We start from the raw sequence: 288,358 nt of genomic DNA, 5'->3' as shown, positions 1-288,358 counted from the left end.
CAGCCAAGAGGCAGAAATATTGTGTGCTGAATTGCACTGTCACTTGATGCCTTCTCCTGGATGCAAATGCTCACATGGTGTACACAGCACACACTAGAGCAATAAAGCACAGCAAGGAAATCAAAGACATATATCTGCTCTGGTTTTGTATTACCAGTTGAGTTTAATGCAGTGCACTTAAACTGCCTCTAGAATACATCAGAGAGGTTTTGATGGTAAATTTGACTGCCAAGCTACTGCCGCTTCACTGGGAAGCCTTCTCATCTTCACATCCATATACTCATTGTCTCACTTCACCACTAATGGGAGAAGGGCAAAATGTGCTGCCAGCCTAGCAAGAGCAAAGCCTGAGGAGCTTGGAGTCGTTCCTGAGTTGTTCAATATCACCCAGGAGACGAGGCTCTCGCCTGTGCAAGAACATCACCAGGTTAACGCAGAAGGACTGACACTGACCTACTATTTTCTTCTTTTGGCAGACCTCTCTGAATCACACAGTGCAGAAGTCTGGCTTTGTCTGGTGATTTGAAAACTAGCTGCCCTGGTACCAGGCAAAGCTGGCCATAAATAGAGATAAGAGACTGTGAATATCTTCTCTTCCCTTCATGCACACGGGAAGCCTGTGATTAATGTTTTAGATTCATATAGCTATGACCCAGGAGCTAGCATTTTAAAGGGAAGTGCCAAGGCTGGGGCATAACCCTCAGTACAGCTTTTGCTGGAATAGACCAATAAAAATATTGCAGAGGGATTAATTTTTAAAATTTCCATGAAATAAACATTCTTAAAAACAAGGAAAAATATCCTTTGGGGAGCTTGCAATACAAATTTTATTAATTGCACAGAATTCAGAGAATAAACCTGGCTAGAAACAGAAGTGAAAGCCAGATGTCTGTTTTCATTGTCCATCAGCAAGAAATGCTAAGGAACAAGCAAACAGCAGAAAGTGAAAAGTAAATTGGATTCTGAAAAGCCTTGCAAGAATAAGCATTTGAAGTATCCTCTATAAATCAGAGTACACAATATTTAGCATGCCAGTATCCACTCAGGTTAATTAGACAATAGTCTTCTGCCATCAGCTGTGTGACTAACTGAAAATAGCAACAAATGAAGGAATGGTACCCACGGTGTCACAGGAGAAAAATACAAATGTGAATGCAATGGGATTGGTTGGTTTTTCACCTTCAGAGATGATAAAGATGACACCTGCATGCACCAGATAGCCAACTGCAGAGAATGGGTTTCTCACCTGCACAGCATTCTTGGGAGACTGAGAGACCAGCATCTCCTGCCTTAAAACCTTTCAACAAAGCAACCAGATGCCTCTAATTGACGAGGAGTGGGTGTGAGCTGGTATCAAGTCCACCTGTGCCTAGTTAGGGCAGGCCTCCCTATTGAGCATGTGCAGGACCAGGGGGCCAATAAAAGGTGAGGCTCACACCCACAGACTAGCTCACTCCTGGGCTAGTCAAGAGAGAGGCTGGTAGCTCTTTGAGCAACAGTCCGATCCAGGCTAGTTTCACTTTGTGAGTGATAGACTTAGAGCACAGCTCACAAGTCTGTATTGCGACATCTAGTCAGACCTTGAGGCACCGATCCCTAAAGAAAGGTTTGTCTCGCAACAGTCTGGGCTATATATCATTAACAAGTGCATTAGGAAATGCAGAGAAAACCATTTCTACCTGGTTTAAAAAAGATCTGTGAGCAGCAGAGAGGGTCTGTCAGTGGTAATGCAGGGAGGCCAATGTAATTCTGTGCCTCTCTAGGCACCAGGCAGAACTGAGCTGTGACAGGGCTGGATACCAGGCCCTGAGCATGGTGACTGTGCCAGGCTGTCTGGAGGTGTGAGGTGGCATGCTGGGTCTTGTATGAGAGAAGGGCATGTCACAAGAGAGTCTCAAAACGTAAGGATCTTCAGAAGCAATTCTGCTAGAGATGAGGAAAGGAATAAAATTTAAAGAATCAGATGTTTTCTTGCAGTAAGCAGTTTTAATTGTCATGGAAGTGAGGACTGGATAATCCAGACAAAAGGACTGGATAGCTTGAGAAACCGAGTCTGAACTGAGTCAAGCTCAGTAGTGATTAAGAGCTGCTACCACTTTATGGCAGTTCAGGGGATATTTGAGATGAGCCAATAGATCTCAGACCACAGACATCCACATGTTTGTAGCACAGACCTAATTGGCTCCCATGTTGGCTGTCTCAGCAGTGATGCTGTGGTTTAAAGGGGTTGAGGGGAGTAAATCCGCTGCTCTGGGGCAAGAACAACTGGGGGTGCTCTGGCAGAGCAGGGGATGGAGGCATTGGTGAGCTTGTCTTGCCACTGGCTTTATTTTTCTTGCTCTGAGGAGAAACAAAATTTCCCAGCAATTCAGCCATCATTCCAGTCATGCAAAGAGAACTGATATCTTTCCAATAAAGAAAGCCAACATCAAGGCAACAATTTGTAGCCCTGCTCCTCTAATTGCAAGGCTCTTCCTCAGCCACATCAATTTCCTCTGAAACTGAGAAGTTCAGTCAGCATTAAATCTGGGAGTGTTGTCTTCCATTGGGACTCTCTGTTATGCAGCAGACAGGCTTACACTTTTGCTGTGACAAATATTTTATTGACATTGATGCAATATATACATTGCAAAAAGCATTCAGGATAAACTATTTCCCTCTTTCAGTGGGGAAACATGTTTGCTATACAAATGGCTGAAGTAAATCTGGCCTCACAATTAAAATCTGTTTAGAGTTTGTAGCAAAGTGACTGATGGATTAGTCTCAGTGCTTCATCAATTCCCCCTCCCCACACTTCTCCGCAGAACAACATTGATGGCAGGTCATAAATAGCCATTTGTACAAAGTGCAGGAGCCCTTTAAGTATCATTTTATAGCTGGTATATATATATTCCATGTAGCTGGCAAAATGCAAAATGCTCGGTGTCTTTAAGTAGCAAGGGCAATAGACCATGGTTAGCAAGTGACACCTTTCTATTTGTACCAAGGATGCACAGTCAGGAGTGGGGATATTCTGGTAAATCCCTTGTTTCCTGCACACACAAAATTCAAACTCTTTTCCAAAGAGCGGGTCACAAAACAGGGTTTTCTGGCCTGGTTAATTGCAGTCCCACTCTTTAAATCTTCCTAACATTTCAGATTACTGCAGGTTTTCACAGAATCACAGTATTATCAGTTGGAAGGGACCTCTAGAGATCATCTTGTCCAACTTTCCCACTAACTGCAGCAGTAGTGGTTCAAGGGTTGGACTTGGTGATCTCTGAGGTCCCTTCCAACCCAGTCGATTCTATGATTCTATGATAAAGCAGGATCACATAGAGCACATTACACAGGACTGCATCCAGGCAGGTTTTTAATATCTCCAGAGAAGGGCACTCCATAACCTCCCTGTTCCAGTGCCTTGTCACCCTCATAGAAAGGAAGTTTTTCCCTGTGTTTGAATGGAACTTGCTAGATACTTTAGGTACATTAACAAGGTCTCCCCTCAGCATTCTCTACTCCAGGCTATGGAGTCCCAGCTCTGTCAGCCTTTCTCCATAAAAGAGATGCTCCAATCCCCCAATCATCTATGTTGCCCTCCCTCTGGACTGTCTCCAGTAGTTCCCTGTCTCTCTTGAACTGGGGAGCCCAGAACTGGATACAGGATTCCAGCTGTGGCCTCACCAGGGCAGAACAGAGGGGGACAATGACCTCCCTTGACCTACTGGTCACACTTCTTTATGCAACCCAGGATTCTATTGGCCTTCCTGGCAGCAAGGGCACACTGCTGGCACATGGACAATTTACTGTCTCTCAGGACCTTTCTCCTCTGAACTGCTTTCACCCATAACCAATATTGGTGCTTGTGGTTATTTTTCTCCAGGTGCAGGACCCTACACTTGCTCTTGTTGAACCTCATCAGATTCTCCTCTGTCCAGTTCTTCAGCCTGTCCAGGTCATGCTGGATGGCAGCATGGCCCCTTGGAGTCAGCCCCCCCTCCCACCTTTGTATCACCAGCAAACTTGCAGAGCAAACTCTGTCCCCTCAGTCAGGTCATGGATTAACATGTTGAACAAGACCAGACTGAATATTTCCCCTGGAGGACACTGCTGCTTACAGGCCTCCAACTCAGTTGGATAATATTGGGCTAGGGGTACCAGCAATTCTTGTTGCCTCCTACTGGGGTGGTCCAGGAAGGGGAGCTTCAGAAGGAAGCTGTGGTTCAGATCCTCAAGCTTTAGTGACACAATGATGTTTTGTAGAACACTAACTCCCAGGTGCTTCTGCATGGAGATGCATGGGTTCAACTCACAAACTCATTGCTTCCAGGGTTGTTGTCCCAAGACTTCTCCCTGAAGGCAAGTGTGACCTCTACAGATTCCCCACAACGTAATCACTGTGGTGTCTGAGGTGAGGGATATCCCCAGGGAAGTTCTGCATCTTATAATTACTGTGGTTCCTGGCTTGAAGATTTCCCTCATTTTAAAAAGTAGTAGTCATAGTCCAAGCACTTTTAGTTAAGAGGCAGAGATTACTAAACACTAGTGTAAATTACAAAGAGGAGGACAAGTCCTTTTCCCACCCTGGAGTCCTGCCATCTATTAATTTTCTGTAATAGTGAGATTTTCTTTCAGGCACAGAGACCAATTTTCCTCCCTGACCTTTTGCGGCCTGACAACAGCAGCAAAGCTTAACTGAGGAATAAACAAGGAATTATTTATTTGTTCTTGGCTCAATTAATTCCTGACTTGGAAACTTAATGCAGAAATCAGGCTATTTTCACATGTGGGCTGTAGTAAAATAGTGTCAGGCTGAGCCATGCCTGGCATTGCCTCATGCCTGAGATATAGAAGGGAACCATTATATTTGGAAATAGATAGAATCCCATTATGGCACTGGGAAATACATTCCTCTCCCAACAGGATGCAGCAGCCTCCAACAGCCAAAAGCCCAGGAAACCCAATGCCAAGAAAACCCATCTGCTTTCCTAGGATGCCAATTGAAGGCATAATCATGGCTTGTGCTAAAAACATATCTGCAGAAAAACATGGAAACTGAGTTTTAGGCCCTGTCACTTAATACTATCCATGCTCAACTTCCCAGGAGCACCATGCAATCCATCTTCAACAAATGCATCTCTTGATGTATTAATATACTGGCTGATAATTTTAAAAAAGGGTCTCTCTCTCTGTTTTTAGATGAATGATTCAAACACAGCCCTGGCTGATCACCTCCTTCCACACTTTGTTACAGAGAGGACATACACACACATGCAAATGTCTACTGGCAAATACCTGTCTTGCATGGAGGAGGATGGGGAGTGGAGGGCTCCAGTGATGGGTTTCAGTCACAAGCACTCTTGCACCAAGCATCTGCATTTGCTGCTATTACTTGATGTGAGAACAAAAATAATCAAGTTGCTGTTCTGGTTTCTTATCCTACCAGAGGCAGCTACATTCTAATAAAATGAAGAAATAAGAAAAAAGAGACAGGTCATGAAGGTTCCAGTTTGCTGAAGGACTTGTTTAAGGCTGTAATCAGCACTGGTGAGGCCTCAGTTTTGGACCCTCCACTACACAAAGAACATCAGGAGCATGTCCAAAGAAGGGCAATGAAGCTGGTGAAGGGTCTGGAGCACAGGTCTTGTGAGGAGTGACTGAGGGAACTGGAGTTGTTTAGTGTGTAGAAAAGGAGGTTGACCTTGACAATAAGGGAGACCTTATTGTTCTCTACAACTACCTGACAGAAGACTGCAGTGAGGCAGAGAAGGGGTTGGTCTCTTCTCCTAAGTAATAAGTGATAGGGGAAGAGGAAATGGACTCAGGCTGTGCCAAGGCATGTTTAGATTGGATATTAGGAAAAAATTCTTCAATGAAAGGGTTGCCGGGCACTGGAACAGGGGAAGTGGTAGAGTCACTATTCCTGTAGGTATTTAAAAGACATGTAGATGTGGTGCTTATGGACATGGTTTAGGACTTGGCAGTGCTAGGTTAGTGGTTGGACTTGGTGATCTTAAAGGTCCTTTCTAAGCAGAATGATTCCATGATTATAGAAGGCCAGACTGAGAGGTCTTCCCATCATTTGATGTGTATTCACCTACTGCTTTGTGTAACAGACAGAAAACAGTCAGATGCTGACCACCTTAAATGCTGCTCCAAAACCGTACAGCAAAGAAAAGGCTATGTGACATTGACCTGTGAGCTTGCAGATATTGCAGAGAGCTGAGGTAAAGGGACCTGGTAGCCAAGTGATCTTAAAGAAAACAAGAAGCTTTGAACGACACACAAATATCCCATACAGCCACTTAGGTACAGCTTTTCTAAAAAACACAATTAGCAACTGTCTCGATGAGCCTTCTCACTTTCCATAGCTACCAATGAGGGACCCAAAGCAATCTTAGTAATAGTGGTAAATTTGGGCCAAAAAGGTGTTTGACAGTATTTGACATCAGGTATGCTGGTTCATTTTTTCAGTTGATAGACACTAAAGGGAATGGAGAGAAGCTCCCAATGACTCATTGGGAGTCAATGCTGCTCATTTTGGGCTACTAGCATGAACAGAAACCACCATTCTGTGCTGATGCCACAAGATTTTCAGCCAACTGTAGCATTTAAGCCCACTATGAAAAATAGCTCAGGGAAAACAGGTAGGGGAACAAATCCTTCGCCTCCTCTTAGCAGCTAGGAGAGGGTGGTAAGACTTGGAAGCATGGATGGCAGATGCTCTTCTTTCCCATAATGCTTCACCTCTATGAACCCAGCAGGGCAAAAATCCAACTGAAAATCCTCATTCCATCCTTACTCACTAGAAAAAAGGTAATCTTCCCAGCTTGCCAACACCCAAGAGCCAGAACTCCAAGGAAGGAAAGATTCTCTATTCCATCTTCTCAGGTAGAGGAGGAAATGATTCTTTGACCATTTCTGTTTGTATGGATTCCCTACCCATAGTGCTCTGTGTGATTGGGCAATAAAACACTATGCCCTTGGATTTTAGATTTGTAAGATTCAATTTATTTTTTTTTTTATTTGTAGAAAACATTCATGTTTATGGCCAATAGTTAATTAACTGCCCACTCAGCCTGTTTCCCTGCATGCAGGTAAAGGGACCCACTTTTAACTTGGAGTATGTTGTGTTTACTCACGTCTGGGAGCACCAAATACTTGATTTCATTTGTCTTGGACCTTGTTTTCCTAAGCATTTTTAGCTTTCATTCTCTAAGAGTTTGCTGCCAAAGATATAAATCAAGGAATTCAGAGAGACAACATAGACTGAAAGCTTGGCAATGACAGCTGTCGTGGAAGACTTACGGGGCAACAATTATGGCCAGGGCATTATTGGAGCAGAAATTCCCCAGCTAAATCCTCCCTGCATGGATGTTAATTAAGGTGAATGATTAGCTGGAGTAAGAGAATGAAGTCAGGTGATTCTCTGGGGTTTAGAAGAAGATCTAAAAAGGAATACCTGAACTGATATGAGTGGAGTTTGGTAGATGGGTGTGCAGAAGCTACTCCCTGTAGGACATCCTCATCAGTGAATGAGAAAGGGATTTGATGAGTTGGTTCTGTCATTAGGAATCCTGGGAAGCTGGGGATTTAACTCTTTTCTGGCAGTAGTGTTTTGGATTTTCCTCAGATTGTGCATGTGCTCTTCCTCTGAGTAAGTTTCCCACCCTTGCACAGCTAATGCTAAGGGCCAACACATTTAGCTTTATGATCACTGGGACTGCAGTGAAAACTGGCTTCTTCTGAGGCACAGATTCACCACCAGCAGGAGGATGAGGGCCTGGTGCCAGACAGTTGCTGGCCGACAGCAATAGGTCCCTCCTCTTAGTGAAAGTTCCCAGAAGGTGTGACATGAGGAGGTTGTGTCTGGCCTCCAGGGCTAAAATTCTGGCCAGCCTCTCAAAGCTTGCTGTTTCAGGTGGTCAGAAAACATTATTGAAAATGTAGCAAATCTTGCTTTTTATTACCATGCTTTTTTCAGTAATGACTGTGCAGTAGCCCTGGACAGAGACATATGGTTTGCAGTAGAATATCTATCTCCATAGATTTCTTTTCCATGGTTATTTATCATATTTGTCCTTCTTTAGTAGCACAACCATCAGTTATACACAATATAAAGGAGGAGGTAATAAAGCTCCAAGTGCTGTGCTCTTGTCTTGCCAGCATCAGGACTGCTAATGGGACCATGTGGCTCCAAGGCCCTGCTTCTTGCAATGGACACAAAGGGATACCTCAAGGTGAAGGGTAAAATCCTACCAGATGGACAGTTGTGAAAGAGCAGCCCCAAAGCAGGATGGTGGCATTTCTACCTCCTGGGTCACTGTTGTGTTGTTATGGATCTATTTTCCCTTTCTGTCCCTCAAAATTTTCATCACAGCATCTCTTACAGTTGATACCCATCACAGTGCTGATAGATTAGCATCCAGATACTGCACATTACCCTTAAAAATCCTGAAACAAGGCATCACAAAACCAGTCCAGTTTTTCCATTTTCTACGACTCATTGAGTGGTTCTTCCATCCCACTTGTTAAAAGGCCTCACAGCCCTTCTGTTTCACCTCCAACAGTGCCCAATTCTTGCTTCAGTGATGAGCTCTTCTTCCCACACTGGGCTGCTCAGCAGACAAGCCCTGGCTCCATGGCTCATCAGGGTTACAGACAAACATCATCCCTGCTGTGCTCATAACTTTCTGTTTTCTCCAGGAAACCAACAGCATTTCTGGGAACTTCCTTTTTATGGGGTAAGATAAAGGGAGAAGGAGAGAAGAAGCATCTCAGTCTCTGTGTGACAGAGAAATGCTAGCAGGATTTCTGCCTCTGCTGTAACATCTTTCAGGGGTAGAACACCAGATCTTATCAAAACAAGAAAGTTGTATCCCTTCTTTTAGTTTGTCCTTTATTTTTCCAGGGTTTTTTTCCAGATTTCCTGAGAAACTACCTATAGATATGCCATGATCCTGGTGACCTTCTCATTTTGGTGCTATCAGCATCTGTTGTTCTTACAGCTCTTCTGCTATTCTTTCCTGTGTGACCATATACATCCTTCCCATTTATTTTTCACTCAAACCAGTCTTACAGATTGTGTCACAGTTCTCTACACTGCAACCTCTACACAGTTGCCCCTTCCACTCCACCAGCTGCCTGTCCAGTTTTTCATGTCCTGGGGCAACCTCAGTCAGCACCTTCTTCTACTCCATTCTGTGATCTGCAGATAGATCTCTGCCATTGACTGGTTCTCTGCTATTCATCTCAGAACCTTTCCAAAGCAGAGATTGCCATCATGATGGTGTTCTGATGTCCATTAGCAGTGGTCGAGACCTGGCTCTAACCAGGATAAACATAGCAGAGGTGAAAGGCATTAACCTCTCCTGGCCAGGTGCTGGCTCTCATTTCAGGCTTGGTTAGAGTTGCTGTTCCATCACTGGGTGAACTCTCAGATTTCTTCCCAGAGAGAAACAGCCAACGGGCTTTTCCAGCTGCAATCTGTTGTTTATTTGGAAGGACAGAAGGAACCAATGAACTGACTGTATGAAAAGAGGCAAAAAACCAAACCACTATACTTCTTGATTGAAATGAAAATTCTGGGTTGTTAAACTGCACTCTGGGAGAAACAGTAGGGAACAAGAAAAAAAATAAAAATAAACTACTGCCAAGGAATGCAGAAGACTAGAGAAGACACTTAGATAACAGAAAACAAAAAAACCCCAAACCAAGACAAAAAACAAACGCAAAAACAAATAAACAAACAAACAAAACCAAAAAACCCCCAAAGCAAAACAGCTGGGAAGATGGAGAGAAAGGACAAGAGAACACAACCTCTTTGATTCTGAAAATTCTTCTGAAGATAAGGCTTGCTTTTGCTGTGTATGTATGGTCATTTCACAGTGTTCTAAGCATTGGAGTTCCCCCGTGGACCATGAGTTGCAAGACCAAGGCAGATATTTGAACATAGTCCTGGTTTTGGTAACTCAAGTTTAAGAGGTGGAGTATCTCCAAATCTGGCTTTACATCTATATAAATAAGAGCAAAATCTTGCAGCTGGAGACTTCATATAACAAATGGTTCCAGATTAAACTGTGAGTCAGATGCCAGGCAGGAGGCAGGTGTGACATACATATGAGCAGTGGCAGCCAGCCAGCCTTAAGAGGAGAGGGTTTATCTGCCAACAAAACTAAGAGCCCATGGGAACAGAGATGATCAGTGTCTATAATAGAGAGCTCTGAGATTTTGGAGGGCAGGGATGAGCTGGGGTGAGCCCCAAAACTTCTGAATCTGAGAAAGAGGAGGAAGAGAGAAGTCCATTCAGAAAATCTGAGAGAAAGTTTGAGGCTAGAAAATAATAACTGATGATATATTTCATTAACTCCTTAATCTACATCTCCCAAATTTATTGGAAAACACCTTGTTGTGACATCTTTCTCTCAGTATCACAAGAATGCACTTGCTCTTTGCCATTCCAGATTGGACTGAGTCATACCCAGGTCTAGATTTGCACCAAACTCAAAGACTGACAGAATCTGCTTTAGCTTGAGGTGAAGGTAAGGGAGGGAGACATTCACCACTGTACCTATTGCCCTGTGATGGACGGATGAGAGAAGTCCTGGAGACATGGCTGCAACAGATATGTGCCCTTTTTTGTGGGTAGAGAAAACCTTGTTTTGCAGCGTATGTGGGAGGAAACCACTCTTGACTAGGAAAGGGCTTTTCTTTAGGGCAGTAACATGAGTTGTTTGTTAGCTGGGATTTCTGTTTTCATCTGCCTGAGAACCTCCTCTCCTCCATGCAATGATGTTATGGGAGAAAGCTGTTTTGTCATTTAAAAGAAAGAAACAGATGGAATATGTGGCAGTGTTAAAAAGCTCCAGCTTGTTGCCATAGTAACTGAGGGGCATATTTTTTTTAATTATTATTCTGAATTCTTCATTGTCTTCATTAAAGGTAAAAATGGTAGTAGAATAAACAAAGTGATGCCCTGCAGTGCAAATCAGTCTCAATAAATAAAATTAAAGAAGTGCTCTGCATTGCAAATGCTGATACAGTCACCAGAAGGGTGGAAGAACTGCAGGTTATCTGAGGATGACAACTTATGCATGCTGGAAAGTTAAGGACATGGCAGGGTCATTTGGTACTTCTGCTCTCTAACTTCTGCTGAGTGGGTTAGGATGAGTCTGCTGGAGTGCTGAGGGAAGACCCAGCCTGCTTGAATCAGGGAGTTGTCCAATCAGCCTTAGGGGTCAGGAGGGAATCCTCCCAAACATTCATCATAGAGAGCATTGACCAAGAAAGGAGTTGCAGTAGCTGTTTGCTCCTTGTGAGATATTAAGCACTGGCTCTCTGGCACAGAGATGTCTTGCATCCTGAACTGATTGCCTGAGGAATTATGCCCAGGTGAAGGATGAATGCCTTCCACCCAAGGTGTCAAGCAGCCAAGAGATCTAACAGACTTCACCAACTTACTACATCTAATGCATGCTGGAATTAATCTGCCCAGCACTGAAATTCAGTCAGCCCTGCTGTGAACTATAGCAGTCACTTTTCAGTTCAAATTCATAGAATTCAGAGAATTCAGAGAATGGTTTGGGTTGGAAGGGGCATTAAAGATCATTCAGTTCCACCCCCCTGCATGGGCAGTGGCACCTACCACTAAACCAGGTTGCTCAAGGCCCCATCCAGCTTGGCCTTGAACACTTCCAGAGATGGAAGAGCCACAGCTTCCTTGGGCAACCTGTTCCAGGGTCTCACCACCCTCACAGGTGAGAATTTTTTCCTAATGTCTAACCTAAATGTCCCCTCTTCAAGTTTTAAACCATTGCCCCCTGTCCTCTTGCTAAACAGCCATACCCGAAAAAGCCCTACCCTAGCTTTCTTATATCCTTTCCAATATCCTCCAGATATTGGAAAGTCACTATAGGGTTATCTCAGATCCCCCTCTTCTCTAACCTCAACAAAGCTACACATCAGTTAAGAATATGAAGAGAAGAAGTAATCTTGGCCATCTGAAACTATAGGATAAATCCAGGGTGGACTCAAACTCTTCTGGCTTGGAATTTGGCTCAGGCCCAGAAATATCAAGTGCATTAGTACTAAACAAACTCAACTGTATGTTTTATGAGACATCTCCTGTTAAAAAAAACATCTAAGGCTTCTCTGACCTAACTTCTTGACTCAGCCAGAGTCAGGCAGGTGTGGTCAGACATCAAAAGTTTAAAGAGGTAGTCACAAGGGGGAAGTGCTTAGCTGGCTGAGTGAATAACAGGCCACCTTTGGAAGGAAAGGTTTTTCTCTTGATGAGCCCAAGGTCAGTGAAGAGAATGTCTGAACACAGCTCTAATTTGATTCAGAGATTACATTTTGTGATAACAAGTTCATACACAGCAAAATCTGTGTTATTATTTCTTCTGACTGTGTTTGTTATTGCTGATGGAACAGAATAAAAATACATCCAAGCCTGGGGAGATTCTCCCTTGGGATGAGAATGGGTAGAGGTCCTCCAGCTTTTCTGCCTCTGTCCCTAGCCCAAGTCCTTTCCCATACTTTTTACATACCCAAGCATCCAAGCGTGAGTGAGACACAGCTCAGATGTGGGATCCGGGGCATAGGCAGCTGCTCCCTCTTCTATAAGACAGCTGAATGTGGTCTAAATTTAACACTGCTTTGGCTGCCTGCACTTCCAGTGAAGTCTGAGTCTCCAGGGGCTGCAAAGTTGCCACCAGCAGGGACAGGACAGCAGCCCTTTATCTCCTCAGTCTGGGAGCCCTGGGTGTGCTGAATAGCTCCAGGCACAAATTCCCTTAGTTAAATAAATGGACAAAAGAGTCCATGACCCTCTGGCTTTGATGCATCCCCACTGTGAGGAGAGTGAGTAAACATCAGTAAATTATCATCTGTTCCCTTCTGAAGACATCTCTATATTGGCAGGGCCAGGTCAATTATTAAGGCAGAAACAGTCTTTGAAAGACAAAAGCTATTTTTGAAATCACATAAGCAGGAATGAATCTCACAGTTGGAACTGGCTTTTCAAGTAAGTGACCTGACTCTTCCAGGCCCAGGAATGAGGCAAAGTGGATCAGAATCAAGGGGAAGGTCAACAAGGCTGATATTGTGATGGGAGTCTGTTACAGACCACCCAATCAAGATGATGAGGATGATGAGGTATTCTACAGGCAACTGGCGGATGTCTCCAAATCGTCATCCCTTGTTCTCGTGGGCGACTTTAACCTACCAGACATCTGCTGGGAACTCCACAGCACAGAGACGAAGCAGTCTAGAAGATTCCTGGAGTGTATAGAGGATAATTTCCTGCTCCAGCTAGTAAATGAGCCCACCAGGAATGGAGCCTCGCTTGACCTTCTTTTCACAAACAGAGAGGAGCTGGTGGGAGATGTGGTGGTCGGTGGTCGCCTGGGACTTAGTGACCATGAAATAATAAAGTTTTCAATATTCAGGGATACAAGGAGGGTCGTCAATAAGACCTCTACGCTGGACTTCCGAAGGGCAGATTTTGACCTCTTCAGAAGACTTGTTCGGAGTATACCCTGGGAAACAGACCTTGAAAACAGAGGGGTACAGGAAGGTTGGTCGTACTTCAAGGAACAAGTTCTGAAAGCACAGGAGCAGGCTGTCCCAGTATGCCGAAAAGCGAGCCGGCGGGGAAGACGACCGGCCTGGCTGAATTGGGAGACTCTGAAAGAAATTAGGGTTAAGAGGAGGGCCTACCATTTATGGAAAAAAGGGATAACTACTGAGGAAGAATTTAGGAATATTGTTAAGTCATGTCGAAAGAAAATCAGAGACACAAAAGCACAATGCGAACGGAATCTCGCCACCTCTGTGAAGGATAACAAAAAGTCCTTCTACAGATACATTAGCAGCAAAAGAAGGGGCAAGGAAAATATCCATTCTTTACTGGACACGAGTGGGAATATAGTTGTTAAAGATGAAGAAAAGGCTGAGGTATTTAACACCTTCTTTACCTCAGTTTTCAGCGGAAAGACAGGTTACCCTGAAGACGGATGGCTTCTGGAGCTCAGAGAAAGTGACATGGATCTAAACAGCCCCCCTGTAATCCTGAAGGACACAGTCTGTGACCTACTGCGATGCTTGGATCCCCACAAGTCTATGGGACCAGATGGGATCCACCCAAGGGTAATGAAGGAGCTGGCAGAAGAGCTCGCCAAGCCTCTCGCTATCATCTACCAACAGTCCTGGCTCACTGGGGACATCCCAGATGATTGGAAATTGGCGAATGTCACGCCAATCCACAAAAAGGGCCGGAAAGAGGACCCAGGAAACTACAGGCCCGTCAGCCTGACCTCAGTGCCTGGCAGAGTCATGGAACAGATCATCCTCAGTGCAATCACACAGCACCTGCAGGATGGGCAAGGGATCAGACCCAGCCAGCACGGTTTTAGGAAGGGCAGGTCATGCCTGACCAACCTGATCTCCTTTTATGATCAGGTGACCCGACTGGTGGATGAGGGGAGGGCTGTGGATGTGGTCTACCTAGACTTCAGCAAAGCCTTTGACACCGTCTCCCACAGCATCCTCCTGAAAAAGCTGTCAGCCCGCAGCTTGGACAGGAGCACCCTGTGCTGGGTTAGGAACTGGCTGGAGGGCCGGGCCCAGAGAGTGGTGCTGAACGGGGCTGCATCCAGTTGGCGGCCGGTCACTAGTGGTGTCCCCCAGGGATCAGTATTGGGCCCAGTTCTGTTCAACATCTTCATTGATGATTTAGATGAGGGGATTGAGTCCATCATCAGCAAATTCGCAGACGACACTAAGCTGGGGGGGAGTGTTGATCAACTAGAAGGCAGGAGGGCTCTGCAGAGGGACCTGGACAGACTGGAGAGTTGGGCTGATTCCAACGGGATGAGGTTTAACACGGCCAAGTGCCGGGTCCTGCACTTTGGCCACAACAACCCCATGCAGCGCTACAGGCTGGGGACAGAGTGGCTGGAGAGCAGCCAGGCTGAAAAGGACCTGGGAGTCTGGATCGACAAGAAGCTGAACATGAGCCAGCAGTGTGCCCAGGTGGCCAAGAAAGCCAATGGCATCCTGGCCTGTATCCGGAACAGCATTGCCAGCAGGTCCAAGGAAGTGATTCTGCCCCTGTACTCAGCCCTCGTGAGGCCACACCTTGAGTACTGTGTCCAGTTCTGGGCCCCCCAGTTCAGGAAGGATATCGAGGTCCTGGAGCAGGTCCAAAGGAGAGCAACCAGGCTGGTGAAGGGACTCGAGCATAGACCCTACGAGGAGAGGCTGAGAGAACTGGGGTTGTTCAGCCTTAAGAAGAGGCGGCTCAGGGGAGACCTCATCGCTCTCTACAACTACCTGAAAGGAGGGTGTAGCCAGGTGGGGGTTGGGCTCTTTTACCAAACGACTTTCAACAAGACAAGAGGGCATGGACTTAAGTTGTGCCAGGGGAAGTTTAGGTTAGATATTAGAAAGAATTTCTTTACGGAAAGAGTGATCCGTCATTGGAATGGGCTGCCCACTGAAGTGGTGGATTCTCCGTCCCTGGAGATATTTAAAAAGAGACTGGATGTGGCACTCAGTGCCATGGTCTAGCAACCGCAACGGTGGTTCAAGGGTTGGACTCGATGATCTCTGAGGTCCCTTCCAACCCAGCCAATTCTATGATTCTATGATTCTATGAAAGTTGTCCAAGGGTCCTCTGCAGTCACTGTCTGGGTCCTGCTTTATTTGCCCCTGTAGTGGCCAGTGCATGCTAAGCAACCAGAAAGGAGCTCTGAGCAGGTATTTTCTCCACAGACAGAAATGAGAAGGTATCTGCCTGCCTGCTTGGCTTCGCATGACTACAAATGCACTGGCCAGCCAGACCATATCACTCTGGGTGTCTACCTGACGCAAGGGAAATAGTCTTATCCATTCTGAGAGCTATTCACATGTCATTTAATCCTGACTCTTTTAGGAGGTCTAAGTATAGTATTAAGCATAAGAGAAAGTAGGAAATATTATACAATAATCATTAGAGAGAGAATATGATAGGGGTATAGGTAGCAGTTTCATACATATGAGTGCCCATTACCAAGACAGTTTTTGTCAGCTCAGCATTACGTAGGCTAAGTGGAAGTTAAATGTTCAGGAAATATTGGAGGTGTGAGACAAATGAATTGAGGTTTTCCACAGGCGAAAGGTCAGAAAAAATGGCCTCATTGCCAAGAAGCCAGTAGATACAATTTTTTACTTAAGTTATAAAATAACCGGGACATAGTTTAGATAAAGGTGAGATGGCCTGATAGTAACCGTATTGCATTGTTCCCGATTTACTTGTGTTATCACATTGTAAGATTACTAAATATATTTCTTTGTACATATCACAGGAAATTCTAGTCTCATAAAGGAAGTTTCTTCAACATTTTCCTGCTCATTTCTGTGGGGTCACACAGTTGTAGTGGGGTCCAGCTCTTCTGAATGATGTAGTGTCAGTCCTCACACACAAATTTGCTGCTTCTCTTTTCTTTAATCTAAAACTCCCTTTGATTTCCACCTGATACACACCAGAGCTGTGGTTTTCTGAGAACCTGCTCGAGGAGAAGATTCAGCTTGTACTTGGGAAAGGGTGCTTGGATACCTCTCTAGTTTATCCAGTGCATCCTTGTGGTGATAGCCCTTGTCATAGAGAGGACATTTTCCCCACAGCAGCATTTTCCTGCTGTACACATCTTTTTTCTTCTATCGAAGCTGGAAACAGGTGATGTGACCTGTTTACTCAGCCACTGGTAACAGGCATAGCAAGGATCACTGGTCTCCCATGGCTGTTGTTGACAGCTTACAGTGACTGATAAAAACCAAATAAACAGAAATGTACTTTGGGAAAATACCTTTGTCTTCTTGACCTGAATTTTGCAACCTAATGATCACGTCACAGCTGCTGATGGGCCCATCACACAGCTACTGATTTGCCCATTGCAGACATTACAACTTCTGCAAGGTGGCCCAGACAGAACTGTCAGGAAATGGTATCCCATTCTGCCAGCATTTTCAGGATTTCAGACCTTTCCCAGCTTCACTGTGGGAAAACAAACAAACAAACAGCAATAACAAAAACAAAGAAAAAAATGTTCCCTGTTTTCTGTTATTTGATGAGACAAGATAGACTGGGAGCAGACCCTCAGAACAGCTCATGTGCAGGAGACCACAGCACAGATCAGGAGTGAGTAAAACTGGGATCCAGGTTTCCAGTTGGAGAAGCCATGGTTTTGGTGAGTAAAACTGGGATCCAGGTTTCCAGTTGGAGAAACCATGGTTTTGAAAGCTGGGTCCTTCCCACAGAGCACAGCCCATTGTTGAGCATCCTGAGCATGGCACATAGGCACTTGTACTGTCTTTCTCACCATTTTATTAGAAATTCCACCCGGGAGCCAAAAGACCACTCCTGAGACAGAGATGTCCTTCTGGAGAATTTCAGTTTTTCAGAATTATTATTTTGTTACAAAAATTTTTTGGAGTTGAAAAATTCCCACTCAGGCCTGTTTATGGCAATCCCCAGTGAGTGCTGTTCATCCCTCCAACACAAGGCTGACTTTGAACTCCAACACTGCTTTAGGAATTGGAGTTACTCTTTGAGGGAGGAGTAGATCCCATCCTTTTCTTTCTGTGAACTTAGTTTTAATGTTTTTTTGTGCATGAATGTTTTATATATATATATAAAATATGCATTTAATGTAAAATATTATTTCTATACAAATCTATATTATATATGCATGTTCTCTTTATATATGTATAAGCACACAGAGTCCTCACTATGCTTACCCTTCCGTGAAGTCAGCATGTGGTCCCTCTGTTTCAGCATTTCCTTAGAGCAATGAAAAAAGCTCTAGGAACAGAGATAGATTAATCTTTGTATGAATATTTTTCCTGGTCCTCATTTCCAGGAAAGCCCATCCTGTGCTTCCATCTGCCTTGTGAGCTTGAAATTTGCTGTGTGGACTCATTGCCCAGGTCCTTCCAGCGTGGTATTTACAGGGAAGTGAAAATGTGTGAACTGGGAGAAGGGAATGCATTTTTTGTCTCTTTTTTCCCCTGACCCACTTCAGTTCAGGAGCACTTTTTGGAGGGTGGAGCATCTGACCTGTCTAATTTTATCTGTAAGGATGCAGATCTATCTTTTTAAAGCTGTTTTCAAAGTGACACTGATAACAGGACTGCCTACAGGTAGGGCTGCAATGATTATTCTAAGCATTAATCAGGGAAAAAATTATGCCAGTTACTGATTAACTAATTATTGCAATCAAATATTCACTCCTCTCTTTGGAACGATAGGCATGGCACTGGGAAAAGGTGGCAACAACAACAAAACCCCTCAAAACAAAAAATAGTTGCTTTAATCTTTTCTGAGCTGGGGCGGGGGGGGGTTTCCAGCTGCAGGAGGCTGAAGAGGCTGAGGGAGAGCAGAGTTTCCCTCTTTCCCTGTTTTCAGTCCAGTGTATCTTTGGTTGCTCCAACTTGTGATTTAATGAACCACTAGGAAGCCAGCTCTTCATTAAGGGAGAAGTGTTTGAAAGTGACCCCTGCTAATGGCAGTGAATTAGAGATTCAGTAACACTGCTCAGCTCCCTGCTTTTGCCTTCTGAACATCCCCACGGAGGGTTCTCCCCTGGAACAGCAGGGAAAATCCTGCATTTGCAGAAAGGAAACTTTCCAGGAAACTTCCTCCATCCAGAACCCCCACTGTGCCTGGCAAAGGGTAGAGTGGAGTCAAGCAGGAATATGGAAAAAGGGACAGCTGGAGCCTTAGAGTCACTCTCAGAGGGTATTACTCATACCCCAGCATGCTTCAAAGGAGGTTTGAAATGTATAGGTGCAGGCAATATATAGAACAGGGATGGGAAGATAAAATAACATAAAACTGCATTGTAGAGTCTAAACGCAAATCTTGATTGAGCATCCCTCTGGCTGTGGAGTAGTCTCTCAAGGAAAGGGGTGGAAGGTCCTTTGTGGATTTCTTAAAACAGCCAGTGCACAGTCTTAGTCTATTTGCACCACTTGCTTAGGAAGGTTAATATGTTTCAGGACCAAATGGCCTGGTGTAGTGTTACTTCTGCAGAAGTGAAACCCCTGTCAGCCCTGCAGCAACAGCACTTTCTAGTAAACAGGGGTTAGTACTGAAATATGTTGTCTGTGCAGAAGCTTTCACACCTGCCTGAATACCAGTCCAACTTCTGCTCTGCAGCCAATGTATCTTTTCTGTGTATCTATTCTGGAGAGCTTCAGTTTTTCAGAATTAATATTTTGTTAGAAAAATTTTTTGGAGTTGAAAAATTCCTACTCAGGCCTGTTTATAGCAATCCCCAATGAGTGCAATGATTTTCAACCTGAGCCCTGAAGATTCCTGGGGTTCCACAGACCTGCAGAAAATAACAAAGAAACATGAATGTGGTCAGTTGTCTTCCATTCGTTCTACAGGAAAAAAGTAACACTTCCGTTGGAAATTTTTCAGGAGCCCCGAAACTGAAAACAATGGTATCATTCATTAGTGTGGTCATTTCATCTCAAATTAAATTTTTATTTCTAATTATAGATGTTAGACATCCTGACTGGAGACATTAGAGTAATAAGAAGGGCCAGAAAGGGTTTTCCAGTGAAAGGAAATGTTACCATCCAAGAATTAGGTCTGGGTTTTTTGATAACTAAATTTTCATCAGTTTTCAATATTATGTGTCCTACAGCACCAGCAGAGCCCTGGAAAGGTAATCTAAAGCTATATCTCCCTATGCTTCATCTTCACACTGCATTTTTTTCCAAGTTGAAGTGGTGATGGAGACATCCCACATCTACTGCTTCAGGTGCTATTTGGAGACTTAGCATATGAACTTGCATCACTGACAATGGATCGCACGAAGTCAAGTTCGTCAGATGTCACTAACAGTAAGACACAGTCTGCAAAACTTTGTTGCCAGTCTTATTGTACAAGCAAGGGAAAAAAGTCTAAACTTGGCAGTGAGGCACTAGGACAAGAAACTGAAATACAAATGAGCTGCAAAGTCAGTAGGGATCTTGCACGAATTTTACAATGAAAAAAATGGCAATCTATAAGTGGTCAGTTATTAGTCTAGGAACATACAGCAAAATCTCAAAGTTGGGAAACACACTTTGAAATTCTTTTTTGACATTAGTGATGACGTAGTGGGGTTCTGACATTCTCTTTGGAGATATTTAAAATACAGAATGGTTTAAGTTTGGTTGTTGTGAATTTAAAAAAAGAAAAGAAATAGTAAACCCTTGGATACTAATTACTATTTATTCAAAATATAATAACTTGAGAGCCTGAAATTCATACCAGATTCAGAAATGAGATCACGCTTCATAATAATTGCTGTTTCATATTGTTAGCTCCTTAATGCTTTTTCTTTTAAAAATCATCAAGAATTTCTTTCTAGTGCCACTGATACCCACTTGGCCACCTACTCACTGACATCCCACATGCACACACAGATAGAGCTCGCCCTTAAATGTTACTGAACATTTAAAATCTCTTCCCTCTTGGCAATTTTCAAATATTAATTATTTCAAATGTTCTCTTTTTTTTTTTTTTTAATAAAGAGAAATTTTTCCTGACAGTCACCAGTAAACTCCCCCTTTTCTGACATGTGTGCAGTGTATACCACAGAACTCCAGAAGACACTGGAAAGCTGAGCTTGCCATCAACTTGGGGAAAGCCATTATTTCCCTATATTTAGCACTCCTGAAGACATATCTGTTGCCCAGTATCCAGTCTGGGATTTCTTAGTAAAAGAAAGAACATGGACACCACGATGGTTGGGAACTGCAGCACATGGTGAAATCAGGGAGGCTGAGGGAACTTGGCTTGTTTAGTCTTAAGTAGCGAAGGCAAAAGGGTGATCTGGTTGCTGTTTTCTGCTGCCTAAAAGTGTTGATAGTGAAGGTGCTCTACACACAGGTGAAAAGGCACGAGGCAGTCATTACACGTTGCAGTGTGTTATCCTCTAGTTGGTCATAAAGAAGGAATTTTTCACCATGAGAGTGGTCATGAGAGAGGTGCCCAGAGAGGTTATGGGATCTCCATCCTTGAAGATATTCAAAACTCATCTGTACAAGGCCTTGAGTAACCCAGCTCATCTTTGAAGTTAGCTATCCCATGGGAAGAATTTGAAAGGTCACATCCATGGATTATTTAGCAGTTCTTTATTTTGCTTCTTCTTCCTCCCAGGGTTTCCACTATACAGGGTTAAACTCATGGGCACACAAAACTGCTATAGAAAAATGCTGTTCTGATACGCCAGCCTGTCTTCCTCTTGGGATGCAGGAACTGAAACTGAGTTGTGAAAAAGCATCTTAAGAACATCTTACAAAGTGGGTGCTTTCTCCATATGTACATTTGATTTTGCATAAGATTGAAAGGGGATATACAAGCCTGTGAAGGGAATGTTGTAAAGAAGTTCCTTTGTCCAAGCTTCTGGAAGCTAACAACCCCTCCAATAAACATTTCAGATCACAGAGTGAGATTTTATTCTGATCCATCCTTTGGCATTGGGACACCTTTTCACCCAAATACACTCATGTATTCTCAGATACAGTGATGCATCCTGTTACTAACATTTCTCCACTCTCTCTCCAGTTGCTTGCAGTTGGTGCTAGGCTACTAAGAAAAAGACTAGACCAAGCTTGCACTTGAGGGAAGAGAAACCCTGCAGGTGGCCCATTCCCTACTGTAAATACAAGTCTGCTTTTGTGCACAGATATTACCTGCAGGAGCTGTTAATTTTAGCTTATAATCACAACTAATTATCAACAAGGGAGAAAAGGCTGAAAACCCAGAATGCTGAAATCCTTCCATTTCTATACACACACATACAAAAACAAAACCCCTCCCACCTACACCGAATTCTGCATCCTTCAACGTGCACACACAGCCTCACTGCCTGTCCTTCTCTCTCTGGCCAATTCAGCCCACTGGTTATCTACCTGTCCTTTCTTATTCTCCTCAATGTGCCTTTGACTCAACCTGGTCACCAGGATTCATCATAGTGGCACCGGTCTCTGCTTGGAATTCCTGAGTGGAGCCTGACACATGCAGGTGCCTGGGGAAAAGGAGAGTAGAGAGATTGTCTTGGGGATGCAGAGTTTTGCAGGAGGGCTGTGGTCAGTGCACACCTTTTCCACATGAAGACTGCTTTCTTCTGCCCCTCACAATACTTTCTGAGAGAGAAGACAGGGGTGTGGACTGTGCTGCAAAAAGGGTGAATCGGTTTTCCTTAATTTGAAACAGAGTATTACTGTATTACAAATCCATAATCTCTGTGTGATCCTGCCCGTGGAGTCAAGGGGAGTAAGAACATGAACTGTAGCCACAGCTACTGCTTAAGCTGAATATAGCCTTCCAAGCAGGGCTCCATGGGGTTGCAGAAAAAGCTGCCCACTGAAAAGGCTCCCTTGTGGCTCAGGTGCAGCTGTACACATCACCCCACTGGGACAAGAGTGGGGACCTTGGCCTGTCAGAGCCACATTTTGTATCTGCCCTTTATGCACTGCTCCCTTCTGAAAGACATTGTAGGAACATTGGGGATTATTAGAGAAGATGAAGCTGCATGACCAAGTATTAAATATTTATTCCCTTGTATTCTTCATTTGGATTATTTGAAAATCCTTTCTTTAATTGTCTTGTTCTGCTCCCAAAGTAGGGCTGTGCTGCTGGTTGCAGCTCCCACTCCTCATTGGTATTCTTACATATCTCTGCTGTAGAGCAAAGCCCTGGTCAGGACTGGGGTAGATTGCACAGGGGACCCTGCAGATACAAATAAGAAGACACAGTCCTTTTGCTGCTACAAATCCACACACTATAAAAACAAACAGATGGAGCATGGTAAAAGGGGTCACAATGTACAATCAAAGCGATCAGAGCTGCTGCTGGCAGACACAGGGGCAGCATAATTATAGACTCTTTTTGTTGTGGCTTTTTTTTTCTTTACCCTAAAGATACATTCCACTTGGCCACCATTTGGAGGAGTTTTCTGTTTGTTGGAGATGGAGATTGAGATGGCGAAAGACATGCAGAGGCCCTTGGAGGGACAACAGTGGGGAGAAGAGGTGGCAGGAGGAGGGAGCAATAGTCAGGATCAGTAACCAACTACCTAATCAAGACCAAGAAGGAGAAATTAGACAATGTTTAAACTTATGAAATGCATAAAAATACTGAGGAGGTGGTTTTGCTGACCCCACAAAAGATTGAGGAAGGCTGCCAGAGTCGGTCCCTCTCCTTCTGATGGACTACAAAGGTCTGGAGCCTCCATTCCATGATGGCTCAAAGCACATGGTTCAGTTGGCCAGAAGCAAGCAGTAATAGGCAAGCTTTCTGTAGGACAACTACCTGCATAATCCCTCCTCCTTGAATTCTCACCAAGGACAACCACACATGGTAAGGACAGACCCTGTGAGAATCATCTTGTGCTGCCTGCAACTGCCTTTGCATGTGCAGGAGAACCAGGGTCTACAAGCATGGCCCTGTGCATGGGCAATAAAACAGAAGGGAGAAAGTAAACAGAGTGCTGGAGGAATCAGCTGGAGATTAACTTCTGTGGAAGGGAATTTCCTGATGGAAGGAAATTAAAGAATATGGGGACATATCACAAGAGTATAAATGGGATGGCCCTGCTCCCTCTCTGATAAGGGCTGGTAGCAGGGGAAACTGAGCAGCCAGCAAATGTGGAGTGTGGAAAGAGCTGAAGAGACAGAGGCTTACTCTAGAAATAAAGAGGAAAATCACAGATGAAAAATAAATCCCCCCTAGAGAGAGATGAAACAAGTTCTTTAACTAATCAGCTTGTCCAGCTGAATGGGAGGGTTAATCCAGCCACAACAGAGTGAAAAGGCTAAACACATGGAGCAGGGCTGGCCTTGGCTGGAGAAGTAGCATCTAATCCCAAGTAGAATGGACTCAGTGGAGAAGGCAGAGCTGGGGCACAGCTATGAATGGCTCAAAGGCCCAGAAATTGGACCTTCCCGTGCTCTGAGGATCGTGTGCCTGCACAGTCCCTACATGGCTGTCACCCTCCCTGCCTCAGCTGCAGGCAGAGCAGAACTTCACTTCACAGCTGGGAGAAGATGGTCCCCTTGGGGCTCTCTTTTAGATAGCTTTCTGGGTCTATGCCTGGGCAAAACAAAAGTGGCACCTCATAAAATATACCTTGTGTATTATAGGGTAAATACTGAACTTCCACGATAACTGAGCAAGGCAGCTGGCAGACGTCTTGAGCCCCCATAGTAGCTGGATGGAGTTCCAAGGGGGCTGCCTGTGCACTGAGCTGTCCCCCCTGCTGCTTCTGCAGCCTTGACACATGCTCAGGTGCCTCTTTCAAGCTGCATTTCTGGCCATAGGACATATCTCCCAGGCAGGCTGGGGGAAGGAGTGGTAGGTTAGAGTTGTTCATGGTGAGTTTCATAATTATTGTTCTCACCATTTATAATGGGTTTGGGTTGGCTATTGTCTTTTACAGAGTTCTCCTTCAGCTGCCCACAGTGCCTTCAAGACAAGTGGGTCTCTCTCCCCTACCCAGTGGTGATACCACTTCAGGTAGACTGGGCCACACAAGGAACTGACTGCTTCTGCCAAACAGGTGGAAAACCTCCAGTGAGTGCAAGGGAAGAAGCATCTCCCAAACCAGAAAGGAAAGAGAAAGAATGTTGGCTTCAGTGGGCCAGGTGGCAAAGAAGATATGTGACAGTCAGTCAATTATTTTTCTTGCTTTGCAAAAACTGAAAGGGAAAAAAAGGCTCTAGCAGGAACAGGGGTAGAAATGGTAATCGGTTTGTTGTGTTGGGTTGTCTTTTCTAAAATCTATTATAAGATGTGCTAAGAAGGCAAAATTTACAAGCCTGACTTATGATATGGGGCTACATTCAAATCACTAATTATGCCTAATGCTGAAGGGTAAGATGTAGGAGACATAATTACTTGTAGTACAGTAATTTTTTGCATTTGCTTCAGGACATGTATCTGAGAATGAGAAGGCTGAATTCTTCTTTCACCTACCCAGGAATGTATCCATCACACCCCAGCAAGACTACTGCCCATTTGTAGTAGCCCAGCTGTGAGCAGAAGTAGCCCTCTGGTAGGCAGCACTACAGCTACACTGTGGTGGGCAGTGTCATTCAGTGATGGAGAGGAATCATGGTCTGCAGCAGCTTGAAGCAAAGAGACAGATTTTAGTAACCAAAGGCTGCACCAACCTGTGTGCACAGGGGGCAGGGCCCCATGGGTGACTTCTAACACACAAGCCACTCACCAGTGGATAATGAACAATTTTCTAATAATGGCACCAGCAGCTGTGCACCAGAAATGTTTTTGAACACAGTGGCATGCTTCTGTAGTAGCAGCCCAGGAGGCATGAAGGAGTGAATTAGGTTGAGAGCTTCAGAAAGAAATTCTCATTCTGAGAGGCATCCTGCAAGAGAGATAGCTCCTCTTATTGCTGCTATTACTGTTTCTGTGGAAGTTTATCATACCTTTGCCATCCTGTTGTCCTGCCAGAGGGGATGGGTGCCTGACTGCTGAGGAGTTCCTTGTACATGGCTGGCACAGCTCTCGTGGATTAGGTTATCATCCCCAGCCCATCCCTGGCACTGAACATGTAAGGATTCCAGGGAGGAAAACAGGGAATCACTGTGCTTTCACCATCCTCTGCAGGGCTACCTAAACTTCTCTTTTGGTAATTCCCAGGATTTCTCTTCTCTAGGACCCCAATCAGAGAAAAACTATCCGAAAAATGCTCTGTTTCATCCACTTCTTTCACAAAGTGGTCAGAGCACATCTGCAAATCTGCATCAATGCATTATCTGTCCTGGTTCCAAAAGTTCTGCAGATCTATAAAGAATGCCACCTGTTCCTTACAAAGAGAAAAACAAGGGGCAAAGATTGTGTTTTTAACTGATGTCAGTCACTAAGTTGTTGACCATGCTAGGAAACAAATTTTGCAGTCTGGATACAACTTCACTGTCCTCATGACATGGTCATTGCACTTTAGTTAAAGGTGGCAGATAACAGGTGAGAGTAAAAAAAGCCATGGGTATTTAAAAGGAAAAGGTCCCTCTCTTTTTTTTTCAGTCTTCAAGATTGTTGTGGCAGTGAGGAACAATAGTAAGGCAAAAATGCCTGGATGGCACTGGCATGGCTGGGTAGCAGGTGGATATCTGTCAGCTTTGTAGGCATGAAACTCTGCACTTTTGGTTGGAAATCCCATTGCTTTATATAAAGAGTTCCAGAAATGGTCTGAGCAAACTTGTATCCCTGTAATGCGATATTGCAATTGCTGTAACAAGTCACAGGCTTTGTACAGAGTCTGTGATACCTTGGGGCTTAGCTCTGCCCGAGTTTTCCTTGACCTGCTTGCAGATTTCTTTTACTTGATTTAGCTGTAAAAACAGCTTTGCTAACTGACCAGGTGACCACAGACAGTTTGTTTTGGTTTTGTTTATCTTTCCGTGATATAACTGCATTTCTGACTCTAGCACAGAGAAATGTATGTCTGATTTGACACCTGGCCTTGGGAAGTGAGGGCATGGGGTGTGGTTTAGAAGAGTACAGGTATGGGATGGCAAGAGGTGTGGCACAGGCTGGCACAAGTCAGCAACAGCCAGTGAAAGAAATGCAGGAATTTCCTGGAGAAAAAAAACCACAGTTATTCTGGGCAACAAAAAGAACAAAGAACAAGTATTTAGCATATATAAAATGCACCATACATAATAAATTTGGAGGTAATGTGGAGCTGCAGACCAATGAAAAAAGAGCAAGTTGTAAAAACAGACATATAAAGAAAGACCCCAACAGTACCCTAGAGTGAGGAAGAAGAAACCACTGACATTGACATCAGGTTCTTCCTAGTGAAGGACTCCAGATGCTGATAACTCACCACGAGAACCCCCATTTCCTTCCATCAGAGAGACCCTGAAGAGCAATGGAAGGGGGAGTATAACACCAGGAAAAGGGGTGTAATCAGAGATGTTTCAAAAGCATTATTACTTCTATTGAGGTTTGGGTTTATTCTGTACAAATACACTTCCTTTTTCTGTTATAGTCAAATCTGGAGTATTATTCTTGGATTACACTGTTAAGATTTCGATTATGCTAACAACAAGTTCTTGGCTTTGTATAAATATATATACATATATATGTGTGCATGGAGGTATAGATATATATATATGTGAATGTATTTCCGCTCTGCCTATAAACTAGAACTTGGATATAATATTTGGTTTCAACTTCCTGCAGATGGAAGATTATTCTGGAATTTAAATGTAGTCCTTTTGATACAGACTAACTAATGCATTCAGCCCATAGGAAAATCCAAAGAAGTGTTACATCACTAAAAGAAGAAAACTGGAAACTGAAAAATATTTAAAGTAAAGTTTAGCGATTCCCTTTTTTTTTTTTTCCTTCTTTTTTTTCTTTTTTAATGGAGAGAATTTAATAGAATGACTATTTCAGAAAGTGACCCCTGCACTTCCTCTGAAAAGACATGATTGTATCTAGGTGAACTGGACCAAAAATCATCTGCATAAGAGCTTAAATGGAATAGTCCTCAGCCTCATGCAAATTGAAACATATGTCATTTAGCCGAGATAAATTCCTTAATACTCCTTAGTTATTTTGACACTTAAATCCTCTATCACATGCTTCTGAGAGTCCTTCTGTCTGGTGCTGGGAGGAGTCCAAGGACATCTGAGGAAGATGCCAGGCTCAGCAGTGAGGTTTCCAGACGAGGAGTGACCTAGAAAAAATTTGCCCTCTTGCACCTCAAGGAGTGAAGAAGAGGACAAGGAGACCATAACTACAAACACATCTAACCACCAGTGGTTCACTTAAGAGTTCCTGGAAAGTGTCCAGAGGAGAGCCACTGAAATGATCAGAGGGCTGGAGCACCTCACCTATGAAGACAGGCTAAAGAAGTTGGGGTTGTTCAGCCTGAAGAAGAGGAAGCCTCGAGGTGACCTTATAGAAACCTTCCAATATCTGAAGGGTGCCTACAAGAAAGCTGGGTAGGGCTTTTTACAAGGGTATGCAGTAAGGGGGCAAGGGGAAATGCTTTAAAACCTGAAGGGGAGAAATTTAGCTTAGACATTAGGAAGAAATTATTTAATTTGAGGGTGGTGAGACAGTGGAACAGGTTGTCCAAGGAAGCTGTGGCTGTCCCCTCTCTGGAAGTGTTCAAGGACAGGTTGGATGGGGTGTTGAGCAATGTGGTCTAGTGGAAGGTGCTCCTGTCCATGCAGGAAGGCTGGAACTAGGTGATCTTTAAGGTCCCTTTCAACCCTGGCTATTCTATGAATTCTGTGAAAATCATTTCTCCAAATTACCTCAGCAGTAGGACTTCCTTACTCCCTTGTCAGAGCCAGCCCTAACATCTCTCATCATAAACCTGTGTGGTTTGTGAAATCTAGTGGGATTTCAGCACCATGTAAGATGGCTGCAGTGAAGACAGTGACTTGGATCTGGTGAATTATTCTTTTCCAAAGACCCTCTCTACTCCTCAAGCTGTCTGCTGAGGAAGTGAGAGGCTGGGGGGGATCATTAGAGTAGTTGGCCATTCATACCTCTACCTCTTTCCTGGTACTGCCAATGATGCCAAGACACCATGCAGGTGGTCTGCAGCCCTGCCTCTGCATGAGCAAGGGCCTGGGGATCACTGTACATGCTGGGTACTTGCTCTGCTGCTCTCTGCTCCCTCCCAAAATCAGTGAGCCAGATGGCTGAACCTCTCCAGCCTCCTGTGCAGCCACCAGAGCATTCAAACCATGCACCCTGACACTGTAGCTGTGTATGGAAGCGTGGGAAACAGGAAACATAAGGTCTGAGCTTATCAGAGAGACTCCTTCAGATAGCAGTTGAAACAGGCAACATTTGTGCACAGGATGAGCATGCATGTGCTACACTCTGTGCCTTGTCCATGAGATGGGGAGTGGAGGGATCCCACTTGCTACTAAACCTGAGCTAGAGAAATGTTCTGGCTTGTTCTTTCAAAGTGTGTGATGGAAAGCTGTGGTGCCCAGCACAGCTGGGAAGAAGTTGAGAGATCTTGGCTCTGCCCTCGGCTCTATTGACTTACTGAGAGACCTAGCTGAGAGACAAGAGCATCCCTAATCACCTGGCTGCTTCATTTTTTGGGAGTGGCTATGTGGAACCCCAGTGCTTGATGGCTGTTCTTCCTTTGGTACTGGACAGCCTCTGCAGCAAAATTTGTGATTTTAAATGAAGCTTTCCTCCTCTTGCCATAGCATACCACTTGTCACTCAACATGAGAGGGAACAAGCACTTGTCAGCACACAGTGCCTTTCTGGCAGCCTGAGTGTGTGTGTACATGTGCCTGGTGATAGCTTACACTTCTCAAAAAAGAAGTCATGCACTACCTCAGGAAGGTCTCCTTAAGTCTCTAGGTAAATAAAGACTCTAATATCTGTTATCTGACTTCACAGCCTTTCAGTTTCATTAAGTTAATAGCCTCTATCCAGGGCCCAGCCCAGATGCTTGCAGCTGATTTAAAACCTGTGAATTCATCAATCTTTAATTGCACTTCAAGCAAAGTCAGTGTACCTTACTTTGGGGACTCATGGAAACCCAAATGGTCAGTGCAGGACTTTGATGCCATATTCAACAGGAATCAGATAACCAGGGTCCTTTGTGCAATCCTTATCTGGGATTATTCAGCTGAGAATTTCCCTCACTGTGCTGGTGGCCCACATTTTGCTGGTGCATGATTTGTCTTTGCAGACACTATGCTAAGCAGATAGTCATGGGAAACTGTTCTTGCAGATAACTGCTTAGGGATTCATGAGCAGAGATGGACAGGTCTGGAAGATGGGTCTTGGGGCAATTTAGCTTTATCTGAGTCAAGCTTTATCTGTGTTGACTTCTCAGTTTAGGCTTGTCCAAATTAGCTTGCAACACAATGCTAACTTCTCTTCTGTCACCACATAAATAAAGCAAATGTATTTTTGCTATTCCCTAGAGGGTTCTGAGAAATTATTCTTTTGTGGATAGCAGTGTGTATCTTTGTCATGGGATTTCTGTGGAGATGCAATTGCTGGGACTAGAGACAAGGGACTACCAGGATCCTAGAGAAATCTTGGAAAGAGTATTATCCAAGCTTGCTAGATATACCAAGAACATAATAGGGCCATCAGGTGAGGCTTCAGTTGGTGAAGGCCCATAGACACTGAGGTTGTGTTGCCAGGCAGGCATTATGAAAGCAGTTGGCAATGTGAGTCCCCTTCTTAGTGCATGAGGGGGACTGTTGGAAGAGAAGCCAAACTTATGTGTGGATGTACAAGGACAAACAACATTGATTCTATTTCATAACTTGAGTTATTTCAGTCCAAATCAAGAGGATATGCTTCTGCTGACAAACTCTGTCCTAACTTAACTGAGACTTTTTCATTTTTCATCCCTTCACTTCTGTATCTGTACGAGCCCTTCTGGCTAAACTGATAAGTGAGACCAAGAGAGAGATCACTGCAACTTAGCCAAGGTCCCTCTTGTCCACTCTGAGATAATTTAGTACTCGCTACATGAAGCTTGTACTACCACTATCAATACCAGGGGTATAAATGTAATCATTGTCTTGTCCAGATCTTCTCACTCTTTGTAGAAGTTATCCACCTTCAATTTACATTGACTGTGTGGGTTCAGAGGTGCAGTCTGGATTTCTGGGTGCATGGTAGGAACAGAGTCAACTGAAGACAGAGCAGAAACATTTCTGTAAATTAACTCCAGGGTGACTTCAGTCTTGGGCCGCTTGGTCTGTCAGTATTGCTCCTTTCAAAAGGAATAAAGAAACTAAAACTAAACCAGAAGAAGAGAGAGAGAGAAAGGGAAGGAGGGAAGGAGCGAGAAGAAGCCTACTTCACATCTATGCATGTGCAAAGCTGCTTTTGTGGGCTCCAGACAGTTCCTGAAAGTGTCCAGACAGAGGAGGAAGGACAAGTGATACATCCCTGTGTTTTTATCCTAGATCTTTCTAATTTGTAGTTTGTAATGTTATCTTATTTTTCATTCTTGGATGCTTTTCTTCCTTGCCGAGTCCTTGCTGCTGCCTGCATCTCATACATAGCAAGGTCCTCATCACATCAAGAATTCATAATCATCCCAAAATATTCGATAGGAATATAAAATATTTACATGTGAAAGGCTGTCAGACAGAATGAATCATTTGTGTTACTCTGTTGGAAATTGTTCACTTAGAGAGGGCGTGAATTGTGCCAGGGCACAAGATTGTGTGATCCTGGATGAGCGCTGTGGGTGTGTTGTGGATGAGACCCCAGGGCTGTCCTCACAGTTCCTGTCTTTGGCTGCTCTGTGGCGTGTGAGGGTAGCTGGGAGCCAGGTGCATTTCTTCTAGGATGGGGAGGGCTCCAGGTGTCTTTGCAGAGCTGGCCAGCCCTTGTTCTGCTGAGCGCAAAGTAATGATATCAGACAGAAGGAGGCCAGGTGGCCAGGCTTGGTCCAGACATCTGACATAACCGGATTTACATCCCAGATTCTCACCTTTTAAGTGCCTTGCTGATTCTGTTTCAGCAGAGGTGCACTTCCACTCTCCTCTATTTCTTTGCTTATCTGGCCCATTCACATGCCTTTGCACTGCACAGTAGAATTCCCACAGAGGTTGTCTGCAGTCTCAGACTCCTTTCTGAGCTTCTGCTCATTCCCTGAATTTCTTGAACCAGCCCATCCTGTACAGGCTCCTCAAGCCTGTCTGTTGTGTCCTCTTGTAATCGCCCTCTTTTTCAATCGCCTCAGCTGGATGCTGCACAGTTGCCATGGTGTGAGCTGGGAAGAACAAATGACTTTGGCAAGTGACCCGAGGGCATGTCCACATGGCACAATGCGCTGCTGTGCTGGAGCACCTAGAGAGCCCAACAGCAGGGTGCTAGATGGAAACATTAGTTCAGGTCACAGAAGTGGCACAGCAATGCCAGCAGACTGCTCACAGCAGGACCAACTCCCTGGAGCCAGCACCACACAGTGCAGCTCCTGTGCCTTCGACACCACAGCTGAGGCATGACGTGCAAAGCCTGAAAATTTCTGCATGAGTTGCACTGCATGATGGACATACGGTCTCTGGTGTGAGAGCAGGAGATGTCCTGTGTGTTTGAGCACACAGCCTAGGATCCCCCCATGTGCCCTATAACAGTAATGAATAAGTCAGTTGTAACTCCCCAAATGATTACAGCTGGATGCTGTTTGGCACTAGCCAGCCAAGGTACTTTTGTACACCCAGTGTCTACAGATAAAGGGCAGGAACCCAAATGCTAATCAGATAACTGTGTCTGGGACAGTAGTCTTGACTGGTTTGTATATGGATATAATGTTTCTTTGAAGCTCAGAGGTTTCAAGGTACATCTCTGGAAGAAGCTATCTAGCTCAGGTCTTTTTCATACTGGGAGCAGGAAAGGATCTGATAAGAAAGGGTTTCTGCTAATTGCTGCTGCCTGTTAAAACGATTTGTAAACACAAGATTTCAGAATGGAGATAAAGTGCATCTCTCTAAACTGGTCATTCCTAGTGCAGTTTCTGCTCCTATTCCCATTCATGTACTAAAAAGTAACAGCTGTCACAGTTCTTCTCACAAGGCTAAGCAGGGTCCAGTTTTCATTTGTTTGTTTATTTGGCTTTGACACCAGGGAAAGACCTATCCTGAAAAAAATACCATCATATTCCAATACTGGGGCAATACAGCAGACTGGAAATATACAAAGGGAGAAGACTGGAATGCCCAGAAATCTCTGCAATGTACTATTTGATTAGAACTTGATGTTCCTTGGATGAACTCTTTAGTCCAGGGCTCCTCTGGTCTTACTGCGTTGGTATGGGACCACCACGATGTTATACAAAGATTCACTGGTAGTTTGTGTTTTACTGAACTAAGCCCCAAAGATGCTTTAAAGGATTGGGCTAGAAAACAGGGAGGAATCCAGACTCATTTCACCCACTGGGAGATTGGATGAGTCACTTAATCCCTCTGAGCTTCAGTTCTCATTGTTTAAACAAAGGCAACTTTGCCATGATGAGTACCCAGGGTGCTCTGCTGGTGAAAATGTGGTGGTCATCTGAGCAGTACCAGTAGTATACTAGCATTAAGGCAAGGAAAAATAACTTTGTTTGATTTAAAGTCTCCTTCAGGAGCGTTAAAAGAAAAATACTGGCCGACAGAAATTGCTACCCAATATTTTTTCAGTATCTTCCCTGCAGATTCCAAAGCTGTTTGTTGCCCTTTCTCTGATGAACTCTGGAAGTCTGGAAGCCTGAAAGATGCACATGAAAGATATTCACAGTCACACACACTGTTATTTTCTACAATATCAGTTATGGAAACAGACTTTGAGGATCACAGCTCTGTAGAAAAATGAAAAAGACCCAGGGATTTCTATTTAAAGCAGGGAAAGAATGTGGCAATGATGGGGAGAGGCTGCGGTGTGGGGGCAATCACTCAGTAATATACTGTAGACAGAAAATTCCCATGTTGACAGAGTAGATGAACTAGGTGACCTAATAAAAACTGTTGTTTACAGATTTTTTCATTTCTGTCACAATAACAGAGGACTTCAGTCTCTAGAACTGTCAATCCAACACCTTTTACTGACAGAAGTATTCACTAAAAAATAATCTTGGTGAAAGAGAGAACTTCACTGAACTACTTGCCTGGGGCAGATAGAACGCAGCCAGGAGGCTTGTTTGTCTATTATAAATGCACTTTTCCTGCCCAGGTGCAGGAAGCACATCTTAGGCTTTTTTTTCATTAACATCATTTAGAATTTCCATTTCAGCTGTTGCTCTGGCATTGACAGTGCTTGCAAAATTATGACAGGTCAAGTCAAACTGCAGTGAGCCTGCTGCTGGAAATCATGAGTTCAATTGCTTAAAAGAGCCAGAAAATACTGATAAAATGTTTAATGATTCAGCAGTACCACCCTGCAATTTAAATGACAGGAAGGGCAGCCTTGAGGATAGTAAGAAACAGGAAAGAAGGTGGTTCAAAACATGGGAAATGCCATATCTGTTCTGGCCTATTATCCATTTGTTTGGTATTTTGTATTTGATACTGGGTGAGTACCAGCAGCTACAGAAGATGAAGGCTCATAGGAATCTCACACTGGGTAATTAAGGAAAACATTACTTAGGAAAATGTCTTCCCTAGCACCCTCATTAGTGGTTGGCTTACATGCTGTAGTGTGAAGCTTTTATATTTATCAGTTGTATCTTAACTTCTCCTATTGTACATCTGGAAAATTTCAATATCCACAACTATCTCCTCCTTATTTGAATCTTCCACACTCTGCACCTCAGAGATATCTTATAGCAGAGATTTCCACAGGTGAATGACGATGCCTGAGGAAAAGTATTCCCTTTGATGGAATATTTCCCTTTCTCTCAGTTTAATGGGATGTGCCTTTGGTGCTGGAGTGTGAAAGACAAGTAAATAGGAAACTGAATTTGCTTCTCTACATAATTTATTCTAACTATTTTGAGTGCCAATTTTATTCATTGATTTCTCAAATAAATACACCTGCCATTTAATTCACACAGAATCACAGAAAGTTAGGGGTTGGAAGGGACTTGAAAGATCCTTGGAGTCCAACCCCACTGCCAGAGCAGGGTCACCTACAGGAGGTCACATAGGAACACATCCAGGCAGGTTTTGAATGTTTCCAGAGAAGGAGACTTCACAACCTCCCTGGACAGCCTGTGCCAGTGCTCTGTCACCCTCACAATAAAAACATTTTCCCATGTGTTATATGGAACCTCCTATGCTCAATCTTATATCCATTGTCTCTTGTCCTAACATTGGGCATAACTGAGAAGAGCCTGGCACCATTCTCCTGGCTTTCTCCCTTTATGTATTTATAACCATGAATGAGGTCACCGCTCATTCTCCTCCAAGCTGAAGAGACCCAGGTCCCTCAGCCTTTCCTCATAAGGGAGATGTTCCACTGCCTTCATCGTCTTGGTCGCTCTGCAGTGGACTCTCTCAAGCAGTTCCCGGTCCTTCTTGAACTGAGGGTCCCAGAACTGGACACAATATTCCAGATGTGGGCCTCACCAGGGCAGAATAAAGGGGGAGGAAAACCTCTCTCTACCTACTAGCCACACCCCTTCTAATGCACCCCAGGATGCCATTGGCCTTCTTGGCCACAAGGGCACATTTCCTACATGCAAATCATGCTATGCCTTGAACAGTTGGTTGACTATTTCTGACCTCTTTGATTTCTGCTGTAATTTTCTCAGAATACATAACTGAACAAAATGTCTGGACATACTGCACTTATGTACCTCATCTCACACCAGTTTTAGTAAGAAAATCCATCCTATTCCATATTCCACACCCCAAAATAGTTTGACTGCAGAAGGAACACCAGTTTTACTAGGATGTAGACTGCAAGCCTAGGACATCAGGTCTTTCTCATTTTGAACCTGGGAACACAAATAGATACTTCAAATGAATCCTTCCAAGGAGCGTTTTTTACCAAGAAACTTTACACAGTTCTGTAGTTGATTCCTCACATCTTTCTCTAGGCTTGACAAAGGTTAGATTTGAAATGTCAGATCTTAAAGGTCTTTTCTAACCAAAATGATTCTATGATTTGCAAATATTGCCACCTTACTGACTATTCGCCTTTACCACATTGTCCATTAATCTACAAACCAACACAGATCTTTCTAGAACATTAGATTCATGCTGCTACTAATATTTTTCCATGTTGGAAATGGCAAACTTGATGCTAAGTTACCTATTTATTTTGCCAGATGCTTAGCCAGCTTGTCTGCTTGCTGTGGCATGATGTTCTCATTAATGGAGTACCTGATTGCCTACCCTCTTGTCTGGGTCCTGTCGAGAGTGTTTTGGAAATCCAAGTGAAAACAGGCAATTTTAATTTGTCCTACTTTTGCTGACACGCTTAAAGAGTACTAATAGATTGAAGTGGTTTTGCAAATGCCCTTCCAGAGTCCCTGTTATATCTGCAACTTTCAGGTATTTGGTCATTCCAGTCTTGTTTCCATCGCAAGCAACCAACCCTCCCTGCTCTGCTTTCCCAAACACCCATTTCAGGTGCTGCAACATCTGCTGCCCTCTGATTCTCCTACGGTTGGTATCAGCCAAACTGTGTGCTTTCTGTAGCAACTTCACAACTTCACTCTTAAATTCAACTAGACCATCAGATGTTCTATGCAACCTCTGTCAAATTGCTTAACTATTCTGCGTTGCTTTTTTCCCCTCCTCCCCTTTGTATAATAAGGTAAGAGTGGTTATCTCCCTCACAGTGGTTTGGAAAAACTTAATTTAGTCAGTTCTATAAAGTCCTTTGAGTCCCTCAGAAAGAAGTTGATACAAAAGTGAGAAGTACTATTATTCAAGGACTTAAACAGTGTTCCTAAATATATGTATATGTACTTCAGAAAATTTTGGTCCATCTTTAAAAATATGACTGAATGCTTCTGTGATCAGCCCTGTTCCTAATGTATTCACATGATGTTACACATCAGAAAGAATTGTCTCTATTTGGATGGATGCTCTAGATTAATTGTTTTATCCTATCTTTTCCCTGCAAACATCCCTTACATACTAATATGTAATAATGTAATAATGAAAGGATTATGATAACAGGCCAAGTACAACCTCTGTTTTGTTTTTTTTTCATGTAATCTCCCACTTTTTTTTTTGTTTGTTTTTTTTTTACAATTCCATTTTTAATGTCTTTTATTTTCACTTTTATTCTTTTCTTCTTGCTGATTATATGGTTTCCTCCCCAAACTGCCAGTGAAGCTGAAACTAGGATATAATTTTTGCCTTTGCTTATGCCAAATTGTCACAGCAGAATCCATGACAGTGTCCCATCTTTAGGAACACAACTTACTCTTTCACTGCATACACTGGTTCTTGGAAATTACTGTAGACCAATTGAATGTCTCTCATCCAGCATCTTCTCCTATTTTCCTTCTGTCCCTCTCCTCCTAGCTGCACATTCCAATAATCCCACCTTTATATTTATACATTGCCAAACAGCTACCTTTTGACCCAAGAAGTAATTTATTTTCTGTTGTCATCTCTACCTCTCTGATAATTGCTGTGGCAATTTCTTCTGAGACACCTTCTTGGTATGTGGTAGAGATATTGATGATTGCCACATCAAATCTCTGAAAACATTGCTCATTAACCAGATGAATGGCCGTGTCACCATTCTCTGAGCCTCAGACAGCTGCCCAGTCAGGGCAGATAATTTTCCATCCAGATGCACCCATTTCTGAAGCGTCTTTCAGGAGCCATTTCTTCACTGATGGATCTTAAAACTGGAAAATTATAGGCTTGTTATCCCTCAAGTCTATGCACTCTGTCTGGGCTCTCCTACCAGCAAGACATCTGGCTATCAGTGTAGTTTAAATATGTGTTTAAGTGTGATTAATAAACTGTATCAGTATTGCTTCATGATACAGCACTGCCCAAGACCACACTGGATTTTAAGAAGCTTGTTCCACCCTCAGTGCTTTCTGCTCTGCAATAGTTCAGCAAGTTCACCTTTCTCCAGCTTCCCAGACCATTTGTTATTTCGTATCACTTCCCCTCACTTGAGAGGGGTGGATATTTCCTCTACAGTTCTTACGTTAAGGGTTTATTGATGTCCTCAGATATTCTGGGTGGGCAGGCTGGGGACATGGCTGCAGGAAGACCCTCTGCTCCCGGGCTGCCTCTGCCACCCACTCTCCTTGCTCACGCCCAGCAAAGCCACCCCATCATCAGGCACTGCCCAGCATTAGGTCAGCAGTTGCCTCTTATAGCTTTCTGTGGTAACTCAGTAACTGATGTCATCCTCCAGGCTCCTTAAAGAGACATTTTCTGATCCCATCTATTGTACTTGCAAGAAGGGAAGATGGGAGCAAAAAGCCAGGTGTCTGCTGCACAAAGAGGCAATTGCAAACTGTGGGTATTTTGTCTGTTTACTTGAAAGCACAAAATTTGTCACTTGTGTGAGTAATTTACTGCTAATTATGAGCTTACAGTGTGCAGATAGGAAAGTCAGAGCCGATGTGAATTTTCAGAGGAGAAAGGACAATTACTCCAAGTACTATGTAATTACGCACCTAGCTGGGACTTTCTTATTATTGTTACGTACAATTGCATTAGCGTGTACATGGGAGGAGAGGGTAGCATATGCATATAGAGAGAAAAAATCCAGAAGACTTAATGGCAGAAAGAGCAAGAGGATAAAACCTAAGGTGCTAAAGAATTAGTGTTTCTTTCAAACACAAAAGAGATGTAATTCTTGCCAAAATTGTGAAGCACTTACTTAGCCATCACTGCTGTACATCCTGCAGCCCTTTCACCTTTTGCCATTCCAGCCCTGAACTCCTCTGGCCCACACCACAGCCTGCTTTCTCCATCTCAGCTTTGCTGAACTCAGAACCATTTGTCATACCTGAGTTAAACAATGGAAAGGAGAACATCATTTTCATTGCTAACTATTCAGTTGGACTGGGGTCACCAGAATTCCCAGACCAGGTGCTACATTCTTGAAGCTCACAATAGTGCACCTAACAGCTGCGAGCTGGGCTTTGCTAGTGTAGTACACTACAGCATTATTTTGCCTCTCCTTTGTGCAAAAATGGAAACCCCCAAATATTTTCAGTGTATTAAATCCCATGGTTACTGAGTAATAGTCTAAGGGTTAAAGAAATGGAGCCAGAGAGGTAAGAGAGGTAGTCAGATGAGATTTGAAATGGGATGAAGAGTCAGTGAAGGCAGGGAGATACAGGAAGGAAAATGTTAAAATACTTAATTGATTTGCATAAGTGATTCCTTAATGAATAAACTAGGGATAGGTGAGTCAGAGAAATTAGAGATGGAAAAGACTTATTAGGTCATCTTCTATAAACCAGTTCAGATAAAATAACAGTCTCTCCTGCTCTACCCATACCCTCCCTCATTCATTCCTGCTCCTTCTCTCTCTTGCATACACATATAACTCCCTGGAGTATTTTCACATTGCATCTCAAACTGACAGCAAATATTTTCAGAAGTTTTCATTACTTCTAATTTTTCTTTGAATTAAGAGAATATGGTGCAGAATTAGAACTTAAGCGTTAGATCCCTGGAGATGTTTTTCTTTTTGCTGTCTGTCCTTTTGCTGCAAAACATCTTCTGTAAATGTGTGGAGCAGAGACTGACTGAACTGAGCCCTGAGGATGCCTGCTGAAATCCCTGGCTTGGCAGCACCTCTGTGTTGAACAGGGCTTCTGTTTTCACTATGCAGACATTTATCCACCTGGAAATGGGCAGGCACCTCACAAAAATGATTAGGCACAGGCCTCTAAAAGCAGTAAACTATCAGGATTAAGGCTCTCCTGCTGAGTCAGTCCCAGGGATGGTTTCTGGGTGCAGAGCTCTGCTGTTACGTGGGATCAGCATCCCAAGACCCATGCAGAGCTCTCCACCAGCAGCTCCAGCCACTCAGAGAAGCTGCTTAACTTTTGCAGCTGGTACTGCAGGCTGTGGGAGGGCTGTGCCACTTCTCCTGGGTGTCCTTCATGAGCTGGAGTGTTTCTGGGAGGTACTGGGCTGTGAAGAAGAGAAGCACATATGTTTGGGCACTTAGCAAAATCTACAGGGTTTTTTTGTTTTTCCCATGACAATAATCAGCCCCTGGATAAGCATCAATCTGTCAGGTTTCACGGCAGAAATATGAATGACGCAGGCAGTTCTTCTCCTTCTCACTCATCAGCAGGGTAGTTTGGATCAATGCAGCTTCACTAGGGAGAAGCAAACACAATAAAGTAATTTTTCATATATAATGGTCTGGAAGTTTTAATGAATCTGCTTCATTCATGTTTTCTGCAGTTTCACCCTCTACTTTGTACCCATGCAGGATGAGTGGGGTGAGGCTGGCAGGTTACCGGGGAAGCTTATTGCAGGAGAATGAGGAGACATTAAATGTATATTGGTAGCAAAAGTACTCGAGGAGCCAGTCTGAGATCAAAGGCCCACCAGAACATGAACCTCCCCTCCAAACCTGTTTCTGTTTTGTGCAAGTGACTCCTTGCAAGAAATGGAACTGTGGACCAGATTTATTCCAGTAACTTCAAACTATGAGTGCACTTGCAAAAAGAACAATCTGCCCACTAATGGCCTGAAGAACAAATTAATCAAATGCATGATTGAATATGAATTATTCTCCAGTCCTTCAAATCTCCAATTGCAGTGAAAGTCCTTTCTAACCCATCCTCCTCATCAAATCTTCTCCCCTTTAAAAAGCTGTTGTATTATTTGCCTAAATTATTCATGTGCTGAAGTAAATTGTTAGTTATGGAGTTGTCCATCTCCCCTTCCCTCGCTGAAATTTATTTAACTTAAAGGTGGCAGTTATATAATTTAATCCTTGCCTTCCTCTATTAATGAATTTTAGCATGAAATATGTAGGCATTTTCCTAATCTGCCTTATGGAGCATTGGCCATAATTATGTTCAGATTAAATATTTTTCTCCTTTTTTGAAGAAGTATTTATTAGAAACTGTCCTCTGTGCTGTCTGCTGACAGAGGAAGTTTAAATGGGAAGAGTAATTTCTGTCTCCTTATTTTTAGCCTCCTCATAGGCCATTTTCAAAAATGGACCTTTCCAGTGCCTCTCTCCTATTGGTTCGAGTTCCTATCCATTTTCTGATGTGATAGATCTCTGCCCCTGCAAGCAATTCTGACAAATCGACTGATGCAATAGTGAAATGGAGTTTAGCTATGACCCTTTCCTGAGTTTTTTCATGAATGTTCTCACTTTACGAGGTGGCTATAGTTCCTGGTTTCCATATCTGGAAATGGAGTGCCAGAAAATGATATGGCAATTCAGAATTGCTGGCAACAGCACCTGGAGTTTCTCAGTACCAGCATCCTCCCTTTTACATGAGACTGACCTCCTTTTCACAGCTGCCAGCTCCCCCAGAGCTGCCCCCACTTGGCTGTTGCCTTCCACCCCTGGGTTCCCCGCATGCCAGGAGCTCAGAGCTTCACTGTCTCTACTCCTGCTTTCTGGTGTGATTATTCTCTCTGCTGTTTTGTGCACACAGATGGGAGCTCAATGGATCCCTATAGCATCCCTTTACTTAATTAACATGCAATTAGCTTAATGAATATTTTATAACCTCATTACGTAGTTAGTCATCTTTGTCTGTTTTGGGTAGTCTAGTGCCCAGCTCTGGCTCCTATAAAGACAAGCCAAATTAGTCTGGTTCTTCAATTATGTTTTGATGGGCCTGCTTATATGGTTCCTTCTCTTTTCCTTATTCATCAAGTCTATGATGGAAGGGCTGGGGTTTATAGAGGCAGAACTGATTTTTTTCTTCATCTTCCTCTGAAGAAACAGAGATTTCCTTAGAGAAGAAACAGAGGCAGCCAGTGTTGAGATTTAATTGTCCTCACTTGTTGGGATGTGCCCTGTTGCTCTATCCATGGGACAGGCTTTCAACAAAATCTTGGCAGCAACATATCCAGCTATGGGTCCTTCTCATTTTCAGCCTGCTGTATAGTGTGGTGGTTGTGGTACACACTTCATAGTATTAAAAAATGCCCCTTCTATATCATGGTTTTCACATTCAGGCTTTGTACTCAGAACAAGCCACATGTTTTGAAGGCATGAGATGGTTGTCCCCACAAGCTACTGACAGATGTGGAAAACCCTCCTGAGAAAGTTTCAGGCTGGTAAGAAAGCACAGACCTCTGGGGCTGAAAGAGGGAGGAGGAGGTGGACTCCTGCTCAGGAGTACTATAGGAATAGGGGAATAAGGAAGAATGTCTGCTTTCCCTAAGTGATTTTACTTGCAGATTTCACCCTCTTCAGTGAGGCAGGTGTTTTAGCAAAGTGTGGCATAGGCCTGCTTTGATGTTAAGTTCCCATCACTTTCTTCTTTAGGCAATTAGTTTGTAAATGGCACTAGAAGCAGGGGGAAAACAAGTTCTGCTGAGGGGAAAAAAGGTTACTTGAGTCAAGTGTCTCTTGGCTGACTGCAAAGCCAATGGAAATAGAGACTTGTTCAGTCTTTACTCAATGGGCAGAGTGATGACCTGATAGATCACATCTCTCTAATTGGGACATGAAGGAAGACCACCCTCCCACCATCATTTGGGAAGAAAATTAAACTCATCTCTCTTTTGACTTGTTCCTTGCTGACATGTCAGCAGCCCACTCACTGCCTCTTCTCTCTTGTTATGACCTGGGGAATGTAGTCATGCTTCCCTACCCATGCTTGGGTGAAGCACGCTGTGGGAGCGCATTCAGTTTCAAAGGGAATCCACATAGAAAGAGGAATGGACTACAGAGATCTTAACAAAAAGCAAATATCTCTGTAAAATGCCTAGGAAGTTAGGACAGGTGGTGAGCCCTGCTTCCTTCAAGCTATGCTTTTTATTGTTTTCAGTCACCAAGCTTAACCAGAGAAAGAGCAGAAAGCTGAGATATTGGGAATGACTACAGTTGGGTTTCAAGGCCTTCCCACATACTTCAAAGGAAAACAACAAGCTTTATTTACACCATGCATATTCCTGGCATTCTTAACCCAGACTGGCTGTGCAGGGGAAATACTATGGGCTATTGGCAAGAAAATAATAAATAGCATAAATCATGAGATTATTAATGATATGAAAAGTATGTCCCCTCCTCCACAAAAGCAAATGGTCCTGTCCAGGAAGGATGCCACGTGTCTTTCTGAAGCTGCATTATTCTGATTGTTCTGCCAGCCTCAGAGATCTCAGTCAGCTACTTCTAGCTCTGACTTTAGCATTTGTGTTCAAATTCTGTGAGGTATCACTCAGCTCCTGTCCTTACAGAGGAACAACCCATGTTCAATGAGGTAATGACTGAGAAGGTTTGTGGGGTGTACATATTGCATCAGGGTCAGCCCATGCAAATCCATGTAAAGAGCATTATAGTCTGCACTATTTGTCTTAATTGGGCACTCTTACAGAAGCAGCTGTTACTGGGGCTGAATATTTTATCAATGGGACAAACACAGCTGAAACAGCCAACCATCCCCAAAGTCAAGTGGACAGACTCATATTGCTCAGTTCTGTGACTGCTGAAGGCTAAATATCCAAATTAACATTCATTTGTCCCCATCTGGTTTGACTGAAGCAGCTTGTGTTGCAGGGTAGGTTGGGTATTTCAGTCTTCATCTCATCCTGTAGCTCCTGTGACGAGTTCTCTGTGCTTCCCCAGCACTAGGGAAGGCCCTGTGCCCCACTCCAAGACAAAAGAAAAGTATCTTTCTAGAGACCAAGGAGGCAACTAATAAGATGGCACGTGTTATAAAAGCCCATGATCTCTTGTTATCACTGATTTCCACACAAGGCTTCCCGAAGTTTCTCCTGATGTAGTGTAACAGAGCCAAATTGCCATACTAGAAGTCAGAAAAAGGACTCAGGACATTGCTTATGCTGGAGACAGGGCTTAACCCAGCTGGCAGTATCTGTGCATTTGCCAGACAGAGCAAAAGCCTCCCTCTTCCTCTAGGTCAAGAGGAAAGGCTTTCCTTTTGAGTGTGAGATCCCACTTGTGTAAGTTTCTCATGACCCTTGGGTGTATCTTCAGCTATGCACTGGAACCCATTGTGTGATTCCAACCCAACAGCCTATCTATTCCTTTTTCAAGGATTTTTGGGTTGCCTCTGTACAAAGTTACAGGAATTCCACCATTCACAGACCTGGTGTGAACCATCAGGCTCAGAGAGGCCAAGGGGCTGGCAATCTCACCGTTGTCCTGGCTGGGGAATAATGGCAGAGCCTTGTGAGGTAAGAGGTTCCTCCCCTACCCCTTGACAGAGAGATGACTTTATTCACTAGGGCTGTCAATCCAACACCTTTCAGCAGCAGGGATTCTGTCTAGAATAAAACAATAGCTCCAAAGTCAATAATCAGATGCAAATTATGTACCAGTATGCAGAAGACAAAGGTAAGATTTGCATAAAATATTTGTGTGACAGCATCTAAGTATCACTAAATTTTTCCCAGAAGGCAACAAAGCAACAGAGAGCATAATTCCTCACCCAGCTTGTATCCCTCCTCTAGCAACAGCCTCAGCCTGCAGTCTTGTATTTGAGGGCAGACCAGTGCACCAGAGACAAGGCCCTTCCCTCCCACATGCCAGGGAAGCAGCCTGATGCAAGGAGCTCAGTCTTGGTGGCAGAGACAGGACTGTTTGTTTCTGTCCTCCAGAACCTCTTTTCCAGAGGGGAAGCCATTAGTTAAGAAGGTGAAATGGATTTGCTGCTGCTCTTCAGTGTTGTCAGGGCTTGTTCAACAACTGCTCTTTGTGGAGCCTTAAAAGTAATCTCCTAAGGAAGGAAACTGCTCACCAGCTTTAAACCAATCAGCTAAGTAAGTCTTTGTGTAAAAGGAGCAAACCAGGTGCCATTGCTGGAGTAAGTTTCTCTTTTGCAAGCAGCCAGAAGTCTGCTGAGTGGTGGGATACACTGGATATGTGCTTTGGCCAGTCTCCAGTTCAAAATATTGTTCCTTCTGCTTCCACTCTCTTGTTTCAGTTGGGCCATGTTGGTCAGGGGATGAGATGTCCCCCTGATCCAGAGGCTACTATTTATTCTCCAATGCTAATGGGTTTCACAAGAGGGTGGGTTTAAACCTAAAAGTTTAAGTGGGCTTGTCAAATCCTGAAGCTTTACAATGTGGCTGTTGCATATCCTTGGGTTTGTAGTGGAGGTGTTCCTAGTGAGTGCACTTGGAAGTGTCCTCAGTGGTTGCTTCTGCTTGGCTTGACATTAGCTCAGGACTTGAGGTGCAACACATGGAAGATGCTTGTGGCACCCTGCTTGGAGACTGTAGGGGATCCCTCCTGCATGACTCCATCCAGCTGTGCTGTCCTCATCAGGGCAGCTTAGACACTGGGAACAATAGGGAGAGGAGAAAGGGTGCTCATAGGAGGTAGGGGATTCACAGCTCATTTCAAACCTGAAGAAGCATGACACAAAATAAAAGGGAAAATGTGGGGTTTCCCAGAGATTCCTGTACAATACACATGAGTCTGCCTCAATCTCTGGCTGCCCAGAGGACCTTCGGTCAGACAGAAAGGAACTGAGCCTCTGGCAGTTGCAGCAGTGGCTGCAACATCAGCAGCACCCTGTTCTCATAATTCACTGCCATCTGCTTCTCCCAGACAGAATCTATAGCTATTCTTCCCTGTCCCAGCTGGTTAAAACATGCCCTATTTTTTTTTTTTTCTTCAGTGCAGTATTTTATTTTATTATGGTTCTGGACTGATCTCAGCTGCCATTCAACAGGAGGACTGCAGAGTAGAATCACAGAATCCTGGAATCATTTCGGTTGGAAAGACCTTTAAGATCATCAGCTGTTAGCATGGCCAAGTCCCAACCTTAAACCATGTCCCTAAGGACCACATCTACATGTCTTTTAAACACCTCCAGGGATGGTGACTCCACCACTTCTCGGGACACCCTGTTCCAGTGCCTGACAACCCTTTTGGTGACAAATATTTCCTAATATCCAACTTAAGCCTTCCCTGGCACAATGTGAGTCCACTTCTCTTGTTCTATCAATCCAACCTGTCCAGGTCCCTCTGCAGAGCCTTCCTACCCTTGGCAGCTCAACGCTCTCATCCAGCTTGGTGTCATCTGCAAACTTACTGAGGGTGCACTCGATCTTCATATCAGTTGATGAAGATATTAAGGAGGAATGGCCGCAAAACTGAGCCCTGGGAACACCACTTGTGGGCAGCCACCAACTGGATTTAAACTCCATTTCACCAACAACTCTTTGAGCGCCAGCCAACCAGAGGGGTTTTCACACAATGAAGAGTACACCCACCCAAAGCCCTGGGCAGCCAGTTTCTGCAGGAGAATACTCTGGGAAAGTGTCAAAGGCTTTACTAAAGTCTAAATAGACAACATCCACAGCCTTCCCCTTACCCACTAAGCAGATCACTTGTCATAGAAGGATATGAGGCTGCTCAAACAGGACCTGCTTTTCATAAACCCACACTAACTGGGCCTGGTCACCTGGTTGTTCTGTATGTGCTGTGATGGCACTCAAGAATGATCTGCTCCATAACCCGCCCCAGCACTGAGGTCATACTGACAGGCCTGTAGTTCTCCAGATCCTCCATCCAGCCCTTCCTATGGAAAATGTGTGCCACATTTTTCTAAACTCCAGTCAACTGGGACCTTTCTGGTTAGCCAGGACTGCTCATAATGATGGAACATGGGAGTAACCCATCTCTCTCCAACTCCAGCTCCATGTATTAGCTATTTTATTCAATCAGCCAGTGATAGATGTGGAGTGGCCTTTCTCTCCCTCCCTCCTTCTCTTTGTATCTGTCTCTCTCTCCCCCAGTGGATGTGTGTATATGTGTGGACTGGGCCAAGAAAGTAAAAATACCCTGATGCTTGGAACAGGTTAGTTTTGCATTACACAGCCAACAGGCTTTCTTGGAGAAGGCTAGATATTGGGAATCAACCATTTCTTCTTCATCAGTGATTGCCTCTGTGTCTTGGGGGTTAAAATTCTACACTGTGAGTCACTCTTAGCAAGTCCAAAAATCACAAAATGCTCCTGTAACATGAAATCGGGCCTAGAAAACATGGTTTCCTTGTTTTCATAAATGTGCCTTTTGTGCTGGCTGCGTTATTTAAGCCAAAATATATCCCCAAAGCAATTGATAAAAGTACTTTAAAAGAGCAAATAGTGGTTTGCCCAGTGTGGATAGATGAACACAGACTCTATCCAGCACTAATGTTCCCAGAAGTAAAAAACTCCCATTAAGTGCTACTGTCTTACAACAGCTCTGATGACAATGTTTTTGTGTTCTTTCTGCCTTGCAAAATATTTTTAGCTCAATATTAACCTCTGAGCTTATGTGGGTGGGTGCATATGTGTGTGTATATCATTTCTCTTGGTATTCACAATTGCAAAATTTACCTGCTTGGTTCACTTTGTAAACAGCAGAAGCTACTGAACACCAGTGAGCTCTGTGCTGAGCACAAGGCAGGCTGTGAACCCAGGAGGAGTGAGGAATCGCAGATGTGAGAAATGTGTAATCTTGAATTCGTGTTATTGCTCTTAAAATGTACTATCTATTTCTCTTTTAAAGGCCCATTATGGTTCCTCTACAATTTTGTCTTGTGAAAAGTGTTTGGCTTGAAAAAGACCAGGCTGATGCTGAAAACAAGGGAAAATATTTGTGAAATACCTGAAGGAGAGCTTATGAAATTATATTGAAGCAGTAGTTTATTAAAGATTTAACCTCTTTGACATTTTCCTTTTTGTTTACTGTTTGTTCACATCCCTCTAGCTCACAAATATACTGTTTATTGTCCTTTAGATTTTCCATATCATTAATTTTGGCTGGAGGCTTCAGCAACAGCTGTACTTGAAGAAACTAAGATTATAATTGAGAGAAATTATTAATGATTTTGTTTGATGCCCTCTACCTTTCTTGTTGATTTCACTAGAAATCATCAGCTTAACTGTGTTTCCATGAAGCTCAAATGGGGAGGGGGTGTATGTGTGAATGTCAAGATCCTCTGAAGTTTAGTTGTGTGTGCTAAGGGCAAAGGAGAAGTTCTTTCCTGGCTGAGGTGAGTAAGCTAGCCCTGTTCCCAATGCCCCTGATTCCAGCCTGACACAGTGAGATCTCCTCATGTGTACTGCCTACAGTTTATAGGGCAGAAGAATTTGTTTTATACAAGATAACCCAATTATCTGCATCCTTTCTTTTAAGCAAGAGACTACATTTGCAGCTGTAAGATAATGATTCCAGGCTCAGCTGTACAGATACAAGTTTCTCTACCTTATACAGACAGGACTGGTTTCAGGCACAGGAAAAGCTGTTGGCTGCCAAAGGTGATAGCTGCCTGGGGCAGCTAGTAGCCCACTTTGCCCAGGCTAGAAGAGAGGGAGATGGCTGTAGATGCAGTAGGTGCAAACAGCCTTTCCCTTTGAGCTGTGCAGTATCAAGAAGGTAGAAAAAGAGAAACACAACCTGGGAAACACCCACTATGCTGCTGCCACACATCTGAATTTTGTCTGCCCAAGGGTGAAGAGAAAATCCTTGGGCTGCAAAATTAAATTTTGCCTAGCCTGCTGATAAGCCTTGAGCCAACTCTGATTATAGAGGTATCTTCACCTCCTTCTATTTTGACTACAAAGAGAGGCTTATTGAAAGGTTGATTTTGATCCATGTTAAGAACAGAATAAAGAAGGAGAAAGACAATAAAATTCCCCCTCCTTCAATATTTTCGATTTAAGTCTCACTGACAATACAATAGTTTCTGAAAGTGTTAAGTTACTTGAAGAGGAATATTTTGGATCTAAAAAGGATGTGCATTACCTCTGTTTTAATGTGTTAGCAGCATCTGCCACTTTTTTTTTTGTGACCATTTCTGAGTCCCACATAAACACATTTTCCTTCAAAGTCTTAAAATAAAGGTAGGTTAGACACTGCTTCTGCAAGAGATAATTTACTAAATCAGGGATGATAAAGGCAGAACTGCTGTTTGAAAATGAAATGTGATTCTCTAGCATGACAAGTGAGGGGAAAAAAAGTGCTAATATGAGAAATTTCTATGGTAATTTCTTAATCAGCCAACACTCATTTTCCAGAGAGACAGGCATCTCTTCATTCCTGTAAAATACTTGTCTCCACCATCTTTCCAGTGGTCCTTGCTTGTGTCCTCATTCTTCAAGCTGCCCCAGTGTCCCTCTTTCATCCTTTTCCCAGGTCATTTTCCACCCCATCCTTTCTCTGCCTGCCCCCATTAATTCCTGAGTCCAACCTGTGCTGGCTTCCCATGGCTGCTACCTCTCTCTTGGATCTTGCTATTTCCCCAGTCCCTCCTGAACCTAGGTAGAAAGGTAGCTCCTGTCTTTGTCAATCCTGATGCCAAACACCAGGAAAAATCAGAGTGGGAAAATCAGAGGCATTTGTTCATCAGTGCCAGTGTCAGATACCATGAAACCTTCCAGCAAGTCAGATATTGGAGTTTACTTGCATATCTGAGAGCTACTAAGCATCTGTAAATCTGGTCCCAAATGCATATTGTTCCTACAGAACTTCAGTTTGTGTATCCTGATGGGTTACAAATGAATGGTTTATTACTGGCTTCTCAGAAACCAGGACTGGAGGTTGTTCCTCACAATGTGCCCTGATTAGGAGGTCAGACCAGCAGCTTTTCCTTGTGTATCCATAATCTATGAATTATTTGTTCCTTGAAAAAATAATGCTATTTTCCACTAATTTTCTTGCTTGAACTTCCTAATAGGGAAGTCTGCATCTGTTACTCAAAGCCCTCATCTGGTTTCCTCATGAAGTTTGGATGCAGGGGTTGTTTTAGCAAGGAGAATTGCTTCATCCTTCACTGAGTGTAGGCACTTGAGGAACAGCATGGAGAAACTTCTTTGGTGAGTGTGAAACATTCAAGACATGAGGGGATGTGCAGGAAAACACTGCAGCACTGGGTGAGCACCAAGTGGGAGACTGCAACAGAGGGGATTACATTTTAGGCTGACTGTGAAGGTAGTTGAATCACCATCCCTGGAAGAGTTTAAAAGAAGTGTAGATGTGGTGCTTGGGGACATGGTTCAGCACTGGACTTGGTAGACATAGATAATGGTTGGACTTGATCTTAAAGGTCCTTTGCAATAAAAATGATTCTATTATTGTATTCAAGCTTTTTTAAAGTGATGTCTCTACCGTTGGTAAATTAAACCCTATCTTGACTTTAGTGGTCCTGTATTTGGCTTTACCTCAGGTTGATGCTCTATCTTATATTCCTCCCTCTCTGTCAGGTACTGAACAATGGTGTGTGATAGAACCAATTGCTCCCAACATCTTTATGGCTCAGTGTGAAGTCATTGGTCAAGCACACTTGCCCAGCACGTCACTCTGGAAGCCATAATAGCCACAGCCGTCAGAGTCCCTGGCTCCAGCACCAGGCTAGCAAGATTAGCTCTTTTCCTCTTTCTTCTGAAGACTAGATGTAACTGAGAAATCAATCAAACTTCAACCTCTGCCAACCTATAAAAGGTGGAGGGGGTGGAGGTTCCCAGCAGGCTGTATGATTTGTCATGTCTTCTCTGGTCTGAAAGACAAGGAGAGGAGAAATGTCTTTGCTCCACATTCCCATTAGCTTTCTTGGCATGATGAGTTAGCCAGCTAATAAGCAAGTAATTATACATTGGAATACACAGTTCAGTTGTAATGCTGTCTGCCTGCAGCTGCACTGAGAAATTAGAGAATAAAATGCTCTGTTCCAGATCTGTTCATGTCTTTGCCTTGCTGTCTGAATTTGGGTGAGTGACAGCTTGACTTTGCTTTTCACATCCCCCTCGCCCCCGCCTCACACAGGGGAATGCTCCCGTATACTCACTTTTAATCAGGGGTGTAATTCATGACTGAGACAGCAATGCCAGCAAAACCTGTCTGTGTCAGTGCAGATTCATTTGTTGCTTTGCTTGGGAGCAGCAGGGACATGGGTGATGCTGGCAGGAATATCTCTCCTAGTTAAACTATGCCTTTTTACTATGATTCCAAGAGAATCATAGAACGGTTTCAGTTGTAAGGGACCTTTAAAGGTCACCTAGTCCAACCTCCCCCTGTAATAGCAGGGACATCTTCAGCTAGATCAGGTTGCTCAGAGTCCCATCCAGCCTAACCTTGCATGTTTCCAGGGATGGGGCATCTACCACCTCCCTGGGCACCCTGTTCCATTGTTTCTCCACTCTTACACTGTAGAATTTCTTCCTTATATCTAGTCTATATCTATCCTCTCTCAGTTTAATACCATTGCCCCTTGTCCTATTGATACAGGTCCTATTAAAAAGTCTGTCCTCGCCTTTATTATCATCCCCCTATTAAACACTGAAAGGCTGCAATAAATTGTCCCCAGAGCCCTGAGCATCACAACACCCACATACCTATATTGTGTCCCCAGGTAGCCCCAGCCCCAGATTTTCTAAAATTATTAGAGCAGATCAAATGAAAAAACAAGTTGCTAAATGTGGTTGGTGTTTCTATCATTTCCTGTAGAGAAGACAAACCAGGTGCCTTGAATTGCCAGTGAGTGGGTGTGAGTCCACCTGTGCTTGATTAGGACAGGCCCCTATTGGGCATGAGCAAGGCCAGGGGGCCAATAAAGGTGGAACACACACCCACAGAAAAGCTCAGCTCACTCTGGTGCGAGGCATGGAGAGGCCAGCAGCTCGTCGAGCCTCTGGAGCAAGAAAGGCTCTTCCCACTACACTTCTACCCTGGAAGCGCTGTGTGGTGGCTGGAGTCCTGGAAGAGACCAGCAGCTCGTCGAGCATCAGGAGCAAGAATGGCTCCTCCCGCTACAATTTCCTCCCAATAGTATTTTTCTATTACTTCTTGTATGCACCATCTCGTGTTACAGTAATGGCTCTTCTGACTCTGGTTTGCCAAAGACTTACGTTCTAAATAGTCATGGTAAATTGAAACAGTCTTTCATCATAGGTTTTCTAAAATGGATCCAGTTATAGAGGAATAACAAGGATGTCACTGTGCCCTAATGATATGAGTTTATTTAAGCATAGAGGCAACATGGAATTGTGGTTCAGACTCACCCCAAAGGTGAGGAGGGAGCAGCAGCTCTTGGGGGGATGGAAGATGCTATGTTTTAAGGCATCCCTTCAGCAGGTACTGTTCAATCCACTTTATCTTATTTGCACATTTCTCTTGCAACATCTGGGTTTATGCAAAGGATTGTTTAAGATATTTCGATTTGAATAGGTGGTTTGTAAAAAATGCAGCTGTACTGTGTCACAAGATGTGAGGGGAGAGGATGTGTATGTGAACATACACATGTGAACAAACAAAGATGAATATCATTGGATTCTTGAGTCAAGAGTGCTCCAGCAGTGGTCTACAACACCTGAAAATGAAGAGGTAACTTGTAAGGGTACCTCACAGACTATCAATAGCCTCCAACAAGGAATCTACTTCTGTGCAAGTTAACTGCAGAGGTTTCATTCTCAAAATCACTTATTGGAGCTGAGCCTTACAGACTACTTTTACACCCTGGGCTACATCTGGGTCATGAGAAGATGGTGGCTGTTGGATTAAGTCAGAAGGGGCAACTACCCTTATTATTTTGCATTCCACATTCTCTTGGTACTTGGACTTCAGGCATCCAAATTTCCTTAGTTATACAGGGTTAAAACACTGAGATGAAATAGTGTATATACAAGTAGTATCTGTGCAGAAGCTGCTGGGGAACTTAACAGAGCATTGAGGAACCCAGACTCATCACAGATGAGCTCAGAGAGTCTTCTACCACAGGAATAAGACTTTTAGCACCTCACCAGACCCAAAAAGGAAAGTTCAATGGCACTGAGACATGCGTTTCCCAGTGGGGCAGATCCCTGACTTCTCTCTTGAAGCCTGGAAACCCTCTGATGTATTCACCTGACACGCTAGGAGCAGAGCAAGGTGTGAAATAGGCCATATAGGTTATTTTGAATTAAAGCCTGAGGGTCCACATCAAGCCTTGAGTAGCTCTGGAGGAGACAGGTGCAGTGGGGCCACTGCATTTCCAAGAGCTCTGGACCCAGGATTTCCAAAACCCAGGAAGAAGTGATGCTTATTTATCGTTCTCCTGAAAGGAACCTTTTCAGAGAGAAGATGGGTCAGGCCCAGGGAGTGGATTTGTGGTAGTGTAAGGAAGGGAAATAGCAAACATTTGGAGAGCTGCCAGAGAAAGAATAGGAGGAACTGTTCCTCCATCAGGAACTGGGCTGAATCCAAACCAAAACAGGCAGTGATGCCCAGGTGAGCTGGGGACTGCATGCCCATTCTCCTGGGCAGAATAAAGCCCATCCCAGTAAAGGTCTGACTGCCCAAGCCATTTGGTTGGAGGCAGTGTGCATCAGCTCCTGACAGCTTTGGATTTTTTTTGTTTTTTCATTGTGTTGTTACAGTGAGAGGCTGGTGGAGAGCTGCATGACTGATGAACAATGTATGGTTCCCCAGAAAGCAGTGGGGCTGTCAGGCACTGAATTGCATGCTCTTTTCTGTAGCCCACCTGGCACAGAGCTCAGTATTTCTGAAACCATCTCTTCCGGCTCTTGTGGTCCGGAATTGGTAGTGAGGAGAGATTCTGGCAGAAAAAAATAGTTTTCTTTGCAGCTTCCTTTTTACATCCATAACACAGATGCTCATCTTACTGAAGTGAGGGTGTCTCTATCTGGGGACAGGGACTGAGGAACTTCTTGTGTGTAATTTTAAGTCATTGTATTGATAATAGATGAGTTTCACAAAAAAGAAGTGTGGCCACTGGGCGATTTAATTGAAGGGGCACCAGCTGGGGTTTTCTCATCACTAAGGGGTCTCAGGGCATACGAGCCCATAGCCTTGCCTGAGTACTTTCACTCAGGGGACTCTGGCTTCCTCGTCATGTCAGACTACAAGAAACATCACATGCTGTCTGTAGCCAAAGGCTGTCTCCACCAAGGTCTAAAGAACAAGGTCTCACCTGAGAGTTGTCCTATGACTCATGTCAATCAAACATCTCCATTCTGTGAGTTGTGTTTAAAACCTCTCAGGGGAAATTCAAGTAGCACAGTCTTCAGGGATTGCTGAGAACTGGTTCAAACATAGCCCTCTGGCTGAAGGCATCTGCTCCTTTACCCTCCCCAGCATCACTACCTCCACTTGAGGGCAGAGATCACATATTTCAGATCATCTGCCTGACACTGACAAGATCTGCAATCAATACACCCGTTGACAGCAGTGGCAGAGAGCATGAGCAGGGAAGAATCATGCCCAAACCCTTTTTGTATCTGCTCTATGTAAAAAAGCACCCCTCTCCAGTGCATTCTGAGATGTGCTAGATGTGAGGGGCTGAGGCAATGAAAGGCAGTGGAAGAAAAGAGGAACAAGTTCCTTTGACCAGCACCAGCTTGGCAGTTTTTCAGCTAACTTTTTACACATGAAAGGAGAGGGTGGGAAAGAAGAAGAAAGCATGAAGCCAGAAGAAGGAGGCAGAGAGGAAAAAAAAATATCAAAGAAAAAGTGAAACAAAAAAACATGCTCCTGGTAATGCTGAGACACTTGTCTGTGCCCCCATATCATCCCCACTCTAAAGCATAAGAGAAAGAAAAAAAAAACCAGCAGGATTTTTGGCAAACTGGATATATAGGCTAGAAAGCATAGAGATGGGTAGAAAATGTTAAAAGCTTATGGGTGTAGTGCGTAAGAAATGAGATGGGGGGTGTGTGTGAGCACACGAGCTGAGGAAAGAAGACTGGCCACAGATTTAGATCACAGGGGCAAGGGATTGGAATGGCTTTCACATAAGCCTTAACCAGGAAACAGAAGTTTGTCAACGTTTAATTGGGTAAAGGCAGAAATAGCAAAATCCAGTATAATAGCAGCCAGGTGCCAGAAATCCCAGCAAGGCCCTGGGACTGGCTGTGTCAGGGAGGAAAATAAAGCTGGGAAATAGAGGGAGGAAGCGTGGTTAAACTCAAGGACGATGAATACCTTGGGTGAGAAATAGAGGTATATTCACTCTTCATCACTGCTTTCAGCACCAAACACTCTCTGTGATGAGGAGAACTAATCACAAAAGCAAAGAATACACCAGATGCTCAGAGGTACTACTAGTGCCATAAAATGAATCTGAGAAGAAAGTGAGCACAGCATAGGTGTATTCCCTGGAGTGGAGATGAGAACTAAGGACAGCAAAGCAGAGCCCTTGGGATTTATAGCCCTATCATGGAAGCTTCATACTGGAAATGGAGATAACCAGGATGATCTGAGGCAGAAGCAACAGCCAGCATAGTGTTAAGAGTGGTGGGAAGAACTACTGTGGGCTAGAGGGCTATTTTTTTCCCCAGAGAGATGATGATCCCAGCAATTCAGAGTGACAAATTAGCACTTTTAAATTTTTTTTTTCAGTTTTCCTGTGAAGACCAATTAAACAAAGAGACACTGGACAGTTCAACTGAATCCTGTCACTGTAGCTTAACCCCCACTTTCCATCTTCCAGTAGTCTGTGCTTTGCTGAGTACTTGGTACTGCTGTTCCTGGCTTGTTTTTAGCAGTCCATTGGGGCTCCCTTTCCCCTTATGCTGGCTTTCCCCTGCCTTTCCACCTCCCTCTCTTCATCTCTCTTTCTGCCCTGCCTCACTGCCTGGATGAGACCTTTGTCCCTGTGCCTCACCATGGCAGTACCTGCTCCAGCTCAGCCTGGCACAGCAGCAGCTCAGGAGCAACCCTGTGTGCTCAGCTCCTTGATACAGATCTGTGCTGCAGTTAGAAATCCCTTGTTTTCCATCTCCCTGATAATATCCCTGCTGCAGTGCTACAGAGTCCTCCAGCTTTTCTCAGCTCTCACTTCTCATGCAGCATGTGGAGTCATTTTGGCTTTGCCCATTGCCCTGTTGTGCTCCTTTTCCCTTCTTAACCTTGCATTGCCACTCCCTTCTAGTAAGCCAGAACAAGGGAAACACTGCAGCAAAGTTTCCAGCTGAGCTATGCTTACTTCCATGTGGGTGCATAGATATGGGAGGGGAGGAAGAGATCAAACTTTGGGGATCCTGGAGATATTCTTGGATGTGGTGCTAGGAAGCAATTTTTCCTGCTAGGAGCAGGAAAAAAGGTGACAGAAATGTCAGGCCACAAGCTCAAGAGATCACTTGGGCCTAAAGATAGCTACATCATCCCAGGAAAGAAATAAATGCCAGACTGCACCAAAATATAGCATGAAAACATTGAGACAAAGAGAATTAATGTTCTTGCAACTGGACCTTGGCCTCACACAGTTTTTCAGTCATCTCTTGCCTGGTGATATTGTGCTATGTTTGATTTGCTCCCTTTGAACACAACAGCTGTCCCAGAGACTGCCTACCTCTTAACCTAGCTGTGAAATATAGGTGACATAGTCTGTATAAATATTTCAAAGAGACAGGACTCATTTGACAAGTGGGGTCTTGAGAAGTGCCCTGAGACACCAACTGCCAGCCAGAAAGAGGGGAAAAATACATTTTGCAGAAACAGCCTGGGGGTAAGAAAGACATTCCTCATCTTTGCTTTTTGACATGTAGAATCACTACAGGGTATGGTTTCCTTATGAAAAGTAGATTGCTTAGCAAGTGTACATGGGAGTTCTGGCTTGCTGTTGCCCACTGGAAACACCACAGTTAAGAATGTTATGATTTATTAGGCCTCAACCAAAGATTATTAACTAGCTTATTTAGCAAATGCAGTTATATACTTGAGATTTGGCAGTATTTTTTTTCACTCAGAATATACACGGATGGATGACAGCTCTTTCTAATTATTTATTATTCAATTATTTTTCCCTTTAATTCAATGAACTGCTCACAGTCTTACTTCATGTTTTTTTCCTGTTCCCTAGTTGTATGAGTTCAAAGGTACTTCTAGCACAAAGGCTTTTATTTGTTAAGAGAAAGCTGGGTTGTTTCACATACTTCTGCAGTTTACTTTGAAATTAATTTTTCATAAACATTTGTACCAGTGAAACGAGCACATGCATTGAATATTAACATAAAAAAGAGGTGAAGTGCACATTTTTGGGATTTATTGTTTTAGACTCATTATCCAGATAAGAAACTCATACTTGTTCAAACTCTGGGGCATTATTCCATGAGAATCCCTGAAAAGAATAACAATGGAAAGGCTACAAAATGCCCCATAAATATCCTTATTTCAAAATTATGAGTAGAAAATCAAGACTCATGTCTCTGTGAGGTTTTTTTATCACCATGAAGTTTCCTGGATCTGCAAACTCCTCTTCATCTTGTTTCCTTGAGTTTCCTTTCAGCCAGCTTCATGCAGAAGTGGACAGTTTTACTTTGTCTCATCATAGCCAGCTCCTGTTTCTGCCCCTGACCTGCCAAAAGGATTGCTCAGCCTGTCCTCCTAGTGCTGGCTGCCTGATTCTACCCATAAGCCCTTTATTAATGCTGCCACCACCTTCTGCGAGAAGGATTAAATCCTTCTTAGATGGGGGTTTATTGTATATAAAAAAATGAACTTGCTCACATCAGATGCTTTTGTAAGTGCCCCACTCTATGCAGTCATCTTTGGAAAGGACACTTGAGAGTGTGAACCCCACAGTTTCTTGGCAAATATTTCCTTAACTAGGTTACAGGGGGGAAAAAAAAGCAAAAAAACCCAAACCAACCGACAATCAACAACATTAAAAAAAATAAATTAAAAAGCAGTTTCATACTGGCAACATCCTGACAGCTGAGGGAATAGGGTCCAGCAAGAAACGCGTCTGCTTTGTCTCTTGAGGAGGGGATGCTGGTCACTGTCCGGTCCCTGCCGCCGCTCCCCTCCCCTCCCTGTGCAGCCTTTTCTCTCCCGTTGAGCACCATTTACAATATGAGTAAGTGCTTAGTAATTAGCGGCTATATCTATTAATTGCTTGTTTGTTAGAGCATGGTTGAGCAGCCAGCGGCTCTCTGGGCTATACCCCTATTTTACATTTTCTTTTTAAAATTACATTTTTTTCTAGGGAGTGACTACACGGTGCCTGCTGGGGTACGACTTTCTAGGGTACAGCCTCTCTCTCGCTACCGTAGCAAGTGGACACCGACACAGAGCGGCGGGACAGGGCCGGGAGCACGGTGGGGCACAGGAGCGGACGGGGCGGTGTGGGGCCGCCAAGCCCACGCGTGGCCGAGTTGCGCAGGGACCGGCTCTGGAGCCGGATCAAGGCTCGCCCGAAGCACTGCTTTATCCCCAGAGCAAAGAAGATGGAGATCGGGGTAGCAATGCAGGGCTCCACATCACCGATCCCGGGGCGCTGCCGCTGACCCCTGGTGCCGGCGGTGATACCCGGGGCGATCGCGCAGCACCTCCTTCCTCCTCCCGGCCGAGGGGAAACTCACACATTCCTCCTCTGGCGTACGAGTATCAGCACAGCCCGGGGCCGGCAGTCCCACGGGTACCGCCGACCCCCCGCCGCCACGCACCGGGGTGAGGGCCCGCAGAGAAACCTCCGCCCCACCGAGGCCCCCCACCCGCCATTCCCGAGCAGCATGCACAAGGCAGCTCGGGCAGACTGCAACCGACCTGGGGGCCCCCGAAAAAACTTCGCTTGCACCAGCAAAGGAGACACCTCTCCTCCCCCCGAAACCTGCGCTGCTCCCATCCCCCGGCTCGCTGCCGGTGCAAACAAGGAGATGCTCAGTACCCTGCTGCCCCCGGGCTTTTTGCACCTCAGGTCCCACCCGGGAGAAGCCAACCTCGCCGCGACTGTCCTGATGGTGGAGGGACCCCGTGCTGGCGGCTGACCTCTCCGCCTGAAGCAAGTCTCTTTTTCTCCCCAGCCCTGCGGTATAGTCTCTCATTGGGCCGGGGCAAGAGGAGGCTCGTAGAATGGGGCAGGAGGCAGGGCTCTTTCGAGCATGGCCGCTTTAATTGGTTCTTTTTTAGCTGAAGGGGAATGAATGGTGAAGAGGGGAGGGCAAAAACCTGGAAAACTAAAAGGGAGGAAAATACGACGCACCCGGGAGGTCGGGAGGGCTGAGGCAGCCCCAGGCCACTCCCGCTGGCGGGGCGCGGTGCAGTGCGCCCCGGATGCACCATCGGAGGTCGACGGAGGGGAGCGCCCTGGGACCGGCGGGGGAGCGGTGCTGCTCCCGCCAACTTTTGCAGATTTTGGCGCCTCAGGAAAAAAACAAAAAATCGGTGGGGCAGGGACCTGCCAAGCGGTTTTCAGCCGGCGTCTGGCAGGAATAACCCAACTTACTCCAGCTTCTTGTCCCTCCTCGTCGGCTCCCTTCCATGTACAGCCGCTGTTAGTTCCCACCAGGAACTCCGGCAGCCGTCGAGGGAGAGCGAGACGGACTTCCCTGCAGCTGCAAATCATCTGCGAAGCGGGCGGAGCAGTGGAGGCGAAGCACCCGCTAGAGCCCGACACACAACATCAGAGAAAGTTTTAAAGGGAGAAGGACCTGGCAGGCTGGGGAGGAGGCGAGGAGAGACGAACTGAGCTGCAGGTGGAGCGAGGGTGCACGGTCTGTCTGCTCCTCGTATGCTTCAGGCTGACTGGGGCGATGCAGCGCAGCTGGGGGAGCTCGTTGGAGCCGATTTAAAAAAAAAATTAAAAAAAAAAAAATCCTTCCTGGATTTGATTAATTACAACAATCCTCTCCCCAGAAGATCTGGAAAAGAGGAGAGAGAATCACCTATCCCTCCCTCCGCCTTTCAGCAACTGACTCCTATCCCCCACCCCCCCTTTTCTCCACCTCCTTCTCCTTCCCCCCGTTTGCTCCTGGGGCTGCGGCCAGAGCCTCGTCAGGAGGAGGGAGGGCGCGGACTCTCCCAAGTTGGCCCCAGTTGGCAGCACTTCGGGCAGCGCGGGACTTCAGGCAGCGCTCGTCGGTTCGCGTTGAACAAAGAAACCCCCTTTCCCGCAGGGGCCAGGGGCCACCCCAGCCCCGTGTCCCCGGGTTTTTCTTCGTACCTCGAGTGCGGTGGAGGCTGCCGGTTTTCCTGGAGATCTCTGACCAACCTGGGTAGGGGGAAGCGGGAAGCGACGCTTCGCTTTCCTGCCCTCCCAGCTGCCTTACCCCCGCTCTCGTCTTCCTTCCCTTCTTCTCCCCTCCCATCCCCTTTCCCCTCCTTTTTTTTTTTTTTTTCTTTTTTTCCTTGCCCTTCCTATTTCTTTTTAATTTTTTTCCCCCAGGCGGCCCCAGTGTGGGGGGTCCTTTCCTCCGCCCGAGGGGCGACGGTGCCCGGCGCGGGGCGTATGGGGCGGTGTTTCGGGAGGCTTTCGCCTGCTCCTCGGTCCCCTGCCGGATGCTGCCTGGGCTGTTTTGGCTGCTTTTCTTCACCGGCGATGAAGGCTCTGCCTTGAAGATGGAGATGATCTGTTTTTTATTGCTATCTCTGGTGCCGGTGTACAGCAGGGGACAAGGGGTTTACGGTAAGAGACGTCGCTGTCGCTGTTTGGGAGGGGAAGAGAGGGTGGGGGGTGGGAGGCGAGGGCGCAGACAGTGGTGATGGGATCAAAGTTAAAGAGCACCTGCAGGAGAAAGTAAATGATGCTGGAGAAGCTCGTCGCAGCCTGAGCGGGGAGATTTATGCAGCGATAGGGCTTCCAGCGCCTGTAGCTACTTCATAATTCCTCGCCGTAACCCCCCGGCCGCCTCCGGTTTACGAGTCCGCCGAGATGGCAGTCGGGGAGGGCTGCCGAAGCTGCTGCCGAGCTGGCCGCGCCTGGAGCCGAGAGGAGCGAGAACCACTGCGGGGAGCGACCCTGGGACCCAGCCCTGCTTTCCCGCTCCCCCGCCCGCCTCCCGCGGGGCCGCCGGGCCGGTATCGGTCTGGGGAAGGAGGCGGGAGCCGCTCACGAGTTGCAGTTTCTTCGGGGCCGTAGGGGACGGCGGACATATCTCCCCCCGCCCCCCGTGCTCTCCCTGCGGGTTTGCCTCCTCGCAGGAGCCCCGGCAGGGGTGGGAAGCCCACAGGAGGGCGGCCGCTGCCGCGCCGGGCTCCGGGCCGGGCGTTCCCTTTGCTGCCGGGGGTTCCCTTTGCTGCCGGGGGTTCCCCTTGCTGCCGGGGGTATCCCGCTCCCTGCCGCCGGCCTGCGGGGCGGTGCTGCCCGGCTCGGCGGAGCCGGCACCCGCCCTGCCCTCGCTTCCGCGGCACGACCCACCGCGAGCCCCGGTGGGGTCTCTGCCCTCCCGGCGGGTGAGGCTGCTTTTGCACCCTATTGAACTTTGCTGCCCATTTTCTTCTCCAGATCGTAGGGTTGGGTGGGTGGTGGTCTGTGGCAGAGCTGATGTCGATGGTTTTTTTAATCGTGTGTGGTTTTCATTTTTTCCCCCCCTCTTTAATTACAATTTTTACTGCTACGGTGCTTATTTCCCCTCCTTTTTTTGCGCACAGGGTGGCAAATGTGGCTTGTGTGGCTGCCTCAGGGTTTGGCTCCCCCAACCCCGCAGTGTCCAAGGGCAGGGGCCAGAGTCTGGGGCTGTCACCCCGACCCCCAGCCAAGCACAAGCCCTAGGTTTAGAGAAGAGCCGGGATTTACTTCAGCCAGCCGTGCAGCCCACCTTTCCCTCTCCTATTCCTCTCTTAATTCTTGCTTTACAAGATCTGCATTTCCAGTACACTAGGAAAAAATAAATAAAAGCAACTCACAAGACTTGCCTCTGATAACAAGCCGGCTTTATCTTGGCTTACAACTCAGTTGTGCGTTGCTGTAAAGTCTCTTCTGGAAGGCATGCCTCTGCCTTCAACAAGCCAGGCTCTCTGAGCTCTGAAGAGAGACCCCAGTGAGAGGATCCAGCCCCCCCTTACCCCCCCTTCTTAACAGCATGCAGCCAGTCTCTTGTGTGAGTTCTGGCAAAGATCAGTTCAGTCTCGCTGACTATGGATAAGTCTTTGTAGGTCAGTTTTTAATGATGTATTTCGTTAATGGAAACAATGTCCTCCTTTCTCTTTGAGGGCTGGGATGTTAATTTGAGTTTGGGTCCTCTTTGTAAAATAAGCATTTTAAATAGTGTTTAGCTTCCTCTCTTTTTGTTTGCTTCCTCTGAGTGTATGTTTTTCTCCCAGTCTTCATCTCCAGAGGAAAATTGTGCTACCCTTCGAAGGATGCAAAGATGAGGAGTAGAATGAGTTTGTGGCATAGAAACCTAGTCAGGGCAAATTATTTATTCCTTTAAACAGGTAATCTACTTCTCTCCGAGCTTCTATTATTTGTTTCAGTGTGCTTGCTGCGGAGTAGCTGTCACTTGCTGTAGTATTCTACAGCAAGTTGAATAGCCTCTCTGCTCAGGATTGTGGCAAGAGGAGCAGAGCTTAAAGCCAGCTTTGCTTAACTGTGATGTAGAAGGTTGCCTGTTGTATTTTTTCATCCACTTCAGTGAACTTGCATTTGATAGAGTTGCTGGCAAATTAGATCCTCAGAATAACTTACTGATGTTTGTCTCTTTCCCTCAGAGACTGGAGAAGCTGTGTACAAAAGAGAGCACTATATAGACATACACTAAGATTAAGGCACCCTTTTAAGCCAAAATGGTACACAACTACTGTCTGTTCTCTTACTTAAGGACAAAGGAGAAATCCAGTCTCCTCTCTCCTCTCAGCAGATAGTTTGAAGAGGTAGGGGAGGGGAAACCATCAGGACCCTTAATACGCAGCTGTCTAAGTGCAGCCCAGAGTAGTGTCTCATGAAATCAACACACTGCAAAGTTCTACAGTGACTAACAATTTTCATATTGTCTTTCCCTACCCTGCCTTCAGTCCACTGCCCTGCAATGATTTTATGCCTTGTGCAGCCAGCACTGTTTGAATGTGAAATTGCTGCTACTGATGGCTCAAGCAGAGCCATGTACTTTTTATATTTGCAAGGATAAATAAAGCAGGATTAGCAACTAGTCCTACTACCCTCCCCTCTACTTTGGTTTGTCCTCAATGTTAGTCTCTCATCACAGCTTTAAGCTGTACTTGAGTGTTCTGTGTTGAGAATGTCAGTCTCGCATGGCACTTAATGCAGAAATTATCGGAACTTGAGTATTGTAATTCAGATCTGTCTTTCTGCTTTTGAATATTAATAGTGATGGAGATGGGGGAAGCACCTATATAGGTCTATAAATATATTTTAGTTTAGTAAATCTGATGAGATTAAATCAGATTAAACAAGATAAAATATCCATGTGATGTACCCTTTAAATAATACGCTCACAAGGATGCACACAAAGTCCTGTCTAGGAGAGAAGAGTTGTTGGAGACGTTTATTGAGTTGAATGGTATAAATAAAATGTGTATAAGGGGGTTTCTGTGAAAGAAGTGTTTGCAATGGTGGTGCAGTTTAATTAGGAGTCAAGGTGCTTTTAGCCCACTACCTGAAGAGGCTTGTTATATAAATTGGCATTTGTTGTAATGACTGAAGTGTGTCAGAAACCCTCTTCTCATTAGCTGATCCCATCCTTTCAGCTGTGTTTGCTGCAACAAGACAAGGCTGGCCTGATACAGAGGGCTGTTCAACAGAGAGCAAAGAGTCAACTTTTATTATCCCTTTGTGGTATCCCATTTCCCAAAGTGCATGTGCCATTCAATCCTAGTGCATTAATGCTGCTGATGAAGATGTGGAGCTCTGTAATAGATCTCTAGGAAATGTCAGAATTTACATGGAGGGAGGAGAATGGTAAAGAGAAAGGGGGCTTGCTCTGCCAGGCTTGGAGTCATCAATGCTTAAAGACTTAGATTCAAAGGGGAGCATGGGGGGTTTTCAAGGGAAATGCCTTTTGCTTCCTAGTCAGCCTTGCAGACTTCAGGACACATGTAGCTCTGGTTCAGTGTCCACAAGGTTTTGCTTACTCCATGTGCAGTATGCACTTAATATACCTGGGTTATCTTGTAACTAGCACAGTCCAGCTGACCAGCAGCAGCTTCTCAGGCTGAATAAAACTGGGCTGTTTTGTCCCCTTCCTCTTCTATCTGCAGAAAAGGCACTTCAGGAAGGGTATTCACATTGTGCGATGAGAGGTCTACAGCAAGGTGATGGAAATGGAATAAAAAGAAGATTTAGGCTGGGCAGCAGGGAAAGCTGCATGGCCCCATCATCAGAGGGTCTAGATGGGCTGCATTACTTGAAACTGGTAGGGCTGAACCACTTGCCATATGGAGTAGTCCTGCCCTGGCCTCTGAAGTGGTGAATAAATGACCCAGCAAAGCTCTGCTCTTTCAAGAGACACCATCACATTGAATCATCTGTGAGATGCCACTCCAGGCAGCCAAAAAATCTTGTGGAAGAATGTTTTCTTGCATCTAGGATGGAGGAGTGTCATGGTAAAACATATCCTGAGTTCAGGCCACAAAGAGCTGCACTTTTTCATTTCACATACACATGACGTGATTTGTTCCCTGTTCCTTTTACCTGTAAAGTAAAACCTCTTTTCCTGGAGTTTTCAAAGCAGCATTGCCCAGGTAGGATATCTGGGTACCCTCTATGTAGCCTGTGTGTATCTCTTGCTGCCAGTATCTGGGGACACAGATGCTGATCTTGAGCCTGGTAACCAGGATCAGTCCCTCTCCCTTACCCATGCCTGTAGCTCTTTTGCCAGCATGAGCAGATGTCCAGACACGGAGCTCTTTTATCTTTGATGTTATCCCAGCGTACCCTGTGCTGAACTCTGCCCTCAGAAATGGGTGAGCAGATCCCTGGCTAAAGTAGCAGTGGAGCTGGGTCTTGTGAGCCATTGTTTGGATAATTCTGTTTTGAAAATGTGATGTATGAGCACAGTGGTCGTCTATATAATGGGTGTGTGAATATAAGCACACACATGTACTCAGTGAGCAATTTGTGCTTAGCTATTTCTCTTTGTTGTCTAGCCCTTAGGTTTATGGTGGCTTTGGCTATAGGCTTTTGGTTACAGGAATAAGTTTTGTACTGGAAAGGTATAGAAATAGTCTCACTGAATGTCCAAGCTTTGCATAGCTCTTTCTCAGCTCTCTAAGGGCAAGACATAAAATCTGTCCAGCCCTGTGCTTCAGCATGCCTTGGTGTTCTCCAGCTGTAGTGTGTCAGATTCACCCTCCTGTGACACCAGAGCCTATGTTTTTAGCTCAGGTCAGTAACTTCATGCACCAGATAAGCCCTCAATTGGCGTTAATATGCAGTACTAGAAAACTGACATTATCTTCTTGACAGGTTGTTTGCAGCTTGCTGGTAGAAGTCAAAATATTTCACTATACGTGTCATCAGAAACCACCATCCTATGCTAATTTTTGTGGGAACATGAAGACAGATGTTGAATAATTTGACATGAGCAGCATAACTCTTAAAATTATCACCGTGTCAGTTTTGCACTGGATTTTTTTGAAATACATATATGTATTTCAGATTAGTTGAAGAGAGAGAGGAGGGAGGTATAGTAGGTGCCTCCCAATAAATGGGAGATTGAGCAGAAGATGGCCTTGGAGGTTCAGTAGTCAGACAGCAATTCATCAGTAACATCAAGGGATGCTGCACTTGTTGAAGCTGCTGTTCTTATTTTTAATTAACAGGACAGTAACTTCCATTCTAGTAGAAGCCCTACTGTTTTGCCCATGTTTTAACTGGAGTTACTGCTATTCTGCTTGCTTGAACAGTGTGGTTTCAGGCTTCCAGTCCCTCCCTCCACACAAGACATGCTCTCTTGGTTCATTAAGCATAGTCTATGCCTAAGAGTTTTGCCTGTGTGGCTACAGTTTGTTACAAGGAGGGCAGATGGAGGAAAATTGCATTCAGCCCAATGCCAGTGTGCTGGCAAAAATGATAGAGGTGCATTTTCACTAGTGAAAGATTGCTTGGGGTGGAGGGTGTTTCTTGTTCGGTTGCAGAAATGTCCCGAACCCTACATGCAAAAGGCTTCTTTAGTTAGCATAAGGAAAGTCCACAGTCAACTGGTTTGCCTGTGTAGCTCTGGAGAGACAGTTCTCTGGTGAAGTTCTTATTAGGGCATAGTTGAGATGTTGGTATTTTTCGTGCAGAGGGGTTGCTGTATTGCATCCTCAGAGGGAGCTGTTTTTCTGTGGGGGAGATGAACCTTCCAGATAAGAGACAGTGGAAAATGTTGGTTTGTTCTCAGAGGTGCTGTGGGTACTCGTATCTGGTAATACAACGTGGGTAATACAATGTGGTAGCCCAGGCTTTATGTAGACTGAAGCTATTAAGAAAACTTTGACACCATTTCTGCTCTCAAGCAGTCAAGGTGAACACACCAAGTGCCCATGCCCCAACCACCTTTTGCCAATCATCTTCTGCTGCTGTTGTATAGGTTCAGAAGTGGAAAATGTGCCAGGGTCCCTCAGGCTTGTGTAGGCAGGGGGAGGGATATGTCACTGTCATCACACGGCAGAATGCAGGTCTGGCAGGGCCTCCAGGATCCACCAGGGCGAAGAGGTGGGAGAGGAGAGTGCATGTTTCACATCTCTCTTCCCTGGTGAGCGCTCTACTGTGTTAGGACCCAAAGTACTTGCTTTGAAAAGAAAAATAGCTTTCATCTGTCCTTTATTTGAGGGAAGGGGTTGAAGGAGCAACAGAGGGTTGTTTTTTATAGCTAGGCACTTGCTTTGAGTTTAAAGGAAGAAATTAAATGTGTGATATCCCATGGAGCTGACAATCAAAAGCACTGCATCACAGAGCCAGGAAAGAGCTTGAGAAGTAGAGCCAGGAAAGGGAGATCCCAAGCATCAGCTGAACTTGGCTCAACAAAAGTTAAGTCAGCGAAGGGCTGCTACCAACTGGTTAGCTGGGACCAGACCTGTTGAGGGTCAGAGAGATTTCCTGCCTGGTGCCAGGTGTTTTTTGAAATGAAGGCTTCGACTCCACTTTTTTCCAACCTTAGTGATTCTATGTTTGACTCCCCACTTGCTTTCCTCACATCTACCCAGGTGAAGCATGTCGGCTGTAGAGGCGACTACTGCTTTCCCTCCCTCCCAAGGAAAAGGGCAACGAAGCTGCCCCTCTCCTTCACCCACCTGCCTGTGGGCTGCTCTCCAGCTGCGGCGGGGCAACACCCCTGGGCAGCTGGGGAGCACCCCTGGGCTGTGCCGCTCCGCCGCTGCCCGGCAGAGCTCCGGAGGTGTCGCTCCGCCCCGGCAGCGGGCGAGGGTCACCGGGGGTGCGCCCCTTCCCCCGGGGGAGGGTATAGGCGGGGGTTCCTGGACATGCTCAGGACAGAACCCCTGCAAACCGAAGTGCCGGTGTGGGAGCTGCTGCGTCCCGGCCGGACAGGCGTGGGTCGGGGTGGGCCGTGCGGGGTCGGCTCGGCGGCCTCGGGCAGGGGGGCAACTCCTCATTTCCGGTGTCGCCCTGCGGGAGCTGAGGTAAACCTCCCCTGCCCATCTTCCCGGAGAACCAGGGTGAGGCCGAAGGGGTTCTTGATTCTATCTCGTTCCCCCCTTTGTCATGCTCCTGTGGGATGGGAAAGGGCTGTGCTTCCCGGAGCATCTTGTTTGTTTCTCATCAACGATCATACAATGAAGTGAGTGCAAGCTTTATCCTGAGTTAGGTTCTTTTCAACCATAATCTCAAATTTTTAATAATATATCTCTGTGGTTGTGTTTTAGGGTGCCTTTTTATTGTTGTTCATTGTTATTATAGTGTGGGTTGTGGGGGTTTTTTTTGGTTTTGTGGTTTTTTTGGTTGGTTGTTTTGTTTTTATCTTATGTTTTTGTTTTGTTTTGAGTTTTTTGTTTGTTTTGTTTGTTTGTTTGCTTAGAGAAAAAATACAGAAGAAGGTTGAATTAAAGCATGTCAACAGATAGGAGAGAAGAGGAACCCTGGTGCATGGCCTTGCTCTGGAAGGAGGAGAAAAGATGACGGCAAGGTGTTTTCTGGCTACCTGGGCCTCTGATTTGGTCAGGTGAGGGCATTAGTGCTGCAACATACATCTCATTGGCTCTGTGAGGCAGCAGAGCTGAGAGTGTCACAGCAGAGGAGTTTGATTGATTCCAGTACTTTGGCTCTCAGGAAAACATGGCTTAGGGGCCCTACCTTAGTTGTGCAATGTTGCTTTCAGACCATTGTGGCTGCCTAGAAGAAGCTCTTTACATCAGTGATGCAAATGGCCATGTTGGTGAGTTTCTGAAAACTACTACATTAGATTCTAATGCCCAGTTACTCTGGTCTATGGCTGGCAAAGGGAGATGCCTGGAATTAACCAGTGAACTAGAGAGGGAGACAGCTAAATATAAATAATATCTTTAAATTTTTTGCTTCTTTTTCTAGACTAGGCAATATGGTTACCCCAGAGTATGTTTGTGTGGCTATATTTCTGAGAGCTGTGTGGTCTAGTAGTGTTTTAAACCCCTCTGAGAATGATGCTCCCTTTGTATGCCCCTGTGAAACACTCTTTTTTCTTAGTATCGTGCTAGTGATGAACAGCAGCGTGGATGCATTTATGCACTTCAGCACTTGCAAAGAAGGCAGAGCAGCCCCTTGGGGACAGCAGTGATGCCAGTGGCCTGGTGACTCGTAGTCACCAGCACGGCTCTGTGAGCAGGTCACGGCTCTGTGCTGGGTTGCAGACCTCCAGGGCAAGGGTGCAGCAAGGTGGTGAGCAAGGAACTCAAGCAGCTTTTATCAGTCTCTCTGGCTTTCCTGTTGCACCTTTCATTCATGCTGCAGATTACTTGTGATCGTGGTTGTTGGCTGCTATCCCTTTGCTCTAGCTTTTATAAGGGAGGTATCACTGATGTAACTAAAAATCCATCTGGCTGTGATATGCTGGCTTGTGGCTTCTCTCTGCTGTGAGCTGTAGTGTAGGACAAATGGCATGCAGATACTTTTGCTGGGTTCATGTAAATGGAAATCATGGCAGGGTGAGGATAGCAATTGACAAAGGTGCAGTAAGAACAGCAGTTTCTGAAGAAAAATTAGCAAATGTCACATAAAGAACTGACATAACATTGAAAGCTAAAGTCAAGCTGTGAGAAAGGCTTTAGGATGTCTGCAGGTGGACATTTAATACAGGAGTACAGCTTGCTGTTGATGTTTCTGCTTCAGAAGCAAATGGCCCTTCACTAATTGGCATAAATTGTTTTAAGATAAATGTGGATGGGAATCTTGTGCATCTCTTGTGTGCTTTTGTGATGAAATAAAAAGGAAAAACAAAGCTGTGATTCAGACAGATGTTTGAGAAACGTAGCAAAATGGCTTTTGCTTACAAATACCATTTCACCTTCTGGTTCTTGTTCCGTGCCTTGCATGGTGGAAGAGGCATTTGAAGAATTAGAGTGAAGAATGACTGTCTCTCACTAAGTTTAATAAACGGATTATTCTGACACAGAGCATCCCTCAAAATAGCAGAAATGTGAGAAATTTAGGCTCATAAAAGTACTCTGAGCAGCAAGAGGCAGCTGGGGATGAGAAGCTGAGCTCCCCTGACAGTCGAGTGGATCCAGACGGGGTGTTAAGAAAACTGGTCTGGGGCATTTCCACTGCAATTGTTCAATCCTGAAAGTCCCCTCTTGGAGTGCACAAGTAGGATTTCTTTCAAGTTTATGGGCTTCCCATCACTGTAATAACTATGAACTTCCACCTTTACAATGCCTCTGTTGCCTACAGTTATTCTCCTCTGCATGTGGGGAAATGAGATGGAGATTAAGTGCTCTGCCAGTGGCAGGATGGAGAATCGAACATCAGCAAAGTTTTATCCATCCTTCTGTCTCTGGTTAAGCGCAGCTGGTGTTAAGTGCAATCCCTGTGGCTGATAGATCCAAGGTAAATACATCCTTGATAAAGAGAGAATAAGCCATTGAAAACACACTCTGATCCAGTTATCTCAGAAGCAAGCTTTTTTTAATAAGAAAACAAAACCATGTTTATCTTTCACTACTGATTTAGTTTATCTTTGTTCACTGGTTAGGTTTTATTTTAGAACATCTTTTGGAAGTCTTCCAGAAGTTGAGCATTACTGTACAACACTGGGAGAGAAAGAGAAATATTTCAATTGTGTGTACATGCATGGCTTTTCCCTGTGAACCTGCAGGTGGCTTGCAAAATTGCTCTGAGGGAGGTACAGCACTGGATTCATTCTGGAATCTGTTGATTCATTCTGCAGCAATTTAAATTATTTTGCACCTCATCAAAGAAATATTATTTCTTACTATGAAAAGCTGTTGTGAATGGAGGAGATTAAGTGATTGTTGCTTGTACCTGAGGGAAGGACAAACAGTCTGAGTTTGCCATGAAGAAGCAGAGATTTGGGACATGGACAGGGCACCATATCATAGGTACGTGATGAGGGACAGTGTCTGGGACAGAGGAGAGTTATGATAACGAGGGTGGAGCTATGGCTCTAAAACAAGGCTCGATGCCAGAACAGAGCACAGCTTTGAAAGAAGAAGTCTGAATATTCTAACACGTTTTGATATTTTAAGTATATGCTAAGCCGTATTCCTATTTTTCTTACAAGTATGAGGACAGGAAGAAGAAATCTCTATAGTGTTTGTTCCCAAATGCTAATGAAGGCTGAAAGAAATTTATGTGAGTGATTTGTGTTCTAATATTTTTGGGCATTTTGTTTTTGTTTAGTTTTTTGTCTTTGAAAGATTTTTCTTCTATATTTAGAGTAATTTAAATTCACAAGTATATATTTGAGAAGGGGATTACCTTGATCAGCCATCAAATAATTGCTGAGTAAGAGGACCTTATATCTGGGAATTTGGACTCAGAAGTGGTCAGTGATGTTAGCCACAGGTTGGAGGATTCCCATTTTAAGGCAGTGAAAGACAGCACCTCGCTATTCCCTGTATCTCTACAAATGAGGAATACTTGGAAACTCAATAAAAATACAGGAGCTTTCCATTGCTATGAGACGGAGGGATTAGGGAAATGTTTTTGCACACACATTGACTTAAGCTGCATGTACACGATGTCTGTGCAAAAGTAGGACTGTAACTTGTGGGTGCACTTTTGAGCTATCTTAGATCACCAGCTTGGGTGGCTGATCACACTGTAGCTGTGGAGCTCAGCCTGGCCCGTGATGCAGCCGTGTATGCTCTGTCCTGAGTGGGCTTTGCTGTGTGTGCTGAGCCCCCTGAACCTGGGCTCACCTGGCAACAGCATACCCAGCTGGACTCCCTGAGAAGTAAGTTGTGGAGCACCTACATCAGGTTCATGCTTGCTTTTGGATTGCAGCACAAGGAGTTTCAGGTTGGAAGGGACCTCAAGGATCATCTGGTCCAACTCTTCTAATATTATTGTTTACAGGATATGTCTCAGCACCCTGTAAAACAGAGACTTAAAACTTTCCAAAGAGGGGGAATCCACCACTTCTCCTGGGAGACCATTCCAATATCTGACCGTTCTCATGTCTTATTTGCCTTGGCTGTAACGGTACAGTTGGCATTTGCTTAGGGCTGAGGATCTGAGCTCGATGGGGACAGAAGTCTTTGTCAGCTGCTCATTAGTGTATGTGCTGAATTAGTCTGCCCAGCTTGTAGAGTTCTTCTGGAGGGCACAAAGTAAGAGCTTTGTCCTCAACTTCTACTGTTCAGCTGGGTAGTGACCCTATAAATCTAACTGGCTGTATTATTGTAGGGTGCGATATGAAGCTTGAGGGCTGTAGCAACTTAGCTACCACAATCCAGTAGCTGCTAATTCTAAGAAGAGAAATGCCAGGGTTTTTCTTATGCTTTAATATCTTTCAAGCAAGCATAGCTTGCCATGCAGGAATGTAAACTGGCTTAATGCAGCTTGCTGTTGTGAAAGAGAGCCTCTAGACAACAGGTCTAGAATTAATCTTTAATTCTGAACTTTGAAAATCTGTTCTGAATAACTCCTTGCATAGATAAACCCTGTATTTAGCTATGATTAAGTTTCTAAATTGTTTTTCAAAATGGGATGGTCAGACTTCTGAATCTTGTAGCTACATCTAAAGATGTTACCCGTAGAAACTAAGCTCCAGCTTTGGTTAAAATAGCACAATAATAGTTTGTTTTCTGGCTGGCCAAATGATAAGCAGCTCAGGACTTTCATCCTTATTCTGGCAGAAAAATGCAATCGACAGTAGAGAATGGCTGTTTACTATGATGTGCATGATTAATACCATAAATCTTTCATGTTGGGATGTTGGGTGAAAGGCATGAATATCACCACAACAAATTGAAAGGAGCAGTTTGTTACATATTCGTGGTTGGTAATCAGGCTTGAAACTCTGTGTAGAAGGAGAAATTAGCTTAAGTGCACAGTGATTGTCGAAACCAGAAACCACTCTGGCGTTTGCAAAGCCTTGGCAAAGATGTCAAGCTGATTTTTGCAGATCACAATGAGCATATGTACCTACTTGTGGCTGATGGTTATTCCAAGTGGCCAGCAGTAAGTGTGTATGCCATTTGACAAACAGTTCCGCTTCTCAGATTAGTATGGAGACATTTCAAAGTATGTTTGCAGCATATGGCCTGCTTAAGGAGATCGGTTTAGATAAGAGACGTTCAGTAAAACACAGTAGATCAGCTGCTTATCACTCAGCCTCAGATGGGTCAGCAGGGAATTTTGTACAGACACTTGAAAAAGCAATAAAGAAAAATGAGGTGCGAACCCTGTATCACAGCATCCCAAACTTTCTTCCTTTGTGTAGGTCGGCATGCTGGAAAGCTTCACTAGAGCTAATTCCTAATAAACAGCTTTTAATTTAAGAATTGTATTTGATTGTCTCAGAGCAAGTCTAGAGGAAGCAGTGAGGAAGGTGGGGGAAGGAAACCACGGTGTGAGGTTTCTGCTTGTTAGGCCTAAATAAAAGCTTTGCAGAAGGAGGAAGCAGGGGAAGGTGCTAAAAAGCGCTGGGATCTGTGATACACTTGATGAGATAGACAGGGAAATGAGAAAGAAATGTGTCTAGCTATAAAACAAGAGAAAATAAATGGATGCTGATGATGGTGTGTAAATTCTAGGAGTGAGAATATTTCTTTCATTGGCCTCATAATACCCGTGACATTGTTGCTATTGAAACTAAGGAATTGGAAGCACAAGCTGCTGCCCCAGCCTGGCAGAAGCTTTGCCTAAAAGGATCCCACATCTCCCACAGGGTGATAGCTGTAATTCCAGGGTCATGTAAAAGGGGGCTAATCATTACACCCCAGCTGCAAGAAACAGGAGGATTTAATGTACTTTTGCATATGTACTGCTATTTATTTATTTATTTATTAGGGCCTGGATGCTCTTGCAAGCACTGGCATTGCCTGTGTGGAAACAGCTGTGGGCAGCAGCCAGGCTGGAGCCCACACCCCAGCGTGGTGCAGGTCAGGGATAGCTTGTACTTAAATGGCTTATTTGTTGAACTACCTCTTCTGATTTTTCCTGTATTTTGTTTCTCCCCTCTTGCCATATCCAGTTAAAGTTACAGTAATTAGTTTTCGAAGCACATTTGGCCAATTGGATTTTTGTTTATATAAGGTCTTATTTCTTGCATGTGCTTTGCCATACCTGCTCACCTTATTGACACAACTTTTTACTCATTAGCCCAGAAGGAAGGGATGCATCTATGGGAGTATGGAGCCAGACTCTGACTCCAGCCTCGGCTACTGGCAGGCTGGCTGGCAGGAATGGTTGTGTTTCTTCAGATCCTCTGTGAAAAAAAGAAGTTAGAAGCAGGGTGGGGGAAAAATCTTAGAAGGCTTGCTTTCCTGGCTACAGTTTTTGGCTCTGCTGTGCTACTCATATAGATAGCATTTTAATTCTAAGGCAGGGGAGTTAAAATCCAGATGAGCTGTTGCTCTGATGAAAATGTTGGCCTGAAATACTGTACATAATGGCTTGGATCCTATTCCTGTCAGTCTTCCTTTATGATTTTTTTTTTAAAGACTTAACTGTGTTAAGTACGTTTGAAAAAAAAAAAAAGCCTTAAAATAAACCACACAAAAGAAAGGGTAGGTCTGTTAGTTTCTTCTGGCCTTCTGCTTGTATGAATGGAAGGTTCTGCCATTTGTCTGCCTTGGACAGATGTTTTGAAGATTAAGCTGGTGATTTCAGGGATGTGAAAGGCAGGGCAAACTTCTATTTTGTGTGGAGCCCTGTCTTAGTAGTTTACAGGTTTTCATGGACATCTGTTGTTTGTTTGTTTGTTTTTTCCTTCCCCCATGAAATTTTGATTCGAGACATTTTTAGTTTTGTGACAGTTCCAATCGCAGAAATGTTTTTTTGCTCTGGTATGTGATATTATTACATATACATATGTGAGTAACCTTTCCCAGGCACTGTAAGACTGTCACTCTTGTGACCTGTGGCTTGAAGTGAATTGGAGTGAGCAAGCAAGAGTTGTTTGCTTTGGGTGTTTGGTTTTTTTTTTCCCCATTGTGTTGGTATAAGAGGAATTTTTCCTTTCCACTGCTTAATTGCATTCCATTGCTTGAAATATTTTCTCCTTGCCTTTGTCACCTACATTTGTCCCCTAACTTTTCTGGTGGCCTTAAAAAGTACAGCTGGAAGGAACGGATATAAATAGAGCTAGTGTTCAGGATCTTGCTCAGCTTTGGAGATAAGGGCCTGATGGTGGGGAGTCTTTGTTCCATTGTCCCCACAGTTTTCTCCTTCTGCCTTCTCTCTTCCCCTCATTCCTGGTATTTCACCCACAGAATCCTTGCTGAATTCACTTTGCTTAAAATAATATTTGTTTGAACAATAAATCTGTATTAAAGGGATACATTATCACTTACTTTAAATACACATTTGGCTTTGCAAGAGAGAGCTTTGCAAAGAAAGTTATAACTGCATGCTTTGCACATAAAATGAGTATGCAAACAAAATCCTGCAAGAGGTCTGCAACTGAAGAAAGCCCTTTTCCCCTGCTTCCCTGCATGCTAATATCTGAATACGACAGTAGTTCTTCCTACCACTGAAGCAGCAGCAAGGGAAAACCAAGTGGCATTGAAATGTTGCCAGTGATACCTTTATACTGAGCTAGAGCACTGAAGGCAAACAGCAGCTGGAGGCTTGGTTTGATCTTTTTATATGAATAAGATTAAGTAGCAAGCACGATGCCAGCAAGGGGTCTTTTCCTGTCCTTCTTCCACAAAGCTTTGAGCACCTCTGGAAAAGCGTGGTGTGGTTTATCTTCAGCATTTGCTGTAAGAACAGTGACCGGAGAGCTCGGCACAGCCAAGTGTTTCACCTGCACCCTTCTCTGGGGGATCAGTCTGCCTCGTGGTGTTTGGTTGACCATCTGTGCTTGCACCTCTCCATTTTGGAAGGTTAATGTTTGCAATTTGGTTCTCCTGATTTTTATCTTAATGTTTGATTTTTAATGATTTACAGACTGGTGGCCTGTGGCAGCTGGAACAGAGAAGCTGCCTTTGCCACCTAGAAAGGTTCCCTCAGGTAGGCTGCCTTCCATGACAGCTCTGTCTTTCTCCATCTCCTAGGTTTATGGATAGTTTTTGGTGGCTCACATGCTCCTCATCCTCTCTGTAGGGGGTGTAAGGGTCTGAGCAGTGCTGTAGGTTCTTGCCCTGTGTTTGCTGATCTGTTCTTTTTTTTTCTGAGTGGATGTTGTGGAAGCTACCAGAGTGCCTCCAAAACTGCTGTGAATCTGGGCTCTTTCTGTCAAATGTAGCCAGATTACAATTGTTACTTTTAGAGAAATATTTGAGGAGGACACAGGCGTAATGCATTTAGATTGCTCTGCTAACCAGAGCAGATGAGTTTTCTGCTGTGTCTGTCTCTCTTCTTTCCTTCCTGATAATATTTTTGTAATTATTCATACACATTTCACATTTAATGTATCATCTCACTGGGGTGAGAACCTAGCTCAGTGGTCATCGGGGAGTTGGGAGTCCAAGTTCAAGGGCCAGTTCCTGGGTTTCCTGGGAACTCAGTGTGAACTGAGGCAGGGCTGCAGTCTTCCAGGAGTGCTTCTGTATCCTCACTAACAATCTCTGCTCTTGCATTTACTCTGCTGGTGTGAACTGTCATCACTTCTTCCATTTTAGAGCAGGAGTGAGAGAGCAAAATTACTTTCAACTGTGGTATTTTGTTTGGTTTTGGGTTTTTTTTTGTGTGTGTTTTGTGGGGGCTGTTTCATTTTGGTTTGGTTTTCAGGGGGGGTGTGTTGTTTTGTTTTGTTTTTTTCCCGTTTCAGATTCCCAGTGCTCCCTTACTCTGTTTTCCTTCTTAGAGACATCTTGCCAGCCTCACCCTCTTCTTTGGCCAACTGAGTGTAGATTTACACAAATGAATTCAGTCCATGATATTCCTAACACAGGCGTTATTGCTGTCTTTGCCTTTTTTTTTTTTTTTTTCCTTTCTTTTTAATTTATTGCTTTTTTTTGGCAGATGCATTCCTAGATTACTTGTCTATTTTCTCTTCGTCCTCCAGGAAGAAGTGTGGCTCTGTCAGTGGTTGCGTACTTCTGGAGTTTGTGTGTCTCCTGAGACGCTGCCCTTCCTGGTGGGGGGATCAGCTGGACCAGGCTGTCAGCCTCATGCTGACACTGAAATTAAGCCAACCCTCAATTTCTCTGTGTTCCAGGACAAAACAACTTCTGGAGAGTAAACTTCTCAGGGTGGAGAGAGAGGAAGCTGTTTTATCATGATACTTGTGTGCTTTTAATGTGCATTGCCGCTGTGTCACTGTTTTGTTGTTTCTCAAGTAACTCGAGTAATAAATGTGTAACTGCAGCACTTCTGTAGCATCTGGGGATGGTGAGGTTGAACAGAGGTAAGTGCAGCCCTTTTTATTGAAGAAAAGAATAATATGAAACTCTCATCTACTTAAATTGTTGAATGACCTTTCTTTCTTCCCAGTCTTTCAGGAGTGTGACTTTTCCCCTTTTGTATCTGGTCTATTCATCCTCTCCAGTATGTGGTGGCTCTCTCCCAGGGGCACACATGCCCACGGATGGCAGCAGTAATGTGTCTTAGGTGAGCAGTACAGCTGTAGGCACTACAGCAAAGGCATCATTCATCCATTGGGAATACTGCTTTTGTCACTCTGCTGATCTGCCAGATTCCCCTGGAATCCCTGCCTGGGGAAAGCTGTGACATTTTGCATTGTTTTGGGAGCCCTATGGCCACCATTCCGGAAGCTCTTTCTGGGTTTTATGGTTCCACAAGGGAAAGAAAAAGTACAGTAACTTTGTAAGAGTGAAAATCAACACTGTACAGAGGAGAGAGGGAAATCCATGTTTGCTTTCAAATGAAAACAGAAACCCTACAGTTCTGTTTCCCTGAGACTGAGCTTGGATGTAATCTGTGTCATCTTTCCATTCCACTTGCCTTTTTTCTGGAAGACAGCAAGGCCCAGAGGTTTAAACTTGCACCAAAGTAATTGTAGTTGAGGATTCGGTCTGAATTTTCGTGAAAGGACTGACGGAAATTCCTATTGCTTGGACTGCAGCCTGGTTTAGAGGCCCTAAACCATAAACCCCTTTGTTTGTCTCTCCCAACATCTGCAATAATGGATCAAATCTTAAAAAAAAACAAACCAAACCAAAACCCCAAATAAGTAAAAGAAAAATAAACTGTAAGTGTAATGTCTATGACAGCTCTCCTTGGTGTTTTTTGTATTTTACCTTACTTTTACATCTCCAAGTTGAAAATCTGCTAGTTTAGGTGTATGTGTGTGTGTTTTTAGCATGGTATAGCCACTCCTCCCCACTGGACAGGGCAAGGGCAAGAGCAAGCCTTCTCATCTACATGATGCCAATCTAGCTCTTTCTTGCCTTGGTTACTTCATGGAATAATTGAGGTTGGAAGGGACCTGTGGAAGTCACCTTGTCCAACCCCCTGCTCTAGTTTGACACTAGAACCAACTTTTAAGTTAAAGCAGGGTGTTAAGGACTTCATCCTGTTGGATTTTGATGGAGAGTCTATAAGCTCTTTGAATCCTCCTACTGGCATTTGACCACCTTTATGGTGAAATAGGTTTTGTCTTCATGGCCAACAGGAATTTCCTGTGTTGCATCTGGTGCCTTCTGCTCCTCTTCCTTTCATGCACCTTTGGGAGGAGTCTGACACTGTGTCTGTCTTCCCTTCCTCTACCTCATCCCAAGATCCCCCGCCCAGCAAGATTACCATGTATTCTTTTAAGGCTTGGATTAAAAAACAAGCAAAAAACCCCAACAAGCACACAAAAACAACCAACAAAAGAAGAAGCCCATCCAAATTTTTTTCAGCTTTTCTTCATATACCATACACTCCACCTGTCTGACTGGACTTGATCCAGTATGTAAGTGCTGCCTTCTCAAGAAAATGTCTTTCCTGGTTTCTTCTGATGAGATGATCCTTGCTACATGTTTCTGGAAATAATTTTGCTATGGTCTATCCTCCTCTTTAAAGTTCTCTGCTTAGCACTGCTATAGTTAGCACACTCCTGGGGCAGCCCGCTGTATACCAGCAGAGAATCACAGAATGTCAGAGGTTAGAAGGGACCTCAGAAGGTCATCAAGTCCAACCACCCTGCCAAAGTAGGACCAAAACTAGGGCAGGTTACTCAGAAATGCATCCAGATGGGACTTGAAAGTCTCCAGAGGAGACTCCACAGACTCTCTGGGGAGCCTGTTCCAGGCCTCTGTAACCTTTACAGTAAAGAAATTCTTACTCATGTTGAGGTAGAACATCCTGTGCTCTATCTTGAATCCATTCCCTCTTGTCCTATCACAGGGCACAAGTGAGAAGAAGGTGTCCCTTCCATCTTGACACCCAGCCCTCATATATTTATACACATTAATTAGATTCCCTTTCAGTCTTCTCCTATCCAGCCTAAAAAGCCTCAGGTGTCTCAGCCTTTCTACATAGGGCAGGTGTTCCAGTCCCTTAATCATCCTTGTAGCCCGTGAGAAACTGAAGATTTAGGCAGTTGTACATTTTCTATCACATGCAGCACAATCTCTGATATACCTGATATTCTTCTGTGAGCATAACATAAAGGTTAAACGAACATGGGGTTAGAGGCCATGGAATAGATTTTTAAACCCATTGACCACATACCACAGGGAATAAAATATCGGGATGTGTACATGTGTATGCATATGTGTACATAGGTATTTATTACATAAATGCATTTTGTAGGGTCTCTGTTCAGATATCCAGTCAGTTTGCTTGATTTGAAAGCAAGGAGCATCCAGCAGATGCTGGGTGCAGTGCACCACGTCAGGAGCAGAGTGAGGTGTCCCCTGGTGGCAGATGCTGGGCTGGGGAGATGTGCGGTTCCTCAGGGAAGCTTTTCAGAGAGGATGTCTTGTCCTCTTTAGTTCGAAGCTGCTTGTGGAGTGCTAATGTGACAGGGGAACCTCCTCTCACGTTGAATGCTCTGGGGTTGCTTTACACTTCCAGTTCTCCATAGGAGCCCAGTTGGTGGCTCTGCTTCACAGCATGATGTGCTGGAGCAGGAAGCTGAAGATTGAGTCTTGCTTTCTCTCTTCACTTGACACAATTATAGGTGGCACGATGAGTGGGATGCTGGGGTAGGAAGTAAAAAGAATGATTTTACTTTCAGTGAATTTTATCTGGGCAACATGCCCTATCTGAACAGTTGGTACAGTAGCTTTTTTTTAAATTTTTTTTCTTCTTTCTGTCTCTCCTGCTCTTCTTGCAGGGCCATTTCCAGATTAAAATGGAATAGGCTTTAAACTCGCGAGAAGGGACTGGGAAGTTGGGAAGGCCCATGTGTTTAGCTGCCAGGAACACAGTGCTGGATCCCTGTGAAAGGCATCATCTTAGCTTGTCCCCTCCCTGGTGAAGTCTTTCAAAGAACAGGGATGACTTCTAGTCTGTCTCGCCCTCAGTGCATCTGAAATCTAGCCCAGGGCTAGTTACACATCTCCACTGCTACCAGTATTGAATGAAAGGATTGAGCTGCATTTTCATTACTTTTAATTTGTTGCGTTTGTTTTTTGGGTTTTTTTTTTTTTATTATTTGTTTTGTTTTAATCCCAGTGTTGAAACCTCGCTGTTGACCTCTTGAGTTTTCTGAGAGGTAGTGTGCAGCCAGTTCCCACTCCTGCTTTGCAGATTTTTTGTATTGTTTGCATCTGGGTTTTTATGAGGGGAGTCTATGTGAAAATCCTGCTGGTGCTCCCAAGCCATCTCCTCTGAGGGAGTGGCAGTGCTGCAGTTTCACTAGAAAATATTAATGCATGTAAACCTTTTCCAACAAGCATTACATCTTCCTGCACGTACTTTATTATATTCTCACAAATTTTACTAGATTTGATAGATAGGTAACCAGGGAGCAAGGACGGTGGAAGTGTGCTAGAGAGGGAAGGAGGGAAAAGAGAGTGAAATAAACACAAGCCTGCTGTAATTCAAAACAAGGCAAAATCAGATTGTGTGCTTTGGCTAATTTTCTTATTCAGGTATTGATCCAATGGCTGCTCCAGAGTCTATTAGCAGTCAGCCAGTGAAAATATTTCCCATCGGGGGCTCTGACCTGAGACGGGGGTGAATCTATAGCAATTTGTTCAAACAGAGGAAAGCTTTTTCCCCTGATTTGTATTCCAATTTGCACAGTATTCAGAGGGGGGCCCCATCATGGGGGTATGCAGGGTGGTGTTTCTCAAGCAAGAATCAAGCTTGAGCCAGGTAACTGGCTGAAAAAAAAACCCAAACAAAAAAACCCTAATTGAATTCTGAGCTGGGCAAGGTCCATCTGTCCATCTGTCTGTTTGGGTTCTCTGGGCATCACCCACTAAGGGGAGTGTGGCAGCCCTTGGCAGGGAGGAGGCACAGCCCTGCCATGAGGAAACTGCCCTCCCTGCAGCCTTTTTAAGATATGGGAAAGAGGGCTAGGGTGGTTGGTCTCTGCCTCCACCTTCCTTCCACTTCTCTGGCAGGGGGGTTGGACTTAATGGTCTTTTAGGGTCTCTTCCAACCCCTAACTTTCTGTGATTCTTTGATTGCATGTACTGCTGGTACTGGCTGAGGAGCAAATTTCCTCTGAGGATGGGCTGGATAGGTCTCTCCACCTGTGGGCTTCATCCTGGACCAGTTGAGGTCACAACTGGTTTGACCCCAATTGCTCCTCCTGGAGAGGGCCAGTGTGGGTGCTTCTTCTCTAATTAAAGAGTTCGCTGCAGTAGTTGCTGGATCCTGATGTATTTTTTTGAATCTGCCAGAAGCTCATAACAACAATCTGCAGGGTTTCAGCTTCCAGCCAGAGCTGTGCTGAGGGTGCCATGGGGACACGAAGCTCCTCTTCTCACTCTTCCCAGTTGGCTGCATGTTGCATTATTGCTTCATAAGTAATCCAGATATGAAAACAGTCTCAGCACCTCTTAAATCCAGTTCCTGTAGCCATCAAGAGCCACCAGAAATCTCAGTAATAGTGAAAAGCCTGACAAAGTTAGCCAAACCTATAGTTTCCATGGTCTGTTGGCTCACCTATGGCCATCTGCCCTGTGCTGGGCTTGAAACCTCCAGGTTTGGGGTATAGCTCTCTAGCTTGGTAACAAGGCAGTTGTAAAGTCATGGTTGGAGAGAGGGAGAAGTGGCTTGTAAAGCCCTTGTTTATGCATAGGAGTGTACACTCTGCCTCTGAGAAGGCCAGTAAAGTCAGTTTTGTGTCTTGAAATACAGCACCTTGGAATATATAGACGCCTCCTTCAGTTTAAGAACTTCAGCTGGCCAAGCCCCTGACCCTTAGCTCTGTATTTGGATTCCACATTAACCAGTGACAGTATGCTGCCTGCTTTCCATTACTTGCCTGAATGTTTTGAAAAGAGGAAAAAAGCCTGCTTTGTACAAAAGAAAGGGTAAGAGTTAGGGGGAGCAATAGGATGGGTTTATTCAACTTACGCTCTTTTTATCTTTTAAAACTGGCTGGAATTCTCCTGAGCCTTGTTATACTTACTTTAATTTAGTGATGGTCACTGAAACACTTAGAGGGAGGTAGGGAAGCAGAAATAAAGAAGTACTTTAAGTCTGCAATTTTTAAAACACGAGTTTATTTTTGACTTTGCCGTAACTTTCAGAGAACCAGCCCAGGGAGAGCAGTACATCTAGCTTTGAGAAAGAGTGGAAAAGTTTATGAGATTTTTAAAGCAGTCAAGCAGAGGTTCCTGCAGTCGATGGGGATGGCAACAGCAGTGTTCTCCAATATTTAGGGGAGTATTTACCAGTAGCAGGGCTGTGAAGAAGGTTGTTGCTGCTTTTACAGATAGCAGAGGGCTTGTTAGAGTACTGGAGGGGGAGAGCTGGTGCAGGGCAGGCTCCTCTGCCCAGCTGGCAAGGGTGCTGGCTGCTGCAGGAGGGCTGCCAGCCACATTTCCAAGGGAAGGAGAGCCCTGAACAGCTTGTAGCATGGCTTTCTGGGCAGCAAGCAGTGCAAGTGCTGTGCCAGGCTTTCGGAGTAAAATGGGCTGGAGAGGGACAATTAAAATCCTAGGTGCCATTTGCTTGATGTGCACCAGTGATTGGCTCCCATCAGGTGCAGGATTTTAAGCCTTTCATGCCAGCTAATTGGTCCAGTCCCTGCCCTAAGCATGCCCAGTTTCTAGGGCTTTAGTAGAAAGAAGAATGACTTACGAAACAGAGTTGTCAAGGTGCAGGTCCTTGGCATTGCTTTGGACATGTTGCCCTTTCATTCTGCTGTCTCCCTCCTCCTGGGCTGTGGCACAGGCTGTAGGAAGGAGCTGAACTGTTTCTTCTGCCTGTCCTCTTCAGTGCTGGTTCCTGCAGCAAAGAAAGGAAGCTGGGCTCTGCTACTGCACTGAGGAGATGAAGTTAAGCTGGTAGTGAGTTGTATGGTTGCTTACATGAAGGATGCTCTTGCAACCAAGCAGCAACTTGGCAGAAGGAGGTTGCTGGGGTAGGACTGTGCTGGAAGGTTGTTAGGGGATGCTTGACAAGGGAGAAAATTCTGTGAGCGGCCTTCCCCTGCTGAGGGAAGGGGAGATAGGGAAGGATGCATATTACTCACGTCATCACAAGGAGTGGGGTAAGCTGTTTGCTCCAATTAATTCCTCCAATTTGTTTAAAGTTTCGTAGCATCTATTGTGCAGTATGGCTGGGAAATGGCTTCTGCGAAAGTATATGAGGTATCTATAGAAACCTAATGTGTGTCCCTGGGAAGCACAACGCAGTCTATGACTGGTCCCCAGAATGACAACCTCTTGGTGTCCCTGCTGTTGTGCAAGACTGATTTATCATGTTTCTCCTAGAAAGTGTATCAGGCTTTGTCTGGTTCAGGACTACGGTTCCTGAAGTTCTGGTTCAGGAAATGCAGCCTGCTTCCCTCCACCATCTCTGTAGAGGTGGATTTACTGGAACACATTGTCCAGTGAAGTTGTGGCTGCCCCTTCCCTGGAAGTGTTCAAGACCAGGTTGCATGGGGCCTTGAGCAACCTGGAAGTTGAAGGTGTCCCTGTCCATGTAGGGGAGTTGGAATTAGATGATTTTTAAGGTCCCTTCCCTCCTTAGCTATTCTATGATTCTATGTATATTTTTGTGTTCTTCTTAATGTCTTGTACAGTGTATTTTATTTTAGGAGCTAAGGTGGCAAGGTGAGTTCCCTTAAAATGCTAGAGAAAGCCTTCCTTGGAGGTTTCTCTTGCATCTGCCTGTGTAAGTGTTTGTCCATGATGCTGAGGCTTGGTGTGGCTCAGGAGGGGAGGCACTGCTCGGCTCAGTCTTTTCCAGCCTTAGATCTCATGCTGCACAAGCACGGGCAGGCTCCAGGGACTGCATCTTTTCCCTTTCTGGAGCTGATGCTAGCACACCAGAGATCAGCTCCCTCCACTGGCCCTTGCTACTGATCTGGGCAGCTCTCCTGGGCCATGAGCATTGCTTTACATTTTGGTCCTCAGACCACAGATTCCCATCAAGTGTAGTGGTATATTGGAGTCAGAGCAGAGGTGACCTGTGTTGTGGTAATTTGTGAATCAGGCTGTGGCTGAAACACTGGCTTCCCACAAGCCAGGAAGGGGCAGTGATGTGAACTCCTCCATTCTTTCCCCAGGAGTTATGGGCCAATTTCTGTGAGAAACAGAGGGGATGAAAGAGAGCAGATTTGCCAGGCAGATGTGCTCTAGTCCAGATAGCTACCACAGTTTCAGAACTGCTCTCTGTCCCCTGTGCATGGAGCTGAACCTTCTGGGCTGTCAGTTCAGATGCTTTCTGCTTCTTCACCAGCTGTATCACTGCAGAAGAAGCATCATTTACTTATAGAAGGGATTGGCTGATGCAGGGAAGAAAAAAATTAAGAAATGCAATCCAAGGAAAACCAAGACAATTCTCACACTACAAGATGAAACCTGCTTCTTGTGCCACATCCATTCCTGTCTTATATACAGAGCACAGAACTGAGTTCTAACTGCTCTTTGGTCTTTAAAGAAAATACCAAGTGAGCAAAGACCTGCTTTGCCCTAGGCAGGTCTGATGCTGCTCCCTGGTGTTTCCTCTCTGGGAGTAACATTAATTTTCTCCAAACAATAGGAGCAGGCTATTCTTTTTTTTCCCCCCTGCTTTTCACCAAAACAAACCCCCTAATTTTCCTGCATTTTCGGGCTTGGCAGTCAGCCACAGCATTAGGCAGGAAGGTGTTGGAGAAAGGAAAGCAGCATGTGTGTCTCCAGCCAGATTAACCTGCAGTTTCTCCTTATCTTTGGTGCTTTGGAAAAGCTAATTACAGACCTGGCTGGTTCCTGTGGCCTCTGGAGTGCTCTCACACCCCTGAGATTGCCAACAGCTTGGGATGGAGCTGCATCTGGGCTGAAAATGCTCACTGCTTCCCACCTTCTTCAGCCTCTGGCACCAGCTGTCCCTTACAGCTACTGAAAAGCTGCCTTCCCTGGGTCTCTAACTCATGCCTCTTTTGTGTGAACAGGTGTAACAGTGTCTGCCCAGCATCACTGTTGCCCCTGGTGCATATGCAAGGGCATGCTGAGCCCTTTGCCATAAGCTGTTGGCTTTGTTGTTTGGGGTTTTGTTTATTTTATTTTATTTACCCAGTCTTTCCTCAGCTGCATGAAGCAGAGTTGTGAGCATCCTGTGCATGCTGCGGGGCAAGGGATACAGCAGAAAATTCCTGGCTGGGGAACAGATGGGACCATCTTATAGTGCCTTGGTAGCATCAATGGGAGGTGAATGGCAAAATGCTGTTTGCTTACTGTGCTCATGTGTATATCCAGCATTACACCAGTCCTTTGGCTTGCCTGGTTACCTAGAGATTCTATATTTAAAAACAAACAAACCAACAACAAAAACCCTTATACAAACAAACAAAAAACCATGATGGCTTTATGTTCTGTTCTGTTTTTGTTGGGGTTCTTTTATGTCTGCAGAATGATTTTAGTGTCTGATGTGAGATCATGTTTAATGTTTCTCCTTGTCCTGCCCTACTCTATTGGTATTTGGTACTGCAACACATCATTAAACTGCTGCTGGGCTCTGCCCCCACATGGATGTGTTTCTGTGGCGAGTGGACTGATTTGGGTGAGACAGACCATGAAACAGCCTATGTGTTGTTTTGTTTTATGAGAAAGGAAGGAGCATGCAAAGGGAGAAGCAGTAAATGCTAACGTGCAAGGATAAACCTCTGCTTCGAGGAATCTGGCTTAACTGCTAAATAGGAGTCTATTGCAGGTTGTGTGCTTAGTAGCCTGAAACCTGTTGTTGCAAGAAGTTATGTAGGGGACCTTGCGCCTTCCCTGTTGAGGGATATGGCCTATTGCAGTGTGTTTTATTGGGATGATGGGAGGGCAGAGCTGGCAGTTGCTATGGGGCACAGCCTCCACAGATGGTTTTCATGGCTGGGCTGGCCACATGTCCATCTGAGGGGGTTTGCTCTGCTGCTGCAGCAGTGTCCTGCATCTCCAGCTGACCCTTGTGTCTGTCCTCCCTGCAGCTGGCTATTTCAGACAGTGTAAAACTTCAGCCCTCCCTGTCAGGCAGCACAATCTGCAGAGCTGTGGGGGTGTGAGACAGGGCTGCAGGAGGCTGAGGGGCTCTGTGCATCAGGGCAGTTTGGAAGTGGAGGCATTTGGAAAGGGTGGACTCCCAGCCTCCTGTGGGGACAAGGTGTTCGCCCTGTGTACATCTCAGAGGGGTGTTGATGTTACACGAGAAGTACTGGCTTCTGCCTCCAGGCACTGCTTTACAGCATAAATGCTGCCTCTGCCAAGGAGGTGACTAGCAGATGCTATTTTAATAAACACAAAGATGGCTTTCTGTCTCCGTCTCCTACTGCCTGCTCATCACTTCTCTCCCTTGTGTTACTCCTCAGGGGCTGTATCTCTCCAAGAGCAAATTGGGTTGCTCGTGAGTGAAGTAAACCCCTCCATCTCTTAGCACCTCTTTCTAGCTCTTGAGGTGTTGTGTGGCACAAGCTGTTGTAGTGAGCGGTTTCCGTAGGGTGGGGAGGCACCAGGCAGCCTGTGCTAAACTGTGCTGGATACTGCACGGAAAACAGGCCCTGAAGGCCGTGGTGTTTTCGGTACTGTGATTCCTTCTGTGGGAGGCTGGCAGACATGTGACCGGGCTGTTGGACTGGAAATTACAAGGATGAGCACCAAAGAGGCTGTTTCTCACCGTACGTTTGCTGAAGAATGCTACAGCTATGGGAGCAAATGAGTGCAGTGAGCTCTTGGACTGAACTGCTGACTCCTGAGCACCCCAGACACAATCCTTATCTCTCTAAACCCAGTTCCCCTCAAGGCAGCTATGGACAAGCCTGCAAGGAAGGCATGAGCATCAGTCCCTTTGGAAATGAGAGGCCTATGTGCAGCTGGGAGGAAGAACAGTGAACCAAATCCCTTCAATCTAACCATTTTCCCTCCACAGAGGAGAGATGATGTGTGTGTCTATTTACCTCTTCTACAACCACCCTTTCTAGTATGTAATAGGTATGGTGCAGGCTCCCACAGGGTGCCAAAGCACCTCTTTTTACTGTCTGTCTTTGGGGAGATGAGCAGAGGCCAATTGACAGGGCCTGCTCCCTGGAACCTGCCTCTGCTCCCCATCCTAGAGGGCCACCATCACTAGGACCAAGAGCCAACAAATGATGCAGTTTGTGGCCAGCATGCTTGGTAAGCAATGTAATTTCTGTGCAGCAGGGACAATGCATCACCCAGGTCCTCAGGGTCCATGGGTATTGAGTTACTGTTAATGGAGAAGGGATGCTGAATTGAATGCAGTAATGGTCACTGAGTGTTCCTGAGGGAGGATAGGCTGTGTTCTGCAAGGGTAACTGGGGTCGCATGGCAAAGTCTTGCTTGAATGCTCTTAATTTTTAGGACTCTGGAGCAGGCATTGCTGGGCAATAGCAGGTGAGCCCTGTGAAGCTCCCAACCTGTTCTCAGCATGGCTTCAGTTTCTCCTCCCAGCTGTGACTGGGGAAGGTGGTGCCTCATGTGATCTTCCAGCGTGGTGAGACTTCCCATGCCATAGAAAAGGTTAAATGTTTGGAGAGAAAAGGTGTAGATGCTTGGCCTCATGCCTCACGTCTTTGTCCTGTCCTCTCCACCAGTCCCCTGGCTGCTAGGTACTTGCTGGCTCTGGCAGCAGCCTCTTGCCCTTGACTTGTGCTCAAAAGCTCGATGGGGAGAGCCCAAAGGGGAACAAAGCTGAGCAGACTTCTCATTTCTCAGGGGTGCTTAGATCAAGATGCCAAGACCCACTAGTGAAATATGTATCTGTGACCTTTTATGGCTCCTGTCAGGTCCTTCACAGTCCTCAGTGTGACACAAGGGTTGCATAGCCGTGTCTCTGCAGGTGACAGCTGCTGCTGCTGTCTTCCTTGCTCTTTCTGGGAGAGAGGTAACAGGTAACAGGTTCTCCTTAAACACATCATTGCATTTTCACTGTGACAGCCAAAGCTTACAGAGTAAAATCAAACAGCTTGATGTTAAGCCAAGGCTCAACTCTTAAATGGGATTTGTAGCTCATTGTACACATCATCCCGTTTGCATTTTTCCTGGGAGCAATGGAGTGGTGAGAAGAATGTCCCTTAGGTAGCAATTCTTGTTGCATTAGTCCCTGCTCTGGCTGGCAGTGTCCTGATCTGCAATGTTTCTGGCCCAAGGTAATTTAGCAGAAGCTTGTGATTGCATTGAGCTCCAGCCACTGCTGAGCTTTGCTCAGTGAGGCAGTGTTTGTGGAATCTCAAAGACTTCATTATCTTAGGGTTTGCTGGATTTTTATCTAAAGTTATGTGGGCTGGAAATCTTGCAGGCCAGACACCTGAGATCACAAAATCAATTCTGCCGTCTATTAAATAGGTGTAATTCCCATCGACTGCAGTGAAAGTTACAGTTTTGCAGCGGAAGGTGGAATTGGATCCATATGTATTAGAGACAGAAAACCCATCACTGGCTTCCTCTGGACCTTTTTTCAAGGTCAGTGCAAGACACTTAACAAGTGTTTGTGACCAGCATTTCACTCAGTCTCCGTTGTGCTGGCATCTCCAGTGTCTTCTGCTGCTTTATGTTTAAGATCTGAAGTGTGACAGAGGGTAGAGAGCAAAGCCTGCTGCTGCTGGTTTCCTTTTTTTTTTTTTTTTTTTTTGGTGGTACGTGTTTTTTAAATATTTTAGGTTGTGACATTTTGCTTTCTGTGAAATCCTGGATTTTAAATAAAGGCTGCCTGTCAAAACTCTCAAAGTTAGGGCTAGTGATGACTGTCATGGGGAAGCCCCCTCCTCAGGGAAACAGAAGCAGGCTTTGCACTTCAGCCTGCTCCTGTCACGTCTACAGCAGGGATTGTCAAGGCTCAGATGTTATCAGAATTGAATCTTCCCTCTGTTTTTAGGTAGGCTAGAGCAGAAGGACACCAGTCTTGTCTTTACTTTTTGCAGACTTTGAGAGGTTGGAGGTAGAAAAGGGCCAGTTGCTGGAAGCTTTTTACAAGTGGTGTTTTATGCATTGCCTGTCCCACATGTGGACTTCATGTGACCTGCAGGCAGTTATGTAGTCTTTCAGACCTGAGTGAGAGTCTGGCTGTCCTTTTAAAACAGACCAGATTTGGCTTGGCTGCTTCTCACAGCTTGTCAGATACCAGAGAAGCTTCAAAGAAACAGCATGCCAGAGCTAATGAGATTGAAGGCTTCACAGCCTTGATAATGCATGCTTTGCTGACTCTTCTCACTGTGACACCAGGTTTGCTAAGAGCAGCACCAACGTGTGCTTTGGGGATACAGGCTTTGACCAAACCCTTGGCCACCAAGATCTGCTGGGGCAGAAGCCCAGGGCAGTGCTGCTGTCCTGCTGTGGGGACCCAGAGCTGTGAGCTGAGAGCTGGCCATGGAGAACCTGCTGTTCTTTCACGTGTGCTTTGTGAAAAGCCTTGAGATGATAGAGATGGGATGTTCTGAAAAGTGGCTGCCTAGAGTTGATTGTTAGTCTGTACTTGCTTTATTGAAGATCTGCTGGGAGATTTTTAAGATGGTGAAGTTCATGGACTGAAAATCTGCATGTTCCCAAACTTGAGGTGACCTGAGTGAGGTGAGACCATATGATCTCTCTAGCAGGTGATGCAGTGTGATTAACAACTGTGTTGGTGTAAATCCAGTGCATCTTTCTTTGCCTAAAAGCTGCATCTTAAAGAGCAGTGATAGTGTGAATGAGATCAAAGGCAAGCCTTTTCCACTCTGAAAAACTAAGTTGCTGGTTGTTTGTGGTCATTAAAGATGAGAATCTTTTTTTTCCTCCCCCAAGTTCTGGCCATATTCCAACTTAGGTAATTATATTCTGCTTCCCTAATTCCCTCTGAAGCTTCAAATCAGTTTAGATTGCTTTTCCCTTTCTAGCCTGAGCAATTAGATAATGTTCCTGAGCCCTGTTAACCAGATATGTTCCACCTCAGAGGAGGCTGTGTTTTATTGCTCACAGAAGCAGCCCTCTTCCCCCAGCTGTGTGCTTCTAAAGTCTTTTTGATATGACAAATGACAGCAAAATGTGAGATAAACTGCCTGCTGGTAACTGGGGTGCCTGGCATCACCACTCTGCTAAGGGCAAGCTGCAGAAGGTGCTGAATTCTCTACTTGCCCTGCAGCGTGTGCCAGCTGCCCTGGGTTGTTTGCATGACAGTAACAGCAGTGCAGCAGTGCAGCAGTGCAGCAGTGCAGGTGGGAAAGGGGATGTGGCTGGGGTTTCAGTGGTGGAAATGGCACTTGGGAGTAATGGGGTGCAGAAGAGATGAGATAAAGGCTGTGTTGAAGGGGAGTGCAGCGGGCATGACATGGGGAATGACAAACTGGAATATGGGGAGGTGGAAGTGTTTGAGGCAGTTCTTCCTATGGCTCCACACTGCATTTATGCATCCAATTTTCTGTGTTGCACTTTCTGGCAGAGCAGCTGGTGATACTAATCCTTTGCCCTTACTGGTCATGTGTAACAAGGATTAGCAGAGCATCCTCCAGTGAAGCACACCCCCTCCAGCTCCTCCCCTGTAAAACTGAAGATGGTAAGGGGAACATTTGGCTTGATCTTTGGCACTGCACAGGTAGAGGAGAAGGGATGTTACACATAGTGCCACATAGTTCCCCATATATTTTGTATTCCTTTTGAATCTCAAGTGAGCCAGTGTACAGGGGAAGTGGTTTCTCAGGATTTAAAAGTGAGTATTTAATGGAGCCTCTTATGTGAAGAAGTGTGTTTGTTTAGCTTCTCATGATACCACCCCATCCCATGGCCTCCTCAAGTGGCTGTTGTCTTTCTTGTGATGGTGTAGTCTGCTTCCCAGCATCACTTGAAGCCCTTTAAAAAGAAAAGGATGTGTGTGTTCCTTGCTGTGGTTGTGTATAAGGCCCAACCAAGATTGCTTATAATCACACCCGTTACTGTAATATGTGATGTGAGCTCAGATCCCCTCGCTGTGTGACTTCAAGTGACAAACAGATGACAAGCCTGCTACAAGACAGGTGCTTTGGGTGCTGCTTTATCACCCTTTCTGAAATTCTGTCTGTGGGGACAACTTGGGATGAATGCCAGAACGAGTTCCTTAATGGAAACATGAAAGCAGCTGTGGAGATGCTTCTCCAGGGACATTTTAAAGCTTGATCAGGCTCATCACTGTGGATCAGGCTATAGGGAGGGCTTGTAGATGACCTGACAAGTACTGTGGGACTCTTCTGTCTGTAAGATATATGGTTCCTTGAGCTCTTTCTGAGTTCTGCTGTTGGTCCACTTGCCTGTGGAAAATGTTGTCACATATGAAGGGAAAAAATGGTATCACTTTTATCACTTTCATGTCAACCAAAGACAACTGGTATCAGAAGAAACCACGTGGGCTAAAGCAGTAATTTAGACTGAAGCCTAATTAACAGTTTTGGAAAAAATATGTATAGTTTGGACAAACTCTTGGTTTTGGAGTCTGCCAGGGAGCTGCTGTTGCAGCCTGTGTGTGTAAAGGCAGACTGGCCCATGCCTCTACCACCTCATGCAAGGGCACGTATGGTGGGAGCTCAGTGCCATGAAGAACCTGGAGGGCTTGTTGTGTTCATTGTCTCTGCAGGGCAAAGCTGGGAAGGGGTTACTCTATCTGCATCTGCTGTGCTGGGAATACAGCAGGTACTCAGGCAGCTAAAGCAGTTGCCAGAAATTTTCCCTCTCTGATAGTAATTTTCTCCAAGAAACTCTCCAAAGGTTTCTCCATTTCTGTTGCACATTGAAGTGTCTGCAGTGCAACCACATTTCTCATATTGAAGAAATACAAAGCTGTTGGTATGTATTTTTACAGAGCCCCTGAGCCAGTGGCTCACAATGTGTAGGACTAGTAGTTGCTTGTGCTCTGGAGGACTGGAATCCTACGCGGCCAAAGAAGTGATACTTCTCTAATCCTCCATGCTACTGAGTGGAGACCAGGGATCTGGGGTGTTTGGGGCCCTGTGCGTGGCATTCCAGCTTTTTTTTTTGGTTGGTTGTTTTTTTGGCTCCCTTTTAGGTGCTTGTAGGTACCCTAAGCATGGGGTACCTGCTCCTGTTTGCTCCAAGCAATTTTCTGAGCAGCATTTTCTCAGCAGCAGCTGCTGTGTAAGGATTGTGTGGTCAGAGCTGTGCTGCTTGAGCCATGTTTCGTATTCCTGGCTGCAGTGAGAGTCTCTCTGGGATGCTCAAGATTTACCCAAAATCTGCTTTGGGTTTTAGTGTATGATTATCACCAGGAACAAGAAAATACTTGGCACTGTCTTGGAGACTGATGGTGTTTGGCTTAATTAATGGAGAGCAGTCTGTCCCCATATGCATTGAGCCCTGCCTCCTCATCCTGCCTAGCAGTATCAGCTTAGGTTTGTTTTTAATTATTTTTTATTAAGTGTTGTGCAGAATGGTAAAACCCACATCAGATTACCGAGGATATTAATCCTTTTCACTTCTCTAGTACATGTCATCCAATGACAGAGGTTTGTTTTACAAGCATTAATTATGAAGCTTCATAACCCCCCTGTGAGGAAGGCAATAACCACAATAATACTTAGCATTTATATGGTGTTTTGCATCTTCAAAAAGTTGTATAAACAATAAGCTTTAAAGTACTCTGCTTGACATGGTAGTGCAATTATTCAAATGACACACAGGGAGACAAAGATTCACCAAGAGATGAATGTGCTTGACCAAGGTCACACATTGAGTCAATTACTGACTATTGCTCCTTGAACATTATTCTCAGTTTCTGGGTTTCTCTCCCACACCGTCTTCCTTGGTGCCATAGTTGAGCAGTGATATGCGAGAGCAGGTGAGGTGAAGGCCATGAACTAAAGACCTTTAGGTCCATGTAAATGAGCAGAAATACAGGATGCCATGTCTCCTGGGTGGAACTGGGGTAGCTGGGATGAGAACCTTTGAGGTTAACAGTGTCCTGAAGAGCTTATTTGCTGTCCGCAATCAGTTGTGGCTGGTGGTTTGGAGCACTGCTGGTGCTACAAGTGAAAGCCTCCGGTGTTTAATGAGTGTCTCCTCAGGTTCTTTGGGCTCCCTGCCCCCCTCATTGTCTGGCAGCAACAGGGAGAGCACAGGGCTGATAACTTTTTGTTCCCTGACTGGTTTAGGACATCATCAGACATGGAAAGAATTTTTTAGTTGTGGTGACTGTAGTATGCAAGAGAGTGGCTCCTTTTGTGTGTCCAGCATTACTCATGCTTGTTGTCCTGTGGGAGGAGGAGCAGCCCTGGTTGAACCTGTTGCTGGAGCAAGGCATGGCTTTTTTTTTTTTTTTTCTCAGCCAATTTGGTATGCTTGTGCAGGCCAGCTTGTGTCCCTCCAGATGAAGATTAGCAAAAGTGATTTGCAAGACTCAAGTGGCTTTTGGTTGTTTCTCCAATACAGTTTATAACAGAAGCAATCTTTTGTCACGTTGGGTTTGAAGTGCTCCAAGACAGACATGCTGTCCACCTCAGTGAACCAAACTGCTGGTGCCTGGGTAATTGGTGAGGTGTCTTGTGGGGTACACAGCAGGAAGCAGCTTCACAGTCCCTGTCAGCCACCAGTCTGGTAGGCTACTGGGGACCTACACTCCTATAGGGCATAACCAGTGTGAAGTCTTTTACCTTTGCGCAAAGTTGGAGCAGGCTGAAACGCGGGTCAAAGCTGGCTTGTGGAAAGTAAAGCAATTCCCTGCCTGATGGGCGGCACCAGTGGCTCATCTAGGGGATGGCAATTCAAGTTTGCACACTATGGAGGTTCAAGTAAGTGCATGTTTTCAGAAGCTGTGCCTCTTTCCTCTTCAAACACATTTTTTCTTTTAAATGGGAAGTCCACTGTCTGGCTTTGCGTTAATTTGTCCGAGGGTGTTCTGTGGCAGGCTAGGTTGGTTGAGCACTTAAAGAAAGAAGGCTGGTTTGAGACTTTGCTCCCCTTGGGAGTTTGCTTTTCTCCTGTCCCCTTCAGAAACCAAGGGACTGTTTTGTTCTCTGTGGGATGGGCTGCTCTGTGTCATTGCACAAACAGCCAAAGGCCCAGGAGTGTTTTAAATAAAATGAAATTTTTTACTAATACCAAGACAAGACAAAATGAAGCTGAGGGTAACCAGTTTTAAAATATGCTGAGGTCTTAGCCTGCCCTTGGCCTTGCCTAAGTAGGCCAAAGCCTTTTCTCTTGAAGAAGAGAGTTTGGGAACAAAAGTTTTTCAAGAGCTTTCCTCTTCAGACATACTTCGGCTTTGAGGCTGATGCCTGTCAGCATTTCAGTCTCCCAGAGCTTTATTTCTTTGGTGTCAAAGATCATCCTGCTTCTTTGCAAGGCTGTCAGCTAGACCCTGGCTGCTTTGATATGGCTGTGTTAGTCCCCGAATTCCCTGTTGAACAAGCTGCTCAGCAATGTTTGCACAAATGCATGATCTCGGGTAGAGAATTAATCTCTGTCCTTACCCCTTTTGCAATCAGCCAGCTGAGAAACTATTTTAAACACCATCCCACGTGCATTAACACTTCCCCAATTTCCTCTGCAAGTCTCTGGTGTTTCAGACCATCTTTTCCCTCTGCAGAGATGCAGCGTAGTAAATTCATAACCTTGCTTTGTGGAACTTTTGCTTCCACGTTATTGCTATTAGTCTCTCACCAGGGAATGGCTAAGCCAGCATCAGCCTGCCTTGCTTCTTCTTGCCTGTGTTTCATTTGTAATCAGGTGAGGTTTTTTACAAAACTCTTTACTAGTGCATTGTTCTTTTTATCTTTTTTTTTTTCCTTCCCCGAACAGATTAATTGTTAGAGCTGCTGCAGCCGTTTGTCAGGATGAGCTCTATCAGCATAGCCAGAATGAGAGTAACTCTGGCATTGCCATGACTTGCAGGGGTTGGGAGATGCTCCTGAGATCTGCAGCTGGCATCTGTGGTTGGGCGGTGGCCCCAAAGCCCATCCTGTCCTCAGGAGCAGCCTTGTGGTACGGTGTGAGTTAATCACATGTACATCCCAAGGGTGGCCCTGTTTCCCTGACAATAACTGCAGGTGGAAGGGAGACTACAGAAAGCCAAAACGGGTACCTCACTGCTGAAGAGGCTGGAAAAAAACTTGTGTTTTATTGCCTCTGAAAACTCCTTGACATGCTGCTTGTCCAGTGGGCATTTACTCCCCTGTCACCTCCTACGTTTCTTGAGCAACAACGAGCAGAATATTGTGCTGAGGAGTGCCTGCCCAGAAGAGGCGGCGTGGCCAGATGTGCTGCCCAGCTGGAGAGGAGTAGAGGGATAATCCATTAAAGGGAAACAATGAAAACTGTTTGTTATGGGATCAAGATTATTTCACTGCATGAGCAGCATGTGGCAGATGCAGGGTGGCAGAAAGTGTTCCCTGTGTGCAGAGTCTTACAGGGCCAAGGAGGGTTTGCCTGTATTCTGCCAAAGCAACTGGCAGGGGGTATCCCAGTCTCAGAGGGCTGTGAAAGAGCCTCTTCTAGCATTGATGTTCAAGGGGAGATAAAGTAGCAGTTCTGTGTCTGACCTGTTCCATGTTAAATGACTTTTATAAGACTATAATAGCATGGCTCTGATACCCTGGCTGGCAGGTTCAGAGCAAGAACTTCAGTCTTCAGGGTGGAAATGGAATGAGCTGCTCTGCTGCAAAGGATGAACTGAGATTGGCATGTAAACTGGGAATTTGATCTCTCTCATATGTGAAAAATGCAGCTTACCCTCTACAGATTTACAATACTTACTCCTCATTGGAAGAATGAATTTGCAAGTCAATCTATTAATTGGCTTCAATTAAGATTAATGTTTTCAAAGTGTCCTCAATAAGGAATTTAGTGTTTGCCTCTTTCTTAGTCTGGAATTAACTTAATAATTCAGTAGCAAAGGATCTTCAAACATGGCATATAATTAAAATTCATTGAAATCTTATGTCTAGGCTAAATTTGAAGAAAATACGTTGTAATTAAACTAAATTATTAACAGTTACTATATCTAATTATTGTGACTACATAGTTCTGCTGTGGGTCAGGTAGAAGATCATTATCCCAAAGTCAAACCAATCCAAGACTTAAAATGAGAGCTAATTAATAGGGGAGGTATGCACAGTAAAAACAGCTCATAAACCACCAATCTTTACAGTTGTGATGCCATACACCAGCAACATTATGACTAAGATGTATTACTGCCATTTGCTCCAGCTGAGATGAGACTGAGTTTTAAAGATAACATGCATTTTCCCTCACATTCTGAACCCTCGGCATAATGAAAGGAAGTAAAATGTGTCTTCCCTTACCCTGCTACATCTGGAAACCTTTATCCTGTATAATCTTAAATTAATTTCCTGGAGTAGTTATTCTTCACCCAGGGAATAATTGCCAGGTTTCTCTGCTGTTTGTAACTTCAATTAGCAATGTATACTTCTTCCTTTAGCTTAGTTTTCACCTGGTTGCAGGTTTTGCAATCACATAGCAGAAGGCTCCTGCATCTGCACTGTTGTTCAGCAGTGTGCCAGCCACCAGTGACAGCATTTCTTACCCAGAAGGTGATTTTTCTTCTACCCTCTGCCCCTCATTTCCTTCCCCTCTGTCTTTATTAGGGAAAGAGTAGAAGGGAGAGAAAACAAAGAGCTGACAGAGATGAATACGCTCTATGAATCAAAGCCTCTGGAAATGCTTCCAAGGGTTAATTACCTTCCTAGTGAGAGTGGGAGACTTGAACAAAATTTCCAGGTGAACTTCTCTTTCCTGTCCCTAGAAATATGCCAGAGAACTTGGACAAGAGCATTTTAAATGGCATCTGTCTGGCATGCCTTTGTTGCCTATTTTGCTACAGCTAATTAAAAGAGAAAAGCCTTTTAATATTTAAGCGCCATTAACTCCGCTGAATTATTAAATGTCAATTTGCATTATGTGCATAAAAGGATCAATAAACAAAGAGAATAAAACAATGGAGGTGGCTGGGGTTAGAGAGATGTCAGCTCCTCTTATCGGAACCAGAGGGAATTGCTCGCTTGTCTGCTAGGTTGTGGTTATTAATTATTGGTACTCGAGAGGGAAAGAACTGAGGCCTTTCTAGGGCTGTGCACACCAAATGCACTGCAGGGATGTAAAGGATGCTGTCAAGATAAAACATTACTTGGCTTGATTTCCAGGGGTGTCACGCAGACCCCATTGCCTCAGCTTTGCTGACAATTTGCTGGCAGTTCCTTTGGGTGCTCACTCTCTCTTCCTTGGGGGTGGAGTTGAGCTGTCATGTTTGTTTTTCCCTCTCCAGGTTGTTCTGCTTGGTGGCAGTAGTTTTCAGTCTCAAGTTCCTTGTGCTGGTAGAAAGGGCCATGGAAGAAAATCCACAGGAAAATGGCTTTCCATGAGAAAACCCTTCTGTGTTGCACATAAAGTTTTCTTCCACCACTCTCTGTGAATGTGAATTCTTACTGCTGTGTGAAGCAGCTTGGAGGCAAAGTTTGGCCTTTGCATTACAAGGCGTTAGTCTGGAATTAGGTAGAGATTGATCCCTGGCTGTGCGTCAGGCTTCTGCCCCATTTTGGACAAGCCATTTCATTTCTTTGTCTTCCCCAGCTGGCAGCTTGCAATAGCACATTTCCCTACCTAACAGCACTGCTGGGGGGGATAAAAGCATCAGGGTTTTTTGTGTGGGTCTGCATTTGAGCACAAAGGCCTCTAGCCATGGAGAGGCTCTGTCATCATCTCTCATCCTGCTCTTGCTGGAAGCAGATAAGCACCCAGCAGAGGAATGCCAAGGTTCTGCTCTCCCCTGGGTCCTTGGCATCTTTGCCATGGGTTGCCAATGAAGGTTTGTGCTGGGGTTTGTGCTGTGGCTGAGAGCTGATCTTGTGTAGCCACAGTGCTTTCATCCCTTGGGAGGTGGCTTTGCTGCAGAAGACCCAGAGTGCCTATGGGATGGGTAGTGCTTCAGAGAGAGATGAGTCCCTGCTATCCATCACTTTTCAGTAGCAAAATTGCATTTTAGTTATTTGAATAAAGGTTAGCATTTGTATTTTCAGCTCTTTGTAACTATGGCAAGAACAAAACTGGCTTTCAGTGAAATTTTATTTCAGTCTTTCTTGTGGCTCTTATCACTCTCTGGATCCTGCAGTGATTTCCCCCCTACATCTCCTTGGTTTTGCAATTTAAATAGCCTTTCACTTTTGGTGGAGGCTGGATATAGCAGCAGGTAAATGTGGCCATTTGTTGAATCTTTCCTCCCCTGCATGGAGGAAATGTTTGCACTGCCATCACTCTGTGATTACCCTCACATCCCCACCTCCCTCCGAGCTAGCTGGATAGGGCCCTGGAAGCAGCAGGGCAGTGAAAGGTGAGAATTCAGCAGAGATTTAGTGCCTCAGTGTTTAGCCATCCTCTCAGGTGGGCTTTGTGGTCTGCACTGGGTCCTGTGCCTCTGCAGGAGTTAGTCTGACAATGATGGAGTTGCTACAGTCACCTTGACAGGGAAAACTGCAGGAGAGCTGGCCCACAGTCAGAGTTCTACCAGTCAAAACTCCAAGTCCTTTGCTTTGCTTTGCTTTGCTTTTGCTAACCCCTGGCTGGGCACCCACCTTTGGGGATTACAACCTCCCCTCTGGCTCTCTATGTAGAGAGAAGTCCATTCTTCCAACAAGTCTTCTCTGCCAACTCATCTGCTCACCAACCCTTCAATTTCCACTGTGGCATTGAAGAATTTGGGCCTCAGGGTTGAGCATTTTGAACAGCATCAGCTGGAGTTTCATGGAAATACCCAGCTTGTGTTGGCATACTGTGATTACATGCTGGTTTGGTTTTTGTTGGATTTTCTTCTCTATTTTCTCTAGTGTGCTTGGAGCTTGAATCTGAAACCAGTGTTTCCAGGGATGGGTTTTAGCATGTATGTGTGACTTCAGTGGAGTCCTCACCAGCAAAGTCCAGAGTATTTCCCATGTGTCCTGCCAGCCAGGGAACTGGGTTTGAAGTTACTCCCTCTGCATTTCCTTATTTTTCTGATTCAGTAGTGAAAGCTCTTTCCTTATGTAGGTTTTTTTGTTGGTTGGTTGTTTTTGTGGGGTTGTTTTTTTTTCCCTTTGGATATGAAAAGGAGCCTGTAGTTATTCATTGATTAGAGTTCATGCAACTTTGCTGTTAACAGATGATTAGCAAACGTGACTTTTTTTCCTCCCTTTTGAAGGGATGAAATATCTGTGTTGTGCTCTTCTTTTATTTCCTATGTTAAAGGGTCCAGCAATGAAACAGCAGCCAAGTTTCAAAGTATTCAGGTGTATACATGTGTGCACAAGGACCTCTGCATTTTGGGCTCACTGTTGTACCAAAGTAGCTTGAGATATAACAGGGGAAAGGAGGTGGAACAGACAGCACCAACGGTGACTTGGGGAATGAGCTCATCTTGAGTTCAGGTGAAAGAGGAGAGGGGTAAAACCCTTGGGGCCATTCGAGCAAAGCCTGTTCATGAATTAGCAGCAGATCCTGGGGATGTTGGTTGTTGGGCTTTGCTACCTGTGCTGACAAGCTGCAGCATGCCTGTGGAAAGGCAGTTTTCCAGCCTGACAGGAGATGTGCAGCTTCAGTGGGTCCTGTGTGCTGCAACAGAGGCACAAGAGGGGAGAGCAGAAGATACATGAAGAACGGTTGCCTTGCATTCTGTCTGATCCAGGCTTGACTCTCCGGAGAACCAGATGCTCAAAGGCTCCTGCTGATGGGCATGCTGGAAGTGCAGAACACAAGGGCTAACAAGGTCCCTAGGGTAAGCAGATTTTATGGATGCTTGTAACCATTCATTCTCCTTCAAAGGGTGGTGGGTGCATGGAGCAGCTGGAGGCTGACTGAAGGGACTAGAGGTGTGGTGGGAGTTTCCATAAGGAGGCAAGGGATTAAACCTGTCAAAGAACCTGGTGCTGACCTCTCCTCTAGGAACTGTTCCTGCAGCACATGGGCAGGATAAGTGAGTGTCTATGCTGCCCATTCCCCGTTGAGCTCCTCTCTTTGCAGATCTCTTTTCTCTGACTGGACCATTTAATATTTTCCAACATTTTACCAGCTGACAAACACGTCAGTCAGACAGTGGTCTCTAGAACAGAAGATGCCTGATTTCTCCCCTAAGCTGCTTGCCTAATTTGTGTTTTCCTCTAAAACCTTCGGAACTTTAAATAGCAACCAAACAAAAAAATGGGCTTTTAAGTGCAATGCTTAGAACACTCAGCTTGGCAGGATCATCTCACCCAAGTGTGGCTCAGTGGGTTTTGCAGCAAGATTTAGAAATACAGCTCAGACTCTGAAGCTGGCTCAGTGGGAAGTGGCTTGGAAAAGATGATAAAATCTCTTTTGTGACCATTATGAGACACACATGCTTTTTTTCATTTCCTAAGCAAAGCTGGAAGCTTCCAGGACAGTATCGCTGAGGTGCAGGCTCTGACTGACACCATATCTGGAGCCCCTAAAGATTTGCAGGCAGCCTGCTTCATACTGCTGGCAGTGAGGCATCTCTACAAACTCCACTCAGGCATATGTTAGGCAGTGATGCAGAGTTCACCTCACTGTAATGGTGTGTGTGTAACATCTATCACTTGATCCCTATCAAAAAAGTTGTTGATTGATTTTGCTCTGATGATTGATACTTTGCTGGTAGGTGGACCTATATAAGAAAATTTTGGGAGCACGTAGGAAAACTAGTGAGCTGCTGATGGCAGTTGAGTACAGGGGGAGTCAGTGATGATCTGCTCACTTTTATGCTGTAGTAAAGCATGCGATACCTCTTTGGATGTAAGTAGAATGAAGGTCTCAGGAGCAGGTAGTAAAGTCACTGTTGGTTTACCTGCTATTCATGGCATCGTGTGATTTTTGTTGCTGGCATTTTTCTAAAAGAAACAAAATTATGGAGAAGCTTCAAGGAAGTGACATTGATTAAGCAAAAAGTTATTTTAAGACTGTGCAAATCATCTGGCTGAGCTTTGCAGAAGGAAACTATCTGGAGATGCAATCAGCCAAGAGATATGAAGACATAGTCTTGGTCTCTTCCAAGGAAAAAAAAATATCACCATGCTATTTTAAGTAGCCAAGTTTCATGCTCTGTGATTACAATCATTTCTCTATGTACTTCCCATTGAAAATTATATTCTGCTCTTCTTGACCCAGAGTGATATTGTTGTGAAGGCTTAGATGTGGTTGCTTTGCAAGTGACTGCTTCTTTTGTGGGTGGATTGATGTTTGTATTGTAATCATGATCAGTGTACAAGTACCAGAGGAATCGGAGACATTTTGCTGCTGAAATATGACCTGTTCCCTGCTGCAAAATTTGGGCCAGGTGTACAGTAAATGGAATTTATTGTTTTTTTTTCTGGACCATACATGATTTATGTTGTAGTGGGAAGGAGTGGGAATGCTGATGCATGGAAGCGAAAGAGCCTCAGTGGACATCTCTCTTGCTTAGGGCTGTAACCCTTGGGGTCAGCTTGCTGGTGTATTTGGCTTTAGGACAACCTTGTGGCAGCTCAGATCTCTCTCGTGTTGGAAGAGTCAACAGGAGAAGCTTGGACAAGACAGAAGTCCAAGAGTAGATCTGGTCCCATGGATGTACTCTGCTCCTCAGCTCTCCTTCAGGGCTTCTTATTTCCTCCCTCTCTGCTATGGGACTAGACTGGCCTTGTGTCAAAAGGTGGAGTCTGATCAGGCTGAGCTTTGCTGGGCAGCTTCATCTGGGGAAGTTCCCTGCAGGGGCTGTGCTCCCTTTGCCATTGTGCTGGGCAAAGAGCCTGGGGGGGATGGGGGTGTGGAGGAGGACACCCCAGGCAAGTAGTCAGGGAATGTGTTCAGAAAGCGGTGGTGACCGGGGGGTTCCCCTGGCATGAGACACCCAGTGCCTGGGCTCCATTACACCTGCTCCCTGCCATCTCCTCTCCCTCTGCTCTTGTGCTGGTCTTAACTGCTGATGGGTATGAGCAGTCTTTCTGCAGCCATTAATATGCTATTGATCTGCATCCCTGCTGACAGTGTTAATGGACACTGATTGTGTATTATTATTTCCATAATCGTCCTCAAGCTGGAGTGAAATTTCCTTTTCAAATGGTCCATCGATATCATGCTCAGCATTGTGGGCTGGAGCTGGCCTGGTTAATTTGTTTTGTCAAAAGTTTCAGCAAAGCCTATGGTCTTCATCCACAGTGGAGCAATCAATGAGAGCAGCTGAACAGTGATGGAGCACACAATAAAGCAGCTGCTACCCCCTCCCAGAGCAGGCATGAGCAAGGTGTTTTGTTTGACCCTTCCCATCCTTCTAGACCTTCCTCTGTCCTACTGGGTGTTGCCAGAGTGTCTTTTCCCTTTACTTGTGTGCTGGCTTCCCTTTGTTCTCTGCTAAGGGGACATGACCTCTTCCTCAGAGGTCTTCATGTTTGTATGCCCCTGCTCTTCAAGCAGAGTTGTGTATGGCATGAACAGATGGGGTAAAGTACTAACTAAAGCAGTGACTTCAAGGCCTGAGATGCTCCCTGGATGCTTTGTTGAGTGGCATCTGTAACTGACAGTGCCACAGGGCAAATCCACCCATGGAAGAGAGGCTGTTGCTGAGAGTGGCTGTTCAGCAAGAAATGCCACATGTGGATTTCCTTCATGAAATTATTACTCAGTCTCATGTGCTCCATGAGCACATGGACTATTTTTCCCCTTTCATGCTGCTTGCTCAGCACAGGAAAGGTGAGGGAAGAAGACAAGCAGGTTATTGAGGGGTTTAAGCAGCAAATTAGTAGTCAGTGCCATCCCTCATTCTCCCATGTATCTGAGTAATATGAGCCCAAGGACCTTGGTAACAGGGATGGGGAAGGACCCAAGTGCAGGGTCCATCTGCATCAGTGCATCTGGGTCGAGGCAATCCCTAGCACCAATACAGGCTGGGCAGTGACTGCTTGAGAGCAACCTTGACGGAAAGGACTTAGGGGTGCTGGTGGATGAGAAGTTCAACATGAGCTGTCAGTGTACACCTGCAGCCCAGAAAGCCAACCAGATCCTTGGCTGCATCAAGAGAAGCGTGGCCAGCAGGTCAGGGAAGTGATTCTCCCCTCTACTTTGCTCTCATGAGACCCCACCTGGAGTACTGCAACCAGTTCTGGAGCCCCTGTTACAGGAGGGACATGGACGTGCTGGAGTATGTCTGGAGAAGGGCCACGAGGATGATCAGAGGGCTGGAGCACCTCTCCTATGAGGACAGACTGAGAGAGTTGGGGTTATTCAGTCTGGAGAGGAGAAAGCTCCAAGGAGACCTTATTGTAGCCTCCCAGTATCTGAAGGAGGCCCACAAGAAAGCTGGTGAGGGACTTCTAAGGACGTCAGGTGGTGATAGGACTAGGGGGGAATGGATTCAAACTAGAGGAGGGTAGATTTAGATTGGAAGTTAGGAGGTTCTTCACTATGAGGGTGGTCAGACACTGGAACAGGTTGCCCAGAGAGGTGGTGGAACCCTATCCCTGGAAGATTTTAAGGCCAGGCTGCACAGGGCTCTGAGCAACCTGATCTTTTGGGAGATGTCCCTGCCCATGGCAGAGGGATTGGAACTAGATGATCTTAAAGGTCTCTTTTTGCCCTGAAAATTCTATGATTCTATGACAAGGACTTTTTTGCTTCTGTGCAGAAGAGGCTGAATTATAATTACACCAGATGTATGGGAGGGCATCACTTGCCTTGCAAAGCAGGGCAGTAGATTAAGCCTGAGGAACAGTGTTGGGGTTGGTCTCTTCTCCCAAGTTACAAGTGATAGAAAAGGAGAAAATAATCTCGAGTTGTGCCAGGGTAGGTTTAGATTGGATATTAGAAAAAAAATCTTTACTGCAAAGGTTGTCAGGCATTGGGACAGGCTGCCCAGGGAAGTGGTGGAGTCACCATCCCTGAACGTATTTAAAAGACATGTAGATATGGTGCTTACGAACATGGTTTAGTGGTGGACTTGGCAGTGTTAGGTTAACAGTTGGACTTGATGGTTTTAAAGGTCACTTCCAACCAAAATGTTTCTTTTATTCTAAGTGGAAAGCTTCAGATGCAGCTGGGGTGTTATCACTGCCAGGGGGTGACGGTGGAGATAGGTATATTCAGTGTCCCTGTGTGTGTAGCTGCGGGTGCTGAATGAACAGCTGTGGAGATTTTCTGTCCATTTTCTGTATCCTTGAGGCTGTCTGCAGAACACGTGTGCAGGTGGCAAAGGTGGTGGTGGGGCAGAGTCTGGCAGTGATGGTCAGCATTAGCTTGCAGGTGGGGCAGCAGGGGAGTGCAGGGGGTGCTGTGAGCACTCTGCCCTTGGGGTTCCTGCCTGCAGCCAAGGGAGTCTCAGTGCAGTGTCTGTCCCTCATCTCCCTCTCTGTGAAGGAGTTCTCATTGTGTCTGATGTAGGGATGGGATCTCAGGCTCGAAAAGATGTGTGGCTAGACCTGTGAACAAAACACAGATTACTCAGTCTTCTAAAGACTGTTTCTCTCTCCTTTTCTGCATTTTAATGATATTAGTAACCTCAAAGCACCAAGAGTCTCATAAACTTTCCAGATTATGGTAATAATAAGATTGTACAGTACACTGCACTGGGAATAAAGTTATTTTATCCATTTCAATTTTTTTTGTTTTAATGCAAAAGTATATCAAATGAAAGCATATTAGGAAATCACAGTGCAGAGGCCAAATGCATTGCAAGTCAGCTTTTTCTGAGGAAGAGCCTAAGACTGCATCTTCAGAACCTGATTTTTTTCTTTGTAAAGCCCTTGGCACTCTATTTTTGGCAGGTCCAGTTTCTCTGGAGGGCTGTGTTGGGAGCCTTCCCTTAGTTGCTCTCTTACCTGGGAGTAGAATGGAAGTGATGCTGCATCTGTCCCTTAAAATGCTGGGGGGGGAGAGAATGGAGGGAGAACAACCTGTCTTCTCTATCCCCTCAGAGGTCATGGGAGGTCTTCCTTGAACCTCTGTTTTAGGGTTTGCCAATCTGAGAAGGATTCTGCTCCAGCAGGATTTAGGGCAGGTTGTGTCTATGCCAGTGTCATTCTTTGTGGAGCAGTTCTGAGAATGGCTGAGATTACTGTGTCGCCAGCACCTGGCCTTATGCTCTGGCCTTTCTTTTTCCTCCTGAGGACCTTCTATGAAGCTGTTTATTCTGACAGACATGGCCTTACCATCCTGTTGTACTGGCAACACAGAAGCTGTCCACATGCTGCAGTCCTGCAGGAGACCTGGGATAATGTCAAACAATAATGTATTCTTTCTGTTCAAGCACATTAAAAATGCAATTAATTGTCACAGTCTCTCTGCTCATCATCAGGCATGAGGTGACTTTCCCAGCCTTTGTTTTCTGTGGCAGGCTGAGCTTGGAACCTAGACCTTCCTGGGTCTCATTGTGTGATTTAATGCAATGCTGTAAAACCTGGGTTTGTTTGTTGCTCAGTCCCCACCACTCCACTAAGGTCAAATTGTAACCCAAGCCAGAGTTTCTCAGGCTCCTATGCCAACTACCTGAGGCTTTTCTTTCCAAGGCAATTCCAAGCCTTCTGAGCTTACGTCTGAGAAATCTGGGTTCATCTGGGTTTTAAGACATAGAAGAATGATGGCTGTTCTCCTGGGAGGTTGGTGCTGTGATTCCAAGGGAGATGTTATATCTTAAATAGTGGGAATTCAGTTAAAGGGATGTCCCTTTCCAAGATATATAGCTAACAGGTATTAGTGATGGTAATGCAAGTTAAACCACCTATGAACAAAGCTGGATGTGCAGGCCATTGCTTGTAAGTATCATTACAGCTTAAAGGATCCAGGGAAAATCTGGGAGAGGAGTACAAAATTATAACACAGGGCTTATCCCTAGGCTTGTCATTTGCTGTACACCACTGCTATATAATGTTTTGTAGAGCCAAATAAGGATTAGTTTAAATAATATATCTGTCAAACTCAGACACCAGCAAAATACCACCAGGTATTTTGGCATCAGAATAGTTGCGCAAAAAACCTGTAATCCTGTGCCACTGTACCTACCGATTTTGCTGTGGAAATTCCCCATGTGGAAATGCCTCTAGGCAAGTGGTAGGAAAGGGTTACAAAAAACAGGTGAAATTATGGAAATGGTGGGTGAAGAGGAAAAAATGTAAGTTGAAAGACTTACATTATGTAAGTGGGGAGAAATTTAAGAAAATTTGTAACTGAGAGATGGAGCTGCAGATAAATATTCTGATTCTCCATGAGGTGTCTGGAAATTAGTTTTTGCAGTAAGGTCATGTTTACAAAGGGAGAATAGAGCCACCAGCTGGCAAATCAAGCCCAGAGACTGAAGAAAGGTTACAAGGGCCCTGCTGTTGCAGGGTGCCAGAACTCCACTGAAATGGAGGCAGCACGGGTCAGGGTTGGGGAAGACTGGCACAGGATGGAAAGAGGCAGGGTCTCTCTTTTAATCATAGAGCAGGGATTTTTCAGCAGAAGAGACTGGGTCTCTGCAGTGGATGAGGGATTAAAGATTTTCAGAACTGCAGATGGCTGGTCAGAGGGGCTGAAAACAGCACAAGGGATTGTCATTCCGAATAGGGTGTACTGTCAAAGGTTATATAGGCTTCTGAATTACTCCTCTACCACTGTCAGCTTGACAAGCATTCTTGATGTCTTTTCCTTAATAGTCACTATTTAATTAATGAATGTATGTATCTCTGCCTATCTGTATGTGTATGTGCATACAAACATATGTGTAAGCACATATATTGGTTTCTGCTTTCTCCTGGATGCCATCCAGGCAGGGGATGGTCACTCATCTGCTCAGTTGTATCAGTGAAGTTTTGTCTGTTGGTCTCAGCATTCCATGATGCTCAAGCCATGGCAGGCACATTCCTGGGAGCCCTGCAGAGGGGAAAGACAGGAGAGGCTGAGGGATTAATCAGTGTTTGTGTCATATTATTCAAATACACATGCTTCTGTTAGTCAACAGTTTGGGCAGTATTAATAATTTTATCAAAGTGCCACCATTCCGAAAGGTTGCAAAAGGAGGGATTAGCTTACTGTGCATGCAGTGATAGTTCTGGGTGGCCATGGCAGGCTGTGGAGCCCCAGCACCAGGAGCAGCTTGCTGCCCACCAGCCCTGTGTCCACTCTTGTGTCACTGTTGCTTGGTCAGTACATTGTGGTGACACTGGTTTATACAGGATGATTTCACAGTCAGATCTCCACTGCCCAAGCCCAAGCTGCTGCAGCTCTGTGCTGCTGGTGGTTTAAGCCAGCATAAATCTGAGGATTTACCTTGGCCAGGTGCTTGGGATTAGAGCATTTTGGTTATGCCAAAAGAAGGAAACAAATAACAGTCTTAGAGGCTCAACTAACTCTGAGGAAAAAGTAGGTGCTTAGTTTTGCTTTAACAGATTGTGCAAAATCTGTGCTAGTTTCAGAAGGCTCGTTGCTTAAAACCCTTTGATCATCATCTTGGTGGTTTGTTCATTTGCATTGTATTTCATGAATGGGAGTTACAGCCATGACTCAAGTCACCTGGAAGTGTTGTAGCAAGACAGGGAAGCTGGGGCACTGATTCTTAGACACATGTGTGGGTTTCTCTGTCTTGAAGTGCAGCTGGAGCTTTCCCCTCAAACAAGCACAGGTGTCCCATTGGGCTGCCAAGTCACCTTCAATGCATCTCAGCTGCTTCAGTGATCACACAAGTGCTTATGGAGTAGGGAGCCAAGGGGCTCCCTGTTTGCACAGGACTATGGAGCTGGGGTTTTTTGCTTTATAAAATCCTGTTCTCCTAGGGTTTGCCTCTCTCTGCTGCTGGTTGCAGTGCTGCAGTGGGACGTAGTTGCTTTCTGGTGGCATCAAGTTTTAAACTTTGTTCTGAGAACTTTCATCTACATATTTTTCCACTGCATTGGTCTTGATTAATTTTCCTGGTGGGACTGGCAGTAACTAGTTTCCTCTTGGAGCTCTAGCTGGAGAGATCCCTGGAGATGATGAGTTCCCTGATCTCACTGAGGCTGTTCCCTCTGGCTTGGGGCTGTGTATTTTGGGAAAGACTTGTTTTTCCTGCAGTGCATGTGATGCCTGCTCTAGAGTTGTGAGCTTCAAGACCCTTTATGAGTCTGCTTGGTAGTTACCCCAGCTCCCTGCAAGGTAAATCATAATAATAAGGCCTGGTTTTGACAGGTGTAAAGCAATTGTGATTTGACCAGGTCAAGCTTTAAATGCTTGCACAAACTCTTCTCTGGAAGAGATGAGAGCAGGGAATTCTTGGTCCTCAGCTCATGCAGGATGGTCCCTCAAAAAAGCTTCATATTCTGCTTCTCATTGTCTAGAGCTGCTCATCCCAACAGGACCAAAGGTTTTAAAATAGCAGTTGATACCCAGCCATCTGGGAGATGGGGAGTATTGCTCAGTTCTACATCTCCTGAGGCCTGTTTCCCGTACCCAGTGCTTTCTGGCTCTTCTCTTCTGTGGCTGAAGAGGTTGCTCTTCCACCCTGGCCTGGGAGCAGCCACCCTGGGCAGTGGGTGTAAGGGACTGGACTGCTTCTTGTTTCCTTCTTTACCTCTTTTTCCTCTCCACAGCTCCTGCTCAGGCCCAAATCATCCACGCTGGGCAGGCATGCGTGGTGAAGGAAGACAACATCAGTGAACGTGTTTACACAATTCGGGAGGGGGACACATTGGTCTTGCAGTGTCTGATCACAGGACACCCCCGGCCACAGGTAATCCTTTGGTCTTGTCTGTCATTCATGCTCCTCATGGCACTTCTTTATAGTTTGCATGTAGAAGACAACTGTGGGCAGTGGGGGTGCAGTAGGGTTTACAGTCTGGATGTCATAGGTTGTTTTCTGCCACTCTGTCCTCTTCAAGGAGGAGGATTCCTCACAGTTTTTCCCTGCTCCAATGTGGAGTCCCTCCCACAGGAGAAAGTCCTTCATGAACCTCTTCAGCCTGAGTCCCTCCTGCCAGGCACAGCTCCTCAAGAGCAAATCGTTCCAGCTCGGGCTGCCAGCAGAGCCAGGGACTACTTCAGGAACAGTCCCCTCCACAGCTGAAGGTCCACAACATCTGCTCTGTGATCTTCCACAAGCTGCAGCTCCACAACTGCTTCAACAGGATTCTTCGCGGGCAGCAGGTCCACAATCACTGCTCCACGGTGGTCCCTTAGAGTCTGTTCCAGTATGCTCCTCCATGGGTTGCAGGGGACAGGCTGTCATCTCACCACGGGATGTAGAGAAAAATCTCTGCTCAGACACCTTCCTCCCTCTCCTTCCTCACCACCCTTAGTCTCTCTGCTCTGACATTGCTCACCTCAGCTGATGTTTTCTTCTGGTGGTGTTCTCTCCAAGTCTTGTTTTCTCTTACCTCCTCCTCTCCTCTGCCCCATATTTAGTCACTGTGTGTTTCCCCTTCTTCAATATGTTAATCGCAGAGGCAAACATCGTTTTGTTCACTGATGGCCTGAGGCAGGGCCATACATTTTGAAGCAGGGAGAGCTACTGAGAAGTTACTTACATGAGTCACGCCTGGGAGACCCCTTCCTGGTTGTCAGAAACGCACCACATCAACCCAGAACAAACGGTTTATCCATCAAAGCATATCCTGGAAACAACAGAAAGGAAATTATTCAAGTCAGGCCAGCAAAACGACCAGCTTAGGCTGGTGACAGTGATGGACACATGGTAGCTGTGTGCATCAGAAACAAGGAAGGTGAAAGGACTGGCCCTGCTTTAGGATGTTGAATGTGTGGGAAGGTTCTGGCAGGGTGTGAGGATTTGAGCCTGAGTAGCCAGAGAGATTGCTAAAGCAAATTCTGATGCAGAGAGGACGCTGGTGGGCAACTCTGTGGCTTGTCAGTGCCCAGATGTGCACAGGGAACACCAGAGCAAATCGCTCTGGACCAGGGAGACTGGAACTTGCATGTAAAATGAGGCATGTGTCCTATCTCTGCTTTCCTGCCCTCCCAAATGGATTTCTTCCCTAGCAAATCTCTTATCCTAACCTTTGTTTTATCTTTTTTTTTTTTTCTCTGCCCTTCTATAAGGCAGTCATTAAGGCATGAAAATGTGGTCAAAATACTTAAATGAGATTGAAATTGAAAAGATTAAAGAGCTGGCTGAAGTGTCCTTGCAAACAGGAGATGTTGAGAGTCTTGGGGCCCTCAGACAATTTCATAATAAGCCTACAAAGGCTAAATAAATCCATGGTCATTAGCTCTGAAAATCTGCTCAGCCTAGTGCTTTGGGAGTGGGACACAGAAACTCTTGCTCTTTTCAGAGCATCAATCAGATGGTGGGAGTGAGCTTTAGGCAAAGTTTGTGGGAGGAGTAAATTTATCTGGTCCATCTTATCTTTGACCAATGTTGAATGAAAGTAGGTCTCCTTCCTCTTGGCTGATCTTGCTAGATCTCAGTCCCAGAGTCTAGAAGGGCATCAGTGTGGGTGGCAGGCAGTCACCAAGCTTTAGAAGGGAGGTTGTGGGTATAGGAAACCAATGGGCTGAGTAAAGCTCTTTCCCTTTTATGTTTTCAGGTCTGCAGAAAAACAAAGGGGAAGCTTGAAATACCACTACTAGGGCTGTGCCTCATTCCAGATGTAAAAATAACCATTTAGGAGTGCTGTCCTCTTGCCACCTTTCACCATGAAATACCATGCAGCTTTGTTGCCCTTGAAAGCCAGAATCTTAAGACATATGACATAAGGACAAAAAATGCAAGATAGGTTGAAATCTGAAGGGACTTTTTCTTTTCTGTATCTTTAGAATAAAGGTAAAAGCTTGTGTTTTGAGACAGGATGACTTATAAAACTAACACAGGGGTTCCCTGTGGGAAGGGGGCAAGAGCCAGACAGCAACTGCGTTTTCTCACTCCTATTTGGAAAAGCAAACAGCAGAAATATCCTTGCTGTCCAGAGAAAGATGAAAGAGTGTTGACTGCAGTAAAAGCTCTGTAGCTGTGAGCTTCTGTCTGCTGTAGCTCTGTGGCCTACCAGCTGCATGGACTCTCAAGGCTTAACACTGGAAAATCCTGTGCTGTGCATGCAGACTGTGATATAAAACTGAGCAAGCTCCTGGGTTTGCTGGACCAGCGCAGGAGTGGTAAATATGCAGTGCAGGTCTGGGTGAACTGAGGAGTTATCCTGGACACTCAGACATGGGGATTGGTAATGGATGAGAATCAGAAGCACATCTACAGACACATACTGAGATCCATGGTTCAACTTTGCTGAGGTCTATTAGTGCTCTAGGGCCCGTTCTTGAGAATTGCCTGGAAGGAGGGGAAAGAGGAGCAAAGAGAGGAGTGCTGCTGTCCCCTGGGATCTCTCGTTTGTGTCACTGATCGATTGCATCTTTTCATACAGGTGAGATGGACCAAAACAGCTGGCAGCGCGTCGGACAAATTCCAAGAGACATCAGTGCTTAACGAGACCCTTCGGATAGAGAAGATCCAAAGGCTGCAGGGGGGACGCTATTACTGTAAAGCAGAAAATGGGGTTGGGGTCCCTGCCATCAAGTCCATTCGAGTAGATGTGCAGTGTAAGTCGTTTAGCAGGCAGCCCAGACTTTCCCACAGTTCTACCACACGTCTCTGCGGGGCCAGCAGGGAGCTGCATTGTCCTAGGACCACAAGCACCTCATTCAGGAGCAAAGGGACTGGTTCCATGTCCCCAGGGGCCATTTCCCCTAGAGGATTAGATCCATCCACAGAAAAGATAGCTCTACCTGTTCCTGTGAGTTATTCTTATCTAAGTGCTGTGATGTCTGTCACTGCCTGGGGTCCCTGGTACTTGTCTGGGGTGTATCAATGTAGCTGACTCCTGCTTTCTTTTTGTTCATTTTGAAGCTGGCAATGCTTGAAGTAAACTGATGCTTCTTAAAATTGGTAGTGCCTTGGATGCTTCAGGCACTCCTGAAACCAGTGCCCTGCTCCCAGCATTGCTACCTCTGCAGCATGGTGGAAACAGAGACTTTGGGATGCACCTCAGCACCTCAGTGAATGTGAGTGAAGCTGTGAGGACCCCTCAGTTTCAGCAGTGACTCAGATTTTCTCTGTCTGGTTAGGATGCCTGTCTTTCTTGTGTCCTGGACATGCTGTTAGTGGTTCTCCACCTTGGGCCCCAAGTTTTGAAAGTTTCTCATGCTGGCTTAATGATGTTCATTCTTGGTCTGTTAGGGCCAAAAGACAGGGAAATGAAACTTACCCAGTAACTCCTTTATGGAAGGAAATCAAGGATTTAAGGTTTAGGCAAGTTGGAGATTTGCTGTCTTGGGGTAGATTGCTGTTCTTCTCATTGTAGATTGCTGTTCTTCTCATTGTAGATTGCTGTTCTTCTCATTGTCCTTTGCCATCCACTACTCTGTCTTCCTCCATCGCAAGTAACAACACCAAACCCCTTTTCTCATGCATATCTTCTTAGGTGGCCTAGCTAGCCAAGAGGTGATGCTAAAAAGATGTATTATAAAATCCTCCTTATTCCCACAGTCCTTCTGTGCTGAGATGCACTGTGGTTATCTGTCAGTGGAGCAACCTCCATACTTCCCCCATATCTGGAGCCTGGGCATAACTTTGCTGTCAGCAACTGCTGCCTAACTAAGAGCTGCCTGCTCTTAGCCCCCCTGTCCAGTCCTGTCATGAGAGCTACTCTATTCTGTCAATCTGCTGCCCTCAGTTTATGTGTTGTGACCCTCACAAATTATCCTATGGACTTGAAAATCCTTTGGTGGACTCACGATTTACAGTTTTATTAAATGGCTTGGGGTGCTCCAGTCTCTCTCCCATTCTTGCCCTGCCCTGAACAGGGGGTAGTGTAGTGTGAGTACCATACTACAGGCTAGGAATATAGATTGCATCATCAACACTTTGCATAGGATGAGCATTTCTTAATGGACACCATGTAGCCTTGGAGGACCCCTGACACCCACCCAACTCTGCTTGGCTTCTTCATCTGTTTCCTTTCCTGCATGTGATGGATGAATATGATAGTTCTTCATTACAAAGGGAACTTGCTTTTCTTAAGCCTTAGTATGACACCTTGCCAAGACCTTTGTCTCTAGGAACAGGACTGTGGCATGAAACTTTTTGTGTGCTCAGGGCATTCCCTTTACTTCTGGGGTGCAGACTGGAGCTAGAGTGATGTAGTATCCCGTGGTCCCTCATGCAGCTCTGACCTGTAGAACTGTGGGGCTAATGGGGTAGCCAAGGGCTTTCTCATACTAACATCTACTCTGCAGATGGACTTGGTAATGCACCTCTGTTCTGCTCACTTGGTTTTGGGGAGGAGAGTCTATTTTCTGCTAGTATTTTCAGTAGTTACAAGGGAACACATAGGAAAAGCCACGGGTTTTGTTGAACACTTACCCAGGCAACCTTTAGCTGAATGAACCAGACCTTGAAAACAAACACCTTCTTTCCCCACATCCCAGTTTGTAGTTGGAGGTAAGTAATCACCCTCATGTGAGCCTTGGTGTCCTTGACAGCTAATGCTAGTCCTGACATCCTTTTAGTATTAGACAGGAAGGCTGTGAGGGGAGCACTGCTGGTGCCAAGAGGATATTAAACTGGAAGCACTTACCTGTGTAGCAAGTTCCTGTTTTGTCCCAAGTGGGCATCATAAGAGGATTCAAAGTACTGGTTGGATACTGGCAGACAGGGATCTGCTGTTCAGAGCTTCCATGCTGTTTCCATGTGGGAGAGAGGGAAAGTAAAGAAAGAAAGAATGGATGCTTACAAGCTTATATTGTGCATGAAACATCCCATGTGGTCATCTCTATGAGCAGCCTGGGGCCAAATTTATCATTTGTGCAGCTCACTGACATCAGTGGTGTTACTTGTATATCAAGGACATATATATATCATTGTAGGTCTTATTTTAGCTTCTCTCATGAGGGCTACTCTTAGAGCTGTCTGCTACAAAAAAGGCTGAAAAGATTGGAGGAAGGATTTAGGAATCGAAAGGAAGATATTGTTTGCTGTGAGGGGTGTAGCTGGGAGCCAGGAGACCTTAGTGGTGAGTACTTTTTTTGATCAGTAAGGTAAGTGTTTTGCCATGCATCCTACTGAGAAATGGAGCCTCAGGAGTATGGTAGCTACAGGGTTAGTCATGTAAAGTGTGGTAAAATAAAGCAGGGTTAAAACAAAGGAGGAGGAAGAAGGAGAGCTGTGCCCAAGGTCCTGGTCCAAGAGAATTTGGTGTAAAGCTCAGTCATCCTATGGCTAAATGGAGCGGCACTGTATGGTGAGAGCAATTTTTTCTCAAGCTGTGCATATTTTTCTTCACATTTTATTTTTTTCCCTTTTGTGTGCCTTTTAGTGGTTCTGTGAATGGCTCTACTCCTATCTCTGAGCTATAATGTGGTCAAGCTGACAAATCTCAGGTCCCATTACAACTGCTGTCTACCAAGCATACAGCTCATTAAAATATGCAAATCCACAAGTTGACATTTTTGATTCAGCAGAGAAATGTGTCATTGTGTTGTTGTGACATGTTAGCAGAAAATCTTTCCTGGTTCTCTCTTCCTTTCTGGGAGTCAGCTTTTCAAACGTACAAATATATAATATAAAAATAAGAAAATCAGGTAGCACTAGAGAGCAAGAGGCTGGTGAGCATGTTTCCTCTCCCTCTCTGCCTACATATGCAGAAGGCAGGGCTGGCAGCACAATGGGATACTGAGTGGCACAGGGGCAGATTTCAGTTTTAGGGGACCACCTGATCCCATCTTGTCAAATTAGATCTTTTTATTTAACTCAATCAGTTTCAAAATAATTCTGTGAGGAGAAAGATCCACCCCTGCTGAGGTTTTTCCCCATGCTGCCTTGGTGTTCAAGCATTGACATCTGGTGTGAAAGCCCAAGGGAATGATCCCCTTTTAGCAGGAGGGCAGCCTATGGGGAGCAGTGTGCCCTGGGTGCATGGAGGAAGTATGCTCCCTGCAGGGCTACTGCTTGTGTCCTTGGAAGTGAAGTGTCCAATAACCATGGATCCAGTTGAGACAGCTGTGTCTGGTGCAGGTCTGGTGAGAGAATTGGAAGGAGCATTTTCTGTAAAGGGAGAAAATGCAAAAGAATCTGATCTGCTTAGAGGGTGGGTCATAGAGATGTAGTTACTATAGCAAGTTGTTGAAGAAGGAGGGTCAGTACAGACCTTGAAAAGAAGAGAACACACAGAGGGGTTTTTTTAATAGGAAGAGGAGAAATTGTACATACCTTTCAAAGTTTTTTGTGTTCCCATGGCACCCCACAAGACTTATTCCTGTCTAGAAGGTGACTCTCCATCTGAGCCCCTTGATCTTGTCCTGATTTCTACTCATCCCTTGACTTTGTGTGGGTATCTCACAGCCATGGGCTTAGCCCCATGATTTCAGGAGGGACTTGGAAATGGAAAGTGGGAGGAGAAGAAATTATGGTAAAGCAGAATTTCCTGTGATCCTTCTGACTTCTCACTGAAGTAGAAAACAACGATTTGGAGTGTGGGGTGACATTCGAGAAAGTGAAGCAGCCCGCTGGTCTGAGAGGCTTGTGGCAGGCAGTTTGCTCAAGGACCACGTGAGATCTGCAAAGCAGAGGTGCTTCTATTCTCTGAAGGTTGTCGGGTGAATGGAAGCACATAGGCTTCTCCTGTCTGTTCCCTTTAGATATTGTTTGTGTTACCTTCCCTTAGATCAGCCACAGGCTGTGGCTTCCATTGCCATCAGCCACATGTGTGGGAGCTCCTCCTCTCCTTTGTGGTGCCTGGAGCATCATGTGCTTTGCAGGTTCTGTGTGCAGACCAAGCTTCACTAACAACTGCTGCGGCCCTCCTTACCTTCCTTCCAGATCTAGATGAACCTATTCTCACTGTTCACCAGACCATCAGTGATGTACGTGGCAGCTTCTACCAGGAGAAAACTGTCTTCCTCCGCTGCACTGTCAACTCCAACCCACCTGCTCGCTTCATCTGGAAACGGGGAGCTGAGACACTTTCCCACAGTCAGGACAATGGTGTGGATATCTATGAACCCCTCTATACACAGGTGAAAAAGCTCAAACCAGCTTGTGTTGATTGTCTTGTTGATGTGGGACACTCTGTAGTGGATGGCATTTCTTTCCCTGTGTGGATTGTGATGCTGGGGAGAGGGTGATGGCCACTGCAAGGAGCACTGTCTCCCAGAGGGCTGACAGAGCCTACTTCTGTATTCTGGTTTTCAGGGTACAAGAGAAGCAGAGCAGCAGAGGAAGTGTAACAGCCTAGATGTTCCTTCCCCTTTTTGCCATTGTCCCTGACAGCAGGTCATAGCTCCCCTAATGATGTTACTTGGCTGTTGGATGGTTGAGCCTAAAATCCAAGCAAACAATCACATGATTTGGTCTCCTCTATCTCCCATTATTAATTCTTTTTTTCTTAATTGAGTGTCCAGACTCCATAAATCAAGGGAATTGCTTCCTGTTTAGCAGTGTGAGTGAATGGTGGGACTTGCTGTGGGGTCCTTGAGGAAAATGTTGAAAGAGCTTTTCCTAATGGGTGTAAGTTACAGAGGCAACTTAGTTGCCCAGCACCTTCTGGCTGTCATTCTGTGACAGAGTATCCACATACTTTTTGCTTCTCCTGTTTGCCTGTGGTGGACTTGCCCCTCTGAACCCCACTTTTTTCACAGCAATTAGTACATTAGTGACAGATGGAGGGGAATTTTGCTTTTGCCAAGGTACTTGGGAAGTGTTATCCTAAGATGAGCTCTGGCTCTCAATGTCCTTTAGATGCTAACCAGCCCCAGTGCTTCCAGCAAGGCCATTTGGGAGCACAAGACAGTGATGGGTGGGAAGGGAGGGTTCCCCAGGGCACCCGTTCCATCCCACGTGCCTCCTCATGCTCTGAAAACTGGGCCCTGAGTGCTTCCTGGCCCAGTTTGGTTTCTGAGTGAGGCTCCAGGCAACCTTTCAGTTAATGTAGTTGAGTTCATATTTTATTGAAACACCCCATCTCTGTAGGTCATGGAAATGGGCATCCAAATGGAAAATTCAGGAAGATGAGGAGAGAAAAGAGCTGTGGGTTAGCAGCAGATTTGCAGAAACACTGTAGGTCAGCACTGCTGTTTGGCCCTGAAGAGAGCTTCATCTGGTCCAGGGCTATGTAACTTCCAATCAGGACATCTCTGGCCTTAGAGGATGCTACCATGAGCTCTTCAGGCTTTCACTTAGCTCAGTGTAATTAACAGGAGTCATTGCTTAATGAGTCTTAGGACTTGAGATGTGTTCATCAGCTAAATAGGACATCTGGCAGAAATTCACTGTGTTGCAGCATTAAGGTGTAAGTGACCCAGCACCTTGCAGCTCCTGGAAGGCATTGTTCCCACCATAATGGGTCTTTCCCAGCTCTGAGAGAGGGTGTTAGGACTGCTGTGCTCACACAGCCATGCCCTTATTTCCTTCTCCTGAGCATCAGCATAAACCTGTGAGTTCATTTTGGTAAGAGTTGGAAGTTAACAAAAATCACTCAGCAGTGCTGTTGGGAGGGGACAATCATGCTGGAGCTCAGGTGTACCAGCACCCTTTGCAGGGGTTTGTAATGTTGTCTTAGAGATGAACTGGTGTCAGTGGCAGGTTTAGGTAGGCTTTTACATTAAAAAGGAGGTGAAGACATTACTGTTTAAGCTTTTATAAACTTATTTACACTGAAGGTTTACACATTTACCCAACATTTGCTAATCAATAAATAGGGCTGTAAGTACATAGTTGACATGCACATTGTAAATGCCATCATTTGTGTGGCATAGCAACAGATCTCGGGGGACAGGACTTTCATAGGATTATTGTTCTCCTAGGTATTTATCTTTCTAATTTACTCAGTTCACATCCTTGTTCTTTGCATATTAGCATGCCTGAGCCCATAGTCCACTCCCTTGAGGTTGTCCTCAAGAGGATTTGTCGTTCTGACACCTTCTCACATTTGAGGGCAATTACGGAATGGTTTCCCCAAAAGAGATCTTGACAAACACAAGAACAACAGCAACAAGCTGTCATGGGAAGAAATATGAGTTGCAGGGTGTGCAAACCAAAGGATGCATCTCAGAGCTTCCCACATTCCATAAACAAAAATCTACAGAATGCGTCTGTTGTTAATTTAATGTCTTGATTCTCTTTCTATGTCAGTAACTAATGGAGTGCAAGGGAGTGATTTTGCTTGTTTGTTTGTTACTGTAGTATGAGAAAAAGCTATCAAAGTCATGCAGCCACTCTGGATATACACCAGCATAAGAGAAATTAAAAAGTTTCGGGGGGTTCTTTGAATATTTTTCTGAATTATTTTTCCCCCCCTGTACTGCAGATTTTTAAAGCATAATGGCATTAATGCCTGAATATGCTGGTTTTGTTTTGTTTTGCACTGTTGAGACCCCAGTGACATCCTTCCAACATCTCAGTGTGTAATCTTAGGCTCTATTCTGGGAAGTTTAAGGTTTTTTCTCCACATGGTGATTCTGAAAGCAGTTGTTGAGGAATTATGCCTAGACCTGCTTGGCAGTGCTTTCAGGTTAAATGTCAGCCAGTTGCTGGGTGAGACGTCCTGTAGGTGAAGCTACCACTGCAAACATTTTGAGTCACCTTTGGAGCTGCTGGCAGTCCTCAGACTTTGGCCCAGGATATGAACTTGCAATGATGAGCTGTGCTTTGTACACCTGTGTCTTCTTTACCCCCGCCCCCTTTTTTACCAACTTTCAGGGTGAAACTAAAGTTCTGAAGCTGAAGAACCTGCGGCCCCAGGATTACGCCAGCTACACCTGCCAGGTGTCAGTCCGCAATGTCTGCAGCATCCCTGACAAATCCATCACCTTCCAGCTCACAAACACAACAGGTAGGAGGGGACACAAAGGGGTCTCTGCAGACTCCCGACAGCCACCATCCCTCCAAGAGGGTAACACAGCCCCCTGTCCAGGACCTGCAGCACCTCCCATTCACATACATGGCTGCTGGGATTACAAGTCATCCTTGCAGAAGTTTTGTGGCCAGGGATGCTCTAATTTCTTGTAGCTCTGCATACAGCCAGTGCCGTGGCCAGGCCTGCTGTGAGAGGATTAAAACAAACTGTGTAGGTGTTGAGGCACTATGCAGTTTTTAATCCAGGCACGGTTTTATTTATTTATAATTCTAAGTGACTTTAAAAATAGATTTGATAAGGTCTAGAGTAGAGTAGATGTTGCAGGAGTTCCTACAAATAATTAATTTGTGAGTAACTCTGGCCTGGTTTACCAGGCTACTCTCTCAGCACCTCCCAGCTAACGGGCTCTGCTGGTGATGATATTCGTGGAAAGCAAATATCTGTGGTGCCTTCCCAACAGATAAATTTTACACCAATGTTCACACTGGCAGTGCTTGAGTGTGCCTCCAGCAGAGAACAGAAACAGTCTGATGCCTCATGCTTGACCTGTAATAACTGACTGGTGACTGAGTATCTTGCAAAGAGCAGATTGCAACCTGCCCATTAAAAAAAAAAAACCAGCACAAACCCAACAAACTAAACCACACCCACCAAAACCCCTCATCCACGAAGCTCCCATATGTATTGAATAGTTTCAGATAGTAAGTAAGTACCAGGAAATCGCTCCCAGCCCTGGGGTATTCCATGATCAGCAAGAAAGTCCTTGTAGTTGTTTGAATTGTTCACCTCTCTGTTGCAACAGGAAGAAGTTTGTATCCCTGTGTCATCTGTGTGCAGTGGAAACAACTCTTTTGATGTTGCTAACTGTTGATGTGGTATTGTTTATGATGCCTAAACTATCTTTATTGATCTGACTTGAGCCCAAGGTGCTGAGTAAGAGTTGCACCATTTTATGTAGAAAGAACAAAAGTAATAAGTTTAAATGAGCTGTAGCTGATATCAGAAAAATATTTTCTGTTTAGTAAGATCTCTGAACATGTCTCGAGCAACTCACACCACTGCCTGGGTTTATATCAGGCTGTTGCAAATGCTGGAATATTGCCTTTCAAAACTTACCTTGTGCTTATGATGAAGAAAGGGATTTTGTACAGCTTTTCTTCCCTGTTATGTCTTTAACTTTGAATAGTTAGAAAATCAAGTTTCTTTCCATGTTCACTCTCCCCTGCCGGCCCAAGCATAGGGAAACTACCCTTAATTTCAGCCTGACCTTTTTATTGTGTGAATAGGGAAAATGTATTTTCAGGGTTGTAGCCATATAAGAAAGCAGTGATACAGCTGAATTTACACCAGCTCCTTAGGTACTCTCTCAGCTCTGAACCTGGTCTATATAGCACATATAGTTGGGGTTTTCTTGTTGTTTGTTTAGCTGTAGATGCATATTCATAAATAGCTTACAGAGGAGCCTGACACCACAAGCTCAAAGGGGCCATGGAAAATATGTTCCTAGAAAATTGTATTAAAAGCTGGAGGTGAAAATTAAGCAGGAATTGTGCCATGAGCAGGGGTTGTGTTCAGTAATATTTCATATTAAATATACTCCTGTTATCTGGCTTAGTTGCCTTGTAGCTAGTATTGTGCATAGATGAGAAAATATTTAAAGAAAAATCCTTAATTCTTTCTTTTTTTGCCTAGGTCTTTTCTTTACCTCTTGTGCTTATGCTTTAGCAACCTCTGTAGCCTTGGCTGTGCCCAGAATCCTGAGCAGCTTTGCTCAGGATGTCTTCAGCTTTGCAGCTGAGGAGGGCCCAAGGAGCACCAAGGTGCATGGAAATTGATTTCTTGAATATTTGTAGACCCAACTACTAGAGTTTGAGGGGAATTGGTGGGTCAAATCATGTCAGACCAAGGGAATCTTCTCTTCCCAGTTCAGGGTTGGACTCGATGATCTCTGAGGTCCCTTCCAACCCAGCCAATTCTATGATTATATGATTCTATGATTTGTTGTTCCTTAGTTGGTTCACTTTGGCTCCTCTGGCAGTGGCCTTTAGGCAGATTGTAGTCTACAGCAAGAATCATAGAATTGGCTGGGTTGGAAGGGACTTCAGAGATCATCAAGTCCAAGGACATCCTTCTGCCCAGTGTCAGCAGTGTGGCCTTTGCAGCCAGTGATGGGGTCTCAGTCTTCAACCTTCATGGGAAGGACTTTTCCCCTGCCCCTCTGTCCTGCTGCTGCTGCTGTGTGGCTCTAGAGCAGCAGATGGGGTCCACAGAGCCACAGCACCAGCTCAGTGCCAGGCTGTCAGTACTTGCTCCAGCAGGGTCAAGATGATGTTTTCCCCTTCCTCGATTTCTACAAAATTAATCAGCCCAGCTGGTTAATTCTCCTGAAGTTTTACTGCAGCAAATTGGACTTCAAAGGGAATTGAAAGCGACTCTTTGTTTTTAGTGGTCCCCTTGCTGCTCGGCAGACTCTGCCAGAAGGTTTTCTGAGCCAAGAACAAAAGGAATTGCCACAGGTTACAAATAAATGAGATTCATCTCCTGCATAACAATGTCTGCAGACTCTTAACCTCTGTCTGCTGACAGAAGTGGGAGTAGGGGAGCCAGTGTAGTCTGCCACAGCCAAGGTTCCATTTTGGGGTACATCATTGCCTGGAGCTGTGCAGGTGGCAGCTTTGCAGTGTCCCTGCCTCCCCTCTGCACACACAAACAACCCGTCCTGAGGTAGTGCTTGCACCAGCATAGCACTTTTATTTCCACATTGCCTTTCTCAGAGATGGGAAAAATGGATGTCAATTGGATATGTGCACATAGAATCATAGAAGATTGGGTTGGAAGGGACCCTAAAGATCATCTGTTTCCAGCCTCCCTGTCATGTAAGAGCTCTAAATCGTAACCAGGGTCTGCGGGACTTCTGGTTTATGCTCCCCAACTCTTGACATCTTCTCTCTGGGTGTTGGCTGGTCTCAGCCTTTCTCTGGCTTTCATGGGGATGGATGGAGATTTCCAGGCAAGGTGCTGCATCTGTCACCATGTCTCGTGGGCCTGAGACCAGTTCAGCTTCAGAGTGCAGGAACAGCATTTTGGTGTCAGCTACACTCAGCTGGCAGCCTGTTGGTGACAGGACTGTGTCCTGCCTGACCATAGTTTTTTGAGCTATTGCATTCCTGGGCCTGGTAGTGTCTTGTGAAAACATCTGGAGCTTGGAGGAGATGTACAAATCCTTCCTTTTCTGATTAGTGCCCATTAACCCTTGCATACTGTTTCCAAGACTCCAGCAAAGAGCCCTGTCAGTGTGACCTCCTGAAATCCAAGGACTCCAACTGCTGGCAACCTTCTTCCTTAGGCACAGCTGGCCACCTCTGGCACAAATAGCATATGCCCTGGCCAGGGAGTAGACATTTGATTCAATGCACCAAAGCAATATCCCAGCATGGCAGGAGTTGTGCTGCTGAATTATGGTGCTGGTGCTGAGGCAGGAGCAGCCCTCCTCACCTTGTTTGTATGGGCTGTAATTCAGAGATCCAACACAAACCCAGCACAGCTCATTAACGCAGGGTCCAGGGAGAGAAGAGGCAGAAATAATGATGCTGTTAAGTCAGGCTTCATGAATATGGAACAATGTCTTGTTTTGCATTATTGTTGCTCTTACTTAAAACATACTCCCTGCCTTTGTACTGGGACTGCTACTTTCTCAGCTCTGCCTGGATGGAGTCAGTGATGGTGCTGACAAGGCCTTTAAAGGGCTTTTCATGGGATGAAATAGAAAATACCAAGGAAAGGTTTTTTGGATCAGTTCCTAGAGGGGGATGTAGTGAGAAGGGTGCAGAAAGAAAATAAACCAAAACCAGGTACTGGGCTACTAAAAATAGAGGTCATCTAGACCTTCTGAATCACTCATTTGTTCAGTTGTGCATGAAGGACAATCCCTGTGACCTGATATATAGCTCCCAGGTCTATAGAAAGGTGTATTTGAAACCTGTGGAGGTGATTGGGGTTAAAAGTGGGTGCAGAGCTACTGTTCATGATCTGCTGTGGTACAGGCAGGTCCTGGTCCTCTGTGTCAGGCTCTGAGCTACAGGGCAAATGATTTGCCTCACTAAGATGTCTGGTTGGGTGTGAGAGATGGACAGGCCTCTCATGGGATAGCTGAGGTCCTTTTTTAATGGTAGACCGTTCCCCAAACTTTTTCTTGGGATGGCAGCTCTGATGGGAGTAGTGGTTTAATCCCAACTGATCAGAAAAACTGTTCAAGCAGTCTCCTCTGAGCCTGTCCTTTCTCCTTCATCTCTCCATCAGGGTGTTGTTCTCATGGTCAAGGAAGGAGGAGCAGGCTGTGACTGGGCATGAACCTGTTGATCTTCTTGACCTTCCCTTGGGACTGTGAGAACCATCCAGCAAACACTGACAGCCCAGTGAGCTTCCCAGTGTGCTTTGGATCAGATCCTGAGATACCAAGCTCAATCCATGGCTGCAGTTTCCTGTGCCATGTGACAATGAATCTCTTGTTCTCCTGCCTTTTTCTTTTTTTTTCCTTTCTCAGGGCTCAAGTCTTGCTGTTTCTGGCCAAGGCATAACCAGACTAACTGTGATTTCTATAATAGCATTGCAGCAAGGGAGATACTGGTGCTCTAGCAGGAGCTATCAGCTGAACCTTTTCTCCAGTGCTGCTTCTGCAGAAGCTGCCTAGAGTCAGGGGAGTTAACAGAAGGCACTGTGGTGTCTGCAGGGGGGTGGGCTGCAAGCAGTGTGGATAAGTAATGCAGAATCACAGTGGCTTTCCACTGCCCTCCTGCCTTGCTGCAGTTGTTTGTATCAGGAGGCAAGAAGCCTTTAGCCTTGGGTTTTCCACTGTTAAATTTTGTCTGGTGGCCTCTCCTACCTGTGCAAAGGAGATTCTTCAAGTTTTTTTTCTGACCTGAGCCCTAAGCCCTGGAGAACATGCACTGAGCACTGCTAAATATCATACCTATCTTATGCTCCAATGCTATGCACTTGTGGTGGAGTGTTATAGGCATGGCCTCTGTTCTGAGCTGGTGTGAGGTCCTGACTGCAGTGTTTCCCAACCATAACACAGCAGAGTACTATAGCTCAAAGAATGGTGATGATTGTGCTTTAGGTTCACAAACACTTTGTATTTGTAGTGAGCTGATGAACGCCTCCATCTCTCCCTACTCAAACTGTCCTTCTTCCAATCCTAGAGAGGATGAAGCTGTGCACAGGTAAGCAAATGGGTCTTTTTAAAGCTCAGAAGTGTCCCTCTTTATACTCTTCCAGCCCCGCCTGCTCTGAAGCTGTCTGTCAATGAGACACTGGTGGCCAACCCTGGTGACAACATCACTATGCAGTGCTCTCTGATGGGTGGTGACCCACTGCCAGAGCTGGTTTGGTCTCACTCTCCTGGACCAATGCCTCCCAATAGCCTTGTGCAAGGAGGCAACCTCACCATCTGGAGGATCCGTGTGGAGGACTCTGGCTATTACAATTGCACAGCCATCAACAATGTGGGGAACCCAGCAAAGAAGACAGTGAACCTGCTGGTGCGGTGTAAGTTCCTTTTTTTCTCATGGCTTTTCAGGGTGAAGGAGCTAGATTTGCATTTCTCCTGTCTGTTCTTGTACAGCTAGGGGTGAGTGGGGTACTTAGCAGCAGTTAGTATTCTGGAGAAGTCCCCGTGCAAGGTTCTCTGCTCCCCAGACCAACAGCTATGTAGAACTGCTTGCAGACTCATTCCAGGCTGTAGCACTATTCTGGATTGGAAAATGATCACAGACCACCAGATGCAAATCCCTGGGGATATTTTGTGGGAATGTAGGGAGGGCTTCAGACAGATTTTGCACGGAGACATTGCCTTCATGAGGAGCAAAGAGCTGTTATCCTGTACCATGCAAGACGCTTTGCTGTCTCTAACTGGTTTTGCACTTCTGTTCATCCCAGCCATGAAGAATGCCACATTCCAAATCACCCCTGATGTGATCAAAGAGAGTGAGACCATCCAGTTAGGACAGGACTTGAAACTCTCATGCCATGTAGATGCTGTTCCCCAGGAGAAGGTTGTCTATTCCTGGTACAAGAATGGGAAACCAGCCAGATTCTCAGACCGGTTGCTCATCACCCGGAATGACCCTGAGTTCCCACCTGTGACCTGCAGCTTGGAGATCATTGACCTGAGATTCAGTGACTATGGCACCTACCTCTGTGTGGCTACCTTCCAAGGAGCACCCATTCCTGACCTCAGTGTGGAGGTGAACATCTCCTCGGAGACAGGTGAGTCTCTCTAAGGCAGCTGGAGAGCTCAGAGGAGTGGTTTGCATCACTAGTTGCCCTCTGCTTCCATACCTCTGGCTTTTTTGAAGGACCACAAATGACCGTCTTGAATCCCAGTGGGCAAAAGTCTTACATTGTCAGACAAGCATTTGGCTGAGACTGGAAACAGGTGACAGTTACAGCTCATTTGCCAGATGTGTTACATGCCAAGCAGATCTTCATTTATGTTTTCTCCCTATGAAAAGTCCACAGTGCAGTCCAGTCAAAGCTACAGAGATGGGTGTAGAGTGTGATTGTTCAGAAAAGCCTCCAAATTGTGAAGGAAGGAAGAGGGATGGTAAATACCATTTCAAACGTAGCTTTGCTTAGAAGGGAGTGAAAGAGAAAACAAGCTGCCCTTTCCTCCCTTTGGTATTCTTTATAAGGAATTTTCCTTTTTTCAGAGCTGTGGACAGGAGATTGGTATCATCTGTCATAGCAAATTCTGTGAAGAGCTTTAATCTTTATTGGATTGCCCAAGACAGATTGCAATGGCACTCTCTGTAGGAGCCCAAGTGTTATAAATGTCTCCCTCTTTGAAAACCGGGGTCAAAACTTCACCCCGTGGCTTGGTGAAGACAGGACTTATCTGTGTTTGTCAATCACCTTGGGGACTGAAATTCAGGGTCTCAGAGCTACCTTTTTGCTTCTGGGGAAATAATAGGTCCAGGTCTGCTCTCCATTACATTCATGTCATCATGCTGCCTTTCCAGGACCCTAAAGGTACAGGAGAAAGCACTGGGCTAGTAATCTGATGAGGACTCCTGAGGGGAGCCAGCTGCCAACAAATTTTGTCCTGGACCATCATGGAAAGCTTCTTCTCAGTCCCTAGTTGTTCTGGATCCATTGGCCAAGTTAGTCTGTTTTGATTCAGGACGTTGCTCACTTCAGCTCCCCAGTAGAAGGTGCTGTGACTGCTTTTTCATGCTTTGGCTCTCCTGAACTTGTGTGGCTGCTCCTCCAGAAGCAGTCTTTTTTTGCCCAAAATCACTAGATGGCAGAGTGCAGTTGTGTTTAAGACTGCAAGGGTAGGAGGCAATGAAGGTTTAGGAGACACTGGATGATTCTACCAAAAGGCTGGATGGTGTCTGGTGGTGCAGATGTTGGTCCACGCCAGCCATCCCTACCAGAGCAGCTCCCCATGCAGCAGCCAAGGTTGCCCAGCTTGTAGCATCCCCATGAGTGGCAAGGAGCCACCTCCAGCATGTGATCCCACATAAAAACCCAGCAGGTTGTCCCCAAAGCACGGGATCAGAGCAGGAGAGTGGAAGTGGTGGCTCCACGTTTCCTCACTGAGCAAGGCCTGAACTCACCAAGGTGTCGGCTTCCACTGAGAGGCTCTGAGAAGGTAGCTGTAATTAAAAAAAAAAAAGTCTTCAAATGCAATTTATAGCTTTTCCCCATGGAGAAAATTGTCTCTCGCCAGGTGAGCGGCTGCCAACAGTCTCAGGCACTGAGAGTGCTGTCATCCCTTTGCACTGTGCAGGACAGGGTGTGATGAGATTCCCCAGCCCACAGGAGACCTGCAAATTGAAAATGTGGCCTCCCTGTTGCATAAGAAGGTCAGCACAGTGGGAGATTGGGCTGGAGCCATCCTAAATTTGCTCATAAAGCAGCTGTGGGCTGTAACATGTGCAATACCTATAGCACACTCTCCTTTGCTGGAGCAGTTCCTGAAGAACACTCTCCTTTGCTGAAGCTGAATTGAGCTAATAGTGGTCAGACCAGCTTGTTGCAGCATCTGTAGTTCTAAACTTCCATTTAAATGGAAAATGAAGCATGTGGCCCTTGTAGTGATGGAAGTCTCAATTCTAGTGTCACCTCTGTCAGCAGGAAGGGCTGAAAAAGGAGCTTTAAAAAAATTACCATGGCCATATTTACTTCAGTTGAACTGTTAACTCTGAAGCCTAATACAAATAAAATGTCAATATTACATGTGGTTTAGCATAAACATCCCCTTTCTAGGTTCTTGATAGTGTTGGGGAGCAAGCCTCTTCCACTGACATGTATGCACCCTTTAGATGTAGTCATTGGGTTTCTTTTGAGCTTTGTTTGTCAGTTTGTCAGTGTTGATATTTTTTTGGTATTAGCATGCCACCAGCTCCAGCCCTGGCTCAGCAGGGGTTCTGCTGAATGAGTTCTTCCCAGCCTGGAAGGAATGCCAGAAGTGATCTTTGCTGGGACCCATCTCTCACTCAAGTGAACCAGCAATAACCAGGGTCCTGTGAACTGCAAGGCAAAGTAAGCAAAGACTCTTAACAGAGCTGGCTCCTTGGTGTGCTTTAGGAACAGGCAGGAATTCTGGACATCTTATAAGGCTGGAGATGTCATCTCCAAGCACTAATCCTATAAGTCTTGGTTTGATCTGACCTGGATAAGGGGACTAGATGCATCAACAGATACAACTTTTGTTTCTTGGCCAGACTTAGGAAAGTCACTGACCAAAAACTGAAAAATGAGTGAAAGAGACTTTTGCCTTTGCATTCCTTGGTGCTAGCCCTGCTGCAGAACAGTATTTTGCAACCAGAAGGATTGGAGCTGGGGGAATGTGCCAGTTCTTCTGGCACTTGCCATTGGCATTGGGATACATAGTTGGAGAAGCTGAGTTCTTCCTCAGTCCCTTGCCCCTTCAGACCCTGTAGGATAACTTAAATGGGCAGTGGTGTGTGCCTATAGGGTTGTCAAATGGAAACCTTTGGAGTTTAGGGCTGTTGGTATCTCAAATACCAGCATCTTGAGAATGTTCCTTGCTTGCTGGAAACTCAGTGTAAAATTATTTGCTTCTTTTCTTTCTTTTAGTGCCACCAACCATCAGTGTCCCTAAGGGCCAGTCCACAATCACTGTCCGGGAGGGCTCCAGGGCTGAGCTTCAATGTGAAGTTCGAGGGAAGCCCAAACCACCCATCATCTGGTCCCGGGTAGATAAGGAAACCCCAATGCCTTCAGGGACAATGACGATGGAGACGTATGATGGGAAGCTGCGCCTGGAGAGCGTGAGCCGAGAAATGAGTGGAACCTATAAGTGTCAGACAGCCAGGTACAATGGCTTTAACATCAGACCCCGGGAAGCCCTGGTGCAGCTCAACGTGCAGTGTGAGTATAACTGTACAGTACTGGAGTGCCTGTTTGAACACCCGTGTCCACAAAAGCCTGTGGGCTAAGCAGGGCTGACACACTCAGTTCCAGTCTCAAGTAGAGTTGAACTTTCTTACTGGGCAGAGCAGAGGCATCTCTTTCATCTGGGGCCCTTTGCACAGTTTGTATTTAGTCAGCTTGGCTACATAGTGCTAAGGGCAGAATATTGTATGGCCAGTGTGTGGTGAGTGGAAGGGAGAGGTGTTGTCTGTGTACACAACACTTTCCATTTCCCTGCTTTACCAGGTGAATGTTTGTGTGTGTTATGTATGTGTAGATAGCTTCAGGTACATTACATTAAGATTGTCAGGTCGAGCACTCAAAAAGTAGCAAATGGCTGTCAGGCCATTTCCACCCCACAACCTTTTCTTCAGCTTAGTCACCCCAGCTGTCTTTTCTCAACATGCCTGCATCATTTTGCCTGGAAAGCTAAGACTGACATGGATTGCATGGACATACGGAAACCAAGTGGTTTCCATACAGAAAACTGAGTCTTAGCTTGTGCTGAATTGAGTCATTTTAGCCAAGGATGGTGCTCCCAGCCCTACTTCAAGGTAATACCTGTGCACACAGATGAATGTGGAGGGAGGGGTGGATGCTGCTGGTGCCTGCATTGGGTGACTGTCTCCATCCTTTCCTTGCAGTGGTTTCTCCCTCCAGAGGAATGAGTGCTGGCTCAGCTCTCATGCTGTTGAGATGTATTTTGACAAGTGGGAGGCTGGTCTCTGTCCTTTAAGACTTTGAATCACACAGGAGAAAGGCAGCTGGGCAAAATGCCTCTGTCTGGAAGGAGCTGGGCCCGTAAACCTCCTTAAAGACCTCATCCCATCAGGATGGAGCAATTGCTGAACTCCTGCAGAGTCCTCTGAGCAGAGCAGGTCAGGCAGGTGTGGGATGGGTAGGGAATGTAGGGGATGTAGGGAACTGGATAATTTGCACCAGGGCACGCTGCCTCTGGGCCATGGCTGAGGAGGCTCCATGCAGAGCAGAGCAGCACTCATTAGACACGCTGCCACACTCCTTCTGGGCTCGTTTCCCAGGAAGAAGAGAAGTGAGACCAGAGTGAATAACCTGGATGAAGCCAACCAGACAGTGCTGACAGATGTGAGCTGTTGGGAGCACAGCAGTAACAGAGGGATGCCAAATTCTGCAGGCACTTTGAGTATTCAGAGATCCCTTTTTAAAATTATTTCTGTCAATTCAAGAGCATGGCAGGAACTATATTACAGGATGGGGACAGAGAAATGTGTGCAGATTTCCGTACAGGTAATTATGTGTGGAGAAGCTTCCCTTAAGCAGGTTGGAAATGTGTGAGTTGGTTTAAGCTTTTTTGGAAAATAGGATAAGTCAGGTGTATGGAGTATGGCAGGGACTCTCAGTCAGCCCAGAACTGATGAGAGATGCAACAAAATCATAGAATCATAGAATGGCTAGGGTTGGAAGGGACCTTAAAGATCATCAAGATCCAACCCCCCTGCGTGGGACTAGAACAGGCTGCACAAGTCATCCTGGCCTTAAACACCTCCAGGGAGGGGGCATCAACAACATCCCTGGACAATCTATTCCAGTATTTTACTAATCCTATGGTGAATAATTTTTTCCTAATATTTAACCCAAATCTACCCTCTTTCAGTTTAAAACCATTACCCCTTGTTCTATCACTACCTTCGCCAGTGAAAAATGCCTTCCCACCTTTCCTGTAGTCCTCCTTCATGTAAAATCTCACTCTTGAGTAAAGAACTCACAGATCTGTTGGTGTCTCCAGCCCTGGTGTTGATGTTTATAAGATCTGTGGTCTCCACTGACCCTCATTGCCCCTGCTGACAGAACAGCAGTGCTTAGCCTAGGATGAAATTAAGCTTCCTGGGTAGTCAGGAGGGGAATCACAGCCCTGAATCTTGGGCTGGCAGAGGAGGCCATAACTCCCTATTCAAGAAAGATGGTAGCTAGAAACCAGAAGCTGTTATGGGGCAAAGCCCTTGATGTGACACCCAAGAAGGCAAAGATGTGATGAACTTCTGTGTGAAAAATAACTCAATATACCCTTCTTATAGCTCTTCACCAGGCCAAACAAAGCTTTATTGTTATCTCACCCAAGTAATGGTGGCATAGTCCATTCAGCAACCCACCCAAACTGCCCTCTCTATTTCTTCATCTATTCTGTTTACCCTCCAGTTGGAGCTGGATGTGTAGCTTAGTGTTTGCTGGACTGAGCTGCTGCCTTCCCCTTGGGATCCGTAGAGGGAGCCTACAATGGCACTGCCTGTCCTGGATCTGAGCAGGCAGCTCTGGTTTCAGAGCTGTCAATTTGTGCCTTCCATCACCATGAAAAACAAACTCTGAATCAAGAAAGTAGGGCAAGAATTACCCTCGTCCCATTTATAGGGCACCTCTCTTTCCCCCTGTGCAAAGAACAACCCATCAAACAACACAGTCTCCTATTCCTTTTTTTATCCCTCGTGGCAGCTGGAAGGTGTGTGGGGGCTGTGGTGGTAAATTGGAAGGTTGCTCTCCAGCCTGGGTGGCTCATAAATCTGGTGGCTTGCTTTGGAGTTCTCATCTTGTTGGGAATGGGGATTGTCTGGCCCTTGCAGCCTCTGTGATGAGTGTTCCCCTTGCCTCCTGAGCCTGCGTGTCCCCTCAGGGAGCCACATGGATGGGGTGTGCATCAGCACGGGTGTGTGTGCCTGCCTGTTCACGTGTCAGTGTGAGCTCCTTTTGAACCAGCTTCCTCAAGGAAAGAACGAATTCTGGGTGATAATGTGGTGGTTTCTCAGATTTGCTCAAAAGCTAAAGTTGCAGAATCAATACAGCAGATCTGATTAGATGTCAAAACCTCTCTCTGTGTTTCTCTTTTATTTTCTTTTTCTCCCCTCACCCTTATGCTTATAGTGCTGTATTGTAACAAACTAGTCCAGAAATAGGCTTTAGCAACTTCTCTGCAGTAGTGGAAACAGAGCAAAAAGACAAAAAGAACAAGGCAGCGGTATGGAAAAAAAAAAACTGAAATTTGGATTTTTTAATATATTTTGTATTTTGCAGCAGAAAACATTGCTCTCCTTTTATCATATGAGCTGTAATTGTCTTTCATTAGCTCTCCGACAGGCTCGGTGGTCTGCTCTCTTCTTGGACTGAATTGTAGAGCTGCATAAGATTATTAAGTTCATGAAAGTCCTTGCAGCCCCATAGCTCTGTGGTTAGGATGAATAAATGTTGTACACTGGTTAGAGCAAGAGACTGGGCTCGTCAGAACTCCAGGGAATCTGGCTAACACTTTGAGTGACAATTTCTTGTTATCTTTTCCCATGTCTTCAAAACACAAATGAGACTGACCCATCTCTTCAAGGGTTTGTGGGGCATAATAAACACAGCACTTTGAAATCTTGAAATAAAACCAGTAACAGGAGAGCAGTGCTGTTGTTAATAATATCAATGCTACTGCTAATGCAACGTTCAAGGCTTTTTTTTCAGGCCTTCTCAGTTTTTTTACTTGCTCAAGAAAAAATCCAGCAGAAAAAATGAATCCTCTGCAGATGTGGGTTTAAAATCAGGGCTGGGTCACCATGTGTAGGTGAGATAGCATAAGGCTATCAAACACACACTGGGCTTAAAAATGTGCAGCAGTCTGTGTTTTAGAATACAAAGTGTCATTTTAGCCACTATGTATGAAAGGAGGAAAGCAAGAACATATAAAGTGGATCAGTGAAGAGGATGCTATGTAGATACAGATTTAGCTACTACATAATAAAAATTTGCAAAAAATGCATAAGCCACATGTCCTAAAAGCTTGGTCAAAATAGCATTTGTGTGAATTACAAAGTAGTAGCTCTAAACTCTAGGTGTTGCTAGAACTGGCCCTTGAGATGACTGTGATATTTGGTGAATGTTATGTTTGTTCTGTTAGAACCTTATAGAACAGTGTGGTGTAAATTGCAGACCTAGTACATTCTCCTGTTTGATGGATGCTGTGTCAGCTCTGATGCTTTGTCAGTACTGATCAGCATGTCATAAACTACTGGACAGTGCAAAGTCCAGATCAACCCTGTCTTCCTCATAACAGTGGATCCTTGCTAGATCTACTCCTGTATTTTTGCAGGGATGTTTGTCCTCCCTCACAGTACCCGGTGTCTTGGCCCCCGTGTGATCATGTGAATGTGATCTCTCTCTTTGGATAACCACCAAAGCCTGGTAGCAGACCACCCCTATGTCCTCTATTGAGTTAATGAGTTAATTAACATTAATTAGTTCACCAAATTCTGATTATTAGATAAGCAGACTTTTGATGGTGCCATTTTTGTCTCTGACAGAAATCTTGGTGTTTCCAAATGCCCAGAGAAATAAGGGAAGAAATAAGAGAAGATACTTATGTAGGGTTCATCTTGGTTTGAATGGTGAAGTCTGAAAGCTGATCCTTGGTCACATCTTTGGATCACACAGCTGTGAAATATCAGCAGGAAGAAAGAATAGAAAAGGAATTAATCTGAGAGTCTCCTTCCTGGAATAACATGATCTGCAAGTTTTTCCTCTTCTAGATCCAAAATAGTAGTCCACAATCATATGAGATTGATGTCCATACAAGAGGAGGCTCCAGGGAGACCCTGTAGCAGCCTTCCAGTACCTGAAGGGGTCTAAAGAAAAGCTGGGGAAGGACTTTTTACAAAGGCGTGTAGGTAATGGCTTTAAACTGGAAGAGGAGAGATTTAGGTTAGACATTAGGAGGAAATTCTTTCCTAAGAGGCTGGTGAGACATTGGAGCAGGTTGCCCAGGGAAATTGTGTTTGCACCCTCCCAGGAAGTGTTTGAGGCCAGGGTGGATGGGGCTTTGAGCAACTTGGTCTAACTTGAATTAGAGCTCTCCCTGCCCATGCAAGACACTTGGAATTAGATGGTCTTTAAAGGCCCTTCCAATGCAAACCATTCTGTGGTTCTCAGATCTCCAAAGATTATTATCCTTAGATGGAATTTTGCCACCAGATAGTTTTTTTAAGCGCCAGGTGTATTATTTTATCTTCAAAGTGTAGTATAATCTGTAATCAGGAAAGCAGGGTGTCATTCTCTTTGGATGGCTAATTACTGTGACTAAGGGGCAGGAGATGTTGCACAGACCTGGATATAGGTATTATCACAGGGTAAGTGGTCAGCAGGTCTGCCTCTGCCCTGACCTGAAATACGTGCAGAATATGTCCTGCTGCAGCATTTGTTGCCCTTGTCACTTAAACTAATGTCCAAGTGGGCACAGGTATGTTTTCCTATTCAAGCTCACACGTGGGCAAATGTTATTCCTGGTCACATGCTGTTGACTTTTTCCTCCTTAAAATCCTACTGAACCCATTGGCAAAGCTGTACATTAGGCAGGCAATAGTCTGCATCAATTTCCCCTGTTATCTGTATAGCAAACTGAAGAGCATGGAGGAGGAGGAGGGATGATGCGGTAAATAAGTAAGAAACATTGCTGGATCCATGCAGCTGGAAATGCATTAAGCTGTTTCGATCAACTGTTGAAGTCATTGCTCAATGTCAGTGCTCTTTTCTGGTGCCTTTGCTGCCCCCTCTGAAGCATAAGCTTGGATATTAACTGCTCCATTAAAAGTGCTCTTGAGACATGCTCCTGGCATGGAGATGTTTCTTTGGTGTGGCTAGGACTGGGCTTTTGGCTCTTCCTGTCTGTGTGAAGGGAGTCCAAGAGAAATGAGACTGATTGTGGCCAAAGCTGACCCATAGCTGTGACTGAGCTGGCTTACTTGTCATGCTGCTTGGCTGTGTGACCTGGAGTATGGAGCCATCTGCTAAGAATTTTAGACTTGGCTGCTTGCAGTCCTGAGTATGTTTGTTAACAGTGACTGTTTTATTATTTTCATCAGTGAAGTCCACCCTGACACCCTCCTCCAAGCTGAGAAGCCCAGTTCAGGAGCTGATTGGAGGGCAGACCATGCTAATCTTTTTTTTTCTACCATTGCAGTGTCTTGGCCATCCATTCATGCTTCAGTATCACTGTCCTACATGTTATAGGTCTTGTTCTTACGAGAGGGAGGTATGGCTCTCATACCAGAGTTCCCAGGATGCTCTGGTTTGTTTTAAAACATTGCAGTCTGAAAAATGAACTCGTGTTTTGGGGAAGGTGTGTCAGTATTCAAAGTCCCATGAAAACTGTGCCTTGTACAAGTTCAGTATTTGCAAACCTGGAGACTTTCATTAGCAAAAAGAAGAAAACAATTTGCAGACATGGCCATAACCTCGAACCACCAGTGTGAGTAAAGCCTGACCTGATCTCTGGTTCCACTTTGCTGGAAATCTTCCCTGATTATCCCCTAATTTGTTGTATGGAGGTTTGTGTGACTAAGCTGAAAGTGTACACGTTATTTCTGTGCTTCCACCGATACACAGCATCCCCTCACTCCGCCTATTAAGAGCAGAGAGTTTTGTTCCTGATTGCCAGCACTTTCTGCCAGTGGTATTGTGTCTGGGATTAAGTTGCTTAGAGCTTGTGCTTGTGTGCCTAGCCCTGTGGTGTGGTGTTAGGATTGCTCACTGTGATTCCCAGTGCCTGGGCTGCTAACAACTAATTAGAGTTGTCAGAATAAGGACAGACTGAAGGAGGAATCGGTTTTACTCCATCATGGTTGGAAACCCAAATGGCCACGGTTCAGAGCACAGTAACAACCACGGAGGCTTAGCTGGCCTCAGATTTGTTTTAGCAATTACCATCTCTTGGTCCTGGAGCCTGGCAGATGGAGGCTCTGACAGCACTTCCATTGGTTTTAGTTCTGGTTGTACCAAACATGGCTGAAAAGAGGATGGCTCTTCTTTGTCTTGGACTTGCTGGCCCTACCCTCCTGCCAGCATTGTGTCATTAAAGGGGCAGGTGCTCTTTACAGGCTGAGGATGCTTAGGTAAAGCCTTCTTTGTGACCACCTTTGGGTGGTCTGGGGCAGAGCAAAGCACCAGGGCTCTCTGTGATACTTTTTTGTGTTGTTCAGTGTACACAGCTTTAAAAAAAATGTTTTTCACAAGGTAAAGCAGTTCTATAAATTTTGGCTGGCCAAAATCTTTTGCCTCAGTGTGTAGCAATTAGGATTTGCTCTGCAGGACCCTTGCTCTGCTTGCTGCCTTGTGGGGAAGGTTCCCATGTGCTGCCCTGCACCAAGATTTTCTTGGAAAGTCTCCCTTGCACCACAAGAGCTTTCCTGATTTAACTCTTTGATTAAAATTGGTCTGACAGAGTATGTCTGCATGCTGCGGTGGCCAGGAGATACAGGAGCCTTGAGATCTAAAGCAAAAGGTCCAGATGGCAGTCAGAATTCACCAGAGCAGTGGAGGCTGGGGAGCAGATTTTTCAAAGCTGTTCAGTCTGTGGCACCACACGTCAGATGCAAAGTACTGGGAGGCCTCCTCGCTGTGCCTCGGGTAAATGACTGTGAAAGAAGAGAGGATGATACCCAGATACATGTATCAGGAAAAGTGGGAGCCTTCCTTAAAAAGGGTCTGCTACATGAGATTGTGGCTGGCCTGCACTGTTCAGCTTTTGTGCAGCTCGTTGCTCATCTCTAAACACCTCTGTGGTTGTAATAATAGGCTGAGTAAAAGCCAGTGTGAAAGCTCCTTGCCTAGAGAGATGAATTTGTTTGTTCAGAAGAGAACCGGTTTAAATTGGCTAATCAATTTCTCAGATATTGCTGGGAGAAACACATACACTTTCTATAAGCTGCCATTATCCTGTTTTTTGGCCAGACTCTCTGAGAAGAGCAACTTAATTTTATCAAGAGAGACATCCAAGCTATATAGTTTTGTCAGGAATGGAGAAACAGGAGCTGTATAAACACAGTGGGTGGCAGACAGTGTTGGTCATCTCTCTTTAGGCAATTGCTTACCTACTGTGGTCCTTTCAGGGCTGATCCAGTATTGTTCTAATTCAGACACTCCTTTTAAGCTCTTGCTGCCATGGCAGCTATTTTCCCTGTAGAACTTAGCTATATGGCAACTTGTTGAAATAAAAAACAGACCCAGAATCCTCTCAAATGCTTTGTGCTGGGCATTCTGCAATGCTGTGCATGGGCTGTACAGTGTGTGAGCTGCATGGTAACGCTGGCATCAGGAGACATGGAGTAAGGGAAGTAGTAGATGAAGGGAACTCAAAAACTGCTTCCAGGTCTCATTTTAAGGCCAGGGTCACAGGACAGGATGCCCTGTCCATGTCAAATTCTGGCTCTTGGCAACCAGGAAATAAAAATGTTGCGTGTCCAGCTGTGGGGAGAGAGATACCACAGACCAGGACACTCTGGAGGAACCAGGAAGACACCAATTTAGCAAAAGAAATTATTTATGTTCTCATTGTAACTCTCAGTCTCTGCCTAAGCACCTGAGGCAGAGAAGTGAAAACAGTTGTCCACACCTGCAGGGGAGCACAGGAGCATCAGACCTGACTCAGGACCTGTGTCAGGGGAGCAGAGGCTCTTTTCCCCCTGCATCTTTCCCAGAGAGAGCTACCTGGTGTCATGGCATTGTGCCTGTGCCATTTGCTTCTCTTTAGCCCATAAAATATATCAAGCAGCACCTATGAGGTGCTTAGCATCCAGTAGGAAACTGAAACCCCTTCCCTGGGGTTTCTGAATTTCAATTACCTTTGACCATCCTGACCCCTAGCTCTGAAAGAGCATCAATTATATTTATTGCTATATGGAATCTGATTTAATGTGAATTAAATTTTGGAGGTGCACAAGCTTCTCTTCATCCCAGCCACAGCAAGTTTTCCTGATGCCAGTTCTGTGCTGGGATACTCCACTGGGAGGCTGACAGTTCAGTTTTTAGGAAGCTTTGTAGGTTTCTGTGGGGAAAAAGCTGTTCAGTTACTAGATTGTGCTTTCCCAGTTGCCAGTCTCTGAGAAAGAAACTGTATTTTCTTTGGAGCCAGGAAAGTGTTTTCTCAGTGAGCTGAGTTCACATTTCCAATGTGCACACCCCCCCACCTTGTTTCATTTCATATTGTCCCTGATTTGTGTTCCTCCTTGCCTCTCTATTGCAAACACAAATAAGCATGTGCATGCACACACTCCTTCCTTATCTCTGCTTTTGCTTCTGATTCAAATTTAATTGGCCTTTAGGACTTGAGATTAAACAGTAAGTTTTCTTTTATGAACTCCATGAGCCAGCAAAACCCTCACTGATCCCAGGAACTTACAGCTGTGCTTAAATTCCCTAGTTGCATGCAGACCTGTTGCATTTTGGAGAGCTTGTTTCTAGGGTCAGGTGTGATCACAGGAAACCAGGGAGGTGTTTCATTTCTGTTGACTTGGAGGAAGCTGATTTCTGAGACTGTAGGCTTGTTTGCCAAGCTGCAACCTTGTAGAAGAGACTGAAAATTACTCTGTTTATGTGGGGAAGAAGCATCTGGGATAAACCCCTGCTGCCTAACCAAAGAGTGGCAACTAAAGGCCATTCTAGTTGACCCTTTGTAGGCTGTTGATCTGTTGTGACCTGTTTTCATGTCTGATGAAAGAAGTGCTGTAAATCTCATCTGTTGCAAATATGCTGCAAATCTGGGCCTAATTCTGCCAAGCATTTGATGGGAGGAATCAGTTGGAGTGCCAAAACTCACTGGGGTTTCTTACAATGGCTGTGATTGAGATCAAGAGAACTACAAATAATAGTGGCATTTCCACTGAACAGGGATTTTCCTTACCGAGTGCTGACTGCAAAGAGATATTTTACTGTCCTGATCATAAGCTAGAATTCAGTAGCTAATAACAACTTAATGCAATATAGATGGGCTTAATAGTCCTGGGCCTGCTGTGATTTTCTGAGCAGTTCACAGCTCTAATACAGGCCCTTTTGCCAGTGCCTTGCTGTAAAATGAACTGTGGCCTGAGGGAAAGGGAGCAGCCCTCCATCTGAGGTGGTTTATTGGAAAGAGCATAGTGGGTGTAAAGGAATGAGAAGATGCTGGCAATTGGCCAGGTCAGAGGAAAACAGAGCATCTCTCAAAATGTTCTTTTGTGGTTTGGGGGTTTTTCTCTTCCTCTTGGGCTGCTTGTAATGAGGCCTTGCAGCAGACCAAGTCAGTGCATGGAAATGGGCAGGTTTTCATTTGATTAGCTTTCTAGGAATGAATTTGCATGTATAAATGAAAAGATGCAAATGAAACCTCCTACAGATTTGAAAAAGAGGGAGAAAGACAACTGGGTTTCGTTGTTTTTGTTTGGTTGGTTGGTTTTGGTGGGGTTTTTTGTTGTTGTTTTTGGGAGGTTTTGTTTATTTGTTTGTTTTGGGTTGTTTTTTTTTTAAAGCATTTGGAGAAGCTTATGTTCTCCAGCCTGCTTGCCCAAAATGCTGAGACTCCAGCTTCCTGATCATTATGAGAAAGCAAAAGCTTTTTTAATCTCTTTCTGATAATTTTATGTTGTTTGTCTAGGCAGGAGAATTAGTTACTTATCAAGCATAGTCTCTCTCACTAGTGCACCTGAAAACCAAGGTGAGTTTACCTTTGTGGATCTAAACTTGGACTATTTGTACATTTTTAGTGCAGCATCTACACACAGACTGAAGTGACGGAGTATTCAGTGTGTGTGCCTCAGTAAGTTGTTCCAGTGGTTTTTTTTTACTTTCATGGTTCAGTTGTCATGACTTAATCTACACCTCATTCCAAGTATAAGCTCTGTTTATGCCTTTGTCTTCTCACATAAAGCACTATTTGTTATCAGCAGTCTCTTCCTCGTCTGCTCTCAGACACCAGAACAAGTTATCTCTTAGCCTTTTTTCAGTATGCAATACAGAAAGAGTCTCTTTAGCCATTCACTGCAAGGCATGTTTTCCAGCCCATTATTCATTTTTATAGTTCTCTTCTCAGGTTTTTTCAACATCATTCTGGCAGCATTGTCACCTGTGTTAAACAGATTTTCAAAAATGATCTCACTGATGCAGATGCAAGGGTGATGCCCATCTCACAACACATGTAGGGAGCTTTGTCTTAGTCATCCAAGGATTTGGACATATTTGGATTACAGAATTAACTTGAAAACTGATGTTCACTGTGTTACGTCATCTCAGGTTCCTCTTGGATTGTTGTGTCGTTTTTAACAAGAGTGACACATTCTTTCCTCAACAGTTTTCTTTCCAGACCCTTACATTATCCAAGATAAACTGAACTCAATACCATAAGCCCTTTCCATTAAGCAAACCGAGACAGAGACCTGTGTGAGGCATCTCCTTAGTATGTTATTTACTGCTGCATATTTTGTGTCCTCTGTAGATGCTGGTATCTTATCCTGACATAAGCACTCAAGGATGGTGTTTGTCAGTTACTGCACACTAAAGCACTCCCTTTTTGCTGGGGGGAAGAGAGGAAAGCACAAGCCACATCCCAGAGCACAGACACCCCAGCTGCAAATGGATGTAAGGTCATTCAGACACCGAAGGTGGTTATTTGTAATGTTGGCTACACAGCCTGAATGAGGGACTTTATAATTGATAAGCATTAACTGTGCTAATATTCTGGCTGGATCTTTGACCTCAATGAAGATGTGAATTGGTATCATTTTAAGAGGCTCATATGGGATCTCACTAGAGAGAACTTCCAAGAGAAGGTCTTCCCTCTCACTAGAGAGATCTCAGTGGTGCGTGCACCCATTTAAAATTTCTTTTGTAATTCTTCCAGTTAATGTGTTTTTAATCTGCTTAATGTGGGCTACATCTGAATAGTATTACATCTTCAATTAGTCTTTCGTGTGGAAGCAAGCCAGGATCTTTCGAGTGCCTGAGGATGTTATGACAAGACAGTTACTTTTCTTGTTGCTTTCTCAAACACTACCCAGTTTGTCTGCCAAAGATCTATAAAACTATATTAATCATCATTCATTTTATAACTTGTAAAGTTGCATCCCACATTCATCTTCCATGAGTTTCTTTCTGGAATCAGTGAGGTATAAAAAGGCTTATTGCTGTTAGTTCTGAGCCCTCTTCTGCTTACATTGACCCACTTGGTTTATGTGTGTACTCCCATAGGCAATACATGCATGGAGGGTATAGAATAATTTTATCTTCTCTGGTGTTTGCAGGATGCTGTCACAAACTTTGCTAGATGAAGTTTTCCTCCATCTTTTCCTACTTTCTATGGTATTTCTAAGGCTTTTATGATCTGCTGTTAGTCTGTTGTTCATCTGTTTTTGCAGTGATGAATTCTGATCATGGTGCACAGATCTTGACAGTTTTACAAGCAGGACACAGCGAAGCTTGTCTTTGCATCATCTCTGGCTTTTATCACATATTTACTCAGAGATATTCCCAGGTTTAAGTCCAAGCAAATTTATTCCAAAGAAATGCACAGAATTGTACCCTCTTTCTGCCCATCACACTGGGATGGGTCAACAGCCATTGCTGAAACTGGTCCAAAAATGTCCTTTTCACCTGGATTGTCTGATTCTGGGAGGTATTACTACCTATCAGAGAGAGGCTGGAAGGAGCATGGTGTATGTGACAGTGTGTGCATATGCAGCCCCTCAGGTTGTTAATTGCTGATGGACTGACTCAGACTAGGATCCACTTAGAGATCTTGATGCAGTGGGTGAGAACAAGGGAGGTTACAGCCTTACATTTTGTGTTCCACAAGAGCTGAGAATGTGAGCAATTGAAACTTTATGGAACGAGCTTCCAGCATGTATCTTCTGGACCAAAATCCAGGCTTCAGTAGAAGAAATGGAGTGTGTACTTCCCAGTTGTCCTTCATGTTGCCTTTGCTGCAGCCTAATTCCTTCTCAGGCAACAAGAGAAAGTTTGTCTGTGAGACAGGCACATGTTTACATTACAGGGATGCTGCTCCTCCATATCGTTTGTTTTCCTGGTCTGGTTTGAAGTCAACCACAGAAGCAGCCTGGAAAACCAAATGTCAGAGTAGTGTGCAGGAGTGTTAATATATTTCCTTCTCCTGGTCCAAGTCCAGAGGAGATGGGACAGAGCTGAGAGCCAGATGGGGAGGTCAAGGGAGCAGGCTGCTGTCCCTGAATGATTGCCAGTTCTGTCATTGGCCTCCTTCCTCTGCTCTCTGCTGCAGAGGAGACTCTGAAGCCCTGGAGAGTGATTTCTGGGAGCCCACACCACCTGTGGCTGTCAGAAGTGATGGTGCTCTTACTAATGCAGGGAGAGATGAGAGCTGCAGGGCTGTAGCTGCCTCAGTAACGAGAGCTGCTGCTGCTTCTCTGGAAGCACAGTGGCAATGTAGAGAGAAAACATGAGGTTTCCAGCAGGGGGGTGAGTCCTTGCCTTTCTCTGAGATGGGCAGTGTCATCCAGGCCTAAAGAAACGGAACTCCCAAACCCTCTCCTGTCTCCAGAGGCGATTAGCAGTTCTGGGAATAAGGTGTGGGGAGGTGATCCTCAGTAACCAGCAATCCTCATGAATTCATGAGCAGCTATGACAGTTATTGATATGACAGATAAAGCATTTTTTTCATATTAATAGAGGAGGAGTTTGACACAGGCACTTCTGAAATTCACACATTCTAAATGTATGCAGGTAATGGTGTGAATGATGGAGGGGAAAGACAGGACTTGATGGCAGAGATGGTGGCTGTTTGGCAGCTGGCTTTTTGGAGCTGGTCACTATCCTGAAAGACCTCAGCCATTCCATCTGGTGGAGCACCTGAACCTATCCTCATTTTTCCATCCTTAGTTCGTGATTGATTTGATTTATCTTGATTCATCTGAAGATGATTATGACAATGATGAAGAGGTAACCATCCAGAGAGTGACAGCAAAAATGCTTACAGTAAAAAATGTTCTTGCCTCTCCTTTCACTATGTTATATATACTGATTCTATGTTTTCAAATTGCATGCATTTCTTAAGTTCCTGTATGCACCACCTCCCCTGTTACATTAATTCTTATGGGGAAAATTGCTTTGAAATCTGTTGACTTCAGCTGCTTCATCTATGAGACTGAACGTTTGCCATAAATCTTTTAGTTTGAGCATTCTTTCATCCTCATTCAGAATGGCTACAGTTTCATTGTCGTCATCTTCTTCAGATGAATCAAGATCAATCAAGGGTGAAGGATGGAAAAATGGGGTAATGCTGACAGCAGAGCAGGATATTAAACAATTGCCAGCAGAACTCCAGGGCAGCAAATAGAGAAGTGATGGAGAAGTGGGTGTTGTTCTATACTGAGTTCTTCCTACTTGGTCCAAATTCCCTATGAACCTGAAGGAGAGGCTGAGGAAGAGCCTGTTTTATATGGAGAAGCTGGTGGATAAGATAAGCGGAGAACCACTGCATTAATTCTTCCTGGTCTAGCTTTGCCCCATGTATGCTTTTTTCTTACTAGTACAGACAATTCCAAGTAAACATATTAAGGAGTGCTGGCTAGTATTATCTTAATTTTCTTGGTTGGCCCTCCTTCTACCAGGCTCTTTCTGGCTTGGACCTCTTCCCTTTCCAGTTCTGATCATTCCATTCTATCATTAAAGTTGATCTGTTTTAGTGCTTGAATCAAGACTTATGCTTTTGACTTTGCTGCCTCTTGCTTTGCCTACTTGTTTTTAAAGCAGCTGTGGAGGCATCATGTAGTGATCCCCATTTACCTTTCAAACTGAAAACAGAGGGTGAGGCAATGCTGTAGCCCAGTGGTGATCAGAAGGATGTGACCACCTGTGGCCCTGACAATTACTGCAGGGGATAGGACAGTGTTGGTTACAAGGACATAAAAAACCTATGTGTAGGACTAACAGTAGACCTAAAATGCAGCAAGGGAACTGGAGTAGATGGTAAGAAAAACTTGCAATAAACTCTTACTTGGAAGTAAGGAGAAAGATGTAGATTCCCTGTTTTGGAAGAATAATCTCATTTGCTTCTTTTTTATGGGTTGATTTTTGTTTTTTTTCTATTTTCTTAGTTTACACTGGCAATGAGTTGCTTTATTCCCAGAACTACCCAGCTGAGTAGCTCACCTATGAATTATTGAGCATTAAGATAACAGGTTCTCTGCCAAAAGTTAATGCATACAGGATGCTTTTGGGGAAAGAGAATCATTGGCTGACTGGTAGCAAATGTTTGGATTTAAACTATTTATATGCTATTGGGAATGTCCTGTCACTGCCAGCCCAATTTGTTAAACAGAAGCACGTAATAACAGATTCATGGCTATGAGCTGACATCTTATTCTAGAAGACAGAGGCAGAACATGAATGGAGAGCTAGTGGCCTGACAATGTGTATGTGGGTGGGCAGGACTGTCCCTGACACACTCTATCTGGGTCAGGTGAAGTATCCTGCTTCACCATGTAATAAATAGCAAAATTCACTGTGAGTTAGAGAAAATATTTGATGTTAATCTGTGGCCAAAAAAAAAAAAAAATCATATCTATATTTGGGTTATGCCATTGGTCTGGCAGTCATTGAAGTTGTTAACTCTGAGATGCCCGCTCTCTTACCCTCTTTATTTCTCTTGTGCATAACTTTGCTAATTGGGTGGTATGTGGGTGGGGGGTGGATTATCAGCATGCATCTCACGAATGTGTGTGTGTCTCCTGGGTATACACCATCTTTTCCCACTTATCTTTTTCAATGAAGGGAGTGTACTGTTTTGAAACCAGACACTTAAAGGTAAGTGAGGCATGGGAATGAGGTGGCTTTGCACTGAAGGAGAATGTGTCTTTGTAGTGTCTTGTTAGTATGAATTATTTGGGCAGTGAGTCTGAGTGGAGTTCCAGCATGTCTGGGACAGATCTTTTTTGAGGAGGCATATCTGTGAGGCAGAAGGTCTGGGAATTCCCACCCAGGATGGACTTTCTTCAAAGCACTCTGTGAAGTGAGCTAGGGGGTCTCATGTATTAATCAGCACAGCTCGTCATGCAGAAGAGGAAATCCTTTAGTAAAACCCTTCTTTATTAAAACTGAAGACTGGTTGAACTAATTGGCTTGGAAAGTTCAGAGAAGAGGAAAGCAGAAAAGCTGGTAGTGAATACATTTCATTTGCTTTTCTTTTAAAAGCAGTCAACTAGCCCAGAACTAAGCCTTTTCTGCTCTGAGCCCTGCTTCTCTGGTCCCTGCACCCACTTGTCTAGCAGGAAATGTACTCAGACAAATTTGTTTTCTTTGAAATAACAATACTTGCAACTTGGCTTTTGAGCACTTTGCAAAAACTACACCTTTTATCTCTTTATATGTGGGCAGACTGAAGTGCAAAGGCAAAAGACATAAGAGATGAAAGAAAGAGATTCAGACTTTCAGCTGAAACAAGTTAAGTAAGCCTTCCTCCATCTCCTCTTTTCTAACTACTTAATTATATCATCTGTCTGAAACAAGCAGATGAGACTGGGGTTGTAAATATTAGTTGGATATTTGTTTCCACACAAAAAACTGCCCGTGCCTATGTGCATTCTAGGGGTGTGGGTGCTGTTGCAGGGAACAGAATTGCTCAGCTGTGATTTCCCAGCCTTTTGACAATAAAAGAGCTTCCTGCTTGCTCGGGTAGAAAGCTTTGGTCTCTCCTGGAGCTGAAAGCAAGGTTGCAGTAGCTTTGATGCCTGTAACATCTTTATTACTCTAGGAGACCATGGGCTGGGTAAGGAAGGCACCCTTTGCTGGAATTACTTTGGTTGTCTGCAGATCAGGGAACACTGCACCCCATATGACCGCAGAAGGGTACCTATCAGGATTTAAATGGATGCTGGATGGGATTGTATGGCTCTCGTAAGGCCCTAATGGCATCTTGTGCTGATTTGCTTTCCAGAGAGAAATTACTTCCTGGTGTCATTAGCCACTTGATAACAAAACACAGCTAATAATTCTAACTACCATGAAGTGCAGTCTTTCATACCAGGCTATCTTTTGTCCTTTGCAATGTTAATCCAGCAAGTTGAGTGGTCAATTAGCTCTCATCTGTGGGATAAAGTGAAGACTACAAGCAGGAGTCCCACTGGCACTGAGATGGCAGGGCTAAGCTTGAAAGGAGTCCTTCAGCAGAGTGGGATGAGAGATGCTGAAAATAAAGCTGCTTTCTTACCTAGCAAGGCTTGCTATTTTAATCACTTGCATTACACGTTGCACTCTCTATATTTAAATAAAAAATGTAAATGATGACTGACTCTGGAGGGTAGAATAAAGAGTGTTTTTCCTAGAGGAGGAATCCTGGGCTAAGGACTGAAGTGTGGGTCAGGAGTCAAGACTCCTGCACCGCTTTTGTCTGATGCTGCAGGTTTGTGGGACATCAAGCAGACCATCTTTCTGCTTGTGCCTCTCCTGCCTGGATGTTGCTGTGCTGTGGTGCTCTTTGCAGATGAGGAAGTGTTGTGGGAAGTAAATCCCTGTAGAAAAATGAGAGTGCAGCAGCCCATGGGCAGCTGCATAGACCAGTAGTAACTTGTGGGCATCTGACCACCTACAGAGATCGCTGCTGTCAGGTGCTGGTCAGGATGGCTACAGGGGAAAAAGGGCTGCCTGGGGGTCAGAGAAAAGTTATGAGTGAGCACTTCCACTCTGATAGCCCTTTCAAAACAAGTCAGTATTTGAGAATTGACCAGGATATGGTCAATATTTTCAGTTGCCATACTGCGATGGGAAAGCAGAGCTTGCATGTGTCCTGCATAGTACTGTGGTACTGTGATGTCTGTGATTTTTGACCTTCTTAATTCTTGCCTGAGCTCTTAATCCAAGGTATGTTCACTCAATGTGAACAGCACCCTGTTCTGCAGGTACTAGTTTGTGTCTAAGCTTGCCACAGATTTCTGTGCATCAGTCTGATCCAATATGAGCCTTTCTCTGCCTTTTATCCACATCAGACTGAGCAGCCCCACTTTTTAAAATGAAAAAGATTTCTTCACCTTTTTCTCTGTACTTACACACAAGTGTAAAACTTCCCATAATGCATCACTTCCACCCTGGGACACTCCAATTTCATGTTAGTGAAAGAAACATTTCTGGCTTCCGGAGGCATCTGACTTTGATGGGAACTTGCAGAAATCGAACAGTATTGTAGGGCTTGCTGAGTACCCCTCCTTGAGCTGTGTCCAATCAGGACAGCACAGTAACAGTGCAAGGAAACTGGTCTCTCCTGCAATGACTTCAGTTCTTAGAAGAGAGAACACTCCTCCCTTTCTAAATTTTGTGCTCTTGATCACAGCTCAACAGCCAGTGCACTTTTCAGTCATCTAGCAGGATGAGCATTTCAGTCCTGGTTACTTCTAGTGAAACCAAGAAAATAGAGGTATTAGGGCCCAAAGCAACACCCTTTTAACATTTCAAACTTCCCTGTTGCTCTTCACTCACTCTTGCCCTTCATCATCATGAATGCCCTGTTAGCTTAGCAACCCTTCAGTGCAGAGCATCTGCTCCAGCTCACAGCAAGGGAGCTGCCTACAACCCAGCTTTGCTCTAGGGTTCCTGGCATGCTGGAGTAGGCTGCCTGTGTTTGGCTGATTTGATTTGCTCCTAACAAGCAGGTGAGTGATTATGTTTTCTCCTGTTGCACAGTAATTCTTCCGGGAAGGCAGGCTGCCCTGCCTTGTGTTTCACATCTTAACAAGGTTGCTGGAGGAGCCTTGCTCCTTCAGTGTTGCCTACAAGGGTAATATGCTGCCCTCTCCACCCCATTTGTCAGTCCTCCTGCCAGCTAGCTCGTCTGGAGTTAATCTGTGTGCTGAGAGAAAACAGTAGTCATCTATATATGTTTGCTGTGTTTCTTATCAGGGGATCCCTAAGCCCTGTGTATGCAGAGAGGCTTTTTACTTCCCTGTTGTAGCGTCCTGCTGCCTGCAGCGTGGCTGCTGCTTAAGATTGCACTCCAGCTGCATGCACTGGAGTCCAAAGGAGACAAGGAAAGTGTATTTGAGGAGCCTCTGGACAAGGACCTCCTTTGGAACTAGGTTAAAAACTGGGGCTGGTACCCAAGCTCCCTGAAGAGCACCATGGGAGCTTAATGAGCCAGCATAGGCAGATACTGCTGTACTGAGCAGAACAGCTCCCTTACAGCCAGCAGGAATGCTGCTTCCCTGGGGTATTAGAGGCACATGGGAAATAATTATAATTTTCTGCAGCTCCCTAAAAGTGTCTGTGCAGGAGTCATGTTGGACAGTGCTGCTCTTAGATAATCACCACTTCCAAGGCTGTTCAGCTTCCAGTTCTGAGGAGCAGGAGCACTGGCTCATTTAAACAAGTCTTCTTTTGTATTTAAGCCAGTGATGAGAAAAGGCTGTAGTGCTATCTGCCAGGATTTGCAGTCTGAATCCCAGCCTTGGTGGTGGTCTTCCTTTTGTGTATAACCTACATGAATAAGTGTGGGCTCCCCAGTAGGTGTTGAAGGCCAGAGCTGATGTCTGGCTCTGTAATTGCTGTTAACCTTTCTTGCTTTCATATCCACTGGCAGCCTTCAGCAGCAGCTGCCCCTTGCCTCAGTACTCCATGCATCCTTTGTAGTGATGGAGTGACCTGCTTCAGTGCTCTCTCCAGAAGACTTGGAGGCTCCAGGATACCTACAGAGTTAATGCTCTGTGGGTGTTTCCTAGTGCCAGAGGCAGGAGGAAAAATGGAATAAATTGTACTTTCTAGGCACTTTCAGACATTCCCTTTGCAAGGTGGTAACATAGTCCCAGAGCTTGTGCTTGTGCAAATCAAGTAAATTCCATTTCCCAGCTGAAGAAGATTAAATGTCTTCCACATCCTTGACTGTCCTGTTTCTGTAACCTAAGGAAGCATCTGGATTGTCCCAGCCCTGCTCCTCTGTGACCTTTTTACCAGCCTCAGATGCTCCCTCAGTGAGACCCAGGGGGGTGCTTTCTTGCAGTGTGTCCTTGCACTTTGTCCAATTTCAGACCTTTTCTCTTCCTTTATCCCAGCTCTGTACACAGGTTCTGCTTGGTGCAGTGAGGGAAGCTGGTCTCCCAACCCTCTCTCTTCTCACGAGATAGATTGGTTTAAGTACATCTGGAACAGCTGTGCCACTTTTTCCTTAAGTCTTCCTTTCTCTTTTCTCTTCCTTTTTTTTTTTTTTTTTTTTTTTTTTTTTTTTCTCTCTACATCACCAGCTGGCCTTGATTATAATGTGAGACCCCACCGGCTTCAATTAAGGAGCAGATGCAACTGAAGAAATGGGATAGCAGCTAGGGATGGAGATGACACATTCATGGCACTAGGTCTAATCAAACAACTTCTCACATTATTCTCACCATGAGGTGGGAGACGTGTGAGCCAAAGGCAAGTCCGTGCTTGGAGCACCCGCAGAGACACATTGCTAGCAAAGCCATCTATAATGAGCTGACCATGCAACTCAGCACGGCAACGTGAGCTCAGTCAAGAGCTGCCTTTCATCCACTTAAGTGGAGCCAGGGGCCCAGAGACTGAGCAATGAAAATGGGCATCTGGAAAATTATCACCCACTGTCAACCAAGGGCTGCTGGGTGGAGGGGATGCTTACACGCTGTGTACCCACAGATGCATCTGTATCCCTTGGAGAGGGGACACTGCATGCAGACCTCTGGGGTAGTGCACTCACAGCCTTCATCAGTGATGAAGATGGAGGTATTGCTAATGTTACAGAGCTGTAGGTGCTTCTTGCTGGCCTTGGTCATTGGAAGGGGAGAGACTGGTGTGCTGAAGCCCTCCAGACACACTGTGTGGCCCATGGTTCCTGGTGGAGCTGTGTCTGTGGCACTGCAGATGCTGTGTGTGGCAGTATTTCGGGTCTGGCTGGGCTTGGTAGCTCTGCAGACCTTTAGAGGAGGCAGGTGTGTTGTAGGTCAGTTGGGTGTAGAAGCTGTCTGGAAGAGCAAGTGCTTTGAACCTGGAGGTGAAATGAGATTGTGCTGGAGCTGCTATAATCTGTTCTCCCTCTTCTACATTCAGGCTAACAGCTGTTTTGTGTTCAAGAAGACTCTCTCATTTTAGAGGGAGAGCTTCTGGTTATTCCCATGCTGTAGGGTTTTAATTAAGAGTTTATTGCAAGTGAAACATGTCTGTCAGATGGCTGTGGAGATTCAAGTCCTCTGCCATTGCATTAAATGAGGGGTAGCTCAGGCAATACCAATCCAGGCTTTATCCTTGCTCTGCCTCAATGTGAGCTTCCTGTAAATTATTACAAGTGCTAAAGAACAAGACTTAGTAGCCTCCCTTTGCTGAGGAGGGCCACACATCACCATTCTCACACTAATGGCAGAAACTCTGCCTCTGATGTGAAGAGGCATGTCTTACCTCCCAACTTTGGGTAATTGTTGCCAGAGACAGAAATAGGACTCAGAGTTCCTGTAGCCAGTCCTTTGTGTGTTGTATTGTTGTATTTGGGAGAGGCCTTCCAACACCCCTTCAGGTTTGTCCTCTGCCGGGATCAGGCAGTGCATATCCCTCCAGCTGAACATGGTGTCTGTGTTAACCCTGTCAAATGTTGACCCAAAGAACATGAATGTAACTGCTTGGGAGCACACCTGCCTTCTCAGGGAGTGGGATTTATCCTGGGTATGAGGACTGTGGTTATTCTGAGTAGGATCTCAAGGACTGAATCCAAGCTGTGGGACTAGGCTGCTGGAATTGCACTTCTCACATGAAAGAGCATGACTTGATAGCTCCTGGGATGAGTACTTGCTAAAGACCTGCTCCCCAATAAACGTGGGGGAGGTGGGAAGTGGCCCCATCCCAGTCAGAAGGGGATGTCAGATGATTATTGTTGCTTTTGGTTTGAGGAAGCCTGGTAGCCCCTAGAGAATAAATATCCTCTTGGAAACCACAGGCGCCTGTCTCCTCAGAGGCACCACCGGGGTGACCACTCTGAGCCAGACAGCAGTTCCCTGACGTCCTCCCCCTCTGTTGCTCTGTTTGGTCTCCAGTCCCACCTGTGGTGGAGCCCTCCTTCCAGGACGTGCGCCAGGGCATGGGGCGCGGAGTTGCCCTGCGCTGCACCATGCTGAAGGGCAGCCCCATGAAGGTGGCCACCTCTGTCTGGCGCTTCAACGGGACCCTCCTGGCCCAGCCCTTGGCAGAGCAGCAGGACTACTCGGAGCTGAAGGTGGACAGCGTGAGCCGGGAGACCAGCGGGAGCTACGAGTGCAGCATTTCCAATGACGTGGGGGTCTCCACCTGCCTCTTCCAGGTGTCTGGTAAGTCACGGAGCACACGTTGGAGTGAGCTGTTGGATGGGGTGGTGGAGGTGGGAAGTTGGCTTCCAATGCACTGGGCCAGTGCAAGCAACCTCGTTCACCTGCTTTGTGCATGGCACTGTGTTCAAAAGGCGGGATGTTCCTTAAGCCAAGAGAGGGATCTACTTCCATCATCCAGGCAGTTCTTCAAGTCTGGGATGGACCTGGGGCAGTTGGTGGCCGCCACTGATATATTTTAGCAGTGTTAACTACTTGCCTGAAACATACAGGACTTAAACACAGGGCTGCTGTCAGCTTTCAAGCTTGGACAACTTGTATCATCGATAAAAGTATTGACCAAGGGGGAGTGAAAGGCTCTACATCTCCCTCAGCAGCCTCTGAAACCATCTAATGGCTCCTTTAAAACTAACCAACCAACCAACTAAAAAACTGTATTATGTATTCCTGTGCCTTCCCCGTGTCCCCTGGCTGTCTTGGTGTTGTGATGACTGCTAGGAGAAATATAAGTTGGGAATGCATACTACTATGCAGTGGGTTCACTGATCATAGTTTTCTGTGAATCAGGCACCGCAACGGGACTCCTACAGCAATAGCAGCTGCAAAGAGGGATGGCAGAGTTATAGCATCTAAAACCACACATCTGACCCAGCCTCTGCTGCTGATCATTAAATCTGCTTTTCCCATGACCCCAGAATTGACTTGGGCAGTTTCTAGAAAAGCACTCTGATTAAGTTGCTTTAATAAGCAGTAAATTCAGCCACAATACTGGGTTTTCAGTCCAGGGCCAATGTATAATGCTATTCAAGTCAGTGCAGAACAAATGAGAATAAATAATATCCAGAGAGGCCTGATTCTGAAGCGAATCTTTCTCAGGGTTTGGAAAAGCTCAGGTGTGCTGTAATTCTGAGGCGCTCTCAGAAATGGGGAAGCCCAAACAACTCCCACTGTTTGGGCCTCTTTTCAGGACCTTGCTTCCAGGCCTTGAGATCTCCTGGAATTTGTTTGGCAGTGGATTTTGCTTGAGAGCTTTGGCCCTGTCTAGCCTTTCTTCATATGCTTGCAGCTGTCACATCACTAATTGAATGACTGCAAATCATATCCCACTATGAGTCACCATAGCAAACAATGCTCCCGGGATCTGAATTTCTTGCTGGAAGTAGTAACAAATACATGTTGCCACCCAGTGTTCCATGCTGGGCCCCATGAGATAAAATGCCCTCAGGAGAAAGCAGCATTCATCCCTAGAGAGCACTCATTTCTCAGATTAATGCAACAAGCATTTGTTTTCTTGTGTCCTTCCTCTGTTTCCAGGGCACTGATATCTGATAGTGGCTTTTCAGCCCCAGGCATCTCTTTCCATGTCCTGGACAGCTACAAATCAATTGCACCTTCTGAGCCTGCAAAGCAGCCTAAAAAATAATCCAGTAGCTACTCTGTTGTGCTTGGGCTCAGGACCACTTGAGCTTTAATTCCCATTCACCACAGCTCTCCTGAGCGAGCAGAGGGAGCGGCATCATCTCTTTTTGTTTCTGTTTCTCTGTGAAAGGACTTTCCTATCTGACAAGAGAAGCAGTGACTCATTTGTGACTGGGAGGTGTCCATATGTCCTGAAAACAGAGTATATTATCCCACTAGGGATGAGATTAGTTTCTTCTGTGGATGAGAGATGAGCTTTCTGAGGTGTTTTGGTAGGACAGTGAGACATCTAACCCAGTTTTCTTGGACAAGTTATCAGGGCAACCCATACAGGTCACCACCTGCTCTCCTACTAGCTACAATCACAGGAAAGCCCTAAAAGATGGAGTGAACAACCTTCAGCTTTTACTATCAGCTATAAGCACAGGAAAAAAAAAATCCAACAATGGTGAAGTTTCCAGAAAGGACGTTCCAAAAGTATCTAAATATCTGCATGTGCTGCATCTCTATTAGGGAGGCTTTTTCTTTTTATTGTTTTTTAGCTTCCATTTCCACCTTGTAGTCAATTAATAAGAAATTAATATCATGCAAGATGATGATTATCATCAGTTCTGATTTTTTTCCAGAATCCCTTATGAAGCTTGACTTCCACAGTCAATACAAGTTGAATAAGCAGCAATTAGTCTCTGAGGTGGTTCTGAACTTCTTGCTTGTGCAAAAATCCAAGTCAATAAAAATAATAAGAAAGAAAGGACTTGGAAATAAACATCAATATTATCCATCTGAGTTCATAAAAAATAAACACTGAATCCTTTCAAGCTTAATTACAACCACACACAATGGCAGGACCTGTGGTTCAAGTCGAAAGATTCAGCAGACTGCCTGGGGAGATGGTGTTGATGTCTGTTTTGTTCTCCAGCATCCCTTGCTGCCCAAGCTTCCTTCAGGTCCAGATTGGACCTGAATCCAGGAAAGAGAGTTTTGATTCAGGACCAGCCCCTGCCTGGCCCAAGGCAGGACCTGCCAAAAATTGAAGTGCACAGGGTGAAATGAAGGTAATTTCACATAGAGCAAAACCAGTTGTGGTTGTTTCTGAAGCCTGTGCATTAGTCCACTGACAGCTGGGCTGCATGGCAGCAGCCTTGGAATTCTGTTTGTTAGTGCTTCAGGACAGCAGTGGCTGAGGAAGTTGTGGGAAATGCCTTCTTCTCTGAACCATCCAGTTTCTCTCCAGTCTATCATTTTTCCTGTGTTTCCCTTCCACTTGCTCCTCTGTAATTTCAAGGGGAGACCTGGTTTTAGAAAAAACATCTCTACCTCTGCAAAAGCTCATGCTGTTTTTACCCACACTAAAGGTCAGTATCCCTTTTGCTGCTGAGTTGACTCTCATGTTATAAAGGGCCTGGAACACTCTGTTGCCAAGGCAGGGAAGATGCAGAAGGAGCAAGGTCTCCTTTTTAATGCCATAGTCCCTGTGTGATAAATAACACTTTTTCTATGACCTACTGGCCAAATGATCTTTCCCCTCAGGGTTTGTTAGCAGGAGATTCTGTAAAGCAGCACATGAAACAGTAGAAATGCCAGCTTAAAGCTGTTACCTCAATCTAAACTACAAAGCAAGAAAGAAAAGATTAGAGCTGGTTCCAGCTGAAGAACTGAAGCTGTTCCCACCTTCTCTGGTGTCAGTCATGTCCCTCTGGTGTTGCAGGGTTGCTAACCCTCCCAGTAGTTTAGGCTGTGAAAGCAGAAGTGATTCACAGGAAATGATGGCATGTCAGCTACAATAGTCGAAGTGTCCAAAGGTAAGTGGATGAGCTGGGTGAACAGAACTGTTCTATTCTAACCACATCTTTCATTTATGTTCCTCTTGATTACACTATTTAATTTCCTCCTTTTTGGTTTGGTTTTTTTTTTTGGCCCTCCAGCAAAAGCTTACAGCCCAGAGTTTTACTATGACACTCCCAACCCCACCTTGAGCCAGAGGCAATCCAAGAATTACTCGTATGTACTGCAGTGGACACAGAAGGAGCCTGATGCTGTGGATCCTGTCCTCAAGTATCGCCTGGAAGTCCGTCAGGTAAGGTCTGCTTTTCTGGAGCCTTAACACCTGGGGAAGAGAACCTCTCAGGAGGCAGTTACATTGATGTCTCCTTGGTGATTAAGAGCTGAAGGTGATGAAATTGCCAGACCCTGATGGTCTTGCACTTTTCCTACCAAAAGGAAGAGAGAGGCCAAGAGCACAGCTGTGTCTGCTGTTGGGTATGATCTGTGGCTTTCCAATCCCTGCTGCCTACAATTGGATTGTTTCTACTCAATGCTTTGAATGGGGTTTTAATGTGAACAAAACCTCACAGTCATTTGTAGGTATCATAGATTTTATAAACCAAAGACTCAAGCGAGTGGAATGCCACCATCATGAAATATTTCACTTACATGAAATAAAAGGAACAAGCTGGAGAACTCTCCAGGCAAGAACTGCAGGGAAAAGTCATCAGCTGTTGTGTTGTGGACAGGCTTTTAGACTGTCCCAGTAATTAAGCTGTTTGCACTATATAAACTCTGCAGGGGAAGAGAAGCGGGTTTCAAGGTTTCTGAGTATGAAATCATACCAGAAAAAGAGTCTGATATTTTTAAAGAGCATATTAACCTAGCAGGATTGCCAGGTACTTTTATCCACATTCAGCAAAGTGTATGCATTCAACCTTTTTTTTAAAAAAGAGACACTTAAAATGGATGGTTGTTGCCATTCAGTGGTAGCTTGGAAGCAAATGAATTTTACAAGGGAAAGTTTGTTTACCGTAGACAGAAAACAAAATAATTAAAAAGATCCAAGTATCTAGTTCTGCACAGTAGGCTCCACTTTTATGTCTCTGTTTGATTGTGAGCTCTCTGGGGTGGGACAGCCTTTGTTTGTTACTCAAACCATGTGGAGCGCGTTGCCAGTGCTTAATAATAATACAGGACACAGGGGAGCTCTAATAATGAAGGCAGTTTGTCATAGTACCCTTTTGCTTTTAGCTGAGTTTTGCTATTATCAGCACTGCAACTGAATTAACTAATTTATGATTTTTATCCTTCTCCAGTGATATTGCAGTTTTGTTTTCAGGTGGTTTTTTTTTCCTTTTGCACAGTGCCTAAAAGTAATCTTGGGTCTGTTTCTCACTGAGCTCCTACTGAAAGGGATCAAGAAAAGGAAAAATCACATTTCCGCTTTAAGTGAGGACATGAAGGAAGCTGAGTGCCGGTGCAAATTTACCCCACCCCAGTTTTGTTCATACCTTCATTGGTTACTGCTGTTAATGTGTCTTTTGCAGCATCCCTACATAGTTGTGACTAAATGGTGGTGTCTTTTAGACACCTCTTTTATTAGAGGTGTCTTTAGAGGAGTACACCGTAGCCCTGCTGTAACCCAGTCTCATCTGAGGAGTATGTTTTAGAAATGGCTACAGGTGCCATTGTGGTAGCCTGGGATGGCAGAGAGAGGAGGAAGCAGAGGAGTTTTCTTCCCACTTATGTCAAGTGCAAGCAGAAAACACTCTGGAAAAGGCTTTCGTGGTATTGCCTCCTCCTGGCCCTCTTCTGACAGACACTTGAGTTTCATGGTGAGGTCTCCACCTTCATGTGCCATACTGTGGTCTCACTGAGCCCTTTTCATTTCCTTGTCCCAGATATCTCCTCTCATCTCCAACCTGCAACCTTGCAGAGCTGCCTCTGTGGTCCAGTTCCAGCCTTCCGGGCCTTTTCCTCACAAAGTCTCACCTGGCCTCCAAGCAGCCTGGTGAAACGTCTTGACCTCTTGCTCTGTCCTTTGTGCCATCATGCTCTTCCATGCCCCACAGGCTTTGGTGCTTTGTCACACCTTCCTCTCCATGCTGGGGCACCTGGGCTGAGCTCTGTGTCCTGCTGTTCCATCACTGGACTGCAGAACATGGTGACATTACAGAATACAACCGTGAAAAACACACAAGCTTAAAAGTGTTGCTGACTGGAGAGCTCTTCAGAAAGGGGATTTGTCTGCCTGAATGAGAAGCCACTGTTTGCCTGTGCACTCTCCTCACTGGATATGCTTGGATTCCAGGCCAAGTGGTGGCACAGTCATCCTCCTAGAGAGGATTGAAGTGGAATATTCTCGTCATATAGAACAGGCCTTACATGCAGCCAGTCACAGCTGTTTTTTAGCCAGCAGCAAGCTGATGAAAGTTTACCCAACCAGCTCACCTTCTCCTCCAGCTCTGGGAGCTGCCCTTCCTCAGTGGCCAGAGGCATGTGCTCCTCAGCATCTTAAGGACAAACAGGACAGCAGCATCAGCATCATGCAGTCTCAAGGTGGTGAAGGGCTGTGAGGGAGATGGTAACTCTTGCTGAGCTTGAAACTAAAGGACAGCCAGCTAGGATGCCCACTAATTGTAAAATGCTTTGCTGGTTTTCATTTCACTCTCCCCAGTTTACTTGAAGAGCTCTTGGCATATGCAGTATGATGATCCATAAGCAGCAGGATGCTTTGCAGGACACCTGGGAAACCTGGAATTAAATTTGCTTGCAGCAGCTGCTGAGAGTGGAGAGTCAAAGTGTTGGTTATTAATTGGCTGGTGCTGTGGCTCCTCCAACTCTTCCTGTTCACCAGCTTCTGAGGGCTGGTTGTGAATTCCTGGGGGGGATTGCAAGCAGTCTGGGGGAATTTGGTTTCCTAAATGATGCTCCCAGCAAGACGAGCAGTAGCTCCTGTATTTCCACAGGAGCTGATTGTTTCTGACACTGTGGAGCAGACTGAGTGGCACAGCAGATGTACCAGTTCCAGCAGAATAAGAATTAACCTTCAATTAAAACCAAATAAACACTCTGACAGCTTGGAGCCACTGACCCAGGCAAAGTGCATACAATAGCAGCATGGAGCAAGTTTCTTGTAGAGGCTCTGTTGTAGGTCTCAGCAAACAGGCTGCTATTTCCCAGCGTGGTGATCAGGTGGGGTAGGCAGTGGCTTTGTTCTGAGTGGCAATTCAGAGGGGAAAAAAATCCCCACTGAGGAACCACAGGAGCCTCACAGGCATCTGCTCTGATGGTTTGGAAGATTTTTCCTTTTTTCCCCCAAAGCAACTAATCCACATACCCAACCACCTTACTTCACCTTAGCCAGTGAGCTTAATAAGTTCACAGCTTTGGGTTGTTTGGTTGTGGGAAGATGCTATGAAGCTTGTGAGGTATTTGTTTGGTCAGCTTTTTTTCTTCTGTGTTTTCTTATAGCATGGAAAGACAGTGAGGCACTACATTCCAGCATGAAAATGTTTTTCACTGCTGGGGGAGTCAAAGCAGCCTCCCCAAACCAGATCTTTGCTTAAAAAATAAAAAGCCTTTTAAGTTGCTTGTTTCTCTTTGTGTATTTTATCCCCTCCTGGAGCTCTGCTCTAACATTAAAGAGAAATGAAAAGCCATCTAATATTGCAAGCAGGTTGCATCCTGGAGGAAAGATCTAAACTGGGCTGGTGGCTACAGTTACAGGGGATAGTGGCAGAATTACTGTGCACTTAATGAGCTGGAGCCCATCTGTGACCTGAGGCTGCAAGGGAAAGAAGAAGGAGAAGGTATTGGTGCAGTAGGGAAGTTTAATCTTCATTGTGCCCCTCAAGGAGACCTGAGGCTGCCGTCTCCTTTGTACCTTATGATATGCAGGCTTGGGCCAGAACAGGCCCAGCTTAACACACTCCTGACTCTCCCCTCCTCCGAGCTCTACCTGCCAGACAGACCCCTGTAATTTGCACTGGGCCAAGCCCCAGACCCATTTGCTAAATTAGCTCACTGGGTTGTCACTTCAGATTAATTCCTGTCAGAGAGAGACTGTCTTTAATGAGAATGGCCCTGTGCGATGCCTGACTAATTGTGTGGTCTCTCTTTGTTTGTACTTTCATCTTCTCCATGTTGGATAAACATCCCCTGCTGTCTACAGAACTCATCTGGGCTCTGGAGCTGGCTGCCACTTGCCTCATCAGGCAGCCAGAGTGGCATTAATGAGAGCTGTGGCAGTGGGGAGCTGGGCTCACCAGGTGTGGAGGTGACAGATAACAGAGCTGTTCAGACAGACACAGGACAGGGGCATTAGCAGGAATTTAATGATTGTGATTAGAGCAGAAGGTTAACTCTGCTGATGGCCATCACAACGAAGCTGGAGAAGTTCTGTGTGGATGCCCATGGGCCGTGGAGCTGTATTGCTTCCTTTCTGCCTCTTGGTTGATCTTTTGCTCTCTTCTGAGCATTTGTCATCTGCTGTCTGTGGCTTCCCTACTATGTGGAATTGGACAGGGGTCTCCTTCCCTCCATGTCAAGCAGGAATGGTCCGATTTGACCGGGAGGATGAGCATGCAGTAGGGCAGCCCATAGTCTTAAGTGTTTAGTTGATACCATTGCTGACTTGCACCACTGTGCTTCCCTATTCAGTCAGCACCATGGCTTGATGAACCCACACATGTGCCCTTGGCCCATGAGGAACTCAGCCAGTGAAACTAGATGCATCTTCCAATACTTGTAAGCAACCCTGTGTGTCCCCCCCACTAGTTCTGTGGTGGGGTTTTTAGCTGGAGGATGGATGCTGCAGAAGCTGAAGGGGTGATACAGTGAGGGTTTAGGACAGCTTAGCTAAGATGCAGTCAGGGCTGTCCTCTTTACTCCTTTTCATACTAGAAGATGAAAAGCTTAAGGGATTCAGTTGCAGCTCATAAAGTGGGTAAGGACCCATCCTGCTCTATATAAAATGTGATGGGTGCTGCACTCACCTGGTTTTACCTGGAAAAGGGATTGTGGTGCCACATCCACTGATAAATTCTCTTGCTGAGAGACTGCTTAACTGGACATCACAGTTTTGAGCCCCAGCACAGGACATGGAGAGGGACTTGCATGTACAAGTTCCATTTCCTTTCCTCCTACCTGCTAGAGCATTGCAGTCCCAACCAGCTGCACCACAGAAGGGAGTGTGACTTTTGTGAAGCAGCAGATGGTGGCCCTGGCTGCATGTGATCAAAGCACTTGTGGGGTGTGACAAATGGCACATCCTGTTCATCATTTTGCTTGATACAGGTTGTGCTGGTCCTTCCTCACTGATGTTAGGGCTGGAGACTGCAGTGACTTGGACTCCTGATGTTTACTAGGATTGAATCTCAAAGCAGACCTTCTGTTGTAGAATAGCTTATAAGATGCATCTGCAGAAGGTGTCTTTATTCCTGACTTTTTTTGCCTACGTTGGCTGCCAGTTTGATGACTGATTACAGGCTGCTGTCACATGGGACCGAATGTCAAATCAACACAATTCCACCTTCCTTCTGAGCTGTCCAGTGCAGTGGGAAAAGGTGGTTTTTTTGAGCTTCAACTCCCCCGTCTCCTCCACTGATGCTTTTATTTTTTAATTTTTTTTTAATTTCAACCCTCGTTCAGGCAGTGAGAATAGGCAGATTACATTTGTGCTCTCAAGTTGCTTGCCTTCAGTTGTGCTCATGGCATACATGATGCTGTGCAGAACTCAGCCCTGAGGGAGGTGAAAAAGGATGCAGAAAGAAGACAGCATGTCAGCAGAAGGAGTGCTTGGCAGGCAGTTCAAAGAGCCACTATGATGCAAAGCCAGGAAAAGCAAGAGAGGGGAGAGGTGACACTGCCTTTTAGGCTACAAGAGAAGGAGAGGGTTGGGACATGCAGTGAGATTGAGCAGCAGCCCCATGCTGGTGGGAGGAGAGCTGGCTGATAAATAGCTTCTGATGGACATGCTGTACTTGAAGCTAGATGAAATACCCTGGGGGTAAAGTAGCAACAGGCATTTGGGAGTGGAGAGGGCAGGATCCCACCTCAGCCGTGGTCTCTGATGATTGAGAATGGGACACCACGTCAATCACAGCTGATGACAGCACATTGATCTGTCTATCATTTCATCCCTAGCAATCTATCACGAAGGATGTTGTGTCAATTAGACCTGCTACTAGAACAAGGTCCTCTACCTGTGCTGTAAGGGAAGATTCCAGGACAGTTGGATGTCTAGGGCAGGAGGGAAACAGGGAGCTTTTTCTACATTTCATGTATGTGTTCTTTACTGTCTAATTTGGCAACAGCAGAGCTTCACCCTTTGGAAAGGAAGAAGTTTTCTGGCCATTTCTCACTGTAGGCAGAGGTGTCTGCCCTGCCATGGTTGCTGTTAGCACTGTCAGCCAAGAGGGTCAGAATGATTTCTACAAGGCTGACCAAAGAAGTTTGATACAAGCCTGACAGGCACTGATGGGTCAGGTGGGCTCAGTGGAAATGCCTGGGAACCGTGGGATGAAGTTTCCTCCTTAGGTTAGTCCAGCATGTCCCAGTGACACTCCTAGGACTTCCCTTTGCTCTGAGAGCTTAGTGAATGATGCCTAACTAAGGAACTAGTCTGACTAATTCTGTCTTTTTGCATTCACAATTTGCTTTTCAGTATGATTCATGGTTTTCTTGTGCTTGTTATCCCTGGTCCGTGGATCATTTGCCACCAATTAGTTGGGAAAATTGGTAATATGAGTGGTGGCAGGTTAGTTATGCCTCGTGGTACCATTTCTCTTCTCTGACCACCCAGAGTAAGTGAAGTAACTTGCACAAAACAGGGTAGCTGAAGATTTTACAATCTAGCTTGCTGTTCATAAGATGCCTTGCAGCAGAGATTTTGGCTTAACATTCACTTTTCATAAGTACAGCTCCTAATGCAATTTGAGTACTTGACTGTGGAAGAGAGAAAGCAGGATATTGTTTAGCTTTGCTAGTACAAGGCAATAATGACAAACAGTTTTCCCGCTCTTATCTCTGCTTGGAATATTTACAGTGCCTGAGAAGAACAGTGCAAATAATAACTCTGGAAAGGCTCATATGATCTTAAAACACATCTAGTAGCAAAATCTCATGTCTCTAGCTCCTAACACTGCTGTTCAGTGCTCATTCAGGGTAAGGAGAATGTGAGAGAAGAGATAATTACATTCCCCCAACCAATATACCCCTCATATCAGCCTTGCAGGCTTGAGATGTTGTTTTCACACTGTTGTGCATATTCGTATCCAGCAGGCTGTTGGCTTGTGTTTTACAAAGCTGAGCACAGGATGCAAAATGCTTCCTGGGTATCAAAGATAGAAGTGAGTCCTCTGTATCTCTTATCCACATTCCTTTGCTGGCTTCAAGGGGAACATACTAGTTATTGAGTCTTTCTGAGAGTCCCTATCCATAGGCTGGGGTGCAGCTTCCTTCCAGTTACTCAGTTCATCAGACATTTTCAGTGCTGATCCCATGTTCCTCCTACTGCTTCAGAGTCTTCTTTTTGTGCACCCTCTTCCCCTTGCCTGTTTCCACTCCTGTTTTCCACCTCTTCTTTATTGTTTTGTTTTTGTTGGAGTTTGTTTTGTTTTGTTTTTTACTGGATCTTTCTTCCTAGAACATGTTGGAGATAATAGGAGAAACAGTGTGAAGGGGTAAGGATTTGGAAGAGTGACAAACAGGAGTAGGCACTAGGTAAATGTTTTTACTGTGTTTCATAAAGACATGAAACTTAAGCACTCATGTTGCCAGCATGGAATAATGTGAAGGGCTTTTTGGCTCTCCTGCTGTGCTTCCTGCCCCTTCCTTACCAGAGGTTGGACTACAAGTGCAGTTGAGTTAGAGGAGGTCTGTAGGCTCAGGAATGGTGCTTGCTCTGGGCAGGAGGAGGCTGCAGCTCAACATGAGGGATGTTGTCCCTTATTCATCTGGCAACGAGTGATGCAAGAACCACAGTCCCAAAGTTGTCTTGAACAGATTGGGACGTGTGAGGCTCTCCCTCTGTTCTCACCCACCACCAAATTCAGGATCTATTTTACCCTTTTTTTCCTCCAGCTCCTGGGCTCCCTCTGCTCGGGCTGTGTGATCTCCCAGTAAGTCCATAACTCATGAATTTGCCAGTCACGCTGTGCCTCAGTTAAGGCTTTTACTTGACTGTCTCCCTGACAGACTAAAGATTAGGTTTGTTGTTCTTAGACCAGGGAACACATGCTAATAAAATACATATTGCTTTCTGATCAGCCCCTAATGAAAGACATTATTGAAGAGTATGGAACAAGCACTTACAGTAATTCATGACAGCACCAATTTGGCTTCTCTGGGAAGCTGTAAACTGCTGCTCTCGGCATTGATGGGCAAACTAATGAGGATGGGCAGCTGATTGCATGTGTAAGAAGAAGAGAGAGACAGTCTTCTGGTTTAGGTGGCTCCAGCTGTCCTCAGTATCTTCTGAAGGTTACAGTTGCTTCTGTCTTTGAAGCTGAGAATGTCTCAGCCCAGAAGGGGAGCCTCCTGTTCAGGACAATTTAGGAGAAAAAGGCTTCCAGGACTCCTCATTTAGACTGAATAATGGATCTGCTTTGGCTGTCCATGCTTGCTTAACCCGCAGCACTGAATCTTTGTGCTTGACTGATGAACAACATAGGCATGAATTTCAGTTCACTGGTGTGCTTGACTGGCTAATGTCAACTTTATGTTTGCAATGTGATTATTTGCTCTAGAAACCCCTAATGAGTGATGGTCATCAAGCAAGGAAAATTAATTAAATCCAAGTCTAAACTTACCCTAGCCCTTTAATTGATGCTGGGAATGCTTGTTATAATTTCTGCTCAAGGTAGTGATGAAGCACTAACCCAGGAAAATGTTTTACTCCATTCTGACAGGCACAGGAAATTTTGGTGGAGAGACTATAGAGAAATATCACAGCAACTGTCTTCCTATCCAAACCAAAGTTATCCACTACCCAAAAGTTACCCAAATGGCTTTTCCAGGTGGCAGCTTCCCTGTTGAGGGGGCAGGCAACTTCCCCATGTCTGATACCAGCCAGTCATATCAGAGTCCCCTATTGGGATTGTGCTGCTGAAATTCTGTGCAGCCAGCAGCAGGCTGGGAGACAATGCTACCTCAGTGAAGGACTGGAACATCTTAGGGAAGATCTGAGAGATGGAAAACTACTTGAATGGTTCAGATGTGGAGGGTACTCTCAGAAGAACCTGCTACAGGCTGGGAGCTCAGCAGAGGGAAATGACTGAAGTGGATGAACTGTGTAGGTGGGTGTGTTGACTTCAAGAAGCTGCTGGTAAAATGCAGGCATGACAAAAGGCCCGAGGTACTTCCACGCAAAGTGGAGAAGTCTTCTATGCACCTGCCTCCAGCAAGTGGAACTATGCAGAAAAGGATTATAAGGTAGATCAGGGAAAATGAGAGTCTGTGTTACAAGGGGAGACATGGAGTGCTCAGCTTGCTTAGCCTAGCAGGGCAAAGGCTGAGGGGGCTGTGACTGCTGCCTATGAAAACATCAGGGGTCAAGCAGTAGGGAGGGGAAAGAGCTATTTAAGCTGATGGGCAACAGTGGCACAAGATAACTGGGTGCAAGCTGCCTGCAAATAAATTCAGGCTGGAAATGAGGACATCAGGGCAGTCAGGCTCTGGAACAGCTGTACAGTGGGAGGAGCAGGCCAAGCAGGAATGGCTTTTAGGATGGGATTTGTTTTATTTGTCATAAAACAAATAGGCAGAGGTAGCCTCTGTGGTGACAGGGAACTGGACTCTGTCAGCCAGGGGTGTACTTCCCTTGCTGTGTCCCTGCGTGACACCGCAATTTTCACTTCTCTGAACTGAATAAAAGGAGGCTGTCAGTGCAGAAGAGTTTTATCCCTCTGACAAGATACAGAGAACAAGAATCAAATCTGTGGTGTTTACTTGCACTGTCAAAACCAAACCATATTCCTCTGCTCTGTGCTGTGGTGCCACAGGTGACATCAAGGACCAGAATCTCAGTCCATTGCTGTGTGTCAAAAAGACAAGGAACTTGAAATGATCTTATTTCTACCCATGGAGATCATCTCCTGGGTTCTGATTCTCCAGCAATGGAGAAAAGGTCTGGCCCTTCAATAATTTTCTTCCCATCTTTGCCACTGTAAACTCTACTCTGACAAATATAAATCTTATCATCAGCTTTTTTTAATTTTATTTTTTTAGAAGTTCATGGCATCTATGCTCTTTGAAATTACCTCTCTGCCAGGTATACTCTAGTTTCTGAGGTGCAGTTGGGGCAGTGATTGAGGACAAGGCATGTCTGCTGGTATAGCAAGGTATTTTACACTGCAGACTCCCATGTTCATCTCAGGAGCTGCCATCAGTACCATAACAAAGCTCAACCCCTTTCAATAGCTAGGATGGGGTGCGTTGGAGTATCTTTCCTGGCTGTCACCAGGAAAGCCACAGACAGTGCCAGCCCCATCATGTTGAGGGCAATGGTGTGATTCTTTCTGGGCTTTGTGAATGACACTCACTTTGGAAGGGAGCAGTTGTTTTCTTAGCTGGATTTTGTTGGGATGAGTTAATGCCAGTGAAGCTACAGGAAAAATTGCGTAAAAGATGGTGCCTGCAGCTGTCTAGGACAGAGATATATAATGTGTCTAAGACTGTGGCAAATAGGCTGAACTGTAAAAAATGGGAGGCTCTTTCACATTTCTGTGTGATATTGCCTGTTAGAGGAAAAGTGCCCTGCTGCTGCTGTCACCTTCTTCAGGCCCCTGGAACATGCTAAACAGGGATGCCTGTGCCTGATGAGAAACCAGGAAGCCTGGCTGAGATTGTCTGTTCTGCTGGGCATGAGATGTGGGTGCCCTAGCACCTATTGCTTCCAGGGTGCTGAGCTTTGAAGACCTCCTAAATTGATGTTTGCTTGAAGAGTACAGCCCACACAGGTACATAGGAACTTGGAAGGTTATTTTGTGCACATTATTACTCCATGCTTCTCTCAGACATTTTTGAGATATCTGTGTCTACCATTTGTGTGCTATGCTCCTCTGGATGGAGGAGCCTGTAAGAAGGAGGGGGCCTGCATGTGAGGCTACTGTGTCACCCTAGCCTGCCTTTATCTGCTGTTTCCTGTCCCTTCAGAGAGGCTGGAATGGCTGGGGATGGGAGCTGGGGGTTGGGGGCTTTTCCAGTGCCTCACTTCTACTGTTAGCTGGCAAGGATGGAGTAGAGTGCAGGCAGCCACCCCTGACTCATTGGTACTGCAAGAAGGATCAGCCAGGAGAATTTGAATGAGGCTGAGAAAGAAGGATAGAGAATAAGTGTGTGGAAAGGATTTGGAGAGAAGATACTAGAAAGCAAAACTAGAGCTTATGCCCTGAGCTGAGAAGTTGCTGTAGAAGTGGAACAAGTAAGGAGAGAGGGGCAGGAATGAACAGTAGTGCTGGGAAGCTGGGTGCTAGCAGAGCAGTTCCTTAGCTTCAGTCAGCTTCTTGGGAAACCTGCATGATTTTAATGTATGTTCTTCTAGCTGGTGTTTGCAGCAGTTCCCTGGGGCTTGTTGATGAAACAGGTTTCTTTCTAATTTTTCCCTCAAACAAGCATGCAGCTGCCTAATGTGCAGTTGGCTGTGAGACCATATGCATGGCAACGCAGGTCACGCCAAGCCCCAAGCTCAGGTGGGTTACTGTGGTCTTGTGAATCTGTGCTACGGTTTGTTGAGCAGGACTGCAACATCAGTGCCATGGTCTAGCAACTGCTCCGGTGGGTCAAGGGTTGGACTAGATGATCTCTGAGGTCCCTTCCAACCCGGCTAATTCTATGATTCTATGATCAGCTATTGACAGGTGTGTTTATTAATATCCCTTGGCTTAATGATGCCTGTTAGCTGATATGTACCTATCTAAAACATCACCACGTCTGAAAACAGCATCCTTTTTTTCCTTCTAATAGCCTACATAAACAGAAAACTTAGATGTGGCAGTGTCATACTTCAAAGCCCTCTGCTGTGATAGCATCCCAGTTGGGATGGAAGCTGGGATAGGGGTAACGTGGTGTCCTGATTTTCTGTCTGAGGCTCTTGGTGTGCATTCCTGGACCATGAGGCAGCTTGGCTGGCCACAGTGGTACAAGCACTTTCTGAGCATCTTGAGACAGCTCAAATGATAAGATGGAGGGCTGGGCATACAATACCTACCAACAGGATGAGATGGTGAGAAGTGAGAAAGGGCAGACTTAGTTTGCAGATCCCAGAGTCTTCATGGCTAAGTACATAGGAGCATGGGAGTGATCTCTCCTTTGGTTGCCAGTATTGTTTACAAGTGACAGGGGAAAGGGACAGGTTGCACACTGTGCATGTGAATGCATACATCCCACAGAGGGCTGGAGTTTGCCCTTTGTAAGGTGCTTTTAGTGAACCTATTCTGCAAGAACATTCTCCATCTGTGTGATATTCACAGCCAGCTGGTAGACACTGTGAGTTCGTTTGCTTTTCTCCTTTTCTGTCCCCTTCCTCATGTTATTGGAAATGAAAGGAGGTGAAGGCAGAGATGAGGCTGTGGATTGCACTGTGCTCTTGTTCTGGCCCCACTGACAGCATCCCGAGCCTGGTGATGAATGAGCTTGTTACGTGAGATCCTCCACTGAGGCTTCAGCATCTCTAATAACACAGCCAGTGTTTCACTATCCTTGGTGCATGCCTCTGCTTTATTAACTGCACCACAGCAAGATGAAGCTGGAGCACTTGTCAGTGTGATCAGAAGGAGGAAGGGAGCTGAGGAGAATGCAGAGGAAAGAAGATAACAGGGAAGCATGGGAGAAGAGCATGTGTGGAGCAGGAAAACAAGGGTAGCAGCAGGCAATTGAAGCAGAGTATTAAAAAGTGGGTTCCTGCTGGACTGATGCATGCAGTTCTGCACAGACCTTGTTGCTGGCAATCAGGAAGGCAAAGGTGGGGGAGGAAGAGCCAGACCTTGACCTTAATGTCACTGTCTGCTGGACCTGTTCTAGTAATGGCAAGCTGGCACCTGCTCTGTGTGCCCAGAGCAAGTGACTGGGTGGACCTGTTCCCTTTTTCTCCCTTGCACTAATTTCATGCCCCTTAAATTTCACTGGCAGTGCAACTGGCCCTTTCTCCTGACTCTGCATGTAGCCCAGGTAAGATATTTGGCCAATGCTACTGTTCACCCAGACAAGCCAGTCTTTCCAAAGACATGGTGGGTCAGTATATTCAGGATGCCAGGGCTGTAGTGGCTGCTGGAAGGATGTGCAGAGGGTAGCTTTGCTGGCAGCCAGTTTTTGTGTCTGTCCAAATTGCAGGTTGAATAGAAACAGGACACAGGCTGAGAGAAGAGTTGGTTCAAAGTATTTTGTGGAGGGAAAAGACCTTTGCAAAACTTTTCCCCTATGCTCCAAGAGGAGGTACGTGCTGCACCCTGGCTGCACCTTTCCCTTTACATAGTGACTCAAGTCTCTTGGAAGCAGGAGAGTTGTGGCCTATGGGGGGCATATGTGCCTTTATTCTTTTCTGTTTCATAGCCAAACCTGGATGGCAGTCAGGTATTTATTTGCTTAGTGTTTGTCACCAAGGATAAGCTTAACTGGAGGATCTAGAGGTCTACATCCAGACTGGAAGCTGATTTCTCAATTTGTCCTGGATTAGGTGATGTGAGAAAGTAAGTGATTTGACATTGCTCCCAGAGGCTTTAGATACCCAAATTCCACCTAAATCCCAGCTGAGGTGGAATTTGCACTGTCTGAATCTCACCCTCAGGCTTCTCTCCGTCTCTCCATTTTGTTTCTCTTCTAAAGGTTATGTCTAGATGAGAGAAATGGCTTCTGACCTCCTCTTATTTGCTGGCTGCTTTCCCAGTGCCCCAGCTCATGGCAGCCTGTGGGGAGGAGCTGCTGCCAGCCTCCCTCCTAGGCAGGCTTGGATCCCCAAAAAGCCCCATGTCAGGAGCCGTACTGCTCCAGCCTCCTGCTTCTGTCTCGTGTTAGTGATCCCAGGTGAGCTGAGCCAGCTGGGCTGTTGCTCAGCACTGGCAGTGTGGAGGGTTGGCAGATGGGAGGGCTGAGCATTCGGCATGCTGGTTGGATCAGCACCCAGGTTGCATGCGTGCAGATGGAGCATTGTTGATGCAAATGGTCCTGGCAGCACCTTCATGCCAAGCTCATGATCGGTTCCCAGGGTCACTGCCCCGGTCCTGCCCATTGGGATTGCTCTCAGGTGCCTTACAGGAAGGTACTGAGCAAGGGGAAGGCACCAGAGCTGCTCCCATAGCCCTCTGCCCCATCTTGCTCAGGGGAGGAGAAGGGTGCAGAAAGCAGTTCTTTAAGCAATTTTCACCTTGATCTGTTTAAGGAAAGTAAAAACTAATTGTTCTCTGTGAGAACCACATGCAGCCGTGGGTACAGTCCCTGCCCTGACAACATAGTATGGCAGGATCTGGTCCAGCCCTGCCCCTTCACTTGGGAGCACCAGCCAAACTGTGGGCAGATCAACTCAGCTGAGGAGGTAACTACTGCCCATTTTGGAAATGAACAGGACTCTGGCATGGAAAGCTCTCCAGTGGCAGCCATTGCTTCAGAGTTTGAACTTACAGGAACATACATCAGGGCAGGAGGCAAGCAAAGGAGGCATTGCACATGCTTATTTTAACCAAGCACCACATCTTCATTGCTCCCCTGCCCTGCCTTGCTGATGGCCTTTGCTTCTGCTGTGTCCGAAGTCCATGGTCTTGCCCTCCACCCTCCACAATGACAGATTTTCTGCAAACCTTCCTCCCTATATCCCTGTTCCACTCATTGTATGACTTCAGAGTTAATGACAGAGACTGAGCCTGTCCATCAGGAGAATTGCCCTTGTGATGAAACCTGTCAGTCTAGAGGATGTATCAAAGACAGGGAGAGAATTTGTGTCTGGGACAGTGAACTCTGGGCCATGGAAAGTCCTGTCTTTTTACCAGGACCATTATCTCCAATAACATCCTTCCACAAGGATCCAGGGACTGCACAGCAACAGGCAGGAAATTTTATCTTTACAATGCAGTGCTTGTTCTTTGCCCTCCCCCTGCCAAGCAAAGTTTCACTGACACATAATTCAGCAACTTTAGTGGTGGTGATTTTGACCACAATATTTTTCCCATTGTTTTCTTCAAACTCTACTGCTGCCTTAGAAAACTGAACAATATTTAACTGATATGGTTCAGCTAGCACTGTTCAGCTCCTTCCTCAGTGGTCACAGGGGAAAGAGGGAGTTTATGGATGATTCCAGAGGACCACTGACTTGAACTAGACCCCCTTGCTCTGGTCTGTGGGGGCAGTGGGGGATAGGGCTCAAGGGTGAATCCTCTGAAAGGGTACTGAGGAGGCATGGCAGTAGCCAGGTCCCAGTGAAATGCCACAGGGCCTAAGCAGAAAATGAATCAATTCTGCAGCAGTGATTGTGAACTGAAGGGTATCTTGGCAAAACATCATGCTGCATGTGCACAGGACCTTGGTGCACTAGTGGAAGTGGGTTGGGTTTGTTCCTCTCCCCTTGGAGACGTTGCAACAGAGTTGCTCCAGAACCCATTCAAGTTGTCCCTCTGGTCAGGAGGACCTGAAGGCTTTCTTTCAGGGAGAGCTCAGGCTCCTGATTTCTCTTCTGTATCCAGGATGAAAATTTTCAAGCCAATTCTGCATGAAGATCTCACTGATAAACCGGGTGCACTTGTCTGTATAGGTAGAGGAGGAACAGGGTGTTAACAGGGAGTTAAATGGTGAATAGGATCCCTCAGGATTTTCATAACACTGTGGATTCTTTTCCTATGCAGCTGACTCAGAGAAACATCGTCCAGACCTTCATTCCTGTGCAAAAAATGGAGAAGGGCCTGTTGCTGGAGCACATCTTGCCCAACCTGAAAGTGCCTCAGAGCTATGAAGTTCGCCTGACGCCCATCACCAGCTTTGGAGCTGGGGACATGGCTGCCCGCATCATCCGGTACATGGAACGTAGGTGTCTCCTCCTCAGTCCTGGCTACAAGAGCTGGTCCAAGCCTCAGGCCTAGGGACACAGGCATGCATAGACATCTTCTGTGATCCTTGGGTGGATCTCTCTGTTCTGTGGAGTTTTGATGGTGTGATGCTGTCACCTTTGGCTGTGTTTTGGCTGCTGCCGTTAATGCAGAGCATTAGACAGAGACTTCTGAGGGCAAATCTCTGTTCATCTTTCACTCGGCAGCTCTGGCTCCTGCTCTCCACTCTAAGGGCAGGAGAACCCCAAAGCTCCAGTCCCCAGTCAGGCCATGCTGCAGCCTCCCATGGCACAATGCTGTATTTTAGAGAACAGCCACTGGACACTGTGTATTAGCCACATGCCCATGAAAGTAAGAGGATTTCTGGGGGCTTTAGCTCTTACCAGAGCTTAATGCACAGTTCCTAACTTGCCAGTAAACCCATAGTGCTGTTCAAAATCCTAAATCACAGCTCATCCCACTGATACTCATTGACCATGCTCTCTCCCCAGCATTGCAGCAACTCTTCCCATTCCCTCAACCCTACAATCATAATCTTTACTCCCCTCGGGAGTTTGGACCCTGTATTTCAACCGAAAGTACAGATTTCCCTTCTCCTATGTTTACGTGATTTCACACAACCCTCATGTCCCAGGGAGTGACAAGTGTCACTAGTGTATACCCCAGGATACCTGTTGTCTTAGATTTCCAGTGTCTCATTTTGATGTCCCTTTTAGATACCCAAACTTTATCTTCTAGTGGGTGCTCCAGAATATTGTTTGGATTGCTGGAAGGGTTCCCCTGTGCAATTCTGGGATAACCCCTCAGGTGGGGTTCTTCTAAGATCAGTTGCTGCTGGAATCAGGCAGTCAGCATCTTGTTCCATCACCAAGACAGACACCCAGCACTGCTGTTTCACAGGGACACTGCAGGAAGATTGGTGGATCTATGACCTTTTTAGATGTCTTTGTTCTATTTTCAGACTTTGACTGTGTTTGTGATTTCAGGGAGTGCTAGCTGTTCTTACATGTTTTTCTATTTCTTCTTCCAGCTATCAGCTATCCCAACCCAACAGGTAAGCAACAAGACCTTTTGTATTTATGTTTTGAATGTAATGCCTGTTAGTCAAGTGCTCCAGCAGATCTGATCAGCCAAACAGCTGGAGTGCACAGCTGACTGCTCAATTTTTTTCCCTGAAAGAGGATGAATTGCATATATTAATGCTCCCAGTAAGTAATGCCATTTGTTGTACCTTGAGTTACTGCTGGGAGATATACACCAGAGATATTCCTCCCTCTTACACCTGATATCTTTGTGACTGAGTAGGCTGTGATCCTGAACCCACCTTCCCCCTAACATTAGCTATTTGCATCCAGTAAGTAGGTTATTAAATGTTCCCCAGAATATTTCTGTTTAGGGAATGTATATCCCCTTTCATCTTCATCCCATGAAAGATACCACTTGATATATCTGCAGGCTGGTATGGAGCAGTTTCCAGCTCAGACCTGTCTCTTCTTGTGAACTCTTTGACCACAGTCCCTTTCTTTTCCCCAGTCAGTACCATCATTGTTTACTTGCTTATTTACCTTCTGGTCATTCCTGTCAAGATACAGGCCCTTCTTTATTGAGTACTCAGAGTTCCCATCTATTTTGAGAGCAGAATACTCAACATCTCAGAAAGATGGCCTTTAACAAGAACATGATGGTACCTATCAGGCATAAATGAGCATTTCTGGTGTGCTGTAAGTACACCAGAGTGATCTTCAAGGGATGAAAAAAAAAATCCCTTTTCTTCAATTGTTGGCATAAATCCAGGCAAAGCTCTTGGGCAGAGATGGACTACTTGCTGGTGGTCTGTTAGGAGTAGGTGGTTCCCTGTAGCTCTTTCTTTCTGCCTGTTTCCAGCTGCTGAGTCAGCATTCAGTCTTTTTATCTGTTACTCTTTATTATGTGTAGGCAAGTGCTACTACTGCACTGGAAGGTAGCAGTGGGGAGGAGAAACCAGGATGAGGCAGTAGTAGTCAGGAATCAGGATCTAAGGTTATCTTGTTAGGGTAGCCACAAGGCATTTACTCTTGCAAGTTCATAGTCTGAGGATGGTTTGGTGAACTGTACTCTGCCTTAGAGCAGGAGCTTCTTATAGGGTCTGGGATTTTGTGGCTCAATTTCCTGATTCCCTTTGCTTTGTTTTTCCCCACTTTCTGATCCTATTTAAATATTCTCCATAGAAGACTCTCAGTGTAACACTGAGCATATTGCCAGGGACCTACTCCAGAATGTGTCCCTTACTACTTTCTGGAGGCTGCTAGCATCCCAACCCACAGAATGAAGTGACAAAATTTGGCCTTTTGCCACTTGCTTTTACACTACATGAGTCGCTGGCAAAGCCAGGCCAACTTTGGTCCTAATTGTATCAGTCTCTTGAGGTATTTGTAATCTGAGCCTTCAGATTGTTCAACTGGGGTTGATTTGGGGTTGGCAGCTTGATTGAGACCAGAGCAAAGCCTGTGGTGGAGGATAACTCAGCAACACTTTTGCACACAGTAAACTCAACACTTAGGGTTTCTCCTTGATACACGTTACCCAGCCTGTGCTGGATATTGGAACCTCTGGGTCCAATCATCAGGGGTTTGCCCATGAAGTCACACCTTGCTATTGACCACCTAAAGTTGTACCCACCATGCCTAATTTCAAGTTCCTTGCAGACCTGCTGCCACCAAAATGGGAACCCAAAAGCTCTTAGCTCTGTCTCTGGACCTCAGCTCTGTTCTCAGACTCTCATCTCAATAACATGGAAATCCCTGCTGCTACCTCTTACTCTCCCACTTTTTCCTGCTGCCACCACCTCCAGGGAAAAGGGTTGGGACAGGTTTGTAAAGGTATTCTCACGCTAGGCTGCCCAGCCAAATTCTGGGAACAAACATTGAGAGCTCTGAAGTGAAAGGCAGAGATTAGATGATTAATGCTTCTGGCAGCCTGATCCAAGGGCATGCACAATGGTGATTAATTTGCAAACTCTGAGAGTCACTTAATACAATTATTTCTTCCTGCATTTTCTCTCTCAGACTAATAAGATGTTAATGACATTGGGGCAGGCATGCATGTGGCATGGTTACTGAGCCAGGTACCAGGGTTATAAAGAAAAAGCAAAGTAAAAAGCAGAGCAAGTGAACAAAAGGCATTTAGGATTTCACATATTTAGAGGTTTACAGCAAGACTAACTCTTAAAACCAGTTTAACCTGGTTCTAAAACCCAGAAATTATCTTTAAAAAGTTGTCTTAGAATTATTGTATTTTGAAGGCATTACTTCAAAGATCTCATAGACTAACTGATCGTTTTGATGTCACGACTAAATTCCATTGCTGGGGAATCTGCTCTGTCCTTACCTCTCCCCTGCAATTTCATTTGGATGTAGCTTACACTTTCTAACCCTGTTGCTGCCCTGCAAGCTATTCCAGCTCATCATCAGTAGGTGGTTTGTTTTCCTTGGTTCTAGCAGCTCTAGCCTTGCAACCTTCGTGATAAGGGCATTAACAAGTATATGGGATTGCTGTTTTGGTTTTGTTATTTTTTTTTTCCTTTGGCCAGTGTGTCTTGCTCTTACAGAGTAACAACACTGGTTCCCATATATCTGCAGTCTGGCTGCGTGTCATGCTAAAATATTTTGGTATCATGCACAAAGGTGGTGGATGGTGATCAGTACCAGATGCTGGTTGTTCTAGATCACAGTGGCCCATGCTTACTGTCCAGTGCTTACATGTCCTATCTCTGATAACATTCCATAGTTAAGAGAAATCTGAGCCTGTCACCCCAGTATGAATGCATGGAAATGAGGTGCAAGCCTGGTGTTCAGAGCTGGATTCCTCAAATATGTGCCCATTCCTCAGCAATGTGTGTAACACAAAGGTTAAAAAAGTTAGCTGCCAATTCCTTGTGTCATGATGGCAATAGGATTGTCTGGGCCATGTTATTCCCCCATTGCAGATACAGATATTAAAGCAGATGGCAATCCAGTATGACCCAAACAGTTATGGCATTATGAAGCTTTCTTCCATTACTGGTTAAAAATCTTTTAGAAACTTAACATGAAGTAGGCTGTTAAATACTGTTTTTTAGATCCCAGTGTACTCTGAGGTCACTATACAGTTTTCATTGTCTTATCTTCTAGATGGGAAAATCTCCAGAGAGAAAGTAATAGTCTGTGGGTCATGCAGCAGGTCTGCAAGAAAGCTGAAGTTCAGAGCATGGTCCTTTCTGCTCAAGACAGTTTCAGTCATCCTACCACAGCTAAATGACAAAGGCAATTTTATTCAGGTGCATTCTGTCAGCTACTCATCCATAGTCTGCAGCTAGAACAGGATTTTTATTTTTTGCATTCAGACAGCAGCCAGAAGTTCAGGACCAGGGATGGCTTTCCCCTAAGGACTTGAAATAAAAACCTCCATTATGTTTCTCAGGAAGGTAAAAAAACAAGAAATGCCAATAGCCATGGCAGAGGGTCTCTCCCACTGGAATGCAGAGAGGTGTCTGTAGCTGGGAACAAATACCTCTGCATTTGGAGTTGCCACTACTGCAAAGCTTGCCAAGGAAATGTGTTTGGTAAAGTCAGCACTAACTCTAGCCTTTGAGGAAACAGCTCCCCTGCCACCTCCACCTTACCTCTAACAATCCAGAGAACAACTTCTGTGTTCAATATTTAGATCCACTGTTTAATTTTTAAACAGGAAGCTTCCTCTGCGCCATGGTGCTGAGCCACTCAGATGCTGTGAGTCTGCAAAACAGGTTTGCTTCACACAGCTGAGTTCAACAGTTAGATCACTGCTGGGGCCTCTGGGACACAGCAGGTCATTTAAAGATTTTCTTTTCTGCTGGATCTGGCGGGTTTCTCCTGGTGAGCCTTGCTTATAACTATCAGGGTGTCCCAAACGTCACTGAAATTCTCCTAGTTGCATTCTGGGCATCCCCACTGCTAGCCTGGAGAAGCACCAGAGGTTGGCCTTCTTGTGGCTTGCTTTAAAGGACCAGGAGTCAGAGCACTTGGGTTCTGTTTACAGTTTTGGCACTGCCTGCTGTGACATTAAACATGTCTCTATACTTTTATGCATCTGTGTACCCACATAAATCGCAGGAGTTACGTAGAAAGAGGCATTGCTACCTCATGGAGATGTTAAAAAGCCTTGTTCATTAGTTATTGCAAAGTGCCTTGAGACCCCAAGCTAAGCAGAGGCAATGAGCTGTGGTTATATAGTCTTGTACAACAAATGAATGGTGTTGCACATAAGCCTGACCACGTTGTGGTCTCTGTGGTGCATAGGAACCCTCTGTATTCTATGGTCTCTGCTGGAAGTGTTGCCTTCTGGAAGTAGCTGCATCTGAGTGAGAGAAGAGAATGGAGCCATTCTTCTGGCATTAAAAGAGCTCTCTTCAAGCTGTCAGGTCGTCTTCTCTGAGCAGTTCTCATCCCATGGGTGTATTGGGCTTTTTTCAAATGAGGCACAGTAGTCCTTCAGCTAGCACAACCAGGCCTTGGTGCTAAGCTGAGAATACTCTTCTCAGTCCTTTTGTCTTGCACAGCTCTCTCTGATCTTCACCTGAGCTTGGGTCTCCTTTGGTTTCTGTGCCTCATCCTTTGTGGATTTATTCCCTCTCAATCAGTTGCTTGGCTGGCCTGTGTTACAGCTTTCAGCTCTGCTTTCCCCCTGATATTCCCTGCTAAGGTCATTTTGTGTTGGAGAAAGAGCTCACTTTTCTCTTCTGAAGGTTGACGTGCACAAGGTCAGAGGTGCAGACTTTTCCAGTCTCTGATTTCAAAAGGACAGTCACAGTGGATTCTGCTGTGTAGGATGATGCCATTCTAAGAGAAAACTTGTGTCTTCAGTGAAACTTGAGTTCACAACCTGTGACCTGGAGCCACAGGTTCTCTCTGATGGAGAGAAGCTGAGGTGTTAGACCAACCCAGCAATATCAAAAAATTTGTGGGCTCCAACCCCTCCTCTGAATATCAGTAGGTGTCTGGAGCAGCCACAAATTCCCTCCTCTCAGCCACTAGGGATGGGACAGAAGCCTTAGAAGCTGCTTTCTCACCCTTTTCCCCCTCCATCTCCTTGTGCTGGGGATGAAAGGCCCCCCACAACCCTCCCAGCAGCCCAGCCTCAGACCCCACAGGCATTCGCTCAGCTGCCATGTGGCTTGGCACTCTGGAACAGTGGCTAATTTGGATTAGGATGCTAATTAGAAATGAGTGGATTGAATGGAAAGCACTTACCCAGGGTTAATCAGCAGTTAAGTGCCAGCCCAGCCATCTCCCCGTGGCTGTGCTCAGCTTGCAGGTGTGGCAGTGCCCGCTGAGCTTACAGAAAACCCAGCTGTCCTGCCCATGGCTTGCAGCACAGACACAAACCTGTGGTAGTAAAGACCTTTTTGCAGGCCACAGCAGGAGGCTGCTGCTTCTTCTCTTACTGATTTGGTGGGATACTGACGAGAGACAGGCAGGAAAGGGGAACAACAGCATGGACACCTCATTTCCCTGCCACAGGTGTCTGCAGGCTTTTGATGTCTGTTTGGATGATGGTTATTTTAATTTCCAAATGGAAGGGATGGGGAGAGTTTTGCTGAAGGGTAGGAACCAGAAGGTGCAGCATCTCACAGTCAAGATGCTGTTCATTTTGTGGGTAGTCTCTCCTCTATGGTATAACACAGCAGATTTTGGTGTGCATGATAGGTATGTGAAGCTCCTAGCATCATGATGTACCATGTCTGGAGCTTTTTGTCTTCGCATTGCAGAAAGCTTCCCATGCCCATCCTATCCTTGATACCCTGCCCATAGGTTGCTGACTCAGCTCTGTCCTACATATCCTGCTAGAGTCACCCATGGTATGACAGAGAGCCTGGAACAGGAACAGTGTGGGGGGTAAAGCCCAAAAAGTTAAACCTTGCAGCAGCATGCCATGGATGAGGTTTCCAGCACATCCTACACCCTTAGCAAGAGCCTTGTTTTCCTTTCTGTATGTGTTCACAGCTTGTACGTACTTCTTCTTTCATAGCATACCACCTTGCTTTTATATAAGGCAGAAGTTCTGGGCTTACTGTGTCTGTGCTGCTGGCATAGCCTGAAATCCCACTCTCAGCTTATTCTCAAGCTCAGATTTCTGTACAGGGACTTTTCAGAACACAAAGCAATTTTCACATCAGGTCTTTGGCCTATTTTCTTATTCTTTTCTGCCTGTTTCCTCCATCCATTCCTACTATGTCAGCAATGCAAAGCTGGTTCTTGGCCTTTGTTTTCGTGGCTCAGGAGCTGCCTTTTAACTGCAAAGGTTATCGTCTTCAGCCTGGTCAAGTCTAATTCATCCTCTTCTCTGCAATCTCTCCATATTGGGTTATGTCTATACACAAGATTTTTCACCTGTCTAACATTATTGCTGTAGGGTGTAACTGTCTTGTGGTAGTAATAAAACCAAGCCCTGTTGCACCTATGGTTGATCCTACATAAAAATCTTTTCCCTACACGACTTATTTTGTTAGGGGAACCAGTATAAGCTGCAATATCAAATGGGCCTTTTAGCTGGTATAAATTGGATGTACTCTAGCTAAATGACACATTTGTAGCACTGAGCTGACCTCTTCTCCACAGTTGATTTTTTTTCATGTGTGTCATGGTTTAGTTTAATATATAGCCCAAAGTGGGGTCATCTAGTGGTGCTTTTTTCCTTTCTCCTGGGGAAATTACTCTAGCATCAAGCTGTTCTGGCTTAAGAGCCCTTGTGGCCTGTTTGCCCTCGGTGCTTTTTTTACCCTCCTCTACATTTGTCCCCTCAGACTTCCCAGCAGAATCTCTCTTCCTCTTTAGCCTTCTTCCATTTCATCAGACCATCACACCCATCAACCTGAATTAACCCTTCCATAATCCTACTAATCATCAATATATTCCTTGTCAGCCTTCTCCTGAGGTCAGGGGCTACTCTAGATGCAGAGCTGCAGTGGTGTCATGGCAATGCTGTGCAACTTGCTGCAAGCACCCAGGCAGCCTTAGGGTGGAGGAGATTTGAAAAGCTGCAGCTGACCAGCCCCTTCCCTCCCCTTCCCTGCAGATAATACCTGCCGCTTTGAGGACGAGAAGATCTGTGGCTTTGTACAAGACAAGATGGACAACTTTGATTGGACCCGGCAGAACGCCCTGACCCAGAACCCCAAGCGCACTGTCAATACGGGGCCCCCCACGGATATCAGCGGTACGCCGGAGGGTAGGCACACATCTGGGTTTCCTTTGGCTTGTCAGTCCTGCGGCTCTGGGAGCTGCTGGAATGCTGATCTGCTTTCCTCACAACACGCTTCTCCTCTGCACGGGGCACAGGGAGCAGGCAGTTAATTTGCATGTTACTGATTGGCATTAAACACACAATTAAAACGCCCACGACTTTGTTTAAGGCAATAGTGTGAGCATCAGTTCTTGTTACCAGCTAATTGCCTGCTGCTTAATGCCCTTGTCCCATTTGATGCTTGTTTTGAAGACAAAAAAAGGATAAACAAGTAGGAGAACATCTCTAACACCTAGAAACGGCCCTGCTGTTTTTAGCCAGCTCTCGACTCAGAAGTCTCAGGGAGGGAAATAGATCTCCTTAGTATCAAAAAGGAGCACAAGAGAGCAGGCAGGAGCTGCCTGCAGGGTGGCAGCAAGTGCCTCACCTCTATTTGAAGGAGACTGGTGTTGTGTATTGCTCACAGTAGCTGTGCATGGAGTACGTGCTCCCATTTTAGCTGGGTATTACTTTCCCCTTTCTCTAATGAGGAGAGTAAATTTGTATGCAAGCACAAATCTTTGAACTAAGAAAAAATGAGGAACATCCAATGGCCAGCTAAGGAAATGGCTTTCCCCATTAGTGTTCAGTACACCAGCCTGATCGAGCATTGAAAATGATGCCAACAAATTCAATAGCTAATCTCTTCCTCCCTGGGTTGTTAACAACTACTTTGGTATTGTTCTCTTTAGATAACAATATTGTTTAGGCCAGATATACTGAATCCTCTCTCCCTCTGCTTGAGGCAGAGAAATCAGGCAGGAATTGTTTCTCCCTCCTCTTTCTGGTTTTCTCCTTGCACAGTGCAGTCAGCTCCAGGGCTCCTTGTGCTGCAGAAGGGCTCATTGTGCACCCAGATAGATGTGGACGTGTGCGGCTGCTGCCTGCACTCACAGTGGGGCTGCTGGGGCCCCTCTCTCCTGCTGTCCCCTAAATACTGCAGAGGCAGGGGAGGCACTGCAGACATCCTGCATGTGTCTCTGGCCAGCATCACAGTGGGCGCAGAGCGGATGGGAAGAGCGAGGCCATGTCTGTCAGAGGAGGAGTGATCTCCCAGCCCCTGGCATCCCATCACCTGCAGGGAGGGATGTGTGGTGCACGCTGCCTTTCCCCACCTTTCCCTCTCGTTCTGTAGGTTATTACATGTTCATCGAGGCGTCCCGGCCCCGGGTGACGGGAGACAAAGCCCGGCTGATCAGCCCCCTCTACAACATCACAGCCAAGTATTATTGTGTCTCCTTCTACTACCACATGTATGGGAAGCACATCGGTGAGTACCCTCCGAGGAAGGTTACACCCCTGCCTAGTGTGGGCTGTCAGGGAAGACCTCCAGCCTCTGCTGTGCCAGCCGTGCCTGCCACCAGCCTTTCCTGAGTCCTACTCCGGTGCTTAAAGCTTCAGGGTGGGCTGTTGTTTCAGATGCTTGTCTCTTACCTACACCCCAGCAGTGGTTGTGAGGCTGCTGCAGCCCAAGCTCCAAGCAGTGTCTCGCAGTCAGCCATCACCCCTTCCCCTCTGGCTTGCTCCTCCAGCATAAGACTCCTTCCCCCTCCACAAAAAAGAACACTCTACCCGTTTGCACACATTTTCTCTGCTCACAGCCACAGCTGCCTTGCTCCAGGCAGCAGGACAGCAGATGAAGAGTCTGTCAGAGACGAGACAGAGGTGGAGGGGCTTTGTGGCACCAGAGGGCTCTTCAGTTGCTGCAGCTATTTTGGGGTGGGTAGGATGTGTGTTCCCTCAGCTGTGGCGAGGAGCTGTCTGCTCTGCCTGACTCCCTCCTCTCTAACCATAAGCCTATGAGTATAGCAAGCCCCCCAGAAGTGCCTGGCACACTAATGAGTTTCCAGATCCAGTCAAGGAGCAATTGCTAATTCGTCACCTCTTGATTATAATTTCATTAATTTGAATAATAGATGCACTCTTCCCACAGCACGCTGAGTTATTAATCACCTGCTGGACTGGAGCCTGACTGGAAAATCAGGGCCCAGGCAGGAATGTGTCCGCCCTTCAATAAACGGGGTTAATTAACAGCTCTCTGCCTTGACACTGTTGATGTCACTGGGAGGGAACAGGCTCCCCAGTGCAGCCATCACACCTGTGCCTGCGTGTGGCATGGCAGAGAGGTTAAGCTGCAGAATCTGAGATCTTCTCTCAGTGGGGATGAGGCTGAACCCCTGACCCTGTGGATGCGGGCAGGTAAGGGCTGGGCTGTGGTTCACTGGACAGATCTCCATCTCTGTCTTTGCTCTGAGGGCTCCTATTTGCTGCCTGTACTCAGAGTCAGCTTAGGTTGGAGATGTTTGCAAACACCTGTATTCCCCCTGCAGACAGGCTGCTCTGTGCTGTCTTTATGCCTGTGGTGGCATCTTGTTCAGGCAGAGTGATGTCTGTGTTGGTTCACAGCAGCTTTTCCTGGACCTGCTGGTCTTGCTTAGCTGACAGTCCAGCTGTTAATGCTGGCTGGCAACCTGCCTCCTTCCCTGCAGTTGTATGGTACAGTCAGTCAGCCTCGATGCCTGGTTCCTACTCTCCTCCTGCAGGCTTTGAAAGGCATCTCATTCTTAGCTACTCCATTGAAGAGTGGCCCAGACTGGTGGGAGATTGGCCAGGCAAGAAGATATAGAGGGAGAAGGCATCTCTTAATCTGTTTCCTTTAGGAATAGAGGTTGGTTCCTTTAGGAATACATCTACGTGTCATATGTATATGTTCATTTCACAGAGAAAGTAAAAACCCATCAACTTTTCCTTGGTTTTGGAAGAGAACTTTGTCTTGCAGCTCTAATTTGGTCGTCTGTCTGGAGGTGGAGTAGAATCATAGAATCATAGAATTGGCTGGGTTGGAAGGGACCTCAGAGTCCAACCCTTGAACCACCGTTGCGGTTGCTAGACTATGGCACTGAGTGCCACATCCAGTCTCTTTTTAAATATCTCCAGGGAAGGAGAATCCACTACCTCAGTGGGCAGCCCATTTCAATGCTTGATCACTCTCTCCGTAAAGAAATTCTTTCTAATATCTAACCTAAACTTCCCCTGACACAACTTAAGACCATGCCCTCGTCGTCTGGCAAAAGAGCCCAACCCCCGCCTGGCTACAATCTCCTTTCAGGTAGTTGTAGAGAGCAATGAGGTCTCCCCTGAGCCGCCTCTTCTTTAGGCTGAACAGCCCCAGCTCCCTCAGCCTCTCCTCATAGGGTCTGTGCTCGAGTCCCTTCACCAGCCTGGTTGCCCTCCTTTGGACCTGCTCCAGGACCTCGATATCCTTCCTGAACTGAGGGGCCCAGAACTGGACACAGTACTCAAGGTGTGGCCTCACCAGCGCTGAGTACAGGGGCAGAATCACTTCCTTGGACCTGCTGGCCACACTGTTCCGGATACAGGCCAGGATGCCATTGGCCTTCTTGGCCACCTGGGCACACTGCTGGCTCATGTTCAGCTTCCTGTCAATCCAGACTCCCAGGTCCCTTTCTGTCTGGCTGCTCTCCAGCCACTCTGTCCCCAACCTGTAGCGCTGCATGGGGTTGTTGTGGCCAAAGTGCAGGACCCGGCACTTGGCCGTGTTGAACCTCATCCCGTTGGAATCAGCCCAACTCTCCAGTCTGTCCAGGTCCCTCTGCAGAGCCCTCCTGCCTTCCAGCTGATCGACACTCCCCCCCAGCTTAGTGTCGTCTGCGAATTTGCTGATGATGGGCTCAATCCCCTCATCTAAATCATCAATAAAGATATTGATCAGAACTGGGCCCAACACTGATCCCTGGGGGACACCACTAGTGACCGGCTGCCAACTGGATGCAGCCCCGTTCAGCACCACTCTCTGGGCCCAGCCCTCCAGCCAGTTCCTAACCCAGCACAGGGTGCTCCTGTCAAAGCTACAGGCTGCCAGCTTTTTCAGGAGGATGCTGTGGGAGACGGTGTCAAAAGCTTTGCTGAAGTCCAGGTAGACCACATCCACAGCCTTCCCCTCATCCACCAGTCGGGTCACCTGATCATAAAAGGAGATCAGGTTGGTCAGACAGGACCTGCCCTTTCTAAACCCGTGCTGGCTGGGTCTAATCCTTTGCCCATCCTGCAGGTGCTGTGTGATTGCACTGAGGATGATCTGTTCCCTGAACCTGCCAGGCACTGAGGTCAGGCTGACGGGCCTGTAGTTTCCTGGGTCCTCTTTCCGGCCCTTTTTGTGGATTGGCGTGACATTCGCCAACTTCCAGTCATCTGAATCACAGAATCACAGAATCACAGAATCCTAGGGGTTGGAAGGGACCTCGAAAGATCATCTAGTCCAACCCCCCCTGCCAGAGCAGGGCCACCTAGAGTACATCACATAGGAACGTGTCCAGACGGGTTTTGAATGTCTCCAGTGAAGGAGACTCCACAACCTCCCTGGGCAGCCTGTTCCAGGGCTCTGTCACCCTTACAGTAAAAAAATTTTTTCGAATATTCAACTTGAACCTCCTATGCTCCAATTTACACCCATTACCCCTTGTCCTATCACTGGTCACTACTGAGAAGAGCCTAACTCCATCTCCCTGACACTCACCCCTTACATATTTGAAAACATTGATGAGGTCACCCCTCAGTCTCCTTTTCTCCAAACTAAAGAGACCCAGCTCCCTCAGCCTTTCCTCATAAGGGAGATGTTCCACTCCCTTAATCATCTTAGTAGCTCTGCGCTGGACTCTTTCAAGCACTTCCCTGTCCTTCTTGAACTGAGATATCTGGGATATCCCCAGTGAGCCAGGAGTAGACTGGACATCAGTTCATTACAGGTTTTTGGCTTTTAGTGTTTTAACTCTATTTATTTACTCTACTCACAAATTATCCCAAGCAAAAGACACAGGGACTCCCAACACCTAAGAAAGCCACTGAGTGCCATTTTCTATTCCATAACTTCAGACACCTTCTATATCTGTTCATTTTTCCCTTCATACTCAATGTTGCTGCCCTTGGCTGCTCCCCATTTTCCCCTTATTGAAAAAAGGGGCTGATAAATTTGTTTGAGGTAGATAGACTCTCAGACTGTGCTGTATGTGGCTTAGTCTAGCAACCCACAATTTTTCTCTCTGCAAATTGAAACTCAGGACCTTCTACATGCTCCTCACTCTGGAGTTTCTTTCAGAGCCAGTCATGATATATTAAGTGAGGAGACAGATCCTGGCCTCCTACCTTTATCACAGATGTGGCAGTATGAAGGTAAAGATGGGGTGGCTACAACATTGGGTCATGTCTTGCTTCCCCTATAGCCAGCTATCCCTGATGCCTACAGACATGGCCCCAGGCACTGGCTCACCTAGTGCCAGCCCAGTCCTGCTAAGCCAGGTGCCAGCCTTGCTGAGCCAGCTGTGACACTTAGCAAGCATATAACAGATTGCTCCTGTTGGCAGACAGTGCCAGCAAGAGGCCATCTCCCAGACCAAGCCTTACCTAGCAGCTCCAGCTCCATCATGGAGCAAACTGAAGCTCTGTCACTATGAAAAAAAGCTGTATAAAATCCCAACATTTATTTATTTTTTTAATAACCCTTTTATTACCTTTTTTCCCCCTCTACAGAACTTGAAAGCTGGTTTACTCTCACAATTTGACTATAAAATATCCATAGCTATCCAGGCAAATCTTCCCTGGGAGAGTTTCCAGACACTACTCGTTTATAATAGATATGACGGAAGAGAGAAACAGAATACAAATGGAGTGCTTGTAGCCATGGTATAAAATATTCAGTGACTAGCAGAGCAGGGTGATGTTGAGGATCTCTCAGCTGGTGAGAGAGCAGAGCAAAGGGGATCTCCCTGGGGACATCTCCCCTTCTTCTGCGGTTATTTGGTCATCAGTTTTCCTTCCTCCAGCCCATTCCAGAGCAAGCGTTCACATTGCCCTATGATCCTACCAGCCCAAACACAAAAATCAGGGGGAAGGGAAGGAGGAAAAACCCATTTCACCAGCCATTCAAGAATGAGGGTGTCTTATATGTGGCAGGTGGAGTTATATCAAATAAGCTTGCTTGCTTGTTTCAGGAGAGGAAGCCAGCCATGGCCCGCAGAGACCAGTCAACGAGTTCAAAAAGGCTCTAAGGCTCTCTGTTGAGTTGGCTTGGTGAGTCAGCATCACAGATGAGATCAGATCTTCAAGTCCTTGCTTCAGCCATCAGACTCCTTCTCCTTCCGTCCCAGGGGCAGCCTGGGAGGGGGATACCTTTTGGGGACAGTGTCCCCAGCAAACTGCTCTCACTACAGTCCCTTGAACCCTTTTTCTCACATCTCCCAGCTCAGTGGTAGCCAGTTTATGATCCTCTGGAAACTTTCAAAACTCACCTGGATGCGTTCCTGTGTGGTCTGCCCTAGGTGATCATGCTTTGACAGGGGGATTAGACTAGATGATCTCTAGAGGTCCCTTCCAACCCCTAACATTCTATGATCTTTATGGCCTTCTACCCACTGCTGGATGCTCTCACAGACCCTGCGCCACAGGATGCCTTTGTGCCTTGGCTGTTAATGCTATATCTCCCTATCTCGTGAGCCAGTGACTGTGCTCATGAGAAAAACACTTGGCTCAAAGAGTTTACTTGCTCACAGGCATATATACATAAAAGCAATGATGTAGGGTGTACCCAAATAGTGTTATTTTAGCCTCCTTCAGATTTGTGACCTTACTGGTTGACCCTTTTCAAACTATGTTTATTATAGTTTCAGTGGCTGTAGGTACTGCACACAGGCTTATGTCAAGATAAGGCCTCAGAGAGGGGAAAAGGCAAAGATCTCCCCTTCCCTCGGGTATGTCCCAAGATGGGACTGTTCGGATGCTTCCTGAAGTAAAACTGACAAGAACTGGGCTTCAAGAGCTGGGCCTGACTGAACCCAATGGCTGAAGATCCTGCTCTTGGCTTGCAACTTCTGTATTTTGAGCCTTTCTGCACTAGCAATATCATGGTCTTACCTTGGCCAATTCCTCTCCCAGAAATCAGGGAACAGGCCGTGTGGGAATGGTCTAAAGCTGCATCATGGGAGGATAAGATTAGATATTAGGAAACATTTTTTCACTGAGATGGAGGTCAAGCACTGCAACAGGCTTCCTAGAGCTGATCAAAGTGGTCAGGCATGGAATAGTGGAATGATGGTTGTAGGTGAACTCTTTTCTCTCCCTCTCCCTCTTCCTCTCCATTTCCCTCTTCCTCTTCTCTCCACTGCCCTGTCCTGTCCTGCCCAGCCCTTTTCTGTTCTGCTATTTTCTATCCTAAGATACTGTGAGGAAAAGTGCTTGGGATTCATTAAGAGGGATTTTGGTTCTGAGTCACTAGAAACAATGAGACCTCATCAGTTCACTTGCCAAAACACCCAAGTTCAAGAAAGCCATAAGCTGTTTCACAGAGGTAACTGGGTTGTAGGCAGGTGACTTACAGTGGTGATGTCACCACTGATGCCCTCCTCATGAGAAGGAAACAGATGAGAATTGCCTGCCAAAATGGTTGGCTTCTTTTCTTCAACTCACATGATGCAAACAGTGCAAAGCTGTGTCTGAGAGGTTGTGGTGGATGATCACACAAATAAGCCAGTATTAGCATGGATGCCATGGGGCTGCATCTTGTTTGTGACAAGTGACAGTAGTCATAGCTGTCAGGTCACACAGATGAAGACAGATGTTTCCTGTGAAGACAGGCTGAGAGAGTTTGATTTGTTCAGTCTGGAGAAGAGAAGGACCCAGGGAGACATTATAGCAGCCTTCTGGTAGCTGAAAGGTTCCTTCAGGAAAGCTGTGGAGGGACTTTTTACAAGGGTGTGTAGTGATGTGGTGAGAAGAAATGGTTTCATGCTGAAAGAGGATAAATTTAGATCAGATATTAGAAAGAAATTCTTTACTGTGAGGGTGGTTAGACACTGGAACAGTTTGCCAGTAGAAGCTGTGGATGCCCCATCCCTGGGAGTGTTCAGGATCAGGTTGGATGGGGCTTTGAGCAACCTGGTCTAGTGAGAGGTGTTCTTGCCCATGATAGGGGTGGCTTGAACTACACGATCTTTAATGTCTCTTCCAGCCCAGATGGACAGGTAGCATCCATGTCAACGTACAAGAAATTTGAACCATGAAGACATCCTTTTTTGTAGGATTTAACATCGTAGCTCCTTTGTTCCTACCCAAACCTTCTTTATAAACACAGTGCCCTGATACTGCACAGTTACACTGGCACCCTGAAGGGAGCTGCATTCTGTTGGATATATAAAGTTTGCCTTACATGGAGTACATTGTTCAGGAAATCCATGCCATTACCTCCAGTGCAATAACTCTACACAGTAAAGATTACATCACTGAATTGACTGGGGGGAGGCTGATTTTCCTAATGAGTATCATTCATTTCCCTCTAGGCTCTTCAAAAAAGTTGCATTTAAGTGAACAGTTTGTAATGAAGAAATTGATTCTTTTTTTTTTTAATATTCTTTCTTTTCCACTTATTCAGATGAGCTCTTGGCTTTTATCATTTGTCCATCAACAAATGTATATTTGACTACTGTTTTGTATAGACATCCAGAAGCTTCCCATGGGCTATGGCATGGACCTTTTGGATAGACTGTGGTCCCTTCTAGTAGCATCTGCTTGTTTTTGGAGAAGTTAGTCAAATACCATCATCATGACCAAGAATTATAAATACCTGATAAGATAACCACATATTTGTAAAGTGTCATTCATGCTCTGTATGTTCAATACAGTGGCTCCAAACCAGAGACTGTTGAAGTCATTGTTTTTCTAAAGCCTTCAGTAAAGTTTGGATTAGAGCCATAGATTTAAAGATTATCAAGACCAGATGGGACCGATACATCATCTAATCAAACTTCCTGTATAATCAAGGACAGAGAACTTCCTTCAGTTACTCTTGCTGGAGCCAAGTATGTGTCTACACCTTCACTGGATGTTTATTTACAAGGAGTACCAACAGCATGCTTGGCAAGGCTTGCGAGTGTGGGACTGAATCATCCCTAAGCCAAGAGCTTGGCATGTATATCTGAAGAAGACATGGAGAGGAGAGAGAGGTATTCAGGTGTCGATTTGCTGTTTGTCATTTTTATTCCACAATTAACATGTTGATGCAGGCATCCTACTTAGTACCTTGCATCTGGGTACGCTCATCAAGGCCTTTCCTTGTCCCTCACTAGCAGTGGATCACTGAATCAAGTTCCCAGTACAGCTAGCCACTGAAAAGTTGTTCTTTGAAAGTCTTCTGTCTTAACAGTCATGATCTGATCACATTCTTGCTGTAGAATTTGTTGGGAGGGAAGGTTGTCAGGGGCACAGATTGCTGACACCAGTTCTTTGGGAGATGTCCTGAATTCCCACAGGTCACGTTTGCTCCTGCTCACATTATTTTAGTCAGTGTTACTCATCTGGTGGGAAGCTGCTATGATTCCCTCTCCCTTTGTCCAGGCTCTCAGCAGAGTGTCTTTCCATTTAAGCTTGGCTCACAGCAGCAGCAGCTTTGTGCAAAGTTGAGTAGTTGTAAAGATATACTGCAACCTGATCGTCTCCTGAGGCATCAGGTTTTGTATCAATTATTCAGACCCTGAAATTGCTAGATACAAGACTTAGCAGACACTTACGAGGAAACAGGAGCTCTCAGTGCATATCCAGCTACTTCTTTAGCACTCCCTAGTCACTCTTCTGTTCTCTCCATGGACCATTAGCTATTTCACCACTGCCATAATTGTTCAAGTGGAGACTGAAGCTGGTCATTCAAGGTGCACATCTGGAGTCCCCCTTGGGTGCTCTAACAGGATAAAGGCTGAGGGGCTGGAGCGCACAACTATTTTGCACTACTTATGCAACCATGCCAATGTGTTAGTGAAGTTCAACAGGGCACAATTTTGTAATATATTGAAATGCTTCCCAGAAAATCAAAAAATGCTCAGCTAGTGTCAGTCATCATCCTTACTTCCAGGAGTTACTGCCTCTCCCAAAGTGAGCTCTGCAGGGATAACAGGCACCTCAGCACTTGAACAGCAGAATTCTGTAGATCCAGGCTGGGAGTCTCGCTGTCCCAGCCAGTCCCCTGAAGATTTTTGGTGAAAGTACAGCTGAGCATGAAACAAGAAGGGAGCCTTTTGCTATGATGTGTCCTGCCTCAAAGCTGGGAACACATTTTGTCTAACGGGCTTCCTGCAGCAAACCATGTCCTGGGCCTGAAACATTTCACCTCTCACATCTCCTTGGGTCAGGCAGAGGAGGAGTCCAGAGAACAGATTTGAAGTGGTGTCTTCAGTTCAATAGGAAGAATATGTGATCTCAGCTGCTCAGTCCTGCTGTCTTGCTGGCTTCCCCATCACACTAAACCAGCCCATCTGCTCCAAGCCCTGCAGCCCTGCAGCTGCCCTGTGCTTGGCTCCCTGGACTGAGAAAGCACAGGCTGGGTGATGATGGGGAAATAGGTTGTTACTAGAGACAGAGAAGAGACAGGCAAAATCTTCCTCAGCATAAGTACATCTGCTTCTGCAGGGTTTTTTTTCAGGAATCCTCCCACACACACCACTTGTATTTGGGGGCTCTGGGAGGCTCCCTCTTCTCTGAGGTTTTTGCAATGCCTGCCCACAGAAGGGAGGCAGGCAAACTCTATCTGGCTGTTATGCTCTTTTAAACCTGCCAGTGTCTGTGAAGCAGACTCCTGTTTCAGCTCATCTGAGAGAGATGATCACAGTGCATACTCTCAGTCCAAGAGCTGAGCACATAAATTGCACAAAGGACCCAGCTGTCTCTGGTGGTGAAGATGAAAGGGTCCCTTACCAAAGCTGGGAGAAGAGAAAGCATTTTCCTGGAGGCATCTGGGCATGTCAAGAAACAGAGGGTGAACAAGGAACAAGCAGACCTCACAGCAACTGTGGTTCACTCTGCTTCCTGAATCTGCAAAACTGGTGAGAAAAGTTGCCTACACGTGATCTCTGTTATGTTCTTCATACTTCATACTCCCGCTTTCCCCTAGGCTGGCCTCTTCTTCTTAAGCCAGCATTTCTGGTGACCACCATGTACAGCAACAGTAAGGACAGTAAGAAGCTGCCTTCAGACTGCTTGATTCCAGAAAACGTTGGAGGGGGAGAAAGATGGGCTTTTCCAGCACACTTGGCCAAGGCACTGAGCAAGATCCTGTCCATGGGCTGGGTAGAGCTCTTCTTCATAGCTGCTTCACCAGAGTAGATTTCAAATCTTGGTCTTGGTCTTTGTAATGTGAAATCATCATCTGGCATCTACTCTGTGTAGGACCATAATCCAGACAGTCCCTCCTGGGGTTTGAGATTAATTTAGATGCTCTAATGTAGAGTGCTCAGCTTTAGAAGAGTGGTGTGTGGTGCAGGCTGCCAGGTGAGAAGAGAGAGGTTGCTGTGTCTGACAAAGACCAACACTGGCTGTCTTCCTACTCATGACAAACAAGAGTCTCACCCAACCAAATCACTTTCTGGGCCTCCAAGGGCAAGATGGTGCCGTTTGGAAGGATAAGGCCACAAGGAAAGCAGCAGGACAGGGATGTTCTGCCCCCAGAAGCTGCCCACCATGCACTGGCAGAGTCAGGGCATTGCGGGTTCGTTCCCGCCAGCAGAGTACATCCCATGCTGCTTGCCAGGAGCTGCACAGAGGAACCAAGGCAGCAGCATCCATTTCAGTGGGGAGTACCTGGGGCTCCCTATGCCCTGCTTGGGGCTGAGTCAAAGGCATCTCTGGGCTCATATGCAGCTGTGGACCTGAGTAATGAGCATCTCTGAACTTACCCCCTGAATCATCCTCTCCCCTTGCTCTGCTGAAATCATGTTTCCTTCTGCTACTACAGTCAGCTTTCCCTGACCAGCTTTTCCCTGACTTTGTACCTTTATTACATCTTTTCTCCCATCAGAATTTCACTGGTGAGCTGTGGTTCTTTTCTGTTAAAGAAACAAAACCAAGGATTTGATCCAGCTGTCTAGTTTATCTACTCAAGCCCAGGAAGGAATGCAGCACTGCTGTCAGGGAAGGGTCTGCTCCTTCTTGCTTTGCATTTAGGTAGGTTGCATTGTTGCAGGCTTGCTGGGAGAACTCCCAAAAGGCAAGGATGAACTCTAGCTACATGGGTAGAAGCAGTGGCTGTGGAAAGGTCATAACTCCTTTCTTAGGGCTGGTTGGACAGAAGAAGAGCTGCTCAACTGCATTTAGACCAGGATACCTCTCGTCATGCTCTCTGATTTCAGGCAGGCTACATCCTGTGTGGGTTTTGTACAGGGGATCCTTGTTAGGAGCGAAAGGGAAGGCCCTAGATAAGGCGTGTTACAGGTTGTTCTCAGTCTCTGGAGACAGAGTTCTGCTCAAAATGTCTAGAACTTCTTTTCACAGCCTCAACCTGTCCATAGATGGTGAGGTTCCTAAGAGTGGATATCCTTAACCTTTGCAAGGATTTCTGCATAAAAACAAGCTGTTGAGGCAGGTCTGGAGTATAAAAGAATAGGAGACATTTCTGACAAATATGCTTTTTCATGTACTGCAATTTCCTCCCTTTTTGGGACTGGTGGTATTTCATGAAGAGTGAGAAAGCCCATGAGAAAGAATGTATGTGTAGAGAATTGTATAGACACACAGGTGATGTAAATTATCCCACATATTGGTTCTGGAGGGAGTCATGCAAGGAGCTGGAGTGTTAGCTTGGATTATCGTGGCACAGGGCACACAAAGTAAACGGGAGCTCCTCTGCATCCCGATAGTGCCTTCTGGCAGTGAGCTGCAGATGCCAGTATGGAGAGGGCTGTAGCAAGGAAGGATGAACCCAGGGGGGGATCTCCATCTCATGATGGAGCCACTACTGTGCAGGAACAGGGCTTGGCAGCACATTTGGGGCTGTTAGGAGGCAGACACCAACAAGCTCAAGCACCACACTTGCACAGTAAGCAATCAGAGCACACACACTGATGGCCTTCCTATCATTGACTCTGAGAATATTGGGTGCTTCCCAGACCCATTGATGTGGGCCAATGAGTGCCTCTCTGGGAAGGTATTTGTGTCCCATAAACTGAGGCTGGGAAGAGCAAGCCCTGGAGAAGCTCTCAGGTCCCTGTGGGCTGAGTGCAGGCTCTCCCCACTGGGTTATGTGAGGGAAGGGGATGTTTGATGGAGTGCAGGTGATTGGAGACTCTCAGCTCACAATGCCATTTGTTTGCTGCTTTGCTGGGCTGTAAAAAACCATGGGTCCAGCTACAAGAATGGTAAGCAGCATCCTGCCTGCCTGCCTCCCCCTGCCTACAGAGGGCAGAAGGTCTCCAGGATGTGTGTGGAAACTGTGGACCTGGTCACTATTAGGCTGAGGATCTGGACTGAAGACAAGCAAGACCATGGCACAGCAGGTTAGAGGCAGCAGAGAACCAGCTCCTATCCTGATCCTGTTGTCAGATCTGCTGTGAATTGCCACAGTGACCCCTGTGCTGGCTGTGGGCAGGTGCTGTTCAGCACAGTTATGTGGTGGGCTGGCACACAGGAGCAGAGCAGAATGTTTGAGTATGGGAAAGGGATGTGATTGAGCAAGAGCCTACAGTGAAACAGAGATCAGGTTGGCAAAAAGCCCAAGAACTCCCAATTCTTGTATTTTAAATGCTAGCCTCTGAACTCTCCCTCTACTCTCTCTGGCTGCATGTTGGATGGGCTTTTGTTTTTCTGAGATAGCATAAATTTAATGTTATGGAGCATAGAGATTTTTCTCCTCCCTGCTTTGAATTCCTTAAACCACATCCTGTTGTCCATGCATAGAAAACCTGCTACTGGCACAAACATCCTCTGAGGGAATTTGACACGCAAAGGGGTATCAGGATTTTGTTCCATACACACAGCATCAAAGATAGAAGTCTTGTATCATCCATCTTTCTGTGCCAACACTTTTTCTAATTAGACCATGGATCAAATGAGCAAAGGAGCTCAAGCATAGCTCCACTGCAAGTCTGCTCCTGCCATATCACCATCTGCTCTCTGTGTACACAGACAGGTGGGGATGTGCTGGAGAGAAGGAACTGTAGCTGTAGCCTCCTGCCATTGCCCCCTTAGCACCCACAGTCCTCATCACAAGATAGATATGACTACCATTGCCTTTAACCCATTGCCTGCATGCCCCAGCTTCCCTGACCCAACACATTTCCCCCCACCTCAAGAGTCCAGCCACATGTCCCCTTTGCCTATTTTACAGCGCAGAGTACAGTATTGTTGCTTCTCTGCTGGTCCATTACCTTCAGCCCCAAATTCATATGCACGCCAGACAGGTCAGGTAGCAATGGATCATAGATCAATTTGTGCAACTAACTTTGCAATGTCAGGGGATATTGTGTCAAGCCCACCCTCATTTGATGGTAGTTTAGGAGGTCAGAGGTGGAAATGTGTTTGTTTGATTTTTTTTAAATCCACAGTAAAATCCCAAGAAAATTCCCCATAGCCACACACAAGTAATTTTGCTATAGGGGAAACATTGTCAATCAAAACTTATCATATTGCTGTTGATATCCCCAGAAAGTCCCAGCATTAGCCAGAAACTGGAGGATTTTATTCCCCTGATCCCTAACACTACAGTTTCCCCACTGTAGTGAAGCAGAGAGTGTCCCATAGCACTCAGCCAACCTACAGCACAGCATTGAACGTGTTTAGTGCCTCTCTAGGGTCACTGGGGATGCCTTGTGAGTGGAGGCAGGATAGTGGTTCTTTCCAAACTCTGACCAAGACTCTGTTTTTCCTCTGTTGATGAGCTCTCTGAACCCTGACACTCTGAAGTTTCTGAAGCTGTAGCTGCAGAAAGGGTTCCATGCAGGGACCCTGTGACTGGACACGGGACCCTGCACACCAAGCTGAGATCAGTTAAAGACCTATGAAGTTCTCTGCAGTCAGGAGTGGAAAGCAGCCAAAAGACTTTAATTGTCTTGCTCCACATATGTTAATGTATGAAGCATCATTTGAGACTGTGAAAGAGTAATTACATCCTATCATGGAATGAAGACAACTTATATTCCTAGAAATTATGAGTACCAGCTGATGTTATTTCTCAATCTCTCTCTGTGCCACAGTTATTTTTCCACCCTCTGCTTTCTAGCTCTTGGAGCACTAACATTCCCCCACAACACTGTAACTGAGCCCACCAGCCTGGCACTGACTACTGTTCATTAACATCATTTAAATGAGAGAGGGAGAGAGACCTGTGCTTGTTGCAGGGATTATGAACAGTAACAGAGTCTTTCTGGGGACTGTCGTTCGCTCCTGGGATTTGTCTGCACTAAGCTCTGGGCTTTTAGTTCATGATCAGTGGTGCTAAGACTAAGCCACACTTAAGAAGGTTCTCAGAGCCTCTTTTAGAAAGGCAAAAAGCTCTTTTCCCTCTGGCCTGGTTTTAGCCCTCACAGGGGGTCTGCAGGTGAGTCCTCCGGGCTATGCAAGGTCTGAGTCTCCTCCACACCGTGTATCTCTTTCCATCCACTGGGCATCTCTTGCCATGATTCAGCTTCTTCCTATCTAACTCTTATCTTTCCTGCAGTTGAAATGCCATGGGAATTTCCATGGGGGCTTTCAGTGCCGGATTCCCAGCTGGATGCCAAACCTAAATGAGCTGGAGACGGGATTTATCCTGGATAGCTGACCTCCTGAGATTGCCCATGCTAGACCAGGGATCCTGCAGGAGTGCAGCAGGGAGCCATAGAGAGACCAGGCTGTATGCAAGCCTGTGGCCAACCCAGCTCCTGTTTGTGGATCCTAACACCCTTCCCTGCCCATCCCACAGAGCTCTGCTGCATTTGGCACAACGTCCCCTCTTTCAGCCTGAAGCATCATCGTCCCTTTGCTTTCTAGCCACTTTGGCTGCCCACCTTCTATGCAGGCTGTGTAAACTGAGCTGTGCCTCAGCCTTTCCCCACCCCACTGCCTCATAGAGAGCTTTTGATGCCCATGTTCCTGCCCTTGCAGACCCTGCCTCCCTCCCAGTGCTGCCTGTGCTACTTTTTCTGGATCTACACCGCTATTCAGTGCAACAGTGAAGTCCCCATCCCATGGAAACTGAGAGAAGACCTTTTCATGTTTTGAGAAAGTAACATTTAAAGGCATCCCTTGGGCTTCTCTATCTGGCAGCCCAGCTGGTGCTCTTTTGTGTGAGTGCCACTCTTTTGAAATGCCAGCTCTGGTCTTAAAGGCAGCCAGCAGAAGGTACAGCCTGCTCTCCTTGTAATTGATTCCTCATCACTTGTCACTGGCCTTTATTCTCCCTTTTGATTGGGAAGAAGGAATAATACAGATTACAAGACAAATGCAAAGATTGCCTTGTATGGAGAGAGGTAACAATGGGATTGCTTGTGTTCTGAGATTTCTCTTGTGTTTGTCACTGGTCAGCTGGAGAGATTTAGCAGCAGATAGATGTCCTGTCTTTGTGTGTGCCTCACCAGCAGCTGCCCTTAGGAAGTGTGAGACACATCTGATGGGGGAGGTGGAGAAGGGGCGACAGTGACAGAAATAGGTAACAAAACTGGCCAGCTGGCTTTGGTCTCTGTTAGAGGAAAGTAGGCATGGTTGTAGTACAAAACCAGGCAAAAGGGGTGGCTGCAACAGCTGGTGCTTGAGAACATCCCAGATGGACCTTTCATGTCTCCACTGATGGAGGTATGCAGGTTGGAGAGGAAATCTTGCTTTGGTTCTTCTTCAGTTTGTGACCACTGGAAATACAGGGCTCAGGCACTTCTGTTCCCTTTGTGTCTTCTTGCTCTGGTCTTGTAAAATGTTTATTAAGTTCTGAGTTTCCCTGTAAGTGATTGAGGGTTGTTGCCCTTCTTGAGTGTCATAGTTGGATCACATCAGCAGACAGAAGCAGGTAAATGCCACTTGCTAGGGATCACATGTCAAGTCAGTTCACTGCTGATAAGACGATTCACACATGTGTGGATCATGCATTGTCCACCTCCTGCAAAGGATTTGTGTGTATATTCAATGCTCTAGGAGAGGGACCTTACAAACATCTGGTGGCTGGTTTGGGCTGAACTTGTATGACATGGTAAAAGCTACACAGAGAGTGAATACAGTTAATAAGATGTGACATGGGTATTGGTAGGTTTCATGGAGGTGGGTGTAGACAAGTGCAAATTCACCAGAGGTCAGGAACTACAGATGTCAACATATAGTCTCCACCTCCATTTTTAGCCTGAGACTTAATCTACTGATTTTAATGACTGTAAATAGGATCCTGGAACAGCATTTGATTTTAAGGCAGTGGCTGAACCCAAAGCTGTCCCTTTGGAAAATACAAAGCCCTGCAGCACTTGTTCCATCACACAGTGGCTTTTGGGTTGAGACTGAAAAACGGACATAAAGAAGCTCTGAGCAATTGGAAAGATGACTTGGAGCTGTCTGTAGTCCAGGACTGCAATGTTTTATGTCTCTGCCTGGAGCTCAGATCTGAAAGTTCATTTTCAAGTTCCTCCATCACAGGCTACAAGCCCTTAAACTTGACTGGCAGCCTGTGGCATGGTAGAAGGGAATAATGTAGAAGACCCAAACAATCTTTAACATCTACCACGCTGTGGACCCAGTTCAGGTGAGGTAGAGGCTTCATCCCTGTTTATTTTGAAGTCCTGGAGTCTCTGCCATGCCATGTGCCAGAAGCACACTCCCAGAAACAGCATTAGTGGGGAAGGAAGGTGGTGTGTTTCTTTTCCAGCTTCAGGGAGGGTCTGTAACTTAGGAGGGACTGTGGGTAGGGCTGTGAGATCTGAGTCCCCTTGACAACTATGATTTTTAAGACAGTCCTTGCCATGCTGTATGTCTGTTTTGACCTTCAGTTTTCCATGTTTAGACAGTGGTGCTGACACACTGCATATTGTGGGCAGGTAAATGAGCTTCCTTTCCAATTGCAAACCATTTGGAGAATGCTTGCTCATATTCAGTATTGTTCTGTCAGGGAATTCCGGGGCAAAAAGACTGAAACTCTTTTCCTGATGCTGCAAGGACAGATTGCTGTCAGGCATGATATGCTCAGGCTTGGTTTGGGTTTAGGCCAGGCATTCACAGCCAGTGCTTTGGGGGCACTAATTTGCATTCCAGATGCTTCTCTGGGTCTCATTCTATCTTGCCTTTGCTTTTTTCCTAGGGCATCAAAGTTCATTTGCTGCCTGATTTGTCCCAGTGCTTGCTGCTCAGCCAGGCTTTTGCACAGCAGACCCTAACTGCAAGTCCCCAAATGAGGGTAGAAGAGACATCAGTTATTTTTAATCCTGGCCTGCTAGCAGCTTCATACTGGTTCTTCATTCACTCTGAATCCCTCACCCAACCAGCTCTGGTGTCTGTAATTAGCTGCTCTGAACACACTCCTGTTGATCTGTGGGGTTCATGTTTGGGACACCAGTTTGACCAAAGGCCTCTATGAGGACTAGGAATCCTTCTTAGAAAGACTTCCCCTCACAGGAATCTCCTGAGGGCAGGGAGTGCACCAAGAAACCAGCAGCTCAAAGCTGGTTCTTCTGGAGGCTCCCATAGTGACTTCTCTTGTCCTTCGCCCTGTCTTTCCAGGAGGAAGAGCCCTCTGTCTCCCCAAGATTGTATATTGCCAATATGTCGCAAAACAGAAAGAAACAAGTTATTTCACTCTTTGTCTTGGGTTGTGGTGTGTATCCCAAACTGGGTACCACCAGGGAACTGGATATACTCTCCCTGTCCCATCAGTCCTTCCTCTAGTTTTCTCAGCTAGCCTTAGTGCTAACACTACTGAATGGTTAAAGGCAATAGCATGCCCTGCTGTCCTCAGTTCACTAAATTATACATATATTTCATTCTTTTAACCTTTTCTTGTAAGTCAGCCTCTCAGAATCTAAACAGTTCATCATCCTTATTATGCATCTTTGAACTCCCTGTGATGGATCTCTCGCTTTCTGACAGTGAGGCTCTTGACGGGGATACTTTCAGGTCCCTGTCCTTCACACAGTGCTCCCAAGGTTGATGTGCCAAGAATTAATTTCAGGACATCACGCAGGAGGAAGTTAATATAGGAAAGTCTCTTTCCCTTATCTCTTTCCCTGACCTCCCACTGCTGACCCCTCAGAAGGGCATACTCGGGTGGGAATACAGCATCCCATAGCACAGGAGTGACTAGGGACATATGAGTAAGGGTTATTTTTCCTTCTCTGCTCTCAGGTGTGATATGTCTGTGTATGGAGACCAGAAACATTGAAGAGCAACACTGTGACTGCAGTTGTAAATGATTTTTTATTCCCAGCTGAATTGAAGGGAAAAAAAAAAAAAAAAGAGAGAGAGAAAAAAAGTGTTGCAGGTCAACCCTGAGTGAATATTTAAAAATGTTTTTTCACTGAAGCAAAACAAGGAAAAAAAAGTCAGCTGAGGGATTACTAAAAAGGGGCTTCAGGAAGACTAACTGAGATGGTTTAATTTAGGGTTGAGGGTAGGGGCTGTGACACTATTTTCAAAGCAAGAACTGGAAATACCTACAAGACACTTGTTGGCTTTGGCTTTGGTTTAGTGGCAGACAAAATCTTCTGGGAATTGCTTTGTTTGAAAGAACTTGAAGTCCACCAGGAGCAGAAGTCTGGCCAAGAGGAGGCTGCTGTTAGCCCTTGCCCCCCCAGCTCTTTGAAGGGCAATTTCAGAGATAATGGAGCAAATATCAGTCCTATTAGACAACTTAATAGGGAACAATGGCCACAGCTGGTAGTGCTGGGCATTCCTATTGGGCATTAGGAAATGTTGATTTCCTCAGGGGATTTCAAGACTCAAGCAAAGCTGTTCTGCCTTCATGTAGAGCTGGAGACAGCTTCAAGCAGGAGATTGGATCAGATGCCTCTGAAGGTCCCTTGCAGTTAGCATTTCTGCCACCTCCTTCTTGTGCCATCTGAGCTGTGCTACAGACTGTGTTTTTCTCGTCCTGTTCTCTCTGTCTTCATCTGGGTCTGTGTTCTTCCTTGGATAGCCCAGATGAATGAAACATGGCCAGTGGGACTTGCCTGTCAACCTCGGAGAAAACTGGGTCCCTCCAGAGGTTCCTGCTGAAGCTCTGCAGGCTGTCCCTGGGCCAGCTGGAACACAGGTCCATGGCTTGAGGCAGAGCCCCAGAGCTATGCCTGGGGCCAGCCCAGCAGTCAGGGTTTTTCTTGCAGGCTCCTTGAACTTGCTGGTCCGTGTGCGGAACAAGCGAGCCATCGACACCCAAGTCTGGTCACTCAGTGGCAACAGAGGGAACATGTGGCAGCAAGCACACGTGCCCATCAACCCACCTGGACCCTTCCAGGTAAGTCAGGTTCACAGCCAAGGAGCCACCTGTCCTGTCCATGCCATGGGCTGTAGGAGACTTCCCAGCAGACATCTGCCTCTGTGGCACAGGGGCTGGTCAGACATGGGAAAGGCACTGGGAGCTCTCTACCCCCAGGGTCACTGGGGCAAGGCAAGAGCCTGGTGGATGCACAGAAATCAAATCCACTCCTCTCTGGAGCCATCCAGAGTCATTATGTGCCAACATCAGTTTCACACTATAAATTTTCTGATTACTGCATGTCTGGAAACAGATTGTCAAATAGCTCCTTCTGGTACCAGGTCTGTGTGACAGGTCTCTTGGTGTTGAGCACCTGGGCCTGCTGAGCTGGCCTGTTGGTGTAGGGTGTCTTCGAGTTCTAGAGGTTTCTGCTAGCATGTTCTGCAAGAGCCCACCCCCACTGTCCCCCACTTTAGGACAGCTGGAGGATATGATCTGGGCACTTGGTATCTGCTCATCCAGTCATTATCCATACCCAGGCAGTGGACTGCTTTGTTGCTGGATGTTTTATTGCTGATGGTTTTGCCCAACATGTTGCTTTGCTGTGGTAGGCTTGTTTGTGAGAGCTGGGTCTGTGCAGGCAGGTATGTTTTGGCAGTGTGGCAAAATGCCCAGGGTGCTTTTAGATACTTAAAAATACTAAATAAGAATTTAGTTACTCTTGTGAATGCTGTTCAGCATTGGTTCATTGGTTGGTTGGTGCAGGATATGCTCATGTGTTATTCTGCAGACACTCAGCACACAGGGGTTGGTCCTCTGAGCAGTGGGGTCCAGCTCCCCAGATCCTGTGAGTACTGGAGAAACAGTAAAGAATCTGAGGGACCTGTTAAGATCTGGACTGTGTCCTGCTCACTTCTGCAGAGCTCCACAGCGTGGGAAGGGTCCTCCACAACTGCAGCCTCACACTGGGCTCTATCCCCTGCTCTGCTTGCAGATCATCTTTGAAGGTGTCCGGGGAACAAGCTATGAGGGGGACATTGCCATCGACGATGTCACTCTAAAAAAGGGGGACTGTCCAAGGAAGCCAGTTGGACCAAATAAGGGTGAGTGTCTGCATGCCTCAGAAGAAAACAAGTCAGTGGGAAAGCATCTATGAATGCACGTGTTAGAGATGCACAGCTGATTTCAGAGCACATTGACATGTTGGTGGGACTCAACAAGGTGGCTGACTCCATCAACAGAAGTCAGCAGAGGGGCTGTCAGACCCTAGAATTTGTTCTTTACTGTTGTGAGTTAGCAAGAGCACAGAGGAACAACCAGATCCTGTAGGGACTGTGCTGCCAAACACCAGTATGCTTAGGACCAGTATGCACCAGTACAATGGGTTGGAGGTGTCATCCCCAAGCAGCTAAAGTCATCTGCAATATCTCATTTCCTGATATGGGAGCTTTGGGAAGGGAAAGATTCTGCAGCTTTTAATGGCCTCTGCAGCATTAAGTCAGTCCTTTTCCAAGAGAAAGAATCTGTCTTTTGGGGCCTGGAGGCAGGGAGGGCTGGACTTCTTCTCATTATCCTCTGAGCAGAGGCACAGCCAGGCAGGGTATTGCACATGCAGGGTGGAACCAAGCTACCTGGGCTGGAAATCACCTATCTCCAAATTCTGAGTGCTTGGGCTAAATCCCACCAGTCCCTTTCCAGTTTATCCACATCATTCTGGTGCCAGTATTGCAGAAATGGAGACAGTCTCACTGTCTCTAAGGTGCACTATGAGTTGAAGCCACAGCCAGGTGCATAAGCAGTACACAGGAATTAGTCCTTGGGTGGGAATCAGTGGTGTGCCTTGTGCCTCAGCCCCCCGCTGTGTCCCTGGTAACATGCCACAGGGGGGCAAGAGAGCAGATGTTCAGAGTTAGCAAAGCAGGGGCAGACAGGCACTTGTGAGCAAGGTTCAATTTGTCTTATTTATTTTTGAAGGCAAAAAAACTTTGCTGAGGAAGAGTCACTTTCAGCCATTTTCTTAATTCCATAGGTGAAGAGGGAAACAAAACATCAAAAAGTCAGAACACCTTAAAATTTCAAAATTTCAGGTACAGTTAAAGGTCTGTTTCAGCCTAGGATGGCCAAACCAAAACACAAGGAAAATCCTTCGTTTTACTCAAGTTGAATCTTTTGTGGAAGAAAGGAGGGTTGCATTACAAAAATAACTAAGATCCAAATTTTTCTCCCAAGTTGGAAAAGAAATAATTTTGGGAAGCCTTCAGAATATCCAGCGACAGTTACAAAGAGCTTCCAATATATCTGGGAGCTGCTTCGTGGTTTGGGGTGGGAGGAGAGGCTGAGCACTGATGATTTGTTTGATGATGCCTGGATCTGTCCCATCACTAACTCCTTCTCTCTTTTTCTCTCTTTTTGGGTGGCAGCGGTTGCTCTTCCAGGAAGTGGTGTCCCAGCCCTGCACAGCCCTTATCTTTCTGGCCCATTGACTTTCTTCCTTTACGTGCTGCTCAGATGATGGCAAGCGAGCGCTTCTGTCTTCAGACCAAGACATTCCTGCTCCTTTCCTACTCAGCCACCTCTGCTCCTCTTCCTCCCCTCCTCACTGGCACACCAAAGTGTCCATATGTTACCAAAGACTGACAGGCATGACCACGCAAAGGGATCTGGTTCAGAACTGGAGCACTCCTTGAGGAAGTCGTAATGTCTAGAAAAAATTAAAAATAAAGACAATTTTTTTTACAAGCACGTGCACGAGAAAAGGGAGAGTGAGAGAGAGAGAGAGAGGAAGGAAGGAAAGAAACAGAAACACACAGAAAAGTAGGAATGAAAGATAAAACTGGAATGAAGAAATGTGAAGATCAAATGAAGGAGGGAAAAACCACCCCCATGTTTCCTTGGGAATGTCGGACAGGGCTTCCTCAGGGAAGTGGGAACTTGTTTTAAAACAAACAAACAAAAATATATTAAAGCACAAATTTCTACCAGAACAGGTACCTTCTTTACTGCAGAGCCCACAGCCTAGTGGATGATGTACCACAGTACTCCCCTTGTCTCCCCATGTTTTCCCAGTGGCTGGGGCTGCCCTGCTCTGGCTGCAGCTGCCTGGAGTAACTCCAGCCTTAACCATGGGACAGTGGTCACCCCGTGTGCTGGTGGCCAGAGCACCTTGTTCACATTGCATGTGCTTCAGTATCTCCATCCATCCATCCATCCATCCATCCATCCATCCATCCATCTTCATCTTCTAGGCTCTCATGTATTTAATTGTCCCCTGTGTGGTTTTCTTTGGCCTTTTCCCCACTGCTTTATGCTTCTCGCGTGCCAGCCTGAAGAAGATGGAGCAGGAATGGACCCATCATATGGACCACACTGAGTGGTAGAGAAGATCCAGCTGGACCTGGCTGCAGTGTTGGCATCTGAGCATCTCTTTATATCTCTCTCAGCACACTTGCTGGGTGGAGTAACTATGAGAGGAGGTCTGAGCTGATGACAGAAAGGTGTCTCTGTGGGGGGAGGGAGAGGGTGGGACAGGATGAGATGAGATGGAATGGGAAGGGGGGAGCAGCTTCACACTGGCTTCCCCCTGTGTGAATGCTGGGATGACAGTCACCTCAGCCCTAAGCCCAGGCTTGTTTCTCTGTCTCTCTTTCATTACCTATTTATTTTGGTCTTTTATTGCACTGCTTACCTTCCCCTGCCTCAAGCTTTGGTTTATGGGGGGGAATCGGGTGTTTTCAGTGTTCTTCAGCCAGACAGTGGGGTCTCATGCCCATGACCCAGCTCCCGGGCCAGCAGTTCAGGCAGCTCCAGTCCTACCCTTTCAGCTCCCGAGGCCTTTTGGTGTGCACAGTGTGTTACCTGCAGAGTGGATGATGTGTGGCAACAGCATCACTGCTCGGGGAGAGGTGGCTGAGTTCTGTCAGCATGTGTAGTCTCCCAGGCACACAACTTCCACTGCTGAAGTAGTGAGCAGAGGGGCTGAAAGGGGGAGCAGGCATGAAAGTGCCCCAAGAAGGATGGAGGGAGGAAGCTTGACGCGAAAGAGGGGCTTGTGCTGAACTGTGGCTTTGTTTTGCCAGTGGGGAACAGGGGAACAGGGATGGGAGTAACTCACCTTTTTCCTGCTGGCATCATGAAAGGGTGAAGCTGGTGTCTCTCTGCTGCAGAGCTGCAGCAGCTCTGGCCAGACCTCAAGGTGGAAGCTCTCTGTTCCAGCCAAATCCCCAGGAGAAGAGTCTGCCCTGAACTGGCCAAGTGGGAGCTATGATGGCCTTGCTGCAACTGAAGCAGCTCTGGGCATGACTTCCCTTCCTGCACAGGGCAGGGTTAGCCCCACAGGACTGTCAGCTGAGGTTTACTAGCCCATGCTCTGGCAGTTAGATTAAGTGGGAAGCTTCCCCCTAAGAGGCACCTTATCCAAACCTCCTATCTGGAGCACCAGAGATGTACAATGAGATACCTCTGTCTCAGGAGTCCCCAGTACCCATGGCTCGTTACCCATTCTTGATTAATACATGAGCTTCTCTGAGACAGCTCTGTTTGTCTAAAATCACCTGAATTTATTAGCTGCCTCCTGCATTGCTCAGCTTCCAGCAACAGCTGGTGCCTAATTCCCTTCACTGGTAGAGGGGCAAAGCTCTTATTTAACTCCCAAGAGATGCAGTTTGAAGTCTGAAAACCCATCACTCTCTATCTCCTGGAAGGGCATTTGTCTACACTAATGTTCCCCAGCCAGTATCAGAGAGAGAAAGGACATCAGCGTTGAGGGACCAGGGGACCTCCTTCATAGGAGGTGTCACAAGTCAGTGAGAGATGATGATACAGGTCTCCCTTGCTCCTGTTTTTTTTCTCCACTTCCAAAAATGAGAACTGTGTCTTCTCTGTCTGTACTCCTCCCTCCAGAGTCCAGACCTTGATCACAGTGATATTCCACCAGGAGATCTGGGGCTGCCTCCCAGAGCCAGGTAGTGTTGTGGAACACTGTGGCTGCCAACACCAATTCTGCTTCTTGCTGTCGCCATTTTTGTGGGCATCCAGTGCCACTATTATCTTTTAGCTGAGTTCTTTCAGTCCTATGCTCTTCCTTTCCTCCATGCTTGTTGGAGAGTAAAAGTCATCACCCCACTCCTGATACAAGTCCACTTTCACTCCTAGGAGCGAGGCTGTGCTTTCCAGAGGCCCTTGTGTGCTTCATGATGGCTTCTGACCTTCAGCAACAAAACATTTGTGTTATGTTGCTGGTTCCACAGGTTTTCTGCTGGGCAGAAGGTGGAGACAGAAGCATTTCCCCATTGGTAAGAGCCAGGCAACCATCTCACCTTCTGGGCTCTGAGGCCCTTGTGGCTTCTTAGCCAGAGTTGCACAAGCATGTTTTGGTGAGGCTTGGTGGGCAGCAGAGGTGGTGTGGGGCTGGGTAGATGCAGCCTGAAGGTTCAGGATCATGGACAAAGCATTATCCGTGAGGCAAGTGTCAGCAAAGGGGCACCATATTTTTAGAAAGGAACAGTGGAAAGGAGGATGTCTTTGCCCTCCTGCTAACTCCTGCAAACAAGGATGTAAGTGCCTCACCAAGCTGAGCCACTGCACAGGTGTCGAGAAGCCCATTGGTGGCAGTGGGTTCAGGGCAAAGCAAGCAATTCATCCCAGCCAGAGGTGAAGCCTTCTCCTTCTGTCAGGAACAGGCGCATCTCCTTCAGTCCAAGGCTCAGGGAGCCATTTCCTCCTTAGACCTCTGCTTCTTTATCTCTGGCTGCAATGCAGCTGGTGGTGAGTTTGGGGAAAAGTCATTAACCCAAGTGCCTCGACTCGTCAGAAGTACCAAGGATGAAAGGAAGGATCTCATCTCCCTGGCAGAGGTACTGAGGCAGTGTAGCAGGGGAAGGAGGCACTTCAGCAGCAGGGATGAGAAGCTGTGCAGTGGTGGGTTTGGGAGTCAATGCCCCTCATCTGTGAGGGCAGTGGTATTTGATATTTGTGGTTTACTACCCTGTGACTGGGGGGACAATTCTCCTTGTGGTGGTAATGCATCCAGGTGAGATAGGAAGCCATGCTCCTTACCCCTTGCAATTAAAGATCCCTTCACAGTTCTCACAGTGTTCTGGCTAAATTACAGTCCTTAACTCTAATTACAGTCTGTCTCCTTGAATATCTGCTGCAGTCCAAACATTATGTTTCTCTTCCTGATTCTTTATGTTGCTCTGTGCCTATCAAGGAGCTGCTTTATTCCACTCCAGCAGTGGCTGCATTTTAGTGATGGTGGAGATTATTCCTGTACATAGTATGGAAGTCCCTGCAGAGGAAGAGTGCAATATAAATTTAAGAGACTGCTTTTATTTACAAGGAGACCTCTGCTTGGTAGTTGTAGAAATACATTAGGAACAATGCTGTGTGGGTGTTAGCCGATATATACTCAATTTCTTTTTCTTTTTTTTCAGGGTATAAAGCAGAAAATACGTGAGTGTGCAGGCTCCTGGGTATAAGTTGTAGATATTAGAAGCAGTGAATGCTACCATGTAGTTACAAGTGAGGCTTACAAAGAAACTTTCATTTTAAACCTCTTTTTGTAGTCATTCATTGTATTCTGAAAAATAATATTTTTTTATTATAATTTTCCACAGTTCAGTGCAAGTCCCGTTAACAGGTCATCAACAGGATTTTAATCCATGGCTTTTAACTATATGAACATCCATTCCTGCCGCGTGTTCTGAAAAGCAGTTCTGGCTGGTAACAGTAATAGACTATTTTTCTTCCACATAGATCAACCACTGGAAAGCCATGGAGCTAATATGTTTCATTTGATGTGGAGTTAAGTAATTTGGAACGCCTGAGCGCGGCTCTTCCCAGCTGCCCAGGAGTGAAAAAGCGTTTCATCTATATGAAAAACTTTGCATAGTGCAGGAATGGTTGGGAAACTTCTCAAGTGAAGGGCTGTGATTGGCATGCCTGCAGAGCTGCCCAGCAGAGCTGTGCCAGCATGCTGCCTGGAGAGCAGCTGTCACAGCAGCAACACGGAGCCCTTCTGGGAAGGAGCTTTCTACTGGGAGGAAACAGGGCAGCAATCAGGGAAAAAGTAGGAGGGTGTTTCAGATGTTTAGGCTGGTAAATTTCTTGCAAAAATAATTTATGGATAGATGAATGAGTGTGGTAAACGTGACACAAATTGTATTTTATTCCCTGTTGCTATTCAAAATATGAGAATTTAATTTTTTTCTACACAAAACCCTGTGGGTGCACTACTCCAGAATGATGCAAAAATGCTTTTGTACCAAAGGGAGAGCAGGGTCTGGATTCTTCCTCCTCAGCTCATCCCTATTACTCTGTGCCAAGGAAAGCACCCTGCTTTTGGGTTGGTGCCCTGCATTTCTCAGCCTGGGAGGAGCAGTCAGCGGGAGCATCAAGCAGCACCCTGAGCCTTGTCTCCAGTATGAAGTGGTCCCTGTGCCAGGCGTTGGCAGGAGCAAGTCCTGCTCCCCTCTAGCTCTCTGTGAGGCTGAGGCAGGGACTTTTACCTGTGGGAATAGCCAGGGCTCCTTCACAATGCCCTGAAGTACACCACCTGGCCCAGGCAGTGAAAGGCAGAGAAGCCAGAGCATTTTCCCTCTCTAGATGGAGTAAATGGTGTTACCTCACCCCTCTCAACAAGACAAACTTTTGCCTTAAAGCAGAGAGCTCAGGGACTTGCTGCTTCAGGGTGTTGCCATTTCAGTCCCCTTCATCTGTCAGAACCATGCAGATATATCCATCCTTCTCTGGAAATGCCACAGCACCCCTTTGCCTTTTGGGTACCTTTGGACAGCTGAAGAGTGGGCACAGAGAGGCAAATCACCATAGGTTCTGCATCTCTATATACTGGGTGTGATGGGACACCACACCACAGCACCAAGTGATACCCAGGATTGCATCTGGAGATCAGAACCCTGCTTTTTGGTAGGGACAAAATGTTGCTTTGTGAGTATCTCCTGTGCATAAGAGAGGCTCTCTCACTCTCCTGGCTTTGACAGAGACCAGTTTTAGCCCTTCTTTTTGCTAAGCTGCCCCGGGGGGTTTGTCTTTTCCAGGCTGCCCTCAAAGAGAGTGCACCCCTCTTTGCAGGGACACCGAGTGTGCAGCAGCAGGACCCCGTGGAGGCTGCAGGGGAAGCCAGATGTTGCCACCATCTATATTTGCTTTGGCCCTACTGTTAACTACTAATCCCACTCAGCCTGGAAAGTCATTTAATGCAGACAAAAGGCATTTGCAGAAAAACAACTACTGGAGAGCTCTCGAAATTGCATTTTAACAGGACTCAATTTACACTCTATGGTAATAACTAGCGGCTGGTGGTTTCCAGCAGGGAGCCGAATTGCCCCAGTGCACTCAGCATACCAAATAATAGCTGTGGTATATATTTGTGTATATATATGTATATATTTTTTCAGTATTCTCTTGATAGTAAGACACATGCTAGTTTGGCTCACCATCTGCAATGACCTAGCCCACCATGGGGTGATTCTGGGGTCTTCTGGTGGCTACTTACAGCCTGGTATGATGACATCAAACCAGAGACAGCTACTTGTGCCCTAGAGGCCTCAGACATCCTAAGGAGTACTGCTGAACACCTTCACCCAGGGACACGTTCACCCAATCTGCCTTTCCAGAGCAAAGCAGTGCAGCCTGCAGGGAGCTGTAGTTTTAAGGACACCTCTTGCCTGTGGAAGAACAGTGCCATCCCACTCCATTTTGGCTGAAAAAACTGTGTGCCTGACATCTAGACCCTGGGTTGGGCATGAGGTCCATGCTTAGTTGCCTTGCAGCAAGCATCCTTCCTCAAAAGGTGCAAGAGCTCCAGGGTCCAACATAAATTTAGTGAGCCTCTGTGTGTCCCTGCGTGGTTGTAGGGGAAGGGGGGGCTCGGTCCCACTGATAACTGCCTCTGGCACTTGTTGCATCTCATATCACCTGGGTCTGCTCTGCCACCTCCTCCATCTTGCCCCCCTAGATCCTGAGGGGGATGGCAGGGCTGCCTGAGAGGTGGTGATGGAGTGGGAAGACAGGAGCACTTTGATGCATGTGTTGGCTCCATCAGAGAACCATGTTATATCCTGGCTTCCTCAGGGCAAAAGAGGCCTTGCAACAGCCCCATGGTTGGCTGAGAGGATGGGACTGAGCATGTTCCTTTTGAAAAGGAGAGAGAAAAGATGAGTTCCATGCTCTCAGGCAGTGGTCTGTGACCTGCAGCTGCTCAGATGCTGAGTGGGAAACTAAATAAAAGCCCTTAGGCCAGCTTTCCCAGCCAGGCCCGTGCCAGCTCAAGAGCCTCAGCACATCTGTGCGTGAAGAAGCCAAGCAGCTCGCTGTGCCCACTCAAAAATCTCTTGGGGACACTGCAAAGGGAGGTGCAGCACTCGGGTCTCAGCACACAAGCTCTGCCTTTTGCTTTGCTGCCTCTCGTGGCCAGGGTTTTCCAGCAGGGGGCACAGAACATGGGAAGGGGAGAGACGTCTCTGCTGGCAGCTCTTAAAGGCAGAGCCGGGTGAACAGACAGCTTTGTGGAGAGCTGTGGAAGTCCGAGGTAAACACCAGTTTTCATATGGATTTTGGATGACCTATAAACATTTTGCTCCCATGGAAGGAGGCAAGATTTTGTGCTTCCACTAAATGTTATCCTAAAGGGGGTTTGGCTCTGAATTCTTGGCTAACAGTGGTATTTTTACTCCCAGGTTGGCCTCAGCCCAGCGCAACACAGGGGAAGTTGGACAGCCCTCACACGGGGCGGGTACCCCCAGCAGTGCCGGGTCCCAAAGTTCACAGCAGTGTCTGTGATTTATGTTGTAACAGCCAGGTCCTTGCCTGGAGCATTGAGCCAAGTAAAGGGCACCTGGCTGCCCTACCACCCTGCACATGCATATGTCCTGTCTACCAGCCAGTGGGAAGAGGAGAGAACCAGTCCTGCTGCAGCTGCAGCTATCCAATGGAGCATCTGCTTGGGCTGAGGGAGCTGGGCTCCTGTCCTAATGTTCAGGCAGCAATGTGGCTTTCAGTAAAACCAAGCTGTTATCATGGGGAGTTACTCCTACACATGCAAAACTTGCAAAACAATGGTGTGCCTCAGATCACCAGCAAATCAAACGCAGGCCCTGGGTAGGAGCTGGAACATACCAGGTGTCAGCAGTCCTGCTCAGCCACTGTGGGTGATTCTTTCGCACTTGGGTCTTAGAGCTGCTCAGGTATGGGCTGAGCCCAAACCAGCTAAAAGTGAATGCAGCCCCATTTCCCTGTCTGCATGGCAGCCTCAGCAGTCAGACACCACTGGTTTTCATTTGGTAACTGTGATCTATAATGCAGCACTGAGATGAAACTGCCTCCAGGTGTTATTTGCACTGTGTATGTCGGATGCTGGTGAGGTGTTTATCTTGGCAGCTTGTAAAGGGATCAGAGATGGAAACCAAGGTGTTACAACTGCCAGCAGTGCATCACGGAGGAAACAGGACTTGAAAGCCTCTTTTGGAGGCAGCAATGGAGGCCATCCCCCACCCTTCCCTTTTCCCACTATCCTCACTCTGAGCACCCTTCAAGGTGGAAGCATTTGGTATGTCTTGTCCCACTGGGTCTCAAGAACCAGCTACAAGTATAATAAACAGACAGGAGAGGCCATGGCAGCATGGTCAGTTCAGACAGTGCCTAAATTGTGGAGGGAGGAGAAAAATAGTTTTTTTGTTTCTTTGAAATTCTATAAGAATTGCTGGGGTCAGTATTTTAGGTCTTTTGTATGGGTGGCAGCCACCCAGAGGCTGAGCATCAAGGGATGTGTGAGCACTGGAGGTTTCCCTGGGAAAATTCAGGTGCTGATGGGGGAAGGTGTCTAGAGACTGGGAACCAAAGGGGCTTTCATGTGCATTTATTTGGTTGTTTCCTGGAGGTCCTGATATATAACATCCTGGAACAAGAAGACTCAGAGTTTGCTGGAGGTGGCCTTTTCCTCTCATCAATCCTTGATGTTTGTCCTTCTGTGCTGTCCAGCTTCAGCTCCTCAGTGCTTGACTGATGTTACTGGTGCCATCCACACCAGGTAAAGTGGCTTAGTGTCAGTGCTTTCAAATGGATGATGTTGATCTGTTTTCCCAGTTCTTGGGATTTACCATCTCAACACAGTGGGCTTCACAACATGCATTCATCTCTCAGGACATTCCTCAAAAGCTGTGGATGCTACAGATACATCGCTCTTCTCTGTGGTCTTGGTCACAGTCCTTGCCCAACAGCCTGGAGATGATCTCTAATCTCTAGATGGGATGGAAAATTTATTGTCAACATGGTTTTGCTTTGGTCTTTTTTCTCAACCAGAACTATCCTGCCTGTATCACAACACACAGAGTGGAGAGAGGCGGCTCTCACCCAACATACAACTGTCTCATGGGAAAGCAACTGTGGCATCTCCTGCCTTTGGCCACTCTGTACTTATCCTCACCAAGTGTTTTGTTTCCAGCCTGGAGAGATCAACAGAAGACTTCATCAATGGATCCCACAGAAGAGGATCACACCAAAATCCCAACCTCAGCTTGCGAGGAGCAGGGAGAACCAGCTCAGGCCCAATGGTGAGCCACTTCATTGGGATCCAGACCATGACACCCTCATGCTTCCAGGTCACCAAGGCCAGTAAAAAGTCTCCCCCCAAGAAAGGAGCTACACACAGACTGTGTGTATCTGGGGATACTGTGGAGGATAAGGGGGTCCTCTGGTGTCTTCTTTCTTTTTCCATCAGTCTCCTGGGTGGGGTCCCTGGGACAGAGTCCTCTTCTCTACCCACCCCCCTCATCACTACGTCTTGTCCCTTCCTGCTCCACATCCCATAAGGTGCCATCACTGTCATCAAGTGCAGCTGGGACCCTCTTGCCACCATGATACCAAGCTGTCCACAACGTGAAAAGCACAAACCACAAAGGGACTGAACTGAACCTTTTAAGCAGGGTGAGATGTTTTGTAAGTGTTGCCTCATCCACCCCACCCCCCAACCCTGACGCACCCACCGTGTAACCTATAGACTCTCAACATGGATTGTTTCATGCAAATAAAGCTGCAGTACTCAAGAGGGTGAGCCTGTGTGTCCCTTTGTGCTGGGGCTGGGATAAGGAGCTGCACCCACTGCAGCTCCCAGTGGCTGAGCAAGGAGGAGCTGGTATTGTGCCTAACAATGAGGTGCATTAGAGTGTTTGACCCTTGGGTCTTTCCAAAACATCTGGTTAGGTTCCTGAGGAGGGCTTCTCATTTTGGCTCGAACCCAACCATGGTGGCTGTGCATGAGCACATATCACAGGCAGGCTTGGGGCACTTAGTGAGCCTTGTGAAGGGAGCACAGGTAGGTGGCTCAGAGCCCTTCCCTGCTGTGCCCTTGCCCAGCACTGCTGGCAAACCTCTTTACCAAACTTCTTCCCACCACAGGCCTGCAGCTATAGAGGGCTGCTGGTTTCTGCCACTGCTAAGCAAAGCTGATCCTCTTCTGTCCCTTGCTCTTGGGTTCCCCTGCAAGGACAGGAGATGGAGCAGCAGCAGGTGTTGAACAAGTGGCAGTGGTGGGATGTTAGTGTGGCAGGCACTGGATCCCCTTGTCCAGGCCCTCCTCTCGAACCCAGGGTCTGCAGCATGAGTCCAGCTACTCCACGGACCTGTCAGGAAATGGGCAATGCCAGCCATAGTCAATGTGATGGCTAAGATGTTCTTGGATGAAGGTGTCTTCTCTGTGCAGTGAGATCTGCAGGGCTACTCAGCAAGGGCCTAATTTTTCCAATTAAGGAAAAATTGCCTCATCCCAGCACTGAATGAGAACTGGATCTGAGCAGCAAACATAGTTTTGTGTTGTATGCAACAACATTGGCTGAAGCTCCACAGATGCTGAACCATTAAACCAGCACCTAAGTTTCTGCCCAGACTCTGGGCCAGTGGGTCACATAACCTACAGCTGTTCTCTGCTTCTGCTGGTGTTAACGATGCTGAGTCAGTGCCATCTTGGGCTGCCTGGAGAAAGCTTGGAAAGGGCCTCAAAGCAATGCAAAAGTGTCCTCCAAGCCAACCCTCTTGTCCTTCTCTCAAAGCAAGCTGTTGTGAAATCCACTGGCAAATAGGATGGCTGGTTCCTTCAGGGGAACGTAATCATGCCTAGTAAATGCTCTCTTTCTTCTGTCTTATAATGAAACATAACTGCTTTAGATGGGAGGCAGGAGGGAGCTGGGTAGTGGAATTACTGTGGAGCTTCAGATCTTAAAGATGGGAAGTACTGTTAAACAAATATATGTATGCAGCATACATATATATATGCATGCACATCTCTGTTGCTCCTGCACAAGTTCACGGATCACAGAATCATAGAATAATTGAGACTGGAAAAGACCTCTGAGATCATCAAGATCTCCAGACTAAGAAACCACATCAGCCTTCTGGGCCACCTGGGCACACTGCTGGCTCACGTTCAACTGGTTTTCAACCAATACTCCCAGGTCCCTCTCTGCCGGGTTGCTCTTCAGCCATATTTCTCTAGTCTGTAGTGCTGCATGGGGTTATTGTGGCCAAAGTGTAGGACCCTGCACTTGGTCTTGTTGAACTTCGTACCATTCAGCTCACCCTTGTCATGAGTATGTTGAGACACAGTCCTCAAGTCCCTCCTACTTCAGCACACACACATCAGAAGGGCTCCGAGGCTGGGCAGGGGCTGGGCAGGAAAGCAGCTGGGATTCCCAGGAGCCTGGATTCATTTCTTGCACAGTCTGGGGGATAGATGAGGCAGGAGGAACAGTCAGAGAAGGAAGGTTGTTAAATATCACACAGAAAGATGCAGTTTGCTCCAGTCACTGATCTTTTTTCTGTCACTTTGTATTTTTGTGACTAGTTGTTAATTCCACCTATATGGAATATGCCAACACTATGGATATGCCAAGACTAGTGTCTGCTTTGCAGAAACACATTTTTCAGTGTGTTGTCAGCATACATAATTTAAAAAATGGGCTATGGCTCGCTCAAACCAGGCACCACCATTGAGAATTACCTCTGATAACCCAGACTTTACTCTTTAGTTTGTGTCTATTCCTTATACCCCATCTGTGGTCATTCTCACAACCTACACACTAATATATTCTTGATCTCTGTGTTGCAATTCTTCCCTGAGGGAGAAGAGGATGTGCTGGCAGATCAGAAACTAGACTGAGGTCCAGGCTGTTTGTGCAAGGTGCTCTGTACTATTATTGATTGTACGGCTGCTATGGCTCAGCTCCTCCTGCGTGCACTGCAGGACAGCAATATCACCTCCAACAGTAGAAGCAATACTAATTTTTTTTAAACTTGGTCACTAGGAATGCCCACCAAAAAGGCCACGAGGGAGCAGGCCATTTTTGTCTTTGACTCGGTGATTTGATGCTGTGCAATAAATAAAGCCAGGAGCCAGACACTGAGTGATGAAAATCAAAAGGAGTATTGACTGCATGCCCAAGTGAGGAGAGCCCCTCACATGAAACCTGCAGAAACACTTGTTGTGTGGTCATTAAGGAGAAGACTGTAATGCAGATACAGAGGGATGCTTGACTGCTCTTGAGTGGGCTGCAGGCTGGCTGAGCAGAGGAGCACTGGCTTTGCACCATCACACATGATTTGTTGGCATGCTCATGATCCCTGCAGGGCTGCCCTCGTACCTAATGCTTAACACAGGCTATTTCCTGATGTGTCAACATTTGAATTCAACTCTCATTGTCTCTCATCCTCCCTGAGCAGGCAGCAGAGGAGAGGTGATGCTCTTCCAGGTGGGGAGCCAGCAGCATCTTGGAGGAAGGCTTGAGGAGGTGCTTCTGGGGAGCGTGGAAAGCCACAGAGCACTGAGATGGGATGGCAGGGACCAGGTTTAGGTGAACAACCATGACTGGCAAGGGGAGGATAGGAACAGCTTGTGTGGTTCCTTGCCAGGTATCAGGAGGTGGATATGGGGGTAAGGAATGGGGGGAGGAGATGCAGCTCTGATCTGTGCAAGGCTGTGCCTCAGCAAAGGCAGGTGCAGGGCATTTTAAAGGAGGTGCATGTGTAAAGGCAGGGAAGGCTGCACTGGGTATGATACACACATGCACAGGACTGTGCATACATGTGAGGGCTGAGTGGGAGATCATTTCAGAATATCCTTTAGATCTTTTTTCTCTCTCTGCTCAAGTTCCCAAGCAGTTCTGTCTGGCCATGAGTCTGTGGCAGTTTCCCAGAGAGGAAGAGAATACTTATTATGAGCCAAAACTGCAGAAAATGCAACAATCTGGATTTTAAACATTCTGATCCTGTTATTTTAACAAGACCAGAAAAAAAAAAATAAGTGATGCCGACTGGAGAGGAAGATCTATGGGCTTGTGCGACAAGGCCAGGATTTATAAGCAGAACAAAGTGACCTAAAAAGCAGAGAAGATTTAGAGATACAGACTGCAGCTACTGCCCACCACAATAGCAACCCATCAGCCCGTGTGAGCCCCAGAGCAGAGCAGGGCCACGAGTCTGGTTGGGAAAGCCTTGACCCTCAGCTCTGTGTGCAGGGGAAGATGTGTTGGATTAATCATGTTTGAATATTTGGTGATGGAGGGGGCACCTCCCTCCAGCTGCCTTTCTCCACACAGTCATATTCTTTCATTTTGTAGTCCTTTATACCTGCCACACATCAATCCCTATCCCTAGGGTTTTGACTGTCCTTGACTCCCTCTCCCAGCCCTTTTCTGTCAGTGATAACCCTGGGCTGATGTCAGCTACAGATCTGCCCCTGGATTTTTTCTCCCATTAGATCTTTGAGCTTTATACTCACAAGACTCAGCCTCTTCCAACTGTAAAAAGGTTTTGCAGGAAGCCTGAGTCCTGCACCCTGCTGCCAGCTGTGCCTGAAACTCTTGATGTCTCCTGCGCAGCTCCAGCTCTACCTGATGCTCTGAGTGAGCAAAGCCAAAGCCAAGACAGAGACAGGCAATTGTCTGTCCCTGAGCAGTCACCAAGCACACTGCCTGCACAGCTCTGAGTGACTGCCTCTCCTCAGCCCATAACATTCAGAAAGACCCCAGTATCTAACTAGAAAGAGATGAAGGTTCACAAGGAGATGCAGGAGGCTTGGACAGCTGCACCTGGGTATGGATTTGTGATTGATACTCAGGCACATCTACAGCACAGCACAGTTACCAGAGCTGACCACAAGCTGCAGGGCTTGGGTGCTGGAACAAACCAGACAGCAGAGAATCCATCAGCTCTGTGTGGTCTGCCCAGGATGAAGGGCTGCAGCTCTCCTGGCTTTGCACAGCTCAGTCCCAGCTACCACAAACAGATACGTCTTCCCCTGCAGGAAGTGCTATGGAATGACATCCCCTCATCACCTAAAATTGCCTCCTGCTTCTCGCTCCTGGCAATGAAAACATCGCCACCCCCAGTCCTGGCCATTCCCTGCCCCAAACACAGTCTCCTCGTGGTATTTCAGTTCCTCACCCCAGCCCTGTTGCTCTTGCCCTGCAACCCTTGCCAATGTTGTTTCACCCCCACTTCCCACCCCTTGCTCTTGACAGGGAATGACTTATAATTCATGCTTGGATCTTCAGGAAACCAGAGAAAGCCCAAAATCACTTGGTCCCTTCTTCTGAGAAAACAGACAGCACTGCTGTAAAAATGAAAAATTCTTAAAATAACGCAGTGTGGAGAAGCTGTGTGTGTGCCATGCCCACTGCCTTTCCCTCCCAGCACCCTGGCTGCATGCATCCACCTCATCAGCCTTCCTCGTGACTGTCTCCATGATTTATGGTCTTAATAACTGAGCCTGAATCGTGCTGCTCTCCCCTGGGGATCATAACCAGACGCCATTCAGACTCAGCACGTGGTGTGTCCTGGTGCAGTCCAGAGAGTCTCTTCAGAGCAAACCTGTCCCTTGCTCCCCTCCCCAAGAGGAGATGCCTTTCCTGAAGAAGACCTCTGGACAAGCCTTTCCTTTCCCTTTTCATAAGACAGCTTCTATTACCTTTTGATGGAAGTTACCATCAGCCTCCTGCAGCAGGGTAGAAGGGTTGCTTCTCCACATGGATGTAAGTGTTCTTCCTCTGCACCACAGTGGTAAAACACCAGCTCCCCCACATGCATATATGCCTCCCCACACCTTCCCACCAGAGAAGGTAGAGATAAAGGCGGGTGATCTTTTGCAGGTTGTTGTTGGATGAGTGTCAACCCAAGGACCTGGGCACATAAAAGATACAAGAGCTGTGAGGCTCTGGAGGTGACTGTGCAGGGCCTGAAAGCTGGAGTGGGGAGCTCACATGCTGAGTGCCTTTGCAGGCACCACCCTGTGAGAGCCAATTTGCAGCTGCAGAGCACCTCATGGAATCTTTTAGGTCGGAAAAGACCTTTGAAATCATCAAGTCCAACTTAGCACCACCAAGTCCACCACTAAACCATGTCCCTAAGCACCACATCTATACATCTTTTAAATACCTTCAGAAACGGTGACTCTACCACTTCCCTGGACAGCCTGTTCCAGTGCCTGACAACCCTTTCACTGAAAAACTTTTTCCTTATATCCAACCTAAACCTCCCCTGGCACAACTTGATGCCATTTCCTCTTGTTCTGTCATGTGTTAATTGGAAGAAGAGATCAATACCTATCTCACTACAGCCTCCTTTCAGGTAGTCATAGAAAGCAATAAGGTCTCCCCTCAGCATCCTCTTCTTCAGACTAAACAACCTCAGTTCCCTCAGTCTTTCCTCACAAGGCTTGTGCTCTAAACCCTTCACCAGATTTTTTGCCCTTCTCTGGACAAGGTCCAGCACCTAGACATCCTTCTAGTAGTTGGGGACCCGAAACTTGAGGTGTGGCCTCACCAGGACTGAGTACACAGGGACAGTCACCTCCCTAGTCCTGCTGGCCACACTATTTCTGATACAAGCCAGGATGCTTTGGGCCTTCTTGGCCACCTGGGCACACTGCTGGCTCATGTGCAGCAAGCTGATGACTAACAAGGTCCACGGTCATACTGACAGGCCTGTAGCTCCCTGGATTCTCCCTCTGGCCCTTCTTGTAGATGGGGGTCACATTTGCTAAACTCTAGTGAAATGGGACCTCTCTGGTTAGCCAGGATGGAAAGGCGCTTGGTGATCTCAGGGCCTCCCAGGTCTTTTTCTATTACCTCAGGCTATGGGGCACTGGTAAATCCCTACTGACTCCCAGCCTCTGGCAAGTTAAGCATCCCCTCTCCTGCTTGCACTCTAGAGCACATTGCTCAGAAGCAGCTAAAACGAGGTGAAAGGGTCTTTCACCCACATAGTCACTGAAGAGTGACTTGAGGTTTTGAGAGCTGCTCCAAGGTCTCCTGTCTCCTTGGAGGTAAGGCTAACCTCTTGGACTTACTGACAGCAAAGGCAAGGCACAATTCCCCATCTCTGATCCAAGCTGTGCTCCTGCCTGCCCCTGAAGCACCACATTTCAGCTGTGCCACAGCAACTCAGCAGCTGGTGCCCCACTGCCCTCCCTCCTGCAGATTAATGACTCTCTAATTGTTTTTTATCCAGCGCTGACACAGGTGGGGTCCTTTGCTCATCACAGGGGAGAGAGAGCAGAGAAAAGGCACAAGGGCATCCCTTAAGAAGCAAGAGCTAATGAGCCACCTGACTGCAAGCAATTGCTTTGCTTGTAGTACCTAGTAATAGGTATTGCCCTGGAGGATGGGACATGGAGAGGGGTGAGGATAAGATCAGAAGCTGCAAGAGCTCCTGATTTTGAGCAAGTACCATTTTCACCAAAGCCAAGTGGCTACCCAGTCAAGCATGAGTGTTTTGCTGGGCAACAGAAACAAAAAAAGCCCCAGCCACAGCATAGCAGGGGAGTGATGAATCCAGCCAGGAACCCACCCTTAGCTAAGTATTGGACACATGTCAGTCTGTGTTGCAGACCATGGGCACCCATGCAGGCAGGGAACATGCTGGGGGAGAGACTGCCTGTCCTGTGAATAAAACAGCAGGTACAAAGAGGAGGAAAAAGCCCTCCCTTGTGCTTGGCCATGAAGGATGAAGCGGGATGCTCTGTGTTCCCCAAACACTGAGACATGGTGGGGGTCTCCTGTTCTCTTTACTGTCACCCACTTGGGGGGCTGAGTTCTCCCCCAGGGATGCTGCAGATCATGGGCTCCCCAAGAGACTGAGCCCTGGCTGCAGCATATGAGGCAGGCAGCCAGCTGAAAATGGTTAACAGCTCTCCTCAGCCATCACATCATGATGGATGACACCTGCCCCATGGAAATGTCACAGTCGGAACAGAGCATGAGCTCATTCCTCTCTGCCTTCACTCTCAGCATGCAGCCAGCCAGGACAAACAGCCCCTGTCCTCCCCAAGCAGGCAGGCTGGTCTGGCCTCCCACCTTTTGATGATGATGTCCAGGCATGAAAGGCAAAAGGAGCTGTGACTTTTCAGGGTGTAACCCCACTCACCCCAAGGCCTGCTCATCAATATGAAAGGGCCTTCCCTTCTCTGCCAGGGAGAGCAGGAAACATAAATGGATGAGGGATGGCCTGGTCAAGCATTCAGCCTTGTTATCTAATTTGAAAAATGGGCAAATGAGGTAATTATGGTGAGATATTGATTCATAGCAGCACACTCCATGAATGCCATTGCAATAACTCTCAGTGCTGCCATACAGCTCCCCCAGCTCTTCCTCAGCTGCAGGAGGCAAGCTCAGGCTTTTTGCTTTAGCCTGCATATGTTTAAGAGATGGAGCCAGACAGTGTAGGCAGGCATAAGGCCACCTTCTGCCCTCAGGATGGGTCTGAGACTGCTGGCCCCCACTGGAAAACTTCTTCAGGAGTTTGGCTCTGATGCTCTGCTTTTATGTGTCTGTCTTCAGTCAGGTCCAGTAAAGACAGCAAATAGTGAAAGAAGGAGTTGTGCTGGTGGAAAGGGTCAGGAAGAAAGAGAGAGGCTTCAATAACACCACCAAAGTCTTCTTCAATAACTTTCATCAAATCACTTAGCTGCATCCTGCTATTTCCCACTGTAACACGAATATTTTAAGTTTTTGCTCTGCATTTGGAGATTACCTTCTCCACAGCCCTGTAGGAAGGTGCCTATTATATTGGTACTGCCCGGGTAAGTTCCTAGTAGGCTTTTTAAAGGTGTAAGTAGAGTTGTGATTCTCTATTATATTTCCATTTAAATCTATATACTTTGTATGTATTGCACACACTATAGCATATATTCTGCAGTGTAAGCCATAGCTGTATGGCCCCTAGCTGTAACCCTTTAATCTCTGATCTGCTGGCATGAGAGCCAGGATGGAGATCAGTTATAGCCAGATGGAAGTAACAGACCCTAAATATTCTCCGCAGTCTCAAGTCAGACTGACCTGAGCCATGTCTGGCTCATAAATTGCCCACTGGAACTGGGTGAGAAAACAGCCTGTGTGTCTAGGACTGAGGGGAGAGAGCTGGTGTAAGTCTGCTTCCCGAAGCAAGTGTGGAGCTAATGCACTCAGTGGCACTGGCATCCATGACATAGGAGCCAGAGAAGCTGGGAATGCACTCACTGGCACAAGGTTGATCCTCCTTAGGTCTGCCCTCAAGGTGCCTTGGTGCCTGGCTTCCCCACACTACATTCACATCAGGAAGGTGTGACAGGTACCCCCTCAGCGCCCCTTGCAATTCCAGAGACTTGCCCTAGCGGCAGCTGCAGCTTTTTCCCTCTCAACTGGTGACTTGGGAAATTGATGCTGTCAGAGGAGAACAGTCACAGCCTTATTCATAGCTCAGCCACTTACGCCCTGTTTCACCATGTGTGAAGTGGGTGATCATTATAATCCCCTACCTCCCTGGGGACATAAAGAGTCAATGAATAAGCCATAAAAAGGAATGCTTTGAGATCCTTGGGTAGAAAGTATTCCAGGGCTGTTATTGTTATTGGTAATGGCACATAGTTATTCCACTTATTGGCACTTCAAGCTACATTAAAGTCATTCCCTAGATGCAGGAGACTTCACACAAAATATATGACCTTCTGTTCCAGAAACACAGGCACCTGCCAGTTGTACTGAAGCAAATACTACTGTCTTCCCTTCTCCAGGCTCCTTCACAGACACTGTATTGTGTCCCCAGTTTTTAGTAGCACCTTGCCTTCAGCCTGCCGTCCCATTCCCATGGCCAATTCTGAAAGCCTTTACACCTTCTCCACCCTCACAGCTTTCTCCACTGCATATAGCCCTGTTACAACCTCTTTCTCAAGGAAGTGTTCCCTCAGCTTTTGCCCTGTGCATGTGTCTCCTGCCTTCTCTGCTTCCTCAGTAACTCCTTTAACATTAATTCCTACACCCTACACATCTGCTCCCACCTCTTCTTCTACAGAGAATGTGCAGTTATTTCATGACTCAGTTTGCCCACTCCCTTTGTCCTGTCACCCCACTGAGTATGACAAGGGGGGGAATTCCTTTACCAAGACATTAAGTAGGAGCTAATGTCTCTCAGCATCTCTTAGCTCAGGAAAATGTTACCTTGGAGCTGCAAAAGACTGTCATCTGGACCGTGAATTTCAAATAACTGCCAGAAGGAGGTAGAAGATGCAGAACATGGGAAGATGAGTGACTGGTACCTGGAGGCAATCTAGGACACTTGTGAAAAGTGCTGCAAGCAGATATACTGTGTAGTGATTGTGCTTTGCCTCTCTCTTGTCATGCCCCTGCCCTCAGGAGGAACAGGTAAAGGAGATTATGATTCCAAAGGGCTGTCCTGTCACACAGCCAACTCAGTGAGAGGGCAAGTCCTGAAGAATCCATGCTAGTCAATGAAAGAACCACTGTGAGAAAGCAGACAGATGCATCCCTCCTTTTGCCATTCCAATCCAGTCCATTCTGGTGATCTCATCTCCTCAGATCTCCTCCTTCCCAGGCCTCAGTCCTGTTAACCCACAGATAGGCCTCTGCGATTTGCTGTCCAACTGTGCACATGGATGGCCACTGATACATCTTTTCCTGGTTGTCTTACTGCCAGGAGAACCTCAACACAGCCTTAGCAAACTGTTCAGTGTGCACTACCAGCCTTCCTACTCACAGCCTCTTGTCACCAACAGACATGTCCATTTCCCTATCCCAACCAGGCACGAGGTCTATGGGTATAGCTGTGGCCCCGGCCACCCCATCCTCTGTAGCATCCAGGTCCCAGCTCCCAGAGCCTTGCCCAACCCTCCTGAGGAAAAGACCACAGTTCTGCAGCTGGACAGTACAATCTCTCCCCATGAGGTTTGTGCAATCCCACTGCCACCAGGCGATGGTGGCATTATAAGGATGGATTATCCTTCCTAATACTTCTCCTGGGGGCCATGCTCTGATTCCTGTATGGGCACACATCAGCAAACACACTTAGATCTTCATCTCATACTATCAGGTGTTTCTTGAGGCACAGGTTAGAGAGAGGTCTCACCTCTCTTCATCCATCTATAACTTAGGCATTTAATCCAGGATGGCAACTGAGGTGCTCTGCCTTGACAGAGAAAGAGAGGAATCTTGGGGCAGGGACGTTGTTGTCATCTCTCTTGAAAGGTGGCATAACTCCTCTTTTGAGAGGACATAACTCCCCTTTTTCCCCACTGACCACAGCAGGAGTGCAAGGAACTGGCGTAGCTTCTGCATGGCTGATACAAGAGGGAAGGAGCCCACACGTGGCATCTGGCAGGGGCCCAACCCTGCTCCACAGGCCAGCAAGCCTCATACAAATACTACCAGCAAAGTAATTTCCCCCCAAGAGAATTCAGCTATCAAAGAAGAAGGGCTGGGAACTGGGTCCCTTGACACCTCCTTATTAGGATGAGCACCACAGTTACCAGGTTACACTCGAATGTCTCTTCAAGCACCTTAGGCATGAGCTGATGTCTGCTATCTGAAATTTTAAACCTCTAAACACTGATTAGAAACTACCTGCTGAACAGAGGAAATATTTGTTAGTTTACTCCAAGTTTATTAGATGTTAGACCTAATTAAAAGTTTCAATGCGTGGTAAATGCTTCTTTAATTACAGAGAGACAGGAACATTAGAACTGTAATGTTGTAAAGAAAGTACATCTAATTAGCCTGGTATACTTAGGGCATTATTTCTATCTATTTGAAATACACTGCACTACATGTGGCTTATTCCAGTCAGAGCTTAACAGAACTGTGTTCAAGTCAAAAGAAACCTTTTTTAAATTTCCTCCTACATTTTTTTTAATGTTTAATTTATTCTTTATGAAAGAAACTAGACTGAGAGTCCCCAGAGGACAAATTCCCTTGTTTATGCACAGAACAGATAACATGCTCTCCAGATACATGGATCAGTACTGGAATCTTTGTTAGGAGCAATTGGGGAGCTATAAATCCATCATTCAGTCCTCCATCTCAGCATGTGCATCACCAACAGTGAAGGCAAACTTTTAGGACATGGACACTTGTTCTGTGGCACTGAGATGATACTACTCAATTTATCCAACTGAACACATTTCTATGCAGTTGTATTGCCAGAGGCACAATCCTGCCCTTCTCCCATCTCTCCCAAATGTCTTTTCTAACTTTCAGAGTACCCAAGCTCAAAATCCTCTGCTGGCTCCACAAAGCTAATAGACCATTTAATCTCAGCTTCATGAAACCCAAAGTTTGCTTCAAACTCTGCATAGAAACAGCCTTCACTTCTCTGACACTGCAGAGCTGGATGGTGCAGCCCTTGTACTGTGGATCCATATTGTGTGGGATTGTCCAAGCTCCAACTTGCTTTTTTTTTTTTGGGGGGGGGGGGAAAGTTATAAAGTGTATGAAGGGGATAACATGCCGGGAGGAGAGTTTGAACCATGTAAGGAACACTTCATGAATTTGTGGTCTGAATTAACTGTAGGCTTTGCTCTTGCAAGAAGAGGGTGGTGAAGTCTACTGTACTTTAATAACTTGTGTCAGGATATAGCTGCCTTTGCATAATTTGCATCATTTCCGAGCCTGATAAAAACTTACTGAGTAATTCTAAGGCTTTTTTTCTTTTGGACTTGGCTTTGAAATAGCCATTGCTACCACTACAAATACCTGAACAAACAAAAAAATAAACCAAAAAAACAAACAAAAAAACCCCCAACCAACAATGTTTATTGAAGAAACAATTATACTAAAGAGGTGATAACAAAGGCAAGAAAACCCTAACAAATTTCTGTGGGCTGCCAAGCTCCAATTTGACAACCTGAAAGTATTATTTTAAAGGGAAAGAGAGTGCAAACATCTACGTGGTCTGTGAATAGGCTTTGTTCACTGCTCTGCATCACACATTCTGAGCCAAATACCAGAAACCACAAAGCTCACATAAACCAAGCCAGAAACCACTAGCAACCCCAGGAGGGGTACTACCCATTGCCCTCACCTTGCACATGGAAAAGCAACATGCCAAGCTGCCACTGCCCCTAGCTGCCCAGGGAATGGCAGTGATAATCCAGGGAGAGCGAGGGGTCTTGCTGGGGCATCACTTTGGGCACTGCTGTATTTTCTAAGAGATCTGTTGCTCTTAATGGCACTGAAGAGGCTGCTGGAGCATGATTGTGGTGTCCCAGCAGCAAATAATTCTGAGCCTTAAAAAATCAGACAGCAAAAGCCTAAACTTCATGAACCACAGCCTTCAAGTGTCCTTACTTGCCTCCCCAAGAGGCAGAAGGTTCACATCAAAGGCCAGAAGAAAGAGGGGGGAAAGGGCTGGTGCACGGAGAGATCATCCCTGGAGAGCCAGTGATTTATCTTTCTAAGGACTTCAATCCAGCTGAAGTGCCCAGTTAAGTCTCAAGCCTTAAGACCCCTACAAACACTCTGCTCTCCTCCACTGGGCTCACAGGGTGACAATGCAGAGCCACAGCAGCCCTTGCCCCAAGGTGCAGGCAGTCAGGGAGTGAAAGCCATCTCCTCCAGGGGTGGCAGCAGTCCACCCATAGTAGACAGAGTGGGACAGACCTCATCACACCATGTGCTCACCACTCCTGTCCCAGCCTATTCTCCTGGTCCCTGCCTCTCATGCTGTGCCACAGGGGGTACAGCCCAAGCTCTAGCAGAGGGGAGACATGAATGGGAGACATTCAGAGGGCTGGCAGCAGCCAAGCAGCCAAGCTCTTGCCTCCTCCAGTGAGTGGGCACAGCTCAATCCTCCTCCTCCTCTTGCACCTCCAGTGAGTGGGCAGAGCTGCAGCCCCTGCCCAGGGACAGCAGTGCTATGAACCTGAACATATTAAATAGACCAGTGGAGCTGAGACACATTGTCAAGGCTTTTGCAGTACTGACATAAAGGAATACCAATAAACTGGTGCTGAGTGGTCACCAAAAGCAGTTTGTGAGAGGGCACAGGGGAACAGAACAAAAGCATTTCTGCTTGCTGGGCATGTAATCCTGCAGCTGAGGGAAGCCACAGAAACAGCGCTTGGAAACCTGTGTGCACACATGCACTTGTGTGCATGCAAGGGGCAGAGGTCCTCGAACAAAGCTCCACACATCTCAGGGTGCTCAGTGGTCTCTATCAGAGGAACTGAACCAGCCATAGGCCAGGAGGTCCCCTGTGGTTTATGCTGCCACTTCCCACGCAGCACTGAGCAGACAGAAGGTCTTTCTTGGGGCAGTCCCAGGCTCAAATCTAATAAGATCCGTGCCAAGAAAACCTGTCAGATCAGAGTTTCACCACCTTTTTTTTTAGGTGGCCACCTAAGCTGCTTAGAAATCTTCCTGAAGGCCATCCTGCACAGGGAGCCCAGAGCAACAGTCATTTACAGCCAAATAAATCTTGAAAGTTCTTATATTCCTTTTCATTTTTCTGTTGTTTGATATCCTTCTGCTATGAGTATGAACAGACAGCGTGGGTTTTCCATGAAGAGGTCTATGCTCTGTAGATCCCACTCTGGTATCATACAGACCACCATCTCCCAGTGTAACATTGCACTCTGTCAGCTTGCTCTGCTATTGCCAGTCAATCCCAGATGCTTATCATCTGCTCCTGCGATCCTTCTTCAAATGTATTTTCCCTATTCAACACACGCATAACGTGCACGTGCTACGTGCTACGTGCAGAATGGAGGCAGCAGTATCAAAGTCTAGTGCACCTGCAAATGCTGGCATGTATTCTTTAGCTGAGCAGTGCAGCATTGTTGGTCTTTCCATGACTATCTGTGACACTGGTCTGTGGATCACCTGGTTTGTCCTTCACAAACCATCTAACCCATCCTTCTGGAATGGTCCTTCAAAAAGAAGAGTGGTAGGATGCTGTTCCAGCTGTCTACACATACTTGAAAGGAGCGCTTAGAACTGTAGGATGAAGAATGAAGGAGCCCCCAAATAATGGCAACCAGACATAGATAGAGAGAGTATAATCCAGCCCCACCTTGGGCTGTGCTTCTCTGCAGGAGCACAGGGATTTAGGACATAACTCATGCGTCCGTGCTTGACAGAGGGTTGAGGAGCCCGTAGCACACCCAGAACAGAGCAACTGGAGAGAGAAACCAACTGGGCTAGCAGGTTATAGGAGTGAAAGTCCTTCTGGATGCAACATCAGCCAGAGCAAAAGTGACAAGAGCCCTCAGTCTCCTGATTTCCATGTGCAGGCTGATCGGCAAATGGGGTCTGGCAGGAAGAGCCCTCATGGGGATACTATCACACTGATGCCCAAGTGTGTTGTGAAGATTTTTTTGCAGCTTTCTCTGGAGTATCTGATACCAGTTACTGTCAGGGTTGAGATAAGGGCCTACAGAGACATTCCTCTTGTCCCATGCAGCATCCCCTATGTTTAGAATAGCAGCCTTTCCTCATGCCTTTTGTTTACTGCTTGGCTTCATGACTCCTGTGTTTTTCCAGGCAGCAATTGTCTCTTTCTGTATATTTAAGCAAGGCTGTGTGGGCACACAGTGGGCATTATTGTGGCATAACTGTCAGTCACCTGCCCAGATGAAACACTGCTCCCTCCCACCACTGCTCCTTGCAGATCTGCGAAAATCTTCCTAAATCCCCACTGTGCACCTATTCTTCATGTCTGGAAACAACCACAGCTCCTTCTTACCCACAACTCAAAACATCTTCATCCCAGACAAAAGCTTCCTCTGCAGGTCCATGCTGCCTCCCTTTGCATACCAGTGCCTGTGGTAGCCCAGTCCCCACCCAGCACAAATGTTTTTATTTCCCCATTCCTTCCCCAGCAGTCTGTACTGACTCAGGCTTTACTTACCTCTGTGGTTAAAAAAAAATAACCAAACCCTCTTTTGTGGGGAGAGTGTTCAGTTCAAAATTCTCTAATTTAATGGAAAAATACCATTGGCTGGGAAATTTGCTTTGGATGATGCCAGGGTCTGGAGAGATACTGAGGTTCTTTGAGCTGATTTCTCACCTCTGCTGCCCCTCAGGTGAGTGCTCAGCCTTCTTGCTATAGTTTCTCCTCCTGCATCAGACACATAACCCCACTCTTTCACCTGGCAGCAGCTCATCCTCAAAGAGTTATAATTTATTTTAAAGACAAGGATCTAAATGGATAATGCCCAGCTTTGACAGTGGACTCAGTGCTTGAATGCACTATAAAACATTCAGGAGACTCAATAGCTGCTTTTCTGCTCAGCTGCATCACAGCCTCAGGGCCTCTCGTAGCTTCAGCATGCTCTGCCTTAACCCATCTCTCCCAGGACTCAGGAGGTCAGGATGGCTCAGCAGAGAGCACATTAACCCAGAACTGAGATCTCCAGAGGGACGCTGTGCCTGGGTTATGAACAGTGTGACCTCCTTCTCCTCTGCCGAAACCAGGAGCTGGAAAAGTCCTTTCTTCTGTTTCAATTGTTTCTGCCTTGGAGGCCTCTTCTCCATTCCAATGCCTCCATCCTATGACAAAAGAGTGAAGCTTCTTCTGTGACTTTGCAAGACAGAGAAGGTGAGGGGAAGGCCTGATAGCATCTCATCTCTTTCACCCATATGGGTGCAAAAACCATCCCTTTGTAAAGCTGTCAGTACAGAACAGCCCCCAGGACTTACCATTTCCTCCCTACCCAATTTTATGTTTCGGATCTACCCTGTTCCTGGACTGCTGATGAACAAGGGGAGCCATGAGACCCACTCATCTCATATGGCACAGGGAGGTGCACTGTGCAGGCATGGGGCCAGAAGTAATCCACTTATGCAGAGGGAAAGAGAAAAAGATTACACATACCAGGCTGTCTGGGGGAAATGGGCTTTTCTGCTGGCTTGGGAGAAAACTGTTCCCCCTATGCTATGCTATGAAAGTGAGCAACGTATAACATATAAAATAAACCTGGCAGATTACTGATTGTAATGGGAGCTAAAATTTATAATCTGCTGCATAGCCTAAGACTGTCTATTAAATCTGCAGACAAAGAATTTGCTGAGACTGTGGAAAAATCTACAAAATCACCTATCCTGAGTCACTGGAGATGATAGAGCATTTCTGTTTTTATAAAGAGAATCTGAAAGAAAATGAACATTTCTGAAAACGTGGTGAGAATAAAGAAATGGCCAGAGCTTTGCTAGGGTGCAGGGAGTATAAATGATGCATGAAGGAACTGGGTACTATGTGTTCAGGGAAATAAAACAACCGCAGTATAATATAGAGTGAGGCTGATTTGACCCCAAACTTGCTCAAAAAATTGAAATATCACCAGAAACAAGTACTAAAGATGCCAGCAGATAGTGACAACATCGTGTGATCTGTGCAACACATTAACCAAGAGTCTCACAAAAGGCACAGTGTGGACAGCTGTCAAAAGCAAAGTGCTTTTGTTGCAAGAAATGATGCTACTGTGAAAGGGTTTTCAGTTCTTGTGGGAATGGCTTGGGCCTGTGTCCAGGTGAATGCTGAGAGCATGAGGTGATAGAAGCAATTGGCTCTCATGGTAGATCCCTCTGCTCCGCTTCCAAATTTCAGCCCAGGCTAATGAAGGTTGCAATAGCATCTGCCTGACTGTTGTGAAGGGAAATATTTCTGGTTTTTTGCTGCTTTAACCCCAGACCTGCAAGTACTGTTGTGAGGGGAAAAAGGGTTGTTTCTGGTGCTGGCTCCAGGCAGCAGCATTTAAGGGCAGTAAAAGGGAATCAGGCAGTCAAGCCATCCTCTTGTGCACTGCTGAGAGGGCGTCAAGAGAAATGCTGAGGGAGCTGGAGTGGGCAGTGCTAGGATGGATGAAATAATGTCTGTGCACTAGTGTCTTCCCTTGCATTGTCTTCCTTTGTTTGAAAATAACAGTTAAGTGTATGTCAAGGCTGCTAAATGCAATGTACCAGAGCACATCACTCTGTAATGCTTCAGCCCTGAGAATCTTCAGGAGAACCCCTGCAAGGAGTTTTGTGTGTCAGCCAGAGACACGTGAGTGGATAAAATGTCCTGTCAATGTCTGATTACCCCTAAAGACCCCAGATGAGCTGCTCTGCACCCTGTGCATGGCCCAGGTCTGTACCAGCCCATCTGGCTATCTCCAGAACAAGTGTTCCCTGTACAGAGCTGCCTACACAGTTAGTTCAGCACAGCCCAGGCAGTGTGGGGATGAGGATCTCCAGGAAGAAGTGACAGAGGGACAGGACTGCAGGTGACACTGATACATACTATCAAGGAGAGGACAAGCTCAGTAAGTTGTTTTATAGCAGGGTCACTATGGAAAAGAAGCTTGCAGCCTCACCAAGAGTGTGAGAAGAAGACTCATGACCTTGCTATAAATGATCATAACAAAACAGAGTAGAAAACTGCTCCTGTAGATACAGTGGGAGGAGGACAGTCTCTTCCATACACTGGTGCCACACTTCTGAGATGTTATTAGGAGAGGTGTCATACATCCCTCTGGGTGTTTAAGCCTGTTGCACACTCTCACTGGATTGTGGCCCTTTCTCTGTCTCAGCACATTCCTGCTCTCTGCTGCTGATGGAGTTGGTGGCAATGATCCCTGCTACAAAGGAGCTAAAGGGCTCTAGATGAGTCAAAAACAGTCCATACTTAGCATGCCTATCTTCTGCTGGTGGTTTGCCCCAGAGAGCAACAGAAACGTGAGGTAGCTTTACTATCACAGGAAAGCACTTGTCTGCCCAGCCCAGGGGCAAAATTCCTGCTGGACTGGGAAGAAGATCTTACAGAGAAACCCAAGAGTGGGAAGAGCCAGTACCAGTCCATCACATTACTGGCTTCCAGTCAAACCTAGCTGGGGAGGGATGAATGCAAGGAGAAAAGCCCCAGAGGTATAGAAAAATTATTCTGCCTTGTCCTTCTCCTGGGAGGGCTGTGGAGGAGAAAGAGCTCCTTCTGCAGCCAGTGTGGCCTCAGAGCTCCAGGATAGTGACTGGGAGCATCAGGAGTCCAGAAATGACGGACAAAGACAAGACTTCCTTTCTCCTGGTCTCAGAGGCCAGAGCCTGTTCTTTGGTAAGGAAAGCAAGCAGCATGGCATGGTGCTGACATCCATGCAGCTGAAGGCTGTTAGTGCATCCTGCTGGCAACAGTCCCCAACCCAGGCTGTTCCTTGAACTGAGCACAGAAAAGTTTTAACCCCGTGAGCCCTGCCAACTGAAAATGCAGAAGCAATAATAGCTGAGAGATGTTTGTACTTCAGAAGCTAAAAGTTGAAATAGAGAAGGAAAGCAGTGCCTGGAGCTCATGTTGCTTTTGGAGTCCAACCAGCTTTGGGATTTTCATTCAATTAAAGATATTTTTATTTAATAAAATGCATTTGCACTCAGTCTGCATGCAGGCAATAGGCATATGGCAGAGAGGGAGAGCAGCTGGTCCCCAGCTATGGCCTCTGTCAAAGCACTGCTGCAGCACCTTCCCCCTCAAGGGAGTCCCAGAGGAAATGGGGTCCCTTAATGCTGCAGTACAGCTGCCCCTGGGGTGGGCCAAGGCAGTGGGGCTTGCAGCATCAGGCAGCACTTGCAGAAATTGGGCAGGAAATTGAGAATATCAGCTTCTCCTACAGTAGAAGAGCCATGATAAGGACAAGAGAAATGTCACCTATTCCAGATGAAGAGAGCAGATGAAGTGCTCTCCAAAAATGCTTATCAGTGCTATTAATTGTACATTCTGTTATTGAGACCTTAGCCCCTGGTTTCATTATATGTTTCTTTTTTTGTTTTGTTTTGGGGTTTTTTCTGGGGTGAGGGGAGATGTTAAGTGGGATCTCAGACAATCCTTACAGGGTAAGACATACTTTTCCTTTTCCACCACTCCTTGGGTTTTGTGATCAAGAGCCATAATCTTATTAAGGAAACATAATTCAGGTGATAGACACAGGTATCCAGAGGAACATGTAACTAACAGCCAGTGCTTGTCAGTAAAGAATCACAAGCTGAGATTTTTCAGCTCATTTGACCGATAGAAAGAAGTGAAACAGAAAAAGGACTATCTGGGGTCCCAAATGATCCAAAGACAGACCTGCCACCTGGCAAGGGGGGATGCTGCTATGTACAGGAATCATTTGAGAAGCGGTAATGCTGAGTATCTGAATCCTATATGAAACTGTCGGTTCAATCATTGTGCATTGTCAGGTTCTGGGCCAGGCTCTTCAATGTAGCTGAGCTCCCGTGTAAGAGTTGCACTCCCTGGAAAGCAGTAGATAGTTGGGATTGGAAAAGGTTTCCAACCTTTTCTGGAGCAAGAAAAGGTTTCCAACTCCAGCCATAGACCCCAGGGAGGTCAGTATACACCAGAGATTTGTTAACTTGCTCTAATATCAGCCTCTGGCTTCTCAGATCCATCATCAATGTTTTTTACATTTTTTCAACATGATGTGAAATTTGCTGCTGTTACTCATGCACCCTTCATTCTATAGCCTATCTCAAGTCAATCTTTACTCCTTGCTTCATCTCCCAGTCTCAAGATTTTAAAATTTTAATATAACATCAGAAAGAAGCTTTCTCTCTAATTCCCTTGTCTGCTGTGGTATTCACTCCCCATTGATCCCCATTGCCCTTGAAAAACGGTTTAGGCCCACTGTGGACTCCCAGTCCCTGATCAGACTTCCTTTCAGTGTTCCTTTTTTAAAACTAAAGGCAAAACAAGCACACAAAAGTCAACAAAAGCTCTGTGTGCACCTTGCTACCTAGAAAGCAATTCAACCCCTTATATTTCCTCCAGTAGTTTCAATGTGCAGCATCTCAGGGGTTCATGCAATGAACGTTAGTCATAAGCTAATCGGAAACAGAGGTGCTTAAATAATTAATGGACTGTCTTTCTTCCCAAAGAACCTCAATAGACAGCCCTGTCATGCCACCAGTGCAATGCTACCAAAAGGCAGCTCACTTCACAGAGGGTGTCAGTCAACTCAGACACAACAGAAGCAATTTCAAAAGCCATACTCTAGGACATGTGGAGCAGCCAGGGAAATTCCTGCTTAGGAAAGCACATCTTGCTCCCTGAGGAGCTAGGGGAGGGCTCTGCTCTATACAGCTGCTCTCTCAAGTGCTTAAGTAACTTTCTGAAACACAAAATCAGAGCAGTAACCTTTGGGTCAGAACTAAGCTTAAGGCAATCCCCAGGCACAGACCCCTGCAGTGTTTGCAGGGATACTCTACACCTAAAGAACTGGGATAAGGAAAAGAGGGTTGCTCACAGAGGCAGTGCTCAGATGGCATGATTCAGGTCTGTAAATGTCTAGAATTCCTCTGGAAGAACAGATGTAGAGCCATGCCAGCAATGAAGGGAGATTCTTCCACTTCCCAGTTGAGTTACAGAACTGCAGGTACATGTTCACAACACAAATCTGAGTGTGAGCTTTTCCATGCCAGCCCTGCCTAATGGCCCTGACTCACTGCATCCCCACTGCCTAATAAAGGTTGTTTTGTTCTGAGCAGGCCAGCTTGCATGACTGCAAAGTATCTCCCTGCTGCCAAGAGAATAATGTTTCTGACAAGGCAGGGACTCTTCAGACTCTATGGGTGAAGAAGCTGTAAGAAAAAGTGATGCTAAAATTAGAGGCTAAGTCCAAAAGGAGTGGAGCTGCCTGTGACTTGTATGGAGGGAAAGTCTAATATTGATGGCTGGTCCTGGGACTTTATAAAGGGAGGGAGACCATTTCGGCCTCTGGAAGTGCCATCTAATAAGGAGAGGCCAGGGAGGAGGCAAGGAGAGAAGGCAGCATGACACCAGAGAGGTGACAAGGACAGAAATGATGCGCAGTGGAGAAGGAGGAAAAGACCAGGAAAAGAGCCCAGCTCACACCTGGGAACACTGGAACACTGTGGTGTTCTACCACAGAGATATGGATATGAAGGAGGCAGCAGAGTGGGCAGTGAAGAGTGTGTTACAAGTTGGTGGGCAGTGTCTGACAAGTGCAAAGCTTGGGATTAGGGATCTGGGATATAGACAGAAAAGGACAAGGAGAGTGTCCCAGCAGAAGAGCAGGGTATGCTCCTGACTGTCAGGTCTGAAGAAGGCCACAAATTTTCCCTAGCCAGGCTGGTTAAGGGGCTTGAACTATAAGATGGCAGTGCTGGATATACTGACAGCTCTGGAAAGGAAAGAAAAGTGCATGAACTCCTGTTAGCTACATTTACACAAGCCCATGTCTCTGACTCAGGATACATCAGCAAACCAGCATCCCACAGATGAAAAACTTTTGTTACTTCTCTCTAATCTCATGCTTAAAATACAGGTACAAGCAGAAACTTGCTTATGACAAAGATAAATTTGTTCAGCAGGCTGAAAAAAACAAAAGCTGGGAAAGTCTCCCAGACCAAAGAGGTAGAAAAGAAACTCATTCCTATGCCATAGATCACGAGACTATATTACTACACATGCTGGTTTGCTTACCTACAAGTGGCATCAAGCTTCATTAAATTATTCTCACCATTAGGAGGATACTTTCTTGTGGCAAGGAGTTCCACAGCACAGCACATGCTGTGTGCAGCAGCACAGTTTGATTTTCAGTCTTGCTTTGCTTTAAGAAGCAGAACTTGCTCTTATTCATATAGTGAATTCTCCTTGCTCTCAACACGCTGAGAATAAAGGTAGGTGTGAGACATCCATTAGCCCACAAACCTTGCTGGGCAGCAGAGTTTAATCCCCCTCAGACTTTCTTGCTTCCCAGCACTTGCAGAGCAAAGCCAGTGAGGGGTTTCTGCAGGCCTTCAGACTCACTTCTCATTACCTGTGGGTGCTGTGTGCAGCTAGGTAAAACCCTCCACATAAATCTGGCATTCCCAGCTAATCATACCAGACAGACAGTATTTCCCCTAGAAAGCACCTTTCAGGCTTTAGGTGCCTATGGACTCCTCTATACATACTGCTTTTTCATCAAGCACAGGCTGGGTGCAGTCCCTGAGCTTCTCCTGCAAAGGAGCCATATTGGTACCACTCCCAGTGCTGGCACATGGGCAGAGGGTGCCTGGGGAGTGAGGACAGCCCCATCTCTACATGCTCATGGTGGAGTCTGGTGTTTTATGGACACTTACTACGCTGCCCATAGTCCTCAGGAGGAGGAAGATGGGATAGGAGGCTGTTTGTGAGCACTTAGGAACTGTCTGAAGCATCTGAACACAGCTTCAAATGTGGCACCAGGGGACACTGCTCATCCCCACCTTGATTAGCCCATCATCAAACAAGGCCAACACTTCTCATTACAGAACCCTCTCAGGAGTCCAGTTTCCTCCCTGCCTAATGCCAAGGCCAAATTTGTATTTCAGTATCCACATGACATATAATGGACCTTGGTAAAATTAATCAATATGCTTTCCCTCATTTCCCCATGTCTGTCTGCTTAATGGAGGAAATAGCTGCTGCCTGAGACCTTGAAATTCAATGGGATTATTTTCCCCCACACAAATGTAGTTGAGCATGAGTTTAAAAAAAAGTAAAAGCAGAGCCTTACAATGACAGTCTTTTGCTTTTTGTTTCTCAAAGAGGGGACAGTGTAGTCTCATAGGCTGGTAAAGCATGAACAGGGATCTTCACTGGGGTAAATCCAGGAGGACTGCACAAGGATTTTCCCCTGCAATTCAACAGATTTCAGAATCCAGAAAACTACTGGGCACTCAGCAGTTGAAAGAGGTTTGCAGTTTGCCTAATCAATTGTCACCTACTTCAGAAGGCTGAGTTTTGAAAGGTTCTTCACCTTCTTTTTCTATAGTGTGTGAGAAATGTGCTTGTCAGGGATGGAGAAGAAGATAGGTTCATAGCCCTGCCACCTTCATGTTAAAAGAAACATCCTCTGCAATTTAATTGCTAGAACCATGATAGAGATCCATTTCCTCCTTTGTAGAGATACAGCTTTGTGCCAAACCACTGGCAAAACTGAAGACATATTAAAAAAAAACAAAAACAAAACAAAAAACCACAGGGCATGGACATCAGTCATGGTACTGCTCTTTGCCAGGAAAGCCTTACACTGAATGGGGGGATCTGCAATCAGATGGGGAGGGGCAGGGCAGGGCAGGGCAGGGCAGGGCAGGATAGGATAGGATAGGATAGGATAGGATAGGATAGGATAGGATAGGATAAGATAGAACAAAGCTATTAGATTCGTCAAAGCTAAAATCCTAAACATTTGGAAAATCAAAAGCAAATCCATGGAGAGCAAATGCTTAGCCAACTCCAGACATCATAGCAGTCAATACAGCTGGCAGAAGAAAAACCATCAGGATGAAATTAATAAAAGAGCAAAAGGAAAAGGCCATAGTGCAGTTAAAACACTGTCTGATCAGCTGGACCAAGCAAAGAGGAACCATATCAGAAGAACATGATGTGCTGTTGCAGGGGTAAGCAGATGATGGGACCATCAGCTAGGCCAGTTGTCCGCTGAGGTTCTGTGTACAATCACCACAGCAGGATTGTGGAGTTGCTGTACACAACAGCCAGTGACTCCAGAGCCTCTTATTTGCTCAGCACCTGCATCTTCCATGCCTTTCATCTCTATCCATGAGGTAACCTCTCTTACCATCCCTTTTCTACCCCAAGAAATGCTTTATTTATCCAGGGCCACTTGATGCATCTATCCATATAAATTCAACTTCCCTTTCCCCTCTTGTACTTCTCTAGTTTCCCACTCTTACAGCTCTTTACCAGGCATAGAAAGTACAGCCCTGGTTTCATTGGTTTCATTCCATTTTAACTACACAGTGAGTTATCAGTCCATTACTGTAATAAGATTAACAGTCTTGAGAAATAAACAGTTTAGTCATGGCTGGGGACTTTGCTGTTGTCTCTCTGAGTCCTGCTGCTTCCACTTTGCCTGATACTTTCCTCCAGTATCCCAAGGGATGGAGGCAGTGGGTGGAGGTGTTGGACAACACCATGTACCAGCAGAAGCTGAGGTGGCTGATTCCTCATAACCAAAGCCTCTCAGAGGAACTAAATCAAGCCAAATCACCTTCTCTGGGCTCTTGAACATCTCCTTTCTTCTTTGAGGGTGTAATTTGAGACACTTTTCCTCTGGCAAGGTTGGGTTTAGAGGTCTGTTCCCTGTGTACTCATTCTTCTGCCTATCATTCTTCCACAACCAGCCTGAAAATCATTACAACTATCCAGAGTAATCCTAACTAGATCCAACACCATTTCTGCCTCCTATCTGCAGAGAGCAGAAGATAGGGTTTCAACAGCAAATACTAATTCCCATGTATTTCTGTTTCAAAGAGGCTCAAGGGATATTTCTGAAGCAACAGATATGCTCCAGCACAACAGGGGGAAGGCAGCAGGGACCAGGATGCTGATGGATGCCTTCTGAGAGCATTTCTCAGGAGTCTCAAGTCAGACTTGCCTCTGGATTGCAGGAGGTGAATGCAAGCACAGACCAGAGCATCAGTTGCAATTGAGAGTCACCTGCCACCAAAAGTAAATGTCTCACTGAGATGAAAGCAGTAACTGCTCAGACTCCAAATTTATGTGGCATCATCAGGAAAACTTCAAGCATTACATAGAAATCCAAGCTTTTTACAAAAGCAATTATCTAACTACCAAGTTGCTGCTGTTCAGTGTAAGGCCAGTAAATGCTGGATTTATTTCCTCTCCCTAGACTCTGTGGTTTTATTTTCTGATCAGCTATTGTCTTTCATTCTCACCTCCCAGGCCTATGCCAATGACTTCAGCTTCCCACTCAGGGAGGCAGTGAGCCCTCATTTCAGAGCTGGAAGGCTGAGCCAGGGTAGGGAGGATGGATAATTTTCCCTGTTTGAGCACGAGTAAAGCTGCTCAGCTCCCTGTCCAGGTCACTGACAGAATCAAGCCAGGTGAGTTGGGCAGCAAAATCTCTATAAGCCGATGTCCCTGGGGTGTCTGAGCTTGGGAATAGATGCTGGCGGTAGGGGAGATTTAGGGGGCAAGGGCATTTACCAAGCAGATGTGGCTGTAACTATAGCAATAGGAACATCAGTGGCAAAAACATAGACTGTCAATATTTACTTTGTGTGTTATAGTTTCTGTGGCTTGCAGACCCAGAATAAATTTGCTGTTACAGCATGAGGAAGGACATCATCACCTCAGGATCCCGATCCTGAGCCAGGATGGGAAATTCACATCAAATTGCATGTGAAAAAGGAAGCATTTTATACAGATTATTCACTAAAACTGTTGTAACAGTGTTATACTGCAGAGGAGACACAAAATTCCAACTGTAGGTGATCATTAAGTACTCCTCTCCCATTTTAAAGCATTACACTTCCTGTCCTTCCCTTCCCTCTCCTGTCCTTCCAACAAGCTGGGGTCTGCTGCATTTCAAGAGACAGAATACCAGTCAATATAATAACCCATCCAATCACCTGTGCTGACCCAGAAACCTCTACCTTTTCTTGCTAATAGAAGTTGAACCAGTAAGCACCAGACCTTTAATGCATTTGTCTCACTCCCAGAGGTAATAGTAGTAGGAGAACCTGACACTTACCTAAGGAGTGGTCCATGAACCAGACACCACCCAGGAGAGGTTGCACAAAGCTGGGTGCACTCAGCAGGGCAGTCAAGAAGCAAGCAACTTGCAGCATCACCCTGAACAAGGGGTTCCACCAACCTGGATACACATAAAAATTTGACTCTACACTGCCCCCAGCAATGTTTGTCTTTCACTACCTGTGTCAAGCCACGGCTTGAAGCACAACCGTGAGACTGCAAATATTATTCAAAGGTAACGTGATAGAGTATCACCCCAGCGAGAAGAGTCACTGTGTGAAAGATGCTTGCAGGAGCATGCACTGGGGCTGCCTGATCAGTTTGTGGCTGTGTGTGCAATTGAGATGAGACAGCAACAAGCCAGAGAGTGGGGAAAAGCTTTCCAGGGTCCCTGAAGAACGTGGCATCTGCTGCATGTCTCCTTCCATCTGGATTAACCACTGCCTTGTCCCGGCAAAGGCTCAGAGCTGAAGTAGATTAGGGGAGGAGTTTGGTGTTCCCTGGGGATGCTTTTCTCCTGCACCTCTAGTTAAGATATCAGAAGTGAGATTTGTCACTTAACCATCTGGAATAGGCAATCACAGGGAGCTGCTGCTCCTCAGTCTGTCACACTCTTAAACTGTGCTAATGTCATTCAGATGTTTCGCAAAGCAGCCCTGACAAGCAGGCATGAAATTAAGATGTTTGTGGAGCGAGCCAAGTGGGAAATGACAGTGGGGGACCAGGGAAAGGCAGAGGAGGGGTCTCATTCAGAGGCTGGAGGTTGCACTATGGACTATTTGCTCTCTCCCGTGGATAAGCTAAACCTTGGAGCAGCTCAGACAGGAGGGCTGATAAAGTGGTAGCTCCATGCTAGGGAAAGGCAGGGGGCATCTTCTCTGCCTGCCCTTTGTTGCTCTCCTGCTGTTCAGCATCAAGACTGAACCCACAACAATCCCTCATGTCCTCATATATATCCAGGGAGGTTAATTCCCAACGAAGTACACACATCATGTGGCCCCATCGTGTTTGCAAATGGGCTGAGGGAAGGTGGGGTGGCTGGAGGCAGAGGGTATCCTTGAACCCTGCAACATCAAAGTCCTGTGGGGTTTCTCTGCAGGCAAAGGACCCGGAATCCTGTTCCCCTGCCTCGGTCTCAGCAATGCTGCAAGGTGCTGGGGCAGCTGGTCCTCATTTCATATTGCAAAGTGGTTTTATCAGCAGGGAGTTGACACAGGGCTTTAAAACAACTTCTAATTAAGGAGACAGCAAGGCTGGAGAGCAATTAGGTTTGATGCATCCCGTGTTTGAGAAAGTCTGGTGCAACCTCTGGAAAACATCCTGAGCTCCAGCAATTAAATCTTCTCTTTCACATTCCTCCCTGGTCTCATCATGCACAGAATCGTCTTTGGTGCACAGCTCCAACCCAATATGCCCACAATCCTGAGCACAAGGGTGCAGCTGGCACCTGGGTGCAGGCAAGATGCAAATATACTGTGCATAGAGGAGAAAAAAGCAGAGTGCAATTCAGGCTGGAAGTAAATAATTGTCTGCAAGGCAAGTAGCCACCACTGCCAAAGTTAGTTCAGTCCATAATACCATTCCCCCATGCTCAGGGGAAGCAAAATTCTGTTCCACTCTGCCCCTTGGTCTCTGCAGAGCTGTTGAATTACTGAGTGGGATTCATGCCCAGCAGGGAAGCCATTCAGGTATGGCCATGCCTGCAAGCCAGGATCAATGCCTCACTTTCCAACAGACTCACAGCTTGTGTTTGAGTTGACCTATATAGCTGGCTGCCTCAGTTTCCCCTGCTACAAAGCAGCAGTGAAATAGCTATACCAAGGATATTTCTCTTTCAGTATTCAGAATGCCAGCAGAATTCATCAAAACTGTCTTCATTTTTACTTTTCCTCTGCAATTGCAACAAAAAGTAATTTTCTTTAAAATAGTCCATGAAAATATTTCACTTTCTCAGATGTGTCATATTTGTTGAGCTTTCTCTCTTTTTTCCTCATGTGGAAAAAGAAAAGAAAAGAGAGTACATATTTGTCATACATATTTGTTATTTTCTTTCATTTACAAACATAATGTTTGACAGAAACAACAATCTGCTACCCCCTGTCCCCTCCCCCCTCAAAAAAAGGTGTAAAAAAAGGGTCATTTTTTAACCAGAAAGTATTTCCAAAGAAAACAAGCCAACCATTTCCAACTAGATGTTCCTCAGAATAGAGCCTGTGAGGCTGAACTGCAAGCAGCTGCCTGCTTGCCTCCACTGGGGAAGGGGAAGCAGGGGATGGAGAAGGGTTTAGGAGTCCAAAAGTGAGGAGAGACACAGACAGAGAGAGAAGACAGGAAGAAATAAAATAAAAAAAATAAAAAAAAGCACCAGATCTTTTTATATTGTCCCCTAACATGGGGTTATCCCTCCTCCATCACCCACACTCCTTTCTCTCTCTCCTCCTTTTCTCTTTTTCTTCCTTTCAGACACTTTCACCATATTTCCATCCTTTTTCACCCACACCTTCCTTCCCTCCCTCCTTGTCTCCTTGCTACCCTCCCCTCCTGCTGGCTCTCCCTTTCTGTCCTCCTCCACTGCTCTCACTTTGTCTCCTGCCCAGCTCCCTGAGGAGCTCTCTGACTTAAATGAAACATCAGCTTTCTTTATCTTCAGTAGTCCTTGCTGGATCCCCAAGAGGACTCAGGCATGCACGGCAATTAGGAAACTATTGCCTGAGGCTGCTGCATTTGCAGTGTCAGCATGGAGATCCTCTCTGCCCTCTTAGAAGAAGAGGAGGTCCCCATAAAGTTTGGAGTAGTGCCAGCACAAGGAGAGGGGTACTGCAGTCTCAGGAAGGCTTTTCTAAGTCTCTTTCCCCTCTCCTCCTGCCCTCCACCCTCTTTCTGGCTGCCAGCACATCTTAGACCACCAGCAGCATGGTGCTTTTTATGTTCCTCATGGCACTTCCAGGTTTTCAGTGCCCTGCCTCAGAGCTGATGCCAGAGATGGAAACATGCAACAGCCCCAGTGTGCCCCAGACAGGACAGAGTCTGACTGGGGAGCCATCTCTGGGGACACAAAACCTGGTTTCAAACTTGAAACAGAACAAGACCCAGCATTGGAAACAAGGAGGGTCACAGCCCCCACTGCAGTGTATCTGCTCAAAGCCCCTCCTGACTTGCAAACTCAGCAAAATCATCACAGGCTCTTTTCCCAGCTCCCATTAAGTTTCCCTCCCAGTGTGCTGGTCACTGCACCCAAAGTGCATCACCAGCAAGTGAGCCATAATGAGATCTGAGGTCTCCAGTCCCATATGGGATGGAAGGGGTGAGTAGGATAAAGCTTTTCTTCTGCCCTTAGAGATGTGGGGTGCTGCTGGCACCTTCCCAGACATGCACAAGGTTAATCCCCAAAGCCCTCAATTCCCTTATACCTCCCACTCCCAATCAAGCTATCAAAACCACTGGTGTGCCAATGGAGCTGAGGGTGCCTCAGCATCATTTCTGAATTTCCAGGGAACTCAGCTCCAGTGTAACCCTGTCAGCTGCTGATTTCCCTCGAAAATCTTGACTCCTCCTGGTCTCATTCCTCTTGTTAAAGCATCTGAGACAAAGCCAGACAAAACCAATGCCTCTCTTGTGTGCTGATGAAAAGCCTTTTTTAGGAAGCCTCTTGGGAAATGCTTCCCATTACAGTCAGTTCTGTTGTTCTTTAATACTAGCTGCCCCCCTCCTCTGCTTTGCCTTGGTTAGCCTCCACTTGTGGGAAAACAAGAATCTCAGAATGGGATTCATTTCACTGTTGTTTTATTTTTTTCATTTTTATCTGAGCAAGTCACCCTGGGGTCTCTGCTTAGTCGGTGAAGAAAACAGACTCTTCCATGATGTAATTTATCTCATACTAAAGTCAATGTCTAAAATAAGTCAGACGAATCAGGTCCTAAAAGCACTTTGTCCTCTCCCCTAGGAAGAAGGGGAGCAGCAGGCTCATTCAGGTAGAGACAGACAGACTGGAGATGTCTGAGGCAGGTGGTGAGTCCTCACCAGGTCTCCTGAGGACCTGCCCCAGTGGCTTTCCCTCACTTGACCTGGGAACCCCTGGATGCTTCCTATGGGGGATGGATCTGCGAGGAAAGGGTCAGCGTGAGACAGGGTTACACATCAGCAATAGCAGTAGGGATCACAGTGGGGACAGTCCAAAATCTCAGGAGCAGAAAATGAGGCACTCATGCCCCCAAAACCTCAGTCTCTTGGAGGCCAGCAGCCCCTCTCCCCAGGCTTGGTAAGCACCTGGGCAAGGCTGGGGAAGGCAGCCTTGGATTTGCTCTAGCAGCAAGTGCAAAGGCTTTCACAGGGTGCCATATGGTTCTTTGTTTTTTTTTCTTTTTCCTGTGGTTTTTTTTTTCTGCCTCTGATGGGCCATTTCTGATGGATTTAAGACTTGTAAGCCCTCTTTAAAGCCAGTATTTATCTCACACACACCCTGCTTTAGGGAGGCAGCAGGCTCAGTGCATGGCAGCACTCCCCAAGCAGCCATAGGATGAGCAATTAAGCAGCCGCAGGCCAGATCGGGATTAACTGCTCTCCTGTTTGTCTTAAGACTTTCCTAATTGCTCCTCCCCATGCCTCTCTCCAGTTTTCTCTCATACCAGCCTTCCCCTTGCCCTTCTTGCCCCAGCCAAGCTCCCAGATGCCTGGATGTGGAATTGAGGAGCACAGGTGAAACCCCAGCACCTGCCTTCCAAATCCACCCCAGGTGACAGGGATGCCTCTGCTGCCAGGTGTCACTCACAGATCCCCAGTTCAGCAAAGGGAGGGATTTTGAGGCTGGCTCATACATGTAGACTCTCACCAGAAGAAAGGTAAAGCAAAAGTGAGGAGGATGAAAACCAGCCAGCACTTGCTTCAGCTGGAGGAGGGCAGAGAGGGGAAATGAAATCCTAATTTCAGAAGCTCATTGTAGAGTAATTATCAAACAGCAACAGTAAGCTGGGATGCTTGCTAATTAGGCCACATATTTTATGACTAGTTATTCTAAGATGTCATTTGACAGATTTGAGGGGGGATGCGGGGGATGTGCACATAAAGTTGTTTTTAATTACATTTGGTATGCTAATTTCTGATATAAAATAAATATTTACCAGAAGCAATATTTCTTCATTTCACGCTGGCTGCACCGGAGCATTTATCAAGGGTTACAAGCAGGCTGCTATCACCCAGCCCTCCCTGCCAGCATCTCTGCCCCTGTCTCCTCCCCTCAGCCTGAGAGGGAGAGGGAGGGATCCAGCTGTGGCTCGGGAGGGGAAAACAACCTAGGCAGGAAGCCACAGCATCTTTCCCTTTGCCCACTGGCAATGTTCTTCTCCTGCCAAAGGGCCCTTGGGAAAGAGGATTCCCTGAAGAAGCCCTTGGTCAGCAACTTTCTTCTGCTCTGAGGCTGAGAGTCTGCCCCAGAACCTCGAGGAGGAGGTGGGAGACACCATATCCCTCCCAGACAGCCCAGCTCTTGAGTGAGGAGTGTGCTTCTCCAGCAGCTCCAAGGTTACAGACCTTTATTTGTACAGCCGTTTCAAACATTAGAGCTCTCATCGTTGTTTTTTCTTCTTCTTCTTCCTTTTAATTCTTTTACATATGAATTAACTAACATTTCCAGAATGGAAAGCTGCTGCAGACTGAATAGCTCAAAATATTTCATCATGTTTTTGTCAATCTGGGATCTCTTCTTGCCCTACAAATGTATACTCTTGCTCACATACGGTTTTCCCTTTCTCTGTAGTCATCTCTCACTGCTACACACTCTGGATTTCTAGAAATTGCATCTTTACAGTGGAACACCACATTGCTGTGGCACTTTCTTGGTCAAACACGAGCTCTGACTACTCAGGTTATTGCAAAGCCTACTTCTCTTCCAAGTAGGTAGCTTCTGACACAATGCAAAATAGTAATTAGCTCACCATTTGACCTGGCCAGGCTGTTCACCAAGAGCTAACACAGTTCAAGAGACACACAGATCCATGCCCTTATGTCTCTGGTGATATATCATGGAAGAAGTCAGAGTCACCTGGTTTCAGATGCTTGGATCATCTGGGGGGGTGTACTACCTCCATCCAATCTACCAGAGGATTATTCCCATCACTTAGATCATTTTGATCTGTTTGATAAGTATTAGACTGCTGTGGGATAGAGTGAGCTCATTTTAGCACTGTGCCATGCAAAAAAGTATGTTTGAATTGCCCAGCAGCTGGAGGACCACTCCATTTTAAGCAAATCACCCTGTTCTTGTTTTGCATATGTGAGCCACCTCTCAAAAAACTCCTACAGTTTTGCAGTATTATATCTGAAAGTAAGACCTTCTATAAGTTATCTTATCTCAAGGCAGTAAGGGAAAGGACAGAGTGGGGGGGGAGGTGTGAGAAAACTGCCTCTGGAGGAATTAGAAACAGAAGAAGGGAACCTGTCTGAAGGAATGATGGAGGCAGGCAGTGTGGTGATGGGTGAGTTAGCTGACATTGTCCTGCCTTGCAGCTTGGCACACAGACCAGAGCCAGGCCTCAGCAGATTTCCTTTTTTTAATTCCTCACTCCCTCCAGGAGGGCCATTTGTTTCTTCCCTTCATCCTTGTGCTCCTTGCTAGGAGGGAATTGCAGGATAGGTTACTGTGAGAGAGATGACCAATTTAGCCCCATCTGGTCCATTCCTGGTTACCAGGGCATAGTTGATCCTCAGCATCCTTCCAGCCCTGTCACCAGGCACTGCAAGACAAATATGCCTGTGCCTTGTCTCCTCAGAGGGACTGAGGGACCACCATGACAGGAAGTCTTTTCCCTCTGCTCAGGTGTAATCCCATTACTCCTATTCCCTCAGTTTTGCCTCAGCCTCCTTGGCACCAGCTCGTTCAAAGCCTTCATCAGGAGACAAAGCCCCTTCTCAAAGCCTTTTCTAAGTTCTGCTCATGATGGGATTTGAGTGCCAGAGGTATTAATAAATTATTCTTCAGCACTTCCCCTGTTGAATCTGATGGGTTTATTATCTTCATACCTGATGAACTGAGAGACAGAAACAAAGCCAAACTCATTCAAAAGTATCATTAATTTGGGATGCTAGATTTGAAAAGATCTTAGACTCTGAATTTTCGGGGTTTACATGGGATTTTATGTGTTTGAAGCATGAGTCCATCTGGTGATAATGAACAGCACAGATCAGGCTCATTACTCAGAAAAGGAGGAAGGAGCTGCTCCCAGTGAACATCTTATCTTATGCAACCTTTCCCTGACAGCAAGGAGCTCAGTGACAGAACAAGAAAGAAAAGCCAGTCCCTCGGGGTGGGCAGCATGAGATCATCCTCCTCCTGCTTTTTGCATTTCCCTGATTTAGTCCTTCCCCCCGCTGGCCATGTGCAGCAGCCCAGGCAGCTCTCGGAGAGGGAGCTGCCTTCTGCCTTACCTCACCCACCCGCACTCCCAGAGGAGACTCCTCATGAGCACAGGGAGGTGGGAGATATCTTTTGGTGCTGTAGGATGCTTAAGGGTCTAAAAACTTCAAAATTATATAAAAGAACAACAGCTGAACCAAAACAAAAAATTTTAAAATCCACTTATAAATGTTGGAAGTGCTGACAAACTGGACTGCAGGAGTCACAGGAAGGCAGAGCAAGCTCAGCATACACAGGTGCCTCAGAGGCCAGAGTGGTCCATCTGGAATCGGTCTCTACAGAAAATAGAGAGGCTGAGGAGTGTTCAGAGATCTATGGCTTTCCACTGTGGCAGCTCTAGTTAGGCTGAGTGGTACTTTACAAACATCGATTCCCATCTCCAACACATAAGCTTGCACTTTCCAACCACCCATCTGTCAGAATTTTGAGTGTGGTCAGAGGAGTGGTTGTTTTTTACCTAATATTCTCCTCAGGGATGAATGACCCACTTTAGATGAAACATTAAAACAGCCCTAGGCATATTTCCAGCTTTGAAACCCCCAGCTTGCACAGTTAACATACAGATCAACTTTGGACAGGCACAGAGGAATCGGGGTCTTGAAACTAGTGGGTTTACTGTATTAAGGATTTAAGAAAAAGATGTCAGAGTCAGGCTAGTGGTCAAGCTATAGGATTTCTAGCTTCTCTTTATGTTTTGTCTGACCACAGATGTGCCATTGTGCTGCTGTTGGAAAGTTGTTGGAAAGCCCAGAGATGACACAAGACCTGTACTGCATCAAAAGGCTTCGCTGACAGAGCATGGAGATCCCCAGCTACTATTCCCTCACTCCCTCCTTCTCCCAAGGCCAAAGCAAGCTCCAGCTCTCCTGAGTTTCTGTTCCACACTATTTTTTATTTTTTTTCCCTTTGAAGAAGATTTCCACATTTAGGAGAGACCTTACCATACAGATTCCAATGCTCATACTTATCTTCAAATGTCATCCCTTACTCCTTATAATAACTCTCCAATCTGACTCAGGAAACAACTGGTGATTGTGGGCACAGAGACGAGATTGCAGGATTGGGTAGAAAAGAAGTCACAGAGACAGCTCTAGAGTGGCAAAAGACAAATGTTATAAGGGATAACATTGTTTATTTCCACCTTCCACAAGAAGCAAGTAAGTAGAAGCTTTGCCAGTAGAGTGGGATGGATGTGAGTGGGAACCCACTGGCTGCAGAGGTGGTATAGGCCCAAAAGGACATTCATCTGGGATCACCCCAGAGCCAAGTCACTTCTTCACCCAGAGGGTCCACACCAAGCTGTGATGGGACAGTTATGCATTTGTGCTGGGACTAACTAGACAAAGCCAGACCAATGGCTCAGGGCTAAACTAGTCTACTGTGTACCAGCCTCAGGGAGGAAAATCTGAGTCTTGTTACCTGCTTCATGGGTTGGGAGAAAGAAAGACATCTATTCCTGCAGACAGCCTGCTTTCTGCTCCAGGAATGACTTCCCTTAGTTTGGAGGTTCTCCATCCTCAACATTCTTCTTCCACTTTAATTTCTGCCAAGTCTCACTCCATTTGAGTTAACTTAAAAGTCACTCTTTAAATCCTTTTACAAAGGGTTTCATAATGTGTTCCAACAGGAGCCATTGAGGGGAAAAAAAAAATCTCTTTTTTTATTATCCCAGCTGGAGAATGCTCTGTTTCAGTGCTCTATAAAATGATTGTGTATGATGCACAGAGGGTCTTTGCTGCACATTAAAGCCCAGAGTGGGTGAAATGTCAGCTACAGTTCAGCCAAGATGGGATCCCTCAGGCTTTGAAATGTAGTCTGTGGCTCCCTTAACATCACCCTGTCCTTCTAATGGGTATAATAAGGACATGAGGGACACCAGATGATGAGAAGTTAACATCAGAGTCTGTGTTCATCCTTCCTCAGTCTGGAATGTTGTTGCTCCTAAAGCATTACAAACTGGCAGACAAGCCAGATACAGGGGACAGCTCTGTTAGAAGCAGCTTGAAAGCACATGAAGGGGACATGTATCATTGCCCCATGTCTGTGAGAGGCTAATTTCTTAGGAAATCTCGTAGATTTTTACAGATACCAGCTAGTTAAACCAAAATGTTGATGTTCAGGATCAACCTGCCTGCAACTCTCTTGTTCATAGACGTTACCTGCTCTTTTTCCCAAGCAGGATGGTTCCTGAAACACCACATAGAAAGCACAAAGCATATTGAAGGAAGATAACTTCTCTGAAACAGTCAAGAGGCAAGAAGAAAAGCCATGACTGATGAGAGCTGAGCTCCCGCCCTCAGCATTAGACAGTGGCCAAGTCAGAGCCCAGGAGCTCACTCTCTTGAGGATGGATGTGACATTGTCCTATCTGAAGCCTTGTACAATGCATTGCCTTGGACGTGTGCCTGGCTAATGGATGGAACCCAATGTCCTCTGATGACAGGAGACAGAATGAGGAATGAACCTCACATGGCTAATCCTCTACCTTTCAAGTGAACAAAAAGCTCTGTCAACAGCTCTCAAACAAAAGGAAAAAATAAAAGGATGGTTTATATTTAGCTGATACTGTGGAACATGCAGGCTGCATGCTAATTACCTGGGAAAAATAATGAGCTCTACTTGAAGCATACAGAAGACAAGAGGGTCTAAACCCAAAGATTTCATCCTAAGTGTTGAAACCGCAGAAAATTATTTCTGCCAGGCCATTTGTTTGTTTCCTTCTGTTTATGGGGAAAAGATCATAAGGGACTTCAATAGATAATGACAGTCTGGTAAATACCTGCTTTCCAGAGAACTGCTCCATTTATCACTCACTGTTCCTGTTCAGGATTGCTGTTGGACACCGCACTGTATGGAGAGCAGCAAGGCTATGAATTGGTGCTGCTTGCTGACTATGATCATATGGCATAGGGATACAGCTTCCTAACACCTTCATTTAGATCTGGGCTGTGTGTCACCTCTAGGAAGGAGGAAATCAAGGTTAGCATCTGGCATCAACCATAGCAGAAAAGTCACAGTCAGTGCTGCAGTACTGATGGGTATGATTTCCTGCGTTGTTTCCAGAGATTCCTGAGGCAGTAAGTAATGGGTAAGGATGATTTCTTGCTTTAATCTGGCTTTTACTACAGAAATAAAAGTGGTCCCTTCTGAAATGCTGTGGCACTGTGGCAAGGTGTCCAAGCATCTATCTCCTTAGGGAGCTCTGCACCTGAGCGGAATGCCCACTTCCCAGGAAAAGCAGAGCAGGGTTCCTGGTGGAGTCAGTGGAATCAGTAAAGAAAATAACTTTCTATTTCCTTGCCCAAAGGTCTTTCTATTCCCCTCAACTCAAATATTAATTCAAATGTGTCTTGTCTGGTCTGTTCAAGTCAAGGTAGGTCTGTGGTTCGGTCTGTCTGATGCTAGTTTGATGGGGTCTGTTTGAATCTGGTTTGGTTTGGCCCTAGCTTATCTTCTTCTGGTCTCATGGTGTTTGATTTAATTTGATTTGTTTCATCACCCTTCAATAATTCATTACCAAAGGTTTTTTGCCAGGTTGTCAGGCTACTCCAGCAAATCCCAATGAACACTAAATGAGAAAGAAGTTATTTTCTGAGCAGGCTCAAAACCAAAGGAAAACAACCAAAAACCCTTAGGATAAATTCAGATCATTGCAACCAGCCAAGCTAACAATGGGTTCAGCAGCAGCCTTGGAAAACTCAGAGCAGATCCGTTAGGAATGACAATAAGCTTCTGCTTTAATCAACAGATTGAACACAGTAGGGGGGCTTTTCCAATTTGCTTTAGGCCAATGGTTTCCAGAACATTTTCTCCAGGGCACAATGAAACCTAATCCCTCTGTTCCCTGCCTGGGATATCCCCTCAGGGTGCCAGCATGGAGCTGTCCATAGCTCAGGGGAAGAATCACCTAATCCCAGGGGCCAGGGCAAGGCCATATAGGACACCACCCCAGTCTGGATTGACCAGTCTGGACAAGAATCAGAATGCTGTGGGGAGACCACCGTGTATCTGCAGTCCACACACACTAAAGTCTCTCATCCCCCAGCCACACTTAGCAAGTTATCTCAGCTCTCCACTGCCTGGTGCTTTCCTCTACACCCCTCTGTCAACCACATGGAGGCAGGAAGGAGTCTCTCTTCTGGATGTCACTGAGGAAATAAATGATACAATACTAGTGATAATAAAAATAAACCCTCATTCCTCCTCCATCTGCCGAATAAATTATGCAGTGTGTGGGTGCTTGAATGGACCATCTTAAGGACTCAAGTAGCTCTAAAGTTTGCAGAGCTACTTTGCTCTGTGTCAGTGTGGGCTGCCTCATACACACAGGCTTAGGAGCTCCTTGGATGGCAGTGACCTTGCTGTCTGTGAGACAAGAGTCCCAGCTCAATTTGAGATGTTCTGGCACTTTGTACACCACACCAAGGCAAAGGGAATTGCTGTCTAATGAGATGCTGGTCCCAGCTGGGATGCTGCTCAAGGAGTGAGCGGGCAAAAGAAGCTTTGACAGTAAAAGGCAGTGAAACGAATAGGAAGAACAGCAAAGCAAAGTGACAGAGACCTGTTGCCTCCCCAAGTAATAAGGGGGCAAAGAATGGAAATATGGAAAGGAGGGCATAGGGATAACGCAATGAAGGTTATTGTAGATGGGATGCTGACTTAAACACATAGCACAGGTAAAACCAGGTAAGCAACTGGTGCACTCTAGAAATGTCCTGGAGTGCTGAAAAAAGAGATAGTGTGGAGTAGGAGAGGCTGCTGGAATCCCTGGTCCATGGACTAGAAAACAAGAGCCACCACAGGTGGAAAACCACAGCCCTGTTGCTGAGTACACAGATTATCTTGGATGTGCTTTTGTCGGGGCTGATCATTTGCCCAGGAACACAATCTCTGCCTGATGCTCAGAGGATCTCCACAGCAGACAGTAGTGAGTAAAAGAGGCCAGAAGAGAGTGGCCACAGAATGCACTGTGCAAGTGAACTGAATCCAGAGGCATCCTGTAAGGCTCCCATAGCAGAGCAGGGGCTGGGGGCAGAGGCAGTGCTCAGGACCTGGGGTGACTACCAGGGCAGAGTGTAACTGGTGGAGAGATCACACCATCTGCAAGAAGAACATAGGTTTGGCAGGGGCGATGGACTAGGTGATCTCTAGATGTCCCTTCCAGCCCCTAAGATTCTATGATTCTAATACTCTATGGTAGGTTTGAATGGAAAGTGTGTGTGAGGCAAGGGGAAAGATTCAGGTAGCTCCGAAGTTTGGAGGGTTGCAAACAAGAGCACTCACTGAGCACAGGCTCCACTCCCTGCTACCAGCTCTGTCTCTCACATTCTCAAAGGCTTCTGCCCCAGGGATTTTGGGTTGGTAGGGTTGAAGGGAGCATTTTACACAGCAGACTTTGTCTGAAACAGTGACTGACCTTGGGGAGATGCATCTGGCCCACAACTCACCCTGCAACCTTCCTTCTTCCCTCCACACCAGCCCTTCCAGTCCACACTTGCTGCCTGTCTCCTTTCCTGAAAAAATTATTTTCTTTAGCAAACACAATTTATGGGGATGATAAGGGAGACTGCAGAAGGCAAGGCTATTACTGTTCTCTCTGAGTAAAGTGGGCCTCATTACAAGCTCTTTCCATAGCTGGTCAATACTGCTTCCCTGGAGGCTGAGGGACATTTCATTATTCTTTACATTACCTTGTTCATCTCCTCCACATTTCAGGGGGGTATTTATTGAACACTTTGCATAAACAGCTTTGGAGAAGAACAGCACACAGAAAGCATGGACAGCAACTGTGCCGAACTAACAAGGATTATGCAAGTGAGGTCTCCTAGCATTATCCCCCCAGCCCACAGCCACCACCCTCAGCTGTGCATGGTACCACCATCCTTCCTTCATGCTTCTGGAGAAAGCACCTTCCCCCTCCCACTCTGCCCTGGCATTGCATATGAAGACAGACGTGGCAGTGAGGATGAGGGAGCAGGGCCGGTTTCTGGCTTCAGTCCCAAGCCACAGAAAAAGTCTTTTGTCTAAACTGCAGGCAACACACCACGGGCTCCAAGATGGGCTGATCGCACATTCATAAAGCAACTTTTGTTCAGATTACAATAAATGGTTAAACTGCTGCTCACCATGATTATTTTCTAATTATGTTTCAGTTTAGCTCAATTACTTTCCCACTGCTGCTCAGTGAATCTTCTTCATTTTTCCCTTTGAATGGCTGCTCCGTGTTTCCCCCAACCCCCACCCCGAGGCCAGCATTGCCAGCTGACCCTCTGATGGGGCAGTAGAGACCAGGTTCTAGGCAGCCCATGGGTCTTCAGCTAGGCACTTGCTCCTGGAGAGGTTATGTGAGACCAGGGGTCTCAGAGCAGCCCTTCCCCTTGCAAGGTAACAGCAGGGCTCAGTGGACATTCATCCCTTTTCCCTTTTGTTTCACAGTCTTCATCATCCTGTCTTTGCACAGGCCTGAGAGACTTAGGGATCTCACTTCGTTTTGGATGCAACCCTATTTAGGAGGTTAATTACAAAAACTGTAATTCTATGGCCCTCTTAATGTTAGATGGAACAAAGGTTAATTGATGTGATTACAGCTCATGAGCAAAATTGCAGCCCTTAGTGGGATGGATGATTTCAGGCACATGGGCTGCAATTATTTCTCCCTCTTGGTTTACTGGGGTTTTTCTAAACCCATAGGAGGGACCTAATGATACTTAATGGCATGGAGATAAAGTGGTTAATAGTTCCATAACTCTCTAAAGTTTAGTGTTTTTAAAGCTGAGCTGCCTGCCATAGGGTGTTTTTTGAGCAATGGAAACGAAAGTGCAACAAGAGTCATATCAGGTAAGCCCAGAGACCCATCTTGGTCAATAGTTTGTCTCCAACCAGCAGCAGAAGAGGGCAGGGCAAGCACACCTCAGCATTTCCCTGCAGTATTCTATCAGCCACCTATGGCTTCAAGGCACCCTGGGTCACATCTGACATCCCTGTGTTTAATACTTCATGAGGGGGTTCTCCTCCACAGAGCTGTCCAGTCACATTTGAGATGCTCCATGTGTCCCTGCCTGGGCATTTCACAGCTCAGCAGTGCCCTCACCATGGATCCACCTCCTCTGGTCACTTCTGAAACTTCTGCCTGTCAGTTCCTTCTGACCCCTCAATCCTGATGCTGGAACAGAGAAATTATTCCTTTTTCTCCTTCTCCATGGTACTCACATTTTCGAAGCTCCTCAACTGTCTCTTCCAAGCAGAGTGGACCTGGGTAACTTAATCATTTTTCACACTCAAGTCACTCCTCGCTTCCGGTCATCCTTGGTGCTGACCTGTTCTGAGCCTTTTTTAGCTCTGTTATATTAGCCACATTTGGGCTGGAGAAGCCAGAGCTCTACTCAGCACTTGGGCCATGTTCTCTGCTTCGCTTTGTTTTCCTTCCAATAGCAGGGCTAACAGGAGTTTCCTCCAGCTCTGAACCATCTCATTGAATTGCCATGCAACAAGCTCAAAGGGATCACATCAGGTTTTGCAGCAGATACATGACCCACTGTGATGTGAGGCATGGATGAAGAGCTTCAGGAGATGTAACAGAACCTCCTGGCACTCAGATACAAAAAGAAACTCCAGCACTCAGAACTTACAAATCAATTAGTATCTTCACAAACAGCTCATTCATTGCTGTCAGTTCTCCATCAGAGCTATAAAACAGCTTGAATTAGAGCAAAATATGCCTGACTAGTGCTGAGTTATGCCTTGATAAAATTCTTGCTACATACATAAGCACAGCTATAGGAAAACCTGTAGATTTTCCCTGGCCCTTTCCTCTCTGCACAGGGTACAAGCACAGCGACTCCAAGCCTCAAAGGAATTAATATATGAGAAGTAAGAAAAACTAAGAAACTGTACTTTCTCTCACAGTGGCACATTTCAGCATTACAATTGCAGTCACTGATCCCTCTATTATAAGAGAGACAAGTAGTCATTCTGGATATATAACTATTGAAATTCCATACAGTATTTCTGTGAGTGCTGGAAAGACCATTTCCTCCAGCCATGCACTAGGATTCATTCTCTCTGAATTTCAATGGTGACCATGCAGATGAACAAAATAATGCACATTTTTGATGGCACATTTGGCTAGAACTGCATTAAATTTACAAGAACAAATTCAATTAGTAGAAGTGTTCATTCCCCAGCATTTAACTTATTTACACTGAATAAACACATCAGAAAAACCCCTCTCTAGAGATTATGCACAAATGCTTGGCAATGGGAACGTACTTCTTGGTGCGTGTGACTGTGTGGAAGGAAATTAATTATTTTTTGCAAAATAATAATTACTTTGAATTTATATCAAATATTATATTCAAGGATGTCAAAGCAATCAACAGGGGAATCATAGAACCCATCAGTCATCACTGGACTCCATTTGGACATCGAGCTATTGGCTACAACCTTGTGAGAGTCACCATCCAGCTAATTCCTTATCCACTGAGTTGTCCATCCTCTGAAGACTGAATTGTGATATCATGATACACTCAAGACTGATACAATTCTGCCTTTTTTAATCTTGTGCACTTACTTATATGGACTTATACCTATAGGATCACAGTATTTTACTGGCTGCAGTACATAGGCCCTGAACACAGAATTCCAGCCATCCTTCAGGCAGGCTACCTCTGCCCAAGCAAAGGCACTCTGGTCACACACAGATGCCACAAAAAGACCAAGCAGAGCTGAGGGAACATACTGGCTCTTTGCTAGGGCAAAGCTTAGTGCAGAGACACTGATTGTATGGTGCTGGTGAAGGATTCAGGCTTCACTGTTACTGCAGGAAGAACAATAATGCCCAGAAGATCCTGCCAATCTGTCCCAATGGAAGTTGTCTTCAAATCCAGACATAATTTTAACTTCAAAGGGCTCTGGCACAGTGAGGTGGGGAGTCCAACCATCTTTTCTTGTATGTAACTTTTTTTACTCACTTCTAGCAGTGACCAAGAGGTGAGACAGCCTCACACCCAGTGCCTGCTATGTCAACAAGGCAATGTGTTTTTGTTGAGACATTGTGCTCATTCTCACTTGATTCCTAACAGACTGAAAGAGCCAGGATCTCACCAGTCTCTGCTGTCACCTTTAGATTTCTCTTAGGTCTCTTCTCACACTCACACATTTTCCTTCTCCTCACTCCTGGTGAGAGCTTCTTTCCTCCAGAGGAGCAGAAACCCCAGCAGATGCTCATGTTTCTCATCCTGGTACTGAAGGGGATGGAAGGTAAATGCAGCTGGGGCTCTGTGAGGTGCCGTCTTCATTAGGGAAGGAAAATGGAACTGCCTGAACTCATTTCACAAATGGCTGTCACAGCATGACTGACTGATGCATAGTGAGGGGGTCACTCTGATCTTGGCAGTGGAGAAAAGCTGCGTAATACAGACCATCTCTTCCCTCCCCGCTCTCCATCACCACAGCTTTTGTTTTCAGTATCCCAGGCCTCCCCTTTGGTTCCAACTAGTGGCTTCTTTGGCAAGATTCTTCAATAGGCTACTTGAAAGGCTCAACTCTGCTGCAGAAGCAACAAGAGGGAAGATGAGGAAGGCAGGTGGAGATCAGCAGCAAGACAGTAAGGAGAGATAGAGGGACAAGAAAGCAGGAGGAAGTGAGGGAGAGGCAGGAGGAGGGAAGAAAGGATCATGTTGTTAACAGCATAGTCCTGAGTCTACCTTCCTAAGCATGCCTCCTGACATGAGGGATTTTCACCATGAGCAGGGAGGGAAGCAGAGAAGGGGTGGCAGGTGAACAAGTTGCAGTCCCAGTGGCCAGGCAAAGGATACTTTCCAAAGAGATGCTGTTCTCATTCCTACAGACAAGATGCTCTGGTCTCCCAGACTAGGACTCCCTTCCCTTCTCTCCTTGTCATAAAGCTGGTCGTGTTTCTGCTCCTCCCAGCCCCCTAGCAAGAAGGGTGCCTAGGGGACCCCACTCTTTCAGGTGTCAGGAGTGTTGGGAGGGATTATGACCAAGGCAAAGCAAATCTCCATTCTTTTCTGTTCTCTGTCTGCAAGTTCATTTGTTCAATCAAGCCTTGGCCACAGCTCAACAGAGATGCCCAGGGTCACTTTATCTTGCCTGTTTGTTTGGGCAGCCATTCAGCAGCTAGTAGCAAAAACAATGGGATATTCTCTGTTGTGCATGTGGGCAAAATTAAATGTGATTTCAATTCACCACTGGATCTGCATCAAATGAACCCCCCAGGGGCATGAGCTATCAGGCAGTCAAGGAGGGGGCTCCCCTTCCAAGCACCATGAGAACTTTCCTTGTCACAGCAGCACAGCCAGCACAACCAGGAGTGCAGCCCCAATCCTTTAGATCTTTCACTGCTAGAAGACTGTCTGGGCTGCCTGCCACAGAAGACACTAGTGGCCTCCATCCCACTTCTCCTTCCACCTGTGAGGAGAGTGAGGGGCATGGGACACCCACCTCTGCCTGCGCAGGGATGCATCTCCAGTACACCCATGACCACCTACTCCCCAGCCTCCCAAGGGAACTTGGGTGCCCCCTGCAAAATTCACTGGACTCAGGATCCTCTCATGACTTCTGCTAAGGATTTGCTACAGAACTATGGAGGTCTCTTTGGTCAGCTCCAGGAGGGACTCTCGGAGTTGCCCAAGTGCAAGGTTTGCCTTGCAAAGAAGACAGTGGTGGCTTCCAGGAGTCTGAGGCTCCCTCCTCTTGCCTGACTGCCCTAGGAAATCCAGTCCCTGTCTGTCTCATCAGGAATGATGCCTTGCAATGCTGTGCCCGGACGTCTGCAGCAAAGGAGAGGGGCTAAATATGGATCTGCTTTGCAGACATGACTCACACACCCGCTCTTTGTATGTGCTCAGGACTTGCTTTCCTTAGCCCACTGTTTTCCACTGCTGCTGCCCTTCCTATCCTCCCAGCCTCCTGCCAGAGCTACCTTACATGACCATGAAGATAATGAAATCTGCTCCAGTTGTTCGAAACACTACTCATGCACAAATTTCCTGTTTGAAAGACTTCCACCAGGTGCCACAAATTGCAGCTCCTACCCTTTCCCAGACAGCCTTGGTCCAGCAGGTTATGGCTCCTTACATGACCCACCCCCATCTGCTCTGCTGGCCCCAGTTGAGGTACAGAACCCCAGGACTAACACAGTGCCAGGCTTCCCATGTGCAGGTGAAGAGTAAAGGCAAGAGACTCCCCCCTACAATTAGAACTAATCTCCCAATTTTGTAGCTGGAGCAACCTGGGGTCAAGCAACAGTCCAGACAGGCTGTAACTTAAGATATCTGCTTAGAATCATAGAATCATAGAATTGGCTGGGTTGGAAGGGACCTCAGAGATCATCGAGTCCAACCCTTGAACCACCGTTGCGGTTGCTAGACCATGGCACTGAGTGCCACATCCAGTCTTTTTTTAAATATCTCCAGGGACGGAGAATCCACCACTTCAGTGGGCAGCCCTTAACTCAGCTTCTTAACCCCATCCTTGTGGCAGCCCCACACCTGTGAGGTTGCTCTGTGGCTGGGTGCATCCTCTTCCTCCTCCAGCCTCCTGTGTTGGTGGTGGGGCCTGAGGACACCTCAGTTTCTGGGAATGATGGCAAAACCCCAAAGACTGACTACGTTGCCAGGCTTGGCAAGGAGAGGCATATGCTTTGCCAGCTCCATCAACTGAAATATCAGTCCCACCTCTTTGAGGTCCTGGAGAAGGAAGGGATCAGTGAAGGAACACCTCGCCAATGCCCTCTTCACCCATCTCTCCACCTCATAGCACAGTGCCATGCTGGCCATGAAGCTAAGAAAAAAGGTAAGGCCTTTTGGCCTTTTTTTTTTTTGTTTTTCAAGCACATGTCACATTTCCAGCTATTTGCACGTTTCTTAGGAAGGGGTTCAGAGATGTCGTAAGACAAAGCCCTCACAGGCCAACCTCCATGAGGGGTCCTAAACATGGGGGTTTGGGCTCCAGGAACCCTTCCCTTTTTCCCAGGGACATCTAAGTTTTGTCAGAGGGAGCAGCACCTCACAGAGGAAGAAAGGCAGCAAGTGAACTTGTTAGGGGAAAAAATCAAAGCATTGCATATGCTAATGGGAGGAGTAGGTGAGGGAAGGCAGCATCCCAGACAGGCAGGAGGGTGCCCTTCCTCCCGCTCCCTCAGGGGTTCATTACAGGATGGTATTTGCAAAGCGGCGCAGCCATCCCTGCCAGTGTCACTCCTCACCACCCCGCATATCGACAAATCCCTTCCCACGGGAGCCCAGTTAATTTGCTTCCCGTCTATTGATCCCTGTGGCAAGTCACCATTAGCAGCAGCTCCTCCTGCCTCCTCCTCCTCACTCCCCTTCCTCCCAGGCGAGGAGGGGAGTGGCAGGCTCATTACTGGAGAGAGGCATTTAGGAGAGACTGGAGATGAAAGCTGCCGAATTGCTCCCTGGGCCCACGCCCCATCAGAGAGAGACCCTTCTTATTTATAAGGCCAGCAGCATTCCCCTGATTAACGAAAGCTTTCAGGCTCCCTCTCCCCTACACTCAGCATATTGATTAGCCTTTGTTCCCTGCTTTATGATCCCGTTCATTAATGGGCTGGGAGCCTGTAAACGTGCATTGGATTTCCTTTTAAATCTGCCTGAACGAAGGAACCGCCGAGTGTTTACAAGGGGAGGAGTGACAGCCCTGCTGCCACCACCAGTAAACTTCATTGACAGCTGAGACTGAGGTCACCCCCCCCATCATGCCCCCATCCCAGTCCATCTCAGCTTCTCTTGGCCAGGGAAGGCTTTGCTGAGGGAGAAGACCACGGATGTTCCGGTGGCTCCTGCCCTTTGTGCCTTACTCAACACCAGGGTCCATCCTGGGCATACCAGGACTGAAGAAGGGGCTGTGACACACCACAGCTTTCTCCCCAGGTACGTGTTACAACTTTCTGCCTCTCCCTGGGTAGTCTTGCTCTTTTAACTCGGCCCATGGGTGTCAGCTCTCTGGTGAAAATTCCTCCATCTCTTGCTATGGCTTAGCAAGGTACCCAGAGCATCCTCACCCCTGCCCAATCCCCATCACTAAGAGGAAGGAGAGGGCACCATCTGCCACAGAGATCAATGGGGAGCACTCCTGGACAAGTTATTCATGGCAGGCAATTTTCTAAGCAGCTGAAGCAAGCAAGGCAGACATTAAACATGTCCTAGGGAGGACTCCTTCCAGTGCTCCCCTGGGCATTGCAGGAGAAGTCTTGGGGGTAATTCCAGAGTCCTGCCACAAGCCATGGCACATCAGACTCTTGCAGCTGATTCTTCTGCTGTCACTTATAAAAAAAAATACAGTTATCTGCCCACTCTGCGGGTCAGTCCAATTATTTTGAATGCTAACTGGATTCAATGTAATGGCAGATGGTTGGCATTTCCCCAGGAGGAAAAGAGGCTGAATTGTCTGATATATATTGCACATTCAGTCCTATTTGCTCAGCTGTAGATCTGCTTATCCTGGACTTTAGTAGGCCATCCATCCTCTGACTATCAGACATAGCCAGAAGACCATCTCTAACTCCTAAAACTTTGATAAAGATGACTCCGAGCACCACAGCCTAGGGTGCTTAAACCTTTCAGTTTCAGGCTTCACAACCTCCAGATTCCTCCCTCACCACAGTTTGATATATGAAATTGTAAGGCTTTGTCTCAATGTCACCAAAGTGGATATTTCAGGGTCATATTGATTGCAGATTTTCCAGTTTGGCAGTGCTGGAGTGTCTCTGACAGAGATCACAGCAGGCTCTGGTATGAAGGAACCTCCCCTCCCCAAAGATACATCTCTATTCTTTGAGCTCAGAGACATTCCTTCAGCAGAAAGCTATTAGAGCCGCTTGAGCTGGCTATTGCAGGGAAACATCATTGCTTGTACTAAGCTAATGTATTGCTTTTTCTTGCAATACCCCAAAGTATTACTTTTGCTTTCAGTTCACTGGGTCTTTCCAGGGAGCTACAAGCCTAAACTAATATTGCAGATGCAATTTCCAGGTACACTGTACCATTGCTGGCTTCTCTTTTTCAGAAAGCAGGAATGTAAATGTAATAGGCTTGGTGCAGAGTTGTTGGCACAATGCAGCAATAATAAATCCAGGACACTCCAGCCTTCACGTTGCCAGGAAAGTGGGAATCTAGTTTATTTAATCTAAAATGGGCAAGACCTGGGACTTCTAACACTTGGAGATATCTCTCGGGGCTCTTGTCTGTGAGACCAGAGAAGAATTTTTGGGGAGTGAGAGGCATGAGAAACACCATCCCTGACAGCCAGCAGAGCCCCACCTCTCAACCTGGAGTCTCCTCCAGTGCAGTAGGTCCCAGTTTGGATGAGTCCTGTTTGATCCAAGAATTCACTGGAGACCTGTTTCCCAGGTACCAGGAACCTTCATCCTCATACATCTTGTTCAGTGCTGAAGGACACAGCACATGGCAAACAGCAGACATCCCATCCAGAGGGACAGGAATATCTACAGTTGTGACACTCTTCCTCACCACTTGCCATATACGCAGCACACACTTGAGAGCAGAGCCATTTTATTCAGGTATTTCTTCCCAGATTGCAACCACATTCACTACTGTAGTAAGACACAGCTCCCAAGAAGGTTCACAAAGCAGAGCCAATTCTCTGCTGTTGTAAAAATCCTACTGCAAAATTAGTTGGAGATGTGGTGTTTTGTTTTGTTTTGTTTTGTTTTGTTTTGTTTTGTTTTGTTTTGTTTTGTTTTGTTTTTCTCACCAGAGCTGCATCCACCAGTTAATCCCATCGAAGAAGAAAGCTTTCACTATCCCCTGCACTATGGGTGCCCTGGCTCTGGAACAGAAAATCTGCCGAGAGAATCCAGAAGCAGGAAGTAGCCTCAGAAACAGGTATTTCCAGGCTGGTGGGAGATTCCCCTCTGGATCAGTACTGGCTTGTGCATCCCAGATCAGCTTCAGAGAGAGCCATATTTGGCACCACCAAGAAGTTCTAACAGAGATGGTTGACAACCATCCAGGATCTCATGGTGCTTTCTGGAAGAAGGGCTTCAGTGCTCTCATCAAGATATAAGTGAGTGTTGACCTCATGGAGTCCTGTGTATTGCCACAAAAAGGTGCAGTGTTTGCTGGGACCCCCCTCAAACACTGTCTGATTATTCATTTATGGGAAATGTGGCATGATTTGCATCATTACAGAAGCAAGCACAACCCAATGCAGAAGTCATGCTGTAGCTAAGGCAGAAGATTTACAAGAAGTTACTTAACAGATGTTAAAAGTCCCAGATCACCTGAAACTAGAAGAGAAAATCTGACTGGAAGAAGATTTGTTAATCAAAAATGAAGTCTTATGAAGGCTTTCTACTAAGTCAGCAATATCCAAGGGGACTTCATGAAGACTGATTCTCAATATATGGAACTGGAGACCTCATTTGGGTTTTTTCTCATTTTCTCATCTGGAAACATAACAGAGTAGAGATCCTCAGTGCCAATTAATATAAAACAGGGTCAGAAATTCACAGCCATCTGTAGAAGAACTAGAGAAAAGTCATCCAGAGACTTGTACCAGAAAGCCAGAGAATGGACTTGTTGCTCTCTCCAATGAAGTTTGCCTGTGCTTTGCTGTCATAAAAACAATTGCCACCTAAATTTTCCTTTTTAGTGCAAAAAACACAAGGAAAAAGGTATGTGTGGGCAAACAACCCACAGATAACCCAAAGCCCAAAGTGTACCAAGATGCTCTTTAGAGGGGTCCTGCCAGGAGGCCAATTGCATTTTTATGAAAGGTTTTACCTCCCGAGACTTAAAAACCTGCTGCTTTCCCTCAAGGTAACTCCTTTCCCAGAAGCTGCAGCAAGGTGTCTGGAATAAACTCCACCAAAGAAAGATTGTAATTTGTCAGTGCCTTCATTACTGCCTGTAACCTGTCCTGCTGCAGCATCCCAATCCATCCACCTGCATATCTAGTCACATCAAGGCAGCAAAAAGATTACACAAGTTCAGGGGACATTTGGAGCCGACTTTCTGAGAGAACAAGTTTGTTTATTACGTCCATTTATTTTTTCCTTACAAAGAAGAGGCACAGAGATACATCTTGCCACTGCCCTTACTACAGCACTCCCTGCCACCAAGCAGCAGTGTTTCACCTAAAGTCTGCAACTTTATTCTTTGTAAGAGTGCTTCAGAGTTATCACCAAAGGGAGAGCCAGAGGTCAAAAATAGATCAGGTTGGGGGAGAGAAGTAGCTCAGCCACTCTAAGACAGGGAAAGGGAAAGAGCAGAGAAATATCCTTTCTTCACCAGAAATTATCCATTCCCAGCAGTCCTGTTGAGGAAGACTCACAGCCAGCCCAGGTCTACGTCTGGCTGGCACTCTGTCCACACCATCACCTTCAGGTTTGAGACTCCAGGACTCCAGTTAAATCCTGCTGTAGTGTCTGGGGAGACAAACTATCCCTCCATGGTCAGCCTTGAGCCAAAATCAGGAGTTGCTAGTCCTGAAGCAAAGAGCACACAGCACAGATGCTGGCCTTGCATTGCCTTGGAAAGGTCACACAAACACTGACAGTCTCTCCTAGGACTGCTTCCCACCCAGCACATCCTGCCAGTGATGGAAACAACACAGGACACAGATCCAGCAACATCTAAGGCGATAAGAAATAACAAAGGGGTCGGTGAATTGTATAAGCTTAGAGCACAAGTTGGACTGGGGTAATGCAGAGGTAACCTGAGTGCTATAAAATGTCACAGATGGAGAGACAGCCACACAAAATGTAGTGGCAGTGTAAAAATCAAAGTCTGGCACTAACAGCTGTGATCTTTTTAAATCCATTGATTAAACTAGTGATGCTTTCCATCCCTAAACACCGCTAATCTGTTGCTCTGGGAATAAACTTGGAGCTGGGAAGGAATGAGTTGCCCTCTGAGGAACATTTTTTAAGGTTTTAGTGTTTTTATAATGCTGAAATAGGCTTTTGAACTCACATCAAGAAAACGGAAGGAAGGATCACAGAAAAGGTAGCACTCCTCTACTAGTCAGGGAATCAGAGTAGATGGAGGCGATCAGCACACCCCAACTTTAGTTATTACTCTGACTGTAAGGTTAGGGAACACTGACTGAGCCCTCGCTGCCTCTCCCAGCGAGCTGTTCCACATGGTAACAGGTAATTAGGAGAGACCGAAGTCATGTAACACACATACAGAGTTAGACAGGTAACATGGTGAGACAGACTTGAATTACTGGGGCAACTTCAAGGTGCCACCTTTTCTTGTATGTAGAGCTGCCATTTCTAGGTGGCAGCTGGGAGGATTTGTTATTTAACATGACAGTGGCAGTTCAACGCCACATTCAGCCTGCATACAAACCTCGTGGCACCTAGGGTTTTTTCTACAGACTGTATGTGAACTGAGGCTGGGCCAGAAGAGGACCAGAGTCAGCTGAATTGCTAATTTTACCCAGCCAGAGCAATGGTAACATCTGCAACAGCAGAGACATATTGAGAATGATAAGAAGGAGGGAGCCTGGAGTCAGCCAGGAGTGGAGCTGAGACCCTTTTCCCTAGAACTGAGTCCCTATCCAGACACATTTGAATCATCCATGTGGAAGTCAACATTTTCTCTCTCCTTCCTCTTGCTCTCACTGAGGCCTAGAATTGCCCCAGCTCGTTCCCTCCCCTCCCATCTGGGACAGTTTAGAGTGTTAATTAGTATGAATTAGCAGCAAAAATCTCATTCAAAGCCCAAGACCCACTGTGTTGAATTCCTATGAGGGACCTGATAAATCTTACGTTAATACCTTCCTTTTCTTCATCAAGCAATTACTTCTCACTTCATTTGTCTGCAAAGGCTGAGCCCACACCCTCAGCTCTGGTGCTGGCATATGAAGTTTGACTTTGTCAATTAATTATTGAACAGCTTATTTCATGCTGTTAGACTACTAAAAAAAAAAAAAAAAAAAAAAAAAAAAAAGTGAAAGCACCTTAATTATTAAATTTCAGCATGCTGGGCATTAAAGCTCTTAGAGGGAATGCTGACACCAGCCTTTTACCTAAAACTTCCTGCCATCACCACTGCAGCTGGGTCCCTGCCTGGTTGTTTTAACCATGGTGGAACTTCACCTTGCCATGAGGAGACTGTGATAAGCCCAGCTGTGATCCAAGGCCTGATGAAATCAAGGGAAAGATTTGTATCATCTACAGAGGGTCTTATGTCCTTCCCAGAGACTTATGTGTGCTTATGACGTGGGTGCTTTGGGGATCTACCCCCTTTCTGATAAGAAATACTAGGAGACAATCTAGAGCAATTGAGACTAAAGATTCTCCTCCAACAGGGTGATTAAGAGAGGCTCAGGGCAGAAGAAACACTGGATTTTATTTGCCTTTCCTCAAAAGCAGTTTGTCAAACTTGAATTAAGCCCAGAAATGTGGTGCCTAGGCTTCTCTTGTTGATCAAAGAGCTGAGTCCCAGCATTTTGCTACTAATTGTCCACAACCAAAGGGTAACTCCTTCTTCTCTGCCCAAGCTTCCAAAGGACAGGAATCCATCCCAAACAGCCTCCTGCTCCCATGCTCCCAAAGCAGAGACCCCAGGTCCTGGTATCTCTCCCTTGGGTACCTCTTCCAAGAGGTGAGCTCTTGAATGGTGACTCACTAAGCTTGCAAAGAACAAGGGTTTGAAGCAGATGCTTCACTTTGGCCTATCAGCTCTGCTTAGTGTCCCATGGGGAGCTGTGGGCAGAGTCCTGAGTCATTCTGCAACAGCACAGAACCAGCTGACCCATCTCTGCACACTCTCCAGCTGACTGCTGGAGTGACTGGTAGCTTCAAGTGACAGCCTGCCCCTGGAGCCCCAGCAATAGTATAGTATCCTACAACTTCTTTTCCTGCTTTCCTCCAGGGTCAGCAAGAGAGATCTCCTGTAGACAGGAGCAGCCTATGTGTCTCTGAATGAGCCTGCTCTCTGGTTTCAACATGTTTCCCTGGAGTACTCAGCAGTGGGAAGCATCTCAGAGCCTGGCACCACCCTGATCTTACACAGCCACCTCACTTTGGCAGCAGAGATGCCTGCACCACAACTTCAAACGCAGGGCAGCTGCTCGTGCCTCTCCTGCTGGCATTTACTCAGTCCCAGCCCAGCTGCTGGAGCTACTGCACTGCATCCATTTTTTATGGGGATCCAGACCTCACAAGCTGTTAGGAGGTCTGCCTGGCCCAGCTCAGCTCCAGCAAAGGCAGCACTGGAAGGGATTCATTCAGAGGAAGAGATTAACACCAGGAAAGGGATGTAGGGATACCTTCATCCTGGTCCCACTGCTCTTTCTCATGCCAGCACTGGTGGTAGAGCCAGAAGCTGAGCCCAGGGCCTCCTGTACAGCAGCACCCACAGCCCAGCCTCATCAGGGTGCCAAGACAGCTCCACCACTCAAGAGCAGAGGGTGAGAAAAGCACCAGGACTGTGTGTGGGAGGAAAAGGGTGAAAAGGAGCACAGGCAGCCTAAAGTTCAGAAAAGACTCCCTCCCTCTTCTACCCAGTGGATTAAATACTGTGGAGCTGTCTGCCCATTGATGGGCAAGGAGCATCTATCATAGGCAGCAGAGGCTGCTTTGGCCACAACAGATGAGTCTTGCAGAGTTTTTTCCTTCACTGATTTCCAGTTTGGAGTCATAAAAATGCTCCTCTGTTCCCCGAAGCTGACATTCATACCACAGCCCTGCAGATCAGAGAGAAGTGAGCAATTAAAGAGACAAAGTGCTGAAAAATACATAACAGAATCCCTGCAAATGGGTATGGGAAGCCTGGAGAACAAAGGCAATGAGTGTTAATGATGAACATGATTCAGTTAATTTTTAATAGTCCATAACAGAAGCAATGGATGAGAGAAGCAAGTGGGAAACTCTTCCTTTTATTTGCAGCACCCTCCTCATTGAGGATGACAGCCTTCCCCCTCCCTTCTCACTGGGGACTGTCTTCACAGCTCTGACCCAAGGAGCATTCAAGTGTTGCAGGGCAGATTTGGTTTCACATTTTACGCATGAGATCCCTGCACCCAGAAATGCAGCCCAGAAACCCTGAGAAAGTCAGACTGGGAGCAGAAGGATCTCAGCTCATGATGGTCCAAGATGTTTAGGCTTGAAGACAGTGCTTCTTGGCCAGGGGTGAAGATGTGTGTACCAAAGAGCATGCCCATTGACCTGCTGCCTCACTGCAGATGTACCATAGCCATGCAGATGCCAGGATATCAGAGCCAGGGATGCCCATGCTGGCTCCTAGCTAAGCAAAAATGCACAATGTTGAGTTTGCATCAGCTATTTCTAGGTACCCCTTATTCTTTCCTCCTCCTGCCCTGTGTGATTAAGTAGAGATAAAAATGCTGTTTTGCCCAACACAGAAATGAGAGATGAAGGAGGGCGAATAAGATACCAAGGCCAAAGACACAGGAAAGGGACATGCAGAAATGGTCTTGCCTCTGTCTGAAGCAAGTGGAAATGCCCACCCTCCTCAGTGCCTTTGCTTACTCCTGACTCCTCTCTTACCAACTCCCTGCTGCAAGTGTCTCCCCCCTTCTTCTGGCCTTGCCCCTCTCCACCCCTGTCTGAGTGGGAACCCCCTGGCAGACACTCTCCTGCACCCTGGGCACAAGAGCATCATCCTGCATTCATTTACAGGGTTAGAGAAGCACAGCCCTCTGTTCACAACCCCGACCCTTCACATGCAAGCCCTGCACAGACATCACCAGAATCCCTGCAGCATCCCAGGATGAGGAAGGAGGGATAGAGTGACCTTGAAGACATGCAGTGCTTTGCTCAACTCCTCAGCTCCTTCCTGAACTTCCCTGCATTGCCCAACACTTTTCCTTTCCACCTATCTCCATGTCATCCCCATGATAGATAACAAGGCTCCTAACCCTGACTTACAACTTGTGAAGCCACTTTTCCAGTCTAAACCTTATATCTGAAAATTCCAGGCAAGCTGAAGCAAACCAAACCTTGGAATTTTGGGCTAAATTCCTCATCCCTCACTTCATCTCTGCTGGGAGGTGGATATTAGCACCCTCCAACAAGTGCTGAGAACCATCTGCCTCTCCAGACATAGAGCTCACTCTGCTCACAGAACCCATGTACCCTCCTCAGCAGCACCCTGTCCCTCACCCCTGCCTCTGCTGCAGTGCAGGAGACCAGGGGCATGGCAAAACATGTATGGGCAGGGGGGAGTGGGTCTGCTCTCTAAGCATGGACTGAGAGTTGATTTTGGCAATGGGACAGTCACATCCCAGAAAGCCATGAAACTTGGTATTGTCATCAAGCCCACTTAGTGTGGTCAAGCAGGATTTGGCATAATTATCAGAGCCAGCCCCTGGGTAAGACGGTCCCAAGAGAACCCATGGCAGTGACGTGAGCTGTGTATTGGTGTGCAGCAGGCATGGGCCCCTCACACAGCAGCTTCTGCTGTTCCCACATGACCTGGTGAATCCCAAAAGAGCCTCCACACATGCTGATCTACCTGCCATGCCTTCCCCAGCTCTCACCAAGTACCTAAGCCTCCAGGAACACAAGTTCCGTTGGGCTCTGTGGCCATCCCACCTCCAGAACAGGAAAAACTGGCTCTGTGGAACCCAATGGAAGGGGCTGCAGTAGGGATAAGAGAGGGAGGGGACACATCCTCCCAGAAGCTAAAGCCAGGTGGCATGCTGGGGAAAGGACTGTCAAAAACTAATTTAAAAATGTAGTGCTGTGCTTGATTTCATGTCTCAACATGTCGCTTAACAGCAATTTAGTCATCCCCCCCCGCCTTTTGCTAACGCATTGACATATTTTAATAAAAATACGTAGAGGAGCTTCAGGCACTTTATTAAGTGCACAGCAAGGGTGCCAGCACCCATATCTCTGCCCCATGCTCCCTATTAGTGTAATGAAAGATTGCGGGGGCACAGGAGCTGATAGAGCCCCTTCCCCAGCTCCAGCTGAATGCTCATGACCTGATTTTCCAGAGCACAGGCTTCCCTTCTTCTAGAAATCACATTTTCAGCTGGTGCTCAGAGGTGAGCCCTGCCTACCAGAAAGGCAGTCAGCAAGCATTATCTGCCAGCAAACTTATATAATTATCAGAATTTCTAAATTCCGCCCTCCTCCTCTTTCTTTTTTTTTTTTTTCCCCAGTGTCCTTAAGCCATGTTTTGGTTCATAAGCTGCTGCTGCTGCCATGGTTACTGTTGCAGCCAGCTGATATCTGGCTCTCAGCCTCCAGAGACTGCTGAGCTCTGGGAGCCCATTTACCATGCTGAGCCCCTTCCCAGGGTTGCCTGGAACTGTTCCCAGCTGATAGCTTCTCTGGCCACCCCTGCATCAGATCTCTGTATCCACAAACTTTCTGGCTTTGGTTTCAACACAGCCCTGTTGCACAGAGGCACCCAGCACATCATGGCTGGAGGAGAGCCCTGTGCCCATGGCAAACAGCAGTGGTAGTGCAAGGAACAGGCACAGGATGGTCTGGCTGATGCTATGGGCTGCTCATCAGGAAACAAGCCCAAAGACTATGTGTCTGCGTGCCCATAAGTGAGCTGCAGCTGCACAGGCAACTTCCAGGGCCTTTTGGTTCTTTTTGTTAGGCTGTTTATCTCTTGCTTGCATGTAAATGTCTCTCTTATTATTATTTTCTGAGACAAAAAGCAGTCAGTGGCAAGGAAGGTGTCACTGCATGTCATCTGATGTGAGACACTAATGATTCTGGAAATCCTGGCCTGACCCTAAACCAGGAATCTAAAGTAAAGCCCTCCTTTATCCTCAGCTTTAGAGGCCCACATCTACACCACAAGCAGCCCACCTAAGTCTGCAACTAACCTCTGGATGCTCTTTGCACTCTTGAAGCTTTGCTTATCCCTTATCCCCCAGTCCTGCATATCTGGCTGTGCCCCATCACCCACAAGGCTGCTAGCTTTAGGGTGTCAGAGACATTTGCCTTATCCAGGTTGGCACAGCTAAGGGGTTAAGCCCAGGGCAGGCAAACTGATATGTTCATCTTCCCCTCTCCTAAATATCTTCCCACTGCCAAGAACACCCCAGGGCTCTGGGAGATAGCTCTGCTCAGGGTGTCAGAGCAGTGGGCAGATGCCTGAGCCTCCCCCCTTGCAGGGATGGGGAGTAACTATGGTAACTGTCTCCAGCTGCATCTCAGCCCCATGTTTGCCTCTCCTCAATACTGCTTGTGTTTATCTTTGATGATCTTTTCACAGCTTACTCCTTTCTCCCAACAGAAGGCAGAAAGCATGGTCACACAGCAGCTTCCAGCCTCCCCTTTCTACAGACACTGTGAACCACAAACTAAGCTGATCTTTGCAGGTAAGGCTTTACCTCACTCACCAGGTGCCCTGCTCATCACCTGAGAGCCCCCAAGGGTTCACAGTAGGGGTGGTTATCACCAAAGCAGGAGATGAGTGGCTGTGGCCTGCGCAGAAGCAGCAGCAAGAGGCACGCTGCAAGGGCTGGTGGGGTGGCAAGCTCAGAGAAAGTGTGTGCTAATAAAGCAATATAGACGCCACCCTTAATTCCTGCTTAACCTCATCCTCCAGCTGTAGTACAGGGTGCCTGTGCTTCCTTCTGCATCTTCCATCACATTCCCCAAAACCTTCATGGCACAGCCGCTGCTCTGTGCTGCAGAGCCTGGCACCATAATTTATGCTCCAGCCTCAGCTGTGACCGTTCATGTAAAATTTTTCAAAAGCATCTAAATGATTCAGATGTTGAAAATAGGATTTGGGAGGCACTTTGGAGAATGTATCTTGGGCTCCTGACATCTTTGAAATGTTCCCCACAATAATTTAAAGAATGTCTAAACTACCAATTAGTGCTTGATTAACAATGGTAAATAGAAGCCCTGTGTTCTACTGTCTCTCTTCTGTTTCAGCTGTAAATGACAACTACACCACCGGCTGCCAGGGGAAACATTTAATAAGGAAAGCCATGATTTTTTTTCCTTTTGTGTTTTAAAAACAAGATTATGACATTTCTTTCTCATTTTTTTTTTATTTTCTCCTTTGCTTTGTCATGCCAAGGAGCATGTCTGACACCAGCTGAAAACATCTGGAATGGTTCTGATAGGAGCAGAGCCAGCTGCCTTTTCATATTTCTCTGGGACTGGGAGATATATATCAGATGTGTCTCTCTTCACTAATAATATGTTATCTGAATAAATAACTGGTGGTGGCTCAAACCTGGCTGAAGTGTTTGCTCTCTGGCTTCTTTTGCAGGATTTGATTTACAATATCTTCTCTTGCTTCACAGTGATTCTTATTTTATGTTAGAGGGTTTTTTTATTCAATCATTTCTTTCCTTCTCTTTTTCCTCCTCTCCCCTCCCCTTCTTAGGCATTCAATCACAGCTGCCTGCAAGGGGGGTTGCAACCCAGCTTTTCACCTGCTTGCACTGCAAGCAGAAGAAACCTGAGAAGCAACAGTAGAAACAGTAGAAATATTTTGTAATTAGCCCCTGCCCAAATCCCGCTTGAGCATCAGGACTTATCTGGGAGGCATGGTTTGGACCAAAGCCTGTGGGGTGAGATCTGGCCATGCCTGGGCACACAGTGGTGACAGGGAGACGTGGTGTGCTTATCTGTGGGCATTGGAGGTGCCAGTGCTGTGGTCCCTGTGGTACTTGCTTTCATCTGACCCCAAATCAAGAGTGCCACTGCTCATGATGGGAACATTCTTTGGTGCCATAGGGGACCCTAGACAGACAGTGCCAACCCCCAAAGTAGTCCCCTTCCTGCCCACTGCACCATAGACACAGCTGCCACCCCTCCCCGTGACCGCAGCAGAGCAGCCCAGCACAAAGGCTAAGATGGACAAGCACAAAGAGGTCCTAAAGGCATTCCCACATTTCCTGGGACCACCAGGATCCCACAGCCCAGCTCCCTTCCTTCTTGCAGCCCAGCTGTTTGGTCACCTCAATGTGGATGTCCCTGCCACACTCATATCACCCCTTTGTCCTGCAATGAAAGTCATTGCTGTCATCTCCAGCTGTCAGAAGCAGAGGGTTGTGATTAATCCCTCCTCTCAAGGGGTCTCTGCAAAACTAGAGGCAGCTGACTCCAATGGGCTGTCCCTGGCCAGGTGCCCACGAGGGAAGAGAGCACCTTGGGATGCCAAGGGCATTTCTGGCAGCAGGAGTGCTTTCAGACAGAGGAAAGTGAGTTACATTACAATGATGAAATGTGAAACCAGCTGCTTTTAAGGCCTTCCATCCATCATCTTTGTGAGCCTGTGACAGTGACAACAAGAAGGTGGAACAGGGGGAGAACTGAGAAAGAAGCATGGCAAAGGGAGTTGGCTTTGAAGGCTTGGCATGGATCAAAAATCAACAGCTTTCCCCAGTTGCCCTGCACCTTAACATCCACTTCTGCCGGTACAAATAACCCACCTGAGAGTGACACTTTGAGTGTCAGGTGTCTGCATGGGTCAGTCATAGCACAAAAGCAGGTCCAACAGACTGTCCACCAAGTCATCTCACAATTCTTCTCCCAGCCTAAAGTATCACCTTTCCTTACATAGGCTCAGATCCCCCAGGACCTCCATACAGGGAGCCTTTTTCACTGCAGATACCTCACTGGGCCTCAGCTGCATGGCACAGATCCACACCAGAGCAAAACAAACACCACCACAACATACACTGGAAAGTAGATCTTGATAGCAGCAGCTGGGAGCTCTGAGGGCCATGGAACCTCAGGTTGCTCCTCATTCCCACCAGGACCTCTGGAAGATGTGACGAGATGAACTGTTAGTGCCCTTTTGGAAGAGAAACTTGTTCCTGTTGCACTGTACATGCTTCACAGACGTAGGGCATTTGCCTGCAGAGCCACTGCTTTTTCTGATTTTTATGAACAAATGTGAGTAAAATCAGGTTCTGCTTTTTCCTCCAGGAGAGAAAGTATCTTTCCCAGCTTGGCAATGCAGGCAATCTCAGCTTCTTTCAGCTATTTGGAAGTGGAAGCCCATTGTGGAGGAAACTGTCTTCTCCTGAGGGCCAGAGCACCAAGGACACCCAAGGCACACCATGTAGAGAGAACCACCATGAGAAGCACCACACAGCAGGCAAAGGCACTGGGTTAGCTGGTGATGTTCACAGGTCATTGGATGAGACCCTTTTCAGTGCCCCTTAAAATCTTTTGCTGGAGTGACCTGAGTGTGGAAGTGTTTTGCATCACCTGCCAGAGGACAGTGAAAAACAAGGCAAGGGGACAGCACTCTCCACCTCTGCAAAGGGCTTTTGAATGAAAAGCAACAGCAGAGCTGTCATGGAACTGTTTGTTTGCATTATTTTGGGCTCAGATGTTTGCAAATACAGTCTGTTCTAAATTGATCTCTCTTTTTTTCAGACAGCGTGTGATAAATGTGTTAATTTTGCATTCAGCTCTGGGAGGTGAGAGGGGGCTGAGAGGAAGAGCAGCTGAGAGAAGTGACTCTTTCTGCTTGCCTGGAACCTGGTTTAGTGATAACCCCAATCCCTGCGAGTGTGGGGGATGGTTACAAGTGAGTAATCGCCACCCTGACTCTTGGACACTAATGAATTCAGCCTCACAGCCCCCAGGGAAAGAGGTTACCCTTCTGCACTCTGCTCAAAGGAGATGGAGCTGAGACACAGATGGAGGAAATTATTCTGCCAAGGACACAAGATCCAGCTGCAGCAGGGCACGCAAAATCTTGCTCTGCCCTGGCTCATCTCACTGTGCCCACTGAGCTGGGCCCATCTTTACCCCATCCTGAACCAGCTGTGTCCACACCACCCACAGCCAGGTTTCAAGTTTAAGGTGCAGGACTCAGTGTAGGAAGTAGGGAGCCTGAGCTGGAACATGGACTTAAGCCCTGAGCTAGCAGGATGGCATAGACATACCCAGAGTGCCTGTTTGTGCTTGAAATGTTCTGCTGGTGAATGAACCTCCAAATCCCACTGCTCCCAGCTTAGTAGCACTGCAAGATTAAAAACAAGTTCTCAGCATCCACACTGTCTTCTGCTAAAGAAGCTCAGCTCAGCTATGTGGAGTGATTCTGGGGGTGTGTGTGAGCAGCATGGTATCCAAGGACCTCTGCCTAGGTGACCCACATGCCATAATCCTTCCTAACCAACATAGGTCTCCACAAGACTATTCCAAAACTTGCTGCTCTTGCTTTTTTGCTGTGCCACTTCCCACACCAGGCAGCAAGGGAAGGACTGTGGCAAATGCTGCATGCTAGACAGCTGAAAGCATCTCTAAAGCCACTTTCAGAAGCCAAGTGAGAAAGACCCTTGAGAAGGAGAAGGTTGAAATGAGGTGGACAACCCTGCAACAGCTTTTTTTAGAAGACCCTTACCAGGGAAGCAGTGTGTCAGGGATGAGCTGGAGAGCCAATTAGTGACAAAGACAGCAGTACAGATGCAGCAATTGAAAAAATAAGCATGGCAGAAGCAGGAGTACATTGTAGGGGTGGTCCTGAGCAGGAAAAGAAGTCCATTTCAAGGTCACGGTTTCTCACAGAAAAATATACTTTTGGGCTGACCAAGCCAAGTCATGGATCACTGCAAAAATCAGGGAATTCAACTGAGGCAAAGAAAACTGAGAATTTCAAAGGCTCCATTTTGACATTTCCTGAAGTAGCTGTTTCAGGTTTTCTTGTTGAAATAACCATTTATTTTTACAGATTTCTAATAGCCCATTAGACCTTTTCTTTTTTAGATGCCTAAGCAGAACATTTGCTTTCAAACTGAGTCATTTACTCAACACAAAATTACTTTCCGCTTTTCATTTCAGCAAGCTGAAAAATAATGAATTTCACAATGACCCCCAGCTGTGGGTTTGCTCTTTTTTTTAATGCTGCCATTCCTGAAGCAAACCAAAGCAGCGCTTATTTGCAGAGCTATAGTCAAATCCCACTTTCCTCAAAAATCTCCGCTGATCTGCTAAGAGTAAGAGACTGCAGAGCTGCCTGGGAATGCAAGCAGCCAGCTCTCTCTCCAACACAAACCTAGGCTACTTGTTGTCTCAGCTAACTGCCTGACAGGAGGTGGTTAGCTGGTCCTCCATTAGCAGTTTTGCAATAGGGTGAGCTTTGCAGTGAGGATGATACCCATCCCTCCACGAGAACATCCACACAGGAGCACACAGGATCCCAGGGTGCTGCCCCTAACAGTGGCCACAGCAAAACATGATAGGCATATACAAACCTTGCTCATAATCCTTTTCCTCTCCACTCATTTCAAACATAGGGACTTCCTGAAAAGGAGGCAGTTTTCTTGTACTCAGTAACTACCTGTGGGTTCTCTTCTTTTGGACATAGTGGAAACTTGAGCATAACATTCTGCAGTGAAGAGTGAAGCAGAGTAATTACCTCTTTTGGGAAGGGACACTTCCTCTTGCTTCCTTCAAGCCCAGCTCCAACAAGCTTTCTTTGATGTTCCTCAATCTTGAATTGCAGGATAGAGGGAACAATCCCAAATCTGGTGTCACTGGTGTTCCTCCAGAGATTTAGAGGAACTCTGCAGCTTGGTTCCCAGACCTCCAAAGCTCCTTCTGGGATATCTGGCTGGGGTGAGGGAAGTTTTACCTGCAACAGAGTAAGGTGGACTGTGTATCCAGAAGGCCAAAATTTAGGCAGGGAATGCTGGCACCAAGTCTGGACACTAGGAAAGAAGAAACATCTTCCTTGATCATTTCTGTTTTGTGTAAAGGTAGCAGTAGGCAAAAGGTATAGCTTGAGGAACAAGCTCTGTCTGGAGATCAAGAGATGTACTATTAGGAGATGGGCTGGTTATGAAATGTTGCCTTCAATAAGCAACAGTCATAACAGCTATAACCAAGTAAGAATTCAGGGTGGAGACCTTTGAAAGTTACCCAGTCCACCCTACTGTGAAGATCTCTGGTATGGAGACCCCCCCATTCTCCAGGCACCTGTTCCATTGCTTGACCACCCTTATGGGGATGATTTTTTCCCTCATCAATCAGAATCTTCCCCAGAGCAATTTTTGCCCCTCATTTCCATCCTATTTGCAATGACTCATTTCATAGTTGAAGAGAGTAAACAGCTGCCCACTTCTCCAGACTCTTTTTACATGCCAGGTGCTCCACCCCCTGAACATCTCCATGTTCCTCCTCTTGACTCATTCCAGTTTGTCTGCCGTTCTTCCCAAGGAGCCCCAGACTGGAGCCAGTACTCCAGATATGAGTTTGGCACCACAAGTGTCAAACAGAGGGGACTGCTGACCGAAGACAGCATGCTTTCCCTGGGTTTGCATGTGCTGTCTTTTCTCTTACATGAGCTTCCCACCTTGATTATTGCAGGTATCACTGCAGAATCTGCCTGCCAGCTTTGTCTGCCCATCAGCCCTAACCCAGAAGCCATGTAGCAGGATTACCAACCATGTTGAAGAGACAGGGGCATGACACCTGCAGCTCAGAGCCAGTGGTTCACCTGAGGGGAGAGCTGGCTCACCTGTAACCCAGAGGGAAGAACTGAAAGCCCATGCTCACATCCAGCCACAAGGGACTAAGCAGACACCCCTGTCCTGTGGATGTGCAGTAGGATAAAGATTTTATCCTGCCTTATATGGGGCCTCTCACCCACTCAGCAGTGGAGATCAGAATATAATGCAAGACTGGTGTTTCTGACAGGGAAATGAGTTATTTAATGAATCACTTGAGATGCAGAGCCACGTATGTCCAGACATTCTTGGAGATGTTTTAATAAATAACAATGAAGATAACAATTTAAACATTGGGAGCAGGAAATGCACCATTGAACATGCATAACACAGTACAAATGTAGAGCCCTCTCAAAGCCTTCAAAAAACAGCCTGAAAAAACTCACATGAACAGAAGCAGACAGCCATATTTGTGCTTTAAAGGCTGTCTGTGCCTCCCAGAAAACAAGTGCTGTAACACTGACCTACAGAAACTTTACATATTTGTGCTCCTGCCTGCTCTCCCCGTCCCTCTGCAGGAACATACTTGTCCCCCAGGAGGGCAGGGAAGTGGAAAACAGGCACACACATCTGTTTTAAATGTGCACCAGCCCAGCCCACACATCAACCAGAAAGAAGGGGCGTCAGGTAGGAGGAGGAGGAGCACAGGTACTCACCAGGAGCTGCCTCTGGGTCCAGTCTCTTTTTGAAACTGTATAGACTCTGGAAGCTTAACATTCTCTGGTGAGGAGTTCCTCAGCTTCAAAGTCCCATAGATCTTCACTACTTTGGGCCCACTTAAAGAAAAACAAGTATTTTTACCTTCCCCCCAACTCTATAGGATCTCCAGGCTTCTGATGGATGATAAAGACCACAGGGGGGTTGTTCCTGAGTTGTTTTCAAAGGAAGGGAAGGGTTGATACCGAAAATTCAGGAGGATAGGAAGGTTACTAATTGCATGCATACATCTGCAGGGCATTCTGACTTTGAAGAATGTCACTTTGATTGTATGGCCTCCTAGGACAGGGAAGGATCCAGTGGCTGGTGTTCAAAAGAGTCATGGCCAAAGCAGAGAGTTCTGCTGCCCCTAGAGCCAGTGAAGGATTAGAAGGAGAATTCAAGGTTTCCAAAAAGTGCCAAGGGAGCTGTATTACTGTGCAACAGTGATGCCAAATTAGAGCATAATCCTTATCTTAAAGTCTCAGTTTTACAGTTCAAAGATCAGTGCAAAGTGCAGAAAAAGATAATTAAAATTTTGCAGTGACATAAAGTGAGGAAAATTCCTGAAAATGGCTTATGATTTCCCATTTTTTTATGGTTATTTCTTTTTAAGGCTATTAAACATGGCCTGAGTGATTGAACTCAACACCTGTCATCAGCTGAAAGTGAAAATCCTTAATAAAACTGAGCCAGGCCCATAATCTCTGTAGGCTTTCTTGTTTGTTTCTGCTACTACAGAAAAACCACCTTTTTTTCCAGACTTCTACTTTTAATGATTTCATACTACTCCCTCCCTGGAGGAGGTGAAGGTGAAAGGGGACAGTGTCTCCTAGAAGAAGGAGAAGCAACAGATGCTGAAGTTTGGAGCTCAGGCACTGGCTGTTGGTGGGGCCAGTGGAAGAGGTGAGGTGGGAAGCCTGGAGCCTGCTGGGCAGGACTGCAGAGGCATCATTAAATACTCTCAGAGAAGAAATCAGTGTGACTGTTTCTTGACAGATAATCAACTGTGATGTTACAGCTTTGTATCAGCATAACTCTGGTCTGTCTTGCATCTCCCGGCAGTGGGTCTCCAAGACAGGGTGCACCAGACAAGATTTCTGGGATCAGTCTCTACAAGGTCACTGTCCTACTTAGTAATGGTGCTGGGCTTGGTAGCCAAGGGTAGTAGGTGAGCATTAGAATTCTCCAGCAAAAGCAGAGTTGCAGAAAGCATAGTAGCTGCCTTCCTCACAAGTGCTACATGAGGTGTCAGTGTTATGTTTCAAGATTTAATAACCTCCACAGGGGGTTCCTTGAGCACTGTGGTGGCCCAGCTGTACTTCTCCTTCTTTTGCTCAGATAAACCTTTGTACTCCAGCAGCTGGAGCTGAAGGGACTTCCAACCACTTCTCTTCCCAGTGGGCACTTAAGACAGACTTCAGAAAGGCAAAGGCACAAGGTGGAATACCAGGAGTATCTCACACCCCTGAGTTGGACTTCCAGCAGGTAATAGCTGGGAGGGCCCCACACTGACTTTGATCCAAGCAAACTTCTCCCAGAACCCTGGACCCCAACTTCCAAAAGTCTGCAATACTCCCTCTCATACACTTGAGAGTTTACAGCTAAAACCACTGATGTTAACACATCATCAAGCATGAAGCAACTCAACCCCCAGCAGATTTCAGGTGCTGAATTGTGTGTTGGGTCTGTGTAGTGGGATGACTCCTGTGAGAAGCTGTAGGAAGTCTGCAGCTGTTCTGGTCCAGTTCTGGCCCAGCAGCAATGGTGATAACGCCTATAACGCAATAACATGTTCAAGAAGGGGAAAAGGGAACTGCTAAAAGACCTGCAGGAGGGAAGAGATAGGTGGGTGAGAGCAGTACTGGAACAGAGATACCAGGGTTGATGAGGATGTGCCAGGGCAAAGATTTCCACACAGTCCACGGTGAAGTGGCAACTGTCCCCTGCAGCTCATGGAGAAGCACAGTGGAGCAGCCTGTGAAGGACTGTGATGGAGCAGAGGTGGACCTGCAGCTCTGGAGGACTCCGCACCAGGGTAGGTTGCTGTGCCTGAAGCAAACCGTGACTCTGTGGGCAGCCCATGCTGGAGCCATCTGTTCCTGAGGGACTGCACCTGGTGGAAGAGACTCATGTTGGAAGGGTTCATGAAGGACTCTCTCTTGCAGCAGGGACACCACACAGACTGTGAGGAGTCCTCCCCCCTGTAGATGAAGAAGCAGCAGAAAACAGTGTGACAAACTGACTCCAAGTTCCATTCCCTGTCCCCCTGCCTGCTCAAAGAGAGGAGGCAGAGAAATCAGGAGCAAAGTGATTTGGAAGAGAGGGTTGGAAGAAAGCGGTTTTAAGGTCTGGTTTTGTTTCTTACTGTCCTGCTCCCATTAGATTTTTTTCCCTGAGTCAAGTTTGGTTTGCCTGTGAGTGAACTAGTGAGTGAACACTCTTTGTCTCGACTTTCAAGCTTTTTGTTATATTTTTCCCTTCCCATCCCACCGTGGGGGAGAGTGAGTGGCCACACATTCTTTGCTGCCAGCTGGGCCTAAACCATGACAGATGCCATGAGAAGCTCGGTTTCAAAGCAACATGTCTGATTCACTCATGACACTGGTTCTTTTGAAATATTTTCTCCTTTGCTGGAAGGTTCAGAGGTGCCTGGTTTAAAATGTTATTTTGTACTCAAACCAGCCTCAGGATCCCCTGGATACTCATCAGAGCTGCTTGGTCACACCAAGCCCTACTCTGATCTACCCTAAGCAGATTCCCACAGAGGCTGCCCTGGTATTTCAAGGCTTGCCCTGCCATAGCCTCACTTGCAACGGAACAGCCTAGGAAATTTTTATTTAAATGGTTTCTATTGCTGACAGTCCTGCTGTCTGGGCTGACAGAGAATATGCCTCAAGTACCCACTGAAGCAGCAATCTCTAACATGCTCCCAAGACCTTATCTTTGCCAATTCTTTTTAGATGGGGCTTGATTTTCCTCATGCTTACACCTGCTTCACAGCAGGGTAACTCCTCTAAAAAGGCTCCTAATTTACACCTGTGGAAGGAAAGAGAAGGATCAAGGTCATCCCCTGCAGGAAGAATGTACATAAAATACTGTCTGCATGATACTCTATAAAAATTCCCAATCCCCCAACTGCTTCCACCACCTCAGCCCAGAAATTCCTGTCCAAAAACAACTCCATTGTTGTTTTTAATAAAAACTTTATGAAAAGGAAAATGCCTTCCTGAGCCATCCTGAACAGACTCAGGAGAACTCTTGGGTTGGATTGTGACAGTATAAACTGGTTTATTGCCAGAAAACTCAAAAGATGCCAGCGGTGTGACATGGAGCAAGGATTTGGCAGTTTGTTCAAACAGTCTGACAGCAGCAGGAATTTTAGACTCCAACAGATAAGAAATTGGCCAGCAAAATGCATTGATGGAGTATGTGGGTTGCTGACTGTGCCCTGCCACCTCCCTCAAATAATGTGGGACTGAGTCCAGCGAGACTGCATGGCTTTTGCAGGGTAGCAGGACTGGTGGATCCCATATAGCCAATACCCTTGTTTCTGCAAGAAGCCATTGTTTAGAGAAACAGCATCTGCTGTATATTTTTTGGAGCTAGAAAATGGCTCATCACACATTTCATAGTAGCAGAGCACTTTCTGAGCCTTTTCTTGAGGAGGCAGGTGATGCCTTGATACTGTGATGACTACTGCCGAAGAAACACTACTTGGAGAGGGAGATGCTACCATCAAACAGTGCAATGAGGCATTTCTCTGCTAGAGAGATCACTGGATTGGTCTAACTGTAGAAAAAGGAAGGCTGGAGTGAACAATAGATAGGTAGATAGATGGAGGTGTTCCATCATCAATCGTCCTTCTATTTACTATGCTGGCTGGCCAACATCACCTTGGAACTCTCTGTCCTCTTCTCACAGCCAGGTACCTATCCACAGTGCCAGAAGATGGACAGCAACTGGTTCATTAGGTCTTTCTGGCCTAAACTCACACTTCCCTGTAAGTACAGAGCCTTGTGGGGTTTGTAGTTCAGGTTTCAGATTCTCCTTGAGAAACTGAGTCCTCTCTGCTTGAGTTGGCCAATATATCCTGCACAGCAATGAGTTGAAACTCCAGGGGTCACAGGAGGCACAAGGTATGGTCTGCATCTAGCTGGGAAGCTTCATCATTAGGGGATAACAAGGACAGCAAGTTCTTAATTTAGCTTAAAGGGACAATGAAGCTGTGTGAGAAAATGCAATGTCCTACCAGCAGAATTGTACAGAATGTCCAGATGTTTGTCCTTTGACAAAAACCAACCAACCAACCAACCAAAACAAACAAACAAACAAAAAACAACAAAAAAAACCCCAGTAATTCAAAAGCTCCTCTGGTTCCCTCAAATCTCCCCAGTTTCTACATTTCACCAGCACCTGCAGATGTAAGCAATCATTGAAATATTAGAAATCCCTGCAGATAATAGATCCAAGTTTTGCTCAGTGACATGCTCTGCCACTGCTAGCAGAGGCTCTGCAGCTCTGTAGCACATCAAGACAACATTTCCAAGAGAACCAAGCCTTTTCTTGTGTCTGAGAACAGCATCTGAAGCAAGACCACCATCAATCCAAGCTTACACGACTATTTGGTCTTGTAAGACTATTTTGTACAAGACTATTGCTTTCCAAGTTTCTCTGCCATTCCTAGAAAAATCTAGGCAGCTGCTGGCAGCTCTCTGCAGCAAAGCTGCTCACAAGAGCCCTTCCCCTTTCACATTGGCTGCAAACAGCTCCTCTTCATAGGAAGGAAGCATTTTCCTCAGAGATGCAAGATGCCGAGCAGGAGCATCCAGGACAGCCCTACCCAGTGTGTGCAGCTGCTTCCCCATCTCTACCTGTGGCCACCTTGGCACATGTGAGAAACCTTCATCCTTTGTGTGAGCAGGTTCCCCATCCCTTTTCTAGGCTTTGCAGGAGGGTGAGTGGCATAGCCTGACACAAGAGCAATGACAGCCAATTACTGGCTTTAAAAATTACCCCCCAGGTGAGTGGGCTGCCCAGCTGCTGTCAGACTGATTTCAGGTTAGGCTGAAAATTGTCAGCTGGCTGACAGAGCCCCTGGTTAGTCACCACCACCCGTGAAGGATGTGCCAGCACTTCCCATGCTGTGCTCTGCTCGACTTTTATTCCCAGCCCCCAGAGTTCAGAGGGAGGCTTTGGAGGATTGTAGGGGAAATGCCCAATGCCTTGCCAGCTGCACTGTGGGGAGCAATCTGGCAAGGAGAAAAACCTCCCTTCTGCCTGCAGCCAGGACCAGCAGGGCAGGACAAGTGCTGGGGAACCTGAAAGCAGAAGAGCCAAGGGTCAGCAGAAAGGAGCTGCTGCTCAAGGGAATGTGGGCAGAAGTGGCTCAGCAGGCTGTATCCATGGGCAAACAGAGGGAAGGAGGTCAAGCAGCATGGGCTAGGCTGTGGCAGCTGTGCAGCCAGGCCCAAGGAGCAGGGGACAGGGATACATCAGCACAAAGCCCAGCACCAGCCCTAAAATGCAAGTGTTGTCATGCCATGGACTGCTGTGTGAAAGAGAGACTTCACCAGGCACCAGAGATAATGTGGAAAGAGGCTGAAAGCATGAGCAGGACGTGTGTCCCAGAGAAGCACCAAGCCTGTTAACCCCTGGGGCTGTGCAGGGAGCCCATCCAAGAACAGGGCAGCCCTGCCAGCATCACCCACATGTGGCCAGTGCCAGCATCCCACCACCCCAACTGTCCCCTGCTTCAGCAGCAGACACGTGTCACATTTGCTGTGCAAAGGTTTCCATTTCAGACAGTGTGATTCAACTTTTCTCTCCAGATAAAGTTATTAAGGCAAATTTGATCAAAATGACACATGGATTACAGCGTGTGTTGCAGACTCTAATTCTGTTTACTGTTACGGGGGAATGGGCAATTATTACAAAAGCTGGGATAGAGTGTTTTTAATAACATTTCTTGTTAAGATTTAATTACAGGAAATTGTATTTTCTTAATCACTGAAAACTCAACTGCCTGGGAAATTTTTTTATATAATTTTGTTTGTAGTTTATTAAATCCTTAGGTTATTCCTTTTCTGAGGCTTTGTTTTAGTCACTCGCTAAGTGCTTTTAACATGTGTAGGAGCAGATTGCTCAGAAGCACAAAGAAACTAAAGGGAGCAGACTCTGGGAGGCATGGCTGGCCTTTGACAAAGCAGATTTCTGTGAAGGATTGAGTGGTCCTAAGGTACTCTTTAAAAAGCAAAAGAACCAAATTCTAGCACTTTACTCTCTCACCCGTCTACCCTTCAGCCTGACTGATGCTGGTACCCATGCCTGCCAGGGCTACTCCCCTACACCACCCTGGTGCAGTTCTCTGAAGCAAGGGTGACCTGTGGGGCTCTCCAAAGCAAGGGCCAACTTCTAAAAAAAACATGTCAAGGCAGGGGGGGGTGAATAACCTCAGAGAATGAAGGGAGGCCTGGAAATACATGATAAGGAAGAGGAAACAGGGTGGTGTAATACCCATTGTCCTGAGCATCAGTGCTCCCCAGGCTGAGCAGTCAGCTCACAGACAGGCCAGGGAAAGGGCCTGGGTCACCCCTCCTTGTCCCAGGGGTAAGCTGGCATGCCAGAGCTCCTTTCTCAAAGAGGTGTGCCAGATTTTGACAGCCAAACCAATGAAGGGTTAGCCAGGTCAAAGGACCATGCTTGGCAGGGCTGCTGAACACCTGCTACCCCTCTAGCAACCCACACAAGAAGGTGCCATCAAAGAGAAGTGATGACCCACATGAACACCATGCCCTTGCATGGGGCCAAGATTTCTCCAACAACTGCTATAGCAGAATGTTACCATTTCAGTGCTGCAGCTCTGGGTAGGAAGGAGAACAGCTGATCCAAAAGGAGCCAAGCAGCTGCTTCAAATAACAAGGGTAGCAGATCTCTCAGCCAAGGGCCGCTAGTGCCCTGGGCTCTGCTCCCAGCCCCTCCTGAGGGCTTGGGGGACAGCAAGGCAGCTGAAAGCAGTGAAAGGGGTGATTGTGCAGCTCAAAGACCAGGCTAGCTCCTGCTGGCGTGCAAAGCAGCCTCCCTTTGTGTACAGGGCTTACACTGAAAGGACACCAGACCTCGGGGGAGATGAGCCATTGCCACTGCTGCTCATGAATGGGGTGCAGGTGCTTTCCACCCACAGCCCTTCAGAAAGTGGCTCAGTCCCCCTGCCGACTGCCTCATCTCCCCCCTGATGCACATGCAAAGGAGAATGGGCTTATTTCTGCCTCATCCCCAGTCTGGAGAGAGGTATTCAAGCCCCACTGAGTGGTTAGCCAGACAGGGATCCTATCTGCTCTCTGGACACCAGCCTGGCAGGAAGCCCATAGCGGTGTGGGGCACCACAATACCAGGAGCTCAGCACAGCCAAAATCTTTCCTTTCCCTGCCTGAAGCACTATCTGCAGAGCAAGGATCCCTTGAGCAGCTTGTGCCCTGACTTTTGCCTGGCATTTCATGGTTGAAAATGTATCTGGAGAGGTCTCTCTCTCTCTTTGCTGAAGATGAAGTTGTAGGGTGACATTTGAGTCCAGATAATCTACAAACCCTAGAAGTGACAGGCAAGCCACAGACTGCAAGCTTAATGTAGCCTAAGCCTTCCCTTGGACCTGCCAGGGCCTTGGTAGGACTGGGCAGATTTCAGTGCATTTGCCAAAGCCATAGATACTTGCTGCCTCTTCTGATACCAGAATTAGGTAGTAAAGCATCAAAGGAATGTAAGAAGGGACTGGTACAAAGTAAGAAATAAATGGTGGATCTTCATGCAATGCTTTGTTAAACTATGGGTTGTCGAGGATGCTCAGCAACAACATGGATTCAAAAGGCAGTGAACCAAAGAAGGAAGACAAACCTATTGGTGGCTTCACCAAGGAGATCTGGCCACAGTGTTTGAGATGCAGATTGCTGGGAGCTAGGGAAGTATTCTGGAGAAGCTGCACTGCACACTTGTCCTCTTCTGGCACTCTTCCATAGCATTCAGTCACAGATCTGTCCTGCTCCAGGACAGTGACAGTCAGTGACTTGCTAACTTCCCCAAAACACCGTACCCTTCACTTCAGGACCTAATAATTGAAAAATATCTGCAGACAAACATGTCAAACACCAGTGCCAAGTCTACCATGTAGTGTAGATCAGTCCCAGCAGATCCTTGTCAAGTGTGACATGAATACATCTGTCCTCTGTTCCAGCTCTGACTGTGTGATTTTCAGTCAGAGCTGTTTCTTTAAACCCATCACTGTCTTTTGTTGTCCACTTTCTTAAACCAGAGTATTTTCTCCCATGAGAAATTTCTCCTGTGTTTGCAGACTAGAGACTTGTATTAATTAAAGAAGGTTGACTTACTTGGGAGGGGCATAGAGAAAGAAGGAAGCAGATCCCTGCCATTACCCCATGCATTGCTTGCAGCAGGCACAGAGAGAAAGAGCAGCTGCAGAGCAGTTCAACTCCCTCCCGAGCTGCAGCCTGCTGTCCCACTCCCTTTCCTCTCCTCCACCCCACTCTGTCCATCCCATGGGACTGAGAAGCCCAATGAAACATGACACTGAGAGCACTGATGCAGGAGTCTCCAGTAGCTCTGTATGTGCCTGGCACAGATCAGATCTCAGGATAATCATCTTTGAAGGTTTCTTGCTTTCAAGGTCTTGCATCTGTCACGAAGGAGCATTTCCCATCTGCTGGGATTTACTCCAGGTTCCCCAGGACCCAGCTGATTCCTGCCTACTCACCCTCAATCAAGAGCAGTCACATCAATCTCTATCCTAGCTTCAGCTAATATCCCCAGGGCAGATCTTGTTGCAAGGAGAGCATAGGCTTGCACAGGGTGAGCTTCAGCTGGTAACTCTGCAGACTACTTTGCAGAGGCCACAGCTATCTAAGGTTATAAAAGGTGTCGTCTCTAACCCAGACTTCATGATTCAGAGGTAGTAGGTTCCTGTAACCCAAGTGTGGGTACACCCAAGGCTGAGGAAGCCCAGGCTCAGACTGATGGGATGCTCTGGAGTACACTGGGGAGTGCAACATCTGTAAACCCTTTGATTCCCCAAAGTGAAAGAATGATGTTAGTAACACACATACTTTCAGACCAGGTACCACCCATAAGTGTGGGCTGGTGCTGAGGAATCCAGTGGCACAGGAAACACATCACAGACATGCTGCCCACACGTGGGCTTGGCAACCATTTTCAAAAAACTCCACCAGGTTTAGCCACAGTGACCTTTTGGTACCTATCCCAATCCATCCCAGCTAGCTGGTTCCTCAACACTTACTATCAGACAGCAGAGATCAGCCTCTCAGCCTCCATGCCTGTATCTTTGCTTTCTGGAGCCGAGGGATGAAAGAGAAGCCCCTCTTACAGTGCAGCTTCCTCCAAATGCTTTGGACCTGGGGGCTTTCCTCTGTGAAAACACCTTTTTAGGAGACTGTAGGCTCGCAGCAACATCTACAGAAATTTAGGATGTACTGCAGGCTCTATGGAGAGAAGCAGAGCCAGCAGCAACAGGGAGCCAAATCAACACTTTTAATATACATCAGCTTTCCACACCACCACCTTCCCATGGCAGCCAGAAATGTGAGAGACACATCTCAAACACTAAGCAGTAATTAGAAAAGGTGAAACTCGGATTTGTTTCCATATTTTGCATATCAAAGCTCTGAAGCGAGGGAGGCTTTGGTGCAATGAGTCTTGAAATACTCCACAATCTCCTGTGTCTTAAGAAGCAGCAGCTCAGACTGCTTCCTCCAGAAAAAAAGGAATGGATGGGCTCAGCGTGACCAGTCCTTGGCACTGGCTGCTGCTGGACTCTTCCAAGGGAGATAGAATAAATCTGAAGGTATAAGCTATGCCTGGGGAAGTTTTTCCCATTTCAGTCAGCCTGTATTACATGCTGTGAGAAAACCAAGAAGAGCTTTGTGAGGGTTATGAGCCCTTAGGGCTCTGTGATCCACACATTTTTCATCCACAGAGCTGCAGGTAGTTCAGGCTTAAAAGATCCACAACATCCCAAGCTTGGGATACCCCTTATATGCAGGCTTGACCCAATCTGAGCTCAGTTTATTCAGCATTTAGTAACAACCTGATGCCTATGCTGGAGCAGACTTCCAGCCCAGGCTGGAGTTTATGGTGCAGATAGTGTGCAAGCCTGGAGTGGCTTTGGGCTATGGCTAAGTGAGGGCAGAGTAGCTCCAGATGTGGTTCAGATGTGGTCCATTTTAACATGAGATGCTCAAACACATGAGAAGCTCAGGCACTGCTGTTGGTGTTGCTCTATCAGGCACCAGTGAGTCCCAAGGTATGTGGGCAAGACTTTCTTTGTTCTTCAGTTAAGTCCCTCTGGGCTAAGCTAGTGCTAAGCTAGGAAATGCAGCAGCAGCCTGGGGCTTATCCCACAGTACTTCTCACATGGAAAGTTTCTGTGCCCTCCTAGGCAGCCAAGGATTCAGGCAGCTTACAGAGAAGTAGTGAATACATGGTCAGGATCCAGCTGTGCATCCATCTTCTGAGGAGGCAGCAGGAGCACCCTGCACCTCCTCACCTCCATGTTGGGTGCCATGCTGCCCTCACAGGATTCTTGAGCCAGGGCTGTTCAAGTTACAGCCCGAGGAGGAATCTGCAAATAACTGGATGGATCTGGTGGATGACACTCAACTTGTCACTGTCATTTTCTTGCATTAGGGTAGCATTTTGAACAAGCCATCCACCAATAGAGCCAGGTGTGAGTGCTGCAACTTGGAAACAGTGGGGTGAAACAGGAGATGAAGAAAGTATCTGCCAGTGGACTCATTATCCCCTTTTTACTGATTGGAGGACTGGCACAACAAATGTGGCAGTCAGCCCTTGCTTAAGGAAAAGAAGTTAGCCCAGGATGACAAGATCTCAGAAGCTCCTGCAGCCTTTTCCAGGGAGCAGACACTGCCAGGCTCATGGGTTGCTACCTCTTCACTTCTGTGATGCACCAGGAGGGCTGGAAGCTCTGACCCCTCCTCAATGTCAGCTCCCAGCTTCCATGACAAGGCAAGGCTGCAGAAGGTTCTGAGCACCAGCTTCAAGGGGGCTCTCTGGTTCCCCAGAGTGAGCCTGGCCAGGTGAGACTGGCCATAACCAAAAAATGCTGTTAGGGTCAGGAGTGATGCAAACAGGATCCTTTCTCATTTTTCAGATTTTTTGTGTTCCCAGCAGCACTAGAAAGCTGAACAGAAAGCTGAACAGAAAGCCAACATCTCAGCCTCTCTAAGCCTGCCTAACCAGCTGGCCAGACCATGTGCCACCACTGGGAAAGCTGAACACACACAGCACATTCACAGAAAGGAGAATATCTCTGAGTAACAGTTGCAAGTGCAATGGCATCATTACTCTGAGCTGCAGCATCCGGGCTGCTGCTATGGTGGCATTTTCGTTCGGCTGGGGAGATGCACTATGACATTGCTACTACCTATGACGCAGAGAGCAGAGCAGCACAGACCCCCAGGGATTGTCTCCTAGCACAAACATCTTTCTGCTGTTTTTTTACAACTGAAGCTGTCAATAAAATACACACCTCCATACCAAAGGAAAGGAAAAAAAAAAGATGTTATCCTTCTCAGCTGACAGATACATCAGTGTCTTGTTACCCCCAGCTATGCCACCACTCCTCCATTAACCCAGAATAAGATCCTGCCTGGATGAAGGAACCTGTATTTTCTCTCTCTTTATCTTCTGTTTATAAACTTTTAGCAGTAAGGGTTTGGCTGGAATAGCTGGCCTAGGGTTCATGGCAGAGGTTGGTGTGGTTATACATGTCCAAACCTGCCCGGAATCAGCTTCTCTTCTGGAAACCTCACCTCCATAGTGCTCTGAGTCCTGGCAGCAAGCTGGGTGGTGCTTAGGAAGCTCTGCACTGCAAGGCACACACCAAGGTCCATGCCAGGCATATACAGAGGCATGAGAAGCACAGGGAGGGACAATAGAGCTCAGAGAGATGTCCCAGACCACCCTTTAAGTGACACAGGACCCACACACCTCTCTTCCTGACAGTCTTTTGTAGTGTAACGAGGCAACCAGGTGCCACTAATTGCCAGGGAGTGAGCATGAGCTTGTGTTAAGCCCACCTGTGCCCAATTAGGGTGGGCCCCCACTGCGCATGAGCAGGACCAGGGGGCCAATAAAAGGTGAGGCCTGAGACACAGGTGGGGCTCACTCCTGAGATAGCTAGGAGAGAGATCAGTTGCTCTCAGAGCAACAGCACGGATCCAGGCTAGTCAACCCTGTGGGCTATAGGCTCAGAGCACTGTTCGTGAGTCTCTGCTGGAACACCTGGTTGGACCTTGAAGTGCCATACCCTAAAAGAGATTCGTCTTGCTACAGCCTTTCCCCCAGACTGTAGTGACAATTCCAAGAGTGCAAAGGTAAAAGCAGAGTGACCCATGCAGGGTGTAAGCCACCAAGCCTGAGCAGGAGAATTCAAAGTGGCAATACAAAGATTTCCTGCTGCGATCTGGAGAAGAGGGGGCTTAAGACCACTGCTCATGCTGTCAGAATGCTACATTTCTTAGCAGGTTGCTCAGATGTGTGAAACAGCTGAATGGAGACATTTTCTCAGAAATCACCATTAAAGATATTTGGTCTACCATGAGGAAAGATAACTCCCCGATAATAAGAAATACTTCAGCAAAGAGGAGAGGGCGCCAGGGAGGCAGCCCAAGCCCAAGTTACAGTGATACACTTCATTTCCCAAAACCTTAACTTACAGCAACCTAGAAAAGAAAGGAAAATTGTATTTTGTCTACTATGCCTGTGCTTTTCTTCAATTTAGGAAACTAACAGAAAGAGATGAACTTTCAGCAAGGCTTTAAAAATGGTGATCTAGAAAAGGAAAAAATATAAAATGTAACACTGGTCTGATGATGCCAAGGGACCCTCTCTGAAGACTCAGGTTTGGAAAAACACCCTAAAGGGTAGATTTGTCCTTCTTACCCATTAAAAATACAGGCAATTGAAATACCTGAGCCAAATCCCATGCTCCCTTGGCAAATAAATTACTCTTATGTGATGCAAGCCCCTTCTTAAATCCCAGTTGAGCTTTTTCTGCCCATTAAACAAGCTGAGAAACTGTTGCACTCACTGCTTTATGATGCCTACATAGACTTTTTTCAGCCTACTTTTATTTGTAAGCAGCCATTCTGATGGCACAATTCCCACTCTGCAGGAAGTATCTGAGAGGACTGGCATTTGCCTTTCTCCTGGCTGTATCATTTTCTCACAGAATCACAGAGTTGGAAGGGACCTCTGGAGGTTATCTTGTCCAACCCACTTGTTCAAGCATGCTTGTGTCCTCACAGCTTCTGAGTATCTCCAAGACTGGAGATCCCACTATCTCTCTGGGCAAACTGTGCCCCTGCTGGGTTCCCCTCACAGTCAAAAGCTGTTTCCTGACATTCAAGAACCTCTTGTGTTTCAGTTTGTGCCCATTGCCTCTCATCTTGTAACTCATCACCACCACTGAAAAGAGACTGGCTCTGCCTTCCTTGCACCCTCCCTTCAGGCATATTTACACACTGATGAGAAACCAGCCATCTCTTTTGCCAGCCAGTATGACAGTAGCAGCCCCAGGATCTCTCTCTTCCTGACAGTTTCAAAGACACAGACCCCTATCTTATAGCTGAGCTTTTCATAAGCAGCTTCTCAGACTTTCTGAGGCTGCATTTTTTAATGTCAGACCTTTCTATTACTTCAGTCTTCAAAGTGACCAAATTTCTACTGCATGAGATTCTGAGCCTTTTCTGTCCTACTGATGTGTCCCATCTTTGTGTGAATATCAGATTCTCCCACAGGACACCTATGTTTCCATTAATGAAAACATTGTCCTAAGAAAACATCAGTCCTAAGATTCACTCCTAAGAAACACTGCTAGACCCTTAAGCCTGGTCAGTACACTCCTGTGAAACAGGCATTGCTGTCATCTCCTCTTGAGTTAGTTTTTTACTAAATACTAAATACCTAAATACTTCAGCTCCACTGTTTTCTCAGTGGCATCCCATCAAAAATGTATTTGAAAGGTAAATAGATCTTCAACATCTCTTTTGTCCAGAAAATCAGCTGCCTTCTCAAAGAAAGATATTAAATGACTCTGCCATAATCTGCCCAGGGCAAAACTCATGTTTCATTGTAGGGCCTTTTCAACCTACCTTTGCTAATTTTTCCATCCTTCAGAAGTTGCTCAAAAGCTTTAAATATTGCTGAGGTCAGACATTGTCTTGTACATGCCCAGAGCACAATTATCACCATTATTAACTAAAGATACTACCTTTTCTAATCTCTAATCAGATAGTACTCAAAGCTTGAAAGATGTATCAAAGCTCCATGTCAGCTGCTTGTTCCTTGCATGCAAATCTTTCAGAGTTTGGAAATGCAGATTACTCATGCTTCCCAAACTGACCACATTCAACATTCAAAGTCAGCTTCCACCCAGATGCAATCACTTAACTTCTTGGTACCCGATGCTCTCAGCTGGCCATCTAAAGAAGGAGAACATGCTAATAGTGTAATACAGCTGCCTCTAGCTAAAAATCAAGTTGAGAAGGGCCAAGGTGGGAATGAGAAGGCAGCAGACCTCAGTGGCTCATGCCCAGCAAGTGAAAGGATGCTCTGAGACTCTTCCAGGTGACACCAAGATTGCTTTTTCTACAGGCATCATCCACAGGTTTGGTCTAGGGATCTCAGGAACACCAGCACAGAAAGATACATTCTATTTTATTCCCGGCATTAAGAAAGGTTGTTCAGCTGGCAGATATGTAACTGTTGTGGTGAAAGGTTTTGCTAGAAATAAAGTAGGTTAGGAGCATCAGATTAAATTCAGAGAAAAACAAGCTAGGGGCTTGGCTAAGGAACAAATGAGGACAGCATGTAGCACTGACAGTTAAAATTGAACTCACTGTACTCATTTAGCTACCCAGGCAGGTTTTTCACATGTTGCTGCCAGATTATTTTCTATGCACATATAGAAAGAAAGTCCAAAAAGTATCTGTGTGATAATCCAGCTCTCCAGAAGTCGTGTCATTGGTGTATGTCCTCTGGACACTGACTGTGTGAAGGCATTAGATGGATGAGTATAAAAGAGGTACCTGCACTTGGCTGGGGATATGAGAAAATGCCTTTATTTTATGGCTTTTTTTCCCCCTCTATAATAGAAAAGCTGTTGAGCAAAGAAGCAGATTCTGATGCTTGCTCAGTGCCCACAAAAATGGGCATTTCTAAAGGGATTGATAAGGACTCTCAGTTTTAAGTTTGACAGCTCTCTATGATTTTTTTAATCTTTGCTCTCCAAATCCAAACCAATTTGACATCATGCAGCAGAGTAAAGATGTTCAGACGCTATTGCCTGAGTTCATACATTGAGATTATATCAATGCCATCATTATAACAATATTTATGAACACTTAATGCTTGATGGGAAAATAATCATTTTCCCATGTTTAAAATCGGGCTGAACCCAGCATAAGCATTCAGATAACCTGTTTCTCACATAGTCACCACTCTAATATGACAGTTCTGAACACACCCAGCCTGCCTGGGCTGCTTGGGGGGCTGTGGGGCCAGTGAGAACCCCCTAGATGCCACAAGATGTCTCAAACAGCATGAGATGTCTGTATTGTGGCAACCAAATCACACCCTTGCCAGTGCAACCTGTGGAGCATCTCCTTCTTGCATCTCCCTCTGGGGAGCTGTGTTGCATTCCAGACTGCGCTGGTGGCTGCCTTGACTCC

General features: G+C 46.2%; 1 protein-coding gene across 1 annotated transcript; it reads left to right on the top strand.

The window, feature by feature from the left end:
- Window positions 1–59,802: 59,802 nt before the first annotated feature.
- MDGA1 (MAM domain containing glycosylphosphatidylinositol anchor 1) lies at window positions 59,803–200,073 on the top strand. The gene is made up of 17 exons (XM_008495574.2): window positions 59,803–59,929; window positions 107,805–107,944; window positions 110,583–110,757; window positions 115,034–115,230; window positions 117,911–118,043; window positions 123,345–123,614; window positions 124,005–124,334; window positions 127,173–127,466; window positions 149,300–149,569; window positions 152,911–153,062; window positions 168,583–168,760; window positions 169,814–169,837; window positions 176,854–177,006; window positions 178,196–178,330; window positions 197,154–197,284; window positions 198,240–198,348; window positions 199,666–200,073. The coding sequence occupies exons 1-17, from the start codon at window positions 59,803–59,805 to the stop codon at window positions 199,755–199,757; spliced, it is 2,910 nt and encodes a 969-aa protein (XP_008493796.1). The 3' UTR covers window positions 199,758–200,073.
- The last annotated feature ends 88,285 nt before the right edge of the window (window positions 200,074–288,358 follow it).

The sequence above is a fragment of the Calypte anna genome, chromosome 3, assembly GCF_003957555.1.
Source record: "Calypte anna isolate BGI_N300 chromosome 3, bCalAnn1_v1.p, whole genome shotgun sequence".
Lineage (NCBI taxonomy): Eukaryota > Metazoa > Chordata > Aves > Apodiformes > Trochilidae > Calypte > Calypte anna.
The sequence above is the reverse complement of the archived record's forward strand: the minus strand, read 5'-3'. Positions and strand labels throughout refer to the sequence as shown.

Bases quoted from the DNA above. Each gene is read 5' to 3' on its own strand.
- MDGA1 (XM_008495574.2), top strand. From the start codon at position 59,803: ATGCTGCCTGGGCTGTTTTGGCTGCTTTTCTTCACCGGCGATGAAGGC. The intron at 59,930-107,804 runs GTAAGAGACGTC...TCCTCTCCACAG, and splicing joins CAGGGGACAAGGGGTTTACG to CTCCTGCTCAGGCCCAAATC. The intron at 127,467-149,299 runs GTGAGTATAACT...TTTGGTCTCCAG, and splicing joins GGTGCAGCTCAACGTGCAGT to TCCCACCTGTGGTGGAGCCC.